The 288358-nt window shown below is 39.3% G+C and overlaps 7 protein-coding genes across 21 annotated transcripts; 4 read left to right on the top strand and 3 right to left on the bottom strand.

The window, feature by feature from the left end:
- Positions 1-6454: 6454 nt before the first annotated feature.
- Positions 6455-11618, top strand: LOC308660284 (acyl-coenzyme A thioesterase 1-like). The gene is made up of 3 exons (XM_081314540.1): positions 6455-7910; positions 8819-9021; positions 10306-11618. The coding sequence occupies exons 1-3, from the start codon at positions 7337-7339 to the stop codon at positions 10897-10899; spliced, it is 1371 nt and encodes a 456-aa protein (XP_081170666.1). The 5' UTR covers positions 6455-7336; the 3' UTR covers positions 10900-11618.
- A 186-nt stretch (positions 11619-11804) lies between these two features.
- On the top strand, positions 11805-42416 carry DNAL1 (dynein axonemal light chain 1). Of its 5 annotated transcripts, none has more exons than XM_081315915.1 (10): positions 11805-12440; positions 13155-13357; positions 15115-15567; positions 25162-25200; positions 26886-26995; positions 27956-28011; positions 29526-29581; positions 30750-30876; positions 33740-33886; positions 36303-42416. In XM_081315915.1, exons 1-10 carry the CDS (start codon positions 11864-11866, stop codon positions 36347-36349), a joined length of 1815 nt encoding a protein of 604 aa, XP_081172041.1. In that variant the 5' UTR covers positions 11805-11863; the 3' UTR covers positions 36350-42416. The 5 variants fall into 5 exon arrangements, with proteins under 5 accessions (XP_081172041.1, XP_081172037.1, XP_081172040.1 ...); XM_081315913.1 differs by lacking the exons at positions 11805-12440; positions 13155-13357; positions 15115-15567 and adding exons at positions 19575-19591; positions 20133-20210; positions 21251-21337 and having other exon boundaries at positions 36303-42414; XM_081315911.1 differs by lacking the exons at positions 11805-12440; positions 13155-13357; positions 15115-15567 and adding exons at positions 19519-19591; positions 21251-21337 and having other exon boundaries at positions 36303-42414.
- Positions 42417-47934: 5518 nt separating this feature from the next.
- Positions 47935-140956, bottom strand: MIDEAS (mitotic deacetylase associated SANT domain protein). 4 transcript variants are annotated; one of them, XM_081313993.1, is made up of 14 exons: positions 140881-140956; positions 132642-132778; positions 88476-90175; positions 81024-81335; positions 79732-80074; positions 79248-79314; positions 74288-74430; positions 69235-69338; positions 66058-66133; positions 63888-63976; positions 61839-61988; positions 61089-61286; positions 59336-59553; positions 47935-56342 (listed from the first exon to the last, which is right to left on the bottom strand). In XM_081313993.1, exons 3-14 carry the CDS (start codon positions 89988-89990, stop codon positions 56108-56110), a joined length of 3450 nt encoding a protein of 1149 aa, XP_081170119.1. In that variant the 5' UTR covers positions 89991-90175; positions 132642-132778; positions 140881-140956; the 3' UTR covers positions 47935-56107. The 4 variants fall into 4 exon arrangements, with proteins under 4 accessions (XP_081170119.1, XP_081170122.1, XP_081170121.1 ...); XM_081313996.1 differs by lacking the exon at positions 61839-61988; XM_081313995.1 differs by lacking the exon at positions 132642-132778 and having other exon boundaries at positions 140813-140893.
- On the top strand, positions 140353-166558 carry PTGR2 (prostaglandin reductase 2). Of its 6 annotated transcripts, none has more exons than XM_081313997.1 (12): positions 143995-144687; positions 145484-145736; positions 147130-147249; positions 149627-149706; positions 150479-150597; positions 151849-152040; positions 153650-153820; positions 154823-155032; positions 159862-159983; positions 161486-161573; positions 162216-162255; positions 165847-166558. In XM_081313997.1, the coding sequence occupies exons 2-12, from the start codon at positions 145720-145722 to the stop codon at positions 165909-165911; spliced, it is 1224 nt and encodes a 407-aa protein (XP_081170123.1). In that variant the 5' UTR covers positions 143995-144687; positions 145484-145719; the 3' UTR covers positions 165912-166558. The 6 variants fall into 6 exon arrangements, with proteins under 6 accessions (XP_081170127.1, XP_081170124.1, XP_081170123.1 ...); XM_081313999.1 differs by adding an exon at positions 146772-146808 and having other exon boundaries at positions 143995-145700; XM_081314000.1 differs by having other exon boundaries at positions 143995-145700.
- A 1097-nt stretch (positions 166559-167655) lies between these two features.
- TMEM62 (transmembrane protein 62) lies at positions 167656-194393 on the bottom strand. Of its 3 annotated transcripts, XM_081314344.1 has the most exons (14): positions 194088-194393; positions 193325-193436; positions 191509-191646; positions 190981-191026; positions 190106-190247; positions 188521-188645; positions 187682-187804; positions 186875-187030; positions 183511-183670; positions 181499-181612; positions 179654-179738; positions 177754-177858; positions 172825-172943; positions 167656-169692 (listed from the first exon to the last, which is right to left on the bottom strand). In XM_081314344.1, the coding sequence occupies exons 1-14, from the start codon at positions 194274-194276 to the stop codon at positions 169366-169368; spliced, it is 1941 nt and encodes a 646-aa protein (XP_081170470.1). In that variant the 5' UTR covers positions 194277-194393; the 3' UTR covers positions 167656-169365. The 3 variants fall into 3 exon arrangements, with proteins under 3 accessions (XP_081170470.1, XP_081170471.1, XP_081170472.1); XM_081314345.1 differs by lacking the exon at positions 172825-172943; XM_081314346.1 differs by lacking the exons at positions 193325-193436; positions 194088-194393 and adding an exon at positions 192948-193180.
- Positions 194394-199970: 5577 nt separating this feature from the next.
- UBR1 (ubiquitin protein ligase E3 component n-recognin 1) lies at positions 199971-276221 on the top strand. The gene is made up of 47 exons (XM_081312777.1): positions 199971-200462; positions 207349-207605; positions 209189-209267; positions 210535-210645; positions 211802-211932; positions 215384-215525; positions 216862-216924; positions 217098-217221; positions 217860-217964; positions 219577-219665; positions 220251-220349; positions 221016-221173; positions 221672-221771; positions 222138-222266; positions 222950-223127; positions 223599-223660; positions 225788-225898; positions 226488-226553; positions 226647-226748; positions 227128-227191; positions 227817-227941; positions 230657-230709; positions 231682-231784; positions 234519-234567; positions 236745-236899; positions 238153-238252; positions 242184-242293; positions 242615-242704; positions 244036-244217; positions 247582-247787; positions 249736-249829; positions 251257-251409; positions 252080-252177; positions 252855-252945; positions 254251-254399; positions 255478-255533; positions 257037-257133; positions 258728-258795; positions 259114-259270; positions 261336-261423; positions 264803-264936; positions 265909-266017; positions 267547-267603; positions 269931-270008; positions 273306-273476; positions 274328-274429; positions 274937-276221. Exons 1-47 carry the CDS (start codon positions 200382-200384, stop codon positions 275076-275078), a joined length of 5268 nt encoding a protein of 1755 aa, XP_081168903.1. The 5' UTR covers positions 199971-200381; the 3' UTR covers positions 275079-276221.
- A 1703-nt stretch (positions 276222-277924) lies between these two features.
- LOC308667092 (photoreceptor outer segment membrane glycoprotein 2-like) lies at positions 277925-283253 on the bottom strand (the record flags this gene model as incomplete). Its single annotated transcript, XM_081326188.1, has 3 exons — positions 277925-278188; positions 279682-279928; positions 282673-283253. The coding sequence occupies 3 exons, from the start codon at positions 283251-283253 to the stop codon at positions 277925-277927; spliced, it is 1092 nt and encodes a 363-aa protein (XP_081182314.1).
- Positions 283254-288358: the final 5105 nt, after the last annotated feature.

Here is a 288358-nt window from a genome sequence, read left to right as displayed (position 1 = left end):
GAAAATGGTAGCTGAATTACCTATTGGTTGGCAATGCTGGGTGGGAGGGAAAAAGACAGCAGGGAATCCATCAATTGGTATAGCCTGAAACTGCCAGATATTACATTGTGTGAATGTAGCAGCACTGTCCAGCTTCATTGCTGAGAGTCTCAACACAAATAGGCTGTAGGCACTGTGGGCGTATGCTGCTAATTTATGTACATAAGGAAAGTTCATTAATTGGTCTGTCTCCAGGGTATGCTCAAGAAAGTCAAGATGGCATTCCATACAGAGTAAGGAAGACTCAGGCAGACACCTCCTAATTCACATGAAAAGGGATAGGGGCAAGGAAATAAAACATAATCAGACTTCGAGTTTCTGTTATGATAACTAATATTAATAAAAATAATTTTAGCTTTCAGTGCAGTTGTTTTTGTTTTTGTTTTGGTCTGGCTTGTATCTCATTTCTTGTGGGGAAAATAGGAAGAGGAACATTTGTTGGGTTATGTTCACCATCTTGAGTTATTTGTAAAAATGATAAAGGCAGGATACAAAAAAATAAAATAGTGGGCTAGCACAGTCACAATGACACAAACAAACCTTTGATGAGGCAATAATATTTTAAATAGGATACTCTACAATATTCATTACCATTATGAGTATTTCTAAGTCCCTACATCAAATTAATATTAATTATTAATAACACTGTGACTGTTTATCTATTTTGATGAGAATCAGAAAAGAAATTTCACAGACTCTTCCATTTTTTAAGCAGACTCCCAAGTTGAACAAATTCAGAATTTCCAAGCTATTAAAATAATCATTTGAATAATTCTACTTAAACAGGACTGCCCCCACCCTCCGTTCTTTCCGCCGGGACCTGAAGACCTGGCTCTTCGAGCTCTCTGGCCCAGGCTGAGAATATTTTTAATTTGAATATTTTTAATTTTAATTTTAACTGGGTTTTAATTTTCTCAGGGTTCTATTTAATCTCTTTTAATTTGTTTTAACGTTTGTATTGACTGTTTTTTAAATGCCCTGTAAACCGCCCTGAGTCCTTCGGGAAAGGGCGGTATATAAATCTAAATAAAATAAATAAATAAAAATAAATAAATAATTATGAAGGAAGCAAAGCTTTGTATTTACCTTACAAATTATTTTAAAACTCCAACTTGCTGGGATGTTGATTCTGGCTGTTTAGAGTGGTTGTCTAGTTACAGATGATGCATTTGTATTCTGACCATTTTGATTTGTGGATTTTAAACAAAGCTCTCTCTAGCTCTGACCATTTAAGAGATCATTTCTCTTAAATGGGAGTGAAAGTGAACAAACCTACTACTTGATAAGATAGAAAAATGTGGGTTAGACAGCATCACCACCAGATGGATTCGTAGCTGGCTGACAGGCCGTACTCAGCATGTGGTCCTCAATGGAACTGCATCTACATGGAAGGAAGCATGTAGTGGGGTGCCCCAGGGCTCTGTTCTGGGCCCAGTGCTCTTCAACATCTTCATCAACGATTTGGATGAGGGATGTTATGTATTGGGCTCAGTTGTAACACCACGTGGTTAGCTGGAGCAGCTAATGGCTCTCCAGCAGCTCAGACTCCCCATCTCCAGAGCTGCTATTGGCTGCCCCTAGGCGGCAATGGGTTGCTTCAAACCTATTGGCTGCCGCCTAGGGGCCAGGCTATAAATTGCTGCAAGCTGCAGCCCAATTCTCAGTTCAGATCCTGCAAGCAATAAACCAAGAGCTTTGTTGAACTTACTTGCCTCGTCTCCTTTCCTGCGCGAAGAACTCACTACACAACAAGGGGATAGATGGGGAACTCTTCAAATTTGCAGGAGACACCAAGCTGGCAGGAATAGCCAATACTCCAGAAGACAGGCTTATGTTACAGGAGGATCTGGACAGACTTGAACACTGGGCACTATCTTAACAAAATTCAATGGTGAAAAAAGTAAGGTTCTACATTTAGGCAGAAAAAACCAAATGTGCAGGTATAGTATAGGTGGTACCTTGCTCAATAGTAGTAACTGTGAGAGGGATCTTGGAGTCCTAGTGGACAATCACTTAAATATGAGCCAGCAGTGTGCTGCAGCTGCCAAAAAGGCCAACACAGTGCTAGGCTGCATTAACAGAGGGATAGAATCAAGATCAAGTGAAGTACTAATACCACTTTACAATGCCTTGGTAAGGCCACACCTGGAATACTGCATCCAGTTTTGGTCACCATGATGTAAAAAAGATGTTGAGACTCTTGAAAGAGTACAGAGAAGAGCAACAAAGATGATTAGAGGAATGGAGGGTACAACTTATGAGGAACGGTTGCTGGAATTGGGTATGTCTAGTTTAATGAAGAGAATGGCAAGGGGTGACATGATAGCAGTGTTCCAATATCTCAGGGGCTGCCACAAAGAAGTCAAGCTATTCTCCAAAGCCCCTGAAGGCAGGACAAGAAGCAATGGATGGAAACTAGTCAAGGAGAGAAGCAACCTAGAACTAAGGAGAAACTTCCTGACAGTTAGAACAATTAACTGGTGGAACAACCTGCCTCCAGAAGCTGTGACTGCTCCAACACTGGAAGTTTTTAAGAAGAGACTGGACAGCCATTTGTCTGAAATGGTATAGGGTTTCCTGCCTGAGAAGGGGGTTGGACTAGATGACCTCCAAGTTCCCTTCCAACATCATCATCGTTGTTGTTGTTGTTGTTGTTGTTGTTGTTGTTGTTATTAATATCTGACAGGCAAGGGAAACCACTGGAGAATATATTTCCAAAAACCTGATGTTTTAGTTAAGTAGATCTATTACAGGTAGTCCTCAACTTACGAGCACAATTGAACCCAAAATTTATGTTGCCAAGTGAGAAATTTGTTAAGTGAGTTGTGCTCCATTTTATGACTTTTCTTGCCACATTTGTTAACTGAATTACTGCTGTTATTAAATTAGTACCGATGTCAGAATCCATTTACTGTATATCACGTTCATAAATATATGTTTAAAACATTATCCCCCCCCCTACGGATTCTGCCATCTCCCGAGGAAGGAGGAGCATATGTGGATTCAGCCTGCCTTAGGTTATTTCAAAGACCAAGGGAACCTTTTGAACTGGGGGGATCAAAAGGGAGGGTTAGAGAAGAAGGTATCTGGCTTGTGTTTTCTTTTAATTCTGGAGAGGAAGAAGGCAATAACCATAAAGATTCGAAGTTCCTTTTTTTCCCCCACGAAAGGGATGACACGAAGTAGAAGGATGGGGGCTGACCAAATGGGGTTGAGGGAAGGGGGGTTGAACCGGGTACCCTTTACAAAATTTCAATTTGTAAAACAATACTAAGTCCTGTCTTGTATTCCCACAACCAAGCATGTCCTAGTAAAGATTCCTTTTGGACTAGAACTGACTCCAAGAGTTTTTGTCTTCCTAAGACGTGGTTTGGGGTGGGTCCTGACAACCACAGTTGTTAAGATAATCTGGTTTCTCCATTGACTTTGCTTGTCAGGTTGGAAAAGGTGATCACATAGCCCTGGGATACTGCAACCGTTATAAATGTGAGTCAGTTTTCAAGCATCCAAACATAAATCATGTGACCATGGTCATAAGTGACTTTTTTCAGTGCCATTGTAACTTTGAGCAGTCACTAAATGAAATGTTAAACATCAACAACTACCTGTATACAGTAGCAGAGCTATGAAGCCATTTAAAAAAAATCCAGTCACTGTTATGTACGAATGGTTAGCTGTATTTATACTAATCAGATTTCAAATGGCTTGGGCCTCTTTCTTCCATGTACTGTACAGAAAAATCTTCAAGCAAATCTCCTAGGGATAAAAGTTATTATTACAATATTTTGTAAATGCAAGAGCCCAGTTTTGCACAAGCCTAGACGTACACATGTGTCATTTTTTTTCCAGGGGCTGCAACGGCTACCAGTCTGCTCCCCGATACAATTCAAAGTGCTGGTTATCACTTTTAAAACCCTACAGGGCTCAGGGCCAACTTATTTGAAGAACCGCCTCTTCCCCATTACCCCTACCCAAAGCACCAGGACAGGAAAGCAAGACATGTTGCGGGTCCCAAGGGCTTTCTGAATGGTGTCCCTTCCCTATGGAACATCATTCCCATGAGTTGCAGGTAGTCCTCGAGGTATGATAGGCTGTTTAATGACTATTTGAAATTACAAATGCATCCCAACAAGAACAGTTCTCTGCAATCATGTGACTTGGATTCAGACACTCCTAAAGCAGCAGACATTTTTAATCTTGCAACCTCTCTTTGGGACCCGGAAATCGTCCTCAGTTACGACAGGCAATTTCTGAGGTCCATGTGGTTGTGCATGCTTTCTTTTCCCCTGGTCACAAGACCAGTCTCAAGTTCTGGGGACTTTGCAGCCAGCATGCCTTTGTTTTCTCTTCATTGCTGCCTGATGGAGGACTAGAGGAGTGTATCTCTGGTTGCTGCCCTTGTTGCTTTTTTCGTTCCTGTTGCTTTATGGGAAGAGAGTACTGTAGTTGCCTTTGACGTACAACATTTAAAAATGTTCTTTTTCATTATAATACACTACTTGTTTGTAAGTAGTTTACAAATAGAATAGAATATAGAATATAGCACATAGAATATAACGAATAGCGAATAGCGAATAGCATAGAATAGCATAGAATAGCATAGAATAGCATAGCATAGAATAGAATAGAATAGAATAGAATAGAATAGAATAGAATAGAATAGAATAGAATAGAATAGAATAGAATAGAATAGAATAGAATAGAATAGAATAGAATAGAATAGAATAACAGAGTTGGAAGGGACCTTGGAGGTCATCCAACCCCCTGCTCAGGTAGGAAACCCTATACCGTTTCAGAAAAATAGTTGTCCAGTCTCTTCTTAAAAACTTCCAGTGTTGGAGCATTCACAAGTTCCATAGGCAGGTTGTTCCACTGGTTAATCGTTCTAACTGTCAGGAAATTTCTCCTTAGTTCTAGGTTGCTTCTCTCTTTGGTTAGTTTCCATCTGTTGCTTCTTGTCCTGCCTTCAGGGGCTTTGGAGAATAGCTTGACTCCCTCTTCTCTGTGGCAGCCCCTGAAATATTGGAACTAGCCAGTGTCTACAGAAAGCAGATTCAGAACTGGGATGTTTCTTTGCATTCTGCTTTACTGTGTTTGTTTACATGTGCTTTGAGATTGCAGAAGCCTACCTCAGAGATCCAAAGAATTGACTCTGAAGTTTCACAGAATGGAATCACATTTGCCACCAGTACTCACACACTATCAGTGGAAAATAGCCTGGTATCACTAGCCATGACTGAGACAGAAGGTAGATGGAACCAGGCCTCCGACCCAAAAGAGACAGCTGTTCATTACATAGTGTGGGTGGGGAAAAAAGGACAAAAAACTGCCCAGCTTTGAAAAGAAGCCATTTTTGATGCACAGAACTCAAGTGTAATCCCTTTGTTATGGCTTATCTTGTCTGCAATAAAATTTATTATCAGAAGTCCTTGGATTCTTGAGCGCCTATTTAGTTTTCTAAGCCAACGTAGACTTAAATAAGGAACTTTTCCAGTGCTCCTGCTCAGAACAATTCTTCCTTTGTATTTTTAGCCTGCCAGCCATGGTATTTTTGAACAAGGATCAAATGCTCTTTTGAAAAAGCACCAAATTCATGCTCAAAAGTAGTTTGACAAGTTAAAAAATATGGAGGGTGACACAGAGTTAAATGGGGAATCACTGAAAGCAAGCAGAGATGGCAGCACTGACAGTGAGCAACCAAGAGGTCTGATTGGCAGATCCAGAAATAGCTATGGGTAGCCATGGGAAGCACATGGGTTAGAACAGACTTTTAGTACTGCACAAATGTAGTGATAGTGTCACCAAAGTTGGAATGAAGAAGGTAAAATTGTACAGTTCCTCCAAGGGACATAAATAATTAGAATTCAGTGCATGAATAGCCAGCTGTATAATTAGGGTCCCAGGCTTGTTAACCAGACAGGAGGACGTTCTACCACTTGTACACAAATCCACAGAATAAAAGTAGTAAAAAAATGGAAAATGCTGGTCAGAAACCTATGTTTCTACAAAGCAGAAATCTGCTCTCTCTTACTGTCAAACTGAAGATAGGAAGATAGGTTAGGGAGGAGACAATTGAAATTAAATATGTGCTGTGGTAGCATGATCTAAAAATCATGATTTATAAACTTGCATCAAATGTCGCATGAAGTTTAATCACAACATGATTGTGTGTGTCATCATCAGTCTTGATTTGCTGCAGACAGCTATAATGTCGTGAGGATGTGCCCTAATAAAGCAATAATTAAAACATCTACCATGGTTAGGGTTAAAATTAATTTTTCTTTTTAAAATAACATTTAAAAAACCCAAAACGAGACACAAAAATATATATATTAGGGAAAAAATACATAACAAGTGCTTAAAACTAAGTGAAAACTTATTCACTTATTTTTTGAGCCCTAGAGAATGCTTAAGACAATAACTCATTGTTCAGAATGCAGTTTATTCTTTGCTAATATACCTGCTGCATCAAACATCAATCTGGGCCACAAGCACAAATATTTAAGGCAAGGAAAGAACTTTCCATAACAATGGTCAAATGACTTCTATAACTTTAGTTAAAACTTTGGGGACAGTCTGTATTTTAGCCTTATTCATTTACTCACTGTAATGGAGTTGCAGGCCAGGTTAAAAAGTTTTAGATTTCTGTACCCAAAAAAACAACAACCTAATCTTTTTTCATTTGCAAGCTGTACTTACTTACATTAATACTGGGAATTGAAGTCCACACATCTTAAAAAGTTCAGAAGCACTGGTGTAGATCAATTGCTGAGTTGTATTGCAAGTTCTAAAGATTTTTTAAAAAAACACAGCTGGTCTATTCTATACACACTTATCTGAGTGTGCCAGAACAATATTATTGCATATCTACATAGCAGTAAAGTCCAGGAAGTTCAGTGGAACTTCTCTGCAACTAAATTTGTCTAAAACCGAAATAATATCCCATTCGAATCAACTTCAGCAGAAATAGTAGTTTCCTATCCTGAAACTACAATATTGTCAATGTTTTTAATATATGATTACAGTTATAGATCAACAAAGAAGAAGTCAAAGAAAAAGGAAGATATAAAGGAAATGTTTTGAGGTCGGACTCCGATTCGCCAAATTACCAAACCCGAAGAACGCGACGAGTACAACGCGGAAGAAGCAAGCCCAGGCTTGTCTCTGAGCTAGGGCAGCGAAAACTCGATCGGCAGCTCATTCTTGCTTTGCTCGGTACAGAAGCGCAGAGGGGCAAATTAATTAATTTAGCCTGAGAGTCGCCGTGGCAACGGGCGTGCCCTTCCTAACGAGCAGGATGTTACGGATCTGCTTGAATCACTGCCCGCGAAGGACTTCCCTTGTGAATTGCGGCGGTTGGCGGAGCCGGGGGACGCAGCGGGCCTGCTTTTCCGCCTCGTCGCGTCTCATGGAGCCTCGCCTTAGCTTTTCTCCCCCCGACCAGAGCCTCTTCGATCAGCCGCTGGCCATCTCGGTGGAAGGGCTCCGGCCCGAGCAGGAGGTCGGCCTCCGCGCGTCGCTGGAGGATGAGGCAGGCGAACGCTTCGAGTCGCGCGCCTTCTACCGAGCAGATGGCGAGGGCCGCTTGGATCTGCAGCGCTCGCCGGCGCTCGAGGGCGGCAACTTCTCCGGTTTGGAGCCGATGGGGCTGCTGTGGGCGCTGGAGCCGCGAAAGCCCCTCCGGCGCTTGCTGAAGCGCGACGTCGAGCGGCCCTTTCGCCTGGAGCTGGAGGTGTTGGAAAGGCACGGAGCGTCTCTGCCGGGTGGCGTCTTGGCCCAGGGCTCCCACGAGCGGAGATTCCTGGGCGACGGGGTGAAGAGAACCCCGGTGCGGGAAGGGAGCATCCGGGCCACTCTCTTCCAGCCCCCCGGTAAACAGCGGAGACCTTCCTGCAGAAAATCACCCTATTAATAAATTCATGTCCCGCAGGATCAGCCAAGAGCGATTTCATGAACCCGGTTTTTGGCTTCTCAGGGTCACGCGGAATTGAGCAATAAGTAATCAGACCTGCTGAAGCTGTTGCGATGCTGGGCGTTGTGCAAACTCAGTCTGGTTGTGACTAATGTTCATATATTTACCCAGTGTTTGCAGAACTCTGCATCACAACCTGAATGCAACCATATTTTATCCTAGTGTGTCGTATGAATTCTGGAAATATCGAATTAGGCATAATTACTATTTTAGTATGCCTTCAAGCCAGTCTTAGGTCTGAGTGATTGTGTGGCCCTGGACTAATCCCTGCAGTTTCTGGACACCCATTGTTGGAAATGGCTTCTTTGCCATTGAGAGTGACTGGCCCAAGGTCACCAAGCTGGCTGTGTTCCCAAGAGAGGCTTAGAAAACAGTCCCTCAGTATTCTGGTGCCTTCAACCTCCACAGCAAATTGGCTCGATGATTTCTGAAAAAAGATCAGTGGAATACACCATAATTATATTGGACCTGAGATCTGTAATTTAGACACAGCCAATGCATTCTGCATACCCAGCCTTTATGTTCTCTGTATTAAATAATGGGTGATTTAATAGAGGATTATTAACTAGTACTGACTGGGTTTCATTACATACTTAGCCATAGATTCTGATTTCCAAACTACAGTGACTAGCTTCATGTGACAGAATGAGCAAAAACAAAAAACCATGTTGTAGCTTGGCAGGTTGTATGAATCAAGCCGTGTACCTTTTTTGTGCTTTTATCTTTGATGCAGGACTTTATTTAAAATATGCTAAGTTCTTAAGAAATATAAATAAAAACAAGTGCTCTGTTTTATATCTCTGGCAGGTAAAGGCCCTTTTCCAGGTATCATTCAGATACCTGGAACAGGAGGAGGGATTCCAGAAAGTTCAGCGTGTCTGATGGCCAATCATGGCTTTGCTGTATTAGCTTTGGCCTATTATGGGTATGAAGATCTTCCTAAGGACCTGAAGGAAATTCATCTGGAGTACTTTGAAGAAGCTGTCAATTATATGCTAAAACACCCAGTGGTAGGTTGCTATATTCATGGCCTTTGCAAGAAGATTTAGCTGAGAACTCAGTTTTTAGCTGCAGAAATGTATTCAATCAGTTGGGGTCAGACTCAGCTCAGCTATCCAGAGAAGACGACTTGTCAAAGGGAAAATTGGAGGGGGGAGTACTGTGTACACTGCCATGTTATCTTAGATCAGAGGTGGGCAATTAATTGTCCCAAGGGGCCACAAGGAGAAACTGGGACTGTTGTGGAGGATCACCACCCACATATCCCCCATCACACACACCCACACACACACATGCTGTCCTGCTGTTGCTGATTGGGACAGTGAAAGGATGGCCCATGGACTGTAAAATAGTTCTATAAAGCAAAGGAAAACTGAAGATCATAAGACAACTGAGGTTTCAGTTAGCAATCATTTTGCTTAACAACTAAGTTATTCCTCCTCCTGACTTTTCATAAGAGCCTTAAGACATGGCTCTGCCAGATGACATAGGGACCTAATGGGGGAGCTTCACGCTGGGGGTAGTTGACTAATTAAAAGGTAATCCCCCCTCCTCCGCCCCTCCTGTGTATCTGGCTTCCTCCTGTGCTATCTTGTGTTATTTTATCTGCTTTTATATCTGATGATTTAAATGTTTTATGCTGTAGGCCATCAAGAATTGTTGGACACGAGATGGGTGACAAATAAATTTCTAAATACATAGAGTTCTCTGAATCAGAACTTCCAATATATAAATATATAAAAACTATCCATAACCAGTTGAAAAGAAAAATCATGATTACCAGCAAAGTCTATCCATATATTGGCTCAGCATGTTGCTTAATATATAAGTTACTTCAACTAGTGTTATCAGTTAAAGGTTCAGTATTTTTTTAAAGCTAGAAGTGTCAGTGTGGTTAATTCTGTGAAATTAACTACAGTGAACTTCATTACTGTATTGTTTCAACGTGTTGATGTTCCTGAAATAGATCATGGAAAATTTAAGGCCCTTCACAAGTCATTTCTTTCCATTTGGGGCAGCCAAAAGGGTGCAAGATTAACTGAAGCATGAAAGCTTTAGGCAATTACTGTAACGGAAAGTGAAATAGCATGGATTATTTTCCTAGAGGCTGTGTCCGCATAACACATACTTCTGGTTTGCTTACGGGGAGGCTGATTGATTAAACCAAAATATGCTGTGCTTAACAACATTCATCTGGTTATTCAATTAGGATTAGTATATGAACATAGATCAGTGTGTGGTAGAAACATTGTTAGCAGTGTGAATCTGATTTTCCTTTTCTTTCTTCTTTTTAGGTTAAAGGTCCAGGAATTGGGCTGTTGGGACACTCCAAAGGGGGTGACCTCTGTATTTCCATGGCCTCATTTTTAAAAGGCATCACTGCAATAGTCACAGTTAATGGTTCTATAGCCAATGTAGCTGCAACACTACGCTACAAGAATATCGCCATTCCACCTCTTGGCATTAATGCAAGTCGAGTCAAAATTGATCAGAATGGGATCTGTGACATTATTGATGTCTTGAATAACCCACTTGAAGGTCCTGACCGCCAAAGCTTAATTCCATTGGAGAAAGCTGAGGGGCGCTTTCTTTTTATCGTGGGCATGGACGATCATAATTGGAAGAGTGAATTTTTTGCCAAGGAAGCTGCCAATCATTTACAAGCTCATGGAAAAGACAAGCCTGGGGTCATTTGCTATCCTGAAACAGGTCATTACATTGAACCTCCTTATACACCACTGTGCCCTGCTTCATTCCACTTTTTGGTGGGCAAAACAGTGGTCTGGGGAGGGGAACCCAGAGCACACGCAGCAGCGCAGGTGGATGCTTGGAAGCAGATTCAAAACTTCTTTCACGAAACCCTCAACAACAGCAAGAACAAACTGTGAATGTTTTATAAGCTGGGTTTCAGCATGTACGTTTGCTAAGCTAAATACCGGGGATGGGAGAATAAAGCTGGGAGTGGATATGAAATGGGGGCAAGAAGAAGCAAACTCCTAGGTAATAAAGCCCACTTGAACATTGTTTATCTGGTCTTCAAATATTGTTTCTGCATTCTGTATTAAAAGTTCTGAAGACTGGGATCTGCCTAAGGTGGTAGCACCAGATGGTGGCCACAACAGTGTGATTTTTATTTATTGGTTTATTTAAATCTATACAGCCACCCCTTACTACAGTGACCCTGGGTTGTGAGCAAAGTTTATATGAAAAGCATCATAGAAAACCTTAAGACATATAGTGCTAAACTTATAGTTCAAGACAAACACCAGAGGAAAGTCCTGGGATCCATGGTCTGGGTTTGGGGGGGGGGGGGAGAGACCATGTTCACACAATCAAGTTCAAAGCTCCAGCCACCTGTAGTCCAATTTAGAAACTCCTTTTTTCAACTATAAATTTTTCTTACCTTGCTTTTAAATTGTAATTGTTATTATCAAGTTTCATTGCATTTGTAAAAATAAGATAATGTACATGCTGCTGCTAACTTAAAATGAGTTTAGAAGTTCAAGAAATTTTTAAGTATCTGCAGAGCCAAATATGTAAGATTCGGCACATATGTGGTTTTTTTTCCACTGACGGTGAAATGTTTCAAGTGAAATAAATTACTAACAATTGCTAAGACGCCTCAATTACTGTAACTCCACAAGTCACAAACTTTTGACTACTGCTCTGTTGCATCCAAAGCCGACCTCGAACTCCCCGTTTCGGAAGCGTGATCTCTGCAATCGATTGCTACAGTCTCTCGAGTCTTAACCCGGAGTATCTGACTGAAGAGAAAGGTACCGGGCTTTTTGCTTCTAGTTCCGACGCTCAGCGAGGCGTGCAAGAAGTTCGGACATCCTCGGGAAGCCCATCATGTGGCAAAGAGTCATGGGCAGAGCGTGGGGCTTCCGCTTGGTATTCTTGCGTGGGCCTGGCCACCCTTTGAAGAAGATCTTTCCCAAAAGCTGCGGCCGAAAAGGACTGGTAACGATGTCAGTCACTCCTGCTGTAGGCTTGGCAGATCAGCCCGCGAAAATGACGATCGAAGGACTGGCGCCTTTGCAGGGAGTGACGCTCCGGGCGCTAGTAGTGAACGGGCAGGGCAGCCTCTTCGACGCCTGCGCACATTACCAAGCGGACCAGCAGGGAGGAATAGACCTGTCCAAAGATGTTTCTAGGGGAGGGGACTATGTCGGAGTTGAGCCCATGGGGCTGTTTTGGAGTCTCTCCCCCGCTACCATAGAGAAGCCTTACCAAAGGCTGGAGCCCGAGGACGTGGAGAGTCCCGTGAAAGTGCAGATCACGGTACATCAGGAATATAGTCAGCCTGGGGCCATCCCCGGACAGGTGCTTGCTCAAACGAGCGTGGAAAGGTGGTTCACTCTTCCTGGCGTGAGAAGGATTAGGTTGAAGGAAGGTGCGATCAGAGGCAGCTTGTTCCTTCCGCCAGGTGAGTAGAGAACCTTCGTATGGTAGGTATTTCAGGCTCTCCTAAGTTAGGCATTTTCTCCAGGCTTGACAACTGATTCTGGGCTTTTGCAGTCTCAGTCGAGGCAATCAAATGGGAATAAGCAATGGGACATTTGTGGCAAGATGCAATATATAAATATATATCAATATATCTATATCAATATATCTATATATTTTTTATTTTTTATTTTAATTCCATTTATATCCCGCCCTTCTCCGAAGACTCAGGGCGGCTTACAAGCTTAGCAGTAGCCTTCATTCTATGTATATGCCTACTTATTAGGGCTTTCATACACCCCCCAAGCGGCATTATTACAAAGTCAGCTTAATTGCCCCCAACAATCTGGGTCCTCATTTTACCTACCTCGGAAGGATGGAAGGCTGAGTCAACCTTGAGCCTGGTAGGATGCGAACCTGCACTAATTGCAGGCAGCTGGTGTTACTTAAGGAGGCATTAGCCCACTGCTCCACCAAGGCTCTATATCTATATATATCTATAACTATAGATATATAGTTATAGATATATATAGATATATATCTGAGCTTTGCCCATCAACCCTAGATAGATGATAGATAGATAGATAACTTTTAAAATGAGCTTGTTAAAGGGATTTCAATATAAAAAAGCAATTTAAAAAATCCTGCTAATAATGTCCAGCCCAACAAAATTGATCAATATCTACTCCTATACTAGGGAACGGCCCATTTCCAGGTGTGATAGACATGTTTGGTGACGAAGGTGGGTTAATCGAATTCCGATCCAGCCTTCTGGCAACCCATGGCTTTGCAGCTCTTTCCTTGCCATATTTTAATTTTGAGGATCTCCCAAAAGTCATGGATGATTTCCATCTTGAATATTTTGAAGAGGCAGCAAGGTTTTTGTTGCGCCATCCGAAGGTGAGTGATGTGAACAGAACTTCTCTGTAATACAATTTGCACCAAGACAACATAAACATTTTTTTCCAATGGATTCTGAATAAAAAAATTACGGTATGAGGAAACTAGGGAAAACCTACACAAATATCAATCTCTTCTTTTGCCAGGAAATATACATCACTGTGTTAGGTGTTATGATCAAGCTCCCACATAGTAATAACAAAGTGATTAGTGCTTGTATAAAGGTAAAAAGGTAAAGGTTTCCCCTGTCCAGTCATGTCCGACTCTAGGAGGTGGTATCTCCTTTTCTTAGCCGAGGGATCCATTGTTGTCTGAAGCCATTTCTGTGGTCATGTGATTACATGCTGAGGCACACGGAATGCTGTTACCTTCCTGCCAAACTGGTACCTATTTATCTACTTGCATTTGCATGCTTTCAAATTGCTAGATGGGCAGGACAGTGCTTGTATAGCCAGGTATTTTTATGTGCCTAAAAAGAGTGAGTGGGAAATCTTTACAGGAAGTGAAAAAAGTCAGAGGTTATAAAATTACTGAGAGAATTTTGGATGTAACCTTCTTTAAGTTTATAAAATCTACTGTATTAATATTTTATGTATAAAAGTATGCATAACTGTGATACTAAACAAATAGGTATGCCAGTCCAAAATAGGATTTCATGTACTGATTTGGTTCTCAGTGATCATGTTTTCCATGATAGAAGATATTCATTTAAAATATTAAATTTTTTATAGTCTTTGTAAAATCTGAATTGTTTCCAAGAAAACTATGGAAACATATCTAATAATCACAGCATATTACAAAAATTTAATCACACACAAAGATACCCATTTCTGAACAAAGTACTAGAGTAGGGTAGAGGAGAACAACCCTAATTTCCTTATACTTTTGCTCATAAATTTTCATTCAGAATATTTTGAAGAGAATTTGTGTAGGTTAGCCTTAACAATAATATATAGGAATCTATCAGTCTCAAAGCAGTTTGCAATACAAAATAGGAAAACAACTTTTGAGGGAGCAGATATAATAATAATAATTAATAAATAATAATAATAATAATAATAATAATAATAATAATAATAATAAGAAGAAGAAGAAGAAGAAGAAGAAGAAGAAGAAGAAGAAGAAGAAGTAGTTGGAAGGGACCTTAGAGGTCATCTAGTCCAACCCCCTGCTCAGGCAGGAAACCCTATACCATTTCGGACAAATGGCTGTCCAGTCTCTTCTTAAAAACTTCCAGTGTTGAAGCATTCACAGCTTCTGGAGGCAGGTTGTTCCACTGGTTAATTGTTTTAACTGTCAGGAAGTTTCTCCTTAGTTCTAAGTTGCTTCTCTCCTTGATTAGTTTCCATCCATTGCTTCTTGTCCTGCCTTTGGGCGCTTTGGAGAATAGCTTGACTCCCTCTTCTTTGTGGCAGCCCCTGAGATATTGGAACACTCCTATCATGTCCCCCCTCGTCCTTTTAATTTTTTATTTTTTTATAAATATATTTATATATAAATTTATATATTTATATATTTTATATTTTTAATTTTTATTTTGAAAAAGAGATACTTTATACAGTCCTATTTTAAGTATACTAACCTTTTACTCATTGAGGTTTCTTTATTACCTAGTATTTTTAACAAATTAGCCTGAGATGTTCAATGGCACTTAACATAATTTATAGAATAAATATCTTTTTGAAAAGAGTTAATAAAATACTGTATTCTTTTTAATTCTGTTCCATAATTTAACCCATGCTGTTTCATTCATGAAGGTTAAAAAACCAGGAATTGGTGTTATTGGAACTGGGAAAGGAGGAGAACTGGCTTTGTCAATGATGACCTTCCTTCCAGAAGTGGTGGCTGCTGTCTGCATTTCTGGCTGCAGCTCCATCACTGCCGCTGCCCTTCATTATGGAAAACAGACCCTGCCTGGGCTTTGCTTTAATATGAGCAGGATCAAGATTTTGGACAATGGAATATTTGATATTTACGAAGCTTTGGATGACCCAAGGAATCCAGCCAATTCACAGTCCCGGATCCCCATTGAAAAGGCAGAAGGCCATTTCCTTTTTGTGGTCGGAGAGGATGATCACAATTGGAAGAGCTCCTTGTATGCTGAAATAGCTACTACATGCCTACACCAGCATAAGAAGGCCAATTTTAAACTCTTGAGTTACCCTGGAGCAGGCCATCGAATTAATCCATCTTTTTTTCCAGTTTGCCTGGTAGCTTTAGACCGAGTTCTAGGGGTGCCTATTCTGAGCGGTGGAGAGAACAAAGCTCATGCCCACGCCCAGGAAGATTCTTGGGGGAAGATTCTTGAGTTCCTGAATTTGCACTTGAGATCCGACGAGCAGGCGGGTGGTTGAACACTGAAACAAATTGAGAAAAAAAAGTTCCAAAGAAGACAAAGAAATAGTCAGGGACTGAGCAAGAAGGATGGGCAATGATAACACATGAAATATATGCCTTGGGTTATATTATGAACAGTATAGATAACAAAATTAACAAAATTTAGTCCAGATGGAGTGGCCGAAAGTATATTTTTAGAAATATAATCTGGAGTACTGGAATGAAGAATGGCTTTGTTTATAGTGTTAGAAATATCAGTTAACTTCTAATGCACTGCAACAAATTATACATAGCCAGCTGCGCCAAGTACAGCTTCTGCCATTTTGAAATCACATATCCAAAATATAACTATTTTCTGTCTTCTGGCAATTTTATGTTTTGGAATATAACTTCAGCACACATAGCAAGTACTGTATTGTTACTTGAATAGAGAACACTTAAATGAGAAGTGGGTATTATGATTTATAATGATACATAAAGTCACCTGCAAAGTGCATTAGCCAATTTAATATGAAAGATGGCAAGTTTTCTTTAGCAGGTACTCAAATTATACTGGCTTTTATAACACAGATACCTGTTTTCATAACACACTAAGATAGCTTATGTGTGAATCTAGCCAAAATCAATCTTGCCAAAACTGCCAAAATCTTTAGTTGGAATCAGATTTTTTAAAACAATGAAATAATAGAAAGCATAGTACAGTTTCAAATTTTATTAAGACTAGAATTTGCAATTTTAACTACAATGTACTTCCAAAATATAAGAACTATCCCATTAAAATGTTTAGAGCATGTCAGTTTTTATAGCGTGTTCACTATAGGATGCTCTTATCACAAATCACTATAGTGACAAAAACTATATTGTAACTGCTGTGCATATTGGTACCATCTAAATTGACATTTATAATGGCTTTAAGAATAAATTGTCAAACATTTAATATTTAGTATGAAGTATTACTGAAGCTATATTCCTTAAAGCAGGGCTTTTCAACCAGTGGTACAGGTACCACCTGTGGTACATTGGCACCTGGCAGGTGGTACGCAACCATCCTAGAAAAGTGGTAGCGGCGGAGGGGAATGAGCTGAACGGGTGGCAGCACTGCACAACCCTGAGCGAGAGACGGCTGTAGCTGCAGGGTTGTCAAGGCTCAGCAGAAGCACCAGGATCAGCGCCAGGCTACAGCTGGAGTTTGGCGCTAATCCCAGTGCTTCTGCTGATCCCGGAAGAAGCACTGATTGCAGCATCTCCAGAGTCTTGTGATTTACATTCAGATGCTTGGCAACTGATTCATATTTATGACGGTCACAGTGTCCCAAGACCAAAACCTGCTACAACCACCCAGCACAGGGGAGGGGAATAAAAACCTTGGACAGGAGGAAGAGCGCCGCCGGGTGGGCAAGCAGGTGTCTTGCTCGGCTGTGGCTTGGGGGCCCTTTTTTCAGTGCCATTGTAACTTCGAACAGTCACTAAGCGAACTGTTGTAAGTTGAGGACTACCTGTACTTCATCACTTTTTTCCTTTTTTTATGGTCAGCAAGTTTTTGACACCTTGCTAGGCAACTGGTGGTACTCGGATGTTGCCATATCCTAAAAGTGGTACAGTGGGTGAAAAGGTTGAAAAGCCCTGCCTTAAAGTACATTTTATTGCAATTTCTCAAACACTATATATTAGTAAACTTCTCTTGTGTGTAACCATTACCTGAACAAAACTGTGCATTGTACTAACATTTTGAACTTCAAGTGAGCTAATTTACAGAATGCATCCAAAATCCAGAACCTATGACTCCAGTGGAAATGAAATTGGACAAATTCTGTAAAATATGACTTAATACAAAATATCACAAATCATTTCAAGTGACCAATTCCTTATGTTTGTGCTATACACAACATGAGCTACTTTTAAAGCAGATACATCTCTGAATGTCTCCCTGAATTTTTAATAATTTTTCTGATAAAGGCAGTACATTATAAACTCTGCCATTGTTGAAGATATTGAGGAATCTGGTAAGAAAATATCACTGAAACAATAAGGTTCACAGCTTCTCTAGTACTTTGTACAATTACACCTAAGTTCAGTAACTTAATGCACAGATGTACTTGCTTTCCTACTGGGGAAAAAACACATCTTCTAAAATTAAACCAGCAATTCTTCCAAAGTTGAAAGGGGTACAATAACAGTGTCACCAGGAACAAATTATATGTAACAACATGTCTTATCCCCAACTCATATCCAAGCTCAGAAAACAAAACCATCCACACAATAGTTAATGATGGCAAAGACATTGGTGAGTTCAAACAAGTAGATACAATATTTTATCCCAGTTCAGGGTTTTGGAAATTGAACAAAATTGTGATTTACTGAAATTCAGTAGTATTTGTTCAGCACGCAGCATATTAAAACAATGAAATAACTAGAAGAAAGTATTAAAAGTATTTCTTACTGTATCAGGAAACAGCAAGAACAAAAAAAATCCCAGTATCAAGTTAACAGGATGACAAATGACTATCCTAGGTCCTCCTGAAAGAACTTGTTTAAGAGCCTTCAGTGTTAATTTATTTATTTATTTATTTTATTTAGATTTATATACCGCCCTTTCCCGAAGGACTCAGGGCGGTTTACAGGGCATTTAAAAAACAGTCAATACAAACGTTAAAACAAATTAAAAGAGATTAAATAGAACCCTGAGAAAATTAAAACCCAGTTAAAATTAAAATTAAAAATATTCAAATTAAAAATATTCTCAGCCTGGGCCAGAGAGCTCGAAGAGCCAGGTCTTCAGGTCCCGGCGGAAAGAACGGAGGGTGGGGGCAGTCCTAAGCTCCGCAGGCAGCTGGTTCCACAGGGCAGGCGCACCCACTGAGAAGGCCCTAATTTAATTGTAACTTGGTTCTCCACTTTACCATGTGTGTACATCACATGATGTATCTGATACTTATTAATGCACCTGGTTAACTGGTTCAGAAATGTTTTGTCATAAATGCTAAGGTGCCAACACAGTTCTGTTTTTCCTTGCAGCTGGAAGAGCCCAATACAATTTCTGCTCTGGAATGTATTTTTAGCCAGGAAATGTTTATTTGGCATTTTTTTGCAAATCAGGTGACATACTTCATATTTACGTTCAAACGCTTGGTTGTTGAAAAAAAACGATCTTTGCTTTCACATTTGGGGAAATGTGCAACAGCTTCGGATCACTAAAAAGCACTGAATTTCACCCCTCTGTAAACAGATGTTACTCTGACCACTGACGAGAAAATGGAAATCCAATATGAAAACAGGTGAAATTCTTCAGTGAACCAAGGAGGTCATACCTGGAGTATAAAAATCCGGATGATCGTGTCATCAAAGAACTCCTCCGGATTTTTAAAGCCCAACCATGGCATGTCTCGATGAGCGACAATTTTTATCCTTTCTTCCCTTAATAAGGACAGTCAGGAGAAGATCGTCTACCCGCTAAGGACAGTCACATTCTGCTATTGCTTATTTAGGGCTTCCCATCCATACACGCATGCACACAAATACGATCGTGCATTTTTTTTTCAATTTTCGAAAAGAGCTAAACTGAACTGCTACGGTCAGCGTGGTTCAATGCCTCAAATTCCGCTTTCATAGGACGAACAGCGCCCCCATCTTCCCCTGCTGAGAAACGAAACCATGGAAATCAACGCTCGGTTTAGCAATATGACCTTTTTTCCCCCTCCCGGCCTCTAGGGGGAGACTTCCAGAATGAAAAGTCCCCTCTGTTTTCAGAGGGATCTCTATGATCCGGTTGTTGATTTTGCTTTTGCTCACGTGTCTGTCCCCCTTTTCCCCCCCCAGCTTTCAGGTGAGCATGCGCGTGGGTTTCGCTCGCCATAGCAACCAGGGCTAGAGACGGTAGCAACTGGAATCCTAACAATGGTGAGTTCCTTCGAGGGCTACCGAGGAAAGAAGAAGAAGAAGAAGAGAGGCCCGAGTGAAGATGAGGCGGAGGGAGGGGTGCTCCTTTGGGAAGGGGAGTTGGGGGGGAGGGGCGTTAGTTGGCCGGCTGGCTGTTAGTCGTAGTAGGGCAGGGGTAGGCAACCTCGGCTCTTTTATGACTCATGGACTTCAACTCCCAGAATTCCTGAGGCAGCGTAGCTGCCTCAGGAATTCTGGGAGTTGAAGTCCATGAGTCATAAAAGAGCCGAGGTTGCCTACCCCTGTAGTAGGGCAACAGTATAAATGGTGGCGATGGCTTGTGGAGAGAAGGGAGCAACAACAGCAACGGGGAATATTCTGGCAAGAGAGAGGGAGCTTTGGAGGAAAGGCAGGGTCGCTGGAGCAACAAGTTTCAGACATTGCTGGAGAGAGGAGAGCCTTTGGGGGAATGAGAGGCCGAAGAGGCCTGTGGGAAACCATGCTTGTGGAGTGGGAAGGTACTGGATCCACGGGAGACTGTGAGAGCTTTTACAAGTTTTAGGGAAGAAGTTCCAGCAGCGCATGCAGTCTTCTCTCACACAAGGGTACAGTAGAGGAGCAAATGACCGCCACCAGCCATGTGAGTTGAAGTCTCAAAATCTCCCTTCATCCCTGCAATCTTCCCTTTTCATCTACTAACTGCAGCATGTAATGATTTAGTCTGGAGAATTGTGCGAGGGATTACAAAGAGAGGCGGGTTGGTGTGTTGGAGACTCCTAAATATACGTTGTTTGATTAGATAGTACCCACTTCCTCTGATCTCCCTTCAAAGAGCAAAAAATAGAAAACTCTTGAGAACTGAAAACTCTAAACAAAGAGAGGGGAACTGAAGCTTTAAAAAGGTTCGGTTCCCCTCTCTCTGTTTACAGTTTTCAGTTCTCACAGTTCTTTATTTTACTTTCCATCACTTTCCATCAGCAGAGGGTTCTAAGGGGAATTGGTTGTTGCTGATGGAACAACGCACACCTCTTGAGGTGCCTGGCTTTTTTTTTTTTTTACTAATTTCACTTTCTTTAGTGAAGTTAGTAAAAAAAAGCCAGGCACCTCAAGAGTTGTGCATTGTTCCATCGGCAACAACAAATTCCCCTTAGAACCCTCTGCTGATGGAAAGTGGAAGAAGATTTGCTGATTGCTACCTGGCACTTCAGCCTCCTATTCAAGGGGTCTGCTGACTCTTAAGAATTCTGGAACAAAAATCCAAATAAGACTACTTTTATGGAATCCCAGCTAGTATGTTACAATTAGTGTAATAGGACGGTAATAAGCAGAAGGCACATTTGGTTTACTCGCAGACATCTGCAACAAGGATTTTGACCTATTGCTTGTTAAGCAAAAATTTTCTCATAATACAACTATAAAGAAGGAAATTTGAGCATTAGGAATAAATTGTTATGTGAAAGGGCTTTGAATTTCATTTCTGTTTGAAAAAATTCTGGGCTCAGAATTTTTGGATTGAAAATGTTCATCTTTTGCACAAAGCTGTAGGTAATTAATTTCTGAGTTCTGATTGAAAAGGTAAGAGATTCAAGAATGTTAAAAACTGGCAATTTTACTTTTGTCTTTATTTGGGAGGTCTTTGTGATGGTTGAAGGCTAATATAACCATAATTTTTTCCCCTAGGAAAGGTGCTCATTTGAAGAGTGATCTGCAAAATTAATGCAAATTGTAAGGGTTGTCTGAATATCAGAAGTCACCTTGAATAGAATGGTAAATAAAAACTTTAAAATAATGACAGAGAATTTACATTAAAGAGTTTGAAATTTTCCAAACCATACATAATACGTATCTACATGATAAATTTAAATACTGTTTTTCTGGCTTATGATTAGGGTTCATTCAATATTTCATACTTAGATTGACCAGATATTCTTTCTTTTCATATATACATTACTATTTCTTTTTCTTCCTAAGAGGGAATAACATAGGTTTTGATTGCGACAGTATAATACCTAAAGCTACATGTAAAACTAGACGGAGCTAGAGAAGCCTTTTCATCTTGCACTTTAAAAATCTCAGTAAGCTCTTTTAAAGCTACAGATTATCTATTATAAATGAGTGACACTTCATAGAATGAAGTTGTTTCATTAGCTGTTAAGAATTGTCACTCTAGCCTGAGTAGAGAAAAGCATCTTAACTGGATGTAAAGTTGCTAAAATATTTTGTGTTACAAATCATTTAATCTGTCCTCAATTCCTTTTACTTTTTGCATAGCTACTTATAAGTTCTTCACAAAGGAAGTATATATTGTGCTACCACAGCTTTTATGCAGAATTATGCAGTGTTTTGTTTTTTTCTTTCACAGACGTTTTCTTTAGGGAGAATAGAAAAGTAGCAACATTTAAATGTAAAGAGTGAAGGTTTGCATCTCATGTACATAATGTTATCCTTTCAATGAATAAAAGCATCAAGAATAAAGTCACTGACTATAGCTGTCATATCAATAATTCATAGGTAGTTTTATTCATGCCTTACTGAAAACATGTCATTTTTATTCCTCAATATCTGTGAACCATATAGTCTTATCCTGTAGTACTTAGTGTTTTTATGAAATTGAATCACAATTTTCCATATCAAAATATAGCACTGTCAGATGAACCCCATAAAATAAACAGTTGCTTCAACTAATTTTGAATGGTTTAAATGTAAGAAACAGCAGTGCTACAATTTTAATTTTGTATAGATTATTCTGAACATGAAGTTGGACTGACCTTTTCTATCAGTAGGATTGTTACATGCTAATATGTATTTCTTGTCAAAAATAAGATTAGAGATAAAAATCCTAGAGGAAGAATTTCAGATAAAGACTCATGAAGTATAGAAAGAAACTAAATTACTAAACTGTTGCTGTAATAGGTCCTCTGATATCATCCAACGGAAAATCAAAAAACACATTGAATCATATAATTCATATCTTTCATTATTTCTATAGAACTGCTCAAGGAGTGAGAAACTCGGGGAGTTTGAAATAATACAGAAAGACAGAAATGGCTTAATAAATGCAGCAAAATTATGGAATGTACCCATACTGGGCACCATACTTAAGGTTATAGAGACCTGGAATATTAACAGAAGGGCAACAGAGATTATCACAGAATGAGAAACTAAATCCTATGAAGAGAGATTAAAGGAGCTGGGTTCCTTTAACCTTGAAAAAAGAAGAGTGAGGGGGGACTATAATAAAATTTCAAATATCTCAATTACCAAAGTACCCAATTACCAAAGCAGTAATCAGCTCCCACTTCTTGATTATGTTCAAACAGAAATTAGACAGCCTATGTTGTATATATACCGTATTTTCCGGCGTATAACACGACTTTTTAACCCATAAAAATCGTCTCAAAAGTTGGGGGGTCGTCTTATACGTCGGGTCGTCTTATACGCCGGAAAATATTATTCACCTCTCTGATCTGCAGTCCCCGGCAACGGGCTCCAAAGCCGCCTCCCAGCCAGTATGTCGCCGCCAAACTTCCCAGCCCACACCGCGTCTAGGCACTGCAGCCCGGATGGGTGCGGTCCCGGTCAAGGACGCCGCGGAGCCCGCTGGCACCGGGCAAGACCCGGCAGAGTTGTACTGCACGCGCGCTGGCCAGCTACCGGGCATGGCAGTGGACGGAATGGCTTGGAGCTGAGCCGCCGCTGTCGCCATCGCCACCGGGGTTCGGACGGGAGGGAGAAGCCTCCTCTTCGTGAGCCTCCCCTGCCTCCGAGCCAGGCCGGCGATCGCTGGAGAGACGGACGCGGCGTCGGACTGTCGGAAGAAGCAGCCGACGCGCGGAAGGCAGGCTCACGACGAGTCGAGGTGGGCCTGCGTCTGTGGCGTGCAGGGATGGCGGGGTGGCTCCCGTAGCGAGGGAAGCGCGTCCATGGGGAGACGGGTGAGGCCCGTGCGGCGTGCTGCGAAGAGGGGCCCCGCTGAATGTCGCGCCCATAGGCCGCGACAGACAGTAGGGAGCACCTTTGCTCCTGCCGAGGCACCGCCTGACCCACGCCGACCGGAAGAATCACTTGCCTGGTCACAGAGTGCGGAACAGCGGTACTTGGCACCCCTCTTGCCCGCAGACCATGCAGCGGCTCTCGCCAGCCGGCCTCGGCATGGCCGCCCCAAGCCCGGCTCTCTAGCACGTCTTCCGGGCCCGCCTGGCCAACCGTCTCCTGGGCGGGGCTTGGCTCCAGACGCGGCAGCTGCTCCGTCTGCAAATGCTTTCTCAAAGCCGAATCGCGCTTGGCCGTGCGGCTTCTGGCGTGCTGTTTGCAGAGTCTGGCCTGGAAGAGCGCGTGGCTTTGCACCATTTGCATCAGACGGGGCTGAATCTGAATCGGGCTTGTGTCGGACACTTGGCAACTGGCATGTAAGTATTTTCCGGTGTATAAGATGAAAAACCTTAAAAATCTTGTCAAAAGTCAGGGGTCGTCTTATACGCCGGGTCGTCTTATACGCCGGAAAATACGGTATTTATTTAGATTCCTGAGCCGAGATATCATACTTAATGGGCTCTTTGAATGTTATGATTTTTTTTTTGGTGTCATGAATATTCTGCCAGCACCCATTTAGCTTATAGTTTACTGCAGCTGCTTTTTCTTTTATTACCTGGAGCCCCAGCAGTGCCCTTTTTGATTGTACTCCATGGTGCTGTCTATTATAGCAGAAGTTCACAGAGTTTTTGCTGCTCAGAAGGATGGGGGGAGGGGAAGGAGAGAGAGAAAGAGAGAAACTTAAGGAGCAACTGCTGAGTTTGTTAAGTGAATAACATTAACCGTTGACAGATTTTATTTTAATAAGTGCATTCATACAAACAATTAAAAAATAAGCGATGTGAGGCTGAGTGAAATTGGTAATAACAGTAGAATCAATAAATATACCACTATAAATAATACCCATAGCAAGTAACTTGTTCAGTTCTTCCCAGTCTCTACCCACTTTTCCTCAGGCCCTGCTCTTTTCTGTACATGCGGCTCTTGAATTGTTTGAAAAGAGCAATGACGGCTCAAAAAGGTCCCATATTCATTAGATACTGTAAGGTTGGAAAGTAAAGTAGAAAATCATCTGCCAGTTCTAATCTCTCTAGTTCACCTAAGCTAAAATGAACAGGTTTTTCTTTTTTTAAAATTTTTCCATTGATTCTATTGTATAGATGAAACGCATAGGACTTTTAACCTAGGACCAGAATAACATAGTAAATACTCATTAAACTGATCCCCTCCTTGATCAAGACTTAATTTAATTAATGTCAGTGTGGTACAGTGGTGAAGGCATTGGACTGGGACTGAAGAGGTCAATGTTCAGGTCCACCCTCTGCTACAGAGCTCATTGGCTGACAGCCAGTCATTCTCAGCCCAACTTAGTTCAATCATAGGATTGTTTTGTGGGGGAAAATGGAATAGAGAGTGCTTTGTATGACTTCATGAGCTCCTAGAGGAAAAGCATGATATAAATCTTAACAGGCAAAGAAACAAATGATAAAGCCAGACAATTAGCAGGTTACATAAATCTATTACATTTTATTTATATGTTGTTGGGGTTTTTTTATTAGGCAAAAGCAACAACTATCAAGGAAGCTTTAGCCAAATGGGTAAGTAGAAAATATATTGTGTGTTCTTAATTAGATGGATTTTCTTTATCAAGAAAATGATTTTTTTAGTTCATACAAAACAGTTGTTTTCAAGGAACCCAGAAAAGCTGTGTAATCAAACTTTTTAGCTTATCTAGTAGTTGAACTACAAATGTACATTTGTGTATTTAATATTTATATAACACTGACTATAAGCTGAAAAATGCTTCTTATAGACATTCCATAATCATTGTATGAGGAATATATATTAAAAGCCATGTCAAGAACTCATAAAAATCAAGATTTGTTAATACATAGTAAAGGGAACAAATGTAGTGGATAAACAGCTAATGGTAGAGACGTTTGGGAAGGCTTTATTAACAAAGTGGGAAGAGAAGCAGTAAAGTGCTTTGATTATTGGGCTGCAGAGAACCTTAGTGAAACTGAAGTTGTATAGAGTAATAAGGAAAAGTAGAAATATTGGGAACCATAAGTAAATGTGATTTGGTTAATTGCTCAGAGATAGAATGCTGAAAAATGGGGGTTAGGAATGTGTGGTTGGTACAAGTAAGAGAAAACAGGAAATGTATTCTGTATCCAGCTAAGAACAAAGCACCCCCCCAAAAAAATCTATTGGAATATTCCATGTTGGTGGCATATGAGCAAATGAAAACTCAAAACTGATTGTTGTATATTGTGTTCAGGACAAAACTTTAGTGTTTCAATGTTCTGGTCAGGTCAGGTGCTACAGCATTCCAAAGCTTAAAAGACAATTGGTGACTTCTTCTCTATTTGTCTGTGTTTTACCATGGTGTGGGTAATAATTCCATGGCTCTTCAAGCTCAAATTTGGAGACTACCCTGCTAGCCTACCTTTTTTAAAAAAATTCCATTTATATCCCGCCCTTCTCCGAAGACTCAGGGCGGCTTACAAGCTTAGCAGTAGCCTTCTTTCTATGTATATGCCTGCTTATTAGGGCTTTCACACACACACCAAGCGGCATTATTACAAAGTCAGCTTAATTGCCCCCAACAATCTGGGTCCTCATTTTACCTACCTCGGAAGGATGGAAGGCTGAGTCAACCTTGAGCCTGATGGGATGCGAACCTGCACTAATTGCAGGCAGCTGGTGTTACTTAAGGAGGCATTAGCCCACTGCTCCACCAAGGCTCTTGGACCCAGTATGCTCACTGGACCCATTACTCCACTGGTTCCTTTAGGTCACCTCCATAACCACCACCTTCCTTTTTATCTTCAACTCCTAAGAGAAAGTGGATTAAGTGGGTACAAATTCAGTCCACTTTTACTTCAGCATGTGTGAGGGAAGAGCTTTTAAGAGGCAATAGCGCACAATACCATAGGAAGAGCTATCCTACCATTAATAGCCGATTTCCTTACTGCTGTCACCCTCCCTGCCCTTGAATAGTGCTAGTATTGAGTTCACTCTAGTTGCAAGTCCTAGTCATCCTCCCTTAAATCTTTTACTAACAGCAGTTTAATTCTGACCTGAAGTACCCCACAGTTACCATTCCATACCAAAGTTCACTCCAGCCTAAAAAAAACCCTAACAATCACACTCAGTGATTGAGAAGGTGATAGCATATCTGTTTAAAAGGAGTTCATTTCTTTTTCTCTGAGCAGATTAGAATGATTATTCTCTAAATTTTGAGGAAGCTGTTGTTTTTATTGTTTTTTTTTTACTTCAGGAAGAAAAAACTGGTCAGAAGCCATCGGAAGCCAAGGAAGTGAAACTCTATGCTCAGTTTCCCCCTATAGAAAAGATGGATGCTTCTCTTTCCACTCTTGTTAACTGCGAGTAGGTGCTGAATACTAAAATAAATGTATCGGGTTCGTGCTTTCAACAGTACAGATAGTCAGTACATTTAGTGACTTTTGGGATTGGCAACTCCATCACTAAGCAACTCTATTGTTAAGTGAAAGAGTCACTAAGTGGGAAATCACATGACTGGGGCTGTACTTTCCTGTTCCAGCTCATTGGGCAATGCTCTATATTCAGCTTGAAACTGACAGGACTAAATAGTTGAATGCCTTCAGTTTTGCTTGCCTTTTAACCATTCCTTTGCCTTTTGGAATGCTAGTTCCAACTGGAATAATTAACAAGAACGGAATTAATGTTCGTATTTAAATTCATTGAAGAAGAAGGGATTACAAGAGAGTAAGCAAGCACACAAAATACACATTGAAAGCAATCTTATTATGTTATTTGTTAAATTTATTTGCCACTTATCTCATGGAGTTCCTTGAGGCAGCAAATAAATTTAATGCACTGGTGTTGGCAATTGCAAATGCAGTATGCAGAACAGCCCAGAGAATTCCTCGTTGTGGCTATTCTTACTCTCTTGGAATCCTTTCCTCTCCAATTTCTTCATTCTTCAAGAGGGGAAGAACTAGTCTGGTACAGGAGAGATTGCCTACAGAAATAGTTGATTTCCCCCCCCCTTCCCCTCTCAGAGTGGAGAGATTTCCATAGGTATGTTTTGCCACATGATGACCATCATTTCCCCGCACATCGCCCCTCCAGTTTCTCAATTTCAACGTTAAACATTTTTTTTTTCAACATTACTGTTTTGAACAACATTATCATGTTCACCTGGCTTTATTGATATAGTGCCACATCATGATTTGAATGAATCATATTAAAACCTGAGCTGTGTTCCTATCTTCCACCAATAATAGTTGTCACAAAGTGTTTACAAATCTTCAATTATTACTGAATTACAATTAATATAAAATCCTCTTTTTTCTTTGTTTCAAGAAAATTGTCTTTATCTACAAACTGCATTGAAAAAATTGCCAACTTGAATGGGCTAAGTAAGTAACAATGAACATATTGCATTTTAACTATTTCTCCTTTCTCAAACGTCGGTAAACCATGATTCTAGAAATGGAGTTTATATATGTCACACTTGCTTATGCTATTTTATCAATTTTGTTCCTCATTCTATTTGTAGAAAATAACTTATTGTATGTATCTTATACTACAAAGAAAAAGATGTTTCCTTTTTTAATATACTATGAAAACAGAGATCTTAAATATTCAGTTGAATAGAAAGTTGGGATATAAATTGGATAAATAAATTAAAAAATATTGTTCCCATAATTCTTAATGAACAGATTTTTCTCCTGCTGTGGATTGATTTAGCCTGATAGTAATAACTATTCTTATTAATCTGTCTTACTGTGTAGCCAAATACAGTTAATTTGAAAATCAAGCTTTATTTGAAAACAATCTAAGCAGTACAATATTATATTGATTGATTTTATTTGACTACTGATTGAATGATAGCCTTTTGCACTGATAACCTTTTGCATCATTTGAAATAGGCTTGTGGCATTGTTGAAAAAAAGACTTGGAGTGTGTTTCAAGATATTCAGTATAGCTTTTTCTACTTAAAATGAATTTATTGTTTTTTAAAAAATATTTCCTTCAGTTGTTTTAACCTCTTGGGATGTTTGTCATCTGCAGCCTTTAGCTGTGTGATGAATCCACAAATGCACAATTCAGTATGTTAATGAGGAATTTGATTATTTTGGCTTATTACATGACGAGCTTATGGCTCTTTGTATGATAATATGTTCAGAGCATGGGAAAGATTCAGGAAATGTTTTGGAAAACTCAACTATCTGCTAATTCCTCCATTATTTGCACAAAGAACAGCCAGCTCTCTGGTTTACAGTGAATCCATTAACAAGAAAGTGAAAAAAGACTCTCAATGAAATATAAGATAATTGGGCTCTGACGTTTAGGTACTATAATGCAGTTGCTGAAATTTCTGTAACCTTACCTCTCAACTCTTTTAGTAAATATTGTTAAAGTAGCCTGAAAATCTTGCTTTTGATTGAATCAGTTACCAAAAATCTAAAGTACAGTTAAAGCAACCACAAGACATTTCTAAATAGCACCTGTTTGGTGCTGAATATCTATTTTTATTCTCTGTTTTTTTCCAGATTCTTTTTTCCTTTTAACAGTTAGGTGTAGTGAATAAGGCACCAGGCTAGAAACTGAGAGAGTGCAAATTCTAGTCCCACCTAAGACACGAAGGCATCTGGGTGACTTGGGCCAGTTATTTTCTCTCAGCCCTGGGAAGGAGGCAAAGGCAAACCACATCCAAAAATCTTGCCAAGAGAACTGCAGGGATAATAGTCAACAGGAATTAAATGTTCACACATTTTTTGACCAACTGGACTGATATGCATTATTCTTAAGTATCATGTGCTGGGTATTTATTTATTTAATAAATATGCTGCCCAATTCTCAAAGCTTCTGGACGGTTATAGTATTTCTTAACTAATAATGTAGAAAAATAAGTTTGTTTCTATTACAGAAAACTTGCGGATATTGTCATTGGGAAGGAACAACATAAAAAATCTGAATGGGCTGGTATGTAATCTTGATGAGATAGTTGCTTCTCATAATAACAGTAAAAGCATCAGTGCATGTAGTGGATATTAGTTTGTTGGGAGAAATATTGAATAAAACCAACAACACTGTGTAAGTCAAAAAAAACTCTTGAAGAACCACAGATTCATGAAGAAGTATAAGATATCTACCTCATGTCAAGAGGATATATGAGGTCCACAAATAGTTTTTCACAGCTAGTCACAGTCGTCAACAACACCTCACTAAGTAGCTGTACAGCTCAGTTCACTTAGTGGAACTGCTCAAGAAGGGTTTCAAAATATACCTTAAGATGAGTGGTGGGATTCAGCTGGTTCGCACCACTTCGGCAGAACCGGTAGCTAATTTTTTGTTGCCCAGGCCCAGAATGGACTTCTGGAAGAGGCATCCACACAGAGAACTGGTTGTTCACATATTTGAATCCCACCACTGCTTAAGATCCATTTATGACTGGCAGCTAATGCAGATAACGCAATCATTTGATCAACTAATTCCATTTAACGTTGCTGCCATATGGGAATCTTTATTCCATGCATTGCAATAATTCAACTACACATTGCCAGAAAGCAGTAGCAGCAACAATCTATCAAGGCAAGATCACAGTTAGTATATCTCCTAAATTGTTAAATAGTACATGATAAATATATATGTCTGCACCAAAATAATGAAATCAACAGCACTTACACTATGAACCTGATTTTTAGGGAAGTTCAAATTCTCTGAAGCACCATTAATTATCGGGATTCTTTCTCATCCAATCTATCAGTCTGCTGAATTCTAATTCAGAATACCTTCTGTCTCATAAAAATTAAGTTACTTCTTGCAACAAATTAATAGCCTATCATAACTCTCAAATATGTCTAAAATCCCAAGGAAGTTGCCTGACATGACTCTTGCCTGGCTGGTGTAATCTAGAAGGCTTTGAAATCTGTGGATTCCTCTTATGACCCCCCTCCCCAACTTGGATATATATGGAATGAGAATTTGTTTTTTCTTTCAACGCTATCATTTTTTAAATTTTAAATTTATCTTAATTTATGCACTGGCAGAGAAGTAAAGAGTCATACAATTTTATTTTATTTTTTGCTTTTCTATTTAAAAGCTTCTGATGGTAATAGAACATTTTCCTCAGAACATTATTGTCTTTCAGGAAGCAGTTGGGGATACATTAGAGGAATTGTGGATCTCATACAACTTGGTTGAGAAGTTGAAAGGTCTCCATGTGATGAAGAAGCTGAAGATTCTCTACATGTCCAATAATCTGGTGAAAGATTGGGGTAATAAAGTCTTATACTAGAACATAAATTATCTTGGAATATGTTCACAATTACCCTACTGCACCACAACAGTGTTTTTATTTTGAAAGGTCATAATCCACAGATAATACGTAATAAAATTAAGTGCAATAATGGACCTAACCAAAGGAGGAAATGATAATAGAAATTGTTTTATTATATTATTTGCTCGGTATTTATGTATATTTGTATTTCATACATGCTTTGCTATTGATGAATTTGTAAAGACCTAGTTAGCTATTTGCTTGTGCCTATGTATTCCATGATTAGAAAGTATAATATACCTATTTATAAATTGCCATTGCTTGTTCCCTGTTTTCTGGTTCCCATTAGTAACCTAGCTGTGTTCTGATTTTACTTTTTTTAATGTCAATTTATCAAATAAATTAACAGAAAATTGTGTACATAGAACAATATGATATAACATTAAAATGAAGGAAAGAAAAATGAGATTTATAAACTGAAATCTTAAAAAAATGATCAAATTGCTTGGAAATCCTTTACCTTGTTCCTTTATTAAAACAAGGCTGATGTGAAATTTGAGAGCAAGTTTGGCGTAATGGCTGAAGACACCAGACTTGAAACCAGGAGAGTGTGTCACACATTCTCAACTCTGGAAAGAAGGCAAGGGCAAACCACTTCCAAAACATTGCCAAGAAAACTAGGGATTAGTCCAGACAGGTGCCAGGAATTAACACTGACTCAAAGGTATACCAAGGCCGGGGGGGGGGGGGGGACATTTGATAAACAATATGTACCAAGTTTATATTTATCTTTTCAGTATTGTATAATACTTTTTGCCATTGTCCCACTTGTGAAAATTCCATGATTCTTAATATCTTAATTAGTTCAAAATACTGCGAATATAACCAAGAAGAATTTGTCACATAAGAGTTGGTTTAAAATCATTAACTATCTTGGATTTTAGCCAGAAATGTGGAAATAGTAGGGCAAACCCAGCTGAACCATGTGGACGAATATTCTAGTTTCTGAATTGCATCTCTAACAAGGAAGCCGTTACAGCCAACCTGCTTTAGGCATTCTCTGAAATACTCAGTATACACTAATTATTATTTTTTGTTTATACTTAGAGACTAATTTTTTGATTTTTCAAAAACAGCAGCTCATTATTTCCTATTGTTTCAATATCATTTCCATCAAATTTCTTCAACTTTTTACCAAAGCGCGTTGTTAGCTTAGAAGCCTCAGTGGATTCCTCCAAAATCTCTTAACAAGGGCAGAACGTCAGGTGCATCCCTGGCAGTCCAAGTACAACTTGAAATTCTCTGAGGTCAATCAAGTGGCCTTAGGTTTTACAGAAGTTTTAAAACTTATTCGTTAGTCCCAGCTAATATTTTGAGAAGCTAGTCTGTCCAGAAAATGGATTTGCCTACTATTTTTATAGTTTGTTTTGTTTCTGTCTTTGAATCAGTCTTGACTCCTGGCAACTGGCTGGATTAGGCTCTGCAGTTGTCTTGGCAGAATCTTTAGAAGTGGTTCCCTTCTTCCTAGGTCTGAACCACAGCAACAGGCCCGAGGGTCACCCAACTGGTATTTTGCCTAAGGCAGGGGTAGGCAACCTCGGCTCTTTTATGACTCATGGACTTCAACTCCTGGCTCAGGAATTCTGGGAGTTGAAGTCCATGAGTCATAAAAGAGCCGAGGTTGCCTACCCATGGCCAAGGAACTCAGTCTCCCAGCTTCTTCCTTGGTGCTTTTAGCTGCTACACTAAATTGCCTCATTATGTGTTGCGGTTATCTTATCATGTGAACTTGACTATTGACTACTGTATACTGCCCAGCGTCATTTCTCATGAGATGGATGGCTATATAAATTTGATTAATAAATTACTTAACAAATAAACTTCAGAATAGAAAGATGAAATTGTATCAGCAGCACAATGTGTTCCATACGCACATGTATCAACATTAAGTGCAGCTATGGACTTCCATTTGTTGTTAAGTGAAAGTTGTGTTTTCTATACTCTTCCAAGCCAGCTCCACATATGTAATTTCACCTGGTAATTATTACAACAAAAATATCTAGATTTATCCAGATTTATCTACATTAGCAGGTCTACTCTTGGAACACCATATTCTAGATAATGAGACACATGTGTTATAAATGCAGCTGATCTAGCAACCTCTGACCTTGGGCTTCCAATTCTGATGAGGTGGGCAAACATCTTCATGGGCAGATACTAACTGTTAGGATGGTATGGTGCTTTGAATTTCAAGAGTACTGCTTGCATTCCCATGCGTGCTCTGAAACATTTGTGTGTGTGTGTGTTTTGGAGTGACCGTGGATGTGCAAGTGGTATCTGTCAACAGCACCACACCCCAAACATGACTTTTCCAGCTCTAGAGAGTACCAGGTAATCTTGAAGAAAGACACATCTGCTTTAAGGAATTGTTAACAGGTGATCTGTGAGGAGCCACGCAGAGAATTTCGCTGAAGTATAACATTGTTTATTAGCACGTTAGCTACTTCATTGATGAACACACATCTTAATTTTATAAAATTTTATATAAAAAAATAATTTCTGTGTTTGAGAACCAGAACTAGAAACCTGAAAAGTCCAAACCAGAGGTAGTGAAATATTGCAGTAAGTGAATTATTCTCTTAACATCTCCCTGCCTTTCTGACATGGGCATTTGGTAGAAGCCATGTTAAGCCACACATCATGATATTATCAGGCAGATAAAATAAGCTCTGTAATTCCAGTGATGATGTGAGGACTCTATCTCCTGCAGGCTCCCGTGCCTTTTGGTTTTGAAGTTGGGATTTTTTTTCCTCTTCATAATATTTTTTTTTCTTTCTGATTATATCTCTTTATGGATGCAGCAGAGTTTGTGAGGTTGGCAGAGTTGCCGTTACTGGAGGACCTGGTGTTTGTGGGCAATCCACTGGAAGAGAAATATTCTGCTGATTCACAGAGCGCCTGGGTTGAGGAGGCCACCAAGCGAGTGCCCAAACTGAAGAAACTCGATGGTGAGAATTGAGGAGGAATAGCATAGCATTAATAACGGAGCCAAACGTTCATATGAAAAGTTAAGCTTAGGAAAGTCCAGTTCAGTTGTGATTGTTCATTTTGAAAGTTAAATTATGATAAACATTTTTACTGGACCATTTGCTTTCAACCAAATTATTCAGCAAAGACCTATAATAGAGATAAACCAAAATCTGTAGATTTTTATTCCTATCAAATATTTGTTTTTAAAATAAAATACTCTAATTTAATAAATTGTTGCTATTAAAAACATTACATGTTGGAAGAAAGAGGATATGTTAAGCAAGTTGGAAATAAAGACTACCTCCCATCAGACACTAATGTTAAAACGTGATTTTATCTTAGGCTTTGGAATAATTTCTTCCCTGTATTCTTAAGTCTTGATCTGAACATATGTATAATAATAATAATAATAATAATAATAATAATAATAATAATAATAATAATAATTAATAATAATAATAATAATAATAATAATAATAATAAAGTTGGAAGGGACTTTGGAAGTCATTTAGTCGAACCCCCTGCTCAGGCAGGAAACCCTATACCATTTCGGACAAATGGCTGTCCAGCCTCTTCTTAAAAACTTCCAGTGTTGAAGCATTCACAGCTTCTGGAGGCAGGTTGTTCCACTGATTAATTGTTCTAACTGCAGGAAATTTCTCCTTAGTTCTAGGTTGCTTCTCTCTTTGGTTAGATTCCATCCATTGTTTCTTGTCTTGCCTTCAAGTGCTTTGGAGAATAGCTTGACTCCCTCTTCTTTGTGGCAGCCCCTGAGATATTGGAACACTGCTATCATGTCACCCCTCGTCCTTCTCTTCATTAAACTAGATATACCCAATTCTAGCAACCGTTCCTTATATGTTTTAGCCTCCAGCCCCCTAATCATCTTTGTTGCTCTTCTCTGTACTCTTTCTAGAGTTTCAACATCTTTTTTACATTGTGGTGACCAAAACTGGATGCAGTATTCCAAGTGTGGCCTTATCAAGGCATTGTAAAGTGGTATTAACACTTCATGTGATCTTGATTCTACCCCTCTCTTAATGCAGTCTAGTACTGTGTTGGCTTTTTTGGCAGTTGCAGCATACTGCTGGCTCATATTTAAGTGGTTGTCCACTAGCACTCCGAGATCCCTGTCACAGTTACTACTATTGAGCAAGGTACTACCTATACTATACCTGTGCGTTTGGTTTTTCTTTCCTAAATGTTGAACCTTACTTTTTTCATCATTGAATTTCATTTTGTTAGATAGTGCCCAATGTTCAAGTCTGTCAAGATCCTTCTGTATCTTAAGCCTAATCTTCTGGAGTGCTGGCTATTCCTGCCAGTTTGGTGTCATCTGCAAACTTGATGAGTTCCCCATCTGACCCCTCATCATTGATGAACATTTTGAAAAGCACTGGGCCCAGAACAGAGCCCCGGGGCACCCCACTACTCACTTCCCTCCATGTAGATGCAGTTCCATTGAGGACCACATGCTGAGTAGGGCCGGTCAACCAGCTATGAATCCATCTGGTGGTGATGCTATCTAACCCACATTTTCCTATCTTATCAAGTAGTAGGTTGTGGTGTACTTTATCAAATGCCTTACTGAAGTCCAAGTAAATTGGTCCACTAATTTTGTCACCTGGTCAAAGAATGCAATCAGATTTGTCTGGCATGATCTGTTTTTGACAAATCCATATTGGCTTTTGGTAATGACTTTGTTTGCCTCTAGGTGTTCGCTGATTTGTTGCTTGATTATCTTTTCCAGAATCTTCCCAGGTATTGAGGTCAGGCTGATAGGTCTGTAGTTTCCTGGATCCATTTTTTTCCCTTTTTTGAAGATGGGAACTACATCAGCTCTTTTCCAGTCCTCTGGTATTCCTCAGTGCTCCAGGATCTTTGAAAGATTTAGTTCAGTGGTTCTGAGATCATGTCTGCCGGTTCCTTCAGAACCTTGGGGTGTAATCCATCTGGTCCTGGTGATTTGAACTTGTCTAGGGTGGACAGGTGCTCACTTACCTTTTTCTTGCCTATCTTGTGCTGATATAAATAGCATCATGGGAGAATTGGTGGATGCATTAGTAAATTCACTGAAGAAGTGGGTTGGGCAGTCATTTGTTTTTACTATTTTTATGCTAATTTTTAATTTAGTTTTTCAGTAATAATTTTAAGAAAACAGAGTCTAGCTATGAATTCCTTTAAATTCTTGTTAATAAACTTTACCAAAGTGATATATTCTTATGAGTCTCTCTCTCTCTCTCTCACACACACACACACACACACACACACACGCCCACACACACACACACACACACACACACAGCACAAAGTTGAACAACTGGAAGTGATAGGGAAATGAAAGAAAATGCAATAATGATTGTTGTGATTTATGTATGTATGTATTTATTTTAGGTATCCCGGTTATAAAACAGGAAGAAGGTGAAGAAGGAGAAAACTAGCACTTTTTCTTTCACATTAAATTATTGATGTATCTGCAGCACTGTACAGGATGCGATGCTTTTGTATAAATATGTCTTTAAAGAAAAATTTAGGTAACTTTTTAACTGATTCATCTCCATGTTCTTCTCACCCAAAGAATTTACTTTTTTATTATGAATGTTTACTTTTTATTTAATACCTGGAGTTTTTTTTGCAAGTGTATGATTTTTTTTAAAAAAGAGCAGATTTCTATAAAGCACGTGTTAAATGGTTTTCTCTAATCAATTGAAAAATGGCAGAGGGGCTCTATATAGTATGGCTTTTTCAAAATATTTTTTTTCTTTTAAAGGATTCAAATAGTAATATGCTTTAACATTTATCAAGTGTTTCATGTTTTTTTCTCCTGGGTTAATATGCAATATTAGATAAAAAAATGAAGGCAGTTTCTTTGTTGTAGGCAAAGTATTTCTCTCCTCCTTTGGTTTAATATGCTGGCTGAATTTTCCTTTACATACTTTGTTTTAAGGAAGATGAAACTCTTAAGCAAAGGTTTGTGCTGATTATATGTTACAGAATGGCTGAAGTCCTTTATTATTTTTGAATCTAAGTAATCTGAGAAGAGAAAACAGCTGTCAAAAGAAATTGAGATATAGCAGGTTGTTCAAAACTAAGATTCCATTTTAGCAATTGATAAATGACAGCTGAAGAAACAACAGGAAAGAAAGAAGAGAAAAGCAATAAAGCTGTAGGATATATAGTGTACGTGTTCCAATGCAGTTTATTTTTCTGATAAAGAAGACTGTAAGTTGTCTTTGTCAAAGCCTTCTCCCTCCCTTGAATTTTTACTGATATGACTGGACATTTTAGTCATTCCTAAAGATGGAAAAGAGAGAAATAAAGTAAGGTGTTATTATTTTGTTGAAAGTAAAATGTAATTTTATACGGCTTGCAGCAGTTTTTCTCTGCTCTTGTTTTTTTCTACTTAAAAGTATTGGCTCTGATAATCCATTTCTCAGTTAACAGATGAGAGGCTGCTATGGGAATAAACACCATGGAAAACAGTGAGGCTCATTTCTATTTTACACAAACACTGAGCCTTTGCCCAGGAATATTTATTCTTTAGCTTTTGGATTTATCATAACCATTTAAATGTGGCAGTTGGTTAATATACTTACCTCTGTGATTCTACTCTGTCTCAAATCTATGTATTTATTAGGCATTAGACAGTTATTATTCTGAAAGAATTTTGCAGTTCATATTTTTTTTAAGAGGAGAGTTCCTTACTATTATAGGCTTGGTTAGTCAAAGAGCAATCCTCCAAGATATTTCACAAAGTCTCACTAGAGTTTTATTGGAAATGTTCTTGCACATCCACATATTGGATTTTTAATTTGTTTTTTACTTTCATCCTATTTATATTTAAGCTTAGTTGTTTCTGTGAATCAATCCATGTAGGTGCACCATTTTTAAACAAACATATTTATATGTTAGGTTTAGTGCTTTGCATTGTTTTTCTAACATATTCTCATTTGTATCTTTATTGTTGTCTTCACATTAGGCCAGGTGTAGGTAATCTTTTGTTGTCCAGGAGCCCACCTTAATACTGGGGAAGAGGCTGCAAAATGAATGGAATACTTCACATAAATGAGCAGGGTTATGTTCAGGGTTACAGACTAGAGTACTAGATTTGAAAGGCAGCTGTAAACTGAATAAACAGATGTTTTAGGGCTTACACTACTGTACAGGTGTCATCTTTTCTTATTTCAATAAATGGGAAATGATGCTATCAGTTTTCAGCAATCATGACAAGCTTTAGGAAACTTGAGGGCCATAAAAAGACTGCATGGCATGATGTCCTTAGATTATAGGTTGCTGGGTTCTGCTTTAGGCAATAAGTCTGCTTGGATGCAGTGGAAGTTACTTCTGAGTAAACATGTATAGGATTGCACTGCTCGCAGCTGAGGAAGTTTGTGAACAGATAAATGATTATAGTTCTTGATGTAGAACTTTTTCTTTTTAACAGTTTAAAGTAAGGGACTGTGGAAGGCACTATGTTCCCAGACCAGCGATAGTCATTTATTTACATCCTCTACTTTGCATCTTAGCAATTGATTTTTCTCTTGGTACCTGAGAGGCAGGAGAAACTGGTGAACTAATTAAGAGTTGTCATATCTGGGGTACAAAAATTGGGCCTGCAAACATTGGGGCAGTTGCTGGATGACAATAAACAGTCAGGGTATTGTGTATCTCTTTCCTTCCATCTACTGGTCATCCAGATTTTTGTAGCCTGGATAACCTTTAACTAGGCCAAACAGTGCCATAAAACAAAACCTTTTGACTCAAAGTACTTCAGATGAGCTAACTTAACTAAATTCATCAAAAATCTGGGCCCCATAGCTCTTGTGGAATGGATATTTTGATTTTGTAACACAAACATTTTCTTAAAGCACCTTATGACATAATGCAAAAGCCATAAAACATTTCTGGTGCTGATGTTTGACTGTGCTATACAGTTCAACATAGGCTATTTTCAAGGCAGAAACATCTCTGAATGTATCCCAGCTTTTCTAGTGAAGGCAGTGCATTAGAAGCTCTGTCATTGCTGAAGACATTGAGAAATCTGGTGAGGAAATTTCTCTGAAAGGATGACAGCCACAGGTCACAGGTTTGCCTATGGATTGGATATTATAGTGTAGGTTTAAGAGATTTGTTCTCTGCAAGGACTTGCTCTTGAGGCATTTAGCTTGCTTGGAATTAAGATAAAAGTCAGGGTTCTTGCTAGTGAAGTGTCAAATGTCCAGTTACCTCCAAGGGATCTGGTATACAGGCAGCTCTAAATGCCGAATTGGTTCTTTTAATCCCATTCTTGGTATCTCTCAAATGGTCAATGCATTTGAAGGGGAAAGTCAGCAAAATGTTTGGACTAGCAATTTTTGTGGAACTTGGGATGAGTTAGCATTCTTTTTGATGCTGATGGTATAGCTAGAGTGATATTAACCATGCAAGTAATGCCATAATCTTAGAAATCTCTATACTTTTTGTCTTGAAATCAGTTTTTTCAGAGAGAGTTCTGCCATTTCACCTACTTCTTGTTATTTGGGATCCCTCACATATACTGTAACTGTTATCTGGGAAGTAAGAAGAAAATTTCCTGAGGAGAAAATATCTAAAATGAACAAGACCAGTAACTAGGAGATGAATCTATGATTGTTCAGAAACCATGTTTAATTTTCTCTGTTCATGTCATGAGAAACAAAATTGTTATACACTAATAGCTTTTTTTTAACCCTTTGTATAATGCTCTTTGGAATGTGATGGGATACCTACCTTTAGGAGTGGTTGATAGGAAGATGACAACGCATCTTTCTTTAGCAAATAGCGTCTTAGTAAGAATTAGTGCCTTTCTTAAAAGAACGTATTGATAAGCTGTTATTGGCACTGGTGTTTCTTTCAGGAGATTAGGTGGAAATCCTTTACTATATCCAGCATCTTTTTGTTGCTTGGCTTGTAACTATACTATTTGTGCCCTTTGTGTCAGCTGGATTGCTGACATAATCCCGATGTAATTTACTATAACATTTAGAGAAAAATAAAAATTTAAATGGAGGGAAACTGAGGTATCTGAAAAATTTAACTGTTCTGTCTCTTGCAGAATGATCATGGATGATCAACAGGCATAATTTTTTTAAAAGGTTTTTTTAAAAATAAAGAAATAAGATATATTTATAATTCAAGTTTATTTTTGGTGTGCTTATAGAAAAATGTCATTCTATAACAACTGTTGCTTTAGTGATTAGCTCAATTCCCTGGTTTTTTAGCCAGTACTAATTGTAATGCTTGCTTGTATAGAAGTTGGCTTAATTTTATATTTTTTAAGAACATTGAATTGCACGGGTGTCTCCAGACCCATATACAAACTCATAGATTTGCTGCAGTAGGGAAAATGAGAAGCAAAGGGAATATTTTTGGATTTTTAAAAAAATTGCAAGGCTGGCAAGAATCTGATGAAATAGATGCATATTCCATTTATATAGATGCAGTGTGCAACAGATTGTACAGTGCTGCACTGGAATGCAGTATATCATAAATTCATAAATCAAAAAGCAGTGGTGCTTGTGGAAAAGCCTTTTATAGTACCTACTGGTAGGTTCTCAAGGAACAGTATAATTAGAAGGCTTTCACCATGACACTATTTACAAGTATAATAAAAGATGATTATACAGCTTCTTTCAAAAGGAAAGTGATGCTTAAGACTTGGAATTCGAAGTGGAATGATTTCTCTTTAAAGCTATGAATTATAATGAAATCTACTATCAAACCATTTCGGTGCCATTTCTTCCACAACTTAGAATGTGTAAGTTACACAATAATAATACAGGTAGGTAAAATGAGGACCCAGATTGTTGGGGGCAATAAGCTGACTTTGTAATAATGCCGCTTGGGGGGGGGCGCGAAAGCCCTAATAAGCAGGCATATACATAGAATGAAGGCTATTGCTAAGCACATTGGTTTGTGCTTCTTAGATTGTAAGCTGCCCTGAGTCTTCGGAGAAGGGCGGGATATAAATGGGATTTTTAAAAAAAAAAGTTACTAGGAGCCTATGTAAAAATAGGGCTAGTGATAGACAACTTCTGACTGCAGAGTCTTTGCCACACATTTCTTTCCATTTGTTTTTAATCTTCCTGAAGACTGTTCTTGAAGGCTACTCCACATCTTGCAGTAAAAGGTTTTGCTTTTGCAGCATGTTATCTTTATTTTTCTAAATGACGGATAGATGGCTCAGCATGACCTGGAATGTCCTTTCCAAATTGCATACAGAAGAGTGTCTTTTTTAAAATAGTGAAGCAACATGTTCTGTTGTGAAAAGCAATTGGTAGGATAATGAAATTTTATCAACCAGGTAATGTTAGACAGAAGATGAAATAGACATGAGGCGAATATAGGGTTGATATGGCATTACAGTAAAAATGTTCCAAATAATGTATTTCTGACCTTGTTGAAATGGATTAGTTTGTAATGCAAAACAGAAATCCAATTGCTAAAATAAGGAGTGGGTTTTTTTTAAATTGCACTTTAAAATTATGCACTGGATGCTGATAAGAAGTAATGCAAATGGTTGTGTTGCGATATGTGGGTTATGCAGAGAAAGCTTCTTGGCAGAGCAACAAATAAAAAGGGCTTCCTTTTAATTGCTCTGAGGAGCTGTTATGGTTTGCCACCACCCTAGAAATTATTTAGCCTAATATATGGATTATGGGTGAAATAAATATCCATGTAAAAGACATGTAAGCAGTGTTGAATCCCACTGTCCACACTGGAAGTAGGGTTGCTTATGTTAATCTTATTTAATGGCATACTAATAAATTTAATGCATACTGATAAATTGAGAGGTGTCAACTTGCATTTCAGTCTCTGGCTGCAATCAGACACTACATTATTTATGCAAAGATGTCAAAGAACATTTAAAGCTGGCAGCTCTCATTTGTGGATCTCTAGTTTTGGTAAATTTAGGCTTCTAAAACAAACTCCAAGTTGGAGAGCAATTTTCAAGCAATTACTGTAGCATAACTCCTTTTAAAAAGTAGAGTACAATTTTGTAGCACGATGATATTGTCTGACATTATTATGAAGTTATTTAGATCTGTTTAAAGTCATTTTGTGAAACTTGCTCAAAAGTAGAAATAAATGTTTTATACAAAGGACATTGCTGTCATAGGTGAATTATTCAGTTACAACCCTGAAGTAAAAGAGGTTTGGTCTAAGGCACGGGTGTCAAACTCGATTGTGTCACATGACATAGTGACTTTTTTGCCTTTGCAGAGCCAGGGTGAAGGTGGCCTGCGCATCACACATCCGGCCTATGAGCCGCCAATTTGACTCCCCTGGTCTAAGGGGACCCTTAAAGCATGGTTGGATTGATATAGTGAGGGGAAAAATATTTGATCCCTGGCTGGTTTTGTACATTTGCCCACTGGCAAAGAAATGACAACTACAAGAAACGCCTGACCTCTGAGATTGCCAACAAGGGTTTTGCCACCAAGTACTAAGTCATGTTTTGTGAAGGGGTCAAATACCTAGTTCACTCATTAAAATGAAAACCAATTTATAACTGATTTGAAATGTGGTTTCTGGATATTTTTTTCATTGTTACTGTCTCTCACTGTTAAACCTACAATTAAAATGATAGACTGATCATTTATCAGTGGGCAAATGTAGAAAATCAGCAGGGGATCAAATAATTTTTCCCTCACTGTACATGACTTAAGCATGAAGGAAAAGGATTTACTGTATAAACTAAGCTCATTTATGAACAAACCTTTGCTTTCCACTAAAATGATTACTTTTATCATTTTAGTGGAGTTCAACTAGGAAAGCCCCTTAATGAGACACAATGAAACTGATTTTGAGTTATATCTAGACAATGATAAAATGGAAATCTGCAGGTTTCTACTAAAGCATTCACAGCTGGTGGCTATCAGCCCCTCTTTAAATAAATCAAGAGAAGGAAAATCTACCGTGTAGACCAGTATTTCTTAACCTCAGCAACTTTTAAGATGTGTGAACTTCAATCCCCAGCATTGCCTAGCCAGCGGGAATTTCACATTTCTTAAAGCTCCCAACACTAGTCTAGGCTGCCTGTTACAATACTGGGCATGTTTCACTGTTGGGAATTACCCTGATGTCCACTTGAAAGTTGCTTTTTTGCAATTGAAATCCACTGTCTTATCCTCCCTGAACTCCATTTTCTCAGTGACAGTGCTTTGAGGGAGATAGGAATCACATACTTATTCAAAGAAATGCAGACAGGAATCCGGAGTGGTAGGGGTGTCAAAATAATGCCAGATGTGTCATCATTCAAGTGTAACAAATTACATAAATTGCACCAGTCACAAGTGACAATTATCTATGCAAAATTTGCCTGATGCTATCATAAAGCATGTGATATCAAGGGTGCATCTACAGATGCCTCTGCAAAAAAATAAAATAAAAAATCCTGCATTGGCCTAACCCAGAGGTGCTACACTTTTCACTGTGTCCAACTTTTTAATTCAGTGGGCAATCCAATGTGGGGACATTTCCATTCTTTGCCAGAATGGATCCACAAGCTCATATACAAAAATAGCACACACCTTTTGCAGCACATAGATCTTATTTAATTACACCAGGCAGAAATGTACCATGGTAGTCAAGAAAGAAAAAAACACCACCCTCTTGACTTCCAGTTCCTGTTTTCCAGCAAGCAGTCTGAAGATTCGGAATGCCGAACACTTCAGCTGAAATTTCTTTTTGTTGGGAACCCTAAGGGGCCAGAACCCACCCTGAAGGGGTGGAATGAAGGAAGGAAATCCCAGGGACTAAGGACAGATGGAGGTCTCCCTGAACAGCCCAGGAGAAGCCTCCCAGAAACCAACAGAAGAAAAGGCTGGCTAACTCCATGTCCAGTCATAGTTGGAGACAACGGAAGTCATAAGCTTTTAAACTAAGCGGATTTAAAACAGCATGCTTGAATCTGGGTAAGAATATTGATTTTCTCTATCCTACCAAAAAGGAGGGGGATTTTACTCCCTCCTTTTGGTTACCAGAAGCAGCGAAACTTACCCTTTAGAGAGAGAAAAAAGACTAGAAAGACCTGGAAAATGAGCAAACGCTGACACCTACTGGTGGGTGAGAATTTTTTTTCTCTGACCCTCAAAGTTCTTAGAAAATGCAGCTGTTTAAACAAAGTGAGAGTAACAAATCTGAAGCAATGAATACTTCACAAAAGGAAACATACGATAAGCGGCAACAATTTCAAAGGACAATGATTTTAAACTACAAAGAAATACAGAACAACCTTGAGAGTATGAATCAACTTATCTCCAACTTAATTTCACTCCAAGAAATTTCCCAGGAAAATACAGTAGAGATGACTGAACATAATTCTCAGCTTAGAGACTTAAAGATGGAACCGTATAAAATAAAAAATTATGATTTAATTCAAATGGGAAATATTTCAACACGTCCAAGCAACTTTGAAGATAAGGAAAAGAATGAGAAAAAATACTCTACAGGGAAATGAATGATGCAGCAAAACATACTGATTAAGAAAGGCAATGGCCAGAGAAAAAAGATTAAAATGGAAATCAAGAAAATATATGATGGGACTTATCAGAGAGAATACTTAAAAAAGAAACATTTGTTTGAATATGGCTAAAAATGGAAAAGTTTTGGAATATACAGTTGCAAGAAAAAGTATGTGAACCCTTTGGGATTACATGGAGTTTTGCATGAATTGGCCATAAAATGCGCTCTAAATGTCATGTAAGTCACAACAATAGAAAAACACAGTCTGCTTAAAATAATACTACACAAACATTAGCTGTTGTCATGTTTTAATTGAACATAAGATGGAAACATTCACAGTGCAGGGTGGAAAATGTATGTGAACCTTTGGATTTAATAACTGGTTGACCCTCCTTTGGCAGCAATAACCTCAACCAAACGTTTCCTGTAGTTGCAGATCAGACCTGCACAACGATCTGGAGTAATTTTGGACCACTCCTCTGCACAAAACTGTCAGTGTAGCAATATTCTTGGGATGTCTGGTGTGAATCGCTCTCTTAAGGTCATGCCACAGCATTTCAACCGGGTTGAGGTCAGGACTCTGACTGGGCCACTCCAGAAGGCGTATTCTGTTCTGCTGAAGCCATTGTTTTGTTGAATTACTTGTATGCTTTGGGTCATTGTCCTGTTGTATCACCCATCCTCTGTGGAGCATCAGTTGGCAGACAGATGGTCGTACGTTTTCCTGCAAAATGTCCTGATAAACTCTGGAATTCATTTTCCCATCAATGACAACAATCTGTCCAGGCCCTGAGGCAGCAAAGCAGCCCCAAACCATGATGTTCCCTCCGCCATGTTTTACAGTGGGGATGAGGTTTTGATGTTGGTGTGCTGTGCCTTTTTTTTTCCAGCGTTGTGTGTTTTTCCCAAACAACTCAATTTTGGTTTCATCTGTCCACAGTATATTTTTCCAGTAGTGCTGTGGAACATCCAGGTGCTCTTTTGCAAACTTCAAACGTGCTGCAATATTTTTTTTGGACAGCAATGGCTTCCTCCGTGGTGTCCTTCCATGTACACCATTCTTGTTTAATGTTTTCCTTATTGTAGATGTGTCAAGAAAAATGTTAGCATGTGCCAGAGATTTCTGTAGGTCTTTAGCTGACACTCTAGGATTCTTCTTTACCTCATTAAGCATTATGCGCTGTGCTCTTGCAGTCATTTTTACAGGACGACCACGCCTAGGGAGAGTAGCAACAGTGCTAAACTTTCTCCATTTGTAGACAGTGTGTCTTACCGTGGACACATAAACATCAAGGCTTTTGGAGATACTTTTGTAACCCTTTCCAGCTTCATGCAAGTCAACAATTCTTGATCGTAGGTCTTCTGAGAGCTCTTTTCTGCGAGGCATGGTTCACATCAGACAGTGCTTCTTGAGACCAGTAAACCCAAAACAGGTGTGTGTTTTTAAAGGGGAGGACAGCTGTCAGCAACACACCCAATATCATCACACTGATTGGAGTCAAGGTTGGCTCACTCCTGGCTCCACTTAGCTCTTGGAGAAGTCATTAGGCTAGGGCACAGGTCTGCAACCCGCGGCTCCGGAGCCTCTTTCAGCCGTCTCCTGTGGCTCCCAGTCCTCTGCCATGTGCAGTCCAAAAAAAAAAAAGTGAGACTAAAAAAGTTCAACCAATCAATTCAAATATGCACGGTAGGTGCATATCTCACCTTGGCTCCACTCTTCAGTCAAACCCTGTTCTGCACATGCGCGCATGTACGCACATGCGCACACATTTTTTGCGGCTCCCAGTTTTTTGTTTTGTGAGGGAACCGGTTCCGAGTGGCTCTTTCACTATTTCAGGTTGCTGACCCCTGGGCTAGGGCATAGGTCGGCAACCCGGGGCTTTAAACCGTCTCCTGCGGCTCCCAGTCGCCCGGTGCGCGCGCATCTCTCCGAACGGGCGGAGGTGCGTGCGCACCCCTCCAAAGGTTTGGAGAGCTGTGTGCGCAGGTCTCGGAACAGGCGGAACAGGTTTGGGTGGAGGTGCGGTTTGGAGACCTGCTGGTGTGCGCACCTCCGCCCGAAAATGCGTTTGGAGACCTGCTGGAGTTCGGGCGGAGGTGCGGTTTGGAGACCGGCTCGCAGCAGCTTTCTAAACCGGCACCAGCAGGTCTCCAAACGCCTGTTCGGGTGGCAGTTTGGAGGTCCCGGGGGTGGCTCCGGTGGCGCCCGGGCTGAAGGCGCCGCAACCCAGCGCCCGTCACCAGGGAGACCCGTCGCCGCTGGCGTGCAGGTGCGTCCACATAAAAAAAGTGGAACCACGCGTGTGTATCCACGCACTTGCATGAAAAACGTTTGCGCATGCGCAAAACATTTTATGCGCATGCGCGCACGTGGATGCACGCACGCGGCTTCCACTTTTTTTTATGTGTGATAGAACCGGTTCCCAGTGGCTCTTTTCAGGTTGCCGACCCCTGGGCTAGGGGTTCACATACTTTTTCCATCCTGCACTGTGAATGTTTCCATCTTATGTTCAATTAAAACATGACAACAGCTAATGTTTGTGTAGTATTATTTTAAGCAGACTGTGTTTTTCTATTGTTGTGACTTACATGACGTTTAGAGCGCATTTTATGGCCACTTCATGCAAAACTCCACGTAATCCCAAAGGGTTCACATACTTTTTCTTGCAACTGTATTACTCTTAAGAGAGATGATTTTTTTTCTCTTCTTTTTGTTGACAAATACAATAAGAAATATTAAAATGTTTTTTTGAATGAGTTAAAAGGATTAGATGATTAGATCTAATGAATGGAATGCTTAAAGTTTAAATAAATTACTTTCGCAGCTATGGTCAAAAGAATAAGAAATTGAGAGAATAAATATATATTAAATTAGGAGGGATACATATCTTCAGTCGTATGTTATTTTTCTGTATCTCAGTGCTTTTGTCTTTTTCTTTTTTTTCCTCTTTTTTGTCTCCTCTTTTCTCTACTTTTTTTTACTTATTAACAAATATAAAAGTATGAGAGGGCTTATATGGAAAAAATAGAATTAAATCCACCAATGTAAATGTAGTTAATTGTTGAGAAAATTGTCACTAGTAAGATTATTTAGAATTTGGGGGGAGAAATAAGCACGGTAACAAGATTTACGATAAGGCAACTAAAATGACAAATAGGATTATTGGAAAAACTATATACTTAATTGTTAATTAAAATAATGAGAATTATCTTAATCTAATGTTTTCCAAAGAAAGATACTTTGGGGATAGGGGAAATCAAATGAAATTAACATATGGAATATAGATTATAGAATTCAGTTGTTAAAGATTGTCTTATGTTACCCAGACAACATACTGTTTACAAATTACTGAATGATTTTACGGTATGTTAAAAAAATACCAATAATATATATACATATATAAAACACCCTCTTATTTGAAAACATTAAATTAAAAAAAGAACTTATTACAAAAGCTGCTTTTAAACCTTATTTAATTAAAAAAGGTTTAAAAAGATATAATGGAACCTCCAGAAGTAAATAAGTTACAAGTACATTAAATCACATCAGCAAGACTTTTAGTGTATTAATAGTTGGTAAAAAAACACAAAAATAAATTGTCTGATCTATCACATTTATACATAAGAGGTATATAATACTTTCGTATGTACAATATTTTAATATGTAACAGTCTTTTTAAAAGGTGCAGCAAATACACAAAAGGCAATTCCTGCTCAATTGTTAAAATAAAAGCTCTATATTAAAAGCATTTATACAATAATTACAAGAAAACAAGACCGTTTCTGTACTGTACATCAAGAAAACTTCAGCATTAAATACAGACTAAAAAACTTATACTAAATTTGAACATCAGGAGGAGAACATGAAACGTAAATATGCAACTAGATTTTCTTTCAACAAAGCATATCAAAAGCACATTGTTATTTTACATACATATATATACACACCGTCTCGCACAAATTTATCTGAATACAAGCAGGTGGGGATTTTTATAGCTTCAGCTGTTGATATAAAATCTCACGTTCCAACAAGGAAAGGAGAGAAACAAAAAAGAAATGGAAGCAGCTGGAGATTAGGGCCACAACCTGTCTCAAACTTCACTCATTCCTATACAATTTGGGCAGGAAATTCTGAATAGTTTCCTGAAATGAACACCAAACTTGGGTCTGGAGGAATTCAACACAATAACATATGTGGGATTAAAAATTATAATTGATGGGTGTGTGTGTGTGTGTGGCCGAGAAGCATCTGTGCAGTTTCTATTTCTTCTGAAAAAAATTGAGCCAGTGAGTTACAGCAGAAGGCCATATATCCGAGAAGAGAGTAGAGGCACACTGGCAAGTATTGGGATGCAAACATTTAGAAAATTGAGGGGGGGGGAACTGTGGCAGACTATTTTCCAGACATATTAGAGTGATATATTTCCAGACAGACTACAGTGATATTCCTCTTGCAAGCAGAAAGCAACAAAAATGGGAAAGTGGGTCAGATTATATTATGGGCAAAGCAAGCAAAATGTTGAATTGCAGTTCTCCACCTACATCAGTGATTTAGTGATTATGCAAAGGGAGGGACAGCCTAATTAAAAGTAGATTTAAAGATGATTGATAACTAAAGGAACTTTAATTGGCATCTTCAACTATCTTACACTCAATGGATGGGCAATGCACGTCTACTCAGAAGTCTCAAAGAGAACAGAAGAAGCTCATCCCTAGCTAATGTTTGATCTCTAAGGTCAATCATAGTTAATACTGGAATTGTAGACTAGACTGGAATGTTGAACTAGCATTCCAGAAGATAGGAATGGAAAATCACTTTAGTATTTCTGCCAAGAAAACTGCATGGATTAGATCACTAGAAGTCCACTGAATTTAAGTCCACAGTTTCTAAATGAGATTATCCAGTTGTGTATTACTAACAAATGCTCATTTGCAAATATAGCAATCATAGAAAATAAATGCATATAATAAGGGCTTCCAACTCCCTTTTTGCAGCATTACTAATCACGCTGTCAGAATCTTCAATACAGTTGTGCCCGATGTAAAGTAATTGCAATGTATTGGGAAACTACAGCATCTACCATATCAAAGTGTTTCAAAATGAAGTATTCTCCATTAATGTTAATTACACTTGCAATATAAAGTTATTTCATAATAGACCTATCAGCTGCAGCTGAGTGGTAGAGTATTCAGTGTCTTAAGTGCCATGCATTTTACATTATGAACAGGAAGAAAAAAATTTCAAGCCATGTTTACTCATGTACATTTATCATTAAGACTCTAATGTAGGTTTGCATATAGCTGCTGATCTCACACATCACGTTAAAATTATCATATGATTGTTTACTTACAAGTAGCAACCTAGGAACTGTGATGCATAAATAATCATGCATGGTTTATTTGTGATTTCCTGACATGTGTCTGGTTTATTTGTGTATCCTTTAAACATTTCATGAAGTTATAAGACAACAAATATTTAAATGGAAGTAAATCAAGAATCAGATGAATAAGCCATAACTTTGCTCATTTACAAGACTAATTTTAACTTATGTTTAAACAATTATATTTCAAATAAATATTAATTTTATTTATTAAATGTGTACGCCACCCAACTCCCTAACCAAAGCAACTATGAATTTAATGCAATGTGTGAATCCATCTACCATCTTTGGTGAGAAAAAGATCTCTGCATAACAGGGAAGTTTATTAATGTGAAAATATCTGAGGAAGAATGGACTTGTAAAATTGTGCGAAATGAAAATCTGTGGATTTATAAAGGTTCTCTCACCTAAAGTTACCTTGGTATAAGACAAGGGTAGGCAACCTCGGCTCTTTTATGACTCATGGACTTCAACTCCCAGAATTCCTGAGCCGAGGTTGCCTACCCCTGGTATAAGAAAATGAAAGAGTTTATGTACTGACTAATAATCAGAAATGGGATATTCCAGATTAGTACACAAATCTGCAACATAGTGCCATGACCACTGAAATCCATCTCAGGTCAGGATGTGACCTTTCTGCCCATCAGCTGTAAGCTAATATTTCAGAACATCATATTCTAGACCAGGGGTGTCAAACTCAATTTCATTGAGGGCCGCATCAGCATTGCGGTTGCCCTCAGGGGGCCGGGTGGGTATGGCCTGGGTGGGAGTGGCTAAAGTGCATATGGCCTACTGTGTGGGCGTGGCCAACTCTACATCATTCGCATCAACGGTGCCTATGGGGGCCTGGGCAGGAGTGGGACAGATCTGAAGGTCTCTGGCAGGAGGAGGCAGTGGGGGCCGTTCCCTCACTGTTTCCAGGATGGCTTCGCGGGCCGCATGAAACCACTTCATGGGCTGGATCTGGCCCCCGGGCCTTGTGTTTAACATGCCTGTTCTAGACCATCACTGCTTCTTCTGCCCAGCTTCACAAAGGAGGAAGAAGGCAGCATTTCTCAACTTTTATCTCTTTTAACTCCCCATCAGACTGCTTGCTTATATTTGCATACATGTAAAGACTGCATTCCTTCCCTGTCCAAATATATGCTCTAGTCCAGGGGTAGGCAACCTTGGCTCTTTTATGACTCGTGGACTTCAACTCCCAGAATTCCTGAGCCAGCCATGCTGAGAGGAAAGGGAGAGGTTTCCAAGCTGAGCCATGCTGGCTCCGGAATTCTGGGAGTTGAAGTCCACGAGTCATAAAAGAGCCATATGAAAGAGTGGGGAAAGCAGCAGTATAGACAAGTCAATTTCACTGTGGCCTAAAGAAGCAAATTAATCATTTTTTTCATCATGATATAGTATGAAAAATGAATTAATTCCCAATTATGTGAACTGGATAGTCATGATAAACCACTGGATTATGCCTTTCAAAGTGCATCCAAAGTTATTCCCACATGTACTTCCCATGAATATTATCTATTGCAAAAATTAGTTGATAGATAGGTTCACTGATGCATTATTGCTGATGTGATATAAATACAATTTTAGGAATCCTATTTGTAAGTCTTTAATAGCTGTAAAATGCCACAGAATGAATCGCAAAGTGCATCTGTGCTGGATTGTAGCAATTATATTTGGGAAGAACATGTTCCATCCAGGAACAAAATACTTTTGTGATTTGTTCCATACACATCCCTTTTTTCCTAAAAAATACCATTTAGATACTTTGTTAATTCCCCAAAAATATATATTCTCTCTTAACATATGAGATTGGTTAAATTTAATGCTGAATTTCAAAGCAGCAATGCTCTTCCTTTCTGAACAGTTGGGGAAGCAAATGTTGCCTTTCTCAAGATCTCAAGTTAATTATTTAATCAAGATAATTTTCCTGTTTGGGCTGGAATTCACACAGTCTAAGTGCAAAGGAAAACATGATTGAAACCAGCTATTTTTGAAAATGCAGTCAAAAGCCTGGTTGCATTGCTTTTGCTTCATTATATTGTATATAAAATGCTAAAATTTGTGCAAAATTATGATCTGAAAGAACATCATTGACCCAGTGCAAAAAGAGTGTAGAGACATTCTTGAAGTTCTAATTGTAGCTCTGAAACAGGTAAAAAGAAAGTAATTACCTTTAATTGAAGGCTTTTTTTAAATACACTGGAAGAACTCACAATAGAGTCAGACTGGCATTGTCCATATGTTATGGGGAGAATAAGGTTTAAAGACAACTATTCTGCATTATGAGATTGACCATTTAAAAAATTTCTGTATAATCCATTACACTGTTTGTCTACTTAGCTCAGTAAGTACTAAGCAGCAACAATGGCTTGAGAACATCCCTTCCAACACTTAGCAGATTGGCTTCCTAGCTCTATTACTGGATAATCCTGAACTCAAATAAAGACCACCTGCATGCAAAGTACCTGCTCTGTTCTTCAAACAACAGGTTCACATGATCGGCTCCTAGGATTGCTTCTGCCTCAGATTGCAAGTAAGAGACAGTCAATTTCAGCATTCCTCCACATGAAACTAGCTTAGCATATTAGGAAGGAAGGCTAAAACTTATTTTCAACATTCAGAATGCAAATTCTTTGCATGTTCTGATAGTGGTTTTGTTTTGTGCTATGAACAGAGGTATTTGAAATATGTAATCTTGTAGCTGTACTAGTAAACTTATATAGTAAAAGTTGCTCCAAAAAAAATTCCGCCGATCATGTAACTCAGCAGGCAGAATATATCCAGCAGCTGGTAGGATTAATTACTATCTAGTTGTCTGGGCAACCCAACTATGGCTTGCTGCAATCACTCTAATTTGGCCTTTCTTCAAAAGACTTTCAATCTTCTTCTATGGCTGGGAATCAAATTTTAAACTTCTAGCTTTTCAATAAATTTCTAAGTAAACTTCTAGAAACTTGAGTCTTGAACTGGTTCTAGAAGGAAAAAAAACCTGCTGGAGAGCAATCCCAGCATGGTTTGTTCAATAAAGGTTCTTCTGTAGATTATGAATGCAATTCTTTGCTTTCATGACCCTTGTGGCTTTAGAAGACTTATTTTTCAGGGTATTACCATTTACAGCTGAATAAACACTATTTTCTGCAGACAAGAGAATTTGAAAGTTATAAGCAAGCAGTGTAGGTGCCCCATCTTTACAGTTGCAAGAAAAAGTATGTGAACCCTTTGGGATTACGTGGAGTTTTGCATGAATTGGCCATAAAATGCGCTCTAAACGTCATGTAAGTCACAACAATAGAAAAACACAGTCTGCTTAAAATAATACTACACAAACATTAGCTGCTGTCATGTTTTAATTGAACATAAGATGGAAACATTCACAGTGCAGGGTGGAAAAAGTATGTGAACCCCTAGCCTAATGACTTCTTCAAGAGCTAATTGGAGCCAGGAGTGAGCCAACCTTGACTCCAACCAGTGTGATGATATTGGATGTGTTGCTGACAGCTGTCCTGCCCTTTAAAAACACACACCTGTTTTGGGTTTACTGGTCTCAAGAAGCACTGTCTGATGTGAACCATGCCTCGCAGAAAAGAGCTCTCAGAAGACCTACGATCAAGAATTGTTGACTTGCATGAAGCTGGAAAGGGTTACAAACGTATCTCCAAACGGTAAGACAGACTGTCTACAAATGGAGAAAGTTTAGCACTGTTGCTACTCTCCCTAGGCGTGGTCGTCCTGTAAAAATGACTGCAAGAGCACAGCGCATAATGCTTAATGAGGTAAAGAAGAATCCTAGAGTGTCAGCTAAAGACCTACAGAAATCTCTGGCACATGCTAACATTTTTCTTGACACATCTACAATAAGGAAAACATTAAACAAGAATGGAGTACATGGAAGGACACCACGGAGGAAGCCATTGCTGTCCAAAAAAAATATTGCAGCACGTTTGAAGTTTGCAAAAGAGCACCTGGATGTTCCACAGCACTACTGGAAAAATATACTGTGGACAGATGAAACCAAAATTGAGTTGTTTGGGAAAAACACACAACACTATGTGTGGAGAAAAAAAGGCACAGCACACCAACATCAAAACCTCATCCCCACTGTAAAACATGGCGGAGGGAGCATCATGGTTTGGGGCTGCTTTGCTGCCTCAGGGCCTGGACGGATTGTTGTCATTGATGGGAAAATGAATTCCAGAGTTTATCAGGACATTTTGCAGGAAAACGTACGACCATCTGTCCGCCAACTGAAGCTCCGCAGAGGATGGGTGATGCAACAGGACAATGACCCAAAGCATACAAGTAATTCAACAAAACAATGGCTTCAGCAGAACAGAATATGCCTTCTGGAGTGGCCCAGTCAGAGTCCTGACCTCAACCCGATTGAAATGCTGTGGCATGGCCTTAAGAGAGCGATTCACCCCAGACATCCGAAGAATATTGCTACACTGAAACAGTTTTGTGAAGAGGAGTGGTCCAAAATTACTCCAGATCGTTGTGCAGGTCTGATCTGCAACTACAGGAAACGTTTGGTTGAGGTTATTGCTGCCAAAGGAGGGTCAACCAGTTATTAAGTCCAAAGGTTCACATACTTTTTCCACCCTGCACTGTGAATGTTTCCATCTTATGTTCAATTAAAACATGACAACAGCTGTTTGTGTAGTATTATTTTAAGCAGACTGTGTTTTTCTATTGTTGTGATTTACATGACGTTTAGAGCGCATTTTATGGCCAATTCATGCAAAACTCCACGTAATCCCAAAGGGTTCACATACTTTTTCTTGCAACTGTATCTGCTAAGCATTCTTTTTCTGTCCTCTGCTGCGCCCTCCTTTTCCTTGTACTGCCAGACAGACAGAGTTGCTCTTTACTGTAGCAATGTGAAGATAACTGCCCGTATGTCTTAAGATAATTGCAAATACTTGCTGCTTGGTGCAGAAGCACAAAGTCTTAGGTAAATTTGGCTTGGTGCACCATTTCTAAATACTTTTGGTTTTTTCCACACATTTGACTTTAGATATCTGGATCCGGGGACAGTGCAGAACATCTAAATGGAGCTGTCATTAAGTTGGCAAATACCTCAGCAGAAGGGGTAGTCCTGAGGGTACAAATACATATGAATCAATGCAACATGATCTTTACTTCTGTTATCTTGAAAATACTCAGTCTGACTTTGCAAACCATGCATTTTTATAAAAAGGATAGGGAGAATAAATATCATAACTCTTTAAAAAAAATGGCAGCTATTCCTTTGTAGACCAGTTGAAGCATTCAAATGGACAATTAAGCAAAATTACACTCAAGTCTATTCAGGTAAAGAACAATGCACTTTCATGATGGACCACTAGTTATCTAATCCATTGGGCTACAGTATCAAACTGTATGCCAGCTGTTTTCACTCGTACTGGACTTCCAGTTGTTTTCCTGCCCTCCACCTCATATCTGGTCCAGAGGATTCTTCAACTTACATGCTCAGGTTTGGAATAAGAATGGTTATTGCAAATGGACTCTGATGAATGAACCCTATCTCCCAGCAGAATAATGCCATGGATAAAAGTCATCATCTTCTCCTAACTGTGGCTCTTTAATAATTTGGGCAGAAATCTACCTCAATGTCATTAGCCCAAAATCGTATATGGATTCCTCTGCAAGCAAAGTTGTTTGTTCTATCACAGAACTATGGAGACACAGTATCCACAACTCATCACTAATTCTTTTGGCCAACTCTGTAGACATACATGAACAACTTTATATGACTTTTTAAAAACTAACATAATAGGGGTAGTTCCAAACAAACACTAACTATAATATGTCCACTCTTAAAAGAGCTATATCTTAAAAGCAATAGTCTCTTCATTCACCCTAGAGGAGTTACTCACACTCTGGATTATCTACCAGCTGGAGAAACAAAAAATCTTGTATGAAGGAGACAAAAGAAAACGTGAATAGCTCCAAGGCACAAAGCAAACTTGGGAGTTGAAAGAAAGAAGTATATGAAGAACGCTATATGGAACCTTGAATTTACACACAAAGTAATTCAATAATTCAGAGGATTCGACAAATTTTTCTCTCAGCAATGGGTAAAGATACTTAAGGCTTATGCCATGATTCCTGGCAAGTTCAGGAGCTGAAGGAAAACAGACTTCCATTCAGTAAGTAGATACAGAAAGTTATTTATAAATAAAATAATCCATAAAATGTTTGGTGTTGTTTTTTTAAAAAATAGAGATTTTCGTGGTCACTATTTTTTTTCCTTTAAAAATCTACCAGTACGGTTCAAGCAAGAAGGAAAGGAAGTAGAAGCAACGCTGGAGCACCTCTGCAGGTCCTGGGCTAAACATCGCCGTCTTCATCTGAGCCGCCGCTGCTGCTGCTGCTCCTACGACTGCTCCCACTTTCTTCTGGCTGAGCCCTACTGTGTGCTGATGCTGCTGCAGCTGCTGCACTGGCGGCTGCTGCTGCTGCCTCCTCCTCCTCCTTCTCTCGCAGTTTCAGCGCTGCGGCCTTTTTCTCCTGCTCGGCATGGCTTTTCATGTGAGCACTCCGACTTTTCACCTTGTAGAAGATTCTGCAGGGCAGAGATATCCACAGCAAAGTAGTTAAATCCTGGGTTTTTATATCACCTTCCACCCTCCTTTGTTTGAACACTGACTTATTAAGGTGTTCAAAGTCAACCTTGCAGATAAGCTAAACAGGAAATTCCTGTTATCTGCTTTTGCCTTGCATGCTTTTAAAGCAGCTAGAACAAGAGGAGGCAACTGGTCACCCCTCTCAATGTGGTCATGTTAGCGGATGCTGGAAGCTGCTGTTGAGAAAAACCTGTAATGCTTATAGGTTGCTTTGATCAAGATTCGAAACTTGGTTAGTGCACAAAAAAGGAAAACAAACTGCACACACCTATTAAGCCCAAAGCAAGGAAATAGCACTACAGCTTTAATATGATGGTGACCAACCTTTATGTCATAGTACTGGACAGCCATTACCTATGTACTAAAAACTCTCATTTCAATAACATTTAACTGGGTGAAACAGTTTATCATAGGGCAATCCTTTTTCAAGCAAGATACTCAAATGGGCTAACTTACCAAGTATGCCTAAAATCTGGGACCCATGACTTCCAAGGAATTGAAATTTAAAAAAAACATTTTATGATACAAATATTATCACAAAGCACTCTATGATACAAAATGTTATAAAACATTTCCAGTGCTGATGTCTGACTGTGCTATGCAGTTCAACATGGGCTACTTTCAAGGCAGAAACGTATCTAAATGTATTCCAACTTTACCAGTGAAGGCAGTACATTAGAAGCCATTGTTGAGGGCATTAAGGAATCTGGTAAGGAAATATCTCTGAAATTTCACAACGGGTCACAGATTATCTAGGCTAGGGTATAAATTATCATACTAGGCTTCACCAAGATACATGAACACACCTTAAGTCATTCCTGATCTCAACCAACATGTATTTACCTTCCTGGTTTCTCAACTGAGATGCAAATAATTTTGGGTACCTGGTTCCGGTGTATGATATCATCCACAACTGGCCAACTTTTAAAGTGTGGAGGGATAATTATATTACAATAAGGAATGTTTTATATTTAGAAGCAAACTCTACTTAAAATGGCTGCATAGGGATTGGCTTTTAACCTAGCACTCTTTAGATATAGTGGAATTGCAACTCTCAAAATTCCCAGCCAGTTTGACCAAACTAGCTGGGAATTTGAGTCGTTTAGTTGCAACAGATCTGGAAGCTGCCAAATTAGGAAAGTTTGCAGGGATTATCTTGGATTTTACAGAATCAACCAAAGTCAAGACCTAGAATTTTTAAGGTCGATTCTTCTAAGCAGTGCAGAATGAAATCCACCCAAGTGCAATTCATGTTGTGATTTTGCAATGCTACCTGTGCTACTTTTTACTTATTTCCCACTCCAAGTCAAAATGACCCTTGACACTTTATGTGATATGAAGAAATTTGAAAGATCCATGCTGATATTTAAAAATGGAAATAAAAATAATAAAAAAAACACAGAGATCCAAATAAAGGAAAATGTGAAAAATGGCTAACACTGACTAGAACACACTCTGAAATAATAAAATATGATTTAAGACTTCTATTTAGCAGTGTTGGCTGGACCTTAGGTTCTATGGAAGAAACTACCAAACTTCGCTATCATCATTTTTCTGCAACATGGTTCCATGTATAGAACATGAACCCAACATCTAATTTGGGCAGACATAAGCCTTAAAATTGAGGTTTTGTATTAATTCTGAGGCATCACCTAGTAGTACTTTTCACACTGAGAGCAGCTACTGATGAAAAAAATCTCTGCTAACAAAAGGACACACATGAAGTGCACTAGACACTTGAAGAGACTAATTGCAATGATTATTATATGTGAAAGATCTTGCAATCACAATTTTTGAAAATCTTTGAAGTTCTTTATAGAACAAATTTGACATAAATTGACATCATTTGCATCTAGTTATTTAGTATCTAAGCATTTCACATGTGCTTCCTTTCATCTGCTTCTGGTCTTTTATATTTCCCATGATTATTATGATTTCCATAGAAGCCTTTTATGAGCTATTTTTTACAAGACTTTTGAAGTAGTAGATTATCAGGTACCTATGTGCAAACTGGAACAAGTGGGTAGTCCTTACAATTCTACCTATATTCTACCACAAAGCCTACCCTTTTTGCTTGCAAGTTTACAGTCCATGAGGATCAGAGATCTTTCCTAGCATAAATTAGAAATAAATTGGATATGTTTCACTCATGTCATTTAAATGCTTGATAAGATTCATAATTCATTGGGTTTATCAGTCTAGACAAGAAGTTAACTTTCCACTCTAATGATGCTTCCTGTCACCAACATGTCTAGCTCCAGTTAACTGAGAGAGACATACAAATTGAAACATATGTGCAAACTCAAGGCCAACTGATGCTTAATCCTGTTCAGTCTTGAACTGGTGCCTGCTATTGCAGTGAAAAGGATGATAATTATCTAGGAAGCTGTTGAAATATTCCTTCAAGATATCCCCTAGAGCATTTTTCCATCTCTACATCATTCTGTTCATATGTGAAAGCCATCCAAAGTAGAAGAAAGCATTTTGGCAAGGGGACTGGACAGAAATTAAATCATATCCTAACAACTCATAACTGGAAAAATGTAATCGTGTGAGCAATTTAAAAAAAAACAAAATCCTTTTACCTCACACATATGCAGATTAGGCAACGTGGTGGCTTCTAAATATTCTCATCAGTTCCAGTTATCAAGGAAATGTAGAATGCTTAATCTAAAATGCCTAGAGCATACCATTTGCCTTAAGATCAGTGTTTCTCAACCTTAGTAACTTTAAAATCTGTGGATTTTATCTCCCAGAAATCTGCAGCTAACATGTTGGAGCTGAGGCCCACACTTCTTAAAGCTACCCAGATTGAGGAATACTATCTTAGACTAAGATTAGCAAATATTCTTCAATTCCATATTCATTTTTCCTTTGGATAGAAGAAAGTATGTCAGAAATTTTCTTCATCTTCCAACCTTCCCAAGTTTACCTGCCACATTTTTTACATGGAAATTCCTCCTCTTGATTCTGGGTTTTGTTGGCCGTGTCTTGTTTGGGTTTGGGTTTTCTCCTTCTCTTTTGCACTGGTGGCGAAGTCTTCCGATATTTAATGGGTGCCTCCTTTGTCCTTCTTGAAGTTCTGCCTCTGATTTCTGTTCTTCCTGGGGCACCAGATTCCAGATGTTTTTCCATATGGAGATTACTAGCCTTCAGAATAAGACACTATTATTACAGGATGTAAAAATATTCCTATGGAATAGATGTATTCATTTACATCATCATCATCATCATCATCATTATTATTATTATTATTATTATTAATTATTATTATTATTATTATTATTATTATTTAAATCAAGGTGCCAAACAAACCTAATAACTCTTTCCTCTTATTTTCCCTACAACAACAACTCTGTGAGGTGAGTTGGGTTGAAAGAGAGTGATTGGCCCAAAGTCACCCAGCTGGTTTCAAAAAACTTTAACAATGATCAGAAAACAGTTTGGTGTGATTAAAGTATTGATACAATTGTTATTTTTATTAAGCTAAAAATTCAGACTTCATGGGTTCAATACATTACAGACTGAGTGCTTTTTAATCATGTCTTAAATAAGCTATGAATATTTTGAGTTCCTCTTGGGAGTTTTTCTTGAGGGCTGTTAAAACATTATAAGAGTTTGGGTTGTTTTTGTTTTTGCAAAACCTGTGAGAAACTACTATAGTAGCATAGAGATAGATGCATTTTCCCCACAGTGTATTTTAAGTACAAATTATGAAAGCAATATTGACCTATAAAGTAAAGTAAACAAGGAGACTACTCATCTCTTGTATACACATCACATTATATTAAAAGAAACATTTCAAAGCCAAAAGTATTCTGCCATAAGCTCCCTTGAGAAAAGGTATGAAAAAATAAAATGAATATTACACAAAAGTATCATTAAGATCACCAGATGGCAAAATAAATGTTCTGAAAGTTTTCAAGTACACAGTTTCTCCAACTGACTGGAAATCCAAGTTCAGTAACCTTGAAAAAAATCCATAAAAAGACCCAAAATGTATTTTAAGAATATTTCCCGGGTTGGGGGGGGTGTGTTACAACTACTTTGCTGATTAAAAATATTACATACAGGTAATCCTCTCCTTACAATGACAAGCAAGGCTGAAAACTCTTTTATCATTAAGTGACACTATCATAAAGTGCAATGTCATGTGACTGTACTGCATAGCAGCAGCACTTTCAGTAGTTTACAGGTAGCCATTGTTAGTAAGGACCAGGCAAGTCATTAAGTGAGGACCTCATGTGATCACAATTTCCGACTTCCTGCCAGCTTCCACATTGACTTTGCTTGTGGGAATCCAGTCAAGGAACATAAAAAATTGTGATTGTGTGACCACAGCTTGCTGTAATATTGTAATCACAAGCCAGGAGCCAAGCATCCAGATCTCAATTGTAATGACCACGGGGGCTTGTCCTAAGTCCCCCTCATTCAGCACCATCATAACTTTGAACAGTTGTTGAACAAAGAGTTGTAACCAGAGAACTACCTGTATCTACACTTCTAAACTCATCTTTCTTGACTGAAAGCATCAGACAGCTGCCAGACAATTATTCATATAATGAATGTCACTAAGTGATGTTAACTAAGGACAAAAATTACATTGATTCTGCTAAAACCAGTCAGATGTTTTATAAGAAATGCTCCAGACAGAAATTGTTGACTGTGGTTCATTTGACACTTACTTGTTCCTCAACCTCTCGAAGAGGAGTTGATTTGGAAGGCACTAAATTGCTGCTTTTGCCATACAACTCGTCCCCTTCCACTGCTTCCTCTTTAATTGGCATGTCTTCCTCAACTTCTTCAAGATCCTCATCTTCAGTGTTTTCATAGTCTTCGTTATATGTTCTGGGAGGAAGAGTACGTGTAAGCCTATGGGAGCTCTTCAGAAGAGTAAAAAAGGAATGCATGTTAAAAATAATCACTTCAGCACAGATTAGGAATATATATATGAATCCAATAGGGTGCTCATTCTGTAATGGTAGGTGGGAATGAACTTTGGAGACAGGACAAAGAGATGATTCCTAGGGGAACAGTCAGCTAAAGGAGAGCAAAGCCTGCAATTGCATAGTGGTTGGAACAACAGACCCAGAAGATACCCTGCCCATGTCCCTGAGCTGTAAAAGTGACCTCAGACTTACAAAATTCTGTTAATGTAGCTTGACAATAAAATAGAGTTAGCTTATTTTGATCATGTTTCTTGTCTGGTCTACACAGTAAGGCTGACACATTCAATCACTATTCTAATAGCTCCTGCCAATGCGATTTAAGTAGAACTCTGCAATTTTCTGGTTTTCTCTGAATATTTCTTTTTATACATGCATAGTAATTTGCAGCAATAGAAAATGCCTGTTTCAAGTTCCATGCCTTTGCCTGCCTTCTATGAGGTCTAGCATAATTTTTAGTACCAAAAGCTCCTGCTTGGTATCTGTTACCTTTATATCTACTTCAGCTTCATCTTTAACAGCTCTTTCAGTAGTAGCGTCAACATCCCCAAAGATGAGAGTCCCATTCCGGCCTATTTTGACTTGTTTTTTGTAAGTATAGTAGAATTCTACACACTGGGCCACAGTCTTGGTTTTTATCTGCAGTATTGTGGGATGGAGAAACAAAGGAAGAGAGAAAGGAATCAGAGAATTCCAAATGATTACAAGGCCTACTGCTAGTAAAGAAATGTTACTGAAAGAATCTCAGAGAAAAAAATGGGGCATTGGCAGAAATAGAATCTAAACTTGACTATAAAAAAACCAGCTTGAAACGAGACTAGAAAACTGGAAATCTAAAGCGTTCCACGCACAGTTTTTAAAACAGAAACTGAAGGCAAAGTAAATCATAGCAGAATATGGCAGCAGCTTAAGAATAGTGCATTAAAAGGGAAATACAAGAAATGCTTTTTACTGTCTAAAACCCAGCATTATACACAAATATCATCAAAATAAAAATAAAAAAGACCAGTTTGGATAGTTCCAAGATAAGGGTATAAAATAGGTGACCATTCGCTTGATTCCACAATGGGATGCATGGATTGAGATCACAAACACCAATAGACTATACTGTATTGTGATGGCTGAAAAATTTTCAGTTGATTGGTCCTGGGATAGTCCTGAGTATAACCAAAACCCATTACAGAGCCAAGTGGAAGTTATTAGCCAATCCAGAAATACCTTCTTTCTTTTATACCTTAAATTTCAAATAATACAATTTCTTAATAATAAACCTATTATTCTACATTACTTTATATATTCCTTTCTGAATTTCTCTGTTGCAATTGGGCACCTCATGTATAATTAGATGCTAATTTTATGACTCACAAGCCCTTGATTAGGCTGGAATCCTATAGGAGAAAACCAGCCAATGTGATTTACAGGAATTGGAATTATAATCTACACTATTAGGGAATCACTGAGTTGTTTACCAATCAAACAGGTCAAATTTCAACACAAAAACCAATTATACTGCACACAAATTCTCTGAGTATATTCATGAGCTTCAAAACTCCTGGCTACTATCCAGACCTATTGTCCTGAAGGTTGGCATATGTGCAACAAATCTGAGACTAAATAGTGTGGAAACTGATCTCTGGGTTTCAAAGGCCACTTGTCAGTTGCTACATATGAAAAATGAGACTCTGAAGTTCACTTTTAAGCAAACTACAGTGGGCCCTTTCAGACTGTGGTGGCAGCTGAATGCTTTGCTGGATTAATATGGCTTTGATTATGAAAACTTAAATTCTAAATAAAGAAATCTGATGCAACCACTGAAGCAATGATAGTTGCTCATCTCTGTTTTGCAATATATTAGGCATATAATTTGAGGGCATCTGTGAAATGGTTCTGGATGAACATAGATTTTACATATGGATGTTCATAGTTTGGCTCAAAAACAAAAAAAAAGGAACTAATTTTTGGCTAAGCTTAGAGTTCCTTCACTCCTTCTTTCACATGAAGTAGCACATAAATCAGATATTCTTCAACCAACTCTATCCTCCTGTTTCATTCTGAGGAAGAAACAATGATTAACTATTTTAGAACAAGTCTGCCAATTTGTTCACTCCTCTTGTGAAAGGGCAGATATTATGTCAGGGCTCCATTTTTTTCTATTCTGTCCGAAGTAAATCACTAAAATTATCAACATTTCAGCATCACTGCCCCAAGTATTATTTTGATATCTAATCTTTAATATGTCCTGTATTCTGGAGTCCGGTATTTTAATAGCAGACTCCAGAATAAAGATAATATTAAAGGTTAGGTCCAATGGCCACACCATTAGATTTCCACATACAGAGAAGGAGGCTCCAGAGATTGGTCCCATTCACTTCCCAAAATTGCACTGGAAGCTCCTTCAAGTAAGCTTTAAGCAGTGTCCCTTTTTGCTAGTGATTAATCAAAACCATGCAAAATTAGTCAGCCAGAGACATGTTTATATATCCTATTGGTGCTGGTCAATTCTTTTGCCACGAGTTAGGGACTTGAGAAAAGACTTACAAGTTTCTGGACAAGGAAGAAGTCTTTCTTATAAATAGCAATTCCCTTATTGAAGTGTTTCTTCTCAGCCACACTCCAGCTGTCTGACCCTGGAAAAAGAGATAGTGGAACATAATTCCATTGCCCTATTTATTTTCCAACACAAAAATATTTTTTGTTATGGCAGATCTTACATCAACATTTCAGTTATCCTCCTTCAGTTAAAGTTATTATTCTTGGATTAAATCAGAAGCTACTTTTTAATTAAGCTTTTTAACTGGAATCTGATAATTAATGTTAAATGAAATTTTAAAAAAATTGTATCTGAATACCCAAAATGCTGAAGTCTTACTCACAAATTGACAACATATAGAAACAAGGTTGGATTTTATACATCTAGTCCAAAACACTTTGGATGGGTAGCGTTTTACAAATGAGGAAGTAAAAAAAAAACAATAGCCCAGAAAGAAGTCATAGCAAACACCGCCATGTTACATAGATTGTCCAAATGGCGAGCTCAATTCAAGGGAAACTTTAGTTTTGCTTTTCAACATAAGAAAGGAGCCAAGGAAAAACACATTTGGAATGAAATGGAGGGACATAAGAACTTCTCGTCACAATCATAACCGACTTTGAATCAAGACAAGTATCTGTTTAGGGCAATGGTTTCTTAGGTGCGCTGGTTTTACCACTGAAGTTGTACAACGCGAACAATAGGCTCTGAAGTCCTGTGGTTGGACAGCTCTGTTCTACATTTTATAGGGTCACACATGCCACTGAGCATTTTCCTGCCTTGCCAAAAATTTAGTGACCTCAGATCAGTGTTAACTTTAAAGAGCTCACAGGGACTGTGCACATCTCCCAACAATCGTCCTGTGACATCAGAGCAAATTAGCCAGTGCTATCGTGACAGGTGAGACGAAGAGGTTAGTATTTAGCAGAAATGCCAGAGTGAAGAGATCGCAGAAGGGGAGTCACTGGGGTAAATTCCAACAGCTTATAATGGCATGCTCCTCTATTTGTCACAATGCAAGTCTGTGCCAATCATCAGCTCTAATTCATTGGCATATTTAAATGACTGTAGATAGAAGTCACATCTTATGGGTTCTGCCCAGTATATCATTAATGTAAATAAATAATAAAATACTGATCAGTAAGCAAAACCGGAAGTTTTTGAAATATTATTTCTATGAACTAAGAGAGGTTTAGATTTGTTTCCGTCAAATATTACAGCCTGTGAACAGAGAGACACGTAATGTACATAACGTACATTCAGGTTAGTTGTTCTAGGAGGGATTTCCAGCAACTGTCCACAATACATTTTCTTCCCATGCTCTCACTTTACCTGTCACAGAGAAAGTGAACAAAATCTATTTAAATGAATTAAGATTTGACAGAGATCAGAAGGATTGCTGTCAAGGGATTTCCTTATCCTCAGAAGTCCTCAAAGACACCTTCAGATTGCCAAACTTCCTGCACTACTATCTTCTTTCCAGAAAGATCCTGGCTACAGATAAACCTGGTAATCCTCTATGTTATATTAGATGAAGTGAGAAGCATAAATATCATAGTGTGACCTCAACATTCATTTGCTTTTCAGAGAACTGTTGAAAACCACAAAATTTGTGTCCATTTTTTTTCTTTAGCAGGGATGAAACCATCAGTAGGATTTTTTTTCTATGTGGTAAAACCAGCTGAGATTACAGAAACAGCCAATGCCTCTAAACCCTAATATTCTAAATTTTGCTATTCTCTGGAAATGCTGGCCTACAAGTTCCAGAATTCCTAGTCATGTGACTACTAATTCTGGGAGTTGTAGTCCAATCTACTTCAGAGGCAGCAGGTTGGAGACACCTTGTATGCACAAATGTATTTCAATTATACTTAAGATTCCTTAAACATAAAATTGTCCCTTATTAATAGCCTGATTCATCTTTTCACAATTCCCTATGTATGCACATATGCACAGTAGACCAGAAAATGTATTTACAACATTATTTCTAAAAGTAAACTGCGTTAAAGCCAACCATAGCTTAAATTGGAGAATAGCAGTATCCTAAGATGAAGAAATTATCTCCTGTATGTAAAAATGTTCCTCAAATTTACCAGGGTGATGATTCTAAAATTTTCTTATGCCTAAAAAATTAGGAAGAAGAGAAGAAACAGCAGCTACTATCTTATTGCAGCATACCAGTGTAGTGGTAATCTGCCAGCGGGTGGCTCGGAGAATGCACTGATTTCTTCAGCAACATTTTGGTCAAAGTAGCCTGAAGGGAGAAAAAAACCCAGTTTCAGCTCAAATAATAAAACTTGAACAAGCTCTCGCTATTTACTAAACATCTTTGATCACTGCTGCTTAATTGCTATGTATATTTAGGGTTTAGGGCCCACCTGATTCGTAAGATTCAGAGTGAATACCGTTGGCTAATTTATCCTTTCAACTAGTCTTTGAAATAAGTGAAGTGACACAGCCCTAGCCTGTTTAACAAGAACAAGGAATCACACAGCACGTTAAAGGCTAACAAGCCTATCAGGACTTTTATCGGGCCAAAGTGCACAAAGCTGCTGCTTCAGAAACTTGCACAAGCCACTGAAAGCCTTTGAGCCGTGAATGATTCTCATTCAAATTTTTATTCATAATCCTCCCAGATATAAACCATTAGGACATTTCAGCAATATAATCACGGTTTATTGTGAGAGGAACTGACTAAGCCTCCTGGAGATTACCCATTTCCTTTCCTCCCTTCCGCTGCAAACTATCGTTGATTTACAGATAGCCCTCATCTTACAACCATTCTTTTAGAGAGCATTCAAAGTTACAACAGCACTGAAAAAAGTGACTTAGGACCAGTCACACTTGGAGGTTTTTAAGAAGAGACTGGACAGCCATATGCCTGAAATGGTATAGGGTTTCCTGCCTGAGCAGGGGGTTGGACTAGATGACCTCCAAGGTCCCTTCCAACTATATATTATTATTATTATTATTATTATTATTATTATTATTATTATTATTATTATTATTATTATTATTATTATTATTATCATCATCATCATCATGCAATCCAAATTTGAGTGCTGGGCAACCGGCATATATATTTACAATGGTTGTAGCATCCCACAGTCATGAGATGGCCATGTGCGACCTTCCCAGTCAGCTTCCGACAAGCAAAATCAAGGAGGGAAGCCAGATACAATCAACAACCATGTGAGTCACTGAACAACCGCAGTGATTCGCTTAACAACTGTGGCAAAAAAGCTAGCAAAATTGCATACGACTCACTTAACAATCGTCTTGTTAGCAAAAGAAATTCTGGTCTCAACTGTAGTCCTAAGTCGACGACTACCTATACTAAGTTTAACATTGGGCTTCTTTAAAAAAACAAAAATTAGCTTTAAATCAACTGTCAATCAAAAGCTAGCTTTAAAAAGCTAACCTATTAATCCAGCAAGAATGACAATCACCCACAATAAAACTGCTGCTAGCAGGTTAAAATAATGGGCTCTAGTGTTGTTAAACTCAAGAACTGAATGCTTTTGCAGGTAGTCTTTGGGTTACAATGGCAAATGGAACCAGAATTGCCACTGCTAAGGGACGTGGTCAAAAAGTGCAACATCACGATTCATTGCTTAATGCCAGTAGTTCTGGTGGCCCCAGTTGCCAATGTTACACGAGGATCATACAGTCATTATCTTAGGATTTCAGGTTCCAACTTCCTTGATTTGGCATGTGAGAAGCTGCCGGAAATTGTGATCACGTGACCGCGGCTCGCTGCAATGTTATAATTGTGAACCAGGCATCGAGCAACCCGGTTGCAATCAAATGATCATGGGGGTGTGGCAACAACTGCAACTACGAGGATTTGTACCCTTTATTGAGCACCATCGCTAGTCTGAACAGCTGTTGAACGATGGTCATTACGCAAGGACCACCTATAATCTCCCTGTTAACTTTTTGGATGACGTAAGGATTGCTAAATATAATGATGTCACAAGAAAACTATGCCTTACCAGTGACATCCAAAAGCATTCCTATAATAAGTCTTATGTACAGGATTACATTTACTCCCTTTTGTTCCTCTTGGGGTTTAGTTTAATCCTATATATAAAAAAGAATTAAATATCTATTCCTAAACTATGTACCTCATTTGATAATGGTGCCTGCTAACTTTTTGCCTAAGAATAACAATTTAAAAAAGAAAATCAAAAAATCTTAAGAGGCCTTAAATCATCATTCTTTGCAGAGTCAGTTAACGCCCATGTTTAATCATGCCCAAGTAAACAGTATTTCACAGCAAGGACATAAATACATGCCAAAATTATTCTAGGCCTTCCAGGAAATCAACAGAATCAAGCACAATGTAGCCACGGATATTTCCAACATCTATTTTTCTCACTGAGAATATTATCAAAAGTTACATACGCTACCTTAATTATTTCTAGTAAAACAATTGCATTACACAGATTTTATAATTCAGTTTCTCCATGATGACACCAATCCCATGCCAATATTAGACAGACAGACCCACTCTTAGAGGGTAACAGATAACCTGAATTTTGTGTATGCTGACAAGACTGCTGCTCCTCAGGGTTTCAGATGAAAGGCTTCCTAGCCCTATAATGAAGGTAGTAGTAGTGGACTGGGAGCATTTTGAACGTAAGGATCTGCTCCAGCATGGGACGGGTAAGACAGCTAAACCATAATGTCATTTATCCAATTCTGCTTATACTAGGAATCCCGTCACTGCAATTAGTAAAACATAGTTTATGGCTTTGCATGTTAAATAAGCCCAAACAATTGTCATTTATTTTTAAAACAAAGTCAAGCAAAGTGTAGCTTTGGAAATATCCCCTGCACTATTAACTTAAAGCAACTTTCCCCAACCTGTTTACAGACGCTGGCTAGGAATACTAACTAGAGGGCAACAGGTTGGGAAGGCTGACCTATCAATAGCAAATGTCTATGCAGCTGAAGTCTTCAAACTGAAGAAGCTTCTGGGATGAGAAGTGAAACGTCTTCAAGGAAAAACTAAGTCCCAATTGCCTTTTGAAAAAGTACCTTTGGGACTACCAATATCAAGTTTATGACGGGCTATAGGCAAATGCATCATGAGCAGCAGAAGGAAAAGGGAAGAAGATACCTAGAAGAACTGCCAGCAGCTCTTGATTTGCCCCCTTCAAATCAGCTATAGGTAAAAGATAGAATGCACTATCTATCACAAATGTATTAACAAGAGGGTAGTAAAACCTCTTATGAAAGTTTGCAAAGCCACTAACTCGGCTCTACAATATTGTTAGTCCTTGCTAGACATCAGAATTATATATTTATCAGCAAATTTTCCAGTCCAATCAGAAGTTGCTGGAGTCTTACCACAATGTCTCCTTTTGCTTCATGTAAGCAGTGAAATGCCAGCTCTTGATTGGTACCACCACCAGGAAATATGCTTGAACACGCAGCTGTTACCAGGTTGTCCACTGTTATATTTAAAAGAAAGTCCCATCGTGTTATGAAATAGACAGATGAAATAAACAACATCCATTTAAGAAGAAAACCAGCAAATATATGTACAATTTGGCTGATGCACACACAGAAAAGCTTCCCATCATTTTGTGATTAATGGTCCCCACTACCTCTTAACTGAAAACCTACTGTCTTCACAATGTGGTTGGATCCTAATATGTCCATCACTTCTGACTACTGGCCATGCTAGCTTGGGTTGATGAATATCAACACTCCATAGAGGACCAAAATGGTCAATTTCCACATTCATATTTCCCAGTAACATGGATTAATCTTGATGTCCTGGTTTTTACTATGATATTGTCATATCCATCCCAGTCCATTCAGGGGCAGAAGAATATATCCATTTTATGAGAAAAGTATGACTGCAGGTCATTTTATCCCTTACAAAATAAGCAGTGGCAATAAAGAGGAAAATATCCAATTAGTTTTGATTTTGCTTTAGAATGTTGGGATCCAGGAGGTAAGAACTACTTCTAAGATTTGCGATGATGGGTATTATATGGGACAGCAAAAGAGAAGAGGGTCAAAAAATACAAAGCATGGCCCTTTTTGAGGCAACCCCTTTAAGCAAGTCAATCACATTATGTTAAATTGCTGCTGGTGTACCTTTCGCCTAGTCACGCAGCAGCAGCCCTGCCTGAGCTTCTCGATGTCCTCTCTGGGTTGGTGGTTGAGTTCCCGAAACTTATAGTTTTGGGGGACTTCAATCTACCATCTCTGGGAGGATCATCTGAGTTGGCTCGGGAGTTCATGGCTTCCATGACGGCCATGGACCTGACGCAAGTAATTTCAGGACCGACTCATGAGGGAGGCCACACCCTTGACCTAGTTTTCTTATCTGGTCAGTGGTTAGATGATCTTGGTGGGGGCTCCCCAATTATTATGCCCCTGTCATGGACCGATCATCACCTCCTGCGGCTGGTCTTCCGTTTTGCCACCCCCCGCCGTGGGTGTGTGGAACCAGTTAGATGGTACCGCCCCAGACGCTATATGGATTCCGCGAGATTCCAGGCAGCGCTGGGGTCCCCACCTGCCTCCCCCACTCACAGCTCGGCAGATGCCTTAGTGGAAGCTTGGGAAAGGGCAGCCACTGAGGCTCTTGACCGAGTTGTACCCTTGCGGCCCCTGACCCGATGCAGATCCCGTCGAGCTCCATGGTTCTCCGCGGAGCTCCGGGAGATGAAGCGCCGGAGACGGGGCCTAGAGAGCGGTTGGAGGTCCAGCCGATCCGAATCCGACCGATTGCGACTAAGAACCCATATTAGGTCTTATCTCGCTGCGATAAGGGTGGCGAGGTCCAATCACTTCGCTACCCTTATCGCGTCCGCAGATAATCGCCCGGCCGCTCTGTTTAGGGTGACTCGCTCCCTCCTTAATCAGGAGGTGAGGGAGGAACCCTTGCAGGGTCGTGCCGAGGAGTTTAACAATTATCTGTCGGACAAAATCACTCGGATTCGGACCGGTCTGGACTCCGACTGGGCAGAGTCTGGCGATCAGGACGCGGGTGGTCTTGTCGATATCACTTGGGAGGAGTTTGATTCTGTGACTCCAGAGGAAGTGGACAGGATTATGGGGAGACTGAGCTCCACCACATGTTTATTGGACCCGTGCCCTTCCTGGCTGGTTTATGCAGCCCGGGAGAGGACACGCAGCTGGTTCCAGGCAGTTATATCAGCTTCTTTGAGTGAGGGTAGCTTCCCTGCCGTCTTGAAAGAGGCGGTGGTGAGGCCCCTCCTCAAGAAGCCTGCCTTGGACCCAGCTGTATTGAACAACTTTCGTCCGGTCTCCAACCTTTGCTTTCTTGCGAAGGTTGTTGAGAGTGTGGTGGCGCATCAGCTCCCTTTGGTCCTGGATGAAGCGGATTATCTAGACCCGTACCAATCGGGTTTCAGGCCCGGGCACAGCACGGAGACGGCATTGGTCGCGCTGGTGAATGATCTCTGGAGGGCTCGGGACAGGGGTCATTCCTCTGTTCTAGCCCTATTAGACCTCTCAGCGGCTTTCGATACCATCGACCATGGTATCCTGCTGCGGCGTCTCAGGGGATTGGGAGTGGGAGGCACGGTTTTACAGTGGTTCTCCTCCTATCTCCAGGGACGCTCGCAGTCGGTGTTGACAGGAGGGCAGAGGTCGACCGCAAGGTCTCTCGTTTGTGGAGTTCCTCAGGGGTCGGTCCTCTCGCCTCTCCTGTTCAACATCTATATGAAACCGCTGGGTGAGATCATTCGTGGCTTTGGAGTTGGGTATCATCAGTACGCTGATGATACCCAGCTTTTTCTTTCTACCCCAAACCACCCCAGTGATGCCCTCAGCGTGATGTCCCGTTGCCTGGAGGCGGTTCGGGTCTGGATGGGGAGGAACAGACTTCAACTCAACCCCGACAAGACCGAGTGGCTTTGCATACCTTCATCCCGGGTCTATTCGGATATTCCATCTCTTTCTATGGGGGGTGAATTATTACCCCCCGTAGATAGGGCTCGCAACTTGGGAGTCCTCCTAGATTCGCGGCTTACCTTGGAAGATCACATGGTGGCCGTGACTAAGGGGGCTTTCGCCCAGGTTCGCCTGGTGCGCCAGTTGCGGCCCTATCTAAGCCGGGATGATTTATGCACGGTCACTCACGCGCTCGTGACCTCTCGTCTAGACTACTGCAACGCTCTCTACATGGGGCTTCCCTTGAGGACCACCCGGAGGCTCCAACTGGTACAGAATGCAGCCGCGAGAGTTGTGTTGGGAGTCTCCCGATACTCCCACGTGACACCTCTGCTCCGTGAGCTGCATTGGTTGCCAGTTGTCTTCCGGGTGAGATTCAAGGTGCTAGTAATGGTGTTCAAAGCCCTCCATGGCATGGGGCCGGAGTACCTCAGGGAACATCTGCTGCCGGCATCAAGCTCCCTGCGCCCTGTGCGTTCCCACAGAGAGGGCCTCCTCAGGGTGCCACCGGTCAGAGAATGCCGTCTGGTGGCCCCCAGGGGGAGATCCTTCTCTGTGGGCGCCCCGGAGCTATGGAACCAGTTACCGGTTGAGCTCCGGACGGCGCCCGATCTGCGCTCCTTTCGCCGCGATCTGAAAACATACTTGTTCGAGCAAGCCGGCCTGGCCTGAGGGGGGATTGGTGGGGTTTTTTATCATTTTTATTGGGGTTTTTACTATGTATCAATTGTATTTTAATCGGGCATGCATTTAATTATCTTTTAATTTTTGTAAATTTCTGTGTTTTATTCTTGCCCTGAGTCCTTCGGGAGAAGGGCGGTATAGAAATGATAATAAATTAAATTAAAATTAAATTTAATACTAATGGCATCTTTATGACCTACTGACTTTATGACCCAATAGTATAACTTAGCTAATATTTTACTTGCCTACTAGCATTTGGGGACAGTATCTGACACCGCATGAATTTTTTCTCATTTAACACTCTGCCCGTGTCTGTCTAATTTTTACTAAAGCTATTTAAAGAGAGTATAAAAACAAACACAAATATAAGATAAGGAAAAAAGCGAAAAAGAAAGCAGAGGAAGAAAAAAGTACAAAAATGAAAAAAAGTTAAAGAAAAATAAAAAAGAAAGTGGCTTCCAATATTCTTCACAGCAGGTATATTTTAACCTCTCTCTAAATTTATATTATAATACTCTTATTTCTGAAATCCATACCATCTAGTCATCAAACATAATCACAAGTTCACTTTTCATTTTTATACAAAAAAAAAACATCTAGAATCTTCTCTGTAGTTTCAACAATGGAGCAGATTTTGAGGAGGGAGATGAGCTGCAGGAAGAGAAGCTGCCAGCGGGAGACCCCAATTTGATTTTTATTGACTGACTTTTAAAAAAGTCTGGTCAGACTAGAGAAGGAGAAGGAGAACATCAAGAGGATGAAGATGGACAGATAGACGAGAATGGTACAGGAGGAGATCAAGATGCAACTCTTTTGGATGATCCTAGAGAACAGAGGGTGACGCGTGCTGCCTTAAAACGCTCAAAAAAGAAAAGAAAATAGGTCTAGTAGAAATCTATGGAACTTCCACAACATACTGATAGTCAAGTGGTAGTTGTGTTTTTAAGAGTTTTGGGATGATATGTATGGTAACAGAATCTTTAATTTGGAATTAATGGACAATTTATTACAGAGGAAGAGGAAGAAAGTTTTGTGGGTTAATGTGGGTTAATTTGTGTAAGAACTATCTATTATAGCCTATTTTGGCTAGAGAGGTTAATAGGGATAGGTGTTTGTGATGTGTAAATGAGAATATGTTTAGGAAATAGTGAATTGTGGAAGAACATAGATGGGAATGACGCTAGTTTTCTTTTATTTTAGTTCTTTATACACATTTAGTATTATTAAGGATTGGTTTACTCTATATAAGCTAGAGAGTGATGGATTTTAGAATTTATAATTGTTAGTATATGATTGTTTATGATTGCTTTTTAGATATATACCTTGTATTTTGCTCTGGGAAGTCGGGGGGGGGAGGGGGGGAGGAGGGGAAGTAGGGGGGGGGAGGCAGGGGAGGGAGGAGGGAGAGGGGGAGGGGGGGGATAGGGGGGAGGTAGGGAGGGGAGGAGGGAGGGGGAAGGGGGGGTTTAAAGGAAAACTGTATTTTAAAACTTTTCAATAAAAAAGTCTGGTCAGACTTTATGTGCTTCTGATAAAGTTAAATGTTTTTTTAAAACGTGGGACAAAATCACAAAGAATAATAATTTTCAATTATTACAATTACTCTCAGGTTTTCCACTTTCACAACGATTTTCCATTTACAGTTCCTTGCTCTGGTGCAAGCTTTAATATATACAGCGAATCAAAGGCCAACAACTGAGTTGACTATCCAGTCACTTTTAGATGTTCTATGGCCCTCCCTCCTTGTTTTCATGGCCATTCAGATATAGATATATAAATTTACCATTCTCCTGGATTGCTGAATTATTTTCCAGTTCCTCCCAGGGCTGCCACACCAATTGCTCCTTGGCCACATCAGAGGCTGCCAGAGATCGATCTCGAAGCAGTGGGATTTCTGCTTGAAAACGAGGCCCCACATTGATCCGCCTTGAACAATAAATGAATACCAACACAGTGATACACCAAAGCACAGCCTGCTTATCTGAAACAAAGGACAGTTTCACGGGTGACCATGATGTGAAATAGATACAATAAATCTGTTCCCAGATTTATTTCAACCATTTCAACTGCCTCCAAATAAAAGATTCTTCTTTTCTACTCTTAGCAAGCCAACACATGCTAATTAGGAGAAATGTTTTAAAAATAGAAAACAAAAATTCAGAAGCTGTCAATAAAGAAAACAACTGTAATCTATTTACTTACATGTAAGAAGACCCAAATATGGCAAATTTCTTCACACATGCTTTTATCATTCTATACAACTCATCTGCTATGTGATAATTGCTAAATATGTTGTTAAAATACTAAGTGATAATTATGGGAAATTCAAGGGACCAGTCGAAGACAGGACTGCTTGTTAAATCTGCATATCAGACTTAACTTTAACTCTAGTGCCTGAAGCTTAAATCATTGCTAAACTATTCCATCTATTTAATGGACTTGGGCAGGTATCACCATTGCCTATTTGACAAGTCCAGTATCAGCAAGAGCATCCCAAGCCCCTTGCTAGAACAAGAGGAATATGCAACACGTACACATTTAAACAATTTCCTCAACAGATATAAAAATGAATGTAGGAGAGTATGTGTGCTTATGACAGACGCATATTCAAAATGCATTTGTAGCAGGACTGTAATCTGCCATCTACAAACAAATATGGCTAAACGATATTACAAATAAACATAACGCATGCTGAGTTCCTAAGTTATTTTAAAGAAGAAGAGATAAATCTATTAGTCTGAAAACTGGCTTAGTTACAAATATTAACAATATTATCCTGGAATTATTCAGGGAGTGTTTTGCTTCTAAAAGTGTTTCTTTTAAGCCTTGAAAGGGTTTGGAATTCTCTACCAAGACTCTTAAGAACGATCAGCTGTAGTGTTTAAGAACAGTTTCTATCTACAGATACTGTTGATGGACCAGGACTAAGGCTCCTGATCATAGGCTCCTGCTACAAACTGCAATTATGTCAAGATGACAACATGAACACACATCCCAACTTCTGATAGAAATATGGTACACTGTGAGGTTTGTTTCATGACATCTTGATGCATGTGTGTCACTCCCTATTCTTACTCTGTCATGGATGCCTATGTTCCTAATAAAGCCTTCATTCATTCTACATTCTTGCTCAATCACATATCCATTTCTGTGGGAAATCAGGAGAGAAAAAATGCTGGGCTCAGTCATTCCCTCTACTCAAAGCCATTAGCATCAGGTCAAAGGAAAGAGATTTTAACAGGCGTATGATTAAATGCTTAATTAGAACACCAAATAAAATGTCTTTTTTAAAAAAACATATCAGCAAGATAGCAAGTTAATTTCTTATCTGGGTGACTTCAACCTGCCATCACTGGGAGGGTCGTCGGAGTTAGCTCGGGAGTTCATGGCTTCCATGACAGCCATGGGCCTGACCCAGGTTATTGAGAGCCCGACTCATGAGGGGGGTCACACTCTTGACCTGGTGTTTCTGTCTGGACAGTGGTTGGATGATCTGGGAGGGGGTTCTCCGTCCATCACCCCTCTGTCATGGTCAGACCATTACCTCCTGAGGCTAGTTTTCCGTCATGCCATCCCCCGCCGCTGGGCGGCGGAGCCGACCAGGTGGTTCCGCCCCAGGCGCCTAATGGACCCAGATCGGTTCCAGAGGGCGCTTGGGCCTATACCTATCACCCTTACCCACAGCCCAGTCGATGCCCTGGTGGAGGCCTGGGAAACGGCAGCCACCAGGGCACTCGACTGCGTTGTACCCATGCGACCTCTGACCCGACGCAGATCCCGTTGGGCCCCATGGTTCTCTGTGGAGCTCCGGGAGATGAAGCGTCGGAGACGAGGTCTAGAGAGCGGTTGGAGATCCAGCCGATCCGAATCCGACCGATTGCAGTTAAGAACCTTCATAAGGTCTTATCTTGCGGCGATAAGGACGGCGAAGTCTAACTACTTTGCCGCCCTTATCGCGTCCGCAGATAATCGCCCGGCCGCCCTGTTTAGGGTGACTCGCTCCCTCCTTAACCAGGAGGTGAGGGAGGATCCCTTGCAGGGACGAGCCGAGGAGTTTAGTCATCATCTGACGGACAAAATCGCTCGGATCCGGACCGGCTTGGACTCTGACTGGGCAGAGTCTGATGTGGAGGAATCAGGCGGTCTTGAGCACGTTATCTGGACTGAGTTCGACCCTGTTTCCCCTGATGATGTGGACAGGATCATGGGGAGACTGAGCTCCACCACCTGTTTGTTGGATCCGTGCCCCTCCTGGCTAGCTTATGCGGCTCGGGAGGGAACACGAGGCTGGTTCCATGCAGTAATAACTGCTTCTTTGAAGGAGGGTGTCTTCCCTGCCGCCTTGAAGGAGGCGGTGGTGAGACCCCTCCTCAAGAAGCCTGCTTTGGACCCGGCTGTTTTAAACAACTATCGTCCAGTCTCCAACCTTCGCTTCCTGGCGAAGGTTGTTGAGAGTGTGGTGGCGCATCAGCTCCCTCTGTTCCTGGAGGAAACTGATTATCTGGACCCGTACCAATCGGGCTTCAGGCCCGGACACAGCACGGAGACGGCATTGGTCGCGCTGGTGAATGATCTCTGGAGGGCTAGGGACAGGGGTTGCTCCTCTGTCCTGGTCCTATTAGATCTCTCAGCGGCCTTCGATACCATCGACCATGGTATCCTGCTGCGGCGTCTCAGGGGGTTGGGAGTGGGAGGCACCGTCCTACGGTGGTTCTCCTCCTACCTCCAGGGCCGCTCGCAGTCGGTGTTGACAGGAGGGCAGAGATCCGCCCCGAGGTCTCTCATTTGTGGTCCCTCAGGGGTCGGTTCTCTCGCCCCTCCTGTTCAACATCTACATGAAGCCGCTGGGCGAGATCATTCGTGGTTTTGGGGTGGGGTATCACCAGTACGCTGATGATACCCAACTTTTTCTTTCCACCCCGAACCAACCCAGTGATGCCCTCTCCGTGATGTCCCGGTGCCTGGAGGCGGTTCAGGTCTGGATGGGGAGAAACAGGCTTCGTCTCAATCCCGCCAAGACTGAGTGGCTGTGCATATCGGCGTCTTGGGTTAACCAAGTTATTCCACCTTTAACGATGGGGGGTGAGGTGTTACCCCCCGTTGATAGGGCTCGCAACTTGGGCGTCCTCCTGGATTCACGGCTCAATTTTGAAGATCACATAGGAGCCGTGACCAGGGGGGCTTTTGCACAGGTTCGCCTGGTGCGCCAGTTGCGTCCCTATCTGGACCGAGACGCCCTACGCACAGTCACTCATGCGCTTGTGACCTCCCGTTTGGACTACTGTAACGCTCTCTACATGGGGCTGCCCTTGAAGACCACTCGGAGGCTTCAACTGGTGCAGAATGCGGCCGCGCGAGTTGTAATGGGGGTTTCCCGATACTCCCATGTAACACCTCTACTCCGCGAGCTGCATTGGCTTCCGGTTGCCCTCCGGGTGAAATTCAAGGTGCTGGTTATCACCTATAAAGCCCTACATGGCCTGGGTCCGGGTTATTTGAGGGAACACCTGCTGCCGGCATCAAACGCCCTTCGCCCAGTGCGCTCTCACAGGGAGGGTTTGCTCAGGGTTCCGCCGGTGAGAGATTGCCGGCGGATGACACCCAGGGATAGGGCCTTCTCAGTGGGAGCGCCTGCCCTCTGGAACCAGCTGCCGGTAGAGTTGAGGACTGCTCCCGACCTCCGATCATTCCGCCGGGGCCTGAAGACCTGGCTCTTTGAGCTCTCGGGCCCAGGCTGAGGAGAAAATTTTAACTGGGGTTTTAATGTACAGGGTGAATTTAATGCTTTTTAATTGGTTTTAACTTTTGTATGTTTTGATTTTTAATTCCCTGTAAACCGCCCTGAGTCCTCAGGGAAAGGGCGGTATACAAATGCAAATATTATTAAATTAAATTAAATTATCTACATATGAATATGGAGATTCTCAGTCATCCAGATCATGGTTGTCCCAAAGTGCTTTTTCAAAAGGCAACTGGACTTTGTTTTTCCTTGAAGACATTTCGCTTCTCATCCAAGGAGCTTCTTCAGTTCTGACTTTGTACTGAGATTCACTCCCACAAATTCTCGAGTTATGAATGGAATGGGCAGGCTCCATTACACTTGTAAATCGAGGACTACCTATATAATTAGAAGTGTCTCTACATTGAAATGGTGCTATGAACTATAATTTTTATTTTGCCTGCTTCTCCATACTGATGAATAATGTCTGGTATTCAAACTTAATAGTTCCATGAATGAAGGTCTTTAATAAAGCCTGTTTCAAGGTACAATAGTGAAGAAAAATCATTTTTGGCATATGGATCAGATTGCCCTGGGTAGGAAGGTACGGTATGGGAAGCAGTACCAGGCAGACATTCTTGCCATATAATCCTGGCCCCCTCATACACACACATATACACAAATACATTCATTTACACTATGAGTAGGGAGTTGGTGACTCTCCAGCTGATATAACTCTCAGCATCCTCATCATGGGCCACATTGTCAGAAACTATTGAAAGTTGCAGTTAAGTAGCATCTTGAGGCCTCCATATCCCTTATGGAGGACTTCACACCCTTCCTTCTCATTTCAGCTCTTCAACTGAGCTGGGAGGTCTAACTGAATAGAAGAACATCTTCCTTCCTTCCTGGGCTAACAGAAGCTAAAGTTCTCTGGAATTAAATTAGGAAAACGACTTCTCATACGACCAAGGACACAACTCTATCACTGAACAATGGCTCTATTTTTTCAATTGAAACTTACGGTTCAATGCTGACAGGAGTGCACTCTCCCATTACTGAGAGGACAGGTGGTGTGGCTTCTGTACTGTCTACAAAAAAAATCATTTAATTAAACATATAATCCAATGTATCTAAAAGACTGATGATGATGTACTAAGTTATATATAACTGTCATCTCAATACATAAGACAAGATAGGAACTTAAAGCCATTGCTTACCAAGATCATATTTTGATTATACCTTGCACATAATTACCCTGGTATAAACAAATCTTCCCCAACCTGGCACCCTCCAGATGCACTGGCAATGCCCAGAATTCCCAGCCAATCATCCTGGAAATAGTAATGTAACTGGAGAACACCATGATGAGAGCCTAGCTAAGCGGAACCCAAGATACTTCAGCCTGAACAAACTTTCCAATTTATGACAATTATCTACAACTGTCATCTATTATCCACTCCTGGCAATCCTCCCATCCCAACCAAGAACATTGTCCAGAAACTTACTAGATCTGAGTAGGGTCCTGTGTGCAGCTTTTGGAGTCATTGGAGGTGGAATTGCACTACCAGTAGCAGAAAGGAAAGCATGGAAATATAGTCCTGAGCCCTCTCGTACTGGGCTGAGAATGGGCGGGGGAGTGTAAGGAGGTAACTCAAAGTTCCTATCAGAAGGGTGATCAGCCAGACGGACAGGTGAACGCAAGTGGCTTTGGTATGGTGTGATATTGGAATAGACTGGTGGAGCAATGAAGGTGCCAGCTTTGGGGGGTATGAAAAGAGGCTCCGGTCTCGGTCGTTGTTTTGGCTTTCGTGGAAAACCATCCGCTTCTTTTGGAGCAGCGCCTTCATGCTATATAAACATATAGAAAAAGAAATACACTTTGTTTCTCACAGAGGAAAACATTTTATGTCTCAAAATCTTCCCGGCATCTCTGAAACAATGAACTGTCCCCTCATGTTCCTCTGTTCACCGAAATCTCTTCCCCACAAAGGGAAAGGGAGAAGGTTTTCTCTTTCTTCTGCCCTGCTTGGTAAACGTGGGATATAAATCAAACTAAATAAAAATAAGCCACTCTGGGGCACAGAGGACTGTGTGTGAAAGAACTGTTCAGGAACGGGGACACGTAAACCAACCAGCCAAAATATACTAGCATTTTCTTTGTTGGTTTTATCAGAACTCGGGGCACGATGGCTCTACGCTTAAAGACACTGGGCTTATCAGTTGGGAAGCTGAAAGCCTGGGTTTGAGACCCAAGCTCCTACATGCCCCAGCTCCTACCCACCTAGCAGTTCGAAAGCATGCAAATGTGAGTTGATAAACAGGTATCACTTTGGTGGGAACGCAACAATGTTCCATGAGCCTCAGTGTACAATCATGCTGGCCATATGACCACGTAAGAGACTTTGGACAATGCTGGCTCCCTCGGCTAAGAAACAGAGAGGATCTCTGCCTTCTACAGTCAGATACGACTAGACAGGGGAAACCTTTACCTATCAGAACTAGGTCAATATTATTCTGCTATTTCTGTAACATTATCAAATTATACTGCATCTTTTAAAGAGGAAAAAAAAAGAGGTCCCACATGAAACCAAAGCAAACTGTCTACGACAGCCAGATGTTCAGTGAAGAGCAGCCCACCAACCTCTTTAGTCAATGGCGCCACTGTTAAAGTACTTATCCTGTTTCCTAAGACTAAGAGAGAATGGTCTTGGGAAGGCTGACTGTTGACATAAAGGGAAATGTGTGCGGGAAGATTAACATCTCTAGCTCAGAGGATTTATATAGCCCCCAACTCTACCTGAGTTGATGTGTCCATATTCAAATTACGATTGGACCTCCTCCGGGTGACAATCACAGAAGGCTTGCTGTCTGCAATCCCATGATCATTAACTAGGAACCGCTGCTGCTTCCCATCCTCGCCCTTTTCCCTGGTGGTATCTTGAGCATCCAGCTTCTTCACTGGCACAGACACGGGAATAATGAGAGGCACATGGCTGTTATCCTCCCGGACTCTCTTTGGGGCTGGGGAAGAGCTGGCAAATTCTACAACACTTCTTGGTGCAGCTGCTGTTGCTTCACTCTTGTTTTTTTCTTCTGACATTTCAGATTCCTGAAATCAAAGAAAAGCATGTGCACATTAAAGTATTTGGTCTTTGACAATAACACACTGAAAACTGATATTGTCACCTTCCAGTGAGCAAGGGAAGTAAATCAGCCTTCCTTTCAATAGATAACATCTCACACTGTATCAAGTCATGGATTATTTTAAGCATGATTTGCTAAAAAAGCAATTCTTCACTTATAGTTAAATATAAACTACAAACATATCAAGCTAAGCCAAAAACAAATGATATCTTTGCAATGCAGGCAAAAGCTAAAGATGGGGACATTAGCCTTCAAACAACAGAACTAGGTCAAAAAGAAGTTTCACTTCCGGTGGCGACGCGACGCTGAAAGACAGCCGTTTTCGGGCTGCCCGCTCCGCAGCTGTGTTTTTCCATCGTAAACAGCGCCGATCAGCTGTTTAGATGGATTTGAAGCCCCCTCCTCGGGAGAAGAGGAGGGGGTGAGGCCCCAGGTAGGGGTTGAGCTCTCCGGGGCCGCCTGAGATGAGAGCTTGGGCGGCTGAAGGATGAGCCCCCCCGAAGCCTGGGTTGCTCCGAGCTGCGCAGCGCCTCTGCTCTGGGATTTTTGGAGCAGAGCCAGGCGTTAGCAACCACCCCTGCCAAAAGGAAATACTTCTGATTATCAAGATGCAGGCAGAGCGGTACAGGAGGTCAAGGTGAAGTGGACTCATTATTTTTACTCTCTAGCTCAATGGATTTTATAGCTTTAAAGTGAAAGTGCGTAATAAGTGAAAGTGGGGGAAGATGGCGGCTAAAACTTCTAAAGCTCTTCGGAATGCGGGGTCTTCCCTGGTGCAAGAGACCTCATTGCAAGCTTTGCTTCCTCCTGCATCTCCCCCGGTATTGACGCTTAAGGATTTACAAGACGCTCTTGGAAAGCATGCACAATTGATGTCTGATATGATGGATGAAAAGTTGAAAAAGCTGGAGGAGAAAATGGAGGAGAAAATGGAGAAATTGGAGAAGACGATGGAAGAGAAGCTGAGAGCAATGAGGGTGGACATCTTGTCTATGGTTGAATCCGTAGCTGAATGTGTGCTACAGCTGGATATAAAAGTGGAGGATCTCAGTCAAAAGAACTCTATATTAGAAGCAAAGGTATTAGAAAATGAAAATATAAGGGATAAAATGGACGATGAATTGAGCCTTGTTCAGTATAATCAGATGCAGTATGCTATTAGAATTAGGGGTTTAAAGGAGAATGGTAAAGAAGATTTAAAGCAGCTGATTTCTGAGGCTCTGGAAGGGGTACTGGGCCAGTCAGCATCTGAAATTGAGGGAAATATGGACAAAGTTTTTCGTGTAAATTCATGGATTGCAAGACAGAGAAAGTTACCCAGAGATGTGGTGGTCTATTTTACAAAGAGAGTAATTAGAGATGAAGTCATTCAAGCTGCTTATGATACTAATTTGGTAGTGGCTGAGCAAGAAGTTTTGGTTTTAAAAGAGATCCCTCCGAAGATCCTAAGGAGAAGGAAAGATTTTGCATTTCTAGTACAGGAACTTAAGAAACGTGATATTAAGTTTAGATGGGAGATTCCAGTTGGATTGGTGGCGACGCACGAAGGTAAAAGACATCGTTTGGTTACTGTGGCTCAGGCACGTGATTTTTATAGTAATGTGTTAAAAGCAACCCCCCTATCATCTTTGGAAGCTGCAAAAGGATACGGTGTGGGAAAGCTTCAAGATGTTGTAGATAGACAGACAGAGGACAATGGTGTTGGAGGGGATCAAGTCACAGTCTCATCGGTTGCTGCAGGAGGCCAGAAGATGACGCGCGCCGCCCTAAGAAGAGCGAGACGAGAGCAAGAGCAAGACCAGCAGAAAGTTATGGAATCTTCAAAGTGTGCTTACAGTGAAGATGTGGGAGGAGAGCGGTCTAAAGAAGTTTTGGGGGTCATGACAGAGGTGCTCCAAAAGTTTTGGGGCGTTAAGATTGCTGATTAAATTTTTAGATTAGAATGTCAATGGAGTAAAATTATTATAGAGGAGAAAGAAAGTTTTTTTTTTTAATATTTCACACAATTTAAGATTGATGTTATTTGCTTGCTAGAAAAGTATATTAGGGTTATGGACTTAAAGTATGTGTTGAACTAAGAATGGGTATGTAAGCTCCTAATTAACAACAAGTTGTCTTAGAGATTGCCTAAATCTTTTTTTTTACATATACTCTTTTTATTTGAACTTTTATTTGAACTTAAGGATGATTTGGAACTGCGAGACATTTGGCGTGATACATGCAAGAACTATTTTTGATCATAGTTTAGTTTGGTCGGAGATTATTAAGATTAACAGAGATAGGCGCTTTTGGCGCGTAACTGAGAATTTGTTTGGAAATTAGAGAAAGGTGGGAGAATGCAAATAGCAGGTGAAAGTTTTTTTTTCTTTTTTTTTTTTTTGAAATTAATATGAATAAGGACTGGGATTAAGAAAATTTATTTTGAGTAAAGCTCTTTTTCTGTTTTCCTCTTTTTCTTTTCTACTTTATTTGTAATATTAATATTGTTTGTACTCATTTTATATGAGCTAGAGAGAGATAGAATTTATAGTTTATTGTTGATAACATAGGGGTGTTTATGTTTTTTTTTTCGATTTTATGCCCTGTATTTAGCTCTGGGAAGTCGGGGGGGGAGGAGGGAGTGGGGGAGAGGGATAGGGAGGGTTGGATAGGGGTGGGGGAGGGGGGGATTAAAGTCAAAATGTATTGTAAAACTTTTTAAATAAAATAAAAAAAAAGAAGTTTCACTGTTCAGAAACACAAAAGTTAAAAATTGTGACGATAAAAAGTTGAATACAACCATTCATAATATAAAATATGGGCACTTAATCCTCAATCCTTTTCCTCCAGCCATTGGGTATATATTCCTTACCAATTACACTACTGCTTGTTTATGTACAGTACCATGGCTTGATAACTTTAAAACAGCTTACAAAATTAACATAATAAAATCACAACAAACCATATCAAAATGCATAGGAACCAAATCACTTTCTGATTAATTTGTGTTTTGTTTTGTTTTTCACTCTTGTAATGGAAAGGTGGCTATTTGAAATCCATAAATAATTAAGGGCCATTCTCTTAAAGTTCATTGGTGACCAACAGCTTTTTCATGAAGAAGGGACTTTGCAAAACGGGTGGACTTTGCAAAATGACCTACATTCCTCTCTTACTCTTATGGAATATTTCTTATAGGGCTAGTGACAGTAGATGGCACTCTGGCAGGCACAGAAGCTTGGATGTGCATTTATACTCTCCTTAGATGTTCTCCAGATGGTTTTATCACACTCATTGTGTATTCTGGGAATATTCTTTTGGACTGTATCATTTTAGTGAAGAATGGCACAGGCAAATGGCAGTACTATATAATGGGTAATATCTGGTGCTTTTCATGTAAAGATTACTGCATAAGCACCCCTTTGTGTGTAATGAAACACATCCAACATTAGGATGACCCATGCTTTTTGATCTGGCTCTAACTATATTATGAATAACTTTCAATGCAGCTTCCAAAATTTTGCACCCTTCCACCCAACATGCCTAAAATAAAACGCTTTCTTCTTCAGCATCTAGTTTGAAATGACCTTAAAGCTCAGCTTAATGTTTCAAGCAAAGTAATCCACTTTACATGTATGCACCCAAGCAACTGCAAGCCACAAGCTTATGCAGCACTTTATCCTTTACTCCTTTACAAAAGGAGGTAGCCAGAAACTTCCAACGTTTGTTGAGTGAATCTGGCCAATGCTGGTGTGCAGGAGTGCTGTTACTCTAAAATTACTCTTCTAGGAAAGAAATAATTTCATCATGGAAACAAAAATCATATTATTTCACGCATAATTGGGTGAACGTGCACAAACGTTTGGAACACTACATTGTAATTACTTATATGCAATGCAATGGAGATTGAGGAGTAGGATATACTATTATGTAATGTACTGGTGATACACATAATAGAATACCCAGGTATTCCTCTTATTGTATCTAAACATAAAATGAAACCAACATGGTACTTTCTATACCTGTCTTTGCTAGCCTTCCCAATTTGCCCTATTGCAATATTTCTGAAATCAGACTCTCGTAATTTCCTGTTAGCATGGCCAGGATTATTTTGGGAATGACCAGTAGAGTATAGGCAATCAACCCCAAAAGGAGCATCACAGATAAATTATACATTATACAAACCCCGAGTTGTTGTTGTTGTTGTTTTTTCTTTGTTTACTAGGCATATATCCTATGTGCTGGAAAGCATGCTAGACACAAGATGAAACATAACCATAAATATGGCAGTCATCTGAAAGACTGTGTTCTATTAAAGAAAACGTGTAACAAATGTTTGAGCAGTAGGCAAGAGAAATTCAATTATCCAAAGATCGGCTCTTTAAGCCCAAGTAGTGAAATCCTTCAAGTTACTAATGTATTTTTAAAGAAAAGGGGTCTTACTTCTGAAATCAATAGAATATTGGCATGTGGTACTCTTGTTTTGGCAGTCCACTATCCAGAGAAAAACTATTTCAACTTTAAAAAGCGAGTGCATAGAAGAGAAGCCTTTCAAATTTCAACTAAAATGAAAAATGTGTTATTTCGTATTCCTGAGAAATCTCAACTAAACATTTTCTCCAAACTGTTTGGGGCTTGTTCCCATGTAATTTTAAGCACTTTTTAAAGCAACTGAACAAATTTAAAATGATGGGATATTGGAGTGAGGTAGACACTAGAAAAAACAAACAAAAAGTCAGAAAATTATTATAAAAAACGCTTTTGGCCACCTCAAAACAATAATAATAATAATAATAATAATAATAATAATAATAATAATAATAATAATAATAATAATAATAATAATAATAATAATAATAATAATAATAATGTTTGATGTGACCTTGGAGGTCATCTAATCCAACCCCCTGCTCAGGCAGGAAACCCTATACCATTTCAGACAAATGGCTGTCCAGTCTCTTCTTAAAAACTTCCAACGTTGGAGTATTCACAGCTTCTGGAGGCAGGTTTTTCCACTGATTAATTGTTCTAACTGTCAGAAAAATTCTCCTTAGTTCTAGATTGTTTCTCTCTTTGGTTAGTTTCCATCCGTTGCTTCTTGTCCTGCCTTCAGGTGCTTTGGAGAATAGCTTGACTCCCTCTTCTTTGTGGCAACCCCTGAACCCCATGCTAATATGGCAAAAGATTAAGCAATTCGCTTAGAGAATACACAAAAAAGAAATGAGATAGGAATAGGGAATGCAATTGGTACTCTCACTACGACTAAACAGAGAACCCAAGATCTCTACAGTATAAAAGAGATTTGTTTTTGGTTTTTGGAGGGGAGGGGTTTAGGGTTAGTGCTTTGAATTAGTGTTGACTCCTAGCAACTGCCTTGACTAGTCCCTGTAGTTTTCTTGGCAAGATTTTTCAGAAATGGTTTGCTATTACCTAGTTCCCAGGACAGAGAAACAGTGACTGGCTTCAAAGTCATCCACCTGGCTTTATGCCTAAAGTCGAACTAGAACTTATTGTCCCCTGCTTCTAGCCTGGTACTCAACCACTACGCCAAACTGGCTCCCACAGGGAAGAATATAAGTAGGTATTATGTGTTTTTATTATCATAAAAATTTAAGACCACAATGTTGGGAGATTGTTGATTATATAATGGCAATTTACTTCTATATTTTATTCATGGGAGTTACAACTGGAGGAATAGTTAGAAATGTAGAGAACAAGCAACTGCTTAATTTCCAATTATTCCTACTGGTAAGAAAACTTGATTTACCTGCTAATATTTATACACAGGGACTCTTTGTCTATTTTATTCCATCAGCCTATCTATCAAAAAAAAACCAACCTTTCTTCAATTAATGTATGAGTTTATATGCACTTCCTAAGATTTTTTTTCTCTCCCCTCTTTCTTTGCTTTCTAGATATTAGAAAAATAGAAAAAGTCAATAGTTATTCTTTTTTTAAAATATATATATATATATATATATATAGCGCACTGGTTAAATCAAATATTTTTCCATTTTTAGATGAAAAAGACAAATCTTTTGCCCCATGGCAAAGAGAAAAAGTGATAACAAAGCCACCTACAATAAATGCCATATCTGGAAATAAAGTTATTGTAGGCGCTATTGTAGGTAGGTATTGTACGATATTAAAAAAAGAATTAAAGCTCAGCAGATACAAGGGCAAAAGTGATGCTAGACTTTGGCAGAATCAATGCAGGTTTAGACATGGGTGAGAAGACAGACTAGGGAACTTGTTCTTGTATGCCATTCAGGTACTAGAACTTGTGATTTGTCTAACCATCACACCAATCTTTTATTTGAATGGAATTGCAGGATTTTGGAGACAGTTATTTTTGCAGGAGTTAAAAGGCATTTGGAGGACAGAGAAAGAGGCCTTAATTATAGTAAACAGTTCAGTGGTGGAAACCATGATCTGTAGAAGTGTCTTGCTTTCCATTGCTGGCCAATGTAGTGTTGGGAATGAACAGACAGCTTTCTTACTTAATGATTCTGGGCCTCCAAGTCCCTTATTCATCTGTGGATTAATATGCAAAGGTTCTTAGCATGGTGGAAAGTATGGACCACTGGTTATCCAAGCTGAAGTCAATTTGCTGCCATCTGACTGATAAGTGCTCAGTTTAAATCCATTAGCTGGATTGCAGGTTTTCATTTCTACTTTCCAAATGTGCTTCCCTTCCATTTATAAAATATAAACGGTGTAACTAAATTAAGAAAGAGAACAGTAAGACGCTTCTCTCAGGTAGCAATTTATTCTTGATGTGACTGTCCATTGCTACTCTGCAGAAAGAGATAGACCAGTATTCTTCAAACTTGGCACCTTTAAGAATTCTAGGAGTTGAAGTCCACTCATCTTAATGATGCCAAGTATGAACACCACTGGGATACACAAACTGTCCTTGTTGATCTAAACATATGCAGGTATTTTCTCTTCTCAATTGCCAGAAATATGTGAGGAAAACAAAAACAAACCTCTGAAAATGAGATGAAAGGTTGTGAAGACACATCTCTGAAGAAAACAAAGTGATCATCAAAGGTTGCCAGCTACTTCCAACACTTCAGAAAATGAAAAAGAGTAACAGTCAAAGAACAAGTCAAGAGATATCACTTACCCTGACATTCTGAAGAGAAGCCAACTCAACAGCTTTCTGAGCCAGAGTTAAGAGGTTAGCCTCTTGAGAAATACGCCGTCTCCTCCGGGTACTCTGGATGACTCCTCCTCTAACTGCACCAAAGTCATTCGTTCTGGGACCAATGCCGTCAGTGGCAGCCACCTGTTTTCCTGCTTCTTGGGCATTCTCATACATGCCCATCTCCATGTCAGGCTGGCTTGGCTGACTCCCCGATGGCATGTCCCCATGGCCTAGTTCTTCCCTACTTAGTTGGGAATAACTTTCCTTGTGACTGAACATTTCAGACTGAGGTTGGAACTGGACTTCAGGGTGTTGCTGTGATTGCCAGGGATGGGTTGGCACAATGTTCCCAGGGTAGTCCTCAGCTGCCTTGGAGACCAGTGTTCCTTCTCCAGAAGGTATTGGTGGGACACCTTCCTTGGAGAGCCTGCGTGATCTCCTTGGGAGATTGATCTGTGCCTGTGGTAGCACTGCCTGAGGGTTCTGCTCTGTCAGAGCCTTCAGCAATTCCTGGTTCCTCTCAGAAACTGGGTGGAACTGATGGGAAACCATATGATGCTGAACAGGCTGAGGGGGTGCTCCCATATGTGGCTGTGGTACAGAAGCCGATGGCTGAAGGCCAAAAGTCTGCACTCCTGCCTGTTGGTGGTGGTGATGGTGGTGGTGCTGCTGCTGTTGGGAATAATAGTTTTCAAACAGCTGCAGCTGTGGAAGAGCCTGCTGTTTCTGCTGAGCAGTAAAAGCTGGGCTGGAAGATGTGGGAGCCTGTTGAAGAGCATGCAACAACTCAGGAAGACCCTGCTTCTGGCCCTGCTGACCAAAAGCCAGCTGGAAAGGTTGCAGAGAGAGGCTTTGATTTTGCTGCTGTTGCTGCTGCTGCTGTTGCTGCTGCTGCTGCATTTGCTGAAAAGAGCTCATCTGGGCCTGCTGCCTGGCCAATGCTTGCTGTTCCAACTGGGCCTTTTGGGATAGCATCTGCTGGACAGCATCCCCATACAAGTCCAGCTGTGATACCACTCCCCCTTTCTCCCTGTTCCTTTTCAGGGCATCTGGGTGGCCATAGTAATCTGGGATGCTGGCATTTGGATGTCCTCCTTTCTGGTTGCCACCATAAACTATGCCATGGTTCCACCCTCTGGGCTGAGGCTGCCAATTTGCCTCACTTCGCTCAGGCAGCCGGTTTCCCATTAGGGAACTCTGCCACTTGGCAGCAGCCAGTTGCTGGGGTGTCATCCTCACCTCCCCTCTGTCCTGATACACCGAATTCAGCAATGCAGCATTGCTGGGAACACCGCTGAAAACCCCAGCCTTGGTCAGCTCCATGGACTGGGTAGGAGGCACATTCCCTCCGTGGCCATAATACTGTCCTTCTTTTAGCTGCTGCTGCTGCTGCTGCTGGTGAGCTTCTTTCAGGAGAGCATCTTGCTCACTAAAAAATGCAACCCGCTTTCCAGCTCTTTTGTTTGAAGACTTTGGATGAGCCTGAAGACTCATGATTCGGTGCCTGTTAAAGTCAGATCAGCAACCAACCCATTGCAAATGCAAGAGCAGAACGGGAGGTAGAAAGTATGAAGCCAACAAAAGGCTCTCCTCTTGCATCAGCTAATCCATGCAGAGTTGGAAAGGATGGATCGCAATTTGTAGTTTAAAAGGACGAAAAGGTCCAATGGTTTCACTCCCTGAAACAGAAATATGCATTGTTAATAACAAAATAGGGCTTCCAGTTTGCGCACGCAACGCTGGCGGACGTCCCAGGAGAAGCTCTCCCCCTGCCGTCCGGTCTTTCTTTCTCGGAGGACCATGCAAAGGGTTAAAAGTCGCCTGCAGGGGCGACCACCGTGAGGAGGCTATCTCTCTACGATCGCAGAAGGGCGGTAGCCCTCCGTTTGATCCAGAGTTACTCCTCTGGCCCGAAGAAGAAGAGTTTGGCCATTAAGACAGCCGATCACTAAGCCGTTCCCTGCCGAAAGCCAAAATCACTATCAAGCACAACGAAGCAATCTGAAGGATTTGGGTGAGACCTTACCCTTCTTACTTCCCTAATTACTTTCCTGTGGGCTTTTCTTGAATATCTTTTTCCCCCTTCTTGAAAATTCGGGGACTGCTTACTTGGGGATTTGCAACCTTAAAGCCTCAAAAGAGCAGAAATCAAATGACTAAGCTAAATAATTAAGCAACTTTATCCTATACCTCTGAAATTTTTGGGCCACTACAAAATTTTTATTGTATATTTTTATGGGGATCTACTACACTATTTACTACTAATGATAATTACTATATAATGAAATAGATTAGCTATCAGAACATAACTTTGAATTATATTGTAGAATTTGCAATGATATAATAAAAGATATTATTTTAAAAATGGATGAACTACTAAGATGTTAAATAGAATATATTTGTTGTAATGATAGAGCTAAAAAATTTTCTTAATGGGCTAAAGGGAATCTTTAAAAGATACACATTGACTTTATACTTAACTTTTAGACCTTTAAAGGAAAAGAACGTTAGCTATTAGAATTGACTTATTTTACAGAATTTGGAAGGATCCAACAAAATATATTTTTTTCAATAATTAGTGAACTATTAAGATGTTAAATAGAATAAATTTGTATAACATAAGAATGCACTAAATTGAACAATATATGTATTTTAGACAGGATAACTACTATATAATGAAATGGGGAAATGTGGACTACCCGAAAATTGAGTTTTCCTTTATATATTATAGGCTAGTTCAGAATATCTTATTCCAATTAGGTAAAACGTAAAAACAGGACAATGGATATGTATATGGGAAAATATATTGAAAATTGTTCTAATTGATTGTGTTATAATTAGAAATGTATTAATTTGATTAATTTGACTATGCTATCATAACTAAGGGAATTGGAGAGGGAATTCTCGTTGATGTAATTTGACCTATCTATAAATGACTTTGTTATTTACTATTGTTTACTTTTAACTACCCAACCACCGTATTGCTTCATAAATACCTGGATGTAAAACTAAAAAAATCAATAAAACTTTATTAAAAAAAATAGTAAAACAGCAAGCAAAACCTGATATATAAGAGTAAGACATCCAAAAGCTTTACATTTTCTGGATCTCTCCACTTAAAGCAGACCAAAATACAGGTAGTCCTGATTTAGCAACTCAACTTGGTCATTAAGTGTAGATGTCACTAAGTAAAACCGTGACTGTGTTTCTAATTTTATTTCATATTTCCTTTGCTTTACAAACCTGCAGATGCCATATATGTCAAGACTAGTGAAGCGTTACTTTTTCATCACTGCTCTAACTGCAAACAGTCACTGTACAAGGCAGTTGCTAAATGAGGACAACCTGTGCTGCCTTTCAAGGAAGTTAAAAATGGATTTGTTCACTACACTTAAGGCATAAGCTGTTTTAAACCATGGCTTCTTAAATTACCACTGCAAAAAGGCTTCTACATAATTTTTTTATTTTTTAATGGCAATGTATGTGGAAGACATTGCATATATCTATATATCAAGGCTTTCCACTGCAGAGAATGAAACTTTATTTATGGACAACCAATTAATGCCATTTATTTACAGAGGAGATAGGCAGTGTCCACTGCTCACAGGTAATGTGCCAGTTTAGAGCATCTGAACAAAATTTGACAGTGGCCTGTTACATATATAATGCTAAACCCAAAGAACTAACCCCAGACAGGCAAACTACAAGCCTCATGCAATTCCCAAATTCATTTCTACAATTTTAGAATCCTCGGGATTGCACAATTAAGTGACAAATCACAGATAAAGGATGGCATTTTTCCCTAGATCTTTGTTAGCAGAAAAACAACATTATAAAGAGCAGGCACTGGGAGAAATAGAGAAAGCATGCTTCCAAGGTCCCAACAGATAACATTGTTTAATCAAAGGAAACTGGAATGTACCTACCATTAAACTGAGACAGACATATACACTAATGTAGTAGACTAATACACTATTCCAATTTTCCTTTTACAGAGCCCTAGCTGATAACAGTATTAGTTCTAGACACCCAAATGTTAAGACTATTCATGACTTTTTAATCTGTTGTATGATGCACAATGCTAATAAACAACTCTGGAACTCAAATGATACATTTTGAGCTGCTCCTGAAAGGTGGCTAAGTATTCATTAGGCAGATCCACAATGTCGTGCATTATATACTAGGAAAACCAGTATGAAAAGAGAGTAGCTGAGATCCTGCTTCCTGAAACTTCTGTTCTGAGGATGGGTCCTATCTAATCAACACAACGGAGGTTTCTAGCTAAGATAAGAAATCCTTTATTGTGATTTTTTTTTACTGTGGACACAACGGCACACATCAAAAATGAAATTTAGTTGCCCGCTCTCAAAGTGGAACACATACATGACCACACACCTAACCATACTATATACACATATATATTCTCTAATCTATTTCCAGTGTAAGCAGCTTCCATTTCAGAGAGGCGTAATACTTTTCACGTATGGAGATTACCATCAATGTCAACCAAAAAAAGCATAACTAATAAAACTACTGATGAAGCCCCGGTCCAGACACTCTTCCTAGAGAAGCACCGATGTGTACACAGCAGGGAAGATCCACACTGGATAAGCTGATTTTCAATTCAACTATTGTTGAAGGCATAAGGGGAAGTCCACTTATTTTTCCCCCAACTTCATAATGTAAAGAGCGCCAATGGGTTCTTTCCTCCTTCTAAATTGTTGCCACTCCCAGATAATCACTAACACTTAGCTAAATGTTGTACACATATATTAAGGTTAATTAAAAGTAATACCAACTGTAATAAGACAACTTGGATCTGGCCTCTTTTCAAGACCACACAAGGAAACTGATTGTAATGCAACTGTCTCCCAGTTTCTATACAAAAGAAGGCTGTCTACAAGCTTTCCCTTTACAAAGGCAAATAGCCACAACAAAAGAAAGAATGGGTGAGATGTGTGAAGAGAAACAGAAGGAATTTGAAAAGCCTACTTTAACATAATCTTTGGGGTCAACTTGGACCACAGTGCTGACTCAGCTTACCTCCAGCACAGGTAAACAAATAACTCAATTCTTCTAAAATACTTGTCTAATCCATCTGGAAAAATTAGAGATGAAGAAAATGTTATTAGAGAACACAACTGAAAGAATACAACCACAGGTGGTCCTCAATATACAACAATTCAATTAGTGACCGTTTAAAGTTTAAAACTCAAATACTTCGGCCACCTAATGAGAAGGAAGGACTCACTGGAGAAGAGCCTAATGCTGGGAAAGATTGAGGGCAAGAGAAGAAAGGGACGACAGAGAATGAGGTGGCTGGATGGAGTCACTGAAGCAGTAGGCGTGAGCTTAAATGGACTCCAGAAGATAGTAGAGGACAGGAAGGCCTGGAGGAACGTTGTCCATAGGGTCACGATGGGTTGGACACGACTTCGCAACTAACAACAACAACAAAGTTACAACAGCATTGAAAAAAATGACTTATGATCATTTTTCACACTTACAACTGTTGCAGCATCCCCATGGTCATGTCATCAAAATTCGCAACTTTGGCAAATGATTCATAGTTATGGCATTTGTTCTATCCCGGGATCATGTGATTTCCCTTTTGTGACCTTCTGACAAGCAAAATAAATGGGGAAGCCAGATTCACTTAATCATATTACTAACTTAACAATTGCTGTGATTCACTTAACAACTATGGCAAGAAAAATCATAAAATGGGGCAAAATTCACTTAATAAATGTTTCGTTTAGCAACATAAGTAAGTCAAAGATTACCTGTACAATAGCAATGCATGATATTAAAATATATGCTGTTGTCTATACAGAATATTGGGCTTGCATAGTAGATTCCGCATTCAAACAGACATCTGATGGATTTATCTGTATCAACAGTCTCCAACCTTTCCAGCTTGGCAGCCGTCTGGCACAGGAATGGGGGTGAGGGTGCATGAGTGGCAGGCACATGCATGTGTGCACAGCTCCATTTGTGTGAGGGGCAGGTGCTTGCGTTTGAGTGTGAAGCTCCTCGCACACGAAGCTCCACTTGTGTGAGTGGAGCTTCGTGCATGCTTGTTCGCTGATCCCTCAAGTGGAGATTGAAATCCACGTGCTTGCCCATCTCTCCCGCAGCCCGGGGGTTGGGGACTCCTGATCTATATAGTCATTTCACTTTCACACCAACTCTTAAAAATAAAAAAGTTATTTCTCCTTCAACTGCTCTTAGCAGGTCTTCTCATTTTTTTGGGCAGCCAAAGCCTGCACCTGAAGCAAAGGGAGAATGAAGCAAGTGCAGGAAACCTTCTGCAACATCTACTTCCCAGGGCCAGACCATCTCTATTTCCTTGCACGTGGACCACAGGCTTACCGTGTCATTGACTCACTTCCTCCTCTGCTTACCCTTGGTGAACCTTCCCTCCTCCACACTGGCTGCAAGCAGAGGCGCCCTGCAACCCAGCATTAGCAAGCCAGGGCGTTCCTTCACCAAGGCTGAAAAGCTCTCTGCTTGGGAGTTCAAAAATATCTCTGACACACAAGTATGTGCGCTCTCTCTCTCTCTCTCTCTCTCTCTCTCTCTCTCTCTCTCTCACACACACACACACAAACACACACACACACACAGAGGTGGAAAATGCCTGCTTCAAATGCAACTGATACTGTACTTGCATTTGGTGTACTAGATGGAGAAAAGGCCACGGCAGGCATTTAGACTCTCTCCAGGCTGTGAAAGCACCTCAATTAGGCAAAAGTAAAAAGTTCTCTTTGTGTATGGCTTATTCACAAGTTGCACCAAGTCCACGGTAAATACTGACTGGATGTGAAGCTACAAGTTTTTCTCAGAAGGAAAAAAACTAAGACTTGTTGTGTCAGATAACGGCAAACCAATGCCCCCAAACAGTAACCATAGAAGGTATAAGCCATCTTCTGCAAGTCTTTCCCTTAAACTATTTCTCCTCCCCCTCCCCTCCCCTCCCCAGTATAGCATGCTAATTCTGCCCTCAGGTCACCCTCTCACTTGGAGATGAATACGCAAATCTCCCATCTCTGCTTTGCTTTGATTTCTCTACCAAGCAGCAGAAACTTCAATGCTACTAACCCTTTCTAACCCACATAGAATACTTTCAGTTTACTTTCATTTTTCTTTTTACATCTACAGAATGTGGTTTCTAAGACAGACAGCTTTGCCCAAACCAGCACATTTGCAATTAAAACAAACAACTGTCCTGGAGTTCCTGAAGGATTAATGCAGCACTTAGGAGCCAAGGAAGGCTTCCTTTTGTCAGAACATCTCTATAACAGTTCATCAAATACCTCTGGGAATCAGTGCTTCCTAGTTTCTGCTCCTGAATTTTGTGGAATATTTTCCCTGAAGATGGAACTTCTCTTGAAATCATCCCAACCACTGTCCTTCACTATTGGTTTAGGAGGTGAGGTGGTGAAGGTGTTAGCCTAGAAACAGGGGGGGGGGGAAACTAGGTTCAGGTCCATCTTTAGGCACAGAGATTCATGGTGTGGCTTTGAGCCAGTTATACTGACTCTCAGGACAACCAATCTCACACGGGTTTTTTTTAATTGTACAAATATCATCAGGGTCTGCAAAAGTTACCTTTCCCCAAGAAATGTTGATATCATACAGAGTCATTTTGTTTGCACCATATATGGAGAAAACAGGGTTGACAGCTCAATTCTGTGTGTTGTTACATTCAGGAATAATCATATACAAACCAGAATAACAGCTGACAGCACATTCCCACAAAAGAAACTATTTTTGCATGCCTACAATCCCAAATACGAACATACCTATGTGTTTATGGAGAAATATAAATTATTAAATAAGTTACAAAGAGTAATAAATATCATTTAAGCACTGGATTCTGCTCCCCTCCAATTTTTCTTCCAAAGCTAGTGCTTTCCAATTTATAAATTTATTTCCAAGCAAGAAAAAAAATCATAAAATGGTTTTTACAGTAAACTAGGCTTGGCTATAAAAGGTTTTTTCCTCAAAACATTGTATACGACTTTCTGTAAGTTATAAAGGTAATGTAATTCCTGATGCTTTTCTCTAAATCTTACACAGTCAACTCAGACACAATTGCATTATATTGTATGAAAACCTAATGTTTTAAATAAAAATAGATAGGTGAATATTTTCTTTCAAACATTTTAAAAAATCAATAAGAATTCTCTGACGGCATGACTAAAGTCCTGCCCCTTTTTAATATGCATTGCAGGTGGCATGTTGACTTCTTTGATCACCAAGTGGATACAGATCCCAAACTATCGTGTTGTTTTTAAGAACTGAAAAAGCATTTTCCAACAAAAAGGGATTTTTATACTTGATTCCAAAATCTTATTTCAAGTCCGTTTGTAACTTTCTAAGATCAAACTTCTAATCATTCTTCTGCTGTTTATTCCAAAAGAATGTTTAAGTACTAAAACTTGTATTTAAAACCTATTTCACTAAGGACTGAAGGAAATTCACCCAGTGTTTTCAGACTTGTCAGTACAAAGGTTCCCAGTAGCTGAAAAACATTTAAACAATAATTTCCAAAAGGGATTAGAAAAGAAAGCATGTGAACCCAGTATCCTTAAAGGCACTGACCACAGTATAATTTCCCTTGGTCTCCCAGAGCTCTTTCAGTCTCCTTGAAGGTAGCAAATGTACAGGTAGTCCTTGACTTACAATACATTAGTGGCGATTCAAAGCTACAATGGCATTGAAAAACTGACTTATGACTATTTTTCACATTTATGACCGTTGCAGCATCCCTATGAATCAAGTGATCAAAATTCAGATACTCAGCAACTGACTCATATTTATGACGGTTGAGATGTCCCAGTGTGATCCCCCTTTTGCAGCCTTCTAACAAGCAAAGTCAATGGGGAAGCCAGATTCATTTCACAACTGTGTTACCAATTTAACAACTGGAGTGATTCACTTAACAACTGTGGCAAGAAAAAGTTGTAACATGGGGCAAAACTTACTTAACAAATGTCTCACTTAGCAACAGAAAGTTTGGGCTCAATTGTTGTAAGTCAAGAGCTACCTGTGTAGAGCGCTTGTGGGTAATCTGAAGTCATCTCATCTGGAAAGGAATTACAAAGAGCTGGTCTACTCATCAGCACTTCATTCTTCCAGAGAGTAGAGCAGTCTTCAGTTTGCTGTTTCTTCCTCAGAAGCCCCTTTCCCCCAAAAAACTCAAAATTTGAAATACCTGCTTTTCCTTCAACAAGTATGAAACATATATTTTGCACTTGAAATAGGTGGCTTTAATCATTTTGGAAGTTTTAAGCTTATAAAATTCTAAGATGATCAAAAAAAGCCAAACGTAAAACAAAAGCTTCCCATTAAAAACAAATGTTTTAAACTTGAAATGATGTGGTTCAAATTTGAGATGTTTTGCATTTCAACCAGTATACCATTATCAGTTCTTTGGGAGGAAAAGGCATAATTAAACATTACACAGAAGAATGTGTTTTACATTCTCACTTTGTCTTTTGTCCGCCACATAATTTGCCAAGCCAATTCTCAGTCTGAAACTAACTTATGAGGAAAATGTTGACACGTCTTACTAGGTTTTTTTTAAGATAATACAGACGTTACATATTCAAAAGCTATTTCTATTCAGTTCAATGAGAATCACGAGAAAATCTGAACATAATAGTGAGTTAACTATGATCATGACTCAAACTGAGAAAACGTGGCACTTTTATTTAGCACAATCCCTCTGGATAACTATTGTCTTCCAGCATATCTGAAGGAGCAACTTTTACATTTCACCATTCAGGATACTATACAGTCTACCACAAGAATTTTTTTACTATCTGAAGAAAAAATTACATTTTAAGGGTTCCATTGGGCAACATAACAAAGTTCAGATTCTCTGTTTTCATTTTTGCTTAGTGCACCAATTAAAATTAATCAATTGCCATATTATCCTTGCTTCTGTTCTCTGCTTAATTTGCAAATCAACTATTTTGCTCAAGACACAAAAAATTCAATTTACTGTAAAATTGTGTGAATGCATCAATACAGTGCGTGTTATCTCAGCTTGCAGAGCTTGGATTCATTGAGTTTACCAAAAATGTAAATATTGCAGAATATACAGCCTCATCCTACATAACTAAGCTCCATTTCATGCTGAATAAACTAAATTATTAATGTATCTTAAACAGAAAACTATATTTAGATTTTTACTCCAAAAGCATTTTATTAAAATAAATTTGATAAAAATAAAAAATCTGATTTAAATTTTAAATTTTTTTTTAAAAAATCATCGATCATTATCCACCCTGATTTATAATTGATATTTATATTTTAAAATTGAACTCAGCCATTATTTTGTTGTTCCAGAACATAAGGTGCAACTTCACATGCCCAACAAATACAAGTAACTAATATGTTTACTCAGCATTTTTCCAACTGAGATCAGATCTAAGTTGCAGATAGCATTGCCACAGCTTATGCTCTAGTCTTCTTTTAATTGTTTCTCCACAGTTCCTTGAATTTTCTACCACTTGACTATGGAAAAATCTTTAAGCATGAATGCCTCAAAATGTTTTTGTGTTATATTTTGACTGGTTTTAATAAAAACTGTTGCCTAAATATGGACTTTCCTTTTCTATGGATCTGCAGAATACTTTGTGAATATTTAAATTTATTTTTATTTACCTGATTTCTACATCCATCTCATCAAATGACTCTAGGTTGCGTACCTCATAAAAATATAAAATAATACAGAACAAATACAGAATAGAAAAACCCTAACTCTTGCCACAGATGTTAATATAGCCAAGAAATGTGACCCTTAACATAGTCAGGGCATTAGGCCCATAACCAATCAGGTCTTCGTGGCCTTATAAAAGGGTTGGGGTCATTATGATCTTTGAAGGGAGAATTGTTCCAGAATGTTCCTATCATAGAAAATGAACTGTTACAATGATGCATCCCAAAATGGTGCCCCAGGAGCTTTCATTTTCTGCTTGTTCCTATTTAACAAAGACCTCCAGATATACTGTTTACTTTCCCTGCTTTGTTGCAATATTATTGGATATGCTTCCCTTCTGCAGCTAGATATTGATTTTATTCAGCACTGTTTTTATCGCAGATGCTTTAGCTTGATATGTAAAGTACCATGGTATAAAAATCTGGCATATAAACAAGAAGTAGGTCAGTTGGGAGTTAAAATATTTGCCAAAATTACACAATTTAAACAATGTCCCCTCACATTAACTCTCCTATAGTTATACAAGATTTCGTCCCTCAATTTTGAAAAACAATTCTGAAAAATGAGCCCTGTTCTTTTATATTCTTTTTAATCTTTACATATCTTCTATTTCAATCAGGAGATTCATATCCCCACCTCTAACAACATTATGCTTCATTTGCTGCCCATCTGTCAAGAGCCTCCTGCAGTCCTCCTCCTCAATTTCAACTGCTATTCCAGTTATTCCTAATTATGTTGATAGTCATAAGCAGACTTATATATACCCTTTATAATGTAATCCTATATATGTTTACTCAGGACTAACTCCAACTATGCATACAACGCTTAATTACAAACAATAAATACAAGAAACAACCACACTTTAAAAAGAACTATTTAAAAAGGCACAGGAAAGGATATTAACCGCAGTAAGGGAGCCATTGCAAAAGCTCACCATTCCTGGGACCCCCCAGGCCAGATACAGAGCCATGTCTTGAGGAACTACAGAATATGGAGAGGGATAGAGTTAATCATACTAGGGGGAGGAGATTCCACAAGGCCATCAACATGGCAGAGATGACTCTCCTCCTGGGACCTGCCAGATATAATTCCCTGGCAGATGGGACCCAAAGCATGCCTTCTCTGCCAAATCTGATGGGGGGGGAGAAGCAGATGTAATCAAGGAAAAGCAGTCCCCCAGATTTCCTCACCCCATGCCATGAAATTTCAGTGAAATCCCAAATAAGTATGTAGAGAACTGAATCTTAAGTTGATTCCTGTACAAGCCCTTTAAAGAATGGGATCTCTTCATTTGAAGTTATAACAGCATGGAAAAAGTGACTTAGGACCATTTTTCATACTGATGACTGTTTGCAGCATCCCCACGGTCATGTGATCAAAATTCAGAGGCTCGGCAACTGGTTCATATTTATGATGGTTGCAGCGTCCTGGAATCATGTGATCACCTTTTGTGACCTTCTGACAAGCAACAGTCAATGGGGAAGCCAGAGTCACTTAACAGCTATGTAACTAACTTAATAACTGCAGTGATTCTCTTAAACAACTGTGGAAAGAAAGGTTGTAAAATGTGGCAAAACTCACTTTAACAACTGTCTTGCTTAGCAACAGAAATTTGGGGTTCAGTGTTGGTCAAAAGTAGAGGACTATCTGTACAGAAACTTAAAATAAGTAATAAAACTACTATGTATGTTTTAACATGTCTAATATAAATAAAATATTGCCCTAGTTCACACATTCTACTAGTCCATGTTTTCTATGTCATAATGAAGTTTTGGCTAAATAAGAAAAAAAATCAAACAAACTAATTTACGGCTAGGCAGAATACCGTATATACTTGAGTATAAGCCGACTCGAGTATAAGCCGAGACCCCCAATTTCACCCCCAAAAACTGGGAAAAGTTGTTGACTCGAGTATAAGCCGATCCGCCGTTCTGCATGCCTCGGAGGCTGGATCCGCGCTCTGCAAGCCTCTGGGATCCTGGGAGGCCTAATGCAAGCACCAGCCCGCCTGCCTCAGGTCTCCCCCACCCCCAGATACTGGGCTTCAGCACAGCTGGCTGTCTTGCCAAAGAGAAACATCTGGGAAGGAAAACCCTGTCTTACCTCTTTCCCAATTCTGCCTCTGCCCTTCCTCCTACCAAGGTGTTCTGGGACTAGTTCCCTAGCCTTTTGGAGCTTTTGGTGTTCGCCCATCAGCTGTCTACGGGGAGGCAACAAAGCTGCCTCTCTAGGCTTTGAGAAAAGGCCCCTTGCACAAAAGGCAGCTTCAGGACGAGCTTCCAAAAACCCTTTCCTTCCTTAACGCCCTCCCCACCTTCCCCCAGAAAGCCATATTTCTTTTTTTTTTATTGAAAATTTTTATTGAAGTTACAATATTATCCCCTCCCCAACCCACCCCAGAACCCCTCCCCCTCCCCCATATTTCTTCAATAACAAAAACATAAAAAGCTGGTTGGGATGTACTCGCTGATTTTTCCCCCCCCCTTTTTTTAGATGCTAAAACTAAACTCTCCCTCTGCCTTCCAACCAATATCCCTTTTTAAAATCTTACCTTGGCTCCAGATGGAAGAGTAGAGGAACTAAGCTAGTAAGGAGAGAATTTTTTTCTGCAACTTTTTACTCCTGAAGTAGTAGTAGTAGTAATAGTAGTAGTAGGAATAATAATAATAAATCCCTAAAAGTTGTGCCAGAAAATGGAGGACGCTGGGTCTTTGCAAGTTTTAGCTGTCTGTCAGACTGCCTGAAAAGGGCGGCCTTCAGGCAGCCAGGCGGACAGCTAAAGCTTGCAAAGACCCAGCGTCCTCCATTTTCTGGCATAACCTTCGGAGATTACTTTAAACAAAAAAACCAAAAAAAACCTTCAGAGGAAAAACAGCTGCAGAAACATTTTGTCTCCTTGCTGGCTTGGTTCATCTACTCTTCAGCCAGGAGGGAGTCCAAGGCCTAGAGAAGGAGAGCTTTGCAGCATCCCTATGGACAGCTGATGGGCAGACAGCTGAAAGAAGCAGGCAGGCAGGGCGCGGAGGAACGGAGACCTGCAGGTCTCGGACGGCGGTGGCTTGGGAGAGGTGCGCGCGATCCCGGAAGCACCAAAGCCTCGGCCGCGCACAAGTCCTCGGTAAGTTTTTTTTGTTGACTGGAGTATAAGCCGAAGTGGAATTTTTCAGCCCAAAAAGTGGGCTGAAAAATTCGGCTTATACTCAAGTATATACGGTATGTCAATCTAGTCATTTTCTTCAAGAAATGGGGCAAATGAACACACATATTGCTAAACACATTGATTTGTGCTTGTAAGCCGCCCTGAGTCTTCGGAAAAGGGCGGGATATAAATGGGATTATTATTATTATTATTATTATTATTATTATTATTATTATTATTATTAATAATAATAATAATTTTTTGTACCATTTGACTTCCTCCTCCACCTTAGCAAAGAAACTCATATGTTAGATAATCAAAGAACCATGTTAATTACCACTTAAGTGATCACTCGTGCTCAAGTAAGAGTCACACCCCAGGCACTGAAACATTCACAAACAATAAGCTCCAAAAGGCTTATATAAAGATTGTGTGGTTAAAGCACATTGATAAAACAATATCCCTAAGCTAAGGACTTTTATGACTTACTGGCAAGACTTTAATATTTCACTTGGTTCTACTATCATCGTATCAAATTCCAGATAATTTGATGGAACTAAAACTCATTCTAGTAGAAGTCACTTAGTCCTACTTTATATTTCTTCTTAACTGCAAGGTTAGCATGGTTAGAATAGTAACATATACATGGACTATCATGGCCAAGTGGTATAAAAAGATTGCAGGGTAGATTAATATGGAAGGGACCACAAGCCAGCATAAAACACACAGTCCACATGTAAAAGATCCGAGATTCAATCTCTGCTATTTGCCAGATCAAATAATTCCATGAAATAAGACCTTTGCTTGAAGCATTAGCCCTGTTAATGGGGGGGGGGGGAAACATATGCTACAGCGATACCAGGGCTCATATGCTTTCTCCTTTCCTATCATACACTGAGAAACTCTACTATATACATTTGTTCCAATACAGCAGAAATTCTTAAATAACTGGACCTTAGACATTAATGATACAGATGGTCCTCTCCAGTCAGCTGGCTCACCACTTAAGTTCCTGCCTCCCCAAATTCACTACCTGTCAGTGCTTTGATGTTACACAGCTCTTCCAGATGTAATCATATGATCAAATGTTCTTTCTCTGTGAAGATATCTTTCCGATAGAAAAGACATATTACTCAAGAAAGTTCTACTGAAGAACATCCCTGTCCAGCAGATTTATGCTAAGAGATGTTACTATTAGATGACAATTATGATATGGGGTACACAAATTATTTCTAGCAGTAATATTTAATTCTGCACTGAATTTGGGGATACAACACTGAGAAATAAAAAACATTTAAACCTGGACAGATTGGGAAAGGACACACAAACCCAACTATCTTCATTACTTTTCCCACAACTATATAATTATACTAGTGATGATGATGATGATGATGATGATGATGATGATGATGATGGAAGGGAAAGGGAAACCCTATACCATTTCAGACAAATGGTTGTCCAGTCTCTTCTTAAAAACTTCCCAGGCAACCCCTGAGATATTGGAACACTGCTATTAGTCCTTCTTTTCACTAAACTAGACATACCCAATTCCACCAACCGTTCCTTATACGTTTTAGCCTCCAGTCCCCATAATCATCTTTGTTGCTCTTCTCTGTAATCTTTCTAGAGCCTCAACAACTTTTTTACATCGTGACGAGCAAAACTGGATGCAGTATTCCAAGTGTAGCCTTACCAAGGCACTGTAAAGTGGTATTACCACTTCACGTGATCTTGAGTTAACATGCATTTCCATGGTTTAAAGCTGAAAATGAATAAATGGGATATTCGTTTATTGGGCAGTATTTGCATTTCCCAAATATTTAATGGTCAGAAATGCAGAAAATTTGAGACCTGCTGCCAGAGTATCTATAATTGGGGACTCTGTTGGACCTATTTAATTAGGATTTTGCTGCCACCATAACCAACCAGGTTCTTTTACAAAGAACATCCATAAACAAGACACAAATACAATAGCATTCCCTCATTATGTTCTACTACATTTTTTTACATTATTACATTTTTTAAAATGAACCATTCTCCATTATACAAATTTTTTTACATTATTACATTTTTTAAAATGAACCATTCTCCATTATACAACAGGGAAATTAGTCCCTAAATCCATTTTCGTTATCAGTAGAAATATACTGACTTTAAAAACAAGTGACACAAAGCCTGCATTTTTGCTTTGTTTTAGCCATATCCTGTAAACTTCAGCAAGTAATGTTTATACGTGTTGAAGAAAGGAAGCATACTGCAACAGTGTTATATGAATTTATTAATGTATTCAAGCTACTATATTCAAGGGCTATAAACCAGAGATTAGGTTAAAAGCACACTTTGAATGCAATATAGCTTTTATGGTTAAATATTGGGTGCCTACCATTTTTATTGTTCTTTCTTTCATGCTCATTTTCTGCCTTAAATTCTCTTTCAGGGAAATAAGATGGGATACAAATCAATAAGATAAAATAAGAATCAATTTCATTAGTGCCCCAAACATTATTAAGTTTTAGCAGAGAAGGAATCCGCTGTTCTATAAGAAGTCAGGATCTGATCCATGACATTGACAAAGTAGCCTTAGCAAAATGTATTATTCTTCTCACATGGAGCCATGAAAACATATCACAACAGATACTGCTCCAAATGAGAGGAATAAGTGACAGGCAAGTGTATGCTTGGATAAATGGGTCAAAATTTGCCAGAAGTCCCCACATCCCTTGTGGTTTGAAAATATGCTTCCACATGCAAATTCCTATCGATCCAATTAATGAAATTCAACCAATTCAAGCTATGTGAATACTAAACATGATTAAAATTCTTGCAGATGGCAAGCAGCCTTTCTCCTCCCACTCACCGCCTACTGCTGCCTGAAGTGGAGTGATGGCAGCATTCCTATACCCTAGACTCTAGAGGCTTGACTAAGGAAATGAAACCTCTCTGCACATGGAGGTATCTTCACCCTCCAGCCTTTGTTGCTTCATTTCACCACAAAAGAACAACTGGCAGGGGGAGAAGAGGGAAAATCATACCCAGTCCATGAAAAAGGAGGAGAAAAAAAAATGAGTCTTGTCAATACAATCACAGTTAAGCTGATCTCTCACCTTGAGCGCTGAGCTCTCACGGCAGGGTTCACTAAAGCAATGCCAGGATTCAGATTTAGTACAAGGACAGATGATGGACAAAAAAGTAAATCCTGACTGGAAAAAGGCCTTGTGATTTGGGGGCTCAGAAGGGTATGATCTAAGTTATGCAGTCTCTTTTAAAGAGCAGAAGCTTATTGTGAGTATTCCTTGATCGATCTTTGTCACTCAAGGGGGCTTCAGTAGAAACTGAATTTTGCTATTAACTGCAAAGTAAAGTTGAGCCTGAGCATGCCTGAAGGACAAGGTCTTTTCTTCAGGGGTACCGCGGCTCAGAAATGTCCTCTCCGACATGGAGCAAACAAAACCGGCATTACGCATTTTTACAGAAGAGGTTAACATATTTTCTACTGGCTTTGGCGTTTTAGAGAGTACAGCTCTTTGAGAGCGCTCAGCTTATAGTTTTGAAAAAGGATGTATAGTGTGAATGGTTTTTTTATATCTGTTGTGCACTGAACTAGAATCCACTGATTCAAGGACAACTATTGCAAACAACCAAAAGACCATTAGTTTAACTTTAGATTTTTTTAAAAAAAGATTGCACTACTATAATGAAGACAATCCTTTTGGGAGCTACCTCCTTCAGATGTGTTGTACTAGTTTCATAATGCCTTATAATACTGGCCTTGGTGGAGCAGTGGGCTAATGCCTCCTTAAGTAACACCAGCTGCCTGCAATTAGTGCAAGTTCGAGTCCCACCAGGCTCAAGGTTGACTCAGCCTTCCATCCTTCCGAGGTAGGTAAAATGAGGACCCAGATTGTTGGGGGCAATAAGCTGACTTTGTAATAATGCCGCTGGGGGTGTGTGTGAAAGCCCTAATAAGCAGGCTTATACATAGAATGAAGGCTATTGCGAAGCACATTGATTTGTGCTTTAGATTGTAAGCCGCCCTGAGTCTTCGGAGAAGGGCGGGATATAAATGGGATTTTAAAAAAAATTAGGAGACTTTAAGTCCAAAACATCTATCTATAAGATACCTGTTGTGAACACTGGCATGGTCAATGCATATCTACAACGCCTGTGAGCCTTTGTTGAGTTTGGTTTATCAGCTCTCCATGACAGGAGAAAGTTTGTGGAAAACAGACTTTACTATGGATAAGCCAGCTGATCTTCCTACTCTTGTCAAGGGATACTGTATACCTCAACAGTAATATAAACACAGATAACTTGAAACTCAAGTTAAATTCTTAGTGACTAACACAATCCAAGTTACTCCTTAAATGTTTATTAAGCATCTGGATGAAGAATTAATGCAGACTTACACAGCATAGGACACACCCAACGTATCTTGGCCAATCATAGAAAGCTAAGCAGAGTTGGATCTCATTAGTACTTGGTTAGAAGAACACCACAAAATGACAAGAGTGTAATTTAGTCTACAAAAGAAAAAAATACACAACTTGGAGGAAGGTGCCCTACCACTACTGTACAATATCCATTTCTGGAAAGATGGGAGAATAGTATTTCACTATTATAAAAGATAGTTCAACTCCACAGTCTATTTTTGAAAGAAGGGAAAGAGAGCACCTCAATCTGCAGTTACTCTGACAGCCATACTGTCTTCCTTTTCCATCCTTCAAAATGCTCTGGCAACTGGCACACACTACCAGAAAGATATATGGGCAGAACTAGAGGTTAAAATAACAGTAAATGTACTTCGACATAGTAAGACGAAATACCAGCCTTTCCCGGCCTCATTCCTTCTCAAAATGGGGGATTCAAATTCCCATGCTGGTGAAGAATTATGGGAGATGGAAGACAGGAAGTTGGGGGAAGCTACACCCAAAAGGACTCTATTTGTAAAATGATAGGTCAGTGAAACCTACTGTCTCATATTCCTCTAGTCTCTTCTTATAATCACTGTTTATTCACAACATAGAATAATTGTCACTTAGGATTTTTAAATGGTTTTTAGCTCCCTACTACTGTCTGTTGAAGGAATTATTCATCCACTGAAGTGGACACTGTTCTGCTTTGAGTATTCAAAAAGAGTAAGGGAGACTGAAGATACTCTTAAGAGCAATAAATGAGAAGAATGCAACACAGCAGGATGTGTAAAAGGTATTCTTGCAAGAAGACAAATCCACAACAGAAAAGTGAACAGAACTCTCAAATTGCTTAACATAAAACAATTAATAAATGGCATTTGGGGGAAGTTAAGACAGATAATCATGAATAAAAAAGACTGAATACACTGTACTGTACCGTTATTCTCAATAACTTAAACAATATAATGAGGCATATAAATAAGGAAAATCAGAACTGTGCTGCAAAGAGATGTCTATATAAAGTATTTGGTTTAAAATACTAGCCATCTTAAGGCTATGAAGCAGACATTCTAATCTAAGACACACAGCTTAGTTGTTTAACTTATCTTCAGGAACATCAAACTAAAATCAGGAAGTCTACAACCAGGAACATTTCTTGGGACATTAACAACCAGTCAGAGGCTAAGAACAAATCCTGACTTTTAATGTTGCCTTATCACAAAAGTAACAGGGCCTTAGCATGCAAAAGCAAACAAGCCACTGCAGGGTTCTAGATTTGTACAGTTGTTATGAAGAGCAGAGCTAAATTGGAGTAACAGTAGCGCCTAACAGGACACTTGCTTGGTGGTAATAAATCTGACTTCCTGTTACATATGAGTAATGTACTGCAAACACCCAGTCAGGAGCATTGTAAATAAAGGGAAGCACTGCAGCAAATTTTGGCAGAATTAGGTTTATAGCATGTATTTGTTCTAGCTGCCTATTACCTTAGAACTCAAACTCACTCTAGCAAATGAGATATACTAATGTTTGATTGAGCATCAAGAGAAAGTCTGTAATTTGAGCTGTCTAGTATATTGTAAATAGGACCAGAAGAAGGTAATTCTGACACAAATGTAAGCATTCCTTTCTTTTGGAAGCAAGTTTGTTGCTAACAATTAACAGAGCTGTTAACTAGGCTATTTTCAGCTTCTCTTTTGCAGCTGACAAGAAGGGAGTTGCTAGCAACAGAAAGCTGTGTTTACGCCAGCCATGCAGTTGGAATAACATGAAGCTAGCCAAAAGTGCTCAGATTTGTATTCCCACAGCCCTTTTGCTGCTGCTGATCACAAAAAATAAAGAATAACAAGCCAAACTCTGAAAGCCGGGGAGGCCTTAAAAGTGTGTTGGAGTTTTGCATGATGAAATCAGGCTGTACAAAAATGCAGTGAATATTTGCACTTAAAAGGTACTCTGTTCTTCTTGGACTTTCCACTGCCATGCAAATCATTATCTCGGCCAAAGGTGAGAAATAAGGCAAGTTCAAGCTTGTGCACTGTAAGTTAGATCTGAATTTGAAGGCAAAGCTGATCCATCACTAGCAGCAGAGAGGGTTTCCCTCTCCTAACATTAAAATGTCAAGAGGATTTTCTAAACATATCCATAAATTTGTTTTTGCACCCCTGAAGAGCCCAAGATGAGTGGCTAATGACACGTGTCACTGGAATGTGCAGAGCTGAAATTTTGAGCCTAACATTCACACCATGGAGTGAAGAGGTCTGCACTGTGTGGGAAGTCAGCCCCCCCCCCCCAGAAGGAAATATTAAAAGGGCAGAATATTATATTTCCTCAAAGGATCTTAAAGAGGCAGTAAAGCATGCCCAGTTTTTCTTAATAGCCCCAAGTCTTCCTCCCCCAACCAGAAACCACTCTGTAGAAATGCAGTTGTAAATAATCCATTCAGGAAGGTTGTAGCCCTTCTGCTAGAAGACAAAGACACCTAAAATCTACCTATCCCACCCAAACTCTGGGACAGGACATAATAGGATTAACCCACAAATGCCAAAGAGGCACACTCAGACTCAGGTCAAAGTACATGACACAGGAAATACAAAGCCACAAACAGGAACAGGAAACAACTTCAAACAAAAGCCCAAGAGGGTATAAAACCCACTCCCCACTACATGTGGGCTCTCTTTTCTTCCAGAACCATCTTCCTGTCTGGCTCTCCTCTTCAATAAACTGCAACCTTCTTTCTAAAGCAGTCGCCATGTTGTTTATTCCCAGCTTGGACTGAACCCTGATGAAGACTTTTCCTTAAACAGGTGGTTTCAACATGGTGGGGTTAAGCAAATATTGTATTGATGAAAATTGGCATTTTGCTTTTAAATTTTGTTACAGTACAATGATATTGGAGCTTCAAAAATTGAGTTGAGACTTTCTGACCTATTTTGAATTCTGAAAGACTATGTTAAACATAATTAGCATTAGATTTGTAAAGAGTGCAGAGTAGATATGACACACTACATTATTAATCATGAAACCTCCAGACACATGTTCAGTCTCTGTAGAAAACCTTTTATATATTTCTATAGTCTACTCTTTCCTAATCGGGTGTCTTTCAGATATACTAACTTACAACACCCAGAATTGCCAGCTGAGATAGTGAAATGCTCATGCCTTTTAGTTAAGGCTAATCAGTTCATTTGTATGCAAGCACTTAATAGCAATTGATTTAGGGGAATTAAAGTTCTACATTTATGACATTTTAAAAAAATTAGTCAGCTGACACAAAGACAATATAGTTAGTACAATAGGTTTCCACCCCAATTATTATTGGCATTTTTCCATCCAGAGTCAATATGTTGTTTTACACTGCTGCTGCAGAAACAGAAAGGTCTTTTAATGTCTTAATAAAAAAAAATCTTCCATTACCAATTTGACTGTAATAAATAAACACTGAAGTGACAATAAATCTGTTAATCTTTGAGAAATCACAACACACTTTGTTATTTTGCCCTGGTACTCTAAATAAAATAGGTGTCTTAGTTTATCGACAAATTTTGCTTATACTCAGTTATATACTTTTTTTCACATATAAGTTTCCAGAATTTCCACACTCTGCATTTTCGAAGTTTTGTTTCCATTTGACACTCCTATTAATATGTTTCCTTGTATCCATCAGAATACATCATTGGCAGCATAGGACAATTTGTTGTAAATCAAATCAAATTAAGTCAGTTGTTCTTCAAAATTAGGCTTAATAAAGTTGTTACTTTTAAAAGCCAATATATACATTTACTGCAAAGAGTAACAGAGCGATTATTAGGAAAATTATTACAGGTAGTTCTCACTTACCAATCATACATTCAGCAACCATTTGAGGTTGTAACAGCACTGAATAAGATAGTTCTTGAAGTTGCTGCCATCACAGCGTCCCTGCAGTCATATGATTGCAATTTGGGCCCTTGACAACCACCAAGCCTTTAGGATGGTTACAGTCACAGCTGGCTTCTGACAAGTAAAGTTAATGGGGAAACTAGCAGGAAGTTGCAGTCACGTAACAGTGTGTAACAATCACAGGTGGTTCACTTAAAGACTGCAGTCCAAATTTACAAACTGCCTTCATAACTAGGGTGCAGGTCACTTGATTATCCACTTAACAACCGTGTCACTTAGGGATGGAATTAATGATCCCAGCTGCAGCCGATACGGTGAGAATTACATGTACATGAATAGCCAAAGTTTGCATCGTACAACCAAAAGATCATTATAGATAGTCCTCGACTTGCAACAGTTCATTTAGTGATTGAAGTTACGACGACACTGAAAAAAAGTGACTTATGACCATTTTTCACAGTTACCTTTGCAGCATCCCCATGATTGCATTATCAAAATTCAGATGCTTGCCAACTGGTTCATAGTTATGACTGCTGCAGCATCCCAGGGTCATGTGATCCTCTTTTGCCACCTTTTGACAAGCAAAGTCAATGGAGAAGCCAGATTCACTTAATAACCAGGTTACTAACTTATCAACTGCAGTGATTCACATAACAACTGTGGCAATAAAGGTCGTACAATGGGTCAAAACTCACTTAACAAATGTCTCAACAGAAATTTTAAGCTCAATTGCAGTTGCAAGTGGAGGACCAACTGTGGTTATCTCAGGAGCCATATATTTCAAACAATGCAAATTACTTTTTTTATATATAAAAGTGGGGGGATGCAACCAACCAACTATAACAGCATTAGAAATAGATTATATAGCCCTCTGCATGCACATTATTTACATGAACAATAAAGGTTAAAAAAAGTTATGCATCTAATTCTGTCTAGTTACCTACATCTTTCATCCTTTTCACTTTAAGCTTTTGTAAATTGTGCTAACAAGCTGTGAAATTAAACACAAAATTAACATTTTATCCTACACAGTAGTATAAATCTGTCCTTCTGCATCCCAATTAGTGTGATGCCAACAACCAAGTACCATCATCTGGCATTCTATCAGTTCAACACAACAAGCCATCAATCAAGAAACAATTTTTCTCTGAAATTCAATCTTCCAACACCATAAACATCTAAATATTACATTTCTATATTTGAGATTCTAGTACACCCTGATATGAATTCCTTTGTTGGAAGCTGATTCATTAAAACTGAAATCTGTTATTTTTACCTAATAGCATTAATTGTTCTCTCCAAGTTTAAACCCAACAGCATTCTTATAACTTTGTAAGTCAAGACTCACCTTGAATAAAGCCATTTAATACCAATCAGACACAGTTCTCCAGGTCTCATTAATGATGCAAGCTACTCCCAAGTCTGTGCCTGCACACACTTCAACTATCGTACTGTTATTTGGCATGCTAAAATAATATCCAGGAAGAGATTTGCATGCATAGGTTACTGAACCTTGCATTTCCGATTATTTCAGAGGAAAACAGTAGCTGCCTTTGAGAGGTTTTTGCAAGTTTCTATTTTTAAATTTCTAGTGTTTTAAAATGTTTTAACTCCCTATTAAAACCAATATACCCTTTATTTTTTTCACAATTTCATATGCCAGATGAATTAGCCATGGTATTTCAGCACTGTTGTGCTTAAAAAAAAATTATGGCTTTACAGTTAGTGGCTTCTAGACTTTTAGTGTTAGACTGCAGAAATGGCCTCACCAAAAGTTCTCAAACAATACTATCTTTTCTTCATATTTAGAAGAAAAGCTTTAGAAGTTTTTGTGCAAAATATCATTAGGGTTCATTTTGTAACCAATTTGAAAACTTCATAAAAATTGTTACAACAAGCAGTCTCTCAATGTGCTGGATTGGAATCCCTTAAAGAGATCTTGCTTGCTATAGCCTCTCAGTGTTGGAAGTGTAACATATCTGAAGAGAATGGATTGGAAACAATCAAATTGAGAAAGTTTTATTTCATGGCACTAAAGCAATATACATGGTACTCAAAGGATGACATCAAGCTCTAATTTTTACTGCAACTTGCAGATATTATACTGTATGGTGCTGAGGTAAAGGTAAAGGTTCCCCCGCACATGCGTGCTAGTCATTTCCGACTCTAAGGGCCGGTGCTCATCTCCGTTTCAAAGCCGAAGACCCAGCGCTTGTCCGAGGACGTCTCCGTGGTCATGTGGCCAGCATGACTAGACGCCAAAGGCGCACGGAACGCTGTTACCTTCCCACCGTAGTGGTCCCTATTTTTCTACTTGCATTTTTTACGTGTTTTCGAACTGCTAGGTTGGCAGAAGCTGGGACGAGTAACAGGCGCTCACTCTGTTACGCGACACTCAGGATTCGACCAGCCAAACTGCCGACCTTCTGATCGACAAGCTCAGCGTCTTAACCCACTGAGCCACTCACTGATAAGAGTGGTCAAATCTAGACAGGAAACATTATTCTGTAGTTTAAAAAAAATCTAGGTGCACCATTTCTCCAGTGTTCTTTTCGGGTTACAAGATGGTCTCTTTTTCTTTTGGGACACTGGAGGATTCTTAAAACTGAAGAGCTGGATTCCAACTTTTCATTATTATTATTTTTTGCTCTTCAGGAACATCTTGGACCTCCAGAGTTCAGATGCATGCCTGAGATATAAAGATGGAACCAGCAGAGGCCATTTTGTTCTTGATTATTTCCAGCACCACCTAACATTTACTTTTTATACATTAAAATTTGAACTGAAATCTTTATTTGGCCAAGTGTGATTCAACAGACAAGGAATTTGTCTCTGATACAGAAGCACTGTGTACATGTGATAGACAGACAGACAAGACAGACAGATAGAGCCACACTTTGGTAGGTGCCAAAGTAATATAAGCAGGCCCTCAGACAGTTAACAACTGATTCAAGTTAGCACAATTTGTTTATTTTGTTTATTCAGAATAAACATGTCTTAAAAACCTAAGTTCTAGGACAGGAAGGAGGTAATGAGCCAGCTAGCCAGCCTCTCTGCCATCACATTCAGGAATGCATAGCTTCATGAAACCTTAAAAAGCCATTTAAGTGTGACATCATGTTTAAAAATTCCAGCTTTTGGTCAACAACCAAACTGCCCTGAATTAAAGTTATTACATCCACATTTACCAATTCCACAAAATAATGGATAGGGGGGAAAAACTTACACAAAGCTTTTGTATTTCTCTGCCTCTTATGGCTCACCAAAGTGATTAAACCGAAACTAGTAACAAGCAGAGAGAAAAGTACCCTCACAGCTATGCATAGAGAGAACTGCAATCAGTTCAGGTGCTGTGAGACTGAGAGTCCCACATGAACAAACATGGAACATCCTGTGACACAACACATCCTTCTTTAGGCAAAGAAGTTAGTGTCTGTACAATAATAGCCTATGAATTCACCTTGACTCTCAGGTCACCAGGAAGGAGATTGATGTTGCCCAGCTCCAAGCCAAAAGGCAGGTGTACCAGGATGTCATGCTCCAAGTTGCAGGGGCCAATTACACTCCTCTACTTAATAGCAAAGCTCCAATTGATTTCCACAGGAACTAGAAGAGCTTGGATGATGTCACCAGTTACAACTCCAGCCACACGCCCTGGGAAGTCACTGTGACTTTGATTACACATACCTTTCAACATTACTGCCACTGCTGCAACCCCTCAGCCTCTCAAGCAAGATGAGATCAGGGTTCCAACAATCACCTGAGCTTCTACACACATCCTTCCTGGGCTTTGCACGCATTCCTTTTTTCACCTCTTTACATTTCTGGGCACAAATAAATTCATGCAGAGAGAAAAGGGGGGGGAGATAACAATGTGATCTTCACTCAGAGCATTCGTGTACTATATGTAGTTTATGCACTTAAGACACTCAAAAAGGGATGCCCTTTCTCACACGTGGAAAGCATCTACCATCCCGAGACAGACACACAAGAACCATATACAAGGAGTCTTCTCGTGTCTCTCGTCACAAAACGGATCGACAAGTAGGAGCGATCTGCAGAAGTCCCACGGTGATGGGCTGCGGAGAAGCGTACTGTCCCCTTATTTTCTGCAAAACAGTGTCAACCGGTAACTAGGGGGAAGAAGGAAAAAAAAAACAACCCGACACAACCCAAGGAGGGAGGAATTGAAAGAGGAAATATTACACCCGGTTTACTACCGACACAAAACGTATCTTAAGCTATTCCTTCCCTGTTATCCGCCTTAATCAGATTTTAAAACCCACAGGATTAAAATGAGTGTGAGGGGGGGGGGCGCGCAAAGTAGCAGCGACTGGGAACTGTGACGCCCTTCAACAGGAAGTATGCGACGATCGGAAGAAGCCGAGGCAATTCGAAGGGTCTTTTTCTCCCCCGCAACTAACTGCCAGGCGCCTCTTTAAGTGGAACTCCGCAGGCACGTATCTCATTTCCCGGTTCGGAAGGGAAGAGCCTTCCTTTCCGCGACTGCCTACTCGCTCGGCCGGAACGCTTCGCTGCACAAACAAGAGCCACGCCACGCATTCATTCGTGCAGGCGATTGAAAAGACACCGGAAAGCCAACAAAAAAGTTCGCCCGAGCTCTCGACGCCTCCCCCGCCGCTGCTCCTTTTTGCAAAATCGGTCGGAGCTGCAAAAAGCACCGACCCCACGCGCGATGCGGTTTCTTCCCGGGGGGGGGGAGGGGGAGGGGGAGGCGAGAGGCAGAAAGCTCCACTTACCTCCGTATTTCCCTGAAGCAGATTAAAAGGTTAGTTCCCCCATCTTCTCTTTCCTTCAGTCCTCTCGTAGATCCTAATCCGCAGGCAAAATAAATAAAAATAAATAAATAAATAAAAAATCCCGGCAACCAACCAAATGCCAAGCGAGCTCTACTTGAAAAGCAACCAGAAAGTTTTGGGGGGAGGGGAGGGGAGGGGGGGGCAACTGGCGTCTGCGAGTATCGCTTGCAGCGGCTCTCCTCTCTCTCTCTCGCTCAATTTGCTTCCTGCGCAGAGTCCCTGCAGTGTACCTGCTCCGAGCGAAAGCCCCGGTGCTATAGTCAGTCGCCTTCTCCCTCCAACCGCACTTTGCGGTGTCAGGATTGCAAGTCTCTGAGTCACAGATTTGAGATCACAGCTTGGGAAACAGAAGGGGCGGGGGGGCCCGAAGTGGAGAACTGTAGCGACGAAGGCGGCAAACAACTGCAAGCAGCAGAGGAAGCTGGATCTCTTTTTTTTTCCCTTCCCCCCCCCTCTCCTTCCCTTCTGATAGCAAGAGATTGCACAATTCTCAAGTAAGGAAACTGGAGCAGCCGCCTGTCGAAAGAAGGGGGGGGGGAGAAAACGCACATAGGCTCTGCAACAGAAGTAAAACCAGCTCTTCTACTTCATCAGCACAACTGCCTGCTGTTCAGGCTTCCCCACCCTACAACAGGCCGAAGTCACGCCCATTTCCTGTTACCATATTAGGCGAAGAAAGTTTTTTTTCTCCTCTTTTCTTTCTGTTTTAATAGCCGTGCAAGTAACTCTTAAGAGCAGGGGGTCTTCAAACTTGGCCCTTTTATGACTTGTGGACTTCAACTCCCAGAATTCCTCAGCCAGCAAAGCCGTGCAAGTAACTCTTAAGAGCAGGGGTCTTCAAACTTGGCCCTTTTATGACTTGTGGACTTCAACTCCCAGAATTCCTCAGCCAGCAAAGCTGGCTGAGGAATTCTGGGAGTTGAAGTCCACAAGTCATAAAAGGGCCAAGTTTGAAGACCCCTGCTTAAGAGTTTGGGTGTGCGAGCGAGAGCGCGCCTGCCCGCTTGGCCACCATCCTCGACTGCTGTTATGTTTGGCTGGCCGGAGGGATCCAGTTGCTCTGGCGCACATTTCCCATCTCCAACCGACCAACAAGGTCAGAGGGAAGAGCTTGATCACGTTACTGGAAACGCTTGCTCTGCCGGGAAGAGCGCTGACTTTCTCCGTACTGGAAGATACTTTTACTCCCGATTTCTTCTTGCGGACCCAGAAGCTTTGCCAGTAACTCGTGCGCACTCGGAAGGCGCCGGAGGCAAGGACACAAATCAGAGCAACTATCGACAGTTGAAAACTCGGGCTTGCGAAGGGAATCGGGAGAGCGAAAAAGAGAACGGGAAACCAGCAAACTCCCTTTTCGGGTTAGCCGCGTAAAACGTGTGGATTACATTCCGACGAGGCGCAGTTTCATCCCCAAGGAAACGAGAGCTTTATTATTTATTTTATTTTAATCCCATTTATATCCCGCCCTTCTTCGAAGACTCAGGGCGGCTTACAATCTACAGCACAAATCAATGTGCTTAGCAATAGCCTTCATTCTATGTATATGCCTGCTTAGTAGGGCTTTCGCCCCCCCCCCCCAAGCGGCATTATTACAGCTTATTGCCCCCAACAATCTGGGTCCTCATTTTACCTACCTCGGAAGGATGGAAGGCTGAGTCAACCTTGAGCCTGGTGGGATTCGAACCTGCACTAATTGCAGGCAGCTGGTGTTACTTAAGGAGGCATTAGCCCACTGCGAGGGCCGTCTTGTGGCGGAGCGTAACTCAGTTGCAAAGGCAGATGCACGGAGAGCTCAGTTTATTAATCTCGCACGAAACGATACTATCACAGATTTGCATTTAGTTTATAGGGAACCAGCTGCTCCTCGGAAAAAAATGCCACATTTTCTATAAACTGGTATTCTTTGGAAATATTTTTTTTAGACATGCCGACCTAGGAAAATGCAAACGGAGGGAGTGGAGAGAGGAAAAAAAATATATGCAAGGAATGGGACGGGATCGTAATTTTGAGTGAATATTTTAAGTGCAAGTTCGAGCGTAAGGCCTCCTCCTAGCGGCCTTGCAATGAGTCATTGTGCAACAGTTTCAGTGTGTTTTTTTAATGAGAGGTATAAAAGAAAGCTATTTGTATCTGCCACGATTAAGTGGTTTGAGTTCTAGCCCTCTTCTTTTGCCTGGTGCCTTAATCTTTTGCATTTTCTCTCTTCCACCCACTCCGAAACTTCTGTTTGCATCGTGCACAGGTCGCGGCGAGATTGCTGCTGCAAGCAGCCCAGTACCAGAAAAGAACAAATGCTGCAAGTGAGGAAGCAGAAGACACGGAACTTTCAGAACAAAATAGTGCTGATTTTGGCTAGGGCAGAGGTAGGCAACCTTGGCTCTTTTACGACTTGTGGACTTCAACTCCCAGAATTCCTGAGCCAGCATCGCTGGCTCAGGAATTCTGGGAGTTGAAGTCCATGAGTCTTAAAAGAGCCAAGGTTGCCTACTCCTGGGCTAGGGAAAACAAAGCAGCCCAGAAAACTCTTGAGGAAGAAAGTACTGTCGTGTACTATCTTGCATTTGCATTCCCCACATTCCTCTGCTTGGAAAAAACCCAAATATAAGTGCCAAGCACCTGGCTTCCTGTACTGAAGAAATCTCAAATAAATTAAGTACTGGAGCCTTCAAATTATGCAACTCCAATAAACTCTGCAAGTTAGAAGAGATCAGAGCAGCTTTGAATTTGAATTTACCATTTGAAACTATCTTCTCCAAGCCAGTTATCCTCCAGATGCCTTAAGACCACAATTTATAGTAATTTTAATGGAAAAATTGGGATATTTTTTATTTATTTATGTCCCGCCTTTATTATTTTTACTAATAACTCAAGGCAGTGAACAAATCCAATATATCTACCTTCCTCTTTTCCCCACAACAACAACCCTGTGAGGTTGGTTGAGCTTGATTTTTATCCCTTTATTACTTTAGAAGTAACTAGAAGCAGTGAACATGCATACTACTCCTTCCTCCTTTTATTTTCCCTCAAAACAACCTTGTGAAGTGAGTTGGGCTGAGAGAATAACTGGTTTAAAATTATCCAGCTGGCTTTCATGCCCAAGGCAGGACTAGAACTTCCAGTCTCCCAGTTTCTAACCTGGTGCCTTAAGCATTAGGCCAAACTGGCCAAATTGCAATGCCAGCCCATCTGGAGGGCACCAGATTGGGGAATACTAAACAACCTGGCAGCCAGTATATAATACTGTACATATCAGCTGGAAAACGGAGTGTAGTTCCACAAATCTGAAGGGCACTAGATAATTTTTATTACCAGTGGATCACTGATAGTTTCCAGTACATTGGCTAATACCTGGACTGATTTGATTATGTGCCATCAAGTCATTTTTGACTCCTAGTGACCACAGATTCTCCCCATAACAAAATACTTGCATAGTTGTGCTATTATTGCAAATAATGGAATTTGAATAGATTCAGCAAGAGATCCTTTGGGCTGATGACAAAACATTTATTTAAAAGACTTATGTAACCATCCACTTTAAGCAACATAATCTTGGGTAGCTTACAAACAACATTGAAAACCTTCACAAAAAAACTTGGCATCCCAAAACCAACACATATCCCACACATCCACCAACATTAATGGATTCCAACCTTATTGTTTCCCAACACTTGTGGGAAAAGCCAGGTTTTCAAGGCTAAAAGGGTAGGGAGAGGCTAAAAGGCTAGGGATCTGTGGGATCTCAGGTGGTCCTCAGTTTATGACTGTCATTTAACAACCATTTGAAATTACAACAGACTTCAAAAAAGCTACTTATGATCCATCCTCAAAGATACAACTGTCCTCCACCATGCAGTCACGAGACTATTTTGTGCTTAGCAACTGGCTTGCATTTACAACCAGTTGTGGCATTCTGTGGTCATGATTGCAAATTTTTGTAAAAAAATGCTCATTTGGAAGAATGAATTTGTTTAACGACTACATGGTTCATTTAATGACCTCGGTGACTCACTGTTACAATAATCAGAAAAATAATCAGAAAATCAAGTCCAATCATGTGCCTTTACTGATGACCAAAATTGTCATAAATCAAGCACTACCTCTATGCCAAAAGGGGGGGGGGGTAAGCTGCCACGCAAACAGTTGAGGTCAGTGAATTAGAAGTAGTTGATACAGAATGGCCCACTTGGAAATCAATTGTGAGTACAGAAAATACCTAAAAGCTTAATAAGAAAAATGTTCATCTTTAAAATCTTTCTTACTTTTGTTCTTATATGACTATCCTTTCAGAAGTTATTAAGCCAAAGAGTAGAATCCGGATCATGTAGTCCAAGTTAATTACGATATAATTATTTAGAAGTATTGAGTTATGCAAACTTCAGAAGCCTGCACATTAAAAAAAAAGCAACCGATAGAAATCAACCCTCCTGAAGGTTGCCTAACCAAGTACAATAGTGCGGTTTTTAGGCAGAGAAAATCCACAATTCAAGAAATAGGAACAAGTGCTTAAACGATTTCCATATTCTTAATGTATGCAAGAACTTACATGTTCACAGCATGAATAAAATAAACCTGGAAAATCTTTTCGACAGTAGAATTAGTATTTGAAGACAAGCTTTGGTTGGATCAAAGCCACTGCTTCCAACCTCCCAGTAAGTGAAATGAATGAGGCAACCCAGTGACAGGTTCCATGCCTACTGAAATAATACTTAGTCCAGGGACATGTTAGAAAAAAACTAGTATGAAAATCGGTTTGCTTTTAGTGAAAATAGCAATTATGTGATAATTATTTACTTACAGGCAACCACAAGCACCTGTATCTTTCCAGATCTATTATAATTTACAATATCAGCTGTCAGCACAGAAAAAAAATTATTTCCTTCCTTTCATTCTTACAAAGCAATCAAGCTGGAATTTTACAGGAACAAGGACTGCAGAAAATGTTTTTTTTTTAAAAAAAGTAGGACTCTTGGTTAGTTTTATTTTTCAATGCAAAAATAAAAAGGAAGCCTCCAGAACCAAGTCATTGGCACAAAGTGCAAAATATTAATGGGAAAAAAGGATGCTGGAGAGAACTTTCACAAATAAAATGCATTCCATTAAATAGAAACACCGGTTTTTTATTCAGCATGAGTTGACACATTTTTCCTCTCCAAAGATAACACACCAAAAAAACCACTGCAAAAGACAAACTAGAAACAAAAATTAAAATAAGCAAGAAAATGGTAAGAGAACACCTATCCAACCTCAATGAGTATATATCACTGGGTCCCGACAAATTACATCCCAGAGTTCTGAAGGAGCTGGCAGATGTTATCTCAGAACCATTGCACCACATATCTTTCATAAATCCTGGAGCACCGGGGAATTACCTGAGGATTGGAAAAGGGCCAATGTGATTCCCAACTTCAAGAAAAGGGGGAAAAAATGGACCCAGTAAACTACAGACCAATCAGTTTAACTTCAATACCTGGGACAATCCTAGAAAAGATAATAAAAAATAGATCTGCAAACAACTAGAAGCAAACAAAGTCATAACTAGTAGCCAGCATGGGTTTGTTAAAAACAGATCATGCCAAGCCAATCTTATTTCATTCTTCAACAAAGTGACTAAACTAATAGACCAGTGAAATGCTGTGGACGTAGTATACTTAGATTTTAGTAAGGCATTTGATAAAGTAGACTACAACCTACTCCTTGGTAAGCTAGAAAAAGGTGGAATACAGTAGACCAGGGCTTTTCAACCAGTGGTACGGGTACCACCTGTGGTACATTGGCACCTGGCAGGTGGTACGCGACCATCCTAGAAAAGTAGTGGGGGAGGGGAATGAGCTGAACTGGTGGCAGCACCACAAAAGCCTGAGCAAGAGATGGCTGGAGCTGCAGGGCTGTCAGGGCTCAGCGAAAGTGCCAGGATCAGCGCTTCTTCGGGGCTGTCAGGGCTCAGCGGAAGCGCCAGGATCAGTGCCGCTTTCCAGCTGATCGACGCTTCTTCAGGGCTGTCAGGGCTCAGCAGAAGCGCCAGGATCAGCGCCAGGCTCCAGCTGGAACTCGGCAATGATCCCGGCATGTTTGCTGAGCCCAGAAGCGCCGATCAGCTGGAATGTTGCAGGGTTATTCAGATGCTTGGCAACTGATTCATATTTATGACAGTCACAGTGTCCCAGGGTCATGTGAAGTGACCAAAACCTGCTGCAACCCCCCAGCAGACGGGGGGACTAAAAACCAAACACCCCCCACCCCACCCCCGCTGCCAATCCTCAACAGAAATGCTCGCAACAATGAAAACCTCGGACAGGAGGAAGAGCGCCGCCGGGCGGGCAGGCAGGTGTCTTGCTCGGCTGTGGCTTGGGGGGCACTTTTTCCAGTGCCATTGTAACTTCAAACAGTCACTAAGTGAACCGTTGTAAGTCGAGGACTACCTGTACTTCATCACGTTTTTCCTTTTTTTTTTGGTCATCAAGTTTTTGACACCTTGCGAGGCGACTGGTGATACTCAGATGTTGCCATATCCTAAAAGTGGTACAATGGGTGGAAAGGTTGAAAAACTCTGGAGTAGACAACATCACCACCAGATGGATCTGTAGCTAGCTGGCAAACCATACCCAACAAGTAGTCCTCAATGGCACCACATCCACATGGACAGAGGTAAGCAGTGGAGTACCACAAGGTTCCGTCTTAGGCCTAGTACTCTTCAATATCCTCATAAAAGATGAGGAAATTGAAAGGGAACTCATCAGATGACACCAAACTGACAGGAGTAGCCAACACCCCAGAAGACAAACTCAGGATCCAAAAAGATCTGAACAAACTTGAACAATGGACCCTATCCAACAAAATGAGTTTCAATGTGGAGAAAAGTAGTTTTACATTTAGGCAGGAAAAATCAAAGGTACAAGTACAGGCTGGGCAAGACCTGGCTCAAAAACAGTAACTGAGATAGTGGATGATCACTTGACTATGAGCCAGCAGTGTGCAGCAGCAGCAAAAAAAGCTAATACAATCCTGGGTTGTTGTATAAACAGAGGCATAGAATCAAGATCACACGAAGTATTAGTACCGCTCTATAAAACCCTAGTTAAGACCACACCTGGAATACTGCAGCCAATTTTAGTCACCATATCACAGAACAGATGTTGAGAGTTTGGAAAAAATAAGAGAAGAGCAACTAAGATGGTCAAAGGCCTAGAGACTAAAACATACAAAGAAAGGCTGCGGGACTTGAGCTTGGCTAGTCTAAAGAAGAGAAGAAATAGGGGAGTCATGATAGCAGTATTCTAGTATTTGAGGGGCTGCCACAAAGAAGAGGGGGTCACGTTATTCACCAAAGCACCAGAGGGAAGGATGAGAAACAATGGTTGGAAACTGAAAAAAGAGAGAAGCAACCTAGAATTAAGGAGAAACTTCTTGACAGTGAGGACAATTAACCAATGGAATAGCTTGCCTCCAGAAATTGTAGGTGCTCCATCCCTGGAGGTTTTTAAGAAGAGACTGGACAGTCACTTGTCTGAGATGGTATAGGTCAGACATGTCAAACACAAGGCCCGGGGGCCGGATCCGGCCCGCGAAGTGGTTTCATGCGGCCCGCGAAGCCATCCTGGAAACAGTGAGGGAACGGCCCCCACTGCCTTGGCCCCGGCCCAGAGACCCTCCTTCTGCCAGAGACCCTCAGATCTGTCCCACTCCTGCCCAGGCCCCCATAGGCACCCTTGATGCGAACGATGTAGAGCTGGCCACGCCCACCCAGTAGGCCATACGCACTCTAGCCACGCCCACCCAGTAGGCCACGCCCACCCTGGCCACACCCACCCGGCCCCTTGAGGGCAACCGCAATGCTGATGCGGCCCTCAATGAAATTGAGTTTGACACCCCTGAGATAGGTCCTCCTGTTTGAGCAGGGGGCTGAACTAGAAGAGCTCCAAGGTCCCTTCCAGCTCTATTCTATTCTAATTCTATATCAGCAAAGGGCAATCTCAGCTTATTTGATGAACCTACCCACGTATTATTTTCATTCTCAAAGCTTTGGGCTTATTTCCCTCTCTTACTACTTGAAGTGTAATGAGTGGTTATATGGTAAGGTGTATGATCTGACTTTTGATTTGTGTTACCAAGCCTTGGCATTTACTGTATTCCCTAAAGGAATTCATTGGTCTTCATTACTTCGGTGAGTTGTGTGACGGCAGCCCATGCACTCAAAACTCTCAAGAGAGGCTGAGTTAGAAGGACTAACAGAAGCCACAAGGAGGGGAAAGTATAAATTACTACAGTAATGCCTTACCACTCTCCCCCATGAACTTTTATTGCTTCTCTCAAGAAAAGGAATCTGAGTGTTTTATAATTCAACAATATTTGAGAGTCAACTGTCCCAGTTTCTCTCCCAAACACAAAATCCTCTTTGCAAATGTTAAAGGAATAGTTAGAAAATCCATTTTCACCTGGACTCTAGAAGAAATCTCCAAACAGCTCTGTGAGTCAAAGGGATTGTAAACGAGTGCATGCTACAACTCAAAAATGATGGGAGTCCTTGACTTCCAACCATTCGTTTAGTGACTGTTCAAAGTTATAAAGGCACTGAAAAAAGTGACTTATGATCCTTTTTCAGACAACTGCTGCAGCATCCCCATGGTCACATAATCAAAATTTGGACACTTGGCAATTGACATGTATTTAAGACAGCTGCAATGTCCCGAAATCATGTGATCAACTTTTTTGACCTGACTAGCAAAGTCAATGGCGAAGTTAGATTCACTTAATAATGGTGTTACTAACTAAACGTTTGCCGTGATTCACTTAACAATTATGGCCAGAAAGGTCATAAAATGGGGCAAAACTCACTTAACTCTTGTTCATCAACAGAAATTTTGGACTTAATTGTGGTTTTTAAGTCAAGGACTATTTGTATTACCATTGCAGTAAGTGCAGTAGTTTCTTTCACTTAATTTTTAAAGAAATGGCAGATTAGAAATGTACCTCACTTTGATTCTATTCCCCCCACTTTTTTCCCCCCAACACTTTCCATTAAAATAACAGTAATTCTCTAAGGCAATCAGGCTACTGCAGAGGTCACTTGAGGGGGAAGAGCAGAGACAGGAAACATTTTTGCAAGATTTTGCAACTATTCTCCATTTCAAATTTGCAGCACAGCACTTAAGTCCTCTGCTAAAACAGAAGCAGGCAATCTTTTGTCCTTGGCTTAATTTTGTGTGTCCTTCAGCCTAAATTTAAGTGTTCTCTGAAAATGATCAGTTAAGTTATGTCAAAACTAAATGGCTGGATTCCTTGCAGTGTAAAGAAATGAAGGAGGAGATGAAACAATAAAAATGACAGAGAAATCAAGGCCTATTCTCTTTGGCCCAATCCTTATTCACTACCAGAGTCTAGCTCTTAAAAAAATGTAGTTAATAAAATAATATAATAGGACTTCCGGTGGCTCCGCGGCGACGGAGGGAGCCTTCCCGGGCTGCCCGCGGCTCAGCTGTTGTTTTTTTCGCCCGAAACAGCGCCGATCAGCTGTTCGGGCGAATCCGAAGCCCCCTCCTCGGGAGAAGAGGAGGGGGCGAGCCCCCAGGTAGGGGTAGAGTTCTCCAGGGCCGCCTGAGCTTATGGCTTGGGCGGCTGAAGGATTGAACTCCCCCGTAGCCTGGGCTGCTCCCAGCTGGCCGTCGCCTCTGCTCCTGATTCTTGGAGCAGAGCCAGCCGTCTGCGACCACCCCTGCCTGAAGGAATGACTATGATTTAAAGGAGCAGGCAGAGCGATACAAGAGGAAATGGTAAAGAGGATTATTATGTTTTACTCTCCAGCTTGATGGACTTTTTTGGATTACAAATTTGAAGTGAAAGTGCGTCATATTTGGTAAAAGATGGCGGCTAAACCACCCCCTAAAACTCTTCGGAGTGCTGGAACTTCTCCTGTGCAACAATCATTATTGCAGGCGCTGCATCCTCCTGATGTATTGACATCAAAGGACTTACAAGATGCTCTTGAAAAACATACCCAGGTAATTTTGGAATCAATTAATATTAGATTTGCACAGATGGAGGAGAAATTGGAGAAATTGGAGGAGAGAATGGAGGAGAGGATGGAACAGAAGCTCAAAGCGATGAGGGTAGACATCTTGACTTCAGTGTGTAAAGTGGCTCGGTGTGTGGAAGAATTGGAGGAAAAGCTAGAAGACTTGACTCAAAAGAATGCTATATTAGAAGCAAAAGTATTGGAGAATGAAAATAAAATGGAAAAGGAACTGTGTCTTGCTGAATATTTCCAGATGCAGTTTGCCATTAGAATTAGAGGCTTAAAGGAGAATACTAAGGAAGATCTAAAGCAGCTGGTTTCTGAGGCTTTTGAAATAGTGTTGAAACAGCCAGCATCTGAAATAAAAGGAGGCATGGACAAAGTGTTTCGTGTGAATTCATGGATTGCCAGACAGAGGAAGTTGCCTAGAGATGTGGTGGTATATTTTGCAAAAAGGGAAATTAGAGATGAAGTTATACAAGCTGCTTATGATACTAAAGTTATGATTGCTAATCAAGAAGTTTTGGTCTTAAAAGAAATTCCTCCAAAGATTCTAAGGAGAAGGAAGGATTTTACATTTCTTGTGCAAGAGCTCAAGCAACGAGATATAAGGTTCAGATGGGAGATCCCAGTGGGGTTGATGGTGACGCACGAAGGTAAAAAGTACCGTTTGGTTACTGTGATGCAAGCGCGTGATTTCTACAATAATGTTTTAAATGCAACGCCATTAACACTTTTGGAAGCTGGAAAGGGATCTGGAGAAGGAGTGCATCAAGAGGCCGAAGATGGTCAGATAGAAGACAACGGTGTTGGAGGAGATCAAGATACAACCTCGTTGGATGAATCTATAAAACAGAGGGTGACGCGTGCTGCTGCAAAACGATCTAAGAAGAGAAAGTAGCAGGAATCGCAGAAGTCTTTGGAACTTTTACGATATAGTCAAGTAGTCAAGTAGGGGAGGGGGGAAAAGATTTGGGTGTAGACGCAATATATTTCTATATTTGGTGGTTTTGTGGAGAGGGTGAGCTTTTTTGGATTAAAGTTCAAGTTTTGTTTGCAATTTTTTTTTTTTTTTTTTCCTTTTTTGTTGTGTTTGGAATAATTATAGATGTGGTACGGGAAGAGGACCGGTCGATTACAGAAGAGTTGACTTTAAAGTTTTTTGATTTGGGATCCTTGGTTAATTTGGAAAACTATTTGTAAGAATGTTATATCATGGAATGGATAAAATGGATGGAGTTTATTTAGGATAAGTATAGGGTTGAGAAGGGTTTTTTTTTTTTTTCTTTTTCCTTTTTTTTGTTTTTAATATATGTTTAATACTATTAAGGTTTGTTCCATTCTATATAAGCTAGAGAGTGTCCTTTTCTTATTCTAGTTTTTTTTTTTTTATATATATGTTTAATATTGTTAAGGTTTGTTTTATCCTATATAAGCTAGAGAGTGATGGATTTTAGAATTTATAGTTGTTAGTATATGGTTGCTTAGGTTTGCTTTTTTTTATATATATATACCTTGTATTCAGCTCTGGGAAGTAGGGGGGGGGAGGGGGGGAGGTAGGGGGGGGAGGAGGGAGGGGGGAGGAGGGGAGGTAGGGGGGGAGGAGGGAGGGGGAAGGGGGGTTTTCAAGGGAAAATTGTATTTTAAAACTTTTCAATAAAAAAAAAAAAAAAAAAAAATAAAATAATATAATAAAAGATTGATGCTTTTAATGTGTTAACAAAGTTTTTCAAAAATACATATGTTTTCAAAGTTTAGTGACATAGATATATTATTCAGACTTCTGAAGCAAGATTTTTATATTGCTTAACATACTTTTTAGGGAATGTGTTGCAAGAACTATTGTAGTGGTACAAGTAATCCTCATGATCAGTTGCTTAGCAATTGATTCAGTTACAACAGATACCAAAAAAGGGATTTATGACCTAGATTTGAAGCTCTGACATCCAGGACCCCTCAATGGTCATGTGATTGTATTATGGACGTTCAGCAACTGACCTGCATTTACAGCCATTTGCAGTGTCGTGCAGTCATATGACTAGAATTTATGGTGTTTTTCCCCAGAAACCAGCATTTACTTATGTTTTCTGGCAAAAAATGCCCCATGGCAAATAATGGGTTCACTTAACAACCTCAATGTTCACTTTACAACCATCACATATCCTTAACAACTGCCATAAAAAAGATTATAAAACTGAGTGCAATCACGTGATGACCCACTTTAAAACTATCATGACTTAGGACCGAAAGTGCAGGCTCAATTGCAGGTGTAAATAGAAGATTAACTATGATAGATAATGTAGGCTATTTCCATATCCGTTTATTCAATCCCAGTGAATTAAATGGGTTTTATTACCAAGAGATCATAGATAGAAATTCAATGCAATCAGTGGTGTCTATGAGGCTCACATTCACTTTTAACAAATTAATTGTAGCTAAACGCCACTGTGTGGGAACCTCTACTTCCTGACTCTCCAAATGCATGTGCAGTTCTCTTTACTCCTGCCAATCAAGGACCACTGAAATCAGGTAGGGACCATTGTAAGAAGGTACAAAAATTGTCATTCAATCACTGCTGTGCCTCCTGTGCTACAGCAACTCGTTAGACTTAGTGATTGCATCTGTCAGCATCTCTTCTGGTGGGCAATATTTCAGTTTGGTAAGTCTCTTCTTGAACATTGTGCTCTACCCAAAGAGGTATTTGGTGTCTATAAGATTTGTTTGATTCCTTATCTTTCTATTTTCTTGGCTATCTTTCTTCTAGTAACAGATACCTACAACTAGATAGCTGATAGTGTACAGTATATCCATCTTCATTTTCAAACCAGTCATAAAAACAGTGATTAGCCTTATCTTGTATGAATGCATGCTTGACATGTATTTGGTTCAGATGTATCAGTTTTTCATTCTCTAGATCAGACATGTCAAACACAAGGGCCGGGGGCCGGATCCGGCCCATGAAGTGGTTTCATGTGGCCCGCGAAGCCATCCTGGAAACAGTGAGGGAATGGCCCCCACTGCCTTGGCCCTGGCCCAGAGACCCTCCTTCTGCCAGAGACCCTCAGATCTGTCCCACTCCTGCTCAGGCCCCCATAGGCACCCTTGATGCGAACGATGTAGTTGGCCATGCCTACCCAGTAGGCCATAAGCACTCTAGCCACACCCACCCAGTAGGCCATGCCCACCCTGGCCACACCCACCCGGCCCCCTGAGGGCAACTGCAATGCTGATGCGGCCCTCAATGAAATTGAGTTTGACACCCCTGCTCTAGATGCTTGCTTCAGCCAGATGCTCTCTTGAAACTTGCACACTAGATCTTCCTTTCCTGTTTCCTCAAATCCAAGGGGCCTACAGATGTACTACTTAATTTATTCATGCAAAATCAGTCTTTGTATCAAGGTGATCTACTTGTATATATATCTTGCCTTTATGTTGGGCTGTACTCTCACAATATTTCTCATGCCAAAACTATATTGCAATCTTTATTACATTTCTTGGTATATCAGGCTTATTTTATGAAGCTAGACACCCTATTCTGCATCCTACTTGGTCCTGAAAATTCATCTGCATCACTTTGTCATTCTTCTGTGTAGTGCTATAACCTACAGTCTTTCTCCATTTTCTCTTTTTAGTAATATCCTTTTTATACCCTTTTATGTGGGCTTTTCCCCCACTTGCTTCCTCTTGGCATTGCAGGATAGCCTTTGTAGTAGAACCTCTATGTTGGGCCTCTTAGAGCTTCTAGATGTGCTGTTTCAATTTCCCCTTTTGGCTCTGCCATACAGTTCACTCCTGAACATGTGATGAGGTTGCCCTTCAAAGCTTGTGGTCTCTCTTTAGTGTTTGCCTGGATGTGGTGAACAAAACTGGACTTCTCATGATTACTTTCTTTTTTTCTATTCATCAAGATAGGCAATAATGCATATTTTAATTATCCAACCATCACATCTATAGTTCAACTAGTTTCTCTGTTCTTTTGGCCCATGTACATACTGTATACATTACAACGAAACAGTTTTATTATGTGCCCTAGGCTGGGCTTCCTTCTGTGCCGTGGCTCTTATACATTCCATTTATGGGTTTCACTGGAAGCTTCTTTGGTAAATACAGATAATCCTTGCAAAGTTAGAATTGATTGATTGAACTTTTTAGTCCCACCCAGTCTGCCGTTACCACCGCAGCCACGCCCACCCATTTGGCCACGCCCACCCATTTGGCCACACCCACCCAATTGTCCACACCCATCCGGCACCCGCCAATACATAAGTGGGTTTTGGGTTGCAGTTTGGGCACTCGGTCTCCAAAAGGTTTGCCATCGCTGTTCTATACCATCCTGTTCTGGAGAATAGCCACTATCGTTTTATGCACAATTCCTTGCTCTTTTACATACATTTGCATGTTCCTTGTACATATTCACCCTACTGTCTACACACACTTGAGATTTTCTCCCCAATGTATTACTGGAGCCATATATTCTTTAAATTTTTCCAGTAGGACTCTTTCCCTTCAGCGGTAGAAAAATGCGTATCTTATGTAATAATTTCTGAATATGAGAGTAACATGCACTGGCACACGTATGTTGCTATAAGCTTAGTCCTTATGTTTTGTCTCTTTTTCATATCTCTTCACATTTATTGGCCTAGTGCCTTTGGCCTTTATACAACATGCACACCTGCACTGATTCTCACATGGCTGGCACTCTAGTTCGTTGGCTAGGTCCCCTAAATAACAAACTGTATCTCGGTCTCTGGATCAATTCTTCAGTTTCATTTGGTTACACAGTGTTTGTGATTGAAACTCTTTGAAGTTCTTGCTTTACCTTCTGCCTAGGCTAATTCAGAAGGTCTTATTTTTCCAGAGAACACCTTTCGTAAGGAATCCTCCATTCTCACTTACATAATATCCTTTCTTTGTGATATTTTAGTGAGAACAGACTCAACTTATAAAGCATTTTAGCTGATAAATTAAGCACCTTTCCTTTGTCTCATGTGCAACAACATTTTAAAGGACTTTTCCTAGCCAAGGTGATCATTTGTTCATTGACCAAGTAAACAGTAAATTGATGTTCACACAATTCAATTAACCCTATTATTTAAAATGAAATTAGAAATGCCAGTAGAATGAAAACAGATGCCATCTGCCGGCCCATGTGTATTCTCATATCATTATCCTTTCTCCTTTCTAGCCTTTTTTTTTTCATTGGGATGAGGTGAGCCTCTACCTTGGAATATAGTCTAACAAGTATTTCTTGTCTCCCTTTCCTAGGGTAACTGGTTTGCAAATGACCCTAGCCACTGCAAATAAAGCATTTCCTTTCTTTTTGCCAGGCTTTGTAAGTGAACAGTTAACTGTTATTGGCATTCTCTCTTGAGTTACGCAGATTATAGTCTTGCAGGTGTTTTATTATGAAATTAGTATTCATTTCTTCTTCCATTCCTATTGTATGTTACCTCAGCCTAGTAACTTCTGGCAATGAATTTAAAATGAAAACAGTTCTTACTTTGTAAGCATCTTTTTCCTTTCAATATGATTTGTTATATCTTTTTTAATTTAGATTCCCCCTCCTTCAGACAATTTGCCTGCTGAATTTTCTGAAAAGATGCACTTTGCATACTGTCAATCTTGTTTTTTATGTGTGTATGTTTAAACATTTCTCCAAATGTCTTTGGCTAATCTAGAGCTCTTAAATGCACAGTAATGGCTATTTCCCATCCAGCAATCATCCAACTGCTGTATCACTTGCAACATCCCATTTCTTGACTTTTCCCTACTTCTGCAATTTTTGTTTTGTCAGCCCAAAGTGATTCCTTGCGACTTTAACAGCATTCCCCTCTTGAATGGCTAGAAGGAGAATTCTGGTCCTTCCAACTTCTCTCTGGTTGAAGTCAGGGAACATGTATTTTATCTGTGTGTTTCCCAACTCAATCAGTATGCTTGGAGATGCCAGTGGATTGGGAGTGTCAGGTGCTGAAGCGCCCTCTGCTATCAGGTCCCTCCTCTCATAGAGCCTCCCCAACCATCATACCCACCGGACAGCAGGGCAGGGTTGTGATCAGAAAACTTTGCAGTCACCTTGGGGCCAACCACAATGGCAGAATAGTTTACCCAGGTTAATTCCAGTCCAACCCAAAGCAGTCCAAGACATTTCCATTTGAGATGCACAATGCAGTCTTAGATCATTATAGTTACTTTAATGTGCCCCTGGAGCAACTGCAAAAGGAGGTGCTACACATGGCTGGACATTTTAGCTTGGATCTGATCAAGTGAGATTTCTGGTGGCCACAAATTAAGGTCGAGATGTGCTGGTATGTTGTAACTATCCATGCTGTCTACCACCAAGTTAAAGGTGTTCTGAGCAGACTACCAGCCTCCTGCAACTTCTGCAGTGTTCCAATATTTGAGGGGCTGGAGAGAGGGAGGGAGGAAGTTAACCTATTTTCCAAAGCACCTGAATGCCAGACAAAGACTAACAGATGGAAACTGATCAAGGAGAGAGTCAACCTAGAAAATATTTTTTAAAAAATTCCCTGGAAAAACATGGATATTTCCCTCGTATCTCAAACCCACCTTCCAAAAAAACCAATTTCCTCACTTTATGCTTTTCATCTTGCCTGCACACAAGCCCTTCCTCTTGTTCTTTGTCTCCTTGCTGCTGACCTCAAACCCAGCTTGTGCTTGACTTCAGTGCCTTAGACTGACTTGCAGACATACGAACACAATGTGACTGCACCTTAATTGCCAAACGCTCAGTGCATTACTGGGTATAATGCCATGTTATTGGTTCCATGACGTGGAAAGATATAAGATACTTTAAATTACACATACATAAACGACCACCGGTGGCTCAGCGGTTGACTCTGGGCTTGTTGGCTGAAAAGCCGGCAGCCCAGGTTCAAGACCTGAGCGCCACATGATGGGGTAAGCTCCCATCCTTGTCCCAGCTCCTGCCAACCTAGCAGTTCAAAAGCATACAAATTGCAAGTAGATAAATAGGTATCACTTTGGTGGGAAGGTAACCTCGCTCCATGATGTCATGCTGGCCACATAACCCTGGAAATGACTTTGGACAGCTCAATGGCCTTGAAATAGAGAGTAGCACCACCCTCTATAATCAGTAATGTTTAGTGGAGTAAAATCTGCAGGGATTCCATTACCTTTATCTTTTTATAAATGACCATCAATTCCCATTTTTGTTCCATTATACAAAAGGACTCCTCACAGATCTGCCAAGGCTGTTTTCCAGGGCTTGATACGTTTATTTTTTCCTCCACCCCAGTCTGGTGGTTTCTATCTTGGAGACAAGAATAAATATTTCAAAATGCTACATCCTTTTAATTATCCTAAAAGGATAACAGTAAACTATTAGTGGCTTCTATGCCATTACATTCAGCCAAAAATGCTAAACATTAAAAATAAGTTAAACAATATGCCGGTTTTATCATATCTAAATTTCAGGGCATCTTCCTTCTTTCTAGCAGCATGTTAATTGGAAAGAAAATAATTGTGCCTCATATTTTCCAAACATATTCTGATAAACTAAATCGTGGGATCTTTAAATGAACATTTCAAGAAAGGCAAATAATGTTGACAGCAAACAGGTCCAGCTGTGGTCTACTGGTATATCCATGTTGTTTGTCTTTATTTCAAACCAACTTCTGTAGTCAACAACTAGCTAGGCATACACATAATTACTGGTGCTTATTTTATTACTTTAATTTTAAAATGTATTATTCTGTAACGCAATACAGTAGTACTGATCCACAAACAAGACATATGGCCATATAACAGCAGTGGGTGAAGTGTAAGAAACTGTAATGAAATCTAAGATCTAAATTTATATAGTCGCACCTGGTAATGTTACATCCTTAAATGGAAAAGTGTTTTTCTTTGTGTGATTATGGAGAAAGCTGATTTCAAAGTGCCTCCATGCATTCTAACAGTTCTATTATTTCTATTATACAAAATATCCAGGAAATACAAACTAACAGAATTCATAGTCTCTTGTCTTCTGCCATTTGGAGTGATGTGTCCAATAATCTCCAAAATTCTGAAACTACATTAGCCTTCTGATTTCCTTAGTACTGCAAGCACAAGGAAGATTTTAGTGCTAGCTCCTGTATTTTAGACTCCAAATTCAGATTTTCATCCAAGCCTTTGCTTTATGCAGGATAAAGAAATCACAATCGTACCAAGACATCATATTCAATTTACACCAAACATTGAAAACATACCAAGAATTCTTCCCGCCAAAACTGATTAAACATTTTGCAATAAAATCCTTTCTGCTTCACTCACACAGTTAGCATCATATTGTGCAGTTGTTCTAGTTATGCATCCTGTCTCCCACATACTTCCGTACCTACAATAGCTGTTACTGTTACTATGGCATCAAAACAGCCATCCATAACTTATGCAATCCCCTTACCCCAAATGAAAAGGATTCTCTAATACTAGAAATAAAGCTGGACATAATATGGTCTGGTGAAGCTGGTAAAGGTTCCTCAGCCCTAGAACAAGGTTTAAAACTGGGTGAATTTACTATGCTAAATGTAACACGGAATGTAGAGCTGTGTGCCTTCTACCTCTTTATCTGCCATAGTAATCACACACATTAGAAATCTAGTTGCAGAAAAAAAATGCAAGGAAGGCTTTACAATACACTGAACATAAAACAAGGGGGAAAATTGTTTTAGTACTGGATTGCTTAAAAATAAAGCTCTGAAAATTTATTATTTATAAAATTTATAAAAATTTGACACCATAACCAATAATCCCTTTTTTCCATTCGTTCAGTGTCTCAATTTATGCAAATTTGCTTTATGCCAGGTTTTTGAGGCCCATAAACCTAGCATAAAGCAAATAAAACCTGTATATGTTCACCTTTGTTATTTTTAAGATCTCCAACTCTGCATTTCAGCCTAGGGCTAAACATTATCTTACCATGCCACTTGATATTTCAAATGATATCACAACACAGTCACCCTTTATCAACAAGCGTAAATGGGTCACTATGTACCCATGTTGGTAGATAGTTGGATCTTTGCCCTCAATTACAATCGCACCTGCTTAGTGAAGTTTTTCACATAGAGGCATGAATGTTCTGAACAACAAAACGTACCACTTCATAATTTAGAGTCTGAATAGAAATAATGCCCTGACCAAAAACTCTCCTTGATTTAACTGTTCGTTATTTTTGATCAGATTCTTCTTACCTTGGGACATACGATCACATATAAAGTAGGATTTTTGCACTCATAAAGCACTTTCATTTCAGCAGTGCTAAAGGGACCAAACTTGTCTTACAAGATACAGTCACCTAGCTAGCCTACAACTACTGTGTCCAAGGAAAGGTACATTTCTTTGGTCTATAGCCAAAAATAAATAGGTAGAAAAATAAAATCTTTGATATCCTACTGACATCTCTAAGCAAAATAGACAATGTTCAATATTTCCCCCACCAAGTTCCTTTTGCCAAATGCTGTTTTCTACTTAACTTTTAAAAAAAAAGAATTCACAACTTGGGTTACCTTTGAGTATTATCTTTATTTACAATAATACTTTTAGGCTCCTTGGAATCCTGTAGGTATTCTTAGACAATAAATATGTTGAGAAATTGTAACTGAGTGTTTCATTTGCAAGGATGCCCACATAACTAGAAAAGAAAGTCAAAGCTATCTGGAAAAGTTTTCTGAGAGGTTGGAGATAGCAACCATGACAGTTTGCCATCTAAAAGAATGGCAACTCTCCAATACCCCTTGTGGCAGCCATTTTGTGAATAGGCAAGCTCTGTCAAGAAACCCTAAAAAGCTTACGGTACTTTGACTCCTTTAGCCCAAGTCAGTCATTCTCCAAACAGCTGAATCGGGTAGGAGCTTAATTGACCTCTCTGCTTTATTGGCAAAAATCTAGAAAGGCTCCACAAAAACGGACACTTTCTATTCATTCTATCTCTGTACCCATTTTGGAGCCACAAAAGGAATGAAATGGGGGCAAAAGTGCCAACCAGTTTGTGCCACTTAATTTTTTCTTTTTCTCAAGGGCAGGTAGATAGGTAGGCAAGTAAATCCTGTCAAGAGTAAGAGGAAAAGTGCAGGCCTCCCAGCCCATTTTGAAATAGCTGGGAGGACTGTAAACATGCCATTGGATGACTAATTGGCATATCACTGGCTGTGCACGGAATGGAAGAAAATGGGATGAAGATAATCCTGAATATATTTCTTTGTGAGCTCAATTTGAGAGTAATATCTTTAAAATTCTGGTAAGGATTTGATTCTAACCATAATAAGTACCCATTTATTTACTTAGTATCCCATCTTTATTGTTTTTACAAATAACTCATGACAATGAACATATCCACCACACTTTCCTTCTCCTATTTTTTCTACAACAACAACCCTGTGAGATGGGTTGGACTGAGACAGAAGGATTGGCCCATAGTCTCCCAGCTGGCTTTAAAGCAGGACTTGAACTCAAGGTCTCCTGCTTTCTAGCCTGCTGCCTAAACCACTACACCAAACCTTTCCAGCACTTGAGACAGCCCAACATAATAGATCTTATTTATACCATTTACATTAGTATAAAAATTCAATATATTTTTAAAAGAACTTTGGATAACCTTGCAAGGGAAACATGGCCACTAAACCTTATCCTGAGGGTCAAAGCAAGTACCTCGCAACGTCACATGACGTGTTGCGATGTATCGTGACTTTTTTTCCATTGCCAGCAATGGGGTGGGTGCAGTTTCGAAATGACGCATCTGGCCCTTGGGCCAGCAGTTTGACACCCTTGACTTATATGCAAGCCAGCTGATTTTCTACGATGCATTAAAATATTTTCTTTCCCAAAGGCAAAGCAGCCCATCTGTTTGTAACTTTGAACAAGCTGATAAGAGCAAATGGTAGGAAAAACCACATCTATTGCCTGTGCTCTGCCTCAGAGCAACATGCCAGAATTTTTCTTGATCATTGCCTTGCAAGAAAGAAAGTCCTGCCAATGACCCAAAGCACACAATCTGCAAAAAGGTGTGGCTGAAGTTTTCTGTTAAGAATTACTAAACTCTAAAATGCATTCCAGCATATATTATTTCTTTTGGCCACTATGTATTTGTTCTTTTATAACACAGGATCTCAAGGCAAAAAAGTACCAAGAAAGAAATCTGATTTTTGTACTGTTATACTGTGCAAGAATGCAATACTGTATTGAGTAAAATTTAAAGTCAAAAGGACATTTTACCCTAGTCTCCCTTGGTTTGTATCTGTTACAATCTGACCTTGTGTATATAATTATTGTACTGAAAGACACATGACTTGTTCATAAGGTTGATACATGTATATAAAGTTATATTACTTCCAATTTTTCTTTAATTTGATGACACTTAAGTTTCATTTGTTTTCTTTTTTTACACATATTTTATTTTCTAGTTTTACAGTCAAATACTTAATAGACAACATGTTGCTTGAGTCTATTAGTAATTCAATGGTATATATATTAACTTCATGTTTCATTTATGTTTTCAACTGGAAATCTAAAGTAAACATATAAACATCCAGTCTAACATTTATTGATTCAGTTTACTAATGAGTCAAAAACTCCTATTCTTTTTTTTAAAAAAGTATTTGATCTTTATACAATATTCAAAACGCATATAAATTCAGAAATATACAAACCATACAAAAACTGTATCTGATTCTAAAGACATGTAGGAACTCTCTCACAGTTATGCAGTTATAGTACTTTGACCAGCAAAGACAAATCTTGTATTTTAGAAATCTGACAGAATTACAATGCAAAGGCTGAACACAGAAGAGTGACTGTAACAAACTAGTTTAGAGATAATCCTCTATTTATGATCACAACTGAGCCCAAAATTTCTGTTGCTAATCGAAAAAATTGTTACGTGAGTTTTGCCTCATTTTACGACCTTTCTTCCCACAGTTAAGTGAATCACTGTAACTAAGTTAGTAACACGGTTGTTAAGTGAATCTGACTTCCCCATTGACTCTGCTTGGTAGGAGATCACAAAAGGTCATCATGTGACCCTGGGACACCACTGCAACCGTCATAAATAGGAGTGAGTTGCCAAGTGTCTGAATTTTGTCACGTACCCATGCAAAAATGATCATGTCACTTTTTTCAGTGCCATTGTTACTTCAAATGTCACTAAATGAACCACTGTAAGTTGAGGATTGCCTGTATTTTATTTTTAAAAAGGTTTATGTTTAGCCAAACTCACGATCTTGGATAAGGTGGCTAGAAGGTACCATTAAAATGAATTATGCATATGCCATGCTGACTGAGAATGATGGAAGCTGCTTTTAACAACCAGTCCTTAAAACCTTTGCTTATTTCTTTCTATTAAAGAAGCAGAAAATTGGGCTAGGACAGAAGTTCTCAAAGTGTGGGTTGAGACCTCCCAGAGTGGTCATTAGCAACGTGTGTGTGTGTGTGTGTGTGTGTCACTTTAAAAAAAATGATCAGTTTTGCACAGGCAGAATGGGACATTATTTCAAACTGGTTTGTCTTTGCTCCTTACTTTGTCTGCATAAGCCCCAATGGATACTAATGATGCTGCAAAGCCTCTAAGACATCTTGTGATATAGATTAATATTTAATTCTTAGAAGTGTTATACTTCTTTCTTGTCTGAACTTAAACCTACTGGAAAAATTTATTTATTCATCTGGGTTACAGAATATCCATTTATGATTTTAGGGGGTACAAAGTTTCATATTGCTGGGTTAGAATATTTCAATAATTTAATAGATCCACTGCACAGGCTAATGTTAATTGGCTAAGAGAAGTACTATGCTAAAATGCAGCTGGCTAATCAGTGTGTCATATAAACCCAGTCAATGTGGTTAGCATATTGTTCAGTTAATTAAAGAAGATGCCCTGGATTGAGCCAAATGGAAACGGCTTTGCCAACAAGTGGACCCTGCCATAGCATGGGAATAATGTTAGGAAGAAGAAGATTGCTCTGTTAATTATGGGCTAATAGGTTGTGCAAATACAACCCTTGCTTTGCCTAGTGAAATATGCTGGACTAAACACGGAAGCCAAGAATATTATCTACTATTACAAATAGTCTGCCCTATGGTTCAGTAGTAGCATGATAAAAGCAGGCTTCTCTGCATACTGAAGTTCCTTATATTAAAAACTTGGCACAGTGAGGCAGCTGCCACATGGAACTAATTAAAGCATCAAGTATGTTCAGAGTGGGTTGCTCTTGTAATAACTTTCACATAATAAAGCTGTCCTTTACCTGTCACAGATATGCCAGCAAATTAGTGCAGTCCATACTGACAGTGTACAGGACACATTAAGGACATAGATGGGAAGTATGCCCAGCTTTCTTGCCCTCCCCTCTCCTTAACATAGGATGGCACTAAATTTGAGAAAGAGGCAAATCTTGATCGATTGCTAACCCAGTGATTTTAAACACCTCTCAACACTTGCTCTGCTTTTGTGCAAGTGTTTGTTTTGTATAAGTGAATTCAAAGGAAGCCCAATTATCAGCTAAGAGTTGGGTTGCTTTTAAACACAGGTTTAGTGCTGTTCTAAAAGGGCACTAAACCACTGTTCAGAAGCAACCCAAACAACAGCTGAGAGTCATGCTATGAAAGAGCATGAAATTGTATTTTTTTTTTCTCTCTCTCTCTCATTCAGCCCTCAAATCAGCTCTTGGTCTCTGCGCCTAACAAGTACTTAACAAGTAGAGCCCAATTTGAAACAATGGATTCTCCTGTTGCCCAAGGCCAGAATGCCTCTGGAAAACAAACTGGGAAGGGGGGGGCAGGGAGGGGAGGCTATCCATACCTACTAAAGTGGCCACCTCAGATGTCACTGTGACCCTGGTGAGTGAAGCATGTGAGATTATACTCATGCAACCCACACTACTTGTTGCCTCTTTAAAAGTGAAAGCACCACTTTATGCACCACTTTAACACTGGGAAAGCTAAAAGGGACTTTAAACTCCTGTAGGTAAAGGTTGGGATTGAGATTAAGAGAATGGCATGCCTACTTGCCCAAAGAAAAGAAGTTGCCAGAACATACGTTATAAAAAGTGCAAGTGGGGAAATGCCCATCTCTAGCACATTTTGTTTTGTGAACTTATATTCTGCATTTCAAATGGCAGGTTTTCTTTAAGCCACTTGCAGATTTTACAAAGAAATACTGTAGGACGACAAGAACTCCCTGCAACATTTCAGTACAAGCGCTCTGCTCCGTACACCTTGCAAGGTTGCAATCTCTCCAAAATAAGCCTTCGTCAGACTTACCAGAAGGCTTGTCGGTATTATGTAAGGCAGTGCCACATGTCAGTGGGTGTTGGGAGAGAGCTCTCTGCCAAAGAATCCCCTCCTCTCGAAATACGAATCAAAGACAGAACAGGATAGCCTCAAACATTTATCCGAGGCTATGTTGCAACCCTGAGCCCGAGTAGGCTTCTCTTTCTCCGTTCGCGGCGAGAAACAGGGAAAACCTGCTGGTATTCCAAGAATGACGCCTGATCCTCGCTCACGGGGCAAAAAAGGGGCATTTTCGTACTGACCTGCAAGGCAGGAAGGGCTGTTTCTAGTTGGCGCTTGCAGCCGCGTCCCATATCTGGAAGGGCCGCTTCGCTACCTAAGCTTCCCGCTCCCTCCCTCTATTAACGGCAGCAGCAAAGGAGGTCACTCACGGGAAAGCTTCGTTCGGGAAAGAAAGGCCCCAAGATCCCCTTTCACGCGGAAGATCGTAACAACTCATCGCCACCCGTTCTGCTCCACGGTTTATTCCAAAGGGTCTTCAAACTTGGCCCTTTTATGACTTGTGGACTTCAAATCCCAGAATTCCTCAGCCAGGCACGCTGGCTGAGGAGTTCTGGGAGTTGAAGTCCACAAGTCATAAAAGGGCCAAGTTTGAAGACCCTTGGTTTATTCGGTTCGCGGCGCGTGGAATCCGAGGCAAAATTAAATCGTCTTTTCTAGAGCGAAGCAGCACTCGGGGAGCTCCAAAGAGGAGCAGCCCAAAACCTGAGTTAGTTTAAAAAAAAAAAAAGAACAACAACAACTGCCAACTCGTGACAAGGGCTTTCTTAACTTTGCAAAAAAAAAAAAACCCCTCCCCACGCCGAGGGTTCAATCGGCTGCCCAGGCCGCTCGCTTTTGCAAAACAACTCCGAGTCGCTCTGCTGTCACTCACTCGGCGCCTGCTCTGCCCTGTTCTATATTTGCATAGTCAACGCACGCCAACCTTCTCTCTCTCCTCGTAAACTTTCTCCTGCAACTTGCTCGGCTTGGAGGGGAGCAAGGGCAGAAAGGAGCAAAACCCAAACCCGGATTAAGCTACCTGCTGCAGAAGCCCAGGGCACCGAAGAGCGGTCGCAACCCCAATCCAGCGCGGAAGGACGAGCTCACCTCAACAGTCCAGACGGGAGGCAAAGGCGCCGCCGCCGCCGTCAACCAGCCAAACCAAGCCAGCGCCAAGTTCGCCTCTTGCGGTAGGATTCTGGGAAGGCGTCACTTCCTAGAGTGGTAGATTCCGAAACTAGCCTTTTGCAAGTCGGTGCCACCTCCTCGCGATGCCCGGTTCCTCGGTCTCGACCGGTCGCGTGAGAAGGTGCAGGACTTATTAAAAATGGTGGGCGGTGATTATCGGGGAAAGGAAGGACGTTTTCCTATTGACAGCTCTTGGGATTCCTTGAACTGAGTTTAGCATACTTGAAGCGCACTTTAGTCTTGAGCGACGAGTCCAGTTTTGCACCAGTTCTATTAAAACTTGACGCTGGCAAGCCTCCCAGACGAGCCCAGTTCCTTGGCACTTGGCCTCCTTCCTTTCAGTTTTGAGCAAGATAATTAATGTTAAAAAGTTGCTGCCTTTCTGCAATTCAAATCCGGCTGAGTCGTTTGCTGCATGCTGCCTAATGCGTTCTTCCTCAACCTAACGCTCTCTAGGAGAGTTGGAAATAATCATAGCCAGAAATTTAGGGGTGGTCTAGACCCAACATCTGGAAGGTGCCAGGTTGGAGAAGTTTGGCCTAATATTAGACCCCCACCTGATGTCACTTCTCTGCATTAGATTTCCTGTGCTTTGATTTGTTTTTGTGCTGTGTGTTCCTGTCAGGATCCTGTATTCTTGTAGGCAAAGAGACAGGCTGTAGATATAGTGCACATATTAGCCTAATGTGCTATGCAGATCAGTCATACAAAGTTAATTTATGGTATATCTGTTGTGTGAACCAAGAACATTTGGATGAGTTATTCGTATGTTGTGTGAATATAGCTAAGAAATACTGCCTACTCTTCCATATCTTTCCCACCAGGTTTCAAAATGAGGGAGCCAGAATGATTATCCATAACCTGACATGTCCTTTCTCTGGTTGTGTTCATACAACACCCCTTATCCTTTCTCTGGCTGTGTTCATAGAAAAACCCTTATTTAACCAAAACATTGTTTCTAGAATTAACAATGGGTTCACACATTACACCACATAATTTATGTAACAGGTTTGTTTAGCAACAATGGATTAGGATCATGAAATCATTAAGACCAAAAATTGCTTTGCCATAGCTAATATGACACACAAAGCTGTGTTAACTTGTATGTCCTGGGCAAATTCTCCAGCACCTTGATAGTTGAGTTTTCCCCTACCTGAGCAGATCTAGAACCTTCTCCCAGCTGTTAATGCTTCTTGTAGACCTCCCTGCTTAGGCCTCTATTTACCTGCTGCCTCTCTTTCCAACCTCTCTTTCCAAAGTAGTGGATGTGAATAGTAGAGAAGGATATGACTCCTCATTAATAGGAAGGGTCAGGAATAAGGCAATTGCTTATAGTACTGAGCCCAAAGGATTAGGATACAATGGTAACATAACTGAGTTGTGCTGTCATTTTGTGCTGTCATTTAGGAGAATGCTGGAACATGTGGTATTTGAGCTGTGTCTGTTAGCTGTTTCCCAATAGAGCTTATATATTGGCATAGTTGGCTTCTTTGTCTCTGTTTAGTGCCATTTTTGGACTGGGTTAGTCTCAGTGGATATAACAGGTGACAGCTGTTCCATTTACATAGCAATAGCAAAACTTTTTTCCCAGCCCTCAGAGATGTCATTGCAATATATTTTCTAATCGAAAATAAGAATATTGTATACTCTTTTGCAAAGGCAGCTTGCAGAAATGACTAGATGGTTTTACTATGATAAAATGCATTGTTCTGGTATTTTTTACATATGGAAAAAGTCAATAAAAAGGAAGATAAAGTAGGAAATAGTCAGATAGCACACTAGCTTGGAAGAACAGAAGTTTATAAAAATATATTGTAAAACTTTTTTCCCCCTAACATGGTAATCTGGCACTAGATCAGTATTTCTCAACCCTGGCACAATTTTAAGATATGTGGATTGGCTTGGGAATCCTGGGAGTTGAAGTCCACACATCTTAAAGTTGCCAATGTTGAGAAACACTACTCTATATTATTTGGTCTTAGTGTCAGACAACGAAGATAAATGATCAGAAATATCAAATTAGCTTGCCTGAGGCCAAAACTGCATAGCAAGAGTCTACAAGTACAATTATTGCCTATGTGTTCCGCACAGTAATTATGTACTCTGAGCGGAATTCGTGAGTCTACAATGCAACTCTATCCAAGTTGAATTAGAAGCTATCCACACCAGATTGCCTTAAAGAACCACTTATTGTGTTTATGTATGCATTTTTTTCATTATTGGACTTCTGTTTGTGTTAGTTTGATGTTAGGCTTTTTATGACATTTCATGTTTTCAAGATACAAATTCCTGGAAATTGTTTTTGTGTTTGGCAGGATAAATAGATCAGTAATATTTAGACCACTATGGTGGGAAGGTAACAGCGTTCTGTGCGCCTTTGGCGTCTAGTCATGCCGGCCACATGACCACGGAGACGTCCTCGGACAAGCGCTGGCTCTTCGGCTTTGAAACGGAGATGAGCACCGGCCCCTAGAGTTGGAAACGACTAGCACGCATGTGCAGGGGAACCTTTACCTTTACCTAATATTTAGCTCTGATAACTTCCATTCCAGTTTCGACAGGCAAGGTTTAAAATGCATGCATACATTTTAAAAATGTTGACCCTAGTCATACTTCTTTTGGGTAAGCTTTCTGTAATGGGAATCCTGCTGTCCCAACCAATCTCCAACTTAATGCCTCTTTGCCTCCGTCATGAACAGCATGTGAAGTGCAGCTCTGTCAAGCTCTTAAGTTGCAAGCATACTGATATCCAAGTAGGCTTCAGTGGGCAAGACATTGGTAGAAAATGAATGATTTACGTGTTTTTATTAGAAGTTTGAAAGCATAACAAATGCTAATAATAATCTAGCTTTATCAAACTCTGAAAATCCTAGTTCCTTAAAGATAGCATCAGCATCTACAATGAAAAACTTTATGAAAATAATCACTACTTGACCATGAGAAAAACACCATACGGATACTAAGCAGACGTATATACACACTTAAATGTTGATAATATTTATTTAAGTATAAGAACAGACGAGAAGATTTGGTTTCTTACTATCAGTCGTGTTGGTGACGTGGATTCTTGCAGAGCTTTTTAGCTGTTGGCTTTTCATTCCTTACATTTGTTCTTCTCACAACCCATACTGGGTTTTTTTCTTTCATTGCTGCAGCTGTTGTTGCTATGCTGTCTATACTGTTGCTATGATTTGTAAGACTTCTGCATTTGCTAGGTCATGGTTGTCTCAGATTAACAGTGATATCATTCATTCTGCTTGTAGTCTCCTGTCTCCAGTTTCTAAATAAATGAGAACAGTTTAATAAGGAATAGTTTCTGGGACCTAATACTAGGCTGTAGGAGTTGCCATTTTTACAAGGGTCAGAAATCTGAATGAGTTTGTAACACCTTTCCAACCAATACATGTATTAAAAATGTAAGCTATGCTCATAACTGTTTATACCTTAATGTGTTGGAAATGGTATTATCAGACTCCTTCTGATTTAAGGCCACAATAGACTAGCAAAGCTCTTCTCCTACAATGTCTATAATAGGGGGAAATTATAGCTACTCATATCTAAAAAAGAAAATATTGATTGATTGATTGATTGATTGACTATGTGTCATCAACTCAGTGTCGATTCTTACCCAATATGTAGATAGATTTTTTTTTCCAGGAACATCATTCTCCAACCTGGTCCTTCAGGGTTTCCAGCAGTGATGTAATTGAGTCAATCTGCCTTGAGGTTGGTTATCCTGTTCTCTTTTCCAGCACTGTGAAATTTTCCAGAGAATTAGGTCTTCACATAATATGTCCAGAGTATGATAATTAATACATGCTTACATGATAATTTGGAATGAAAATTAAAATACCTGTAAGCTAAGACCAGTTGGACTTAATATTTTATGGGAGACCACAAGAAAACTGCACAAATTATATCTATACAGTCAGACTTAACTTAGCTGTATATGGGGAAAAATAAGTCAGTAGCATTCTTATCTACAATGTGCCATATTGCTGCTTGTCAGCCCTTCACAGTAGACCAGACTAGAAAACTAAAGTTATGAATGCTGATATCAGTTTTATTATAAGGTTAAATAAAAGAATCTTTAAATTCTAAAGATGTTTTCTCCCCTCCCTTTATTTTTATGAGAACTAGAAAGGGGTCAAGTTTGAGACACTTTCTCAAATTACATTTCTTCCTCAGACTCAAATTTCTTTTATCAAATCAGTGTCTTCGATGCAGCTCTTCTTTTGTTCTCAAAGTCATTCCTATTACCCATTACATTTCTATGTTCACATAGCCCACTTACAGTGATTAACTGAACTGTTTTTTTCTGTTCCTGAATTCATGTGAAACCTTCATCTGTAAATTAATTGCATAGATTTGGTTTGCCCAACACAGTAAAATATGATTGGCTGCTTTATAGATTACACTGAATCTGACTGAATAGTTAACCAGAGAGGAAGGTAAATATTTGTTCAGAACTACCGGTAGTATATTTGCTTGGAATAGTTTTCATTTATATACTGTCTTTCAGGTCAGCATTAACATGCAAGTTGGCTTAAACACATATAGTCATGTTGTTGTTAGCTGCGAAGTCGTGTCTGACCCATCGTGACCCTATGGACAACGTTCCTCCAGGCCTCCCTGTCCTCTACCATCTTCTGGAGTCCATTTAAGCTCACGCCTACTGCTTCAGTGACTCCATCCAGTCATACCTATTTCCAAATAAGCATACTGACTCATTTCAAAAGGTTGACTGTGTGGCACCAAATGGCAGATTTTGAAAGGTTGCATTTTATTTTATTATTATTTTATTTTATGTTTGAGTTTGCTTATTAATTATGGTATTTCTATAAAATGTATGTAATACTGGATTTTTTTTCTTCTCGACAGTACAATATACTTGGTATGTCTGAATAATAAAAAAATTGACCATATTCGCCATTTAACTTGGTGGAAAATAATCCATCATGACACTTTTTTTACTCTACAGAACACTTAAAAATCAACAAGAAGCACATAGTTGGATATGCCCCTACTTTCTTTTTATTCACCCAGCAGCACCAATTTTACTGGGTGCTGAACTCCACTAAATCAGTGTTTTTTCAACCTTGGCAACTTTAAGATGTATGGCTTTCAACTTCAAAAATTTCCCAGCCAACAGGGGAATCTAGATCTGATCTAATTTAATGGAGCTTAATTGCATATGTAAGATTTCGTCTTAAAAAAACTGCAGTAATAAAAAGTGACCCTGAACTATAGCAGAAGACTGCAGTTCTGGGCTTATATATCCAGGACCCTTTCTTTCCAATAAACATGTGTACAGGTAATCCTTGACTTACGACCTCAATGGAGCCCAAAATTTCTGTTGCTAAGTGAGACAGATGTTAAGTGAATTTTGCCCTATTTTACAACCTTTCTTTCCACAGTTGTTAAGTGAATCACTGCAGTTGTTAGTAACACAGTTGTTAAGTGAATTTGGATTCTCCATTGATTTTTTTGTCAGAAAGTTGCAAATATGACCCCGGGACATTGCAACCGTCATAAATATGAGTTTGGCTGCCAAGCATCTGAATTTTGATCAAGTTACTGTGGAGATGCTGCAATGGTCATAAGTGTGAAAAACGGCCTATGTCACTTTTTTCAATGCTGTTGTAACTTTGAACAGTCACTAAATGAACTAACTATAAAACTAAGCTAGAATATTATTTTTCCATTACCCTTTTAAATGGCTTTGAGTAGTCTTTCATTTCCCTTTTAAGAGGAGGCTGGGCCAAACAGAGGCCCTTTGAGCTTTTTTTGCTTTTGTGACTTCTTCTCAGATCCAGAATCATAGGTGGTTGGAGACTCAGATCTGGGGTGAGTAAATCTGGGGTTTAGCCCAGAGGAAAAAGTGGGATAAGTAAAGAAACCCTTTGACTTTGTGCTTCAGAGCACAAACTTCTTAATAGTTCTATGTTCCTTTATATTTCACAGTATATTGATTGCTAATGGATTATACAGTTAAATAAAAAATTACTTTGTGCTAATGTGTGCTAGATAATGACATTTCCCCACTCACCCCAAAATACCATAACTATTTAATATAGTATGAATTACATTGCACAATGTGCCCAATTACTTGCTGTATAATGATAATAAAAATGTCCATGTTTTCTCCTATCCTGAATTTCTCAAAAGAAGAGAAACTGGTAGACTTAAAGTGAAAACAGCCAAAGAACTGTCTTGGGGAGACTACTTGAAATATCCATCTTTCAGGAACTTACAGCCCAGCAAGGAGAAAACCTATATAAAACTAAGGTTAGTAGGAATGTGTAGGGAGTTATCTATAGCGCTTTTTTTAAAGAGAAACTTTGTAATGTTTGAGATGGGATGTGTCTAGTGTGTTGAAATGCTAAATTCAGAAGATTGCAGATAGGAATTATATGCCCAAACCACGCATAAAGTTTCTGAATAAGATCTGTCCCTTCCCAGGATCCAGTAACAGGGGTGTCAAACTCAATTTCATTGAGGGCTGCATCAGCATGGTGGTTGCCCTCAGGGGACTGGGTGGGTGCGGCTAGCATGGGCATGGACTACTGGGTGGATATGGCTGGGGTGGGCGTGGCCTACTGAGTGGGCGTGGCCAGCTCAAAATTGCTTGCATCAGGGTGCCTGTGCAGGCCTGGGGCGGATCCAAGGGTCTCTGGCGGAAGAGGGTGGGACTGGGGCAAGCGCCGAGACATGGTCCACTGGAGCAGCCTCACCGTCCCTCTCAGGCCATGTGTGTGGGGCCCCCAGACGGTGGGGCGGGCTGCCCAGAGCCTTGGGCAACGGAGGTCAAGCACCCCGCCCTCAAGTTCAGGGACCCCGCAGCCCAGCCTATCCTAGCCCCACTTCCCCAAGGGGGCGCCCAGCTGTGCTTACCTCCTCCTCCTTGAGGCTGCTGCTGCTGCTGTGCTCACTCTTCTTGGCCAAGTTGCTCATGGTGTTGCGGGAGGGCAAAATGTGTGGGTCACAGGGAAGCCCACTCCCTCTCCATGCGAGGAAACCCAGCTTTGTAACCAAAGCATCCTCAGCGATAGGATGGGAGACCACCAGGAGAGGTCAGGAGGAAGGGACAAGGGGATGGCGAAAGGGCAGCAGGGCTGCTCGGGGCCAAGTGCTAAGGCAGGACTTCCCTCAGACCTTTCCTCCCTCTCATTATAATCTTATCTATCTTCCTTCCTTTTTTTCCTCTTTCCCTCCCTCCCTTTTTTCCTTCCCTCCATCCATTCCTTCCTCCCTCCATTCTTTCCTCCCACCCTCCGTTCCTCCCTCCCTTTTTTTCTCTCCCTCTCTCCCACCCTTCCTTCCTACCTACCTCTGTTCCTCCCTCCCTCCCTCCATTCCTTCCTCCCACCCTTCATTCCTTCCTCCCTCTGTTCCTCCCTTTTTTTCTCCCTCCCTCCCTCCCTCCCTCCCTCCCTATCTCCATTCCTCCCTCCCTTCCTTCCTTCCTCCGTTCCTCCTTTTTCTCTCCCTCTCTCTCACCCTTCCTTCCTACCTCTGTTCCTTCCTCCCTTTTTCCCTTCCTCCCTCCATTCCTCTGTTCCTTCCTCCCACCCTCCCTTCCTTCCTCCGTTCCTCCATTCCTTCCTCCCACCCTTCGTTCCTCCCTCCCTCCATTGCTCCCTCCCTCCATTCCTCCCTCCCTTTTTTCCCTCCCTCCCACCCTTCATTCCTCCTTTCCTCCCTCTGTTCCTTCCTTCCTCCATTCGTTCCATCGCCTTCTCATCTCTTTCCTTCCTCTGCGTTCAGGAAGGGGTGATGGGAGGGGGAGAGATTGCCAGCACTGCCATGTTGCCACCGGTCTTGCTATCCCATGTGGGCGGGCGGGGGCTGTCCCGATGAAAGGAAAGCCTTGTGGCTTTGAGGCTGGAGGTGCTGGTGGGAAGGAGGTGGTGCTGATCTATAGCCTGGTTGCGTCCATCAAAGCCAGAATGCACTCAGCCTTAGATCCACGGGGCAGCCCCACTCTGCCCCCCTGGGCACATGCGCAAGCGGAATCCGGCGCCCCTGCTGGCTGTCTTGCCCCACAGGCTGACTTCACCCAGGAGCCGGCACTGGCCGTCTCCTGTGTACACATCCAGCAGGCAGGACAGAGGCGGCGCGTTCTAAAGACTGAAGAAACACAGTCTTCTGCACTATTTCCTGACAAATGCTCCAAGCCATGCTTTATTGTCTGTATTTTTATGGATGGGTGGTGCAGAACTACCGGTAATCAATCTGCCCTCCTCATATAATTTCCTATAATTTCACCTCATTCTTTCCTTAAACAAAGGTACATAGCTTTTCATAAGCTAGGGAATGCATTTGCTGAAAATGGAACTCCCCAAAGTAGAATGCAAGGACAAAAAAATTAAATATGTTACAAAATTTACATTGAATTTTATTTATATTAAAATTGATATTATTGTTTCCATTTCCCAAATTTATTTTTTTCCCCTTCCAGGTATGTTAAGAATATACGGTAATTGGTTAAGCAGTTTTGGAGGGGGCCTGGTGCCATACCCAGAAAATACATAAGGCTCTTAGTTATACAGGTCTACCATAAAACTAAAACCATATGCTTGTGTTTAATCATTTGTTAGATTTTTAAACTGCTTACTGGCAGTTGCCCTCTAGGTGGTATTAAACATTGTCATTTTTTTTACAGAGAATCTGATTCTCATCTGTGCCAGATTTTTGCTGGAGGGCTGATGAACATTCAAAGAGTGGTATTGCATTCACGCCCTGGTATGTTTCTACTTGTTGGAGAACATATTTCTACTTGTTGTAGAACATTGTAAATGGGAATAGAAAAGGCATTCAAGAGATCAATTTCTGATGTGCAGATCCAAAGCTTGTTATATAAGTCTTCAACAAGACATTCTTAGCAGACATTTTCTAATTGCAGTTGTGCTGGTGAGAATTTTTCAGTTTGTGTAAGAGTAAAAATATATAAACAAATAACCTAAATAAGATTGAAGTGTGAAATGTGGAAAGTGCTGCAAACAATTTTGTACGTTTTAAATTGTGTACTCATGATTTCTAACAGTAGCTATAAGCAATATTTACTGTGAATAATCTATTCTTAACTTTGAAGGTTATTGTATTTGTGCATTTCCTTCTGCCTCTTGTTAATTTATATTTCACTTGAAATTTATAAAGCAGCTGGCCATTCTTGCACTAAAACTAGTGGCATATTTTTCAAGCCTTTTGACATTAAAATTGCTGTTCATCACAAACTACCTTGCTAGAAATGAGGATATTTAGATACATACATCATGTTGAAAATCAGCATGGCCAACAGGAAGCAAAGCTAGGGAGGAGAAATACAAATAGAATTTGTAAATATCAGAATAGTAGCTGACCCAAGGTATATAGCTTCACAGAAGAAAAACATCCTTTTGTAAGGAATGAGTCCTCTGAAGTCAGGTATGATTGTTGAGAAATGCTAATTTAACTCCCATAATCTCAAGAGGAAGGAGAGACCAAGATGCTAAACCTTTGGTCTGACTCATTCTAGGCATCAATGGAGTGCCGGTTGCAGAAAACTTCCGTATGGAAGAAGCCACCCTCTCAGACAAAATTGCTGAGGGTCAAGTTAAAGTCCGTACACTTTATTTGTCTGTGGATCCTTACATGGTAAGTGGGTAGAATGAAAATATCAAAATATCTGAAGAATATTTGGCCAGTTGATTCTTCATTTGATCTGCCAGTCATGTGTCACTGTAAATAGTGATTTAAAGGTAAAGGTTCCCCCGCACATGCGTGCTAGTTGATTCCGACTCTAGGGGCCGGTGCTCATCTCCATTTCAAAGCTGAAGAGCCAGCGCTTGTCCAGGGACGTCTCCATGGTCATGTGGCCGGCATGAATAGACGCCAAAGGCGCACGGAATGCTGTTACCTTCCCACCGTAGTGGTCCCTATTTTTCTGCTTGCATTTTTACGTGCTTTCGAACTGCTAGGTTGGCAGAAGCTGGGACGAGTAACAGGTGCTCACTCTGTTACGCAGCACTCGGGATTCGACCCGCCAAACTGCCGACCTTCTGATTGACAAGCTCAGCGTCCTAACCCACTGAGCCACCGCGTCCCTATAAAATAGTGATTTATGGGTATAATAATAATAATAACATAATAATAAAGTTGTAAGGGACCTTGGAGGTCATCTAGTCCAACCCCATGCTCAGGCAAATGGCTGTCCAGTCTAATAGAAGGGAATATTTTGTTTTGCATAAATGCCCATGACCACAATTATAACACACATACTGCAAGGTATTTGGAAAATACCTGAGATTTTGGTTTCTTCCTTCCATGCAGATTGCCAATATGAATATGGAAAGTATTGTAGCTTCTACAGTTGAAGCCAATGTAACTGGGAGAAAGAATTATAGGAAGATATAGAGAATATATTTAAACCTTATACCATACATTAATTCCATTCTGAAAAAGTGTACAAATATTCTGTATATTGTAATTTAAAAAATCAGCATTGGAATTTAGTTAATGTGAAGTAAACTTAAGAGTTCTTTGTATAATAACTTCACTAATTACATTCATTTTCCACAGAATTACATCAGAAATTTGTGTTGCATAATTTGAATTATGATTTTTTTTCTAAGATGTATCATATGAACCAGAACAAGGGGGGGAAAGATATTTTGGAGCATCAACCAATCTCTTAGTCTGTCAGGAATAAAAAATATGACCCTTATTCTTCCTTCTTAAGCTTTTAAAGGATTTATTGTATTATTTAGCGGTTTCCATATTTTTACTTTGACTAGCATTAAAATCCTTGTAGCTTCATGTTTTGGCCAGCTATGTGTTTCTTGACAAAGAGAAAAGAAAAGGATTGTGCTTTAAAGGATTCTCTTGCTATAAATAATTGTTTTTTAGCGGTGTCGTATGAATGAAGATGCTGGCTCTGACTACCTTCAGGCTTGGAAATTGTCTGAAGTTACTGATGGAGGTGGAATTGGTTGTGTGGAAGAAAGCAGAGATGTGCGTTTTGCTCCAGGAGACTTTGTGACTTCCTTTATCTGGCCCTGGCAGACCAAAGCCATTTTAGATGGAGAACAACTGAAGAAGGTAGCATGGTGGCACTTGATTCCATTTCCTTTGGAGAAAAACAATATAGATGAGTGTGCCCTGACCTCTAGCAATATGTGATTAAAGACTATGGATATCCATGGAGAGGGGGTTGACATGTAATGACAGTGCCCCAGGAGCAAGTATATAATAACAATATGTATGTGATGATGTTACTGCAGTTTGTTGAGGATATCGCTGTTAAAGAACAACCCCCACCATTTTTATCATTGGGACAGTTGTTTATGGCACAGTATCCAATGTGGTACCAAAAATGTGGTTGTTAGCTGAGTACCAAAGGAACAAGGTTATACTGTTATACAGATAATTTTTGACTGTGTGTGTGCCTTTGAGTCAGCTTTTTGCATCCTGGCAACTGTCTAAACAATTCCTGCAGTTTTCTTTCCACATTTTCAGAAGTGGTTAGCCATTGCCTGCTTCATAGAGCTAAGAGAGAGTGACTGGCCCAACTACCAAGGCAGCTTCATAGCTAAGTCAGGGCTGGAACTCAGTGTTTCTCGGTGTCTAGCCTGATGCCTTAACCACTGTACTAAACTGGCTTCAAATAGGACCACAAAACTTTTTAAAAAAAAAAAGACAAAAAAATGTCTACCAACTTTGAACCTTTTCAAAAAAAAATCCAGCCATTGATAGAAATTGATTCAGAGATGCAACTTGTTAAAGATTGTATGATAAAGTGGGCCCAGAATTTTCAAGAAGTTATAACAATGGATACTTGGGAAAAAATCTGGGTTAGAAATGTGAAATTTACACAGGCCCAAAATTTAAGAGAGAATTTTTATAAAATGTTTTATAGATGGCATTTAGATCCTAAAAAATTAGCAAGTATGTATCCGAATTGCCAGCCCAAATGTTGGAGGTGTGGTTGTGAGGATGCAACGTATTTTCATATATGGTGGACTTGTAAAAAGGTCAAAGCTTTTTGGATTAAAATTTGGTGGAATATGCAAAAGATATTCAAGAAAAGGATAAAGTTTTCTCCGCAATTGTTTTTATTGGGTATTATTACAGATACTACTGTTGTAGATATTAAATTGATGTTGAATTTAATTACGGCAGCGAGACTTTTAGTAGCACAATATTGGAAGAAGGAAGAACTGCCGACTATAGAAGAATGGACTCTAAAGGTTTCTAACTTGGCAGAGATGGCAAAGATCTCAGCGTATTTGAAAGATCAATCGCAACAGAGATATACTGTGGAGTGGAAGAGATGGATAGATTATATTCAGCATAAATATGGGACTGAAAAGTTTCACTTAGCATTTGAATAAGTAGTGGATTTATATGATGTATAACTAGCTTGTAGTTATTTTATTAAGAGTTAAAGTGCGATAGAATTTAATATCTTATTGTTGTTTGCATATTTTAGATTGTTTGTTTTTATTTTAATACCCTGTATTTAGCTCTGGGAAGTCGGGGAGGGGGGAGGGGAGGGGTGGGGAGGTTTGGGGGGAGGGGAGGGGGTTTGTATTTTAAAAATGTACTGTAAAACGTTTCAATAATAAAAAAAAAATCCAGCCAAAAAATCTGAATGGATCTCGACTAGAATGATAATGCTTAATTCAATCTGATTCAATTTATTTTTCAGATCGAGCAACACCTTGTAGATGGACACCTTTCCTATTTCTTGGGTGCAGCTGGCTTGACTGGGCTGACATCTTTGCTGGGAATCAGAGAGAAAGGACATGTATCTCCAGGCTCTAATCAAACCCTGGTTGTCAGTGGAGCTGCTGGTGCTTGTGGTTCCCTGGCTGGGCAGGTAAGAAGCTATAAACTCAGTCTAATTTGTATTATTTGGACATATGGAAGCCACTATATTTTTTTTCTATACCTCAGGAATAGATAGATTTTTCTCGTGGGACATATACAATACATATATACATGATAAAATCTATCTGTGTGTGTGTGTGTGTGTGTGTGTGTGTGTATTGCTCAAAAAAAGGGAACACAAGATAAGACATCCTACTACAGTATTAAATACAGTACATTGTGTTGTTTAAGTGTTCCCTTTATTTTTTTGAGCAGTGTGTGTATACATGCATATGCATATGTATATGTATATGTATATGTATATGTATATGTATTTTGGGGCAGAGACAGAGTTCAAAGATACAAGAGTATGCTAAGCTTTGCAGAGGTGAAAGTGCCCATTTTATCCTGAAATCATCTCAGCTCCAATCAAGCCAACATTCCCAATTTGAGAAGACTTGGGGGCATGGGTGCAAGTCTTAAACATGTTTCAGAACTCTCCAAAACAAAACAAAAAAGGTCTAAATATTTAGGCCCCATCTGTAAGATCATGACATCACTAGTCACACCCCGTGGTCCTTAGGAGATTTCATTTTATTTTTTTAAGTTAAAAGTCTTTTTAAAAGTGCTGCCTTTAATCCCAGAATTTAAAAAATTGCCTACCTCCATTTAGTCTTTCTTCCACCTCACGTGCTATGTGGAATAGGAAGTGAGCTTCTATTAGCACCAACTGTTTCTTTCTGTTGCTAATAAATGTGAGCATTGCTGCTTTCATTTGAGACTATGACAAAAAATGACAATGGGTTAAAAGATCCTTTTACCCATTCCATAATTATTGTCCAATTTGGTTTTCTCCCTCTCTGCTGGATCCTTGTGAGAAAAGATGCATAGAATGATTATTTTGTAACTGACAGAAAATTATAGATTTAATTTTGGGTGGGGGGAATCCTTGTGCTGAAAGACAAGTGATTGCAAAAAACTGACTTTGTGTAATGGTTTTCTGTTTTCAAAGATAGGTCTCCTGGAGGGCTGTTCTAAAGTAGTCGGTATTTGTGGCACAGATGAAAAATGCAGGGTTTTGGTCTCTGAAATGGGTTTTGTTGCTGCAATCAACTATAAGAAAGAGAATGTGGCACAGCAGCTGCACAAACTTTGCCCAGATGGAGTGGATATCTACTTTGACAATGTTGGTGGAGACATCAGTGATACAGTAATAAGACAAGTGAGTGTGCTGTGCCTCCTTTTTGAGTCCCTTCAGGCATTTGTGTGGATCCATGGCTGGGTCAAGGTGGAGAGGAAAAAAATACTATGTGCAGTCCCACTCCTGCTTCCTACATTGTTTTGGCTTTAATGTGAGTAAAGTTCTGCAGAGGATCTAGGCCCCAAATATTGCAAGGGCCCAGATAGCTGGAAAATGGAGAAAGGGCACAAACATGCAGAACCCTCTTCTCTCTCCATTTTGAGCTCCGCCTGAGTCCTTGTGTTGGTGCAGAATGCAGGGTGTGTGTGTGAGAAGTTATGGATGCATTATCAAAGGAATACAAAATTAAATTGGCACAGCATTCAGATAATCAAATCACCAACTTTTCTACACCAAGATATAACTAATCACTAAACCCATCTGAGCCACACTGAAATGGTTTTGGATTCTTAAGACACTTTCTAATATAATTGTTTACCTAAAATGTGGCAGATAAATATGAGCAGCTAGCTTGAAATAACACAATTTCTTTCCCATACTACTGTAACGTAGTATGGAAACTAATATATGTTGGAATATATGTTCCTGAAAATGGAGCAGTGTCTTCTTTTATATTGTTCTATCACAGTGGTGGCGAACCTTTTTGAGACTGAGTGCCCAAACTGCAACCCAGACCCCACTTATTTATCGTCGGGTGCCGGATGGGCATGGCCCACTGGGTGGGCGTGGCTGACATGGGCGTGGCCAGCTCAACGTCACTTGTGTCAGGGGCACTTGTTCTGAGCTGGTCAGGACTGGGGCGGATCTGAGGGTCTCCGGTGGAGGGGGGATGGGACCAGGACGAGCACCGGGTCATGGTCCACTGGAGGAACCTCACTGATATTAAAGGGGATGGGGGGAGACATATTAAAGGGGGTGAGGGAAGACATATTAAACAGGATGGAGAAAGACCTATTAAAGGGGGTGGGAGAAGAGATATTAAAGGGGGTGGGGGAAGACATATTAAAGGGGATGGGAGAAGATATTAGAGGGGGTGGGGGAAGACATGATATTAAAGGGGGTAGGAGAAGAGATATTAAAGGGTGGGGGAAGACATGATATTAAAGGGAGTGGGAGAAGAGATATTAAATGGGGTGGGAGAAGAGATATTAAAGGGTGGAGGAAGACATGATATTAAAGGGGGTGGGAGAAGAGATTAAAGGGGGTGGGGGAAGACATTAAAGGGGATGGGAGAAGATATTAGAGGGGTGGGGGAAGACATTAAAGGGGGTGGGAGAAGAGATATTAAAGGGGTGGGGGAAGACATGATATTAAAGGGAGTGGGGGAAGAGATATTAAAGAGATATTAAAGGGAGTGAGAGAAGAGATATTAAAGGGTGGGGAAGACATGATATTAAAGGGGGTGGGGGAAGACGGGGTGGAGGAAGACATTAAAGTGGGTGGGAGAAGAGATATTAAAGGGGGTGGGGGAAGACATGATATTAAAGGGGGTGAGGGAAGAGATATTAAAGGGGGTGGGGGAAGAGATATTAAAGGGGTGGAGGAAGACATTAAAGTGGGTGGGAGAAAGATATTAAAGGGTGGGGGAAGATATTAAAGGGTGGGAGAAGACATTAAAGGGGATGGAGGAAGACATGTTATTAAAGGTGGGGGGAAGACATATTAAAGGGGGTGGGAAAAGAGATTAATGGGGTGGGAGAAGAGATATTAAAGGGTGGGCGAAGACATTAAAGGGGGTGGGGGAAGACATGATATTAGGGTGGGAGAAGAGATATTAAGGGGAGGGGGAAGACATTAAAGGGGGTGGAGGAAGACATGATATTAAAGGGGGTGGGGGAGGACAAGGGGTGGAGGAAGACATATTAAAGGGGTGGGGAAGACATGATATTAAAGGGGGTGGGGGAAGACATTAAACGAGGTGGGGAAGACATATTAAAGGGGGTGGGGAAGTGTATGTGTACACTATGTGTGAGACAGAGAGAGAGAGATCCCCTTTTTGTAAGTTTGCTTACTTTGCAATGCTTTCCTTTCTCCACGCTTTTGCTTCCCTGCTGGCTCAATCTCTTTCTCTCTGCCACTTCTGCCACCCAGATCTACAGTTGCAGAGCAATTTCGTTCCCTCCCCCACGGCCAATCTGGATAGCAGAAGGATTTTTGAAGCCTCTGGAGATGTCCCGGTGAAGTAACTGTCTCCTCCGCAGCAGGCTGATAACGAGCCTTCTTCTTCTTTTTCTTCGGCATATTTGCAGCAATTAATCACAGCTTCCTCAGTGCCGGACTAACTAGCTAATTGCCTATATCCTTATCAGGGGCAATAAATCTTGAAAATAAAAACAAACCATCCTCTGCTACCAAATGTCAGGGGAGGATTATTACTCCTCTATCAGAGGGTGACGAACCGTGGTTTATTTGATGCATGGTGAACATCAAAGAAAGAAATCCGAGGCATATTCTACTGTAAAACTTTTAATGAGAAAACAAAAGATCTAACTGACTACATTCTCTCATCAGGCAGAATACAAAATAAAAGTGAGAAAACTTTTTCTAGACATGCACACTTAGTAGGACAAAACAGAGTAAAACCATAACATGTCTGAACATGTGACGTTCACTGTAGTTACATGATAAGATAGTAACACAGGTGCAGAGAGCAGGGGAAAATGTACAGACAGAAATGAACAAAGCTGGCAAAACTAAAAAAAAAACGCAGTGACATGGCCCCGCCTCCCTCTTGGGTGATGGCGCACATGCCCACAGGGATGGTTCCGTGTGCCGCCTGTGGCATGCGTGCCATAGGTTCGCCACCCCTCACATTTCTGGAGTTTTGTTAGCCAAGAAGGACACAAGATGCTTATTACCCACATATCTTTATTATTTTTGCCAGCTCTGATTTCCACTGATGTAGCCAATGAACGCAAAAAAGTTTTTCATGAAGATTGGAGTAAGTTTGCATTTTGTTCAGCTTTGTGACTGAAAGCTTTTTTCTTAAAAGATTTTCTGTCTATAATTCACTTCTATTCTCATCCAAATTAAATTGCACAAGTGCTCCAATCTCTATCACATCATCTTTGATAGCTGAGGTATGCTTAAAAGTCTGGCCAAAGTGACAGTGTGACCCATATGTTTGCATGACATATTACTCACAGACTAATTAGTAGTATGAAGCCAGTCTAATGATATTAGAACACTTGGATTCATTTAGTAAACTGTATTTAAGTTAATCATAGTAAATATGCTGTTGCACATACAGTTTTGGTTTCACTGGAGTCCCATAACAAACCATGATAACATAAAAGTGACACATCTGATTATATCATTACATACTATAGATGCTGCAGTTACACATTTGCATTATGGCATCCAATGCAAGAATAACTTGTGGCATTTGTATGATACCATAATGAGGTAAGGGTCATCATTTGTCCCTTTTGCCTATACCATATAGTATACAATAACTGAATAGCATTTTGATTCTTTTTTCTTTACTCTTATTTTTCCTGTAGGAAAATTAAGAGAAACATATTGCTGGTTGCTGCAACAGAATGTAGACCAGACAAATGGGATGTTCTTCTGCTCTGTTTCAGTACATGTAATAAAAGCACACTGTTCTTTTAATGATTCTCTTAGTCAGCCCCTTGCTGTTTAATGTTCTATTGCAATTCTATTGCACAGTTTTCAGACTGCGCTTCTAGGAGATCCATGGTGCCTGCTTTAGCCAGTAGCAGCTTGTTAAGATGAACTGTGGGAAAAGGCCAGTGTAAATCAAAGCCTACCCCCACTTTTGGGAAAGTCTAGCTATGGATTCTTACGCTCCAACTTGCAGAGAGGAGTAGAAAATCACTAAGGAAGATTTAGCAATGTCCTTGTCAAGTTGCTTTGCTATGACTTTGGTTCTTACATATACTGAAAATTGACTGAAAATTGGCAGAAGGCTAAGTTACTCCATCCATCATAGCTTTTTTTCGCCTCCTTGCTCCAAGGCTTTTGATTATCCTATGCATTTTTCTCTATTTTCTCACAGCAGCTGTGGTTCCAGCATACTTTCTACTAGTTCCTAACTGCAGAATGTAGTGTAACGTAAAATGAAGTGTGGGCAGTAAGGGCTTTGTTATTAGTGCAAACAAGAAATAATTAGACATATTCTTCTCTACCTAAAGCAACGGTCTCCAGCCTTTCAGGCTCTGTGGAGGAGCGGCAACAGCAGGGGAATGGTTTTGTGTGTGCACGCATCACTTGCGCAAATGCAGCATTGCAAGCTTGCCTGCCGCTTGTGCAGCCCGGTTCCCAACCAGGCTGCGGCCCAGTTTGGATTGCAGACCAGGGATTGGGGATACCTGACCTAAAGGACACATCTTCTAAGAGATACATAAACAGGACTAATATATTTGGATGATACCTAGGTGGCACAAAAACTTAAGAGATTTATGTTTATTTGCTGCAATCTAGTGGTCAGTCACATTTTTGAAGGTCAGATTTTTTTTTTACCTTTCATACTTGTAAACCCTTACAATTTTTTAAAAGATAACTGTAAAACACAGTAATGAATATGCTGAGTGGGCAAATATGCAGTCTAAATTCATATCTAAAAGAATAAGTGAAAAAAAGAATATAATCTCACAGCTTGGTTTTCTATATTTGAGTCCTGGAATCTTCTGTAACATGCAGAGCAGCTGGATTTTGGTGCATAAAGTCTTAAGAATCATAAATATGAAAGAAACCTATTATTGTGAATCATTTCATATCAGTTAGTTATAAGTTGAAGGAGTAACTTTCCCATCCATAATATTTCTAAAAAATACTCTTAAGAAATACAAACTGCAATACTCTATCGGTCTTTTTGTTTCCAACAGATGAATTCAAATAGCCATATTATTTTATGTGGTCAAATCTCCCAGTATAACAAGGACATGCAGTACCCACCTCCTTTACCTCCAGAGGTAGAAGAAATAAGGAAATCACGGAATATTACTAGGTATTGTTCGTAGGCTTATTATTTCTCTGAATGAAACACTGAATAAAATCTGCTGAAATATGTGAATGCTTCTTCTTAGTTCTAAAAATTGCCTTTCTAGATTGATGCACCATCTGCGAAACAAGGTCACTCAAAAAATTACTGGAGTTGAACTTGCAGCTTTGCAGAAAATTCTGTCAGTGGGCTATCAGTGACAGCTCTTTGATAGAAAAAGAAAACAGGAAGGCCGATTTCCATATATGCTGAGGGAAATTGGAGTTGAAACTACAGTAACAAATATACAGCTAACGTAAAACTTCATCAGTGGAGAAATGTAACATGTTTCCAGTAGCACTCAAGTCTCTCAAACCATTTACTGACTGGAGAATGAGAAATAATTTTGTGCTTTATTAGCACATTTCAAATGGTACCTGGAGAAGATGAAGGCATTTAATAGATATTTGATCAGAAATTTAAAGTGATGCAGCAGAAGGTTGATCCACCCTTTCCCAGTCTGGTGCTTTTTATATGAATTGTATTAGAATTCTCCATTGTTCCCAGTGAGATTAGAACAGATTATTCAATTATTCTATTGCATCGGAAAGTCACTTATCCTCTGTTTCGAGGTGTGTCTTTTGGAGTAGGCAAAAGATGGGCACTAAATTCATGTTGTGTCAACTTTGGAATGGCACAGATGTAAAGGTTCTAGTGTCCCAATAGACTAAAATATAATATATTTATTTATTTATTCATTTAATTAGTTTTATATACCGCCCTATTCCCGAAGGGACTCAGGGCGGTTTACAGGGCAAAATTTAAAAGACAATATAAAAGTTGAAGTAAAAATAGAATTAAAATGAATTAAATTAATAGCCCAACAAATTAAAACAAAGTTTAAAAACTTAAAACCCCTCAGTCCAGGCCAGATAAATCAAAGAACCAGGTTTTCAGGTCCCGGCGAAATGAACGAAGGTCGGGGGCAGTCCGGAGTTCCACAGGCAGATCATTCCATAGGGCAGGAGTGCCCACAGAGAACGCCCTCCCTCTGGGGATCACCCGCCGGCACTCTGACCGGCGGCACCCTAAGGAGGCCCTCCCTATGGGAGCGCACAGGACGATGGGAAGTTGATGCTGGCAGCAGGTGCTCCCTAAGATAATCCGGGCCTATGCCATTTAGGGCTTTATAGGTCATCACCAACACTTTGAATCTCACCCGGAGGGCAACTGGAAGCCAATGTCTGTAGTTTCTCTTAACGATTCTTAACATTGGAAGTTGTTTCATCTGCCGAAGAAACAATTTATTTTGGACTATAACCTATTGAATTGTTACGTATGCAACTATAAATATTTTTCTGTAAATGATGGTTACAATTAGATTGGAAATTTAATTGTTGCCCTAAGTGTTTTTTATGATAATGGTAATAGTTCCCCTTTGCACATAAAACTGATTCAGAAAGGCATTTCAGGATGTTTTTAATGTTTGACATTTGACTGCTGTGAGATGTCAATTTCATTCTTCACAGAGAAAGATTCCTGGTTTTGAACTACATGGAGAAATTTTCAGCTAGTACTCTGCAGCTTTGTCAGTGGATCAAAGAAGGAAAATTGAAGGTATTATAAAAATCAATAGGTAAATTGCTCATGGCTGCAAGCAATCATTTTCTTTCATTGACCTTTTCTTATTTGTTGTGGTTGCTGAAGATGAAGGAATAACTCATTTCACCTTATCTAGAAAAGCTTCTCAGAAATCATCTGATTAGGTGTAACTATAGGGACGCGGTGGCTCAGTGGGTTAGGACGCTGAGCTTGTCGATCAGAAGGTCGGCAGTTCGGCGGGTCGAATCCCGAGTGCCGCGTAACAGTGAGCACCTGTTACTCGTCCCAGCTTCTGCCAACCTAGCAGTTCGAAAGCACGTAAAAAATGGGGACCACTGCGGTGGGAAGGTAACAGCGTTCCATGCGCCTTTGGCGTCTCGTCATTCCGGCCACATGACCACGGAGATGTCTTCAGACAAGCGCTGGCTCTTCGGCTTTGAAATGGAGATGAGCACCGGCCCCTAGAGTCGGAAACGACTAGCATGCACGTGCGGGGGAACCTTTACCTTTACCTTAGGTGTAACTATCTAAAGAACTGAGATTACGAAAGTTTTGTTTTAATAATTTTCAACTGTGTTTAATGAAAGAAAAAAAGGCTAGATTGCATCAAAAGGGGAAAAAATAACCTTTAATGCTATTTTTTTAAAAATAAAACAGGTCAAGGAGACAATCGTGGAAGGCTTAGAAAACATTGGAGGTAAGAGACTGATTCTGTCTTTTGACTGTATATCCTTGATTAAAATATATGGACACAGAAAGGTCCCCTCGTTTATTTCTGGTTCAAACAATAAAATTGACCCAAATCTGAATGCCATTGCTATTCATAGTTAAAGAATGCTAAATTTACTTCTTAATTAATGTCTTTACATTTAAACTGAATGTATTTAAATGTTAAAACTTCTGAATCTAAATTCTACAAAATTAATAGCTACTAAAATATTATCAATACTATCTTTGAGCATTTAAAAAAGTTTAAAGAAACAACTGTTATATGGTTCTTATACTATGCATTTAGAAGTAATTATCTGGCTTAATTTTATTTTTCACAACAAATTCAACCTATCCAGCAATGAATAACCAATTCTTTATGACAGAATTTCTAGGGAGGTTATTATGTTTTTGTATATGTGAGTACTCTGTGTATAAGTGAACTGGAAAACCATATATGTAATTTGTGCGACAATCATTTGTTTGGGCATAAATTGTGATGAAAAGTGTTTTTAACTGCTATGCTGGTTGGAGAATGGGAGCTGAAATCCAAGGTCCCAAGACACCAGGTTGGGGAAGGCTGAGCAATCTAATTCTTACAACTATAGGTAGAATATAGAGCAGGAGTCCCCAACCCTCAGTCCGTGGACTGGCACCAGTCTACAACATGCCAGAAACCGGGCTGGGCAAACAACTGAAGCCCCATCCATGGGATGCAGGGAGCATGCAAAACCACACTTCCTCCAGTCCATGGAAAACTCTCTTCCCAGAACCAGTCCCTGGTGCCAAAAAGCTTGGAGGCTATTGGAATAGAGGATCAAACTAAAAATTCATTAATGTAAAGGATTTCATTTGCTGACCTTATATCAAACATTTGGCTTTGGTTCTGAAGAGAGAAAGGATCTGTATTCCAAGAATATAGAATTCAAATTACATTGCTATTAAGGCACCCATTACTAATTTCCATCATCATCTTCGTTAAAAGAAAATTCCCCCTTTCCTAAGGGATTTCTGTTGGACAATAGACAAAGGTTTTCAGTTCACCCTTTACCATTTATGAATTTCTCTTTTGCGAGAATTATACTTTTAAAATATTGATACCCTTTTCACTTACTCAAGGTAATTTACATACAAAATAATAGAAGCCAATAGACAAAATACAGGTAGTCCTCGACTTACAACAGTTCATTTAGTGATTGAAGTTACAACGGGATTGAAAAAAGTTAACTTATGACTGTTTTTCACACATGATCATCGAAGCATCTCTGCGGTCATGTGATCAAAATTCAGATGCTTGGCAACTTGTTCATATTTATGACGTTCTGGAATCACGTCAATGGGGAAGCCAGATTCACTTAACAACCATGTTACTACTTAACAATTTCAGTGATTCACTTAACAGCTGTGGCAAGAAGAGTCGTAAAATGGGGCAAAACTCACTTAACAAATGTTTCACTTGACAACAGAAACATTGAGCTAAACTATGGTCTTAAGTTGAAGATTGCCTGTAATGATTCAATACATTCCATCAAGTCTGCATTCAAAGGCCACCTAAAATATTTTATTTTGGACATCCAGAAAGGAGGATGAAATCTTGGCCTCTGTACATCACTTGAGAGCCTCAGGTCAATTGCAACAACTGCTGGTTTTATCTCATGTCGTGAGATTAAAGGGCCATGGCTCTGGAGGCCTTTAAAGATAAGGAGTTATCTTGAATTTGGCCCGAAGGAATTGAGAGAACTGTTGCAGTTACCAAAGTTCCGGGGCTGCTGAACGAAAAGGGGAGAAGGAACCAGAGGAACTCTGTAAGTGTGAGAGAGAAAAAGAGGCCAAGAAACTGAGAAAGTATATAGGAAGATATCTCCAAAGAAAAAAGAATGGTGATTGAAGAATGAAAAGCTTTATTAAAAAAAAAAACCTACCAAATTTGTAGTTCTTCCAGAGGCAGAGCCCTATGAACTAAGTGTAGTGGGGAGGAGGGGATTGAGTAATACCTGAGGAATGTCAAGAAAAGGAAAACCAAAAATGTGCATGGGGGGAGGGAATACAAAGGGTCATCTACTTATAAAAATACAAGTTACAAATTTTCATCCATATGAACAAAGCTTCTGTAACTCCAACCCAGAAGGTCCTGGAAAGCAGATGGGAAAGGGCTAGTTTACTGCGTGCTACATACATGTGCTTGGCAGCACCATCACACATTGGGTGGGCTAAGCTTTTGGATGCTACTCAGTCCTGTCTGTTCACTTACCTCTTGGTTTAGTTTACAGTGTTCTTCCTTTGTGTAATGGGTAAAATAAAAATTGTATACCTTTTATGCTCGGACATACAAATCGTTCCTTGGAATGCACACTGTTCATAGAGGACTGCCTGTATACTAAAATTGAAAATCCACATAGAGGCTAGAAGTTATTAAATAATTCTGAGCAATTGAGTGCTTGCATTGTCCTGCTGGAACAATTGCACAAGAGTTGAGAATGCAGAATCAGCTGGTACAATGGCCACTGCTTTGCTTTAGCCTGGATCAGTGGGAATCTGCTTGGGGCTAGCCTTTGAAATAAAATTGCTCTTGTAGCCTCATGAAAGAAAACACAGAGATTTAAAACTTGTACCAACACTATGTTTTGGTGAAAAAGTTTATTTAAACTTTTGTTTCACCATAGTGAAGAATCAGGTTGCAAAGGAGAGGAATCCCTATATGTATATTAGTAATTCAAGCTAATGGTGTGGCTCTGATAATAGCAAATCTGTTATCTTGGTAACAATATGGAACTGGTTTCTCACCGTCTACCTATAGGATTTGTTTAAACTATCCAGTCTAGCCTATTGTCCTACACTTGCCAGATAGGTTTCCATCTATTTATTAACCAGATCCAAGGCTCCTTAGTTTGTTCAAGTCCGGTCAAAATAGGCTGGTGGCTGCTACTTGCACATTAGTGTATTAGAAGTATGCAGTATATAGAAATTGACTTCTGTGGCATACCATACATACTGTACTAGCTAGCTAATTCAAATGATTTGTTGCTTTGAAAACAAGTTGCCTCTCTCCCCATAAACAAATTTGTCAGCCTGAATACAGATTTCCTGCCTTTGTTATTTTTATAACAACTCAAGGCAGTGAACATATTAAATACTCCAATGACCACCCTGTGAGGTGAGTAACTTGTCCCAAGGTCACCCAGCTGACTTTCATGGCTAAGGAAGGACTAGATTTAACAGTCTCCTGGCTTCTAGCCTGGTTCCTTAACCATTATGGGTCCCCAACCCGTCTGTGGACTAGCACCGGTCCACAGTATGCCAGAAACTGCACAAACAAGTGAAGCCCCATCCGCAGACAGCACCCAAAACCACGCCCCCTCCGGTCCGTGGAAAAACATCTCTTATCCTGGTGGCCGAAAGGTTGGGGACTGCTGCACTAGACCAAATTGTCTGTCTTTAACAACACGGGCTGATTGTTGAAGGAAAAGTAATGTTCTTTTGTACATTTCAGTTAATTCAGAAAACTTATGTGTTGAAAATAAAAACACCAACATAAACATTTCAGATTTTGAATTATTTCATCCTTTTTTTCCTCTTACAGCTGCTTTCGTATCTATGATGAGCGGGGGCAACATTGGAAAACAGATAGTGCTTGTTTCCAAATAAAACCAATTTCTGACCTATTTTGTGTCTACCAAGAAAAGAAATGTTTGCATAGTCTGGTATGATCTTAACCTCTGTATCTCTATCCCATTTTGATGATTAGTAAAATCTTTTGAATCTCTTAATTTTTTTCTAAGTTCTTTAGGGACTTCTTCCTCCCTCTCTAGAGTTTCTTTTTCAATCAAAATGTGTTTCATAGTCTTCAGTAACTAATGATAAAATATTATTACTGTACCACTGCTGCAGAAATATGAACTCTGTATGTATAATACAAAAGTAAGGTTAGTTTTAGCTGTTTGAACAAATGTTTGCAAGCAAATTATCATGGCTCATTTGGCCAATTTCTGATTTGGTTTTCTTCTGCCTTTGTTAATATCTAGAAAACAATTTTCTAATAATACTATAGTAGTGTTTCAGAATTTGAAGATAAATGTAAGCCATAGTTGAAGCAGCTAGGATTTTGTAACCAACTTCAAAACTTTAAATTAAGGTTTTTCAAAAAATAAACCATGGCTTACTCCCTGGAAGTAAGTGAACCAATTAGACAAACCATATATTGACTTACGTTTTGGTTATGTATAAATCACGCTCTAATCACTACTGAAAGCAAAACAATAATGAGAATCTATTAAACTTACTTGTTAATGTAATTCTCCTCTGTGATACACTATTCTTTCTGATGCATTAACAGTGAATGAATGCTTTTAGCTGTTCCTATTTTCCCCAACATTTCACTATTACATACATTTATTTAGATTAGGATACTAAACAAGAAGAGACATATCTTAATTATATAACTAAGTTATGGGATTAAAAAACCCTTCCGTACAGTTTACGTCCAAATGTTCCAGCTTCCAAAATCCAATGTAGTATGATGAACATGAGAATTATGACAAAGGAAGAAGCCCCTTCTCTGAATTCCTTTGTGATAAAGAAAAAAATATGGTAGGAAGGCTTTTAATAATTTGTGAAACAAAACTTTGCAGCAAAACATCTGTTCCATGCAGCATGTATCCTGATCACTGTCAGATAAACAAGAAAGCAGCGAACAAGGCATCTGTAGAAACAGCACTGGGTCCCTAATACAGGTAGCCCTCAACTTATGACCACAACTGAGTCAAAAATTTCTGTTGTTAAGTGAGACAGTTAAGTGAGTTGTCCCATTTTATGACCTTTCTGGCCACAATTGTTAACTGAATCATTGCAGTTGGTAAGTTAGTAACACAGTTGTTAAGTGAATCTGGGTTCCCCATTGACCTTGCTTGTCAGAAAGCCACAAACGTTGATCACATGACCCTGGGACACTGCAGTCATCATAAATATGAGTCAGTTGCCAAACGCCTGAATTTTGATCACATAACCATGGACAGGGGTAGGCAACCTCGGCTCTTTTATGACTCCTGGAGTTGAAGTCCATGAGTCATAAAAGAGCCAAGGTTGCCTACCCCTGACCATGGAGATGTTCAACAGTCATAAGTGTGAAAAATGGTCACAAGACACTTTTTTTCAGTGCCATTGTAACTTGGAACAGTCACTAAACAAACTGTTGTAACTCGAGGACTACCTGTACTCCAGTAGGATTTTTTTTTACCCTGCAATTCTTATATATTTATCTGAATCAACTCCTAGTGAATTCTGCACAAATTACTTTTAAGCAGACATGAGAATGATTGTATGTGTCAAGCAACATGTTAACATTTTCAGATAAGACAGAAAAGTGTTAGCAAATACAAGATTGAATAAATAGTACACAAAAGCATTTTATTATAACAAGAGACAAATATTGGAAAAAAAAGAAATAAAAGTGCAATGTATATGCAGACCCAGCCCGTACATGCTATTAAATAAATAAGGGGGCAGGAACCAAAGGCAATATTTATATTTTTACACCATGACCGTTATATTTCTGTACAATACACATACATAGTTCCAGCCATATCATGTGCAAGATATATAGAGTATTATAACTACATCTCTTGAATTATTTTCAGTAAACATATAAACATTCAGTAAACATATAAACCCATCAGCCATACCCATCCTAATCATAAGCTCTGATTCCTGGAAACTGAAAAACATCAGGTCAGTTACTGATTCTGGCATAGGATAAATTGTATTGGACATTTAGAGAAAGACTTCTACAAGGGTTAGCCATTGTCAATAGGTGCTCATTTAATATGTGTAGTTCTATAATTGACTCATTTTCATATAAATGCTGCATACACTTAATTGTTTTTTTCACATTCATTTTAAACAAAATGCGGCACATTCTATTTTTTACTGATTATCTCAGTTCCTGCATGACAAAAGTGAAGAATATTTTATATTTCAATCTCATTGTGATCTCATTCAGCATAATAATCATGAACCAAAAAAATCAACAATATTCCCCAGCAACTGATTGTTAATAGGCTACATTGATCTGTTAAATAATATACATAAAACATTAATACTAGCAATAATCCAGAGAGCTTTGAAAGAAATTGTGTGCATTTTAGTGGATTCCTGCTTACCTGAAATCACCAGGGGAAACCAAGAATTTGAAATAAAGCTCACTTCCATAGGCAAGCAGGCAGAAAGTACATTTTCATCTGATTTCATATATTAACCTTTACATGTATGATTTGTTTAAGCATTAATTATTTGAAAAAAACACTTTATTAAGCTCACACAATATACTAAACCAAAAGATTTTGATTTTAATTTAGTTTATAAGCCACACGAGTAAATTTGCACAGCATACTCTGAAGACAGCTTTCTGAAGCAAAGGTATGCCTTTCATTAACTCTGATTATGAATCTTAACCGGCTATTATTTGGGTATCATGTTAACAACCCAGAAATTATGGACTCTGTTAGGTTATAAATAATATTATCCTAAGCGATTATATCACTTTTTTCTTGTCATGAAATCTGTTACAGTACAGTGCATATAAACAAATTTTGGCAGACTACAGAAGTTTTGTTAAAACCCAAGATAGTTTGAAAAATATTTTAAAAAATGGAGTCTGAAGCTGGGGAAATGACTGGTTTTGAAAAGGAAAGTGGGCGTAAGTGGTTGACAGACCTTCTGTTAGGGCTGAGTAAGTTACTGTTCAGCAAAGTGCGAATATCTCATGTTTAGGTAAATCATCTCGTAAACACACACAAGTAGAAACAATTACCAAACATTACCGTAGTTCATTCATAAATTTTGTTTACCATTAAAACAGTATGTGGTCAAAACCAGTGACTATTAATATAAATATAATAAAGTGGTTCCTGAGGCAAATAGTGTCACTTTTTTCTAAGTTTTATTACAGAGCAGCACAGAAGGGGTTTCATGGCAATCCTGAACCTTCATAATCAATTGTCTTTGCAACCAGAACGTAAGACATACAAACCAGAATTAGTTCACAGCTTTGCCACTTAACAATTTAAGTGAATGTATACTTCAAGCTCCTGAAAAAAAGGAAGCATTAGGAAGCTTGGTAGTTCTTCATATCTACAATAAAGGTTCTCAGCACAATAGATTCCATTGCCCAGATTCTGTAAATCAGGAAGAAGCTTAGTACAACAACCCAAGTTCTCAATGGAGAGAGAAAAAAAGAAAGAGTTCCGTATGTCTTCAGTAAGAAGTAACAGGAAAAGACTTGCCAGAAAAATAGAAGTGACATGATTAAATGGATGGGCACAGTCCAATATGGTTTGATAAGAAACAGATGAGAACGAAAAGACTGGCCTTGGCAACGCAGCAACAGGCACCAACATGTGTATGCCATCAATGGTAGGTTGAAAAACACCACCTATCAAACAAAAACAAACATTCTCAGAGCACATTCAGAATGCAGAAATAGAAATATACAGAATTATTCCAAACACTTGGCACAGGAAGCCATAAATAAAATGCATATATAGTAGATCTGTAATGGTGTGTGTCATGGCTCCGTCAGAGCTTGGTTCCAAGGAGGAGATGAAGCCAGGGCCAATGGAGGAAGATGGCACAGCCTCTCTGGTCCAGGAGGAATGACCAGAGGAGCAGGACGAGGCAGTCCCAGGTCCCTTGGGCCTCAGAAGGGTCACTAGAGAGGAAGAGGGTGCAGGATGACCAAGCGAGTGGAGAGATGGAAAGGGCAGGCAGCGGAGCAGAGGAGCAACGGAGCTCTGGAGACGAGCAATTACCTCCCCCGCCCGATCCCCAAGTGCGAAGAATGGAGAGGAGGCAGAGTCAGCACTGGGCGACCCAACTACTCAGGAGGAGAGCACCCCACCCCTGTTCACAAGGCCTAACTGGAGAATAGGATTTATGGAGACGCTGTGGTGAGGGGCTTTTGTTGGGAATGAGTGTTGTATTTGCCAGAAGCCTTGTTGTTACCGACGACTTGCTGCCTTGCTCTGCCTTGCTCTGCCTTGCTTTGCCTTGCCTAGCCTTGCCGTGTGTGAGTTTGCAATGACCCAGCTCCGCTCCGGTTTGGGCCGCAGCCATGGCAAACTCTGCGCGACGAAGACGCTCATGTCCAGGTTTCCTGAACTGTGTTTGCTCTCAGAACTGTGTTTCCTTCTCTCTCAAACCGCTAGCTTCAAGGAATTGCTTGAGGTATGTGTGCATGTTAGAGCCTTGCTCTTGGGCTTAAAGTGAACTGTAGGGTTTTCGCCGCGATCTGAAAACATACCTGTTCGAACAAGCCGGCCTGGCCTGAGGGTGGGATTGGTGGGGTTTTTTATTATCATTTTATTGGGGGTTTTATTAATGTATTTATTGTTTTTTATGGGCATGTATTTAATTACTTTTTAATTTTTGTAACTTTATGTTTTTTATTCTTGCCCTGTACACCGCCCTGAGTCCTTCGGGAGAAGGGCGGTATAGAAATATTAATATTAATATTAATAAAAGGGATTCAAGCCTTCGCATTTGCCGGTGTTGCTTACGTGCCCCACCCTGGGTCATAACTGTGTAAGAATGACAGGCTATAACTTTACAATAAAGTAGAATTAACTCATCTGGCCATGTTCCGTCTGGTCTTTCTTGCATGGCTGACAAGATCTCAGCCTCTTATAGCTAGGTTTCATCTAGCTATAATAACTAAGTTGGTAACTAAGCTGGTAACTAAAAAACTAGCGAATGTGACAACAGACAGAAATTGTTCCTATCCATGTGAAAATTCAAAATGGCCACTTTCTTCCTGGAACACTTAAAACATTGCCCTACCTAAATTTTATCTTTCAGTTTTGTACACTATGAGCCTCAGAATTTTACAATAAGCTGAAAAGCATCAAAATTTTAAAAAATTACACCCTCACATATTAAGAAACAATATATGTTACTCACTTGAGTGGGAGAACAGTTGTGTAATTAACACTCTCTCAAAACCATTGATCCCATATTAAAAAAGAATTGATGAATATATTGTCAAATGGGGAATTAAAGAAAAATGCTTGTGAAAGAGAAACTAATTCATATTTCTCAGCAGGAAGTTCTATTGATCACTACAAATATATAGAGGATTCTATGGGCCCAAGGCAGTAAACTAGTATACTTCAGTGTTTTTCAAACTTGGCTACGTGAGGCTGTGAACTTCAATTCTGGGAGTTGAAGTCCTCACATCTTAAGGTCGATGAGTTTGTAAACAAAATGACCTACTAATGAAGGAGAATATTTGTAATTCAGGGTTGAAGTGAGGGGTCCTTGGTGCTCTCTGAGCTTGGTTGTTTTCTTGTAGACATTTCATTATCCAAACTACGTAACATCTTGTTATGATGTTTGTCTGAGTAATAAAATGTCTGCAAGAAAACAACCAAGCCCAGAGAGCATCAAAGATCTCTCAAAATGACCTACAATTAACTATTAAACAATTGAAGCAATGATATTATGGCTGTCTTCAAGTCAAGTAAAAACTACAATTACAAAAGGTTTCTCCAGTGGGAAAATTCAGAAAGGTGGCTTAATATATAGAAACACAATTTCAAAATAGAATTTCTGAGCATCAACAGATCTACATATTAATGAGATAATGGAAAAAGCAGATCAGGCCTCAAGCAAATCTACCTATTCAGGTAGATGTCCATAAAATGCTCTCTGTGGAACTGCTCTGACAAATATTCAAAATTTCATCTTGTGTAAAGCTGCAACAATCAGGCCTGTTTCACATTATTTATTGTCTTACATGACCTTCAGTGACTGATCTGTGGATAGGTCTTAAAATACAGGAGATTCTAAAATCCTATTAAGGACTGGGGCGAAATTATTTGAAAGAGTGCTTCCTTTTTCAGGATTACAAGAAGCATAGCCTGGAGAGGTGTGGGGCCCCAAATGGCTGCCATTTCCCATTTACCCTGCCCCCTTGACAAAGCTGCCTTTCCCCTCCTCTGTAGTGCGCTTGGCTTACGCTTGCCCTGCCTTTACTAAAACAGGACTGTCATTTGTATTCACAAGTGGGTTAGCAGGGACACAGGAAAGGGTCTGACAGGTGTAGCAAGGCTTACTGCAATGGCCTTCCTTGGTAGGTTTATTGGCTCCCTCTTTTTAACTCATTAGTGAATTGTCAGACTACTTGGCTTTTTTCAGTCACGTTACAATTATTTGTAATATAGGTCTCAGCTCTTTTGTTTGTCATTATGGTTTTTGTGCGATTTTGTTGTAAATAAATAAATTGTTATAATAAATAAGTGCCATGAGAATCTTATTATCAAAAGGCAGGAGAGGAAGGGAGACATAAACAAATATATATATCTACTGTCAACATTATGCTATGGAATTAACAATTACATGGAAATTTAAATTTGTTCTGAATATTTTACTAAATGTACCCCTGGAAGCTTATTATAGTGATATTAACAAGCAATGCTGTCTCTTAAGTTTTTTTAATTAAACGTATTTAATTATTTAAAAAAGGGCCAGACAGAACATCAGTATCAAAAATTTATGTTGAGAGTCTTACCTGTAAAATTCCAACAAGGAAGGTTGAGCTGCCTTCAAAGAAATGGCCATTAACAATTAACCCAAAGGAAAAGCAGATGCCCACATGACCCTCTATAAGCTCACCAATAAACCAGGGTCCTGATAGGGAGGAAATGGCATTATATTAAGCACATCCACAGCATTAAATAAATATTTTTCCATTTTGAAATCCTTGCCAATAATCAGTAGAGCAAAAAAAAATCCATGAATGTAACAAACTCCTGTAAATAATACCATTGGATCAGTATAATTTATTCAGTTAATTAATTCACATATCAAACTATGCCTTGGTCACAATACTATAGACTATGGTTTTTAAACCCCAGTGGGAAGGGTTTGTTCAGCAAGTTAAATCAGAATCAAACAAACCACATTATTGAACTAGAAATTCAGGTAAATGAGGGCGGATATGATATTGTTGCCATTACAGAAACATGGTGGGACGAAACCCACAAATGGAACACACAGCTAGAGGGATTTAAATTATTTAAAAGAAATAGACTAAACAAAAGAGGAGGTGGAGTTGCTCTATATATAAGAAATAACTTTATCTCTACAGAAATAGAGCACAACAATGATGAAAACTGTAAACTTGTATGTATTTGGGTCAATATAAAAGGGGAAAAAATGACATTGCCATAGGTGTATACTATAGGCCGCCCAACCAAGCAGAGGAAATAGATGAACTTTTTGCTAGTCAGTTAACTAAGGTATGTAGGAAGCGCATCACAATAGTAATGGGGGACTTTAATTACCCTGATATCAACTGAGAGACAAATTCTGCACCAAGTGGAAGATCTAACAGATTCCTGACAAACCTAGCAGACAACTTTCTCTCCCAAAAAGTAGAGAAGGGGACTAGGGGATTTAATTCTCACTAACAGAGATGAAATGATAGAAAGTGTCAAAGCCACAGGAACCCTGGGGGGAAGTGATCATGCAGTATTGGAATTCAACATTATGGAAGCACAAGCAATAGAATACAGCCAAACTAGAGTCTTGGACTTTAAAAGAGCTAATTTCAATAAACTTAGAGAGACCTTGGGAAGAATTCCATGGATGAGAATCCTAAAGGGGAAAACAACTCAAGAAGCTTGGGAAATTTTGAAAAGTGAGATAATAAAGGCCCAGTCTAGCACAATACCAACAAAGAAGAAAAATAACAGCTTTCAAAAGAAACCAGCATGGTTGCATAAAGAACTCTCTGATAAACTGAAAGATAAAAAGGACAAATATAAGAAGTGGAAAGAGGGGCACATAACTAAGGCAGAATATCAGCAAACAGCCCGTGCCTGCAAAGATGAAGTGAGGGAAGCTAAGGCTCAAAATGAACTAAGGTTTGCGACCAAAGTAAAGAATAACAAAAAAAGCTTCTTTCAACATATAAAAAACAAGAAAAAAGTTAAGGAAATGATTGGTCCATTAGTGGGGGAAAATGGCAAGAAGGTGACAAGCAACAGGGAGAAAGCAGAACTATTTAACTCGTTTTTTGCATCTGTCTTTACACAAAGGGAAAAAGCAGTCCAACCTACCAAAACCAGTGCCATAAAAAACAGAATAGAAACACAAGTTAAGATAGGCAAGAAAATGGTAAGTGAGCACCTGTCCAGCCTAGACGAGTTCAAATCACCAGGACCAGATGGATTACACCCCAAGGTTCTCAAGGAACCGGCAGACGTGATCTCAGAACCACTGAACTATATTTTTCAAAGATCCTGGAGCACTGGGGAACTAGCAGAGGACTGGAAGACAGCTGATGTAGTTCCCATATTCAAAAAAAGGAAAAAAATAGATCCAGGAAACTACAGACCTATCAGCCTGACCTCAATACCTGGGAAGATTCTGGAAAAGATAATCAAACAACAAATCAGCGAACACCTTGACACGAACAAAGTTATCACTAAAAGCCAACATGGGTTTGTCAAAAACAGATCATGCCAGACAAACCTTATTGCATTCTTTGACCAAGTGACAAAACTAGTGGGCCAGAGGAATGCTGTAGATATAATTTACTTGGACTTCAGTAAGGCATTTGATAAAGTAGATCACAACCTACTACTTGATAAGATAGAAAAATGTGGGTTAGATAGCATCCCCACCAGATGGATTCGTAGCTGGCTGACAGGCCGTACTCAGCGTGTGGTCCTCAATGGAACTGCATCTACATGGAAGGAAGTGTGTAGTGGGGTGCCCCAGGGCTCTGTTCTGGGCCCAGTGCTCTTCAACATCTTCATCAACGATTTGGATGAGGGGATAGATGGGGAACTCATCAAATTTGCAGATGACACCAAGCTGGCAGGAATAGCCAATACTCCAGAAGACAGGCTTAAGATACAGGAGGATCTGGACAGACTCGAACACTGGGCACTATCTAACAAAATGAAATTCAATTGTGAAAAAACTAAGGTTCTACATTTAGGCAGGAAAAATCAAATGCACAGGTATAGTATAGGTGGTACCTTGCTCGACAGTAGTAACTGTGAGAGAGATCTCAGAGTCCTAGTGGACAATCACTTAAATATGAGCCAGCAGTGTGCTGCAGCTGCCAAGAAAGCCAACACAGTGCTAGGCTGCATTAACAGAGGGATCGAATCAAGATCACATAAAGTACTAATACCACTTTACAATGCCTTGGTAAGGCCACACCTGGAATACTGCATCCAGTTTTGGTCACCACGATGTAAAAAAGATGTCGAGACTCTAGAAAGAGTACAGAGAAGAACAACAAAGATGATTGGAGGACTGGAGGCTAAAACATAGGGAACGGCTACTGGAATTGGGTATGTGTAGTTTAATGAAGAGAAGGGTGAGGGGTGACATGATAGCAGTGTTCCAATATCTCAGGGGCTGCCACAAAGAAGAGGGAGCAAAGCTATTCTCCAAAGCACCTGAAAGGAGGACAAGAAGCAATGGATGGAAACTAGTCAAGGAGAGAAGCAACCTAGAACTAAAGAGAAACTTCCTGACAGTTAGAACAACTAACCAGTGGAACAACCTGCCTCCAGAAGTGGTGAATGGTCCAACACTGGAAGTTTTTAAGAAGAGGCTGGACAGCCATTTGTCTGAAATGGTATAGGGTTTCCTGCCTTAGCAGGGGGTTGGACTAGATGACCTCCAAGGTCCCTTCCAACTTCTTCTTCTTCTTCTTCTTCTTCTTCTTCTTCTTCTTCTTATTCTTATTATTATTCTTATTCTTATTATTATTATTATTATAGATTATTGTAATGTGTGAATTTAGTGACTTAAAAGATTTTTTTTTAAATTAAACATAAAGGATTCTATTTTTTTTGTATCTTATTCTTTGACTTTAAGAGAAATCAAAGTACAAATACTTTAAAATATAACTTTTACTCTCAAAATAGGCATTTTTTAAAGTGATGCTATGTTCCAATAAGTAGATGTGATTGAGAAATGTGGGTTTGACCATCACTTCTGTCATGGACTCAGTGGCTAAATCAATAAAAAAAAAGATGCATTACAAGCTGCATCATAAGCAGCAAACAGTAATATTGGAAAATATAGTGAAGATTTGAGCAAAAGTATCAGAAACATCTTGCTTTTGAGCAGGGATGCTGCTTTTTTTAATCAATGCAAGGCCTGACTAGAGGTCATCCTCAATTTATGACTACAATTGTAACCAGAATTTCTGTCACTAAGCAATATGGCTGTTAAGTGAATTCTGTGCAATTTTATGAATTTGTTGTCATGGCTGTTAAGCAGATCACTATGGCCATTAAGTAAATCAAGTCACTGCAGGGAAGCTGCAATGGCTGTACATGTGAAGACCAGTCATAAATCAGTTTTTAGCATTGTTGTATTTTCAGATGGTCATTAAATTAATAGTTGTAAGTACAGAACTACCTCTGTATGTTTCTCAATAATGCCCAGGAATTGTTCTTGGTAAGCCACTGCATACAAAGCTCACCATTTTTTTCCCTTCTTGGTATGTAGTGCCCAAGAAATCGTCTCATGTGTATCAGTTAAGCATAACAGCAAGTCTAGTTAGTTCTTGAATGGAGGGCTTTCAGAAAATTACAGGACTATATGCTAGACTGAGAAGCTGAAAAACTATCCTGGAAAAGGGCAAGAGCTAACTATTCCTATCCCGCAGTCAGGAAAACAATCTATTATACATACTCTACAGGTAGTCCTCGACTTACAATGGTTCTTTTTGTGACAGTTTGAAATTAACAACGGCACCGAAAAAAGTGACTTATAACCAGTGCTTTTTTTGTAAAAGAAAAAGGTGCCGGAACTCACATATGTCATACAACCTGCCTTGCCTACCCTACAAGGTTCCATCCAAAAAAGGTGCCGGAACTCCATTCTGAGCGTTCTATGACAAAAAAAGCCCTGCTTATAACCATTTTTTCACACTTATGACCACGGCGGCCTTCCAATGGTCAAAAATTCAAATGCTTGGCAACTGACCCATATTTTTGACTGTTGCAGTGTCCCAGGGTGATCTTCTTTTGCAACCTTCTGACAAGCAAAGTCAATGGGGAAGCCAGATTCATTTAACAACCTGAGTTACTCACTAAACAGCTGCGGTGAGTCACTTAAGAACTGGTGGCAACAAGGGTGGTAAAACGGGACAATATTCATTTAACACAGTCTTGCTTAGCAACAGAAATGTTAGACTCAATTCTGGTTGTAAGCCTAGCACTACTGTACATTACGTGTCCACAAAATCATCAGGAGCTGAGCTCTACCAGAAGGAGATTTTCCTGCTTTTTTAAAAAATCTATTAACTGTTTGGGTTTTAAAAATCTAAATAATACCAATACATGATTCAAATGGTTACATTTGTAAGAATTCATTATTTTTTTCATTTGGAACCCTATTAAAAAGTTTTGCCATAAAGTCTTTAGAAATTAATAAACTGCTTTTCCTCATTCTTCACACTTACCTAGAATGGTATATAGATTTAGCACCAAAAACGAGTAGAAAAATAAATCTGTTTTGCTGAGGACATGAAGAGAAAAAAAGGTTCGCACTGCCACCCCTGGAGGTTCTGAAACAGGAACATAATCTCAGGTCAAAATTATTGCTCGCTACTGCTGAAAACATACCAGGTCACATTTTTAGAAAGTGATACATCATCAACAGCTAGTGAGAAGCTGGATTAGAACCAGTCTTCCACTTGTTCTAGAGAAGGCAGAGTATTGGACTTGAACTGGAGACAATCCGGTTCAAGTCCACTCTTAGCCACAAAATTTATTCAAGTGATTTTTGGAGCAATCACTCTCAATTCAGTTAACCTGACAGGTTATTGTTGTGAGGAATAATTAGAGAAGTGCAACATACATTGCTTTGAACTCCTGCAAGGAAAGGTATAGAGAAATCTAACAAACTGTAATAATAAAATAAAATGTCCTAAATATATTTGTCCAAATCAATTCAAGCTGTACAATACAACCCACCCAACCACCCCTTAGGTTTTTAAATATTTAAATGTGACTCAAAAACCTATCACAAATAAAAATAAGAGAAATCCTAATGTTTAAAAATGAACTTCTATTCTGATACTGGAATCTATTAGCTACTTTATGTGATTAAAAGCTAGTCCAACCCAAATTTTTAGAATATTTCTACAAATATTCTTGTTAGAAAACCTCAAACTGTACGAGAGAATATTGTTGCTATGAAATAATTACAACTGACCTGCTGATGTTTGTCCCACCATCATGTTGCCCAAATTTGGAAAAGCAAAATACTGGAAGTACAAAGGTGGCTAGCTGAGTACAGCTTATAATCAATATTTGAGGCAATGTGGGGACTGACATAGGCATGGGGCATTTTTTTTTAAAAAAAAACCCAGTATCATTTCAACTGTGTACACCTATGTTACTGCCAACATCCGAAGCAGAACATCCAGATTCAGTCAGAGTTTTGTTCCGTACAGTATTAACCTTGTGAACTCTAAAGCTGCCTCTTTCCACTATGTACTCAAGGTGGAGAGTGATTAATATTTATACGTTATTTATATGTAAGGATGTAGGTTTATACATACGTTGTGTATAGCATGTTCAAATGTGTGTTATGTTTGTGTACACGTTTGAGGGCAAGCAACAAAAATTCATTTTTAATGTGTACCAATGTGCCCACAGTAAAAAATGACAATAAAGGTAATCTAATAACTGATATTATAATCCGCTCTAGGCAAATTAAAAGATCCTCAATGATAGCTAAGACCACATGAGAGTTTCAAATAGAAATTCACTTGGAATGTTGTTTAAAGCATTCCATTCATATATAAAAACATAGTAGGATAAGTACACTGAGCATGGCTTCTAGAATTCTTTATCAGCAGTGGCCAAATACAGAAGGGTCTATGTTTTCTTCTATATAACAAAGTAATATGTTCTGCTCTCTGCCAGGACTTCTTCTATGTGTGTGTGCATGTTGCCCTGTGCGTAGCGCAGGCTGCACACACTCTACTCTGAGACAAATGAACAGGGGAACGGGGGAGGGGGGGCAGACAAGACTTAAATTGAAATAATCTCAGTCACTGCCCAACTATCTCTCTGAGTAAGAGGCACTGTGAATTTTTTTTCTCTAATATTTTTTCTCTGCAGCCGCCAGTTGAATCTGGCCTGTTATTGAGCTAAATCTTTCTTTTGTTGGTTTTTCCCATGATAGCAAATTTAGATCAATTATGTTCAGTCTTCAGAGACTTATTCTGGACAATAAAGAGAGAACTGAGACCCTTTCCCATAATTTTTTTAAACATTCCATTAGTTTTGAAAGAAGAAAAATTAAATGGGGAGGGGACTAAAGGAAAAAAGTATCAGCATAATAGTTCTTACTTTTAAATATAGGTGTTTCTCGAAACCGGAAAATAATCAGCAAAACAACTTGAAATATAACTATTAACACAAAGAGTGCACGTACCTGGAAAAAAAAAGTCAAAAGCAGTATGATATATTTTGAAAATGAAAAATAAAAAGGTCAGCTACTATTAACTTCCTCTATTATTAAGAAATATGTGAACAGAAGCTACTTCTCTCCTGTACCACAAAGAATTTCCTAGAGACAGTAAAAAAAGTTAGGAAGGAAACAAAAAGACCAGAGTACAACCTCACCAGCTGCCAACACCAAGATACTATAAACAAAAAACAATACCCTAATCAAGAAACTACCAAGAAAACCATTGCCAAAAACGGCAGGGCAGACCACTGTATCTAAACTGAGAGCAAGCCCCATACTCACTTGCACCGATGGTGTTACCTAGTTGGGTAATGAAATCTCTGCAAGAAACAACGAAACTCGACCACTGATGATCCCACAGAAGGCAGGCTTTTTGTTGTGATTCAGGGTCAGCCTGTGGGTTCAGCAGTTGGGTCGGACGATTCAGAGGAGGAGGGGGGGTGTTGGAGAGCTTGCTGAGGATAGCCTTGAGGCTCCGCAGAGCCCTCAGCCAGGCCCTTCCCATCTGGTTATGACGCAGATCCAGCTGTGTGAGCCTGACAGTGTAGGTGAAGATGACCCACAGCTGGCCCTGTTCAAGGACGCCCGACGCAAGAGACAGTCAAGCAGGAGTAAACAGAGGAAGGCAATGGGGCACCTCGGAAGGAGGCAGAGAGAAGCCACGCCTTGAACTGTTTAAAAGGGGAATGTGTGGGAGGGCTGGTTTGCTGAAGGCAACCGTTTGAATAGCTCCTGTTTCATGGTTCGTGTCTTGTTTTGCTCTGTTTTATGTCAATAAATTTGGCAGGCTTAGTTCCAGCCTCTTGCCATTTTGTAAAGGGGTTGTCCCTGCCTTTTCTGCAGGGCCAGTAGTAGGTTGGTACAGAACACTTTTGGACAACCTGTTGCAGAGCAACGTAGGGCTTTACAGGTCACAACCAACACCTTGGGTTGCATACAGAAGCCAATCAGCAGATAGCGCAGCTCCAAAAGTAACAGGATCATCCAATTATACAGGGATACAACCACCACAGCACAGGCCACCATATCTTCTACGAGCTGTAATAATCATCCATCCATCTATCCACAACTCCACCCTAGAGGGTCCCCAGGGTAGGAGAAGGTGAGCGGAAGCTTGTTTCTAGCGCACCACATATATATTTTGCCAATACAAGCAAACCTGCCCATCTTTTCCCGGCTTCCGGGTACAGACAGGTCAGTTTGTATCAGCAGAAATTCGCAACTCGAAAGTTCATTAATAATGTCTGTATAAGGTAGTCCGCGACTTAAGGCGACCATTAGGACTCAAATTTCTATTGCTAGGAAAGGTGGTTAAGTGTGCCCGATTTCATGACCTGTTTTGTCACAGTTGTTAAGCAAATCACTGTCACCGTTAAGTGAATCATGCAGTCATTAAGCAAATCTGGCTTGCCTCGTTGACTTTGCTTGTAGGAAGCTGGTTGGGAAGACTGGAAAAATCATGTGACTCCACAAGGCTGCAACCAACATAAGTGCACGCAGTTTGCCAAGGGCCTGGATTTTGACCACATGACCATTGGATGCTTCAACAATTGTAAGGGTGAGGATCAGTTGTTAAGTCACTTTTTTCAATGCTGTGGTAACTTTCGAAAGTCAGCAAAACAAATGGTTGTAAGTCAATGACTACTTGTATCTATCTCCATATATCCATCCATCCGTCTATCCATCCATCTATTGTTCATCTCCTTATCTGAAAGAATACTTACCCATATATAATGATTAGTAAGAAGAAGCCAAGATGCCAAAAGACCAAATTTAAGAGAAAGATTTTCCTGCATAGCAAATGTGTGAAGCTGAGTGGCACTTCTGCCACTGGCATCCTAAAAACAGGACCAAAACAAGGATTACTAAACTTTTCAGTATTATGCTCCATTTTTTTATTTTTTTAGACCCCCCCACCTCCGGCTCCCCACCAAAGGGAAGATTTCTGTTAAATCAATCTGCCATGTTGCGCAAATCGGCTTTCCAGTCCTCATCTTCCTATAGATCTGCTGTTAATCAAACCATTAACCCACTGAGCCCCAATTCTAGCAGTGCCTTCTCTTATTCCCATAAGCTCATACAGTCCCTGATGTTCCTACGACACGCCTGCCAATCTTTTCAGCACCTCCCTCTCTTCCAATAATCTGCCTACCTTACTTCCTTTGAAAACGACTGGATTTTCTACACTACATTTTTTCTAAAAAATCCCTACTATCCTAGTAACACTCCTCCCCAAATTTCTACATGCCTCCATTCAATTTGGGCACTTCTGTTCTATCGTACAATATGGTAGAATAGGGAAGCAACTAATAACTATGAATAAAATGTCCAGTTTAACAACTATGGTATATTCTAACGGCAGACTTGTATATTTAAGGCTCTTCATTATTTGCTGCTTAAATACTTTCTAGCAGTCCTTACTGTACACCATTTAATTTTGGTCATATCGTTGAATGGCTGACCCATTCTTTGTTTCACTGTTTAACTCTGCTGCCAAGTAATTGAGACAAAGCCAGTCGTTTAGATTTTCTTTCTCATTCTTTTCAAGAATGGCAGGTTCCCCAACTGTTTGGGTTAGTAGAATCATTTGATATCACATTGTCATAAAATGCCTGCTAACGTGGGCTTGCCCAGTCAGAAAATATCCATTTACCAGAAGGAGCCGTGGTGGCACAGTGGTTAGAATGCAGTTGTTGTTGTTGTTAGTTGTGAAGTCGTATCCGACCCATCGTGACCCTATGGACAACGTTCCTCCAGGCCTTCCTGTCCTCTACCATCTTCTGGAGTCCATTTAAGCTCACGCCTACTGCTTCAGTGACTCCATCCAGCCACCTCATTCTCTGTCATCCCCTTCTTCTCTTGCCCTCAATCTTTCCCAGCATTAGGCTCTTCTCCAGTGAGTCCTTCCTTCTCATTAGGTGGCCAAAGTATTTGAGTTTCAACTTCAGGATCTGGCCTTCTAAAGAGCAGTCAGGGTTGATCTCCTCTAGGACTGACCGGTTTGATCGCCTTGCAGTCCAAGGGACTCGCAGGAGTCTTCTCCAGCACCAGAGTTCAAAGGCCTCAATTCTTTCTTTGAGAATGCAGTTATTGTTGGCTAACTCTGCCCACTGCCTGGAGTTCGATCCTGACTGGCTCAAGGTTAACTCAGGCATCCATCCTTCTGAGGTCAGTAAAATGAGGATCCAGATTGTTGGGGGCAATATGCTGACTCTGTAAATGGCTCAGAGTGGCTGTAAAGCACTATGAAGTGTTATATAAGTCTAAGTGCTATTGCTAGTGAGAGGCTACCGTCATCTTCCTACATGAATTTCCTTCTCCTCTCCCCTCCTTCTTCCTGCTTTTGTGCAATACACAGAATTCTGAGAAAAATCTGCAATATATTGGGGACGTTTTTATTTCGGAAATGAAGTATTATACTTGAGGTGGGTGCTCTGCAGCATGTTAGATTCCCTTTTAATTTTTCATATTAACATAATTTTTTAAAAAAAATGAAGTTGGCTATGGAGCCTGATGGGTGTTTAGAGGCACCTGTGGATATATTGGTGTCTACAGATACCATGTTGTTGAAACATACCTATCCTTATGCTGTGCATGCTGCTCCTGCTTAGAGAGGCTGGAAGGCAGTAATATCCCCAAGTTTACCTACTGAATAATCATGGATAAGCAGAAATTCTGCCAAATGCATTTTTCAGTAAATATATGATAGTATGATGAACAGTAGCAGAGAACTCACCTTGACGGTCACAGCTATCTGATGAAATCCTTGACTGTAATTTTGGGGGGACCATTTCAAGACATAGAGAGGTCCAGACACCTGAATAGCATCTCCAAGATAAATGTCATCAATCATGATCTTGACAAACTTGATAGGAGAAGGAGAGAAGGCCAAAATTCTAAGTACAAGAATATAGTGGGACTTATTAATGATATCACAGATATGCTTAAATTAAAAGCCAATATGTTTACATGTACTGTAACACTATAGGAGAAAAACATATTCCCCTCACTGAAGAATTTATAACAATTTGCTATCTCATTGTAGTCCTGACTGTGATAAATAAAAGATAGAATTGGTAGAATTGTTTGGAAAAGCAATGTAAAATAAAAGTGGTTTGTTACAGCAGCATAGTAAAAGAAAAATGCAGGGGAACATAACTTCAGCCTTTGCTCACTACTATAATCTACACATTCTAGCAGATAAATGGGGTGATAAAATAATTTCAAATTTTATTATTGTTTGAGACATTATTATATAGTATAAAAAGAACCATGCTTCTTTTTTGTATATATTTTATTGGTATTTTTTAACATAACATAGATCATTCAGTAATTTGTAAACAGTATGTTGTCTGGGTAACATTTATAAGACAATCTTTAACAATTGATTTCTATAATCTATATTCCATGTGTTAATTTCAGTTGATTTCCCCTTTCCCCAAAGTATCTTTCTTTGCAAAACATTAGATTAAAACAATTCTCATTATTTTGATAAACAACAATTAAGTATATAGTTTTTCCAATAATCCTATTTGTCATTGTCATTTTAGTTGCCTTATCGTAAATCCTGTTACCGTGCTTATTTCAGCTTATTTCTCCCCCCAAATTCTAAATATTCTTACTAGTGACAGTTTTCTCAACAATTAACTACATTTACATTGGTGGATTTAATTCTATTTTTTCCATATAAGCCCTCTCATACTTTTATATTTCTTAATCAATAAGTAAAAAAGTAGAAAGAGAAAGGAAAAGAGACAAAAAAGGAAAAAAAGACAGAAAAAAGAAAGCCAAAAGCACTGAGATACAAAAAATAACATACGACTGAAGATATGTATCCATCCTAATTTAATATATATTTATACCCTCATTTTATTCTTTTTGACCATAGCTGAGAATGTATTTAATCTATTTAAACTTTAAGCATTCCATTCAGTAGATCTAATCATCTAATCTTTAACTCTCATTCAAAATACATTTTTATGCTTTTCTTATCGTCACATTTAAATAACTAAAATGTTTGTTTTAAATCATTTCAACTTTTTTTTACAGAAAGGAAAAAGAAAAAAAATTGTATTATTAAAAAAAAATTCATCCAAGAGTAATATATTCCAAAGTTTTTCCATTTTTAGCCATATTCAAACAAATGTTTCTTTTTTAAGTATTCTCTCTGATATGTTCCATCATCTATTTTCTTGATTTCCATTTTAATCTTTTTTCCTCTGGCCATTGCCTTTCTTAATCAGTATGTTTTGCTGCATCATTCGTTTCCCTGCAAAGTATTTTTTCTCATTCTTTTCCTTATCTTCAAAGTTGCTTGGACGTGTTGAAATATTTCCCATTTGAATTAAATCATGATTTTTTATTTTATACGGTTCCATCTTTAAATCTCTATCCTCAGAATTATGTTCAGTCATCTCTACTGTATTTTCCTGAGAAATTTCTTGGAGTGAAATTAAGTTGGAGATAAGTTGATTCATACTCTCAAGGTTGTTCTGTATTTCTTTGTGGTTTAAAATCATTGTCCTTTGAAATTGTTGCCGCTTATCATGTTTCCTTTTGTAAAGTATTCATTGCTTCAGATTTGTTACTCTCACTTTGTTTACATAGCTGCATTTTTTAAGAACTTTGAGGGTCAGAGAAAAAAAATCCTCACCCACCAGTAGGTGTCAGCATTTCCTCATTTTTCAGGTCTTTCTAGTCTTTTTTTCTCTCTCTAAAGGGTAAGTTTCGCCGCTTCCGGTAACCAAAAGGAGGGAGTAAAATCCCCCTCCTTTCCCCCCCCCCCGAGATCTCTTATTTTTGGGACTTTCTTCTTCAGGAAAATAGGTAGGATAGATAAAATCAATATTCTTACCCAGATTCAAGCATGCTGTTTAAAATCCGCTTAGTTTAAAAGCTTATGACTTCCGTTGTTTTCAGCTGTGACTGGACATGAAGTTAGCCAGCCTTTTCTTCTGTTAGTTTCTGGGAGGCTTCTCCTGGACCGTTCGGGGAGACCACTGTCTCTCCTAAGTCCCTGGGATTTCCTTCCTTCATTCCACCCCTTCAGGGTGGGTTCTGGCCCCTTAGGGTCCCCAACAAAAAGAAATTTCAGCCGAAGGGTTTGGCATTCCGAATCTTCCGACTGCTCCGCTGGAAAACAGGAACCGGAAGCCAAAAAGAACCATACTTCTATGGTATTCCTCTCTGAATAAACAATACAAATGGTAGTACTTCTTGGTAAGACTGTTACCTTCCAGTTAAATGAATTTTTGGCTAAAGCTTCTTTTACAATTCAAACCTCTGCAGTCAAAGTAAGCACCAATGGAATCTAACTATGTCCTTAACTACAAATGCTAATTCAAGTTATGCAAGTAATTCTCTTCTTTGCAGAGGACAAAGTGACCACAAGTATTCTTGTTTGGATTTTATTTTTTTACCTAAAACACTGTGTGAACCCAGCTCATTATGCTTTTATTCAATGAAACATGGAAAAACAAATCAGGGCTCAGAAGCTTGCATAAACCTAGTTACTGCCCATGCTTATACTGTGTTAAGCAATCTTGTATTTTACTTTGTGTGTCATTTCAACTCAGGCTATGGGTCAAAATGCAGCTAAGGCAAAACAGGGGAACGATAGTTTGTAATAATTGTTTAATATTGGCTAGCTTGCTATTAGTATGGTTTTACTATGTTATCTGAAATTAGATATTTTGTTGCTGGACAAAGCAACTACCATTATTTTGCCAGAAGAAAGGGTTCCTAGAGCATTGACAAAGCAGAGCTACTTCAGAAGAAACATCTCTGTTGTTACAGTCCTTTTCACCATTCACAGTATGCAAGGAATTAATTGTGGAGGTAAAGGATTTAACTATTCCTTCTCCCCCTACCATCCTCCATGATATGACCTAATTGAGCCACCATGCTTTTTCTATTTTTTACTTTTTTTTAAAAAAAAGAACAATAAACAAGCAATGAGAAAGTTGGCTGAAAAATTTAGACTTTGCAGCAAAGATGATGCAAGCAACTGCAAGAGTGATTAACTTGACCGGCAGGTTAGCCCCCACATCGTTGCTAATATTTCTATGAAACTTCCATATGTTTCAAAACACGTAAGTTACCTAATATGGGTAGAATGAAGAATTCTCTGTAGCGGTTCGTGAGCATAGCTACTATAAAGGTATGATTTAGGATTGGTGATAAGAACTACAGGCCATTCTTCAAATTTCAGGTCAGCAAAACTGAAGAGATCGTGATCAAAAGCAAGAATCCGATACCTGATATGCAATAATTAAAATAATATTTTAATTAACAAGGAACATCTTAAAGAATAAAAGCCCATTGTTCAGATATTTATTTATTTATGTTATTAATTGTATATGCCACCCATCTCCCTAATAAGGTGATTCTGGGCCACTTATAGATCACAAAAAGATAAATAGAAAAGCAATAAAAATTTTCAAATTATGCAAAAAACAAAACAAAAAACCCAGGAACCAAGAGACAGATGGTACACGGATAAGTTCACCTTACCCTGTCAGCCATCTCCAGTGGTGAGCAGCCCCTTCGTGTCCCCAAACTAGCTAGCAAAGTCATGTTTTAACACCCTTCTGGAAGGCCAAAAAGATTGGAAAGTTTTTCCTTTTGGTGGTACGGAATGGATCACAGTGAAAAAGGCTCTTGTATTTGACCTTCCCACTGGACTTCCTTAGCAGACGCGATCTGTAGCAGACCTCTTTTGCTGGCACGAATGTGTGAGTTAGTCCCTTTGGAGTGAGATGGCTCCTCAGATACTCTTGACTCATGCAATATAGGGCTTTAAAAGTAATTGAAATATACCCCATCCAGACCTCTACAGCTTCCAGACACTAAGAAATGATAGAAAATAGAAAAAAAATAGATTGCCTTTGCGTTGGACATTTACTTACTTCCTATTATCCTTCCAGTCTCCCAACTCCAGTTCTAAAGTTCCATCAGGATGACGAGTATGAAGGACAGGCATCAGACCACCCAATGTATGGAAATGCCCACACAAATAAACTAAGGCAAAGCTAATCAAAGCAAAATATATCATTAATGTATAGCATACAATATCATTACTCTGAACTTTTGCCATTATACAGTCTAAGAAAAGAAACCATGAGCTTAGCAACTATAATTTAAAAAAACAAACTATGTCTAACTATTAAAAATACTAGGATTACTGAATTAAAAGAGGGGAACTCAAAGCTAGAGATGGATCCAAAATTCATACTATGCTATCTAAACAACTGAAAATAAAAAATAGTGCCAAGAAATGCTGTAAAACTGAGAACAGACAAATACCCTCAGTATAGAATTAAACTACATCAAGCTTGTCTGACTTCATCTAGCAGTCAATACTGGGCATTTTCTGCACATTATTGTTCAGAACTTGGTGATATTATAAATTATGAAGGAGATGATGTCAAAGGATAGTACAGGGATGACAACTTGGTCTGTACTGCCTTGTAACCCGGTGAGTAAGTCTCTGTAAAATGAGCAGGAGACTGTGGTTTTGACTTCTCCATTACAGGAGCATGCGTGTCCTGGGAAAGGGGATCTACTTAGGAAAGGGCATTGCAACATGAAGAACTATTATTTTTAGAAATATTAGCTTCTGACCAATTAACAATGTAATTTTAACAATAATTATTTCTTGTTATTTATTAATACAAAATGAATGATTTATTTTAAAAAGCAGAAGATAAACAATTGATATATTTCAAAAAAAATTTTTAAATAATACCGCATGGCTGTTCGTATTCCTGGAGATACAGAGATGATTGATGAGGTAGGGTAATGACCAAACAAAATGGTATGGTTACTATCGTGACTTTCTGAGATCAGTGCAGACAACTCCGCCATTTTATTCTGAAATGAAAAGGTGCAAAAGTTTTAATAGTAAATTGACTGCCAACAGTCAACACATACATGCAATTTTTAAACACAATATTAGTACTGGAAGCCATGAACATCTTTAAAGTCCTAGTTACGAATAAAGTTTAATATTTGTAAGCCACTCAGAATCACCTCTAGATGAAGTGGGAAGCACACAAATTTAATAAAATGAATAAAGAAGAAACATCTCCAAATGGCTCCTATTTAAGAGTTTAAAAAAACAGATTTTATTTTTATATCCCCAAACACACACAGGAGGTATATGTTGGAGTACAATGACAATTTCTCACATAGCTGTCAAGAAGTCCCTACAAAAAGGAAAAAAAGGAGCTTCCGGTTTGCCATCAGCGCCTTCAGACGCATGGAGGCGAACTCCGTCTTCAGTGTCCGATTTCATCCCACTGGGGGACCCTGGAAAGGGTCGATAAGTCACCCCGCTTCTATATCACACTGACAACATGATCATGAGACAACAGTAGAATATTTAAGAAAAACAATCTCAACAGATTGTCTTAATACTCTTTTTATGATTATCACTGACAGATTCCCTTGAGGAAATATTTAGTAGATAATTAGATGATGGCCTTCCTATAGAACCTATCTATTCCTGAAGATTGCTCTGTGACCCAAAGTAGGGGCATTTTTCCCCCTTTGCAGCTAATGAATGCAATGGAGGTTTATGTGCAAGGAAAGCATAACAAGGAATGGGTGTTTTGCTAGAGACATATATTATTGCAAAACTACTTAAATCTCCATTGATCCTTTGTTCCATAGGAAACTAAATCTCATGAAAAGATTTGGTGACTGCAAATAAAACTCATGCCACAGGAGACTAAATTCACTATCTCTCTGAAAATAGATGTGAAGTATACCAACATCACTGATAAAATATTACATTATCTCAAAGACTGAAAGTAGGAAGAAATACTGACAAATATATGTGAATACAGGTAGTCCTTGACTTACGACCACAATTGAGCCCAAAATTTCTGTTGCTAAGCGAGACAGTTGTCAAGTGAGTTTTGCCCTATCTTATGGTCTTTCTTGCCAATTATTAAGTGAATCACTGCAGTTGTTCAGCTAGTAACATGGTTGTTACGTGAATCTGGCTTTCCCATTGATTTTGCTTATCAATAAATGATCACATGACCCTGGGAAACTGCAATGTCATAAATATGAACCAGTTGCCAAGCATCTGAATTTTGATCACGTGACCATGGGAATGCTATAATGATCGTGTGAAAAACTGTCATAAGTCCATTTTTTTCACTGTTATTACTTTGAACATCCCTAAACGAATTATTGTAAGCAGAGGACTACCTGTACTTGGAACATTTCATTCAGACATTATAGTTAACATATGTAAGACACACAACTGGCCTCAATTTTTTCTGATTTTTTGATTTGATAAAACATTGTTTTTTTAACATTACCGCGTTTAACATCCCATAGAAATTGTAGGGTCTCTTGGGACCTGGATCAAGACTTGCATCCACACAAGTGAAAGAATATTTTCCAAAAGGTGTTCTATGAACGTAATGAAAGGAGCCATCTTTCTGCCACGCAGAATATTTCCTGCCAAAGAAAAGGACTTTAAGAAAAATCTAATCAGGAGAAATATGCTACCTGAGAAGCTTGTAAGGATAACAGAGATGTTAACAGAGATGCATTTGGGCTCAGTTCACCACCATTCTTAGTTAGCCAAATAATAATAGTAGTACTACTACTAGTAGTAGTAATAATAATGATGATGATGATGATGATGTGACTTAAATTTCAAAACTTACAATTTCCTCACTCCTTCCTTCAGAAGATTAAGGAAAAAATGCAGCAACCGAATAGTACAGAAAGGAGAAAAGCGCAACATAGAATCAGTAAGATAAAGTCTTGGTTACCTATAATTGGAGAGCCAGATTAGTATATGGTTAAGGCATTAGGCTAGAAACTAGAACACTTGGATTCTAGTCCTGTCCTGGACACAAAGCCAGCTGGGTGATCTTGGGCTAATCACTCTCAGCCCTTAGGAAGCACGCAATGGCAAACCACTTCTGGGGGAAAAAAGGGACTTGTCCAGGCAGTCTTTCATAATTGGACACAATTGAATAGAAGGGGAAACCCTATAACTGATCTTAAAATACTTAATTGATAAAATGTGTTTAGAGTCAACTTTTCGGTACATGTATCTTGTTTAAATAGAAATTTCTGTTCGGTGTATATTTTTCTGGACTGCTGAAACCATAAAAAAATTGATTTTTTTTCCACTGTATATTTTCTGGACTGCTGAAACCATCATCACATGCTAACATACCTGTAGTAATTACGAACATTCTCCAGACTAGGAATGTTGAATGTATCTGCAATGAAAATGGTAAACATTTTGATCTAATTTCATGATAAAGCTAGGAATAAAAAAGTAGTCTTAAGTTTAAAAAAACATCATTGCAGTTATGAACTTGAAAGAGAAGCAGGATGGCTAGGGAGTAAAACAAGATTTTTTGCATAAACCAAATGCTAACAGGCTTTTGGGCGAAGCTAAAATTATATTATTTAAGGAAATTTACAACAGAATGGCCAAAATAAAAATTACAAGAAAACCTAAAAATATAAACAATATTCTCTTACTTTAAGTATATATTTATACTTTTCATAGTAATTCCATTTTTTAAAATGTTATGGTATATAAATGATTTAAATAATTTATGTAATATCATATCATATAATTTATGCAATATCAAAAAATTAAACAAGATTAAATGAGGGGTTATGACAGTCTAGCATTTCCTAATGATCAACAGAAAGTTAGAATTACGTGCCTAAAGTCTTCTCTCTGTCTTACCATGATTTCCTTTTATATCTATCCATTTTGTTTTTTCCATGACCTTAGATCTTTTGAGGATTGTCTGGTAAGTTTGCCACTCCACCTCAAACTGATCAGACCCAAATCCATCCTTTGTTTTGGCATCAGTCAAGTCACCTATTTAATGAATAGAGAATAGCTTCAGAACCCAACGAACAACAGAAGAATGCAGAATAAACCAAATGCCAGTGACAACAAGCTATTTAGAAATCAGGTTTGACACCGACTTCAGCATATAACCACATTATTATGACTGTATGTTTCCTTTGAATTTACAGAAAATGTCAGTATTTGCACTCTACACATTTTTATATAGGGTTTATATTCTACAGCAGACCTGGGCATTTTACGACCCGCAGGCCACATCTGGCCCATAGAGGTGGCAGGGGAAGTGAGGGCAGCGGTGGCACCCTATATAACAGTCCCAGTTTCTTCTGTCACCTCTTGGGAAAATGGTTTATTCCTGCTGTACAGCATATCAGAATTTGCAAAATTTTGCTTTAATCAGACGACCTGGCTCTTCCTCTCAGTAAACATAATAAATCATAGATAGGCTTTCATTAAGAAATTGTCTGAACCAGAGAATCTGGTTCAGAACAAGATTTCTGAAGAACAAGGCAAAGCAGACAGTTTAGCTTTTTCATCAGCTCCTATCCCAAACTAACTCTGAATAAAGTCCTTTAATTTTAAATTCTATTAGCCATATAGGAGTGAGGCGCAATGCCATACAGCACTGTAAAGAAGCATGCAGTGGGGTGATCTGACCCTTCATCCAAACCTAGATAGCCTACCAGCTACTGCCAAAGATACTTTAGAAGTGGCTTAAAATATATTCATAGACTTTCCACACTATAAAAAAGACTAACTATCATCTAATAAACTGCAAGATCATCGACAAGTGCTAGTGACCCTCAACTAGCCAACTTTTTTTCTTAACCAGCTGCATGTAGTATTTATATATATCCATATTAGCATACTAACAGGCCACTAATCTTAACTAGATTAACTCTGTTTCTAAGGTCAGCAAAAAAAATAATATCGATGAGGTGTTTCTTGAAAGATCTCAGATTAATATTAATACCAACTAGTTATTCAACTTCTCTGTATGTATACATGCATTTAAGTGTATAACAAATGATAAACAGAATGCCAAACAATCAGTAGATAAACATCTTGGACAAATAAGTCCAAGGTTAATCTCATAAATATGCAAGCCAGTCTTTCCACTCCAGACAAGATATTTTGTGGACATATTATGATTGAAAAAGTTCATTTTGTGCCACTCAGAGGATGAGGGGTCTTAACAGAGCTCTCAAACAAATATTTAGGCACAAAATCATATGATGGGCTGACATGTTAATATAGTTTTGGGGGATACTACTTCAATTACCCAATCTGACTTATAGCCATGGACTTACCTTGTGGTTTGCCATCCAAAACTAAGATGGTCTAACAGCCCAGTTTAACTTTTTTGGAATTAGTCAATGTTAGCGGATTGTTATCAGAGGAATAAGTCTAGATAAATAAACTGCATACTTTTGTCTGCAAGAGAAAGTAAATATGCAGTTGCAAAAGTGGCAGAAAGTGGAGAACAGGAACTGTTTCTGGTATTTCAAGTTTTTGGGGATCCCTCTAATGCTTAGAACTTATGTAATAACCTTTCAGTGGCCTAGCTTGTGTTTTTTTAAAATTTTTAAAGGCAGTCCTACCAAAGAAGTAACCAGCACTGCAGCATATTCCTGAAAGAAGTTAGGGTGTAATATATAAAAAAAATGAAACAAAAAAAAATCCTCACCTGTCACTAAAGTAAGAGCAGGTTGAATTATGGGAATTGTTTCCTTACAGAACTTCTCAAAATCAGAAGTTCGACTGGGACTCACAAACTTACTGATATGCAGATCTGTTACCTACAATAATAACAGGCTGTTAAAAAATAAGAAAGTAGACATCTAGTAACTCTTTACAAAAACAGTTGTGTACCAGAAAGATCTACAAAAAAGTGTTAACTGAAAAAAATCTTGATTCCAAACAATAATAGTTTAATTTCACAACTAGCCATTTTAGATGACTCATAGTTTCCCAAGCATACAATGAAACACATCTTTAAAATTCATGTAGTGTACAGCAGAACAGATCAGCAACTCATTTTACAGGGTTACCCCCCACCCGCCCTCCCCAAAAAGATACCAATGCACAGTATCACTAAACAGGATTCAACAGTATAATGAACTTTTCTATGGTTCGTGAACAGCTGATTCAAGTCATCCCAATCCAGCAAGTTGGAAAAGTGACTTCCTCTTTATTGATTGGAACTAATCATTTCCTCCTCTTTCATCACTTAATAGTGTCTCCGATTAGTCTCGCCTTTTACTATTTTTCCCTCTACCCTTCTGAATCTGGGGGGAGAAGAAAACCGGTCTCCTGAAACCCGAACGTAATTTGAGTGAGCCACGTATGATTCTCTATCAAAAATGCAGCATCTTCTAACGGGTCTGAGCAATTGAAGAGAAGAAACCAGCGCCGGCAGCTTGCACCCCGCGCCATCCGCCGCCACTTGCCTGAACCACCCAGAAAAGGTTGTTGGCTTCCGCCCCGGGCGCCGGCTCGGAAGCGAAGGAGCGAGCCGGGAGCCGGGGTTGCTGTGGCCCCGCAAAACTGTATCGATCCATCAACACTGTCACCGTCACCACCGCCACCGCCATCAGCCCAGCCACCAACCGCAGCATTTTCGTCGGGCTCTTCCGCATCCACTGCCAGGGGTGGATCAACGTCCCGGTCTTCAACCGGCAACGGGCCACAGCCACCCACTTCCGCCCCCGGCTGCCGGCTCTGCGGGGTCCTACGCCACTCAGCTTCTATTAGCCCGCCCCTCTCGGGTCTCTATTGGAGGACGGAAAATCTCTCCGCCACGTTCCCCCCCCCACCCCGTCCCGCAGCGGGATGGCAAGAATGGATGATTTGCTAGCACAGGTGGCTGGATTAAGATCGCGTGGGAATCCCAGGCTGATCCCAGCAGGAAATAGTTAGTGGATTTAGGTGGTTCTCTTGCGAAAAGTTGTTCTTCACCTTTGGCGTGAGATTTTGACCAGAAAATAGCAATTGCCTGAATTGATTGGAAAACATTGAAGAGAGCGTGCACGCAGACTGACTGACTGGGTAGTTTCTTCTAACTGGGAAATATTAAACTTTGTGTTGGGTTATTCATTCATTTGGGGAAAAAGAACAAAATATTGCTTGGATTTAAACCCTATCTGCCATAAGGCACTTCTGCAGGGTTTTGTTTTTGTTAGCTGCGAAGTCGTGTCCGACCCATCGCGACCCTATGGACAACATTCCTCCAGGCCTTTCTGTCCTCTACCATCTTCTGGAGTCCATTTAAGCTCACGCCTACTGCTTCAGTGACTCCATCCAGCCACCTCATTCTCTGTCGTCCCCTTCTTCTATTGCCCTGGATCTTTCCCAGCATTAGGCTTTTCTCCAGTGAGTCCTTCCTTCTCATTAGGTGGCCAAAGTATTTGAGTTTTAGCTTCAGGATCTGGCCTTCTAAAGAGCAGTCAGGATTGATCTCCTCTAGGACTGACCGGTTTGATCGCCTTGCAGTCCAAGGGACTCGCAGGAGTCTTCTCCAGCACCATAGTTCAAAGGCCTCAATTCTTTGGCGCTCAGCCTTTCTTATGGTCCAACTTTCACTGCCATACATTGCAACTGGGAAGACCATAGCCTTGACTATACGCACTTTTGTTGACAGGGTGATGTCTCTGCTTTTTAGTGTGCTGTCTAGATTTGTCATGGCTTTCCTCCCCAGGAGCAAGCGTCTTTTAATTTCTTGGCTACAGTCCCCATCTGCAGTGATCTTGGAGCCCAGGAAAATAAAATCTGTCACTACCTCCATTTCTTCCCCATCTATTTGCCAGGAATTGAGAGGGCCAGATGCCATGATCTTGGTTTTCTTAATGTTAAGTTTCAACCCAAGTTTTGCACTCTCCTTCTTCACCCGCAACAAGAGGCTCTTTAGTTCTTCTTCACTTTCTGCCATTAGAGTGGTATCATCTGCGTATCTTAGGTTGTTGATATTTCTTCCGGCAATCTTAATTCCAACTTTTGATTCATCTAGCCCTGCCTTTCTCATGATGTGCTCTGCATATAAGTTAAATAGGCAGGGCGACAGTATACAGCCTTGCCGGACTCCTTTCCCAATTTTGAACCAATCAGTGGTTCCGTGTCCAGTTCTCACTGTTGCTTCTTGGCCCGCATATAGGTTTCTCAAGAGACAAATAAGATGGTCTGGTACTCCCATCTCTTTAAGAACTTGCCACAGTTTGTTATGATCCACACAATCAAAGGCTTTAGCATAGTCAATGAAGCAGAAGTAGATGTTTTTCTGGAACTCCCTAGCTTTCTCCATGATCCAGCGTATGTTGGCAATTTGATCTCTAGTTCCTCTGCCTCTTCGAAATCCTGCCTGTACTTCTGGTAGTTCTCGATCCACATACTGCTGAAGTCTAGCTTGTAGGATTTTAAGCATGACTTTACTAGCATGAGAAATGAGTGCAATGGTGCGATAGTTTGAACATTCTTTGGCACTGCCTTTCTTTGGAATTGGAATGTAAACTGATCTTTTCCAATCCTGTGGCCACTGTTGAGTTTTCCAAATTTGCTGGCAAATTGAGTGTAGCACTTTTACTGCACTGTCTTTTAAGATTTTGAATAGCTCAGCTGGAATACTGTCACCTCCACTAGCTTTGTTGTTGCTCAGCTTTTCTAAGGCCCACTTCACTTCACATTCTAGGATGTCTGGCTCGAGGTCAGTGACCACCTCATTGTGATTATCAGGGACATTAAGCTCATTCTTGTATAGTTCTTCTGTGTAATTTTGCCACCTCTTCTTAATCTCTTCTGCCTCTGTTAGGTCCCTGCCATTTTGGTCCTTTATCATGCCCATTTTTGCATTAAACGTTCCCTTCATCTCTCCAATTTCTTGAAAAGATCTCTGGTCCTCCCTATTCTATTGTTTTCTTCTATTTCTTTGCACTGTTCATTTAAGAAGGCATTCTTATCTCTTCTAGCTATTCTCTGGAATTCTGCATTCAATTGGGCATATCTATGTTTTTCTCCCTTGCCTTTCGCTTCCCTCCTTTCCTTAGCTATTTGCAAAGCTTCCTCAGACAGCCATTTTGCTTTCTTGCATTTCTTTTTCTTTGGGATGGTTTTGGTTGCTACCTGTTGTACAATGTCGCGAACCTCTGTCCATAGTTCTTCAGGCACTCTGTCTATCAGATCTAATTCCTTAAATCTATTTGTCACCTCTACTGTATATTCAACAGGGATATGATTTAATTCATACCTGAGTGGCCTAGTGCTTTTCCCTACTTTCTTCAGTTTAAGCTTAAACTATGCAAGGAGAAGCTCATGGTCTGAGCCACAGTCAGCTCCTGGTCTTGTTTTTACTGACTGTATAGAGCTTCTCCATCTTTGGCTGCAGAGCATATAGTCAATCTGATTTCTGTGATGACCGTCTGGTGATGTCCATGTGTAGAGCCGTCTCTTGGGTTGTTGGAAAAGAGTGTTTGCTATGACCATCGTATTCTCTTGACAAAATTCTATCAGCCTGTGCCCTGCTTCATTTTGTACTCCAAGGCCAAACTTGCCTGTTATTCCAGTTATCTTTTGGCTTCCTACTTTAGCATTCCAATCCCCCATGACGATAAGGACATCATTTTTGGGTGTTAGTTCTATAAGGTGCTGTAGGGCTTCATAGAACCGGTCAATTTCATCCTCTTTAGCACTGGTGGTTGGGGCATAGACTTGGACTACTGTGATATTGAATGGTTTGCCTTGGATTCGAACTGAGATCATTCTGTCATTTTGAGGATTGTATCCCAGTATTGATTTTCCTACTCTTTTATTGACTATGAAGGCTACTCCATTTCTTCTGAGGGATTCTTGCCCGCAGTAGTATACCTGGTGGTCATCTGAATTAAATTCACCCATTCCTGTCCATTTTAGTTCGCTGATACCTAAGATGTCGATGTTCAGTCTTGTCATCTCTTGTTTGACCACGTCCAGCTTTCCTTGATTCATGGATCTTACATTCCAGGTTCCTATGGAGAAAAAATCTTTACAGCATCGGACTTTCCTTTCACCACCAGACACATCCACAGCTGAGCGTCCTTTCGGCTTTGGCCCAGTCGCTTCATTCTTTCTGGCGCTACTAGTACTAGCCCTCTGCTCTTCCCCAGTAGCATATTGGACGCCTTCCGACCTGAGGGGCTCATCTTCCAGCGTCATATCGTTTTGCCTTTTGGTACTGTCCATAGGGTTTTCATGGCAAAGATACTGGAGTGGGTTGCCATTTCCTTCTCCAGTGGATCACGTTTTGTCAGAACTCTCTGCTATGACCTGTCCGTCTTGGGTGGCCCTGCACGGCATAGCTCATAGCTTCATTGAATTACGCAAGCCCCTTCGCCACGACAAGGCAGTAATCCATGAAGGGGTCTGCAGGGTAGGGGACATGATTATTATGTGAACTTAAGTATTGTGGTTTGTAAACTTCAGGTAATTTTAGCAGGTCAGGTGAACCTTATCAGTTACACAAAGGAAGTGTGGGGAAAAACAATCAGGGTCCAGTCCAAGGTGGGAATAAACAAAATGGAAACTGCGTTAGAAAGAAGATAACCTTTATTGTCATTTTTTTAATTGTGGGCTCAACAGCACACATCAAAAATTAAATTTAGTTGCCCACTCAAAGTGAAACGTACATGACATACACCTAAGCATAGTATATACAACTTATGTATAGATCCACACTCCTACATGTACATGACAAATATTAAATATTGTCCATCTTGAATATATAACGGAAGGAGGAAACTTGAGAGTTCATAAGGTTAATGCTGTATGAAATGAAACTATGGCTGAATCTGGATGTTCTGCTACGGATACCACGAACCTTTTCTGCCTTTAAGATTCTTTGGGGAAATATAATATTCTGCCTTTTTAATATTTATTTCTCTGGAGGGTGCTGTCTTCCCACAGAAGAAAAAGGAAGAGTGGTGAAAATTCAGAGGAACTAGGCAGTTCAGTAATCTGTTGCTTTGGGATAGTGCTTTGGACATTCAATTTCTGACCTTTATTAATAGAATTGTATGAATTCCAGACATTGTTTACAGTCATCCCTTTTCCTCATGAATTTAGAACCTTACTACTTTTTCCATATTTTTATTCAGAGAAGAAAAAACCAACTTTTTTGACACTTTGTGCTACATGCTAAACCAAAAAGCTTAACTAATATGCATGTGCTATTTAGTTACACTGTGTCATAATCAATGTATTTTATAGTTTCATTCCCAACCAGAAACACTTAAAATTATAAAAGGAATAGGAATAAATCAAAATTATGAAAAGTACAGTAATAATAATCAAACTGCCGTCAAGAAATAAACACCTATGACTGAGGAACTGATAGAATTAAATTGTCTTTAAAAAAAAACCTTCTAAAAACCTACCAGAGAAAGCATTATGGACCTTTGGAAGTAATAAGTTTCAAGATGTCAGGGCTGCTGCAGAGAAGTCTAGTCTCCATGTCCATGTCCACTTCAAACAGAGGAAAGCCACTTAACAGGCCCTTCTGGGATTAGTTGTAGCTTCTGGATCACCTCCCAAGACTATCCCACATAAAATGTTTTACAGTAATTCTCCATTAGTTATTGATGTCGTAATATCCTGATGCAGGACAGTATGATTGATTTAGCCAAAGCTGGGCAAATGCTCACCAGGCCAGCCTCCATCTGCTTTTTTTAACAGTAACCATGAGCCTAGGAGGATATCCAGGTTGTACACCAACTCCTTTGCAGGAAGTGTTACCTAATTAATGGAACCAATATTTGGACCTGTTGTCCAAACCTGAAAGTGCTATTTTGGTTTGGACAAACTGGCTTTGAATCCAAGTGCTAGCATGGGTTAATTCCAGTCTCTATATTAATTGCAAATCAATGGAAGACTTTTATGAGTATAAAAGTTTAATTAGCAAATATTCAGTCTACAAGAAAGAACTTCACATCTAAAGATCCTGCAGATACTAGATGTGGGGCAGAATAGGAATGTGGAGGTTCAAAAGACCAATGCTGGCTAAAGGTAGCATTGGAAATTCAGTTTCATCTTGCAAACATATTTATTCTGTGCAGCAAATTTCAAAATCAAATATCACTTCTTCTCACAGACAGAAAATATATCAGTTCTCTGCCACTATAGTAGAATTAATCCATGAACATAGCATCTACCCAAGAAATTAAACCGAATCTGATTATATTCACCTGGCATGCTAATACAAATACTCAAAATACAACTGTTCTGAGGTGCTAAAAAAAACATTACAAATCGCAGCTCGTTAGAATTAAAATGCATTTAATCGTGCCTACTTCTCATTGGATTGAACTCGTGCAAGAAAAGTGGAAGCTTTGGGCTTCCAACTTACAATGTTGTTGCTATTGTGGGAAAAATAACGTATAACTAACTGTATACTTCCGGATCTTAAAGTTAGCAGCAGTTTCTACCTAAGTCGATGGAGGGGCTTCCCCAGCCGCGTACTCGCTTTGCCCCCTATTTGTTTGAGAAGCAACCGCCGAGGTTTTCCGGTTAGCAAGCGACGCTCGGCTCAGCAAGGGCTCTCTTGAGCATGCGCTAGAAATCCGAGCATGCGCGATGTTGCAGAGGACCCTCTTCGCTTGGGGTTGGGCGTCGGGCATGGGGTCAGGTCTTCTCGAGCCCTAGTCGTCCACACGTCTTCCCACGGCAGCTGATTTCCGGTTGGCCTGTGGTAGGACTCGAGCCTGCCGATCTCCGCTTCTCCAAAGATGGCGGATGAAGGCGACGGCGCGGGAAGGATGGCTGGAACGGGCGGCGCTGCCCCCGTGAAGCCCTCGGAGCTGGCTGTGGTGAGATTCCGCTCCCGCCCCGGGGTTCATCCCTTGGGTTTGCCGACGGCCGCAGCGACGTGCCTTCCCAAAGGGTCCAAGCAGCTGTGCTCGATTAAAGGACCCAAAACTAGAAATGCCCGGGCTCCGATGCTTTTATTAGCCCGGGTTGTTCGCAAGGCAGGGGCTGCTTATTATGTCTTGCTAGGACGGTGGCTTTTCCCTAATTCCCGCTTCTTTCGTCTGCCGTCTTCCCAAAAGGTTAATCTCTGGGTTTCTGTCAAATGGGACTGCACAGTTGCACACTACACAGTGCCGTACATACATGCAGGGCAAAGCCCACTTAGCTGACAGGCGAAGAGTTAGGATTTTGAGGAATGTTTTTTTCTTTTGAACTACAGGAGTGTTAAAATTACCGGAGTTGGATTCAGACAGATCCACTTAAGGCAATATAAATAGTCTACCTCTAGCTCGATAAACAAACATTTCCCGAAGTATTTTGGCATCTGGGCTATGTTCTCTTCATTCTTAACTTTTTTCTATTTCAATTATTAGGTGTTAGTTTTTATCTCTTTACTTTAAAAGGTAAAAGTGATATTTTAAAAAAGAAACCAATTTTTGACCCAGATTGTTGGGGGCAATTAAGCTGACTTTGTAATAATGCCGCTTGGGGTGTGTGTGTGAAAGCCCTAATAAGCAGGCATATACATAGAAAGAAGGCTACTGCTAAGCTTGTAAGCCACCCTGAGTCTTCGGAGAAGGGCGGGATATAAATGGAATTAAAATTAAAAAAATAAAAAAATTGCTTAGTGGACAGTGCTTATTTATTAGCACTGTCTGCTAAGTAATATGTTTATACTGTACAATAAACCAGTATGGAATGGTTTGATACAGCCTGAAGATTATTATCCTAAAGTAAGGAAGAGGGAGATTTGATGAAGCTAAAAGGCAACATTAGTTTCTGCTGGAGTGGATTGTTGTCTTAGCCCAGGGGTCAGCAACCTGAAACAGTGAAAGAGCCACTCGGAACCGGTTCCCTCACGAAAGGAAAAACTGGGAGCCGCAAAAAATGTGTGCACATGCGCGTACGTGCGCGCATGCACAGAACAGGGTTTGACTGAAGAGTGGAGCCAAGGCGAGATATGCACCTACCCTGCATATTTGAATTGATCGGTTGAACTTTTTTAGTCCCACTTTTTTTTTGGGGGGGGACTGCACATGGCAGAGGACTGGGAGCCGCAGGAGACGGCTGAAAGAGCCACATGTGGCTCCGGAGCCGCGGGTTGCAGACTTGTGTCTTAGCCATAAGAATGTCTAAACATCAGAATGTTAGTCTCAATGCACTCCTCTTGGTATATATATATATATATATATGTATGGTAGTGTTCTCAATCGTAAGTGATCCTTATGTGAGTTTCAGTGGCATTATTAATCAAACTTTAGAAAAATATTTGTTAAAAATATTACCAATTTTATAGTTCTTTTGTTTAGAGGAACTTGTGAAAATAGATTCATAAATAAAAATAAGGACTGGAATGGTAAAAGAAATGACAGGGACAATATAATAGGCATGCAGTAGTTCAAAAGTATTAACTGTAAGTAAAAGCAAAGATGGAAGCATCAGAGAAAATACTTAAAATAAATCAGTCTTTTGAGTAAATCAACAATTTTTAACAATGAGTGTTAAGTAAACAGGATTTCCAGGCTCAAAAATGGTTTCACTTTTTGTAAGCAAAACAAATTGCATTTCAAAAAGTTTCTTTCACTTTGGAAAAATAGCTAAACTTCAGCTGCAGTGAAATAGTGAATGCTGTGTCATAGGTTTCCATTTTCAGCCCAAAGATACTAGTAGCCTAATGGTGCAGCCTCAGAATTTTGAGGGATTTTGTGTAAATTATAGAGAACTTGAGAAGTAATTACTGTTTAGGTGATGTTTTGAAAGGAACTCTTATTTAACAAGGAATGATATTTATCTGCTTGTTGCCCATTTAATAATTAACCATGTCAAAGCTGTGTAACTGTGGAAGAGGAAAAGTGAATAGACAGGTAATATGAGGAAACGCACAAGAAAAGAGACAAGAACATTAATGTGTCTTGCATCTGCAATCCATATCTGAAGGGAATAGTAAATACTACAATGTTTAAAAGCTTGAATTTTGTTTAAATGAGATTTCTCACATATTTTTTAAAGAAACATATGCAAGTTTCAGTATCTATGCAATATGTGATGAGAACCAGTTTGGTGTAGTGGTTAAGGCGCTGGTTTAGAAATTAAGAGACTGAGATTTAATCCTGCTTTAGGCATGAAAGCTGGCTGGGTAACTTTGGACTTTGAGTCATTCTCTCTCAGCCCAATCCAACTCAAAGATGTGTACGAAATCCTTGAATGACCAAAGCCACAGTGACTGGTGGAAGTCAATATCTATGGCCCATCTGCTGAAGATATGACCAATGGAAAATTTGGAATGTGAAAGGAGTAGTAGTAAACAAGATGAATTAATGAAATTAAAAAGAAAAAAGTCTGTCTGAAATTAAGAAAAAGGGGAAGCATATAATACATGTGAATGGAAGTGGTCTGATCTTGTGGAATTGAGAAATATGTGCAGGGAAGTGAAGTTTAATTATGGAAGAAAGGGCTAAAATATATGTCGGAAATATAAACTGGTGTTAAGTAATTGTTATGGATGCCTATTAAAGTAGGAATCTATATTTGGTGATGGTTGTATGTCAGCCAGTGAATAATGATAATGGGTTTGAAGAAAAATAAATATAATATAGTGGGGGGGGGGGAAATCTTCTAGGTGATAAAGAATGGATGGGTAGGTAAAAGATGAGAGAGAGATGGCCATTGTATCAATAGAGGCCAAAGAATAAATAAGAATGCTGACTAGTAAGTATCTGCTTAGAAAATATCTGTTTATTTTGAATATGTGGTTTAAATATCTATTTATTTTTTTGTATACATGGCATAGGAATGAGTATAATAGCGTTAGCACTTAGACTTATATACTGCTTCATAGTGCTGTAAACAGACAGAGTCAGCATATTGCCCCCAACAAGCTGGGTCCTCATTTTACCGACCTCAGAAGGATAGAAGGCTGAGTCAACCTTGAGCTGGTGAGGATTGAACCCCCAGCAGTGAGCTGAATTAGCCTGCAATGCTACATTCTAACCACTGCATCACCATGGCTCCTAAGCTAGAAATCATGGGGCTGCCTAGTCAGCCCAAACAGCGAGATGGGCAGTATGTAAATTTAATAAATAAAGTAAATGTTGAGATAGAAATATGATGAGAGGCTATGCATGTGGAACAGACCGGTATATAAATAAAATTATTATTATTATTATTATTATTATTATTATTATTATTATTATTATTATTATTATTATGTGGAACAGACCATTTTTTTTGCAGTGCTAAGAGTGGCTTTTAGAAAAAAGTAAAAGAATTTGGAGTAAAAGTAGAATGATTGCAAAAAGTACTGTGTAGAACTATTGGAAGATAGATCAGCAGTCCCAAACTTCTGAGGTGCCTGTGGCCTTCCAGATCATTTTATGTGGCTTACATTTCCTTCACACAGGTAAAGCAACTGTTGAAAGGAGGATAGCAGCTTGCCAGTCTCACCAGGCATTACAAAACCTTGCTTAGACTGACAAGAAACAGCTCCTCTCCTGGAGAGAAAAACAGATGGGCAGCTGTCACCGCTGGTCCTACTTTTCTCCTTTTGTTCGCTCCCATCATCTTCACTGCTGCAGCTCCTTACTACAATTTTAGAGTGAGAAGAAATGGCTCACCAGTGCTAAAGTGCTGTGAGAACTCAGGCTGTGCAGCCCATCACTCAGCATGCTCCATTTAGATTTAGAGCTGTGAAAAACAATGATGATAATGAGAGCTCACCAGAACTGCAGTGGCACCTTAAATGCAAAACTAGAAGTACAGTTGTCCCTTGGCTTGTCCACTCAGGCCCAGAGACTGGTGTTTTACCAGTGAAAAACTCTATAATTTCTAAACAGAGTTGTTCTCTGTGTGTGTAATGAGTGAAATGTTTTCCTTTTCTCTCTCTCTCAATCACCCAGTTTTTAATTTTATATCTCTGGAGAAGTGTTTGAATTATCATTGGGCAAGGCAAATTGGCAATTAATAAGCAACTCTTAGCTAAGTCCTTTTTTTGCAGCTTTTTTTTAAAAGGAGCCATCGGGGAAGTTACCCAGAAATTTCTATTGTGATGCATTTGATCAATGAAAACAAGGCCTTCCTGGTTCCTTGTTTGCCAGTGTAAATAACTTTCTTATGTTCTATTAACTCATAACAGAATAACAGAGTTGGAAGGGACCTTGGAGGTCTTCTAGTCCAACCCCGTGGTCAGGCAGGAAACTCTATACCATTTCAGACAAATGGTGATCCAATATTGTCTTAAAAGCCTCCATTGTTGGAACACCCACAACTTCTGGAGGCAAGTCATTCCACTGATTAATTGTTCTAACTGTCAGAAAATTTCTCCTTAGTTCTAGGTTGGTTCTCTCCTTTGATTAGTTTCCATCGGTTGCTTCTTGTCCTGCCTGTCATGATATAAATATAATACAGTAATATTGTGGCTAGACTAATATTGCAAATTACATAAATACTATATCGTTTCTGAGTTCAGTGCATAGGACTATAACCCAATTGCTCATTCATGCTACCAAAACAATTTATTGGTAAGAATTCCAGTTTTTTTCTGCAACGTTATCCGAGAAAGTGTCTTAGATCTTGACAAGTGAAATGAGCGAGGGTGGTGGAGGTGGAGATCAGATTAATTTAGAGCTCAATTCTTCTGCTTAATGTTAAACTATCAACTTAACTTGAAACCCTAAACCTCCATGTATTCTGTTAATTACAACTTGAAAATACCAGATGGCAATTGATATTGTTTCTGTGTGACAGATTGTATTTATTTCATCAAATGTGAGCCTTCTTTCTGTTAAAAGTTGAGTTAAATTTGCAGAAATAGCTTTTTCTAAGAAGGTGACTCACAACATATTAAAGACAAAATACTATTTTTCTTCGTAAATGCTATAGTTATATTTGTGTCAAGTTTCAGATGATTAGCTTCTAGGATTTTATGTTGTTATTCCACAACAATCAAATTAAATGTCTGAAATGAAAAGCACTGTCAAATGTCTAAATTGAAAAGGTAAAAGGTAACTCTGCTTCACAGTAAATATTGCTTTATTTAATAAATATATGTTTAATGGCATATTGTGATTATTTCCTTCATTTTTGACACACACTAGATATTTTTGTATCTCTATATGGAAAGTCTTAAGTATAGCAGTTGGGCTAGTGAACAAGTCATGTCTTCTTTTAGTCTTTTGACCAGAAAAAATTGTAGGAGTTAGTGAGCTACGCCAAACTTGTCAGTCATAATTCAGTGTAAATTCAACACATTTTAGCAAAAAGAAACAAAAGATTGGAAATTCAATATTGTTCTTTATTGAGAATGAAATCAGTGTCAGGGACATAGGAATATTTGCTTTATGAAAATGATAGACCTTTTTTTTACAAGAAGGTGGAAAATTATAAAATCAGTGAGAGCACTTTGATATGTGAGTTAGATTTAGAAGAGAAATTTGGTATGTTTTCCCTATTTTACTCTAATACAGGCGTGTCAAACTCAATTTCCTTGAGGGCCGCATCAGCATTGTGGTTGCCCTCAGGGGGCCGGGTGGGTGTGGCCAGGGTGGGCGTGGCCTACTGGGTGGGCGTGGCTAGAGTGCGTATGGCCTACTGGGTGGGCATAGCCAGCTCTATATTGTTCGCATCAAGGGTGCCTATGGGGGCCTGGGCAGGAGTGGGACAGATCTGAGGGTCTCTGGCAGAAGGAGGGTCTCTGGGCCAGGGCCAAGGTAGTGGGGGCCGTTCCCTCACTGTTTCCAGGATGGCTTCGCGGGCCGCATGAAACCACTTCGTGGGCCGGATCCGGCCCCCGGGCCTTGTGTTTGACATGTCTGCTCTAATACATTTAGTCTATATTAATTTGCCATCCATTTCAAAACATTAGGACACTGTGCTGTCAGTCCTGGGCATGATCCTGAGGGGTTGCAGAGGACAGAGAAAAGAGTTTATTCCTCCTTTACACATTTTGTTGAAAAAGCTGCATTTAGATTTTGGTAAATTGTTTATTCAGCTATATTTTTATTGTGAAGGAAAAATTCAAATAAGATTCTAATAAACCAAATACAGACATTTGTGGATTATTGTTAAAGATACAAATTGGACAAACAATATGTCAGAAGAAATATTTACAGTGTTTGAAATATTTCTTGCAAGGAGTAAGATGTTTCAGTTTAGCCTGCTTCTAAATAAAAAAAAAACTACTAATAAAAGAAATTACCTTACAATGTTGTAAAAATAATTATTTTAATGTAACGTTGCTTAAAATTTCCACATTTGGTGTAAATTGTCATATTTATTTTTTAGTTGAATATCTATCAGACTTAAGCAGCATAGTTACAGTCAATGAACAAACCCATTTCTCTACTATAAGATTATTTTTTTAAAAAAAAACACACAAAAGGAAACAGGGATGTAGTAAAAAGAAGAAAACCCCCGATTCAGGCATTGGTGTTTGAAGTGATTTAGAATGGTGTTACTATACTTACTATTTTTGGTATAAAGTCTACAGAGTATTGTAGATACCCTTCAAGACCTTCAGAGTATACTATGTGTGATTTATTTTTTACAGGTTTTGTGATATAGTTGCCTTTATTTCCATTGTTGTCATAGTAACTATTCTTTTGGACTTTGTTCAAAAATTTATAACTCCAAAACATGTTTTTCCCCCTGTTTACACCTACTATATATCATAATTTTTGATATGTGAAATACTGATGCTGAGGGAGTAATATTATATTTTGTTTTTTGCAGCGGTGGGATGAGAAGCTTGATTTTCATGCTGCCTTTCTACAACATTTGGCAAAAGTGGTTCCGGTCATATATTGTGATGAAATGGATCCTGTATCACAGAAAGAGGAGGAAATGGCCCAAAGAATGATCCTTTACCCTTTGGAGTGGCATTTATTTGGAGAAGATCCAGATACCTGTCTAGAAAAGCTAAGACAGATTGGTACCTCGCAGCTGTGTGGAAAAGTATTTAAAGGTGGAGAGACAACATATTCCTGCAGGTTTATAGCAATACTCCTACCTTTTAATATTTCTTTGAAGGATGTGATATAATATATAATTGTCGCTACAGCTTTGGTGTTATACATCTTTCTAAAATGCATATATGTTTGGGGCGGGTGGGTTGTGAGGTGCTAGGTAAGAAAGTAAATTTTGTTACCAGTCCAAAACAAAACATCGTGTTCTGGAAATTCTATTGAGCCATTTTGAATTGGTTGCAGTTGCAGCTCATCAGAAGAAAACATGGATCGTTTTGGTTGTTTGGAATTTTGTTTGAAACAAAATAGAGCCAGAGTGATTTTAGGAGATGAGTAGAACAAGGCCGATTCAGGGCTCCCCTTCTCTCCCCTCTTTGACATTGGCCTGTACATCCACCTGAGAACTCCACAATATTGTCTGTGCTTTCCCTTCTCTTCCTCCCTTCCCCATCCACCTTTGGTATCCCAACATATCCTACTGGCCAGTGTGCTCTTTGATATTCCCAGCACTTTCCCTTTTTCCCTTCAGCCACTAATATTCTTCTGCAACATGTCCTATCAATTTACCCATATCGTTATTTTCTTAGAGCCATCTCTTTCCTCCTTCTCAAGCTACTGCTGCTGTTTCTCCCAGTGTCTATGTAGACACATCACTAAGGACCCCAATCAACCATAGGTTCTCACATTTACTCTCACCTTCAATGTATTATGCAATACATAAATGCACTTAGGGAAAAAGAACCTGGCAGGCTACAGTTTCGGGGTACAATGTTAGAACAGAAGCAAAGGATGTAGGAGTAGTCATAGTAGATGACTGCAGAAATAGTAAACAGTGGGGTCTGGTAGTTGTGAAGGCAAACAAAATTCTCCGATGCATCACTTGAGGAATCACAAGCAGGAAAAAGGGGGTTCTAATCCTGCTATATAGGACTTTAGTCAGACCTCATTTGGAATACTGTGTCAAGTTCTAGAGATCTCACTTAAAAAAGTTATTGATAAATTTGAGTGAGTCTAGAGGTGGGCATCCCAAAGGTGCGTTTTTTCAGGAGGCAAATGGACTTTCTTGTGGGTTTTTTTAAAGACGTTTCGCTTCTCATCCAAGAAGCTTCTTCAGCTCTGATTAGATGGTGGGGAGTGAAAGGATTTATATTGCTTGCAGACAGAGTCATTTGCATTCCTTTAGAGAGTTGTTGAAACCATTTGGAGGTTTACCTGTGTCCTCAGGATTACCTGAGTGGTGGAAATGTGTGTGGAGCCTTCTTGGCTGCAGTGAAGGGAAACAGGGCAGTTTTCTATGTTTCTTGTACTCTTGTACTCAGAAAACAATCCATTTTAGTTCATACCTAGGAAAAAAACAATCTTGTTCTATGGATTAAAACATCTGAAATATGCATGGTTCATTTCAGGCACTGATCACCCAGAACCTATTTTATGCTCAGAATGGTTGTGCACAAATCATTTTGCACCATCACTAATAATAAGCTATTCTGGCTTAGGTGTGAATGCTTCCTCTCTGTTCAGTTAACATTTCCAGAATCTGGACATTTGGTAGGTTTTTGAGAAATAAGTGCTTACTCTACAGCACTCATTTCTTATTTTTGTTGCAGGGATTGTGCAATTGATCCAACTTGTGTACTTTGCATGGATTGCTTTCAGAACAGTATTCATGTAAATCATCGTTACAAGGTAAGGAAATGTGTGCTTTGGAGTGATATCTATTAACATAAGTGAACATTTATGAGAATTTGAATGTTTTTTTAAAGTATTGAAGGTAAATAACAGTACATGAAAATCAGTTTATGATAAGTGATAGAATACTTAATGGCCACATCAATTCAGATAGCAAGAATTACTAGGCAGAATAGAGCAGCCGACTATTTAATTTCAAAAACGTATTTTCAAGTTCTTTAGATGAAAAAAATGAGAGGATTAATTTATAATTGTCAGCTGCATAAATAATAGATAATCTCAGAAAGAAATTTCAAATTTCTGTACAGAATGTCCAGGATTCCCATTTAGGGGCAATAAAAACTAGTTAATTTAAAAGATCAGATAGCAGAATGGTGAGCCTACTGTTGCTTAACAGTCAGAGAACAAAACTTAGAAAAGACCCACTCTAATGAATCTGGCAGTTAGCAGTTGTGGTAAGAAATTTGTACTTTTCAGACTTGCAAAATTCTGTTAATGTAACCTTACAGTAAAGTAGAATTGGCTCATTTGATTGTGTTCCTTGTCTATTTTACTTTTTTAATTGGTTGACATCAGTCTTGCAAGTCTGAAAGTACAAATCTCCAGCTGTCACTTTTAACAGCCTGATTCCTTAGAGTGGGCCTTTCCTAGGTTTCTCTGACCATTAAGCAACTGCAGGCTTCTGCCCTCTTATTTGCTTCCTAGGCAGCATCTCGTGCCCTCATTCCGCTAAGTCAGACGTGTCAAACACAAGGCCCGGGGGCCAGATCCGGCCCACGAAGTGGTTTCATGCGGCCCACGAAGCCATCCTAGAAACAGTGAGGGAACGGCCCCCACTGCCTTAGCCCTGGCCCATAGACCCTCCTTCTGCCAGAGACCCTCAGATCTGTCCCACTCCTGCCCAGGCCCCCATAGGCACCCTTGATGCGAACGATGTAGAGCTGGCCACGCCCACCCAGTAGGCCATATGCACTGTAGCCACGCCCACCCAGTAGGCCACGCCCACCCAGGTCATACCCACCCGGCCCCCTGAGGGCAACTACAATGCTGATGCGGCCCTCAATGAAATTGAGTTTGACACCCCTGCGCTAAGTCATTTTTACATACCATTACAGGAGGAGAACACAGACAAATTTGGGTATAGTTGTTATTCTTGTCATGTAGTATTGCTGTGATATATGCTGTACCATGGTTCAGCATTATTTCCAGAATGAATTAATAGTTCTGAAGATCCAATTGTGTCCTCTGTTCTTAATTGTTTTAGATGCATACTTCCACGGGAGGAGGATTTTGCGACTGTGGGGATACAGAAGCATGGAAGACTGGACCAGTGTGTACAAAACATGAGTCTGAAGGAGGAGATAATACTGAAGAGGTATTTCTTTGTAGTAAATTGAAAAATAAATATTGCATAAAAAATAATTCCTAATTATGTACTGTTGTTTGGGCATGCTCACAACATGTTTGGAACAGCTTTGTATGCTAACCTTCGATGTTTGTGTTCCATTCTAATATGTAAATTTTCACAGACTTCTTCTGAGTTTATAATTTTATAAAAGTGGACCCTCAGGAACTGTTTATCAAAACTTAAAAGTTTTTTGCTCTTCCCTTGATTGAAAATAATCATGTTGAACTTTGACCAGCTAATGATATATTATAAGAATACCATGATTCCAATGCACCCATGATATCTTACGTAGGTGGTCCTCTTCTGAATAATAAAATTACCATCCCAGACTAGCTTAATCAGAGAGACTGATAGGCTATTTGTATACAGATTGTTCTAATTTAATATCCACCTATGTGATTGTTCATAGTTACCATAATGTTGAGCAAGGGATATACCTGACAGGTCCTCATAGTTGTAACTGTCAATTATGCCGACTCATGATTATGACATCACAGCATTCCATGATCATGTGATCGCCATTTGAAACCTTCACTGCTGACTTCCAATGAACAGTCAGTGGAGAAGCCATTAGAAGGTCACAAATGTGACTATGGGATGCTTTGACTACATGGGATTATCCTAACAGTGGTAACCAGGACTGCCAGAATGGCTGTCGAAGGTTGCAGAGTCATGTGACGTTGCATCTTAAAATCACATCACTGGTTGTAGTTGCTATCAGCTGGAATTTTTTGAGGTCTTTTGGATCCGGTTTGGTGTAGTGATTAAGGCATCAAGTTAGAAACCAAGAGATTGTGACTTCTAATCCTGCCTTAGTCACATAGCCAACTGGGTGACTTTGGTCTAGTTGCTTTCTCCCAGCCCTAGACAGGAAGCAATGGCAAATCTCTTCTGAAAAACCTGGCTAGGAAAACTGCAGGACTAGTCCTGGGAGTCACCAGATGTCAAATGCTACAAGCCCCCTCCCACAAACCAACAGAGAGAACGAAAGAGGTATTTCTTATTGAACAATAGCTACTGTAAGATACTTCTTTCAATAGTAGTGAAAGTCTGCAACACTGCTCATGCTTGCTTATTATCTGTACTGTAAATCTAACATGGCTATATTTAATTTTTTTTGTAGAATTTGGAATGCCAGTTGAATGAAGAGGTAATAGCACAAGCAAGGAAAATCTTCCCTTCAGTTATAAAATATATTGTTGATATGACTGTTTGGGAAGAGGAGAAAGAGCTGCCTTCAGAGCTTATGATAAAGTAAGTAATTTATTAGAGTTGACTTTTAAGTGTCTTACCTGTCTCCCTTCCAAGATTGTTAGTAATAAAGTAACAAACAATGCATCATTCAATCAGGATTAGGCAAGACCTTTGAATAACTTAGCAAGGAAAAACAAATGATGAGTAAGGTAAAAGGTAAAGGTTCCCCCACACATGCGTGCTAGTCGTTTTCAACTCTAGGAGCCGGTGCTCATCTCCGTTTCAAAGCCGAAGAGCCAGCGCTTGTCAGGACGTCTCCGTGGTCATGTGGCCGGCATGACTAGACACCAAAGGCACACGGAACGCTGTTACCTTCCCTACTTGCATTTTTACGTGCTTTCGAACTGCTAGCTTGGCAGAAGCTGGGACAAGTAACAGGTGCTCACTCTGTTATGCAGCACTCGGGATTCGACCCACCAAACTGCCGACCTTCTGATCGACAAGCTCAGCGTCCTAACCCACTGAGCCAGCATCCCTGATAAATGATGAGTAGGAGTGGAGAATTATATAGAATCACACAGATAATTTAAGTATCTTGAAATTCTCACCATGCAAGTGAAATTATTTCCTGTCTTCATACTCTGTAACAAATTAGCCTAGCAGACAATGGTGTATTTTTTTCCCCTTGCAATTGTCAAGGCAAGGTACTTAAAAGTCTTTCTATACTTAAGGCCTCATACTGGTATAGAGATTGCTTAACTTTGAAAGATAGTCCTAGTTATTAGAAAGAAAATCTGGGATTTCTGTCCTTCAATTCTTTTTCCCCCCAGAATTAGCCGTACTTCTGATTGTACTTTGCACAAGTTTTTTTTTAAGATTTATAATTACAATGATCATATTTTTGTTATTTCACTTCTATCGGAGGAAGAAGTTTTTAAACAATAGTAAAAGAGAAAGACTCCATTTAGCTGAGCTCAACTAGAGAAAGAGGTTTTTTTCGCAATAGGCAGTTATATTCATGAATTTCAGTCCTTATTTATTAACACACAATCCAGCTCATTCCACCAGAGCAGTCACTATCACATCACCATCATGAAATAAATTTACAAAAAGGTTGGGTGTCCATATGATACATGCTAAAATTGTTAAATCAGTATTCAATGTTTTTTACTTAATTTTTATTAGGAATTTTGATTACAGTAGTAAAAACTTAATACAAATTAAATTGGAAAAAAAGAAAAAAGTGAAGGAAAAAGGAAGAAAAACATATAATAAAGAATATAATAAAAAAGAAAAATATATCAAGAAGTGATTTCCTACATTCCCCACAATAAGTATAAACAAATTTGGTAACCGTTCATCCCCTTTAAAGTTACAAAAATCTCTTTATCCCATACACCATTCAATATTTATGTGCAAATCCATAAAACATCAACTTTTCAATTCTGTGCCAGCAAAAAGTCCATAAAGAGTTGTCAGAACTTTGCAAAAAAAAGTTATTTTAACTTGATCAGATAAACTGACTTGATATGCCCTGCTTTTACTTTTAGCAATCTTAAATCTTTAATTCATTCAAATATTGTTTATCCCATTGCATAGATTTCTTTAAGGCTTTAACGAGCCTCTTTGGTAGAGTCAATTGAAAATATTTTCTAGTTCATCCTTTTGCTTTATCATTATATTTCCCTTTTTAAAACTTCAGAGAGATTCTTTCGTTATCCAACAAAGTATCTTTTTCCAAATCATTCTCTTGGCTTTTTTTTAAAATTCCATTTATATCCCGCCCTTCTCCGAAGACTCAGGGCGGCTTACAAGCTTAGCAGTAGCCTTCATTCTATGTATATGCCTGCTTATTAGGGCTTTCATACACACCCCCCAAGCGGTATTATTACAAAGTCAGCTTAATTGCCCCCAACAATCTGGGTCCTCATTTTACCTACCTCGGAAGGATGGAAGGCTGAGTCAACCTTGAGCCTGGTGGGATGCGAACCTGCACTAATTGCAGGCAGCTGGTGTTACTTAAGGAGGCATTAGCCCACTGCTCCACCAAGGCTTGTCATTTATAATTCCAGTTTGTCTTGTTAGATAATTTTTTCCATGTGTATCATTCCTTCATTAACATCTTTTAGATGCAGTCTATCCCTAGAAGCAGACATTATTGATAGTGTTGATATTGCAGTCAGTAATTTCTGACTTCAAAGGCCTCCTTTAATGTTTTCAGTGTTATGTTTTGTGTCATTTTGTAAGTCCTAGTATTAACTGATGTCAAGAACTGGCTTTGTATTTTATTCTGCTTAGAATCTTTAGTCCTTTCTTGCGTCCTATTTCCAAAACCAAAGTAACTTATCTTAGTTAAGACTTGCAGTAACCAGGATGGCCAAAATAAATCTGTTTTCCACAAGAAAACAGATAATATTTTATAGATAATTCCAAAAACTTACAGTAAAAGTCAATATTCCCAATTTGTCTGGACCCTTATTATTTGTAACTTTCTTAGATCTTATTTAGCTTTTTGCAGTTTATTTCAATTTCTTGGAAGTTCTAAAATTTGTCATTAATTTTTATTTTGTTCAGAGTTGGAAGTTGAAGATAAAACTCACCCAATGTCTTTATTATAGGCAATTTCCAAAAGTGATTAGAAACTGAGGTTTACACACTTGGTGTCTTTTAAAAGGCTGTAGCACAGTTGCAAGCAGGATGGCTGATTCCTTTGTCTCCTGGTGCTCAAACCCACATAAAATAGTGTCTTCATGAAGAGCAGCCATCCAGGGCACATGTGAATGATCTCCCATCATCTCCTTATCCTTATCTGGTTCCTTGGTCTTCGCTGCAGTCATCAGTTCTGCTTTCCTGGAGATGTGTTCAGTTTCCCATGCTTCCCCAGAAGTCAACACACTCAGATTTTTCTATACTTTGCTTATCACATTGTCACAAACTGTTGGAAAACTCTCAGCCAGGCAAGGGGAAGCCATCCAGTGTGACTAGCCTCGAGTTTTTAGGCAGCCATAATATACTTAGACTTAACCCCTCCTAAGTTCCATGGGAAGGCAAGCAGCCTGGGGAGAGTTCTGTATTATAGGTGGAATGTAATAAAGTAGTCAACTTCAATCTTTCAGATGTGGATCTTGTTGCTTGCACCTGACATGAGCTGAATCAGACAGATCAAGAGAGAAGGGGAGAGGAGGGAGAGTAATAAAGTCACTCGATTCTTTCTTTCCAAGTTGTTGAAAGAGATGTTTTCCACATTGCATAGATTTGGGTGCTAATTAAGAAGGAACTTCCTATATAATAATAATAATAATGAATAATCGAATCAAGGACTCTTTAATATAATTGGGAATGTTTTTGAAAGCAAGTATTGATAATGATGAACTTCTTAGTTTAACTATCTTTACTATACTGTATTTATTTTTAGCTTGTGCTATTCCTGTGGCCAACTTTAATTTTGAAGTTATTTCAGTTTTTCTCTGGGGTCATCAGTCATCTTTTGGTTTGGGGTTTTTTTTAACAGTGGAGAGAAGCCAGACAAACACTATTGTGTCCTTTTCAATGATGAGCATCATTCCTACGATCATGTTATCTACAGTCTACAAAGAACTCTTGGGTGTGACCTTGGAGAGGCCCAGTTATATACTACTGCTATAGATAAAGAGGTTAGTACTATACTGCTGTGGTATCCAGCCTGATGCAGGGAGAAATGTAAGAAGGATGTTGTCATTTTTTAAATAAATGCTAAGATTGTTTTGCTTTTTGATAGAGCTTGGCTGCATAGTTCTGTCTTGCACAAATTGGTGTAAGATACTTGCAGTGTGCATTATTTGATTCTGAGTTATCAGTATAATCAATATCTTATATAAGAATGAATCCTTATGGTACATTTTGTTATAGAGTTATAATTTTCAGAACAATGGGTTTTATTTTAAATCAATTGACGTTTTAATTATTATTGTTTTAGCAAGATTAATTATTCTAGAAATTTAGTGAATGAATAAGGCTGGTCACTTTTTTGTTCCCATACCAAATTCTCTTCTCATTTTATATTAGGGCGAAAGATGAATTTGTATTTTAAGAAGAAATAAGAATTTGTATTTTTATATTGTTCCCACCCATCAGATATGGTACCAGAGGAAAATAATTCTTTTTAGCAACACATCACAGCTTTAAAATTTCTTCTTCAGAGAAGCTCATTTGATTCTAAGTTAATTCTAGTTAAAGATCTTTATATTCTTACAAGCCTTTAAAGATTTTTGCCTTTTTAGCTTTGTTTTACATATATTGATCCAGCCATCTCCCAGGAAGTGCTTTGGATGATCCATACTCACATAAGGGTTAACAAAATAAATAGTTTTTCTGCCATTTCTTCCCAAACGTGCCCTGTGGGTTGTGCATTTTTCATGGTATTTGGGATGAAGATTCAAGGATTGGATATCTGCAGATGGGTTTATGTGCAAGTATATATGGTAATGCAAAATTCACTGATTCAGGAATGGAATGGAAACTCTAGAATGTCTATTCCTCTTCTGAACTATGCCTTACCTCTTTCAGACCATACCATTATGGAGATTGTTTGGTGTTAATGGACATAAATTCTCCAAACTCTGGAATGCAATAATCCTGAGAAGGAACAGAAGAATTAATGGACCATGAACTAAGAATATTTTTAAAACCCTGTGATCATCCAGACCATATGCTAATTTCTGACAGTGAATTTATTCCTTTAAAAGAGCGACATGATGGCATTATCTCTGTAATAATTTTAATGTTATTTGTCAGTTTTAAGAGTCATGGATCTTGATAGATATCTAACAAAAGCTAATTCAAATTAGAATTATAATACAAAATGACTGAATCTTTGTACAACTTTCATTTAAATCAGCCTGAAAGCAACTTTAATTGTTTTCCATTTTGATCTTGCCTTTCGTTTGCACACTATAATAACATCGTCCTGTCTATCTCTATTTTATTTTATTTTTTAAAAAAATTACACAGGGTCGGAAGGCTGTTAAGAAGGGGTCATACGTTGTTTGTCAGGAAGCAAAAGAGGAGATTAAGGTAAGAGTAGCATTTTTAAAATATGTAACATTTTACTGTTCTATATATTTATGAAGATAAGTTCATAGCGATGATTTTTCTTGATTTTAGCCCCTCATTTTTGTTTGATCATCTTTGATCACTAGAATGCTTGTTGTATTCTGATTCAAATTTTAAATACTCTTATTTTTTAGAAACATTCAAATAGTGTTTCCCAAGGTCCCCTTAATGTGATGGTTCTTCATGCAGATGTAATGGCTCATCAGAAATTTGCTTTGCGTCTTGGTTCTTGGTTAAACAAACTTATGAGCTACTCAAGTAAGTATCCTAGATTATTTTGTGTTGTGCATAGATTGCAAAATACTGAACAAGGGATTTATTGGTTTTGACAAGTATTTCCTTTGTTTATAAAACTAGTAAGAAATGATTCTGTTCTTCTATGAAAATTTTTTCCTGCTAACTGCTAGACCACCATCCCTTAAAACAGTGATGCGAAACTTCTCCTTATTTGAGAGCCACACTGAACTTTGCACAGTTTGCCCGACGGTCACCTTCCAAAAGTAGATGGAGGCAGGACTGCATTTTTTGTTTTTGTTTTGTTTTTAAGGGAAAAAATTATGTCTTAGTTGTTTGGGCATCATTTTCTTTTATTCGCACCCTCAAATAAAATCAGATCAAATTTGAGGGCTCTATCCATTTTGTTTGGGTAAAGTTCTTCAGGAACGTTTATACCTTTTTTCTTCAAAGGAATTGCATTGTATCATTGTTTATTGTTGAAAAATGATTACAGAAGTAAACATGAAAGTGATTGCATAAAGTTACTCAATGTAAGAGCCAGGACATTTTGAAATAGCTTTCTGCCTTATGTGAAGAATTTTTGTGTGATTTTTTTCTTAAGGATTTCAGTTAAGTCCTCCAGTAATCTAAACCTTCATATTTACGTGTTCCTCTTTTAGGTGATTTTCGTCAGATATTCTGTAAAATATGTTTAAAAGAAGTTGATTCAGGGAAACCTTGTCAGATAAGCACACTGATGCTGTGGGATGCAAAACTTTATAAAGGTAAATTGAATCCTGGGGAAACAACTGTGGGACAGAGCTATTGCCAACTGAGAATTTTCTAGAAACGTGATGGGCCCCTGTAAGACATAAAATAGCAGAACCTTCTGTTATAGTCAAAGAAAATAATACAAGACCCATAACTTCTTTTTTTTTATTCATTGTGCCAAATGTATTTCCTTGTGAGAGGTACATTGTTTCCTTAGTTTAACTGAATCCTTTTAGGCATTGTCATGAGGTTAGTGATAAGGCCGCTAGGCAAATATGTGGCGATAATAAATAACAATAGTAATTATTACTACCGGTATGTATATTCCAAAAATAAACTTCATTTACTAATTAGTAGTAAATTTCAATTAGTGAATATGTTTTATACTCTGTTCTTAGTTTTTTACTTAGTTCTTATTTACCTAATTTATTTAGCATCTGCCTTGGAAGCCTAAGATAGTAATCTTATATTTTGTAGATTCTTGGCACTTTTCTATTATGTTTTTATTTTGCATTTTTGTTATACTTTTGGTTTTCATTTCATTCTTTGGTCTTACAACCCCAGTTAGCTGTAAAAATTTCCCATCACTTCACGCTTTAATCTCTATATTAGCTTTTCTTGATCCTTAAACACCTGTCTCTGTTTCACTGTTGTCAAGGTCCCAGACACTTCCTGTTAGGTTCTCTTGGTATGATATTCTGCCATCTTTCTCCCACAATTGGTCACAGCTTGGAGTCTTGTCATGCTGGCTGTGGTGCTAGCTGGTCTACTAGATACCCTTGTGTGCGCATTCTCTCTCTCTCTCTCTCTCTCTCCCTCCCTCCCTCCCTCCCTCCCTCCCTCCCTCCTTGTTGGGGGAGGGGAGGAGAGGGGCAGAAAAAAAGCAAAGGTTATTCCCTTCTTCTGCTCTTCTTTCTTTCCCACTGTTTCATTGTCTCTTGGGACACAGCTTATCAGCACCCAGCTTTTTGCTTCTCCATATCCTTCCTCAGATCTCACCCTGTGAGACTTTTCTTGATATCACTCGCAGTTATACTTGGGCGGTGTCCATCTTCCCCTCAGTCCCCTTGAGCAACCAGCCTGCTGGTTCTCAAAGCTGTCCCCCAAGTCCAATATCTGCTCTATTCACAAGACCATTATAGGCTACCCACATAGGCATTGCTAGCTTTTCCTTTGCTTTGAAGCTTCCCTGCCCTACTGCTACTTCTTAATCTCTCTCGGATATTTCTGAGGGTTTCACTCATTCTCCTTCTTCCCGTTTCTTTCTTTGGGGGAAGGGTTTTTCCACCACAATCACTTCAGCCTCAATTACTGATAGCTTCTCTCTTCTAAGGTAGTTTGATCTTTACTTTAAGGATCTGGTTTCTCCACTTACATAGCTTAACAGACCGGCAGAATAAAACTATCACAAATATGCCACTATTATATTTAAAACAGATATGGTAGATATTTTATTTAATTTCTAAAAATTGATGATATCTTTTTAGCAAAGGTTACCACCTGAGATGATTCATACTTTAATAGCAGTTTAGATTTTCCATTTTTATACAGGCATTGTACTTACTAAAGATCTATTAATTTGGAATGAAATGTTTATGAGTGAAAATAAATTATGAATTTTTCTAGGAGCAAGGAAGATCTTACATGAACTAATCTTCAGTACTTTTTTTATGGAAATAGAGTATAAAAAACATTTTGCTATGGAATTTGTTAAGGTAATTTATCTACTATATTATCTTTTACCTTGGAGTAGTAAAGTTTTTCTTCATGTTTAAACTGTTAACTCATCAGTAAAAAAATAACTATTTGCCTTCTGAGAGCTGTAATATAAAAATAAATACTTTAATTACTGTTGTATTCTGTATCAAGTTATAATGCAGAGGTGCACAACCAGAACTCCAAGATGTATGTGTGGTCTTACATACCTTGGTACAGATTACAAAACTTCTGCTTTATTTTAATCTATTTACTGCTTTATCTTAACTTTTAAAATGAAAGCATGAAAAAATGACTAATTATATGTGGATTTAATTATATTAATTGCATTAATAAGAACCTTAAACATAAATTTAAATAAAATGTAATCAACATTAATTAATCCATTAGACTCTCATCCATTTTGCTCTCCAGATGTATCCCATTTTCCCCAAATGCTATTAACCATGCTTTGATGCTTTCGTGAAGTAAATCTTCCTGAGAGAAAATAGATCTTTTACTTGTCAAGTTTCTACTCCTCAGATTGTGTACATCTCATAATCCAATCAGTAAATAATACTTTCTTTGTATTTGTGTGTTCACAGCATTACAAAGCTTTGCAGAGAGAATATATCATTGATGATCACGAAAGGCAGTTTTCTGTGACAGCACTTTCAGTTCAGATATTCACAGTACCGACATTGGTATGTATACTACTTTTCCCCTAAACTTTAGCAGAAGTATTTTTCCCTTCCATGGTCATAAATGAATAACATGTTTTTTCTAGGACAAGGATATAAATCCTGAGGGCCAAGCATATACAAAGACACATAGCATGCTTTAAGCTAGCTAAAATTTCCTCTTCTTTATAGTCCCTGTACTGTACATTGTTATGAAATCTGAACCATTCAGTCTCTGAATCTTTCTCCTACAAATATTCATGCACCAAGTTTAAATAAGAGTCCTGGCTCACATGGAAGCCAACAGTACATAAAGTTGTATGCACATTGGCTTTCCTTCAGTTGATAGCGACACTCAGTAAATGAACATTTCCAGAAGAAAGATGTTACTCTAGTGATGTGGCCAGGAAACAGATATCAGGAGCACTCACGTGGTGAACTCTCTAAACATTATAATACACAAAGAGGACTTACGAGAGATGGCTTTATCTTGTATGGAAGACAACTATTTATTAAGTATAGTAAACGTAGAGATTGATAGGAACACAGCTAAGGTTCACCATTCTATTCAGAAGGCTTGGTCAGGATGAATAGGCAAACCACATCTTCCTTTTTTCTACTTTGTTCTTATTCAAATAAGATGTGAATAAAGTTGTGTATTTTACATTTTGAATACATTTTCCTTCTCAGGCCCGCCATCTCATTGAAGAACAAAATGTCATCACAGTCATAACAGAGACACTTCTAGAAGAACTACCAAAATATTTGGATAAAAATAGCAAATTCAATTTCCAGGGTTACAGCCAAGAGAAGTTGGGCCGAGTATATGCAATTATACATGATCTTAAGTAAGTTTTCCTATTAAAGCATAAAAGTACTTCATCTTGCAAATATTCAAATAGCACTTTGAATACTAGCAATGCTTGCATGATCAGCTGGATAAATGCCATAATTCATATTGCAGATGAACAGCTGTAAAGTTAGGCAAATCTTATTATGCTTAAACTGAGTAGTATTTTGAATCCAGCACTTTCTAAGACTTTATAACAATGTTTAACAAATAATAAATATATTAGATTATTCTGGCAATGTATTGAAGAGTGTACTAGCAGTAGAGAAGAATATTTGTCTTGATATCACTGTCATCATAATAACGTAGTCCCTTCCTGTATATCGTAAAGAAAGTAATTCCTCCTTTTAAAGAAAGTCATTTCTGTTTGTGCCACGTGTCAGGTCTCCCAGGATGATAGCCATCTCATAAGTAAAACTAGTTTCAGTCAACTCTGCAAAAGTTCATGCTATGAAACTATGCTACATTTAAAAAAAATGTTTATTTCTTACAATAGATATATTTTAATCAGTAAGCCTGCTGTGTGGACAGATAAATTGCGAGAACAATTTTTGGAAGGGTTCAAATCTTTCCTGAAGATTCTTACTTGCATGCAGGTAAAGTATATAAACTGTACTTTTATTACACTCAAATAATAAATAGTACAGTGGCTAACAGTATACTCCAGTGTAGCTGTACTCTAACATTTTATTATTTTGCATTTATATTGTTTAAAATGGTTCTAAGGAACTCTGCTTCTATTAAGTGACTATAAATTAACTTTTTCCCGTATGAATTCCAATGAATTCTGCAAGTATGCAGTTACAAAAAAATAATATGTCCTATTGCATTGTCACATTTCATTCAAAATAAAAATTTCCTCAATTCAATTGATACTTCCTTATCTATTTATTTAAGCTTATGGTCTTAATACTTCTCTGAGTAATTTTGACTTGAGTTATCTGGATCTTGGTTTGTTACAGGGAATGGAGGAAATAAAGCGGCAAGCTGGGCAGCATATTGAGGTGGATCCTGACTGGGAAGCAGCCATTTCAATCCAGATGCAATTGAAGAACATTCTCTTGATATTTCAGGAATGGTGCGCCTGTGATGTAAGCTGCATAGTAGGAAGAGCTTGCAAGGATTTGAATAATTGAAGTTTCTTATGAGCAGACTCCTCTCCCTAAGTTTGATCAATGTGACTGTATCTCATTTTTTTCCCTTAGGGATTTTTAAAAATGAAATATTTAATTTAAATGTTAAAAGCAGTTATCTTTGAAAGGCCTGTGGAATTACTGTTATTTATCAAACAAAAACCCCTTTACTACAAGGTTGTTATTTCACATGTAGGTTCTGATTTTGGTAGCTGTTGTGTGTAAAACAAGTGGTTTATAAATTTTCAAATGTTGCTTTTTTTGGAATGGCACCTCTTAAAGTCATTATAAATCTCCACAGAAAATGCAACTATTATTTCTTGATAAATTCAAGAATTATAAACCATAAAGCTTTTGCATTTCTCAGAGTATATAGTTAAGTAGATATTTTGATTTAAAAACAATTTAAAAAATATTGGTACACAGGGTTGCTTTTTTTGCTAGAATTCACAAAACTGTTTGCTTTTCACTGAAAAAATAACAAGTATAGGGCAGTTAGTATCTTATTTAATGCTGCATGATTTTAATGATGTACTTATGAGCCAAATTTGTTTGAATGAAACATAGCCACTATGATTATACCATGAATTCAGTGTTATACATACTATTAACTATAAATGTAAAAATACTGTCATTTCCAGGAAGAGCTCTTGGTTACAGCTTATAAGGAGTGCCATGCAGCAGTAATGAAATGTAGCAACTCTTATACCCGGGACAAAAAAGTGATCAATTTATGTGGCCATACTTTGGAATGCAAGCGGTTCAAGGTATCAACAGATCCTGTGAGCATCCATCTCCCATTGTCTAGGATGCTAGCTGGTAAGTGCCTGTTGGTTATTAATAGCTGAAAATTAAATTTCTCTTTTAAAGTCTGCTCAGATTTGATAAAAATAAGGCATTAGGCTTCTGAAGTGCAGGTCATATTTGAATATATATTTATGATCATGGATATTGTTGGCTGCTTGACCTCTATAAATGCAATTAATAGAGCTTACGTGTCAAAGAATAATAATTTATTAAGTGTGCATTTTGTGAAAAAATGTATTTTTCTCTCTCCTTTATCCTGCCATATTGTTCACAATTTTATTATTAACATTTTAATATTCCCACAGATGTAGCATTTAAAATTCTTTTCAGTTAGTGCGGCAGCCTCTTAAACACTTGCTGGCAAATGTATGTCTGATGTGAGAAATCTTGCTTATAAGTAATTTTGAAATGCATAGTGATAACCAGTGGGTCTTGTATCTCACCCTTACTCAAAAGTAAAATCTTTGGTAATGTCTTTCCTAGGTCTGCATATACAGTTGAGCAAAACTGGAATGATTTCAAGACTCCAAGAGTTTTTTTCATCAGTAAGTATCTTCTGCAGTTTTTTTAAGATAAGATAACCCTTATTGTCATTTTTTTTTTACTGTGGGCACAACGGCACACATCAAAAATGAAATTTAGTTGCCCGCTCTCAGAGTGAAACACATACATGACACACACCTAAACATACTATATACAACTTATGTACAGACTCACACCCCTACATATACATAACAAATATTAAATACTGTCCATCTTCAATATATAAGGTTCAATCAATGTGAGAGTTAGAATGGTGGAGTAGTTAGTGTGCTAGATCCTTTTGTCCATATTCCAGTTTAAATTCACTATCTGGATATAAAGCTCATTGCTACCAATCACCGACCCTGATCTTAATTTGCTTTGTTACAGTAATACAATTGGATACAGTTGAAGGAAGAAGTACTCTGCTTTGAGATATTTCAAGGAAAATACAGAATAGCATAAGCTATTAGTAAAGGACTAATTCTGTATTCCAGGGGTTCACGACCCCCTAAGTTGCGATCCAGTACCGGGCCATGGCCTGTTTGGAACTGGGCTGCATGAGCAGCTGGCTGGTGCATGTGGGCACGGAGCTCAATTTGCATGAGTGCTGGGTTGACATGCATGCATCTGCCTCAGCCCGCTACTTACTCAGACTGTTTCCCCTCTTCCCCCACCAGGCCGCCAAGCTGTAAAGATTGGGGACTACTATTGTATTCCACACTGGGTTCATAGGCTGTCTTGAGACTACAGTGCCACATAGAGATACAGAGTACAATTCCAGTCGTCAAACTATCCTACATTGTCAGCCAGAAGAGCTCATATAATTGATGCATTATGGCCAAGGAAAGTTGAAGCTCTTCAACTTCCCTTGGCCATAATGCATGGATTATATCCATATCAGCCACAAATATTAATAAGCAGTTAGCTGCTTTGGCCTATAATGAGAGAGCGGAACTGACAAGCATGCTTATACAATGTATAGCTTCCTGCAGAGAAAATGTAATCCTTCCCCTGTGGGTTTGAAATAGATCAGAAAACCTGAGCATCACTTTTCATTGAATTTTATCAAGACTCAGTTTTCCTATTTCAGCACACCTCTGCATTTAGGCACTGCCCCTAGACATAGATAGTTATACATGGGGCTGCCCTTGAGAACCACTCGGAAGCTTCAGCTGGTGCAGAGTGCAGCTGCACGAGTGCTTTTGGGGGTCTCCCGATACTCCCATATTACACCTCTGCTCCGTGAGCTGCACTGGCTTCCAGTTGCCTTCCGGGTGAAATTCAAGGTGCTAGTGATGACATACAAAGCCCTACATGGCATGGGTCCGGACTACCTACGGGAGCACCTACTGCCAGCGTCAACATCCCTCCGTCCTGTGCGTTCCCACAGAGAGGGCCTCCTCAGGGTGCCACCGGTCAGAGAATGTCAGCTGGTGACCCCCAGGGGGAGAGCATTCTTGGTGGGTGCGCCAATCCTTTGGAACCGCTTACCAGCTGAAATCCAGATGGCCCCCGACCTTCGCTTCTTCCGGCGTGATCTAAAAACTTATCTTTTCCAACAAGCCGGCCTGGCCTGATGGATTTGGGTTTTAAAATTTTCTCACTTTATTGCTTTATTGTATTCTTACTTTATTGCTCTGTACACCACCCTGAGTCCTCCGGGAGAAGGGCGGTATATAAAACAAACAAACAAACAAACAAACAAATAAATAAATAAATACCTGATACAAAGGGGGGGGTTGGAAATACATTGATGACAGCTTATTCTAAATTCCCTGGTGACATATGTAGTTTCATATAAATTTTAAATAGCGTTGTGGACAAAACAGTGACTTGTGGTGTGTAACATTGTAATTACCGAAGGCATAACAGGACCCCGATGTTTATTGTGCATCTTTGTCACAAAAGACCAGTTGTTGTGATCAAAAGCTAGAAAAAAATCTGAGAGGCCTGTGGAGAACGTGGCTGCGTGATCAAGTCCTCTGGAGTTTTGGGGAAGGGAAAATAATCTTTTGAGGTTATTTTCCAATCTACGAGTCATCTTCAGACAGGAAGGGTATTAGTTTTGCAGTGGTTTATCTGCTGGCTATGATTAATTAAGTAAACTATAATTGTTTTAAAAATAATGTTTTCTGTGTTATTTTTAGAAAGCATTCCAAGTGCAACTGCTGGTAGAATATCCCTTGCGCTGCCTAGTATTGGTTGCTCAGGTTGCTGCAGACATGTGGAGAAGGAATGGACTGTCTCTAATCAGCCAGGTATTCTTCAAATGACCATGAATATTTATTTATTTATTTTTATTTTAATTCCATTTATATCCCGCCCTTCTCCGAAGACTCAGGGCGGCTTACAAGCTTAGCAGTAGCCTTCATTCTATGTATATGCCTGCTTATTAGGGCTTTCACACACACACCCAGCGGCATTATTACAAAGTCAGCTTAATTGCCCCCCACAATCTGGGTCCTCATTTTACCTACCTCGGAAGGATGGAAGGCTGAGTCAACCTTGAGCCTGGTGGGATATATATATTTGATTTTACAAATATAAGTCATAAGTTCATAAGCTGTCTCCTCATCTTTCTCCAACCCCAAAAGCTATTTACTGAGAGAGTGGGACAGATATTACTTGGGACAGATTGTGAGAAAATAGAGATGGCTTTCTGGTGATGACTGGCTCTTAACTCTTATCTTGAAGCCAGTTTCCTTTTATGCAATTTGAGGTGCTGGTGAATTTGTATTGGTAGTTATTTTGGACATTTTTTTAATTGAAATTCTAATTCTGTGTTTATAAAAACAAAAGCTCAACTCTATGCATGAAAATGTATTCAACTTTTTTTCTTTCTTTCAGTTGTTTTATTATCAGGAAGTTAAATGTAGAGAAGAAATGTATGATAAGGACATAATCCTCTTGCAGGTGACTATGTCTTTAACTTTAATCTTGTAGTAACTGCCCCTTGTATATCCCTTCTGTTATTCTTTAGCACTATTTATAATATTTATATTGTAGATTGGGGCAGCATTTATGGAGCCAAATAGTTTCCTTTTGCTTGTCCTCAAACGGTATGAACTGCTTAATGCCTTCAAGAAGACTGTGCCTACTAAAGACCAGGTAAACAGACTATTACGTTCATTTTACTGTTGAAAACTAAATTATGTAGTAATCCTTACAAACTTTGTGTATGGCCAAAATTGGGACAGGCCAAACATGGTATTTTTCTACCAAAATGCATGGGATAATACATCAGGACACTAATCTATGTATGTGTTTCATATTCAAAACACACTTTTTGGTACACACACACACACACACACACACACACACACACACACACCCTGCCCCCACCCCCAAGGTCTTCTGCTGCAGTTTGCAACATAATTAGATGACATGAAAGTCAAATTTTGAATTTGTTTGATGAGTAATCTATAAATAGTTTTATTTTATTTCAGTCAATCATGTTTCAAGAATGCTATTTATTTTAATCTTACAGGATTTCAATAAAAAATGTAACACATTGATAGAAGAGATGCTTCAAGTACTCATCTATGTTGTAGGTAAGAAGGACAATTTTTAGAAAAGATGGGAATATTTTATTTTTTGGACTTGTTTTTGCTATGTATAAAAAGAGTGTTGTTGAAAATAGAAAAAAATAATCTTATTAAGCCTATTGAACAGCTGCGCATCACTAAAATTTTGATTCAGTACTTGAAAGCACAATTACTATTGACCAAGTACCACTGCACAATGTCATTATCTAGACCATTGCTTTAGCAATATTATTAAGTGTGCCTGACACTATCATTGTATGGTTAATTGACTCCAATTAAGGGCCTATCTGGCTTGGACAACTGGAATTACATAAAGAAGCAGCCTTTCTTTTCATGAGATTATTACAGGAGAGAAAGAAATTAAAATGACAAAAGGAAAGAGAAATCACTAGTTTACAGATTTTTTGCAAGAGAAATAGCAAAATGTGAGACAGCTTCTCTCTGTTGTATTCCAGAACTTGTTACGATTTGTTCAAAGTTTTGGAGCACTCTATGCCAGTTTTGAAAAAACTGTTCCTCTATTCTTGGTCTTACAGCATGATTTCTTGAATATATATGAGTGCACTCCACTATTTATGTGTCTGTGTATTTGTAGTAATCCCTTGGGTATTTTTTTTGTCTTCTTTATTAGGAGAAAGATATGTCCCAGGAGTAAGTAATGTGACAAAAGATTATGTGACAATGCGAGAAATTATCCATTTGCTGTGTATTGAGGCAATGGCACATAGCGCCATTGCAAAATCTTTGCCTAAAGATGTGAGTAATTCATTTTCTTTGCCTCATATATATATATATTCTTACAGGCAGTCCTGGCTTAACAACCGTTCATTCAGTGACTGCTCAAAGTTATAACAGTGTTGAACAAATGGTACTTACCCCCAGTCCTTAGAGTTATGGCTGTTGTAGTGCCAAAAGTTTGGTAGTTGGCAATTGGCCTGCGTTTACAACCTCAGTGTGTTTCAATTCCCCCCCCCCATCTTTGTCCTTTTGACTGCCCTGCACTCCTCTGCCTACCTCTTCTGCCACTGACCTTCTCCTTCCTTCCTGCTGGCTGCAGATCCAAGTATTGGGTGAGGGCACAGCCCCGGGTCACACGCAGGAGGCATGGCAGAGCCTTGTCTACGGAAGAGAGCTGGCTGGGGGGAAGGCAGTGAGGCAGAGTATGTGGAAGAGGCAAGGCAATGGTGCAGGTGGCAGTTCCCTGGGCAAAGATAGCGGTTGTCGGTGCTGTGCAATCCAGTCCCAATTACATCATTAAGAGAGGACTACCTGCAATTTTCTTTTGACAGATGTTTAAACAGACCTGCTCAAATCTTTTTATTTTTTAGTGATTATTACAGTCAGTCCCAGCTGCATGCCTGTACTCTATGCATATTTTACATGTTTGCTTCTTAATTTTACAGTTTTTGTAGCCTATCCAATTCAAAAGGCTTTGGTGGGCTATAATACATTAAAGTTATGAAAGCGATAATAGAAATAAATCAAAATGATAAAGAGCAATGGTAACAATAAATTAGCTCTTCTCAAAGACGGACGCCAATTGAGATCATAGTCACTCAGAGTTTCACAGATTCACCACTGATGTTTTACATCAAATTTGACAACATTGAGGCTGCATGAAGAAAAGTAGACTTGGTTATGATTGACTATGATTTACTTGTGAAAATTTAAAAAAAAGTTTGATTCTTTTTTTAAAAAAAATCAAGGGAGTTAAGCTTTATCACTTTATTTTTGCTTTGTGGTATCATTTGATTGTTGCTGCATTTGTAGCATCCTGCCAGACACATAGATTGGCATGAATATTTGTAGATGTAGGTTATTTTCTCTCAATAGAATAGTCTTCACTTATAGGTATAGATAGTCCTCATTTACCAAGTGCCTTGCTTAGCAACTTTTTAAAGTTACAGTGCTGTAAAACAAATCAATTTTGTGATCAGTACTTGAATTCACAACAGTGACAACATCCCATGGTCATGTGATTACTAATTGAGTGCTTCTTTATCAGCAAGCATTCATGTCTGTGGCAGTGGGCCAGTCATGTGATCACCATTTCTGTGCTTTCCAACCAGTTAATGAAGAACACTGGAGTAAAGTTATAGTCACTTGATGATTCATTTAATGACCACAGTGAGGCACTTAAAGACCAAATGGGAAGTGATGTTGTAAGTCTATCAAAGCCACATGATTTTCCATTCAGTGTCCATGCACATAGTGACAGCGTTGCCCATCCCAAATGTGGTTGCATTATTTCTGTATGGAATAATATACAGAGAACGCTTTTTCATCAAAAAGCAGAAAACATGTAATTATTTCTTCAAATACAATATACTTTTTCCTTAGAGTGAATGATTAGTTTCCTTTTTTCTGTATTCTTACCATAATATTATTCTGACTTTCGTACAAGTACTTCTTGTTTAGTGCGGTTACGATGTGATGAAAAAGTAACTTTAGGGGTCTTAAACTTTGGCAGGCCTGTAATGCAAAGGAAACTGAAGTACAGTTTTAAAATTGGGATGTTTCACTGCTCACTTAACAATTGCCGGTCCCAATTGTGATCACTCAATGAGGGCTGTCTCTTGTTACAAAACAGTACACTTCTATTCCTCATCCAAATCTACCCCCAATCCCCATTCAGAGCAAAATCAAAATCTAGAATTCAGCATGAGGAACACAAGACCGTTTATGTTCTCTTCTGAATCCAGTAGAATCTCTTGATTCTCTGTATCCCAGCATGTTCCACAGTTGAACCAGCTATTTTTGATAGCCCAATCGATAAATGCTGCACTCTTGAAATTGCCAAGCCACCATTTAATCATCAAACATAATCAGAAATATTTTCAACCTACAGTCTAGATACATACATCTCTGCAGAAGCAACCTTCGGTAGAGTTGACCCGCTTGCAGTTATGATGTCGCAGGTTCCTACAATCACGTGGTCACCATTTCCAGCTCCTTTGCTGGCTATTAACAAGCAAAGTCAGTGGATATGCTGACAGGAGGTCATAAATGGTAACCATGTAATGTCCTTGCTTAACAACCCTGGACGATTCACTTTAAAACAGAAACCGGGAGTGTTGCAATTGCTACCTCTAACCAGCATGGTCACATGATATTGTGCCTTACAGCCACGTTACTTAGCAAAAACAGCAATTCTGGTCCCAATTGCCTTGTTAACTGAGGATTATCCATACACAAAAAAGTTCTTCATTTCAGGATTCCCTCTCAGTCTATTTCATGTGTATTATTTCCTTGGTAGGAACTAGAAGGGGATTATTGTGAAGAGAGAGAAGTATCAGAAAACATAATCACATGGTTCATCAGCCAATACAGTATGTAAGCCTGATGAGAATCTAGTTTGCTTCTCAATACAAATGGCTATGATTAGATGTGCTGCTCTCTTTGATTTGTTTTAAATTTACTATTTTCATTACACCATTTTGCTAATTCCTAGTGTGGTACCTGTCTTAACAGGAAAACAATGAGACTGGTTTGGAGAAGGTGATTCACAAAGTGGCCCTGTTCAAGTGAGTGCTTGCTCTTTTTAATTGAATAGTTACAGAGAGCCAGTTTGGTATAGCGGTTAAGAGGCTGGCCTAGAACCCAGGAGACAATGAGTTCTACTACAAGGCCCAGATTGTTGGGGGCAATAAGCTGACTTTGTAATAATGCCGCTTGGGGCCCCCCGAAAGCCCTAATAAGCAGGCATATACATAGAATGAAGGCTATTGCTAAGCACATTGATTTGTGCTTAGATTGTAAGCCACCCTGAGTCTTCGGAGAAGGGCGGGATATAAATGGGAATTAAAAAAAAAGGCCTCCCTTAACCATGAATGCCAATTAGATGACTTTGGCCTACTCTGTCTCTCAGCCTAGCTCGCCTCACATGGTAGTTGCTGTGGGAAAAATAGGAGGCAGGAGTATTAAGTATGTTTGCTGCCTTGATTTAGATATAAAAAGGTAGGATAAACATCTAATGTAATAATATTAATATAGTTGTGTTGAATGTTTGAGATACCTTCCAGTTTTCATAAAAAGCAAGCATGTAGAACTGCGCTCAAGTTATTCTAAGTCTTTGTTCATCTCTGTCCTCAATGTAGGACAGTAATTGAGCCTGAAATTACGATTTTTAGTTGTGTCAGTTGTTAAGCAAGTCATTGTGTGATGGCATCTGATTTTACGACCATTTTTGTGCCAGTCATTAAGGAAAATGCTGTGGTTGTAAAGTGAATCCGTTTTCCAGAAGAGGCATTTTTTGCCAGAAACTAAAAGTAAAGGCTGGTTTCCTGCAAAAAAAAAAGTCATAAATTGTGGTTGGATAGTTTCAAAAATGATACTTGGATATGTGGACTTTTGGTTTGATTCAATGAGGCTGTTCTTAATTACACACTCCAAATTTTGTGGGTTCTCTTTAATGTTTTAATAGAAATAGTATTTTTTAATTATGAGTAATTGTTAAATAATTGCAATGTGATTGAAAATATTTTTTTTATTTAAAGAAAGCCTGGTGTATCAAGCCATGGAGTTTATGAATTGAAGGAAGAATGCCTCAAGGACTACAATGTATTTTTTTATCATTATACCAAGACTCAGCATAGTAAGGTAAGAAATCATTACATTGGAATATGAAGTTAGGGCATTGACATGGATTTCTTCTACAACTTACGGTAAGTAGATTAAGTAGATCCGGGTGAGATTCAAGGTACTAGTAATGGTGTTTAAGGCCCTACATGGCAGGGGTCCGGAGTACCTTAGGGAACACCTGCTGCCGGCATCAACCTCCCTTCGCCCTGTGCGTTCCCACAGAGAGGGCCTCCTCAGGGTGCCACCGATCAGAGAATGTCGATTGGTGGCCCCCAGGGGGAGATCCTTCTCTGTGGGCGCCCCGGAGCTATGGAATCAGTTACCGGTTGAGCTCCGGATGGCGCCCGATCTTCGCTCCTTTCGCCGCGATCTAAAAACATTCTTATTCGAACAAGCCGGCCTGGCCTGATGGGGGATCGGTGGGGTTTTTTTTTACTGTTGTTTTATTGGGGTTCTAATATTGTATTGATTGTTTTTAGTGGGCATGTATTTAATCCTTTTTTAATTTTTGTAATTCTGTATTTTTATTCTTGCCCTGTTCACCGCCCTGAGTCCTTCGGGAGAAGGGCGGTATAGAAATATTATTAAATAAATAAATAAATAAATAAATTTGTTAAGCAAGAGGGCAAAGAAGGAAGAATGCTAATTAAAATCACTGTGAAATAAAAGATATATTTTTATCACTGAAAAATGTATTTTATTTCTTTACTTATAGTTTTTCTATATTACCATACTCCAAAATGACTTCTTGTGGTTCACTATAATTGCCATAGAAACCTAGTCAACAATCAATAAGCAATATTTTCCAGGGACTTTTTAGATTTTTTTCTTAAGTGCAAATAGTCAAATAGCAAAAAACTATTGTCTACTGTTTCAATTTTAAGACTTTCTTTATCTCATTGGAGGGCAACATAGGTGGCCTGTAAATGAAACCTGTCTCTTTGATTCATTTTATAGTGCCCCAAGCCTTGACCTTATCACTGAAATTCAACAATTTAATTGCATTGGCCCTAATTTTTGCCTTTTCTCCCCATGTACGTAAAATAGTTATGTTAAATTTCTTGATGGATATTATGCACCTATTTGGCTAATCTTTCCAAAATGCAAATTTTAAGGACAGAGCTGAAGAAGCTTCTTGGATCAGAAGCAAAATGTCTTCAAGGAAAAGTCCAGTTGCCTTTTGAAAAAGCACCTTTGAGATAATCATGTCCTGGATAACCGAGAATCTCCATATTCAAACCTTGAAGAACATAATGGGAAATTCTGTCTTGAAATAGCATTGCCCTGTTGTAGTGTACACACTTTTTTGATAGAAAGATGGACAGCATACTAAACAAACAAATAAATAAATTTTAAAAAATTATATCCTCCCTTGTTTAATGATCATTATTCTGGGATGGTTAGAGTCTAACCAGCCAGCTTAATATGAGACCAAAACTGTTTTGGTATACATGGCAGCCAGTACTTATAGCAGCCTTCTTCAAAACGGTTTTCTTCAGATTTCTTGGATACAGCCAATATGGTAAGACTCTCTTAAGAATTTTGAGCATTCTAGATCATTTATCTCTGAAGTAAAGAAAAAGAAGGCTATTCAGTAACATTAGAATCCAGATTTCTTGATACTAGATTGGCATCTCTACTTGTTATGCTGTGTTGGTTCTCAAACACTATGAGCCTCATAAATATTGGATATCCAATGATGAAAGATTCAATTATATTCAATATATTAAACAGCAACATCACTTCTTTTCCCAGTGAATGGCAATTGGTAAAATGGTAAATCAAAGTTCAAAAGAAAGCTGCTTTAAATCATACATTGTATGAAGGAAAAGGTAATATTATTTATAATTAATCTTTCAGGATAACAATCCTCCCAAGTGGCTTGCATAAAAGATAATCAGTACAGTAAATATTCGGGGTATAAATAAATTCTAGATATTTCTAAAGGTGTAGTTGGTAGTAAATGGAGAGAAAGCCAAGAAAAGAGTATAGCAGAAAATACTATGCTTCCGTTTCTTTTTTCAGGGATATTTCTCATTTAATGGTTTTGATTTTGGAGGGAGGGAGAGGGAATTCTGCTTATCTGGCCTCTGGCAAGACCTTGACAGAAATCTGATAGGATTACCCAAATACGTGATTTGACATGGTTTGACAAATCTCTTATCTCACTCTAAGGTTCTTAAATCCACAACAGAGTACAGCTAGGTAAGAATCACGGAGGATATCGTAAGAAGATGCTACATAAGACAGTTGAATGCCCTCAACTGGTGCAATTTTGTCTACTTAATTATTTTCAGTACTGTTTTCTCTTATTCCGTCCTTAATGGATTTTTCTGTTCTGTATTCATGGCCTTGAAACTGGGTGATTTTGGTTGTTGGCATAACAGACATTTCTGCCCTGCAAAACACTGGTTCTCAGCCTCCACACAGCTCGGCAAGCTTGGTTGGTAGTTGTCACCTACATTCTTCCTTCTTTTTAAAGGAATTTAGTATGGTTATATTGTATTTAATTTACCCAGCTTAGATGTATAAACAGCAGACTCTGACTTCCAAGGAAAATGTTAAATTTGTGAAAATTTGAAGGGAGCAATTTCTATTATTTTTCCTGTTGTAAGTTTATATTTTTGGCTTGTGCTACAGATTCTTCAATCTAATCCCCTTTTTGGACCCAATTGTTTATAAGTGCTTTTGATAGATTCACACCATTTACATGTTGATATATACAAAGCAAATTAAGTTATTCGTTTTACAGGCTGAACATATGGAAAAGAAAAGAAGAATACAAGAAAATAAAGATGAAGGTAAACACAGTTGTATTATGAAATACAATATTATGAAATAAAATAGAGGGATAGTTGATGTAGCTGTAATGTCCTATTTACTGTATATGAAGTTGGCAATTATAATCATCCTAGGGATGATAGGGCATACGTTAATAAAACCATTGATTTCTGAATTATTTGCTATCAGCCAGAAACAGGGAGGGTTAAGATTTTACATCTCATTCTTTGCTTTTGTAGAAATAGACCTTATGGTTTTGTAGTATAGATTGATTTCTCCATTTCTGGCTGAGCTTGGAGTGATTGTGGAGGTTTTGTGAGTTCATTAGATGTTGAAATATAGATATTAGGCTGAAATTGGGGTGCTTACATTCGCATTAAATAGGAATTATGAGCACTGTCATCAACATGATTAATAGCTGTTTAGTATTTATCTTATCTCTATCTATCTATCTAGACTCTAGAAAGAGTATAGAGAAGAGCAACAGTGATGATTAGGGGACTGCAGGCTAAAACGTATAAGGAACGGATGCTGGAATTGGATACATCTAGTTTAATGAAGAGAAGGGTGAGGGGTGAAATGATAGCAGTGTTCCAATATCTCAGGGGTTGCCACAAAGAAGAGGGAGTCAAGCTATTCTCCAAAGCACCTGAAGGCAAGACAAGAAGTAATGGATGGAAACTAACCAAAGAGAGAAGCAACCTAGAACTAAGGAGAATAATTAATCAGTGGAACAACTTGCCTCCAGAAGCTGTGAATGCTCCAACACTGGAAGTTTTTAAGAAGAGACTGGACAGCCATTTGTCTGAAATGGTATAGGGTTTCCTCCCTGAGCAGGGGGTTGGACCAGATGACCTCCAATGTCCCTTCCAACTTCATTATTATTTCCATCTATGTAGCTGCCCATCTCAAATACATGATTTTTGGCTAAAAACAAAACAATTTTAAAAACTATTTATTATTAAGTTTTATATTGAATACAAGCCTAGTGGTAGAATCAATGTAATCTCTTCGAACATCTTCGAATGATGTTCAAAACAGCAGATGCCAAAACACAGACAACCATTTGTCTGAAATGGTATAGTTTCCTGCCTGAGCAGGGAGTTGGACTAGAAGACCTCCAGGGTCCCTTCCAACTCATGTTATGTTATAAAGCAGCGGTGAACCACTTCCACATTATTGCTGAAAAAATTGCATAGATGTGTCCATTAGGTAACCTGCTTAGCGGAGATTTCATTTTAACCTAAGCATTGGAGCAGCAAGGGACATTGGCAGTAATAATGGGCAGTTACTTTCAAATAATAATAATAATAATAGTTAAAACTGAAGGAATCAAGATGCCTTATGAAAATAAAATCAAGAGTCTGGACGAAGGAGATCACTACAAATACCTGGGCATCCTTCAAGCTGGCAATTTCAAGCACAGAGGTCAAGAAGGTTGAAGTCAATACATCACGAATGTGAAAAGGATCTTGAAGTCCAAACTCAGTAGAGGGAATAGCATCAAGGCAATTAATACCTGGCCAATTCCAACCCTTAGATACATAGCTGGAATAATGGACTGGATTTAAGCAAAACTAAAACTTCTGGATAGAAAGACCAGAAAAATAATGACAGCGAATCATGTCCTCCATCCATAGCAATGTTGACAGACTCTACTTACGCAGGAGCATAGGTGGGTATGGAATGTTGGAAGTGCACCAGATAGTTGAAGATAGTTGAAGGGCATTGGAAGAATTCCTGAAGGACAGTGAAGAAGATGTACTGAAGCTAGTATACGGTGAGGGCTTACTGAAAGACCAAACTGGCTTACAGGAAAGACCAAATGAAGAATAGAAAAGAGATGTGGCAAGGCAAAATATGACATGGCCAGTGTACACGCACGCACGTACATGCACGCACACACACAAACACACGGACATAGACAGACCAGATAACAAGACATGGCAGTAGTCAGAGTACAAGATGACTAGGGCATGAGTGACGTCTGAAAGCCCCCCAGATCTAGGAACGTTCATATGTCTCACAAAACACTGTATAAGAGGAAGTATGTACAGTTGGTTTTGTCTTCTCTCATACATGGCTATATATTAGTTCATCGATTTCAGACAAATCTGAAACCTTAAAACTTCTTTCATTCATAATCCTGTAAGATGGCTAGGCAGTAATGCACTAATATATGTCTCCATTTTTGTAGCACTCCCACCACCACCACCTCCAGAATTCAGTCCTGCTTTCAGAAATGTGGTGAATGTTCTCAACTGTGATATCATGATGCTTATTCTTAGAACTGTCCTGCAAAGAGCACTAGAACTGGAAAATCACATGTGGACAGAAGCTATGATACAGATGGTATGTTTGTCAGCCCTGGCTTGTTAGACCATGTTTTAGCAATATCTTTATCTTAAATGCTTTTTGGGTTTTTCCAGTATATATTTTTCAGATTCATTTGTGTGCTCTACCTCAAATGATTCCTAACTCCATATATCTGTAAGCACGTGGGCTTTTGGAGTCCTGTATTTGCCTTAGCATTTTTTTTATTTCAAAACAATTCTTCGTGATATCTGCTTTATTATTTCAACAGTCAACATCATACTTGTACATCAGGGACAATTCATGAAAGAGATAATGACTGTCTCCATTTTTTTAATTATAAAAATCTCCCCTTTCCCTTTCCCCACTTCCCCTGTTAACCTTATAATGAAGAGAAACATAATCAGAACATTTAAATTTGTATGTCTATTGATCAGTAGGCATAAGGAGGCATATTAAATTTTAATGCATGTAGCTGTTTTCTCTCATCTCTGTTTCCATTAGTACTGCGGTAGACATCCAAATAGTTGAGCAGTGTTTTAGTATTAGACACCAGAAGGCCAATAATTTACTCAGGAGAATTTCACCAACCTCCTCTTCTTACAGTATTACTTAGATTAGGGGATGGTGTGCTTTTCATAGAGTGTTCTTACACATCTTACATTTACTAGGCAAATGACCCAGTAGCATTTTGAAAAACGTCCATGTTTGGCAGTTCATTTGCTTATTTTATCTTTTTGGGGTCAAATACCAGCACTGCAGGGAATCCAGAAATGTTCTTTAGTATTGTGGGGTAACATAACAACTTCTGTCTACCTCACTTTATACCAGGGGTAGGCAACCTTGGCTCTTTTATGACTCGTGGACTTCAACTCCCAGAATTCCTGAACCAGCATGGCTGGCTCAGGAATTCTGGGAGTTGAAGTCCACGAGTCATAAAAGAGCCAAGGTTGCCTACCCATGCCTTATAACAAATTTAATCAAGATGGAGTTAATTATCAATTTTTCTTTCTTCTTTCTCAGGACTGACTAATCTTTTCTAACTTTCTCCCCCTTAACACTTTGTTTATTCCCTCTGCATTCCATGGCCAGGTCAATATCCCTTCATGTCTTATTGTGATAAGCTAACTCTGGGTAATTGTTTAATTGCTGTGTGTCTCAGCATCCAAATGCAGGCTGGTGGTTGTTTCTGCCCTAAAAGATGGTCCTGGCTAAGATTGGCTAGATTATCTGGCTATTAGAGAATATTCCATTACTCTGAAAGATTAAATTTGCTATCTGTCTCTACATAGGTCCTTCACCTCCTTGCTTTGGGTTTACTTGAAGAGAAGCGTCAGTTAGAGGAGATTCCAGAGGAAGAAGTAACCTTTGACTTCTATCATAAAGCTTCCAGTAAGTGTGCCACCTTAGAGAAAGAAAATCTATATTTAGAAATAAAGTGTTAGTTCACAGAGTACTAGCAGAGTGCTTTTTAAATGCCACAGAGATGAATATAACTAGGCACCACAGTGAATTTATATACTGCATAAGTATTGTATTAATTTGTATTGATATTAAATATGTACTCTACTAAACCAGGGGTAGGCAACCTTGGCTCTTTTATGACTCGTGGACTTCAACTCCCAGAATTCCTGAGCCAGCATAGCTGGGAGTTGAAGTCCACGAGCCATAAAAGAGCCAAGGTTGTCTACCCCTGTACTAGACTATAAGGTAAAGGTAAAGGTTCCCCCGCATGTGCGTGCTAGTTGTTTCCGACTCTAGGGGCCCGTGCTCATCTCCGTTTCAAAGCCAAAGAGCCAGCACTTGTCCAAGGACGTCTCCGTGGTCATGTGGCCGGCATGACTAGATGCCAAAGGCGCACGGAACACTGTTACCTTCCCACCGTAGTGGTCCCTATTTTTCTACTTGCATTTTTACGTGCTTTCGAACTGCTAGGTTGGCAGAAGCTGGGACGAGTAACAGGCGCTCACTCTGTTACGCAGCCCTTGGGATTCGACCTGCCAGACTGCCGACCTTCTGATTGACAAGCTCAGCGTCCTAACCCACTAAGCCACCGCGTCCCTTATGTACTAGACTATACTTATATGTAAAATAATATGTAATATATGTACATGTATGTGTGTGTATATACATACCGTGGATATACATGTATTGCCTGTGCCTAAAAATCACAAAATTGACATTAGTACAGTCCTTTCTTAAATTTGGACTGTGTACATTTATTTTTATTGGTTAGTTTTTGCAGTTTGTAAAAATACAGTCATGCACGTGCAAGTTAATAGCTGAATAAATAAGTTAATATAGGATTTTAATCTTAGATTTTATTAATTTTGGAAATACATTTGCTAGGATGGAATACCCTTTCCTTAATAAAGGTGTTTTAAAAATAACATGGAAATGAGTTTTACGCCTATAGAGCTGCTGTAAATAAACAACCTAAAATAAGAATCAAATTTAATGGAATAATAACAAGGCATTTTTAAAAAATCTGTAGGACTGTTTTTTTCTTATTCTCTTTAGTATGTCAATAGAAATAACTCACATCTCAAAATAAGGAGAAAGAAAAACCCCTCAAGCTGAAGCTTGTAAGCCGCCCTGAGTCTTCGGAGAAGGGCGGGATATAAATGGAATTAAAATAAATAAAATAAATAAAAAATTTATATTCCTATACAGCTGTTTCCTAGTATCAGTTTTACTTTTCCCTATGAGAGCTGGCTTTTGTCTGACGTTTTGCAAGATGATTCAAGTGTACGGTAGCCTTCCTCAAATCAATGTCATCCCAGATCCAGCCAGGACCATCCTATCTGGGAATGATGGAAGCTCTTTGTACCTCAATGCAACTACTATTTTTGTGACTTTTATTGTTTTATCCAAGTATAAAATATAAAGGAAAATAGAAATAGGAAATTAGGGGAAGGAAAAAGAGAGGGGGAAAGAAAATATGGGGTACAAGGGGGGGAGTGTTGACTTCCAACTCTTTTTAGCATAGTAACATTACAACCTCAACTTTTTACTTTTACATATATACTAGCCATTTCTATCTAATAAATCTTATCTAACTGGGAAAACTAGAGTCAAAGTTTCAATTTTTTTTCATCACAAGCAAAAAAATCCAGAAGTGATTTCCAAATAAAAAACATAATTAAATATGTTCTCCTCTTTGAATAAAGCAATCAGTTTAACCGTTTCTGCTTTTTCTTCTTTGCTGTGTAAATAATATATATTTCTATTTGCACTTAATAATCTTTTTAAACTCACCATTTATATGAACAAAATTTACTGTATTCTTTGAGATTCTTTAACCTTAAAGGGAAAAATACTTTTAAAATCTATTTTAGAACACTAAACTTTTCTTTACAAACATTTGTAAGATCAAAAAGTTCTAATACATATTTTTTCACTTTCTCTTAACATACATACTTTAAAGTTCACTTTCAGTCAGACCAATAAAGTTCCAACTAACTCATTAAATTTAAATCATTCCCTCCAAGTTACAATAATTTTTTCTTCTTGTATACTTTGTTTTTAAAACTCTTAATTTTTTTTAATACACCTTTTTCTTTAACTGTCTCTTAACATAGATACTTTCAAATACACTTTCAGTAATATTTTACAAGCTTTAGGAATTACTTAAGCATTATATGGAAAGGAAAAAATGCACTTTCAAACCCACTTTACATTAAAACTTTCAGTTACAAATATCAGACCGATAAAAATCTATCCCAATACCAATTGACTCATTAAATTTGGGTCACTCCTTCCAGCTTATCTTCATAAAATAAAATCTTTTTCTTCTCTGGAATGTTTATCAAGTAATTATAAGCTTCTCTTTTTCTCAAGGATTTCTCAGCCTTGTTAGTGTCCATGGAGAAAAAGTCTCATAGTTCTCATTTTGAAAGTTGCAGATTTTCTTGGAACTCTTCTTTCAATTGGAGATTTATATTTAAACCATCACAATAAAGATTGGTGTCAGGTTCATATTCCAAAATTGCAATTGAATCCTCTTCATTGTCAGCTCCTTGTGAAATTGTCTCAGTGGTTTGGTAACTTTCTACACATATATACATCTCTGAAATAGTTTGAGTAGTTTTTTTTTTATATCCTTGGAGCATATCTGGTCTATGAACTGTTGGATTTCATTTAAGGATTTTTCAAATACACCTCTAATCCTTTACTCCTCCATCTTCTTAACTCCCTCTTTAGTCAAAGAGTAGCTTTTTTGTAAGTCACTAAAGAATTGCTGACCAATCAGGAATCATAAAAATTGGAAAGTTTTAGCCACCTACAGCAAAGCAGACTAAACTACAGATGACTAAAAATAATAAACTAGATGCTCCACACTTCCTTATGTTAGCTTGCCTTCAGCAGCCTTTTTCCTTGTTTAACAACGAAGAAATCCCCCCAAATGGCGCAGATCTTCAAAAAGGAATAACAGGTGGTGGCTAAAGAGAGCTTCTCTTAGTTCAATAAAGATTAATAGTCCTTAGGTAAAGGTAAAGGTAAAGGTTCCCCCGCACATGCGTGCTAGTCGTTTCCAACTCTAGGGGCCGGTGCTCATCTCCGTTTCAAAGCCAAAGAGCCAGCGCTTGTCCGAGGACGTCTCCGTGGTCATGTGGCCGGCATGACTAGACGCCAAAGGCGCACGGAACGCTGTTACCTTCCCACCGTAGTGGTCCCTATTTTTCTACTTGCATTTTTTACGTGCTTTCGAACTGCTAGGTTGGCAGAAGCTGGGACGAGTAACAGGCGCTCACTCTGCTACGCGGCACTCGGGATTCGACCCGCCAAACTGCCGACCTTCTGATCGACAAGCTCAGCGTCCTAACCCACTGAGCCACCGAATCCCTAATAGTCCTTAAAATGATTAAAAATTGAAAGGCACAATTTAGTGACCGTTTGAAAAATAGATTCCAAAGCTGCTGCTGCTTCAACAACAAACTGATTACAGTCCTGCCCACCCCCAGTTCTCAGCACACAGGCTGCTTTGAAGCACAGCTCATGAAGCTACTTGCACACCCTGTTGCTGTATCAGAGGATCTTGTGGGATGATTCTAAGACACTCTAACCCAGGAGAGTCATATAAATACCATTTTTTAAAGTGAAATACACATTGCTAATAAAGTAGTGGGAAGTTAGCTCTGAGCAAAGGTAAATTTATAAATAACTATTGAGACTTGCTTGTGCGGAATTATTCAAATTGTAGCAATTATTAGTAAAAGAAGGAAATGCATCTCCTTTAGGAGAATAAATGTATGTGGCTAATTTGGTTTAATTATATGGATTTTTAAAAAAATAATAAAAAAATGTTTTTCTGTTGTTAAAGGAATGGGGAGCTCTGCTTTGAATGCAATGAACATCCTCATGATTTTGGAAAAGCTGAAAGAAATTCAACACCTGGACTCTCAGAAAGACATGATCAATTGGGTACTACGGGTAAGTAAGGATTACAAGTGAATAGATTAATCAGGAATTGGCAGGGTGGGGCTTGAGGATACTATGACCGATCTTATGATCTTCCCTATAAAATAAAATAAGGCAAAAGAGTCCCTGTAGATCCCAAGTGGAGTAAAACAGTTAAAGATGATTGTGATCAAACTACAGAAGAAAGATAGTAAGAAGAAATAGTACTGGCTAAATTGAAATGGTTACTAGCAGAGGATGCTTTGGGTCTCCTACATTTCTTGCAGGGCAAACTGGAAATATCACATATGCTACACGCAGTTTGTGTTTTAACTATTAAATCTGTGTTTGTAGATGTTTGAGACAATAAAATGCTTGAGAGAGAAGTCTTCTTTTCCCATGGCCATCACTGCACCTATGTCAGAATCTACAAAAGTTAATGAGGTAATCATGAAATAAGGTAGCCTTAGATTCTTAAGTATTTTATGAATAGAAGAGCAGCTGAAATGATAAATGTTCTCATTCCTCTGTTTTGTTTTTCTCCTTGTACTGTATGCTCGGCTGGCAAACCCCTCTGACAGATACTCCTCGACTTACAGTGTGTCATTCATTTAAAGTTGATGGCCTCAGACAGGATGCTTTATGGCCGATAAAGCACTTCTACCAGTTGTGAAACATTGCTCGCCCCCCTGCAGCCATATGATCACAAATCTGGGTTCTGGCAACCTATTCACATAAATGACTGGTTGCATCCAACAGTCATGTGATTACCATTCACAGTCTTTTTCACACAACCTCCGCAGTCACCAAGAGGTGGAGAGAAAAGGATTTTAGCACCTGGAAGCTTTGCAGATACAGAACAGACGGAGAAAAGGATTTTAACTTTATGGCAAAATCCTTCTCTCCCTGTTTCTCTGTACCTTCACCCCTCTGTTCTTTATTTGAGATAAAGGACTCACTTAGCAATCTGTGTGACTGCTTAATAACCACAGCTGGGGGTCCTGGAATTGTGGTCATTGAGCGAAGCAGTCACATACACGACTCAGCTGCTTTCCTCAACAACTGAGATTCTGATCCTAATTATGGTCATTAATTGAGGACTATGTGTACTTAGTATAATCGCAGTCACCACTCTGTACAATTCTACTCTGGAAATCTATTTTTTCTTTTCCTGAAGTTTGCCCTTGGCACTTTTTTCCCCATTAAGGCAGGGGTCCCAAACCCCCAGACGGCAGCCCTCTACCAGGCCATGTCCTATTCACAACTGGGCCATGTGAGCAGCGGGCCAACACACAGGCAAATGTGCGCAGCTTGATTTGTGCAAGCGGCAGGCTGGCACATGCGCATGCATGCACAGCTCGACTTGCAGTCGAGCTGCGTGTGCATGTGTGAGTAGGCTGGCCTGGTGCTTGTATGAGTCAAGCTGCACATGTGTGCACATTGGCCTGTTGCTCATGCAGCCTGGTTCCCCTCTTCCTCCCCCCCAGCGGAGCCGCCAAGCCACAAAGGTTAGGAACCACTGCTCTAAGGCTTGTTGGGAACATAAACTTTCACCTTAGGCTGAAGAGCCAGCATTCTGAAGTCTGCTTTTTGAGCTTCAAGCTCAAAGATAAGATTATCTTATCTTCTCAGCCCTTGATAGTTTTTAAAATATTGAAAGTAGTATGGTGGAATGTTTGGGGATGCGGCAAGAGTATAAGAAGGAAATGCCACTTTTTATTTTATGACGGTGATTGTCTTGAATAATACAGAGGGTATTTGTTCTGTTAAAACAGATGCAGAGAATTCAGGATAAAGAGAAGGCTGAAAGGAAGAGAAAAGCAGAAGTAGCCCGATTACATCGCCAAAAGATCATGGCTCAGATGTCCGCTTTGCAGAAAAATTTCATAGAAACTCACAAGCTCTTGTATGAAAACACGCAAGAAACACCTGGAAGAGATGTTATGGAAGTGGAGAGGTAGGAGGAGGGAATAATATATTAGATAAATGCAAAAGTTAGTAACCAAGTTAGTTTGGACCTGGTTAGTATTTGGATGGGAGACATAGAGCTTTAGGCTAAACTGGGAAATAAAAATAAAGAGCCTCATGGCAAACAGTTTATGCTTTCCCACAGTTAGTAGATATGTTGGACACCTTTAATGGCTCTCTTATTGTGGCAATATACCATTTTGGATTCCTTCCAATACAGGTAGTCCTTGACTTACAACAGTTCATTTAATGACCATTCAAAGTTACAATAGCACTGGAAAAAGCGACTTTTGACTGTTTTTGACACTTAACAACCATAGTAGCCTCCCCAAGGTCACATGATCAAAATTCAGATGCTTGGTAACGCTCATTTACGACGGTTGTAGTGTCCCAGAGTCATATGATCACCTTTTGTGATCTTCTGACAAACAAAGTCAATGGGGAAGCCAAATTCACTTAACAACCATGTTATTAATTTAATAACTGCAGTGATTCACTTAACTGTGGCAAGAAAAGTTGTAAAATAGGGCAAAATTCACTTAAATGTTTCACTTCACTAGCAAGAGAAATTTTGGGCTCAATTGTCGTCATAAGTTGAGGACTTCCTGTGTTAATTAAGAGGTAATATGGGAGAGACAACCATCTCTCCGCCTAGAGAGCTGTTGGAGGTCCAGCCGATCTGAATCCGACCGATTGCGACTAAGAACCCATATTAGGTCTTATCTCGCAGCGATGAGGGTGGCGAGGTCTAATTACTTCGCTACCCTCATCGCGTCCGCAGATAATCGCCCGGCCGCCCTGTTTAGGGTGACCCGCTCCCTCCTTAATCAGGAGGTGAGTGAGGAACCCTTACAGGGGCATGCCAAGGAGTTTAGTCAACATCTGTCGGACAAAATCGCTCGGATTCGGACCGGTTTGGACTCCGACTGGGCAGAGTCGGACGATCAGGACACGGGTGGTCTTGTCAATACTATCTGGGAGGAGTTCGATCCTGTAACTCCGGAGGAAGTGGACAGGATTATGGGGAGGCTGAGCTCCACCACATGTTTATTGGACCCGTGCCCTTCCTGGCTGGTCTATGCAGCCCGGGAGGGGACACGAGGCTGGTTCCAGGCGGTTATATCTGCCTCTTTGAGTGAGGGTAGTTTCCCCGCCGCCTTGAAAGAGGCGGTGGTGAGACCTCTCCTCAAGAAGCCTGCCTTGGACCCAGCTGTGTTGAATAACTTTCGTCCGGTCTCCAACCTTCGCTTTCTTGCGAAGGTTGTTGAGAGTGTGGTGACCCATCAGCTCCCTCTAGTTCTGGATGAAGCGGATTATCTAGACCCGTACCAATTGGGCTTCAGGCCCGGGTACAGCACGGAGACGGCATTGGTCGTGCTGGTGAATGATCTCTGGAGGGCCCGGGACAGGGGATATTCCTCTGTCCTAGTCCTATTAGACCTCTCAGCGGCTTTCGATACCATCGACCATGGTATCCTGCTGCGGCGCCTCAGGGGATTGGGAGTGGGAGGCACGGTCCTTCAGTGGTTCTCCTCCTATCTCCTGGGACGCTCGCAGTCGGTGTTGGCAGGGGGTCAGAGGTCGACCGCGAGGCCTCTCCTTTGTGGAGTACCTCGGGTCGGTCCTCTCGCCTCTCCTGTTCAACATCTACATGAAACCGCTGGGTGAGATCATTCGTGGTTTTGGAGTTGGGTATCATCAATATGCTGATGATACCCAGCTTTTCATTTCGACCCCAAACCACCCCAATGATGCCCTCGACGTGATATCCCATTGCCTGGAGGCGGTTCGGGTCTGGATGGGGAGGAACAGGCTTCGACTCAACCCTGACAAGACTGAGTGGCTGTGCGTACCGGCATCTCGGGATATTCAGGATATTCCACCCCTCGCTATGGGGGGTGAGTTATTATCCCCTGTAGATAGGGCTCGCAACTTTGGAGTCCTCCTAGACTCACAGCTTTCCCTAGAAGACCATATAGTAGCTGTGACTAGGGGGGCCTTCGCCCAGGTTCGCCTGGTGCGCCAGTTGCGGCCCTATCTAGACCGGGATGCCCTACGTACGGTCACTCACGCGCTCGTGACCTCTCGTCTTGACTACTGCAACGCTCTCTACATGGGGCTACCCTTGAAGACCACTCGGAGGCTCCAACTGGTACATAATGCAGCCGCGAGAGTTGTGTTGGGAGTTTCCCGACACTCCCATGTCACACCTCTGCTCCGCAAGCTGCATTGGCTTCCAGTTGTCTTCCGGGTGAGATTCAAGGTGTTAGTAATGACCTACAAAGCCCTACATGGCATGGGTCCGGAATACCTTGGGGAGCACCTGCGGCCGGCGTCAACTTCCCTCCGCCCAGTACGCTCCCACAGAGAGGGCCTCCTCAGGGTGCCACCGGTCAAAGAATGCCGACTGGTGGCCCCCAGGGGGAGGGCGTTCTCTGTGGGCGCGCCGGATTTATGGAACCATCTTCCGGTCGAGCTCCGGATGGCGCCTGATCTCCGCTCCTTCCGGCGCGATCTTAAAACCTACCTCTTTGAACAATCTGGCCTGGCCTGATGGGATGGGGTCGGGTTTTATAAATTTATCTTAACTTTTTAATTTGTATTAATTTATTACGGGCATTGCTGTTTAATTACTTTTTAATTTTTGTATCTTGTTTTTTATTATGTATTGCCCTGTTCACCGCCCTGAGTCCTTCGGGAGAAGGGCGGTATACAAATTAAATTAATAAATAAATAATAAATAATCTCCTGAGAGAAAGTGACGCTAGCTCCTAAGCAGGGAAGAAGATTGGCACAGCCCATGCCTTTCACATACTGTAAAATAGACCATAATAGAAGTGGTATATATGCTAAAGTGTGAGGCGTTTTTGGCAAGGCAATGCCTCATCCAGTTATATCTGAGAAGCTGAGAGCAGGCCTCAGTCTTCTCATAAGAGAAGGGCGTGATGGCATGCACAGATTTTGAACATATGTCAGTGTATCCTATCTTAATCAGGAAGGATCTACTTCTGTACTACTACTTGTGCTGGCTAAACAGGCTTTTGTTTAAAATCTGAGAGCGGTGAAATTGTTTGTAAATATTAAATTAAGAAAGTTATTTCATCACAGAAGCATGAGTAGGTTTCTACGATTACAATGCTTTTGTATTGCTATTCAGATTCACTTGGTTCAGCTGCTTAATAGGTGCTGCATTAAAGAGGTTTTAGTTGAAGTTCAGGTTGAGAATAGATCCATTTTTAATAGTTTTAATGCAAATTTGATTTTTATCTAAAACTAAATTACAAATAATTATTTTAGTGATCTTTGACTGGATTCTTGACCAGAAATCCACTGATTTGAATCTTGTGTCTTAGGTTCATACTCCCACATTATCAAGTCAGAATTGCCTTGGGGCCCAAGCGAGGCCAGTCTGTCACTGAAAAAGAAAGGCTGACATGTATCCTGTGTCAGGAAGAACAGGAAGTAATGCTAGAAAGTGCTGCCATGGTTTTATCTGCCTGTATCCAGAAATCCACTGCCTTAACCCAGTGTAGAGGGAAAGAACTCGAACTTGCAGGAGGTATGTATATTATGCTGTGAAACTTTAGGGAAGCTTTATAGCAGCTGCAGAGGACTTTGGATGAAGCTGATTGCCTGGACCATTTCCAGTCAGGATTCAGGCTGGGTTATGGGACTGAGATGGTATTGACCGCGCTTGTAGATGAGCTCTGGCAGGAGCTGGATGGGGCAGTGTAACCATACTCACTCCTTTTGACCTCTAACCACTTTCAGCCATCAGCCATGGTATCCTTCAGCATTGGTTTTGGGAGCTGGGAGTGAGCAGCACTGTTTTGTGCTTGTTCTCCTCCCTCCTCTGGGGGGTCAGTTCCAGTCGTTTTTTTATTGGGGGGAGGAGATCCAGCCAGAGAGATCCAGGAGAAATATCAAGATTCAATTCTTTCTCCTCTCCTGTTTAACACTTACACAAGGCCTCTTCATAGGTCAGGGGTGTCAAACTCAATTTCATTGAGGGCCGCATCAGCATTGCAGTTGCCCTCAGGGGGCCGGGTGGGTATGGCCTGGGTGGACGTGGCCTACTGGGTGGGCGTGGCTAGAGTACGCATGGCCTACTGGGTGGGCATGGCCAGCTCTACATCGTTCGCATCAATGGTGCCTGAGTGGGACAGATCTGAGGGTCTCTGGCAGAAGGAGGGTCTCTGGGCCAGGGCCAAGGCAGTGGGGGCCGTTCCCTCAGTTTCCAGGATGGCTTCGCGGGCCACATGATACCACTTCACGGGCCGGATCTGGCCCCCGGGCCTTGTGTTTGACATGTCTGTCATAGGTGATCTGACAGTTTGGGGTAAGGTATCATCAATATGCTGATGACACCCAGCTTTATATCTCCACGCTGAGCTGCCTAAGTAATATCTTGGATGTCCTGTCTTGGTGCTGGAGACTATAAAGGTCTGGACCAGGAGCAGTGGGCTTTGACTCAATCCAAGCAGGACTGAGTGGCTTTGGGTTTGGGGGCCTTCTAGTGCTGGATGGGATGGCACTGCCATGAACCCAGTATGCAATCTGGGTGTCCTCTTGGATTCAAGGGTCCTAATAGAATATCACATGGCAGCTGTGGCCAGGAGGGCCTTTGCATACCTTAGGGTTGTGCATTTTTCCTGGATTAGGAGGTTTTGCTCATGCTCTCATGCCCTCGTAACTTCTCTGGATTACTGTAACACCTTGCCCTTCAACTAAAGCTTCACCTATCAGCCGCACGGGAACTAAAGGGTATCTGATATTCAACCCATCATCACTGCTATGTGATCTGCGTCGGCTTCCAGGTGCGTTTTAAGATGGTGATCCACCTTGCTCACTAAGCTGGTTATCATCTTTAGAATCCTTCATGGCTTGGGGCCAGTTATGTAATAAAAAGACTTCTCCCTGTTGTTTCTATCCATTCAGCTTGGTCTGGCAGGTTGGGCATGTTATGGGTCCCATCAGTGAAGGAATAACAACTGGTGGGGACCAGGAAGCCTTCTCTGCTGTAGTTCCCTGTCCTCTGGAATATTTTCCCTTCCAAGATTATGATGACCCTAACCTTGTTGGCCTTTCATAAGGCCATAAAGACTTGGTTGTGTGCCCAAACCTGGGGCCTTTGGGTATATCAGTGGTCCTGTTTCTTGGCTTTATTAACATCTGTGGCAATAGGTCTACTCTAGGTTCGTACATCGTAGCAACAGTTTACACATAGGAATATTGCATAAATGAACTTGATATAATTTATTTACCAAAACCTTTGCTCATCTAAAATTATGAAAAACTAGACAAATATACGGTACTCTGATCAATCACATGTAATGCAACAGATCATTTGCTAGTCTTTTAATCTAATATAAATGAAAAGTTCTTGTTTATTCCCTAAAACAATGTCCCTTGCCAGAATTGCCCGTGTAAGTTTAATAGTGCACATTTTGCAAAACATCCCTTATTGCAACAGGAAACTCTGTGTGTTTGTTTATTTTCCTCAACAGAAGATACTGATCCTCTTTTCATGAATCCGGACTTGTCATGTGGAACACATACCAGCACTTGTGGTCATGTGATGCATGCCGCTTGCTGGCAGAAGTGAGTTGATATATTTAGTAATTTTTATGGCTTGCTTAATTTTTAGTCAGTTTTCAAATGACCTCCTCTGAGGGGTTTATGCATATGTTATATTGACTATGTAGAAAGTAAAGAGACAGCATTAGTAAAAGGAAAATATGTATAGCTCAGGGTTGAAATGAGATCTCCTAGCTAGGTGGTCTCTGAGCTTGGTCGTTTTCTTGCAGATGGTTCATTACCCAAACTAGATAACATCATCAGTGCCAGTGATTTTACAGCCAAGAAATGTACTCAAAGAAATATAAGGCTAATTGCAGAGGAAAAATTACTTGTTGATCAGTTCCAAATTCCAGAGTAAGGGAAACATGCCATAGGCTAATTCACACCGAACATAATAGCTCTCAGCTTCACTTCTTCTAGATTTCTTCATCAAGTAAGACAATAAATAAAGCAAAAAATTAAAAAGAATTAAACGACAGGGGATGGATAAGAGAACGGCTGAATTTGCTTTGAGTTATGTTCTCAAGGCTCTAAAGTGTGAATAACTATAAATTCCATGGTACCCACATTTGTTCTCTTCTCCCCCTCCCTTTTTTTTGTTCTTTACCAAGTTAACTGATGAATAGAGAACGCAAGCATTTGCACGCTATTGCATAACATTTGAGATTGTCCATTTAAATTAATAACTCTCAAGCTGACAAACATTTCAATGGTACTAAAAAAAAAATTAAGGCTGTGTCCATAATCTGATTTTTTTGAATAATTTTCTGATAACTCACAACCGTTATAGTAATTGTTTGTGATGTGAATGTTAAATTCTTATTTTCTAAAAACGGCTTATTTATAGCTTTTGTCTGTGTTGAGCTGTTAGCTGACAGCTTTTCCTGAATGGTAGTTTCTGCTCCATATAATTGCAATGAGTTCAGGTGGTCCTTGCTTACTGACTGCTAATTCAGTGACAGTTTAAAGGTGGGCTGCAGAGGGTGATTTTTATAATTGAACTTACGGCTATTGCAGCTTTCCCCATGGTCACAGGCACTTGGCAAGTGGTGCACATTTATAATGGTTGCAGCCTCCTGCAGTCACATGATTATCATTTCCAACCATTGCAGCCAACGTCCAACAAGCAAAGTTGGTGAGGAACCGAGCAGGAAGTTGCCAATCATGGTCACGTGATAGATTTAATGATTGCAAGTGATTTGCTTTACGACGACAATCAAAAATGATGTAGTAAATCGGGAATAATTATATGATATTTCACTTTGTAGTCATATCACTTAGCAAAGGAGTACTGGTCCCAATTACAGTCAGTAAGAAAGAACTGTGTGTACGTAATGATTTATTGGTAAAATAGTCAAATTGAATGGATACCAAATTTCAGAACTGGATTTTTACATGTCTGAATTCGATGGTTTATTCTGAGATGTCCATTTGAATATTCATTTCAGATACTTTGAGGCCATTCAACTGAATTCTCGACAACGTCATCATGTTGAACAGGTTTTTGATTTAGGGAATGGCGAGTACCTTTGCCCACTGTGCAAATCCCTGTGCAATACTGTGATACCAATTGTTCCTTTGCAAGAAGAGAAAATAAACAGGTATGTGGCCATTTTTACTTGTTCCTAATCTGCAGCCATTTTTCTTGCATTTATAGGGAAAGTACATGATTCTTTGCTGTGCTATACAGATAGTCCTCAACTTATGACCACAACTGAATCCAAAATTTCTGTTGCTAAGCAAGGCATTTGTTAAATAAATTTTGCCCCATTTTAGGACCTTTTTTTGCCATAGTTGTTAAGCGAATTGTTGCAGTTGTTAAGTGAATCACGTGGTTGTTAAATGAATCTGGCTTCCCCAATTGACTGTGCTTGTCGGAAGGCAGCTGGGAAGGTTACAAACATGATCACATGCCCCCAACGACTGCAGCTCTCATAAATACATGCCAGTTGCCAAGCACCTGAATTTTGATTACTGATCATGGGGATGTTGCAGTGGTGATAAGTGTGAAAAATGGTCTTAAATCACTTTTTTCAGTGCTGTTGTAACTTCAAGTGGTTACATCAAGGACTATCTGTATGAGCATTTATTAACATATTGTGCAGTCTAAGATCTTTTTCATCTTTGTAGGAAATACCAATTTTTGATAGCTGGAACAACCACAGAGAGATCAGTTCATGTTTTAATAATTACCGTCGTAACCCAATAGCTGTTTAAATGTTGTCTTATATAAAGCATGCACATTCCATTGCTGTCTTTTTGTATTGCCAGTGAGGATGCAGAAATGGTAGCTCAGCTTCTGTCTTTGTCCAAGTGGCTAGAGATTGTTATGGCTCGGATAGCTGGTTACAACAAGAAAAGCAGTAAAGGTTAGTGTCAAGCAGTAACATTTGATGTTAGAAAGGTGGAGAATTGTGTTTTAATATATTGTGCAAGGTGGAGAGATTTCAGATTCCAGCTTCCTTTGAGCAAGCATTTGCTGGTGTATTAGGCTAATAAAGGACTTTTAAGGTAAACAATGCCTCAGAGTCCTTTTACAAAGGAAAAGCCCATACGGAAACTTGACAGTTAGTACATTTCGTGGAGAACTTTACAACTGAGAGAACTCTTTTAAGATGCTATTGAATGGGTTAAGATACAATCCCATTTGTTTTCCAGTTACAAAATTCCTTCCATTGATTTTATTGTTTCTCATAATCTTTTCTTCTGGCTGTATTTTACCGCTGAGGTCAATATTCCATTTCTTTTATGATTTATTAATTTAGTCTTCAAATAATCATTTCTTTTATGAGGTATTAATTTATTCTTAGTTTATTGTCTATACTAGTTTGTTATTATTTCTACATTTTAAGGTCCCTAACCTAGAGAGAAGTACAAACCTTTATGCATCTTATCCAGGCTATCTAATTTCTCATGTGACTAAATAGAAATTTTGGCCCAATGACTAAATTGCATTTTTATAACAAAAGTTAGAATTTTTATAACTTTTTATTTATTTCAGTTAATTAAAATCAAAATGTAATAATCTTTTATTTGATTTTTGAAGAAACCAAAATTGCCCCATCTTTACTTAATAAAGAAATGGAAGATGCTTCATCTGAATTCCATTCTATACTTAGCTTTGGAGTTCAGCCTTTGTAAGTATTGAGTCACACTTAGAATGTTTCTTATACGTATATTGCAAGTCTAATGAAATTGTGTAATGAAGATGGATTTTGATCTAAATTATATTGAATGTCCATCTCCCTCCCTCCCTCCCTCCCTCCCTCCCTCCCTCCCTCCCTCTCTGTCTCTCCTGTATGTATCTATTATAAGTTAGCAATTTTATATATGGATGTTTCTTCCATATCCAAGAGATGAATTCAGTGGAAATCTTTCTTCATGAAATATTTTGAAACATTATACAGTTGCTAAATAAAGGGTTACTATTCTACTTAGTTCATAGCACAAAATGGACCTTCCATTAAAAGCTACAGTATGCATAGCATATATTAGAAAATAATTACATCTTATGGTGACAATATGCTTTATATATTACCTTTTTAATGTACTTTCTTCACTTCTTAGGTTTAAATGGTTTTTATTGAAAAATACAGTTTATACAGTTTATTTTTATTGTCTCATTCAAACAAAAAGAAAATTCATTAATTTGAATTCTAGCTAGTCAGTAATGCCATTGCTTTAGGAATGTAACTTCAGCTCTGGTTTAACTTTAGTGTTAATTTTTTCCTTAATGGTGTAAAGAACAAAGAATGATATGGTCTAGTCTAGTGTATCCAATTTAGGACAATTTCCAGCAATAAGAACTTCAATTCTCAGAATTTTGCTGCCCGTATAGCACTTGCTAAATATTCTAATAGTTGAAATCCACAGAGCTGAAAGATGTCCACTTTGTTAAACTAGACCAGGGGTGTCAAACTCAATTTCATTGAGGGCCACATCAGCATTGCGGTTGCCCTCAAGGGGCCGGGTGGGTGTGGCCTGGGTGGGTGTGGCCTACTGGGTGGGCGTGGCTAGAGTGCGTATGGCCTACTGGGTGGGCGTGGCCAGCTCTACATCGTTCGCATCAAGGGTGCCTATGGGGGCCTGGGCAGGAGTGGGACAGATCTGAGGGTCTCCGGCAGGAGAAGGGTCTCTGGGCCAGGGCCAAGGCAGTGGAGGCCCTTCCCTCACTGTTTCCAGGATGGCTTCGCAGGCCACATGAAACCACTTCGCGGGCCGGATCTGGCCCCCGGGCCTTGTGTTTGACATGTCTGAACTAGACTATTGTTTTCCATTGAGCAAATGCATCTAGCCTAAAGGATTTAAATTTCAAGCCTATTGCCAGGAATTATAGCTTTCAGTAGCAATTTAGTATTGCATGTTTCTGACATGATTAAGAACATTACTTATCTTTCAAATGTTATCATCACCAGTTCACAATTTCTGGGTTCTTTCCACAGAATTGAATATTCAAACAGCATAAAAGAGATGGTGGTTCTCTTTGCCACAGCAATTTATAGAATTGGATTACAAGTTGCTCCTAATGAAGTTGATCCACGTATTCCTATGATGACTTGGAGCACTTGTGCTTTTACAATCCAGTGTTTAGGTAAGTAAAAAGTTGAATTTTGAGACCATTTGAAATAAAGCTTTTATTTTATTTGTTCTAACATAAAATAGTAAGCAACTATATTTTTGAAAATAAAAAGGCTACTTAAAGTAGATAAAATCTTGGTACATAGAATGCTAAATGTGTTTATTAAATTTACAGGTCACTCATCTTGCTGTCTGCATAATGTAGGATTATGCTAGACATAAGTCAGACCCTTACAGTCCCCATTAACATCCTATGCTGCTAAAAGTGGATAGTGAAATTGTTTATTTTGATTTCAGAAAATACTACTTTCTACAAGTCTTTTTCCTAGTACTTTAACTGGTAATAATGGTAATACCTACAACAAAACCATTTTTAGAAATTGTCATAGATGAGAAGATATTTGTTGCTTTAGAATTGGTACTAGGATTATGTTTAGACATAACAGCAAGAAACATTTAAATACCCATGGGCAATATCATGATTAACTCATAATATCCATAGGCTAAGACTTGGTTTATTAAATAATTCTACTTTGTACTTTAATTTCTAGTATTCTAGTATTCAGTATTCTAGTATTCAATTACTAATATTGAAAAGTGAAAGGAGACTATTCTGTGCACTGCTCTATTGCTAAACAGATGTAACACATTATATCTGTGCAAATGTAATAAGCTGAAACAGAATGCTAATTTAGAATGTCTAAGTATAATGGAGCTTGTTTCTGATAAGGCTTCTAGAAGTAAATTCTGTACAATTTAATACAGTTAAATTGGCTATTGGTATGGCATGTTTCAAGTGAAAAGAATGAAGAAATAAAATAAGATTTGAACAAATGAATTGGTAAATCGCATTAGATGTTATGCTACACCAAATCTGACACGAGAACATGACAGATGTAAAAATAAACTGCCACAGTGAAAATAAGGTTTTTGATATCTGTCAATTTGCTTTAAAATCAAAATCTTATCCTATCCCCCTGAAAGCAGCAGTTCAAAGAGATTTATGGGAATTGAGCTGTAAAGATCTGGCAATTTTTGACCACTATTAAAGTATACCTTATTCACTTTACATTTTCTTCTTGCTTTTAAAGAAAATCTTCTAGAAGATGAGGGCAAGGCTTTATTTGGCTCTCTACAAAGTAGACAGGTATGAATGGCTAGTGGTAATAAATGTGTTTTTATCCATTGCCAAGGTAAATAGACCAATAGTTTCTTGAGAGACATCCTTTTAATCCTTGCAATTTACATTTTATATATATGCATTTTTTTAACTTGAAAAATGTGCCTTTGTCACACAAGGAAAAATAATAATAAGTTTTTATGGTCAAGAAGCAAATTATATACATAGTTATATAATTAGCTGTAATGTAAACTGCTGAATACAAGATTGGCGTTGCCCTTTATATTAATCTGTATGTCTCCAGTGAACAAGGCTCATGAGTACTGAGAAGAGATTGTGATTTTTTCTTGAGTTATTATTTGTATTCCTAGTTATTATCTGTTCTTGTAAGACACTTCCAAATAATAGACACTGAATGGCCGTCTGTTAAAGATGCTGTAGTTACATTCTGCATTTCTGTCTTTTATGAAGAAGGACTTCAGGCTAAACAGCTGGCCATAACCTAATTGGATTTCAGTTTCAAAATTATTAACGGTTTCTGTGGTGGCAGGGGAATCCTGCAGTCCTTACATAAGAGCAGTGGTGAATTCTTGCCTTAAGGAGGATCTTTCCACTTTCTACTTAGGTAAAATAAATCAGAGGTCCCCAACTTTTCTTGGTTGGTGGACCAGAGGGAAAGGGACGGGGAAGCATTTTACGCACGCACACGCAAACAGGGCCGCGAGCACGTGCGTGATGCAAACAGGGTGGCGCTAACACCCATGTGACATTTGCTAGTCCTGCCCCATTTTTACCATGTGGGTGCTAGTGCCACCCCATTTTCACCGCATGGCATTCCATTTTTCCCGTGCGGCACCCCATTTTCACTGCACAGCCAGGGCACTAGTGCAAGTGGGGGTGACTGCACGCACACATGTGCGTGCACTGGCCAGCCTGTCCCACGGCCCAGTGGCCAGCAAGCCACGGCCCGGTAGTGGGCCGTGGCCCACAGGTTGGGGACCCCTGATATAAATTTATAAAAAAAAACCAAGTAGCAGGTTCTAATCTAGAACTGAGCAATATCTTCATGTGTAGACCGCTGAAGGTCAAACATTTCAGCATGCAGTTTACCGTCATCTTTCGGACAAAGGAAATAATTATAAAGTCAGAGTTGTTTGCTGTTCACTAAACATATGCTCAAGTACTCAATATTTTTAAGCAGTTATTTTCAGATTGTGACTTGAATGTTTATTTTTTCAACTCACTAATATATAGATTCTTAGATAAGGAGAAGTAAGTCACTCTCTACATGTATACTTTTTCCCATATTTGCTACTAGGCTACGGTATATACCAGGGGTAGGCAACCTCGGCTCTTTTATGACTCATGGACTTCAATTCCCAGAATTCCTGAGTCAGCTGACTCAGGAATTCTGGGAGTTGAAGTCCATGAGTCATAAAAGAGCCGAGGTTGCCTACCCCTGGTATATACTGACCTACTTCTTTAGAACAGTTTCATTAAAACTTCCTTCTGCTTCTTCTTGTACTCTAGCACAGTGGTCTTAAAGCACTGGTACAATTTGCAGCTGTTCAGAGGACTACAGTCCCCCAAAACGTGATCCAACAACATCTCGTACGTCTCCTAGGAGGTAATGCGATTTTCATCACAAGATCTGGAAAATATTTAAAATCTTCTTCAAAATGTTTCTTTCCCAATACAGTTCTGTATTTCAATAAATAATGTAGATATAAGCAAGCGCATCTAGCATTGCAAGACTCTGGACACCCCACTAGATCAAAATACATGCACTGTTAACTTCTAGATTTTATCAACAGTCTATAAATAACATCATGATTGTGTCAAAATTACAACTATATAAACCGCATCATTTTATGATGCTACACATATATCAATATTTGCCTCCTGTTGACCCTTTCCTTCATAGAGATACCTATGTGAGGGATAATTGGCTAAGTATCTAGGCAAGAACAACCGTCTCAGTTTGAGGTTAAATATTAAAGAAGGAGTTTGCTGGAGGTTTTCGATTTGTTGATTTTTTTCTTCTTGAGCAGCAGCTGTTGGTGGGGAAGGCAGAAAAAGAATACAGGTAGTTCTCAACTTACAGCCACAGTTGAGCCCAAAACTTCTGATACTAAGCAAGGCATTTGCTAGGTAAATTTTGCCCCATTTTACAACCTTTCTTGCCACAGTTGTTAAGTGAATCGCTGCAGTTGATAAGTTAGTGACGTGGTTGTTAAGTGGATCTGGCTTTCCCATTGACTTTGCTTGTCAGAATGTCATAAAAGGCGATAACATGATGCCGGGACACTGCAACTGTCATAAATATGAGTCAGTTGGCAAGGTCTGAATTTTGATCATGTGACCATAGACACTCTGTAATGGTTGTAAGTGTGAAAAATGGTGATAAAAGTCACTTTCTTCAGTGCCATTGTTATTTTGAATGGTTACTAAGCGAACTGTTATAAGTTGAGGACTGCCTGTAAAAGCTGTGCAGATACGCAGCCGAAATTTTCTAGGATTCAAGACAGGAAAGTAACCCAAACAAATGTCTAGGTGTAGTGAATTACATTTGATTATGAATGTATTTTGTTGGTGCTCAAACCTTAGCAATTTTCTTCAAGTTAGCTTTCTTTAGGTTTAAACTTTAATCCATTCTTTTCTTTAAGTGTAATGCACCTCTGTGTTTTTCCTTGCTGCTGTGTGCCTTAATAAGCTCTTAAGTATTATTTTAAACAGATAGGTTGTTGCCTTGAGGAGCTTGTAATCTGGTAACACTGAAAGGCCCAGACTGCTCCATATTGATTACCAGATACGCGGCTTAAAATGACCTTGTGTTTCTTAGTTAACAGAAAGGGGAAGACATTTTATTTTGCATTGGTTCTATAACCCATCTTGGAGGGAAGGAGAAGATGGTGGCAGCAAATACTAGATGAAGGCAGTAGCTGCTGTATCGTGCTAGGTTGTGCTGCTTGATTTTTTTAAGAAGAGACTGGGCAGCCATTTGTCTGAAATGGTATAGGGTTTCCTGCCTGAGCAGGGGGTTGGACTAGATGACCTCCAAGGTCCCTTCCAACTTGATGATGATGATGATGATGATGTTATCATTTGTCTAAAGGAGTCAGATACCTAAGGGAAGGGATATATATACTCATGACAATAATGCAAACAATGTATTTTAATTTATTGTGCCACTTTTTAAAATGTCTGTTTTGCTTTTATAGTTCTTTTGCCCAATTTAAAAGTGGAAGACACACCATCTCTTTTAGATGTAGACCTCTTCCATGCTTTGGTAAGTGTATTGATGGCTTGTGCTAATATTAATGTTCCTTAATTTTTTTCCACCTCTAGAGTCATACTGGTAACAATTCTTTTATGTACTTGTTGATAGTAGTATGTTGAGATGACATTTGTTTTCATTTGGATTTGATTACAGTTCTTGTCTGTATCCATCTTAGAATTAGTTAATTTAAAATATGATATCAGATCTAATGGTTTTGATTGTTTGGATGAGATTTATAGAGCCTTTATTTCATCATGTTGCTTGGATAGCTGTTTTTAAACATCTATTGTGAAAGCCAATTTAACCAATTTCTTATTTCCTTTGTAGGTTGGATCTGTGTTATCATTTCCATCTTTGTATTGGGAGGATAATGTAGGCTTGCAGCCTTCGTCTATCAGCTCAGCTTGCAATCAACTCTACCTCTTCCATTTGTTTACTATGGCACACATAACACAAATTATTCTTACTACAACAGCAGATGAAGGTATATTTGATTTTAACGCTTTTTAGATAATAGATGAAATCACTTTGAGATTCTTCTGCCAAAGTTTTGTATCCTTTCCATTTATGTGTAAAATAGCACTTGTGTGCGTTCCTGCCTACTTTCCCTAACCCAGGGGTGTCAAACTCAATTTCACTGAGGGCCGCATCAGCATTGCAGTTGCCCTCAGGGGGCCGGGTGGGTATGGCCTGGGTGGGTGTGGCCTACTGGGTGGGCGTGGCTAGAGTGCGTATGGCCTACTGGGTGGGCGTGGCCAGCTCTACATCGTTTGCATCAAGGGTGCCTATGGAGGCCTGGGCAGGAGTGGGACAGATCTGAGGGTCTCTGGGCCAGGGCCAAGGCAGTGGGGGCCGTTCCCTCACTGTTTCCAGGATGGCTTCACGGGCCGCATGAAACCACTTCGCGGGCCGGATCTGGCCCCCGGGCCTTGTGTTTGACATGTCTGCCCTAACCCACTGATGCAAGAAAACAACAGAGCTCAGAGGTCCATTGATCATGTCCACTTCTCTCATAGTGCTGTTATTAGTGGCCGTGGACTTAGGCCTGAGAAAAGTAGATTCATGTTCTGCCAACAGCTGTGAACGGAAGAGAGCATTCTGGTGAAGATAATATCATTACACAAGATTTTTTTTTAGTTTTTGATTTTCAGTTGTATCTCCTGGGCAACCCATCTGTCCATTTGTTCCCTTTTCTCATATGTGTTTCCCCACCCCAGTTATGAATATACCAATGGCCGTGCCAGGCTTAATTTAGTATATTGATATTAATCAATAAAATATAAGATGGTATAGCATGTGGGTACTTAAAAAAACTTTCCCCACTATCAGCTGACCTCTAGGCTTCCAAAATCAGTTGCTCTCTAGACTCTGATCAGTTCTAAAGGCTTTGATGCAGGTCCTACTTGCATGTACTGTATTTTCTTTGTTTAATTGTTTATTATTTTCAGTATTACTTTTTGATTCAGAATTCTTTTAAAAGAAAAAAGTGACGTATGTTTTAAATCGATAAATTAGTCCATCAGTAAGGATATCGATACTTTGTATTCGGGAAAAGATTGATGTAGCTAAACGAACACTCATGCTCTATAATTTATTTAACAAGTTCAAAGTTGCACTGCATATACTGGTCTATTTGCTTAATTTCCTTGTTTATTGCAAACTAAATTTATTTAAATGTTAATAATTTAGTAGTGCAACATATAAGTATATACGTAGGGTTAGTTTTTTGATTGGCACAAACAAATATGTTTCTGTGTAGGTATTTTCCCACGATTTTCCTTTTTTTCCTTTTTGCATACTATTTTGGGAAGAGGTGAATTCTTTTTTTACTATACGTTTTGTCTTTCATGGGCTGGAAGATAGGAATGAATTGGCATTTAGCAGCATTACAGCATTCAACCTGACCTAGATTGTGTGCATCCAGATGAAATGTATCTGAATGATAACAACTGCCTGCACCATTTTGATTGGGTTTTCAGTTGTGATGCAGCATTGAATTTACTTCAATTTCTTAACTATGGAGGAGTATAGTTCTGCTAATTGGACCTCTTGGTAGTTTTCAGTACATTTAGGCAAAATATCCTTTTGGACTTTGGTGGCACTCCTTTGCAGTTAGTTGTTCAGGTCTTTCTTGGTGAACCAGAACTTGCCCTGAGGTTGTGCTGTTCAGTAGCTAAGCCACTGAACATCTATGATGTCTTGCTGGATTCCGTCATGTCTCCATGGTTGTATCTGTGCAAAATCAGTGGAAGATTTAGAGTGGGGTGCCATCAGTGTGCTGATAGTTTCCAGCTCTGCTTCCCCTTGTCGCTCAATTTCAAAAAGTAATAGTTTCAAAATTCAAAAGCTAATGGAACTGGATGAGGCATTAAAATCCAGGCAAAATGGCAATATTATCGGACAGTTCCCAGCTGGGGTGTTTTTTATGTTTAGCTTTCACTGGATTCAAAGGTGATATTGGTACTCTTATGATGATTCACCAGATGCAAACATTCATAAATCAATCAGATTCGACAGTAGTTATTAATTGCCAATAATGATCTTTCCAGATTGTCCCTCTGCTCAGATACTGAGTGATAGCGAAGAAGCGCATGCTGCTGAATCTTTTTGCAAAGAAATTTGCAGATACACAAATCGGTAAGATAAACAGGTTGCATTGGTGTTTCACATTCTTCAAAAGAATGGGGGAAAGGTTTCTTCAGTTCAGGAGTTCACATATCAGTAATGCCGCTTCCTTGCGACATTTGCTAATATGTTGTGCATCAGTGAATGTCTCACGGGGAAAGGAGATTAGGGCAGAAAAAAATTAGAATAACAAATAAAAATTCAGCTAATTTGCTTTTGGTTTTCTGATTGCAATTGTTAGTTTGCATGAGCGCCAATTTGATCTAACAGTTAAAATATCAGGCTAGAAACCAGGAACAATGAAGTCTAATCCTGCCTTCAGCATGAAAGCCAGCTAGATGAATTTGGGCCAGTCACTCACTCTCATCTCAACTCATATCATGGGGTTGTTATTGTGGGGAAAATAGGAGGAAGAAGGAGTATCAGTATATTTGCTGCCTTGAATTATTTATAAAAATAAAAAGGTGGGATGTAAATAAACAGGGGCACGATGGCTCAGCGGTTAAGACGCTCAGCTTGTCAGTTGGAAAGCCAACAATCTGGATTTGAAACCTGAGCGCCATGCAATGGGGTAAGTTCCAATTCTTGCCCTAACACCTGCCAACCTAGCAGTTCAAAGGATGCAAATGTGAGTAGATAAATAGGTACCACTTCAATGGGAAGGTAACAGTTCCGTATTTTCATGCTGGCCACATGATGATAGAAATGTCTCTCAAACAATGCAGTCTCCTTCGGTTGAGAATGGAGATGAGCATCGCCCCGTGACCAACTCAAGGACAGGGGAAACCTTTAAACCTTTATAAATAAAGAAATAAATACCATTGTGTGCAATGTTATGATTTATTTTTTGGCTAGGTTTTGCATCCTGCCTAAGTCATGAACCACTTCATTAGGGAGGCAAGGTACCAGCTGTTTCAAACTGAAGGGAAATGGGCCAAACAAACTATGATTGCTGTATTCACCTTTTAGATTAATCAGCACACCATGACTGGAAGCAAATATGATTTAATGCAATGTTGCATCTATCTAAATAATTTAACAAAATAAATAGCATCACTTTTGAAAGAGCAACACCTTTTTGGGCAGCAGTTAAGATAATAATAATAATAATAATAATAATAATAATAATAATAATAATAATAATAATAATAATAATAATAATAGTAATAATAGTAGTAGTAGTACAGGGAGTGCAGAATTATTAGGCAAGTTGTATTTTTGAGGATTAATTTTATTATTGAACAACAACCATGTTCTCAATGAACCCAAAAAACTCATTAATATCAAAGCTGAATATTTTTGGAAGTAGTTTTTAGTTTGTTTTTAGTTATAGCTATTTTAGGGGGATATCTGTGTGTGCAGGTGACTATTACTGTGCATAATTATTAGGCAACTTAACAAAAAACAAATATATACCCATTTCAATTATTTATTTTTACCAGTGAAACCAATATAACATCTCAACATTCACAAATATACATTTCTGACATTCAAAAACATAACAAAAACAAATCAGTGACCAATATAGCCACCTTTCTTTGCAAGGACACTCAAAAGCCTGCCATCCATGGATTCTGTCAGTGTTTTGATCTGTTCACCATCAACATTGCGTGCAGCAGCAACCACAGCCTCCCAGACACTGTTCAGAGAGGTGTACTGTTTTCCCTCCTTGTAAATCTCACATTTGATGATGGACCACAGGTTCTCAATGGGGTTCAGATCAGGTGAACAAGGAGGCCATGTCATTAGATTTCCTGCTTTTATACCCTTTCTTGCCAGCCACGCTGTGGAGTACTTGGACGCGTGTGATGGAGCATTGTCCTGCATGAAAATCATGTTTTTCTTGAAGGATGCAGACTTCTTCCTGTACCACTGCTTGAAGAAGGTGTCTTCCAGAAACTGGCAGTAGGACTGGGAGTTGAGCTTGACTCCATCCTCAACCCGAAAAGGCCCCACAAGCTCATCTTTGATGATACCAGCCCAAACCAGTACTCCACCTCCACCTTGCTGGCGTCTGAGTCGGACTGGAGCTCTCTGCCCTTTACCAATCCAGCCACGGGCCCATCCATCTGGCCCATCAAGACTCACTCTCATTTCATCAGTCCATAAAACCTTAGAAAAATCAGTCTTGAGATATTTCTTGGCCCAGTCTTGACGTTTCAGCTTGTGTGTCTTGTTCAGTGGTGGTCGTCTTTCAGCCTTTCTTACCTTGGCCATGTCTCTGAGTATTGCACACCTTGTGCTTTTGGGCACTCCAGTGATGTTGCAGCTCTGAAATATGGCCAAACTGGTGGCAAGTGGCATCTTGGCAGCTGCACGCTTGACTTTTCTCAGTTCATGGGCAGTTATTTTTGCGCCTTGGTTTCTCCACACGCTTCTTGCGACCCTGTTGACTATTTTGAATGAAACGCTTGATTGTTCGATGATCACGCTTCAGAAGCTTTGCAGTTTTAAGAGTGCTGCATCCCTCTGCAAGATATCTCACTATTTTTGACTTTTCTGAGCCTGTCAAGTCCTTCTTTTGACCCATTTTGCCAAAGGAAAGGAAGTTGCCTAATAATTATGCACACCTGATACAGGGTGTTGATGTCATTAGACCACACCCCTTCTCATTACAGAGATGCACATCACCTAATATGCTTAATTGGTAGTAGGCTTTCGAGCCTATACAGCTTGGAGTAAGACAACATGCATAAAGAGGATGATGTGGTCAAAATACTCATTTGCCTAATAATTCTGCACTCCCTGTAGTAGTGTTGGAAGGGACTTTGAGGTCTTCTAGTCCAACTCCCTGCTCAGGCAGGAAACCCTATACCATTCCAGACAAATGGTTGTCCAGTCTCTTCTTAGAAACTTCCAGTGTTGGAGCATTCACCACTTCTGGAGGCAGTTTGTTCCACTGATTAATTGTTGAAAAAGGGTTGCTTTGGAGAATAGCTTGACTCCCTCTTCTTTTTGGCAATCCCTGAGATATTGGAACACTGCTATCATGTCTTTAAGGGGAGAAAAGGTGATAAACAGAAAAAAAGAAAGGCAGCGCATAAAATTGCCTTTATAGCAATCTACTTAGCAGCCCTTTTAACAATACTAACTGGTTGCACATTATTTGAATATAACTGGATATTTCTTTTAGAGTGAGATTAATTATTTTTGCCACTTTTCCATAAATGTTCTCAACTATATATTTATTGATGTAAAAAAGAAAGATTGTTATTTTGGAGCATAGCAGATAAAAGAATACTTACAAAAAAATAACATCACTGCTTTAGTGAGAGGTTTTTTTAATATATATTTTTCACTATGCCTTGGTCATTTGTTTTTAATCAGTTAGAATTTTAATCCAGTTTCAAAATTTTGAAAATATTAAACCCATATATTTGAATTGTCACAGTTGTTACAGCTTGCAAGTTCCAGGCTGGTATTTGTGGGATTGTATAAAGAAAGGCATCACCCCCTACCTCCGGTGCGCTGCTTTATTCTTCCATTATCTGCTGGCAATACCTCCACCTGAAGAACTTTCATCCAGTAAGTACCTGCGTAGGTTAACCTTGTTAATTTTGAGATGGAGCCAATTTCAAAATGTTCAGGAAACAAAATGTGCTATTAAATATGGGTAAAATTTAAATATCAATTCACATGCATCACATTCTCAGTTTCAACCAGTACTCTCCATTGAAAATCTTCTTAAAATGTTGCTCTTTGCTGTTTTCTGGTAACTGCAATCATGAATATAAAGGGGGGGGGGAATGTGATTATTAAGGGTTTTTTTCCAAAAAGAAGACATATTAAATTATATAAGCCTTGGTGGAGCAGTGGGCTAATGCCTCCTTAAGTAACACCAGCTGCCTGCAATTAGTGCAGGTTCGAGTCCCACCAGGCTCAAGGTTGACTCAGCCTTCCATCCTTCCGAGGTAGGTAAAATGAGGACTCAGATTGTTGGGGGCAATTAAGCTGACTTTGTAATAATGCCGCTGGGGGGGGGGTGAAAGCCCTAATAAGCAGGCATATACATAGAATGAAGGCTACTGCTAAGCTTGTAAGCCGCCCTGAGTCTTCGGAGAAGGGCTGGATGTAAATGGAATTAAAATTAAAAAAGCTCAATGCTCTGTGCTCTCTTTCAGATTGGAGAGCAAATAGTCCTAATTTCTTGTTAACTCTTCAATATCAGTTTGCTTTCTTAAAAGTAGAATTTCACAGCCTTTACAGAAATGACCAACATGGCAATTGGTTGTTATATAAGAAGCCTCTTGTTTTTCCCCAGTATAAGAAAGCTGTTACAACTTGAATTATTAAAGTTACAGTCACCAAGAAAATAAACCAGCAGCTCTGCTCATCTGTAAGAACAAGAATCTTCATGAATTCTATTGTCTTCTATGAGACTATTGTCTCATTCTGGTTATTTACAGTATTTTTATACTGATTCAATTGATGGACTGAATAGAGAAAACTTTTATGTCTAATTATTATATCTAATGTCTAAAATTATTCTTCTAACAGTTTCAGAGGAAGATCAGTTCAAGGCACTTTGTGATTATCTGTCTCTACCTACCAATCTGTTCATGCTTTTCCAAGAATATTGGAATATTGTGGAGCCCTTACTTCAAAGGTATTTATTGATGCAAAACAACAGCTAATATACTGTATCCAAACAAATAAACTATATTATTAAACATGCTAGGATAATATATAACAGTCCAGTGAACCACACACTACTCATTCTCATTTTAGTCATGTCTAGCATATTATGCTAACTTAGGCTGTGTATGTGTGCTAGGGAGCAGTCTGCCAGTATAGAACAACCATGACCTAAATATAAGTAGATTAAAATGTTTAGCATTTATTTAATCATATTTAGTACTAATTAAATTTAAAACAATGCTAAGTAATTTTATGCAGAATAATTGCTTATCTGTGATTTGGATTTGAGGAAGCCAAACTCTCCTTTATCTTAGACCTTAGGAAATAACTTTCAGGTTGCTGTTTTAGATCCCCTTGGGAAAAATAGTTTACTAAACCAGTTGCTCAGACTGAAGCATTTGTTTAGAAAATCAAAAGTTAGTACATATAAAAGTACGAAAGGATGACTAGGAAGAGCCAATCCTCAGTCTTGCTGTAAGCATAGGAGTTTCTCTTGGGGGCAGGAATGAAAACAGCTTGAATTAATTCCAAGGTGAGATTTGCAGACCAAAGAGCAAAAAGATTAGAGAGATGGTGCGTGCAAAAGCTGATTTCAAGAATTAATAATGGAAAGGACTGATCTGTCATATATTTGGGCGCTGTTCTCTGCTCCCAGGGTTCCTCATCATCCTGGGAGTAGTGCATGTCTCTGTTCAAATATAAGGGCTTGTTTATATAAGTGTTTGTCAGGGTAAGGTTCTCATGTACATGTCTAGAGATTCAGCAAAGTGACAAAGCTGTTAAAAAGACAAATTCACTTTTGGCTATGTCAGTAGAAAGCAGTAATTCCATTCTATATTGAGTGGATCAATTCTAAGCAAGATATTTTTAAAGAGATTCTGAAAAATTGTGGCAAATGCAAGGAAAAGCAGCGAGGGTTGATCAGAGAAGAGGTTAAGAGAAATGGATAGGTTTACCTTGAGAAAAGATAGTGAGGAGAGACAATGTCAGCAATTTCAATTACTCTAATGCAGAAGTGTCAAACGGCTGGCCCATGGGCCGGATACATCATCCGGAAGCTACACCCACCCCATTGCCAGCAATGGTAAAACTGTCCCGATACGTTGCGTGACGTCACATGACATTGCGAGTTTGACATGTCTGCTCTAATGAGTATCACACTGAATAAGACTAAAACCTTTTCCTTGCTGCCCTCGAGTGCAGTCCACAAAATCTGTGTTATATAAAACAAGACAAGATTCCAGCTGAATGTTAGGAAAAGCTTTTCAATGGACAGAGCAATTCAACATTGAACCAGTGATTAAGAGGCACGCTAAATTCCCTTTTGCTGGATTTGTTCAAGGAACAGCTGGGCAGCCATCTTTTGGGGTGGTTTAATAGATTCCCGCCTGAATAGGAAATTATACTCAGGGGCCTAAACATTTCTTCCATTTAGGATTATATGTCTTTCCCCTTGTTTTTGCCACTGACAAGACTGATAGAAAGTTTTTCAAACAGATGGTGCACTGATCTGGCTGTGCTTTGCTTCCTGGAGGGAAAAAGTATTGCAATAAGGTGAGTTTCATTTTTCTAGCTCTCCAGCTACGTACGAGTTATATGGACTTGGCTAATCCAAACCAGAATATATTTCTAACTTGCTACTTCTGAATGCTTTTTATATTATTTCTAGGTAAGAGGTGCAGTCTTTCCCTGGAATTCAGTAAAAAATGGATTGAATAGTGTTTGAATTAATGCTGATCCTTTAAATGAGATTTCAGCATTCCCGTACTAATGTTAATGTGTTACTCATTGCTTTCAAAATGTTTTCTTTACTGTAAATTCAACATTCCTTTTTGAGACACTACTGCAATCAATTTATTGAAACATAATATGCAAAGAAGCCTTCCCAATGATCCTCAATTCCCATAATTATTTCTCTAATTACAAGAACTGAAATCCAATATCAATGTAGGGAATGTCGACTTAAAGGAGTAGCAAATATCTGGACTGAGTAATAAATTGCTTCTAGGACTGACACTTGAATCAGTACAAATAATCAGAAGCTGTGCTGTCATATATTGAAAGTGAAATGTTCTTTGATAAAAAGATACCTTTTATTGTAGCTTCTATTTCAAAAATATACTCTAGGCATTTATTTAAACTGGAGGGGGGGGGTATTCAAAGTTATAGTGCTGTTGAAAAAGTAACTTTACAACCAGTCCTTGCATTTATGGCTGTTGCTTCATTCCAGCCAGTCATATCACTGACATTTGCGCTCTTTGCAACTGGTGGGCGTTTACAGTCATTGCAGCATTCTGTGGTCATATGATCAATATTTGCACATTTCACAACTGGCTTCTAACAAGCAGTCAGTAGAGAAGCTTGCAGTAAAATTACAAGTCACAGTCACATGATATCTCACTTAATGACCAGCAGTGACTCACTTAACAACTGAATGTGAAGTGATGTCATAAATCTGCCAGAGCCACCGATGTTTCACTTTGCAACCACATTGCTTATTGCTGGAGATGCCAGTCCCTACTGTAGTTGATAAGCAAGGAAGAAAATGTACAGTTTTTTTCTTCATAAGAAGGGATTATCAATAATTGTGCTTTTGAATCTAAGGAAGTCACTACTACTTTCAGGAATTGCTTGCTTTAAAATCTTATTAGGTTTTTATTAGCCTAAAGCCAAATTTGCAAACTCAGTGTATGCAGAAGTAGAGAAAAAAGTGACTTTTGATAACATATTCTTCAAATGTATTTGAATTACAAGTCCCACAATTATCATAGTATTCTGAGATTTTTAATTCTCCATACCTAGAGGATATCTAAGGGAACACCTGCTGCCGGCATCATCTTCCCATCGTCCTGTGCGCCCCCACAGGGAGGGTCTTCTCAGGGTACCGCCGGTTAATGAATGCCGGCGGGTTATTCCCAGGGGAAGGGCGTTCTCTGTGGGTGCGCCTGCCCTATGGAACCAACTACCCACAGAACTTAGGATTGCCCCCGACCTTCGCTCATTTCGCCGGGACCTGAAAACTTGGCTCTTCGATCTGTTTGGTCCAGACTGTGGGGTTGTTAATTTAACTGGGTTTTAGATTTACTCTTGGGGCTTGAATTTAATTTAATTGTTTTATTTGTTTTTAATTTTTTGTATTCATGGTTTTAACTGCCCTGTAAACCGCCCTGAGTCCTACGGGAATAGGGCGGTATACAAATCCAATAAAATAAAATAAATAAAAATAAATACTTGTATTACTCCAGAATCTCAAGTAAGCAGTCCTTGGTCTTAAACATACTGGGGTGGGGGGAATATTAGAGTCTTTGTATTTTTTTTCTGAACGGCCTCTTTCAGGGGCTTAAAAATTGAGTGGAAACCCTTATTCAGAACTCTCTCACACCATTTAAACCTGCCTTTGCCCATCACCAATGTGCTGACCCATTTTCAAGGTCTCTATGGTTGCTTGCAGATAAGAAGTGTTAGGGATGTGATCTCAGGTCTATCCCCCATCTGATCTCCTTTTAGTGGTTTTGTTGCACTTGTAATTAGTTGCATGTCTCTTTAGATTATCATTATTTAGAAAGTAATGGAAAGGAAATGCACTTGCAATTCTTTGTAAGTGCTCATAAATTTCTACCTTGAACATCATAAGTCTTTCTGCCTTAAACCATTTTGGGTGCAAAGATTTTGAATTCCACTGAGGAACACTTTAACACAATATTTCTTAATCATGGCAGTTTGAAGTTCTATGGATTTTCATACTGACTGATGAACTCTGGGAGTTGAAGACCACACGTCTTCCAAGTTGTAAAGGTTGAAAAACACAACTCTAGCAGGTGAAGCTTTGATACCTCTTTGAACCCTGGCATACAGTAATTCTTTTTTGTTTAAACAACTAGATATCCAAGGGAAAGAAATAAATTGATAGAGCTCCCAGAAGACTACAGCTGCCTTTTGAACCAAGGATCTCAATTTAGGTGAGAACCAGAAGCTCTGCTCATTAGAAAAGTTATTTCATTGAACTGAATTAAGGATAACTAAAGGATCCATCTTTAAGTAGACAACTTCCATCATTTTTCTCCTTGCTATCCATTTAAGGATAAGGAGCTTTGTTTCATACTGGTAACTAACCCATACCCAAATTATCTTGGTGGAAAGGTCTCCAACAGGAAAACTTTCCAAAAGTGGTGATGGAATTATGCCTCCTCCTGTCCTATTTTGCTAGACCTAAGCAGTGCCCTGGTGTCCTGTTCCAGGCTAACTGGAATGTTACATCGAAGCATTTGTATCAGTCTGGAGATCAGTCTGTATCAGTCTGGAGAATTTTCTTGTGTCTCTCAATGTTGACAACTCTGTACATTTTCACATTTACTGAGTAAAGAGTAATGCCCATTGTAAACTTTTCTAAAAACTCTTCCAAGTATTTTGAAAGCATATTTAGGGGTGTAAATGTTGATTGGAAATCAACAAGTATCTAAAAAGATACTAAAAAGAAAATTTATTGTCTTTAAGTACAAAATGCATGGCAGTTATTGCTGAACAGGAGGTCTCACTTCACTGTATGTCAAATGCCAACAATGTAATTATTACCCTCGTCTTTCAAACTATGATCTTATACACACTTTTATCATAGTAAAATAGAACTTATTGTATGTATAGAACTGGCCACCTTATTTCAATGGTACCCTGAGTGTAATATTGCAAAAAAAATTGTAAAGATGCTTATGTGATGTGTTTTTTAATTATATAAAATCCAGTATTTGGAAAATATTGTTGCCCTTGAAGTTCAGTAAATAATATTGGTTAAGAAGATAATTCATAATATTGATGTTTTTAATATTCAAAATGCATGAGATGCTTTGCAAATTTAACTTCAGAAGTACTTCATTACTATATTTGTTATTTAGTTGTTATAACTGCTATCCAATTTAAATCACATTTTATAGACTGAAAAGGCTGTGTTCAAGACCATTTCTTAAGGCTTCAAATGATTTTTAATTTGAAATTATGACTACATTCAGTCATAATGTCAAATCATGGATTATGCTTTACATGAAAAAATTCTGCACCGTAGTTTGAGTGTAGAGTCAATGCACAGTTTATCCCAGACACTTTCTTCCCATTTTGACAAGTTTCAGCTTTATAAATGGGAGAAGCACATTTCCACCTTGGTCTTTTAGCAGAGATATCACTAGCTACATGTGCAAAAGTCTCTGGTAAATCAAGGAGAGATCTTGGGTTTGTTTTTGTTTTTATGATCTGTGAATCCAGACATAATAAGAAAATAAATCAACATACTATATAGCTGAATTTTCAGTCCAGTTTGAAATTGAACTTTCAAATTCTCATTTGCTAGTCCCGGATTTCTATGTGAACATTCTCACATTTGAATATTAAAGCAAACTTCTAATACATCTATTCATACATCTACAGGGAGTGCAGAATTATTAGGCAAATGAGTATTTTGACCACATCATCCTCTTTATGCATGTTGTCTTACTCCAAGCTGTATAGGCTCGAAAGCCTACTACCAATTAAGCATATTAGGTGATGTGCATCTCTGTAATGAGAAGGGGTGTGGTCTAATGACATCAACACCCTGTATCAGGTGTGCATAATTATTAGGCAACTTCCTTTCCTTTGGCAAAATGGGTCAAAAGAAGGACTTGACAGGCTCAGAAAAGTCAAAAATAGTGAGATATCTTGCAGAGGGATGCAGCACTCTTAAAACTGCAAAGCTTCTGAAGCGTGATCATCGAACAATCAAGCGTTTCATTCAAAATAGTCAACAGGGTCGCAAGAAGCGTGTGGAGAAACCAAGGCGCAAAAATAACTGCCCATGAACTGAGAAAAGTCAAGCGTGCAGCTGCCAAGATGCCACTTGCCACCAGTTTGGCCATATTTCAGAGCTGCAACATCACTGGAGTGCCCAAAAGCACAAGGTGTGCAATACTCAGAGACATGGCCAAGGTAAGAAAGGCTGAAAGACGACCACCACTGAACAAGACACACAAGCTGAAACGTCAAGACTGGGCCAAGAAATATCTCAAGACTGATTTTTCTAAGGTTTTATGGACTGATGAAATGAGAGTGAGTCTTGATGGGCCAGATGGATGGGCCCGTGGCTGGATTGGTAAAGGGCAGAGAGCTCCAGTCCGACTCAGACGCCAGCAAGGTGGAGGTGGAGTACTGGTTTGGGCTGGTATCATCAAAGATGAGCTTGTGGGGCCTTTTCGGGTTGAGGATGGAGTCAAGCTCAACTCCCAGTCCTACTGCCAGTTTCTGGAAGACACCTTCTTCAAGCAGTGGTACAGGAAGAAGTCTGCATCCTTCAAGAAAAACATGATTTTCATGCAGGACAATGCTCCATCACACGCGTCCAAGTACTCCACAGCGTGGCTGGCAAGAAAGGGTATAAAAGCAGGAAATCTAATGACATGGCCTCCTTGTTCACCTGATCTGAACCCCATTGAGAACCTGTGGTCCATCATCAAATGTGAGATTTACAAGGAGGGAAAACAGTACACCTCTCTGAACAGTGTCTGGGAGGCTGTGGTTGCTGCTGCACGCAATGTTGATGGTGAACAGATCAAAACACTGACAGAATCCATGGATGGCAGGCTTTTGAGTGTCCTTGCAAAGAAAGGTGGCTATATTGGTCACTGATTTGTTTTTGTTATGTTTTTGAATGTCAGAAATGTATATTTGTGAATGTTGAGATGTTATATTGGTTTCACTGGTAAAAATAAATAATTGAAATGGGTATATATTTGTTTTTTGTTAAGTTGCCTAATAATTATGCACAGTAATAGTCACCTGCACACACAGATATCCCCCTAAAATAGCTATAACTAAAAACAAACTAAAAACTACTTCCAAAAATATTCAGCTTTGATATTAATGAGTTTTTTGGGTTCATTGAGAACATGGTTGTTGTTCAATAATAAAATTAATCCTCAAAAATACAACTTGCCTAATAATTCTGCACTCCCTGTAAAACTATCCCATGTCTCTTAAGTATAAGTCTGTATTAACAGTACAAAACTGTTTGGGACTAGCTAGTTTCATTCTCCATTGTAGCTGATTTCTATTTGCATTGAAATATAACAATGCTGAAAAGTACGTTTTATTATCTACCTTCTAATTTCTGGTTGTACGAATATTAGCAACCAAATGGTGTTTGTTGATGATTTGGCACTATAGTTACAAGAGCACTTTTCAAAATAGCCATCTTGGTTCCAAATCTCATTGTGTAATTAACTTTACCTGTCCAGGTGCCCTCGATCTTCTGATGATGAAACCAAACATCCCGTCCTATGTTTGTTTTGTGGGGCTATGTTGTGCTCTCAAAACACCTGCTGCCAAGTGCTACTAAATGGAGAAGAGCTGGGGGCTTGCAATTCACACGCGGTTTCATGTGGTGCTGGAGTTTGCATTTTTCTCAAGTAAGTGACAGCTGGAAAATAAAGCTAATCTAAACTAATTGGGGCGTGGTGATGGATTCCCAATCTCTTGTGTGCCAGATATATTGGAGAATAGCATCCATAATTCAGATGCCAGCTCAAGGAAAGAAGTGGGTAAAAATAATTCTTCTGCTTTCTTTTATTTGTGGAGAGATAAGCAGCCAGATTAGATGGATACAGTTAACAAAGACTGGAATGATCCCTGAAATTGGATTGTATCCTCAGTAAGAAGGAACCTTACAACAGGGGTCCCCAACCCCTGGTCCGTGGACCAGTACCAGGCCGCAGCATGCCAGCAACTGGTCCGCACAAACAAGAAAACCCCATCCACGGAATGCAAGCACACAAAACCACATCCCCTCCAGTCTGCAGAAAAACCTCTCTCCTTGGACCCGGTCCCTGGTGCCCAAAAGTTTGGGGACCTCTGCCTTAGAGCAATGTTTCTCAGCTTAGCAACTTTTAAGATGTTTGGACTTCAACTCCCAGAATTCCCAGCCAGCCTAGGTGACTGGAGAATTCTGGGAGTTGAAGTCCAGACATCTTAAAAGTTGTCAGGGTTGAGAAACCCTGCCTTACAGTATTTGGAGAAGAGGTCAGTGCTTAATTTGGGTGGGGGGAGTGATTGCTCATGTCATAACTCCCCCCAATTAACAAGACTGTGATCCTTTGGGTACATGGGTACACATGCTAGCAGAGAAGAATAAGTTGGAAACACTTTTCCCATAGACTTTCTCTAGATATGATCTTTGTTTGCATTTTCTTAATATTTTGTACTAAGCCTGCCAGCAAATTTCTGTTGATTTTCAGTTTTTTTTCCTATTTTCCTCCTTAAGAATCAGAGACTGCAGGGTTCTGCTGATTGGTGGCAAAAATAGAGGTTCTTTCTATCCTGCGCCATATTTAGATGAATATGGAGAAACTGATCCAAATCTGATGTAAGTTTCTGTTTTGCTCTGTGTCTTGTAAGAGGCTCTATCTTCATTGAATGAAATTTTTACCGTCCTTCGTATTCAAATTATTAGATATTAGTTTTCCCCTCATAGTTTTATTTAAATTACTGCCTACTGTGCCATAACAGTGTCAGTAACATGTCCCTTGATTTTCTGAACAACAGAGACTTCTTTGCTGGTGAAAATGTGATTTGTGCCTGATGCTGCTGCTCCCAAATATTTCTCTGTGAATTAACTAAAGCTACCCAATAGCAAGAACCCTTCAGCAGTGGAACTAACTATTCAGCAAGTTGGTGGGTTCCCCTGGGCCAAATGGGACTGATAAATAGCCATGTGTGAGATTTTTAACTGGTTGAATTAATTGGCCTGAATGGCCGCTTCCAACTCTATAATCCTTTCATGCTGGGGTATGTATCTGAGCAGGTCAAATAAAGTGCTGCTAAATATTGTTTTTTTAAACCCCAATAATTGTATTTTTATTTCTCTTTGAAGAAGAGGCAATCCTCTGCACCTGTCTCATGAACGATACCGGAAGCTCCACTTGTTATGGCGACAACACTGCATCATAGAAGAGATTGCTCGAAGCCAGGAAACTAATCACGTGTTTTTGGGATTTAATTGGCACCTGCTCTGAGTTTCAAGCTCATTGAGACTAAATTGCCAACACCTCACTTGTAAAACATCACACAAAGAATATGAAGAATCTTAGTTTAAGGGAAAATGACTAAACCACATCTGCGTACTGAAACTTGTGGGCTTGAATTTGGTTAGGGGGAAAAAATGCATGCATACAACTTCCCAGATATGAATGCTAAATGATCAAAAGCAGAACTGTCTGGATCATCCGTAAGCTGACTTTTTCCACTTATCCAAATTAAAAACAGTCAACAGTATTTTCATTCTTTTGCAGCAGCGGTTCTAAATATATACATAGTTTTCAATGCATCTGGATATAAGAACAAAGTGGTTTAATCTCCTCTTACCACATTAGTTGCTTCTGTTTCCTTTTTTTAGTATAGCACAGGTCTCAAAATAAGTGTAATCTGTAAATGGCTTTGTCCATGATTTATCTTTGGGTGCAGCATTGTAACAACCTGAGGGTGAAGAACTACACAAAGTATAAGAGCAAGATATGCTGGAAAGGAAGTTAATATTTATTGTGACTCCTTTCAGAATGAGAATGTGTTAGTGCCGGTTAATTTGTTAATTCTGAGACCTTCCAGTTAGCTTTAACGTATATCAAAAATTAAATGCTTTGCTCTTGGTGTATCCCCAAATGGGAAGGAACTGTACTGCAGGAAAACAGGAATGAAAAAAAAAAATCCATTTGTTATTGCAAGTAGTCTTTACTTGTATTGCCCAACAAATTTCAGACTAAATTAGTTCTTAAGGGGGATTAAAAATCTACATTATACATTCTTATTGTACAAAAATAATGAATACATTATTCAGAAGATACGGTCATAACCTCATATCTACCACACATAATCTAATAACATTTTATACTGTATGCAACAAACATAACAATACTTCAAATAATATTTGTAAAATAGTAAGTTTATTCATAAAAAAATTCATAAAACAAAATCCATGCTAAAAGGTGTTCTTAATATATGTACCAAATATTATATTGTAACGTAAATTTAAACATTACCTACTTTCTTCTTTTAAAAATACAATAAAAAAATAAAAGATTTTTTTTCTTTTTGTGCCTGTAATACAAACTCAATTTTTTCTCATTCCCAAATAAAAAGGTGCCTACTGTTGACTTTCTGGCCAATGTTAATCTAAGTAATAAAAACATTACATTAGTTCATAGGAACTTAAGGAAAGTAAGAGAGAAAGGAACATCTCTATAAGGCGACCTAACTCAATATGGACTCTGACTGGCATACTAATTTTGGATGGGACATGAAGTATACCTGCTCTGTAGGATCTTGCAGGATGGAAGAGAAATTGCTCCTTAAAGAAAAAAGATGACACCAGGACCTCAGTTTTGACATATCTTCTCTGCCTCAGAGTTTGCCATAACCCATTAACTATGACTGTAAGAATCCTGTGTTAAAAAAAGCAGCCCAGATTTTAGAAATTTCTCCAGTAAATTCATGCTCATTTCTCATGCTCATTCAGGCTTATTTCCCAAGGGCCTGACAGAACATACACAGCAGAGATGTAGTTCAAATGACAGTATCTTCGGTGCAGTTCACACATGAGGCTGTGAAATATTGGAAAAAAGCACTAAGTGAGGCAAATCAACACATGTAAATCAGATGCTGGATTTTGTATGTGCTGAAAGCTAGGTTTTCAATGGCTGAATGATCCTCTTGGTTCAGGGATTTTTTACTCACAATTGCTTTTTTCCCCATTTTTCAGTAATATTTTAAATAATATGGCCCTTGAATGTAATGGATAATTTCCATGCACAGCAAGATTGAAAAGTAGTATTCTTATAATTGCATCCCATATATAGAAAAAATAATACTAGAAGTCTTCATTAAATTATTTCTGTATCAAAGCAGATGCTACCGCATCTTTCATATTTGTCTTGCTAATGTCATCACTGACTTTTGATTAATAATTGGAACAAGAACTGCAACTTCTTGAATCTTCTTTTGTTGAAAAAGTTTTCTCTTTCTTATCTCTAAAACACAAATCTCTTGCCCTGATGACCCCTTTAGTGAAAAGCTAGGAATAGGGCTGTACTACATGCCTTTTTAATTACCACCAGGGTTTGTTTGTTTTTTTTAAATATTTTTATTCCAACTTTTATCCCATATATAATTCAAAGCAGTGAACATAATGTTCTACAGATAAATACTTTAATTTTACAAAGTATACCTAAGTAGATTTATTACTAAGTATAGTTATTTGATTCCAAATATATTCTGCTTAAACAAAATGCTCAAATGAATCAGTCATGTTTACAAATTTCCCACAACTTGTAGGCAACAGATGGCCACGGAGAAATTGGCAATGAATTATAGAGTTCCTTCTTCTCAACCCTGGATTAGATGCTCATAGTAGTGAAAGTGACATAAGTCAACAGTAATTCCTCTGAAATATTATTCTTTATACTTGATATCCCAAATATTCACCGATACTCAAAATTTACATAAGAAGAGTTACCATGGTTATAAATATTATTTCGAACACTGTGCTCAAAACTCTTTTTGTTTAGACCTGTCTGATGATGATGGCCTTTCAAGAGTTGCAACCACCTTAACAGTTACCAATCCCTTCACTGTTGGGATTATTCCCAGAGTACCAAACGCTGCTTTGGACTCCTCTTATTCTGTTATTGGTCCAACACCATCTCTTTAAGGATTGAGAGTCAAAATGGGTTGCTAAGGTGGGGAGGAACAAAAGCAAGCAAGCAAACTCATATATTGTATGGCACAGCTATGGCATAGCACATTGCACAAACCAATTGCCATGTTACTTATACATTATGATTCAGTTGTCAAGTCTTTAGCATTACATTCAATTAAGCTGCAGGGATATATTTTTGGGAGGAGTATTTTTTGAATTATGGTTTGCCGTGTGAACATCCATATTAGAATTATCCAAAACACTGGATACTTGGTTTCCTTTGCCAAGATGTTTAATTTTGTTGATGTTCCATATGGCAGTTTCCACAAAACTGTTTTCAAATAACCATCCATCAGAATCACAGAGTGGATCTGCCTGTAGAAGAAGGTTCCTCATTGATGTTTGAAGATAACGAACCCCAATGAGGACCAGTAGCTGGAAAAAAGTAATCCAAATGAACAGAACATTAGAGAGTTGCGATTCCACCAATTATAATGCACCACAACACAGAATTTAAGAGTTTGGTGGTGGTGACCACCATGTGCCTGGATTTTTAAATATTCAGACCAGTTAGTTTATTTGGTGTGAAAAACTTTAGCTCACAGTTAAATTGGGGCACTTTTGAAAATATGAAGAGTCCAGTTTTCTAACCAGAAGGATTTGGGCTAATCCTTTCCTTCTGAATTCATTTTTCACCTCACCAAGCTAAATGGTATTGAAATGTGCAATATATCATTCTTTCCTCCTGATTCATTCTACTTGGCACTCTCTTGCTCTTCCTTTACACAAAACTATGTCACTGTTGGATTGTTGTTGTTTGTCTGAGAAATACAGTACGTAATTCTTAACACTTGGCTATAGTTTCCCAGTGTTGCTAAATAATATTTACTGAATATATGTATTAGAGACATTTAAGACATTCATGGTGCACCCTTTAAATCTCACTAGCAGTGGTACTGCCAAGACTGAGCTTGTAGAGTGTATGAACATAACTTTGAAGAAGAAAGTCATTACAGAAACATTAGCCTTGAAAGGGGGGAGAAGGTGAGAAAAAAACTCAAGATTATCTCACCTTAATTCTCTGCTGTGAGAAGTGGGTGAAAAGGGAAGGAATCTATGTCAAGCTTTTAAGAGAACCAAGACTTCACAGTTTAACCCTGAGTTACATATATTCTCTTCTATTGGAATCACTTACTTTTGGTAGTATCAGGCCTAAAAAGCTATTGTAATCACTGCCTTCCATTAAGGAAGATAATGGACTATATTTGCTCTTGGTATTAAAATTAATTTCTTAAAATGTCCATTAATCTGTTTAATTTTCACTCAAAACAATCTGGAATAATTGATGATGGAAACTATGAAAAGGCAGAAAGGTAACATTCCTTATTCTATTTTATTCTGTTTTCTAATTTTTTTCAGATTAGTAGTTCAGAGAATAGTTTCAAACATCCTTGAAATGCTACTATAAATAGAATATTTTCATTCAAACTATCTTTTTTTCCACTCTTTCTTCAGTAGGTTTCAGTGAATAAGAACTTTACTATTATGTGCTATAGAACACAATCAAAAACTGTTCCATACCATTTCTGATGCCTGGAAGAGACCTGTTGTGTAAGCTTTCTTCCCAGATGCCCATTTGCTTCTCAGACAATTTAATTTAGAGTTTGACCCAAGTCTCATCATAAACATACATATTTGTATGGAAAACGATTCAAACAATATATTTAGTAGGATGGGGGAGGGGAGAAGAATTCCTGTTTTAATTTTCTTTTAATTGCAATTGTAAATTGCTCTTGTAAAGATTACATGCATTCAGCAATATTTTTAGTGGTATGTCTCTTCCTCACCAATCATTCCATAGTAAGTTGTTCCTTCTTTCGACAAATTGTACATTTACAAAAGAAACACTTCAGTAAATGTGGTTTTACCTCAAATACCCAAACGATGAACATGGTGATGCCAATGGAACTCATGATGTCAGTGTAATAATCCAGAAGGGCTTCCCTGCATCCTTTCATCCAGATATTAAGTTCGTCTGTCATAACATCATAACGGTAGTGAGCAGTGTTGTTTGTGAGCTGGTACTGGATACATGGTCGGGGCGAGTTTGGATTGCAACAACTGAAGGGGACTCCATCCACCAAGAATTTCCCATCAATATTACTTTTTAGACGACTGCAATAAGATGTGGAGTGTGAGGAAAAGAGTTGCATAAAAATGGCTAATAATTCAGGCAAGAGGATTAAAATCTACAGATTCACTGCATTTTGCTGGAAGGAAAAGTTTGGTTGCTTTCTAGACTCTCTAAATTAACCACTTAGATTTTGTATGAGTTCATTAAGTACTTCAGATCGACCTTCCCTGCAGAAATGTATAAAAGGCATGTTCTATTTTGTAGAGATGTCATCTTTTCATGGTAGATTTGAACTCAAGTACAGTAGTGGCCAACATCGTGGAAACCTTTTGGGAAAAGTGTGCATGTGAGTTTTGATGGCTAATCACACATTTTTTTGGAGTAGTACCATAAAATTATATATCAATGGAAACATAATTTAATCAAGAATGTAATGCAATAACTTTTATGAAGGATTTGCTATTAGAATAGCAGTTATAAAGAAGAAAAGTGAAACACGTAGAAAAAATGAGATATACAAAAATTATCACCATAGAAAAAAATGAGACATACAAAAATTATCACCATAGAAAAAATTATCACCGTCAGTTAATACTTAGTTTGGTAACCTTTAGCATGAATTATGGCCTTACAACATCTTCCCATGGAGTGAACCAAGTCCTTTAGTTCTGCAGCTGTTATAATGTGAAACCAAGATTGAATGATTGCTTCTGTTAACTGGGTTTTATTGCTGGCTCACTTCTGACTAACAAGTTTCTTTAGTCGGCTCCATACATTTTCAATTGGGTTAAGGTCTGGGCTATTCCCAGGCCATTCCAGCAGTGGAATATGATTATCTTGAAACCACCTTTTGCACACAACAGCAACATGACATGCAGCTAAATCCTGTTGAAATATAAATGCTTCATTGTCTTGGAAAAGATCATGTGTGGAAGGCTTCAGTTTGGGCTCAAGTATTTCATTAATGTATTTTCAGCCATTTATATTCCCATTAATCACACAGATTCTGCCCACACCTTTTGATGTCATACAATCTCAGATCATAACACTGACTGGGTGTTTCATGGTACATGTAATGCAATCAGGATGCAAATCTCCAATTCTTTTCCTTACGTATTTTATGCCATCACTACCAAACAGGGAGATCTTGGTCTCATCACTCCAAATATCACTGTCTCATTGTTCCTCTGTCCAGGAAACATGGGTTTTAGCCCAGTTTAGTCTTTTCAACCTTTGTTTGAGAGATAAAAGTGGATTTTTTGGTGGAATTCTACATTTTAGGCCAAATTCCTGCAGTCTGCGCCGAATAGCCCTTGCACTCAACTTCACATTGCATTGTGCCATTTCATCTTGTATACACACAGATGATTTCCTTCTGTCACGTAGGCACGGTCTCTTAATTTTTCTACCATCATTTGCTGTTGTGCACCTTTTCCTGCCTTTACCAGTGTGGTTTTGTGGTGACTGAGTCTCCTTGTACCTCTTCAAAAACTTTGCAGGACTATACAGTAGTGGCCAAAATTGTGGAAACATTTTGGGAAACGCGTACAGTAGAAATGCCACTTTTGGTTAAGTTTCCACCAATTTTTCTTCTAATTTTTTTATAACTGTAGCCTTGTTCACTTAATAATACTATTTTACATCGCTTTCTGGGCAACCAGTCAACTCTTTGCACCATTACTTTAATTTTATTACGTTTTACAAGCTCACTAAATGAAAGAACACAAAAAAACCCAACCAACTTGATAGCGATCACATAACACACTGACAAATGTCCTCCTCTCAGCTTCAGCACATGACATCAATAACTAAATCCTACTGTGATCTGATTGGCTCATTGCCAAAACAAGATGACACCTGACTGGGTCTCTAAGCACTCATGCTCATTGGCTACAATCAGATAAAGGAAAGCTACCTGATATCAACCTAAGCAAGTTGTGCTTCCTTTTTCTGGTTATTTGGCTATAACGTTTCATAGAGTACAGATAATTGAACAAACTTTGTTGCATTACATTCTTGATTAAATTATCTTCCCATTGATATATAAATTTTATGGTACTACGCCACAAACAAGTGGTGTTATTAGCCATCAGACCTCAAATGTACACTTTTCCCAAAAGGTTTCCACAATTTTGCCCACTACTGTATATACCAGATGGTTATAATTTTGCCTAAAGTGGTGGTTAGCAAAGCAGGAAATGATTTTCTCCTGATGTTGCAGAGGAACCCAAATACGAGCAACATTGAGCGAGAAAGAAGAGATTGATAAGAGAGATAGTTTTGAAATCAGGTGGATTGCCCACAGATCACTGGCCTAGTCTTGCCCTCTGGAACAAATGAGAAATCTGCTCCATATTTGAGATGACAACCCTTAGTTATTTGACAGTACTGTAGTGTATTTTCTCTCCATAACTTTCCTCAAGCAAAACACATACCTTTCAGGCTCCTCCTCATCTAGTTCAGACGTCCCCAGACCCCAGGCTACAGCCCGTTACCAGGCTATGGCTTACTGGGAAACCAGGCCATGCAAGTTGCGGACCAGCGTACATGCACACAATTCCACTCGTACAAGCAGCGGGCTGATGCACATGTGCATGCGCGCTGGCCTACCACATGCAAGTGGAGCTCCATGTGCGCTGGCCCACCACACATGCAGCCCAGTTCCCCTCCATCCCAGCCAGACCACCAAGCCACAAAGGTTGGGGACCGCTGATCTAGTTGGGTCTCCTTGATCCTGCTGAAGCCTAGGTTCAAGCTCATTTCATGAGAGGACATTAATACTTACTCTAGAACATCCTCTGAAGTCATATCCAGATAACGAAGTGATACCCACTGAATTTCAAACCAATCCCTAAAACCATTGTTTCCACAGCACTGGAATCTAATCTGCAAAGTGTCTATAGTTCTCTTCAAAAAGCATCTTCCAGGAACGTCTGTATCTTTGTAGAATTTAATAGCATTTCCCAATCCCAGATATAGAGATTCTTCTAATTCATTTCTCATAGTGTAGCACATAATAGCACCCACAAAGATGCAGAAGGTAAAACAGAGAGTGCATACAATATAAGGGAACATGATCAGCTTCCAGCGGTTAAATTTATTGGCATCCGTGCAGTCATAACATATTTTACCTCCAAAAAAGTTGATCATGCAAACTATGGCTCCAATAGAAATTAAAGTATTTGGAACAGAGTTAATATCCCATTTTGCTATCACCTCCTTGCGTTTTCTTATTTCAATCTTTAGGAAGAGTCCAAGGCTGAATACAATTGCACCAGATACCACAGAAAACCAGTTGAGAATCCATAGGATTTGAGCCAGTTTGTCTCGCTTGCTTTTGGTGAATTTTACTTTAAGAACGGCCATGGTCACTACAGCATTAGGAGAAGAAGCTTTGTTCAGGAAAATCTTCTAATCAGATTATCAAAGTGTGTTCAGAGTATCAAAGTCATATAACAGAAGCCTATGAGACAGAAAAAAGGACAGATTATTGCCTCTTTGTGTGCATTTATGTAAAATATATGAATCTGAGACTGTTTATTAATTTGAGGTAACCCTCACTCAATTTAATAAAAGCATACTCCCACACCATTATTTAGTTGCTTATCTGTTCCATTGATTCCAAATAGATTGACCAATGACTAACTTTAGAAGACTTGGAACCCTGATGTACAATGATAGCATACTCTATATTTAAAGGGTAATTTAGTGATGTAACTAAATTGAAATTTCCATCTGGTGTTCATACCAGGTCAGGTTAGCACAACCTGACCTAATCTTTTCCACATTTAAGAGGCAATTTAATTAGAACAAAATATATATTGCATAAAATCATGCTTAAAAGCGCAATCCAACTTTACAGCTGTTGTTGATGCCTGAGGAGGTAGACTTAGAATTGCATAACTTCTGACTTTCTGTTAGTTGCTATCTTAAGAGAGCTGTTGGGAGATGGGGGAGGAATGAAGAAAAAACTCAGGACAGCAACCACTACTACTCCCAGATGGATAGAAAGTGATTGCTTCAAAAACAACAACACAGATATACATTAAATCAAAGACAAAGCATTGTACATGATCTATTTCCTTTCCAGAGATTGAAAAAATTAAGATCTCACTCGTGTCAAACATTCTTCAGACTTTGTACAGGGATCCACACAATCACCCAAATAAATAAGCCAAATTCTGGATTTAAAAAATCAGTATACTTTGCATTTTAAGATATTCCTGTCATCTCATTGTCTTTCCATACAACTACTTTGGTCACCATGATGTAAAAAAGATATTGAGACTCTAGAAAGAGTACCGAGAAGAGCAACAAAGATGATCAGGTGATTGGAGACTAAAACATATAAGGAATGGTTGCTGGAATTGGGTATGTCTAGTTTAATGAAGAGAAGGACGAGGGGTGACATGATAGCAGTGTTCCAATATCTCAGAGGTTGCCACAAAGAAGACGGAGTCAAGCTATTCGCCATTTGTCTGAAATGGTATAGGGTTTCCTGCCAGAGCAGGAGGTTGAACTAGATGACCTCCAAGGTCCCTTCCAAATAATAATAATAATAATAATAATAATAATAATAATAATAATAATAATAATAATAATAATAATAATAATAATAATAATAATAATAAAGTTGGAAGGGACCTTGGAGGTCATCTAGTCCAACCCCCTGCTAAGGCAGGAAACCCTATACCATTTCAGACAAATGACTGTCCAGTCTCTTCTTAAAAACTTCCAGTGTTGGAGCATTCACCACTTCTGGAGGCAGGTTGTTCCACTGATTAATTGTTCTAACTGTCAGGAAATTTCTCCTTAGTTCTAGGTTGCTTCTCTCCTTGACTAGTTTCCATCCATTGCTTCTTGTCCTACTCTCAGGTGCTCTGGAGAACAGCCTGGCTCCCTCTTCTTTGTGGCAGCCCCTGAGATATTGGAACACTGCTATCATGTCACTCCTCACCCTTCTCTTCATTAAACTACAAATACCCAATTCCAGCAACCGTTCCCTATATGTTTTAGCCTCCAGTCCCCCAATCATCTTTGTTGCTCTTCTCTGTACTCTTTCTAGAGTCTCGACATCTTTTTTACATCGTGGTGACCAAAACTGGATGCAGTATTCCAGGTGTGGCCTTACCAAGGCATTGTAAAGTGGTATTAGTACTTCACGTGATCTTGATTCTATCCCTCTGTTAATGCAGCCTAGCACTGTGTTGGCTTTTTTAGCAGCTGCAGCACACTGCTGGCTCATATTTAAGTGATTGTCCACTAGGACTCCGAGATCCCTCTAACAGTTACTACTATCGAGCAAGGTACTACCTATACTATACCTATGCATTTGATTTTTCCTGCGTAAATGCAGAACCTTACTTTTTTCACAATTGAATTTCATTTTGTTAGATAGTGCCCATTGTTCGAATCTGTCCAGATCCTCCTGTATCTTAAGCCTATCTTCTGGAGTATTGGCTATTCCTGCCAGCTTGGTGTCATCTGCAAATTTGATGAGTTCCCCATCTATCTCCTCATCCAAATCGTTGATGAAGATGTTGAAGAGCACTGGGCCCAAAACAGAGCCCTGGGGCACCCCACTACACACTTCCTTCCATGTAGATGCAGTTCCATTGAGGACCACACGCTGAGTACGGCCTGTCAGCCAGCTACGAATCCATCTGGTGGTGATGCTATCTAACCCACATTTTTCTATCTTATCAAGTAGTAGGTTGTGATCTACTTTATCAAATGCCTTACTGAAATCCAAGTAAATTATATCTACAGCATTCCTCTGGTCCACTAGTTTTGTCACTTGGTCAAAGAATGCAATAAGGTTTGTCTGGCACAATCTGTTTTTGACAAACCTGTTATGTATGCAGGCATCTGCATAGCAACAGCCATCAGGGGGCGTTGGCCTGGACAGTTTCGGCGGGAAACCTAGGGCCAACCCCATTGGCTGTTAGCTTACCTGGCCAGGTATATAAGGAGGCCAGGTAGCCCTCATTCCTCAGTTCACTTCCCCTTCCAATAAAGAGCTGAACTCACACACCGGCTGGCGTCTCTCTTGCGTCGGACCCACTACACAATAAAACCCATGTTGGCTTTTAGTGATAACTTTGTTCGCATCAAGGCGTTCGCTGATTTGTTGTTTGATTATCTTTTCCAGAATCTTCCAAGGTATTGAGGTCAGGCTGATAGGTCTGAAGTTTCCTGGATCTATTTTTTCCCTTTTTTGAAGATGGGAACTACATCAGCTCTCTTCCAGTCCTCTGATAGTTCCCCAATGCTCCAGGATCTTTGAAAAATATAGTTCAGTGGTTCTGAGATCACGTCTGCCAGTTCCTTGAGAACCTTGGGGTGTAATCCATCTGGTCCTGGTGATTTGAACTCGTCTAGGCTGGACAGGTGCTCACTTACCATTTTCTTGCCTATCTTATTATAAAACTTTTGTTCATCAAACATGAACCTCACTCAACTGAACACTCAAACTGACTGGCACTAATGGTTGACACGGGTTGCTGCCAGCATCCTAGGTATTATTATTATTATTAGTATTAGTATTTATTACAGTAGCTTAATATAGAAAGATGAAGTTGCACAAAGCTCAGATAGTGATGAATCACCATACAACGCTTAATAGTGTAGGAATTTGATTTCTTTGAATCCCTGTGATCACAAATATTCAGTGATAATTATTGCTTTTGTGCATCTGCCAAGAAAATTTTTATGGGCATGTCCATGTAGCCATTAGATTAGCTCAACCTGAGGTAGTGTTTCTATACATGCATTCATACATATATACATACATATTCATGCACTCACACAGAAATGCACATAGAGATATGCTAATTATTTCTAGGACAACATAACAGGAGGATGGGTATGGGTAGACTACATAATAGTAAGAGGTCCTTTATGTAATTTGGTCATAAGCTCTTTCTTAATACCTAGAAGTTCTAAGATGGCGGCGCCTGGAATGGCTGCGGCTGCATTGGCTCTTGAAGGCGAATAGTTTTGGGAGGGATAGTAAGGGCTATAGGCCACATGATCAGGAAGATTTTAATGTGTTTGAGCAACATGGTGGAACTAAGGTAACATACGACATACGACCGACAATCTTTGCTGGCCTGGCGAATTTCTAGTTGTTTTGGAACTGTTGGTGAGACCGTTAAAAGTCGTTGGCGCTGTTTGAATTTGTTCTGCCAGCAGCAAGATCTGACTGCTGGCCCGGTGATGGATTCTATTGCAAATCAGGGCTGTTTCCAGAGGAGGCAGAGGAGGAGAGGACCTGGAGCTTATGGAGCGAAGGAACTGGATGAGGCTGTCGGCAGACCCAGAGGAAGAGAGAGAGGCTTTTGGAGGAGTTGGTGGCGGCGGCAGCAGCGTGCTCCAGGGGCGAAAAGAAGCAAGGCCTCTTTAAGGAAAGGGTGGAAGAGTCAGGATCAGAAAAAGGAAAGAAGGCGAGGTTGTCAGAATACAAGCGAACTTGAGGGCTAATCCACATGGAGCCCCATTTCCATCTGTCCTGTTTGCCATCGTTCACTCCCTAGAGACTAAAATGGACAATTTGAAATTTGAGCGGGCCCCGAACAAGGAGTATATATCGGAGGTGGTGACCCTTTGAGAGCTGTATGCAACGAAATTTCATTTTGATGTATGCCGATTGGTGTACATTCAAAGTGACAATAAAGTTATCATCATCATCAAGTGAGGAGTGTATTATATATAGTGCTTCCATGCACAAAGGTCGTAAGCTGATGAGTATGATGAAATATGAATAATAGTATTCAAAAAATAAGTATACAGGTTGGAACTGCATTTTACAAAAAGATATTGCAAAGCTAGCCAATAATTTTGTTCAGAGCTTTCCCAGAATCCCCATTAGAAAATCTCCAACAGGATGGTTGACTGAGGCCATCTGACCAAACATACAATGTTGTGTTTTGGTGTTCAGTGGTTGGAAATAAAGGTGCTCTGCCTATGGACTAATGTCAAAGAGTCATGCTAGTGAAAAGCCTGAACAGCGACAATAGAGGAACAATGGAGAATAAAAAATGAGTGATAACATTCTTGACCATTGCAACTGTAGGTAAGTACATGAACACCCATAAAATACCTCTGGCATAAAATTTCTTGCAGCCTTTAGGCCAGCAGTTTGGTCTGAAAACTGGGCTTTCATGAAAAAACGTGAATTTCTCCAAATGGTCCAACTTCAGCCAATAAGGAGTAGACTTCTCTGCAAAAGAAGCAGCTGATTTAAAGAACCTTGTGTAGAGTTACCAGCATTTTTTTCTTCTTTCTAGCCCTTTCCCGTAAGTGCACAATCCATCTTTTTTTCTTTATTGGATCAACTGATCATTGGTTGAGACAAAAATGGACTGAATGACTTGTCTCTGGAGTCTGTATTGTGGGTTGAGAGAGAGTGTGACTGGCCCAAATTTACCTAGCCGATTTTCATGGCTAAGGCAAATAGGCTACAAAAATCC

Source organism: Vipera berus, assembly GCF_964194415.1.
Source record: "Vipera berus genome assembly, chromosome: 1".
Taxonomy (NCBI): Eukaryota; Metazoa; Chordata; class Lepidosauria; order Squamata; family Viperidae; genus Vipera; species Vipera berus.
This window is presented reverse-complemented; position numbering and strand designations above follow the sequence as displayed.

What these genes read in the sequence shown, in the direction of transcription:
- LOC308660284 (XM_081314540.1), top strand. Translation starts at nt 7,337, where the DNA reads ATGTTACGGATCTGCTTGAATCACTGCCCGCGAAGGACTTCCCTTGTG. An exon ending in CACTCTCTTCCAGCCCCCCG is followed by an intron (nt 7,911 to 8,818) that starts GTAAACAGCGGA and finishes TATCTCTGGCAG; the next exon opens with GTAAAGGCCCTTTTCCAGGT. An exon ending in ATATGCTAAAACACCCAGTG is followed by an intron (nt 9,022 to 10,305) that starts GTAGGTTGCTAT and finishes TCTTCTTTTTAG; the next exon opens with GTTAAAGGTCCAGGAATTGG.
- DNAL1 (XM_081315915.1), top strand. Translation starts at nt 11,864, where the DNA reads ATGTGGCAAAGAGTCATGGGCAGAGCGTGGGGCTTCCGCTTGGTATTC. An exon ending in CAGCTTGTTCCTTCCGCCAG is followed by an intron (nt 12,441 to 13,154) that starts GTGAGTAGAGAA and finishes CTCCTATACTAG; the next exon opens with GGAACGGCCCATTTCCAGGT. An exon ending in AGGAAGCTTTAGCCAAATGG is followed by an intron (nt 25,201 to 26,885) that starts GTAAGTAGAAAA and finishes TTTTTACTTCAG; the next exon opens with GAAGAAAAAACTGGTCAGAA.
- MIDEAS (XM_081313993.1), bottom strand. Translation starts at nt 89,990, where the DNA reads ATGAGTCTTCAGGCTCATCCAAAGTCTTCAAACAAAAGAGCTGGAAAG. An exon ending in CAGGACCCTACTCAGATCTA is followed by an intron (nt 79,315 to 79,731) that starts GTAAGTTTCTGG and finishes TTTTTTTTGTAG; the next exon opens with ACAGTACAGAAGCCACACCA. An exon ending in TTCGAGAGGTTGAGGAACAA is followed by an intron (nt 59,554 to 61,088) that starts GTAAGTGTCAAA and finishes CTTATTCTGAAG; the next exon opens with GCTAGTAATCTCCATATGGA.
- PTGR2 (XM_081313997.1), top strand. An exon ending in GGTATTGCATTCACGCCCTG is followed by an intron (nt 149,707 to 150,478) that starts GTATGTTTCTAC and finishes GACTCATTCTAG; the next exon opens with GCATCAATGGAGTGCCGGTT. An exon ending in GTGGTTCCCTGGCTGGGCAG is followed by an intron (nt 153,821 to 154,822) that starts GTAAGAAGCTAT and finishes CTGTTTTCAAAG; the next exon opens with ATAGGTCTCCTGGAGGGCTG.
- TMEM62 (XM_081314344.1), bottom strand. Translation starts at nt 194,276, where the DNA reads ATGCGGAAGAGCCCGACGAAAATGCTGCGGTTGGTGGCTGGGCTGATG. An exon ending in AATGTTCGTAATTACTACAG is followed by an intron (nt 190,248 to 190,980) that starts GTATGTTAGCAT and finishes TTTCTTTGGCAG; the next exon opens with GAAATATTCTGCGTGGCAGA. An exon ending in AAATCTATATACCATTCTAG is followed by an intron (nt 172,944 to 177,753) that starts GTAAGTGTGAAG and finishes CCTCCCTATCAG; the next exon opens with GACCCTGGTTTATTGGTGAG.
- UBR1 (XM_081312777.1), top strand. Translation starts at nt 200,382, where the DNA reads ATGGCGGATGAAGGCGACGGCGCGGGAAGGATGGCTGGAACGGGCGGC. An exon ending in GGATGCAAAACTTTATAAAG is followed by an intron (nt 217,965 to 219,576) that starts GTAAATTGAATC and finishes GAATTTTTCTAG; the next exon opens with GAGCAAGGAAGATCTTACAT. An exon ending in AGTACTCATCTATGTTGTAG is followed by an intron (nt 227,192 to 227,816) that starts GTAAGAAGGACA and finishes CTTCTTTATTAG; the next exon opens with GAGAAAGATATGTCCCAGGA.